Here is a 243,793-nt window from a genome sequence, read left to right as displayed (position 1 = left end):
TTAAAGCAGTAGACCTCTCAGGAAAGCTTTGATGTAGAGATCCTTCCTAGCGAACCTAAGTAACTTTTTTTTTAAATCTAAAATGCTCCTAAACCGGCAAAATCTTAACTTAAACCTTTCTTTAAATGATGAAACAGTTTTAAAACTTACACATGTTGAAAGTAGACAGAAGGGAACTAATGCAATAACGGGAGCAATTTTAACAACTTTAACGGTTGATTCACAACTTTAAATGACTTCAACACATAGCAAAGGTTACTGTCTAGTTATCGCAATATCCTTGCGTCTAGTTAAGTGGAGGGTAAAGAATTGGGCTAGGGCCAACTGTCCCCCAAACCCTTTAAACTTCACATTGCGTGACCTGTTTTTTTTTTGTTTTTGTTTTTGTTTTTTTTTTTGGAGAAAAAAAAAAGAAAATTATCACTAGTTACTTTGCCAAGTAACTAATTACTCTTACATTCAGGTAACTGAGTTACTAACGCAATTACTTTTTGGGAGAAGTAATTTGTAACTGTAATTAATTACTTTTTAAAAGTAAAATTAACAACACTGGGCATAAGTAAACCAGCAAGCACTGTCAGCATCATGTAAGGTGGCATACCTAGCAAAGGAGCTGATACTGCCTGCAGCAAAAATAAAAACTGTCCCTCCATCCAATGACAGTGTCATTTTTGTTCTATTAATTTTTGTTTTTTTCGGTCTAACTGTTTGGTATATTATCCTGTTGAGTTAATGTTGCTAATCAATTTGAATTTTTTATTATTTATTGATTTTACAACATTTCAATTTTCAGTATCGAACGGTCAAAAAATCTTTCTTGAGTGTATTTTTACAGTATAGATGTGTTTTTTGTTGTTGTTGTTTTTTTACACTTTATGCTAAGTTGATCTATATTATTTTTTGCATTTAATATTAAAAAGAACACAATGTTGTGCAGAGGTGTACTTTTAATAATAAGAATTTTATATACAAATGATACTACAGTATATTTACAGTGACGGCAGAGAGTTGGGGTGGCGCGGAACGTTTACGTCTTCATGTGGGGGGCAAAACAGAAAATAATTGAGAAGCACTGCATTAGCAGAACAAATGTGCACAAAGCCCAGGTGCGATGACCATAAACAGGAGCCCCCGAGTCGACCGTCCGATTGATGGGAGTTTGGGGGATTTACCCATGTCATGGCTTTCACACATGGAGAGATGTCCCAGAAACAACTCGGGGGGGGGGGGGGGGGGGCACTTTCAGAGACTTGACCCGTGTTGGCGACTTGGCACTCTGTGCGGGGAGGGTGGCTGGCGAGATTTTATAACCTGGACATTACATCATTTTTGGTCGGCATCGGTAACAAGATAAACCACACTTTTCCCAAAGAAGTTACTTATTGTTACTCAGCCAGTACACATTTCCAATAAAATGATATAAAACACACGGTTTGATTTATATAGTTCTTAGGGCTGTCAAAATTATCGTGTTAACGGGCGGTAATTAATTTTTTTAATTAATCACGTTAAAATATTTGACGCAATTAACGCACAAGCCCCGCTCAGACAGATTTAAATGACAGTAGAGTGAAATGCCCACTTGTTAATTGTGTTTTATGGAGTTTTGCCGCCCTCTGCTGGCGCGTGAGTGTGACTGATTTTATAGGCTTCAGCACCTATGAGCATTGTGTAAGTAATTATTGACATCAACAATGGCGGGCTACTAGTTTATTTTTTGATTGAAAATTTTACAAATTTCATTAAAACGAAAACATTAAGAGGGGTTTTAATATAAAATTTATATAACTTGTTTTAACATTTATCTTTTAAGAACTACAAGTCTTTCTATCCATGGATCGCGTTAACAGAATGTTAATAATGTTAATGCCATCTTGCTGATTTATTGTTATAATAAACAAATACAGTCCTTATGTACCGTATGTTGAATGTATATATCCATCTTGTGTCTTATCTTTCCATTCAAACAATAATTTACAGAAAAATATGGCATATTTTATAGATGGTTTGAATTGCGATTAATTACGATTAATTAATTTTTAAGATGTAATTAACTCGATTAAAAATTTGAATCGTTTGACAGCCCTAATAATCATACCTGTTAAGTTGTAGAAATTGCAAATAGGGAGATTTCTGTTTGCCAACCCCGATGACGCGTGCGCGCGCGACAATCACTAAGACAAAATTTTTTTTCAAGTTCATTTTGGTCACAACACTTGTGTAAAAATTAACTACACTGTCAAAGAACCTCTTTTTGGTGGCATCAGAGATAGTCTTCAACTTGCTCCATGTATTGTCTGGCATCATGTGATACTGCTATGTTGCCTGTGTCATGCCAGTTCTCCTTGTTCCTGTAATCAACATCTAGGATATCCTCAGCTTTCCTGATCACATCCATTTGCACAAATTTGGACATCAGCTTCCTCAGCAGCCTCTTCATCTCATCAACCATCACTCCAATTAGGGTTCCGTCAGACTAAATCAACAAGATTAAAAACATTAATTACATCATTTAGAAAATTAATTTGTTTTTAAAAGTATCTTTGTCATGGCAGTTTTTTAATTGAATTGTAACCTAGAATTGAAACTTTATATTTTTTGTTTCAGCACAGTAATAATGATATAATGTAATAAAGTGTATAGTATACACTTTAGCTTTAGCATAATAGCGAATCTAAATGATTAAACTTCAAGTAAGTAACGATATGCTTTCTCACTTAAATTCATATATTGTGGGGGTAGGACCGCAGTGGTTTAATATTCCATGATGTTTGATCCACGAAAACACAGAGTAAAGCAGCGACTTCTTCCTCATCGTTCTCCCATCATTAGCTCTAATGCTATTAGCATTAGGCTAGTTAGCTATCGCTGGCAGGTAAGACTTACGGCAATTACGTTGACGAACGTCGTTTTTCCCGAATACTGGAGGCCGACCAGGGTCAGCTCCATCTCTTCCTTCCAAAATAAAGACTTGAACCAGTCTAAAAGCCGGTTTATTAGTGCCAGCATCTTGGGAAGTCGGTGGTGCTTCGCCTCTTCCTACCCTGTCAGATGATTGGTTGGGCTTTTCCAGCTCTGAAGGGGAGTGAGGGCGGGGAAGTCGGAGACGGCCAGGCTATTCGTTGTTGGTCACTTTCCGAATCGGGCCGAATGGTATCGTTACAAAACGGTGACAAACAAAAACGTAAAAAAAAAAAAAAAAAAAAAAAAAAAAAAAAAAAGACATTTTTGGAAAATCGGGAGATTTGGCTTTCTAATCGTGAGGCGTGAGCATTGGGGTCAAAATCGGGAGTCTCCCGACCAAATCGTGAAACTTAACAGGTCTGAATAATTCTCTTTTAAGACACTCGTCGAGGTGCAAAGCATCTCTCTGAAGCGTGTTGCGGCACTGTCGTAAAACGTCACCATGCGGCAGTGTTGCAATGGCCTTTGCTGCGACAGCACTTTGCGGCAGCAGGGAGAGCTCGAGGAGAAAGCAAGCGAAGAACGTCGCCGCCTCGCGAGCCCTTTCCCCCGCAATAATCCGCGGATTTTCGCCACTTCGGGCGCATCGACCCCCGCGGCGTTGTCGTATCCCCGCTTGGCGTCGTGAATGAGCTTGTGTCCGACGTTTCCCAAGCGCGAGTCGCCACCTTGATGCGGCGGGATGGCCACAGTGCCGCCTGGGCCTAGTAGCGCACTGCCCGCATCCCCGGCTGAAAGTGCCCCTTTCCCCGGGGCTGGGGCCGAGGACGGAGGGCCGCGTCGCCCCGGGGAGGACTCCGCGTCCGGAAAACCGCTCGCCCAAGACGAGAAGACGGTCAAGAAGAAGCCGAAAAACATGCTAACTCGAGCTAGCCCACCGGCGTTGCACCTGAAAATGCCAGCCGGGGAACAGCAGCAGCAGCTCAACGGTTTGGCCGCTAGCCCCGCGGAGGAGCCTGGGGGAGCACCGGCGGACGGCTGTGACAGCGGCGACGACGACGACGGGACCCCGAACTGCCAACGTGAAGGCCCTCGCTCCAAAAACGGCCGCCACTCGCCGCTTGTTAACAATAGCATGAACGGAATGCCGGCCCGGACGAGAACTCAGGCGGCGACGCTCGCTTCCGAGAGCTCCGGAGACTCGGAACAGCCGCAGCCGCCCTCGGACGAGCTCGCCCGGCTGGAGTTGGGCAGCTTGCCGGGGGAAGAGACCCATGACATTTGTTACGTGCGCTACGAGTCCGAGCTACAGATGCCGTGGATCATGAGACTGATCACCAAGGACTTGTCTGAGCCTTACTCCATTTACACGTACAGGTACTTCATCCATAACTGGCCGCAGCTTTGCTTCCTGGTAAGTGACCATTCCATTCAAGCACCTGCTTTATTTATTATTGTATTATTCGCCAGTGACGATGTTGATGGTCCTTTAGTGACATTTTGCTGACATTGACGGTGCTAGACGTCCAATCCCTTTAGACTGGGAAAGGTGGCAGGAATATGTCGATTAGACGTCTATCGCTGTCAATGACAATGAAACACTAACATTCTTGGATTGGACGTTGCCATTCCTTCAGGTAAACTTTTTTTTCTGGGATGTACATTCATGTGAAAAAATTAGGACACACCATGAAATATTCAGTTCTTTATTAAGAAATGTTCACGGATCTTGTCTTTCTTTATCTCTGGAAAAGAAAGTGATTGAATTGTGGTTAAACAACAAAAAAAATAAGGGTTTTACTCATTAAACCAAATATATCAACAAAAAATGCATATTCTAACTGAGGAAAAAGTTAGCACACCCTACTACCTAATAGCTAGTGTTACCCCCTTTGGCTCAAATAACTTCAGTGAGACGCTTTTTGTACCCATCTACTAGTCTTTGACATCTGTCTGAAGAAAGTTTGCCCCACTCGACGCAGAATATTTTCAGCTGTGAGATGTTTGAGGGGTTTCTTGCATGTACAGCCAGTTTCAAGTCATCCCACAGCATCTCAGTGGGATTAAGTTCTGAGCTTTGACTCGGCCATTTCATGACTCTCAAATTCTTCCTTTTCAGCCAGTCCTTGGTGGATTAACTGGTATGTTTTGGATCATTGTCATGTTGCCGAGTCTAATTTTGCTTCAGCTTTCATTTTTTTCGCAGATGATCTCATATGTTTCTCAAGCACCTTCTGATACACGATAGAATTCATGGCGGATTCTATGATGGTGAGCTGGCCAGGTCCTGCTGTAGCAAAGCATCCCCAAACCATGACACTTCCACCTCCATGCTGCATAGTTGGTATGAGGTTCTTTTCCTGGAATGCTGCATTGGGTTTACGCCAAACATGTCCTCTGTTCTGGTGTCCAAATAATTCAATTTTAGATTAATCTGTCCAAATAACATAAATCCTGGTCTTTGTCTACATTCGTTCTGGCAAACTTCAGTCTGGCCTTCATGTTTTTCTTGGAGAGTAAAGGTTTCCTCCTTGCACACCTCCCATGAAGGTTAAACTTGTGAAGTCTTTTTCTGATTTTAGAGGCATGTACTTTCACATCAACAGTAGCAAGAGCCTACTGTAGGTCCCATGATGACATTTTAGTTTTTTTTTTTAAGACTTCTTTTAGCATCTTGCGGTTTGCTCTCAGGGTGAACATGCTTGGACGGCCAGACCCGGCATGCTGGCAGTTGTTTTGAATGTCCTCCACTTGTAGACTATTTTCCGAACAGTGGAATGGCTGATTTTATATTCTTTTGAGATCTTTTGAATTCCCATACCAGACTCATAAGCGTCTGCAATCTTCTTTCTGAATGCCTCAGACAGCTCTTTTGATCTCACCATGGTGTTTTCTCTCACTTCAACATTAAGGGGCACACCAAACTAAATGTGAGGTTTAAATAAGGCAAGCCTCCTTCAAAACACTGGGTAATGATGTTCGAATCATGTGTACCCGTTGTGATACACTTGTGTGTGATTTTAGCCATTTTAAGTGGGATTGAATTTGGGGGTGTCCTATTTTATTCCTCAACAGAAATTGCATTTATTTAAAATTACATCTTACAGAGTTATAAAATGTCTTTTTTTTTCAGTTTTAATTGTTTAGTTCTATTACTTGAATCTCTCAACATTGTTAAAATTGATATTAATTATCCATATGACCAAATATTTTAGAAAACACACAGGCTTCCATAGGGTGTCCTAATTTTTTCACATAACTGTAAGTGGTTGAATTTAGTTACCCATTTCTTTTCACTACAAGCTGTTGTACATTTAGTTCTGTGCTTATCGTTAGTGTTTACCTTTTTGACTTATCACTTGGGCAGTTCTGCAAGTGTTTCTTATGCAAAAATCAAAATGTGGAATAAGTGTTTGTGTGTGCTTGTCTTACTTTTGGACCAAATTTTTCACAACCTTTAATGTATGTCATATTTTTAAATATGAGAACTACCTTCTAGATTATTCTGGTTTAGAGGAACGAATTCTATATTTTTCCTTGGCCCTCATTCGTTTAGTCACTTGCGAAAACTCAGCGTCTGACACAACCAGTTTGACCACAATGTATGTCAAAAGGGGTTGACGTTCCGATTCAAGCCTCGACAACATTCTCAGAATGCACTTCAAGGTTTCCCCCGTAAATCTTGCAAAGTCTGGTGGTGGAGAAGCGTACTAGCAGCTCACCATATTTTTGAAAAATTAATCAATTATAATCTTAAACGTAGAGTCTTGTGAAAACGCATAATCTTGTAATGAAGTTTTCATAATTCAGAGCAATGGCAGGGAGCTGGGACAAGCTTGTTCACATATTGACCGTAAAATTTTGCTGTTGCGCCTTCAACCGTAACGCCAGATGTGGTCAAAATGTGGTTAATTTATGCATACTACCTATCTTTTGTAGTAGGTGTCAAGAGAAGCCTGGCGGCCCCTCAGGTTTATTAACAGGGGTTCGTGCAGGTCCTTGAAAATGCTTGGATTTTACTGTCGTGTTTTCAAGGTTTGAAAAATGCTTGAAAGTCCTTGAAAATGCTTGGACGTGTTAGGCACGGCAAAAAAAAACAAAACAACCCAAGCTACTAAAATCTTCAATTAGAATCGTGTCTTCGTTAGCTCACTGGTTGCCATTGACGGCGGTCGACGTCCAGTTCATTTTGACTGGATTGGACATCTCGCGTTGTCAATTCGCAGCCAGTCTTGTGGGCATTTACAGGTTACTTCCTGTTCATTTTAGGGAATTTACAGTTTTCTTTTGTGTTAATTTAGGGACATTTTTGAGTCACTTCCTTTTCAGTAACTCAAAATCAACAGCACGTGACTTGTAAATGCCTCAAAATCAACAGGAAATTATGTAAAATGCCCTAAATGGAACTCATTGCCTGGCATTGGCTGCCATAGACGTCCAATCCTTTTGAAGGGATGGCAGCAAATGAACGAATGTAGAGGATGTCTACTAGTGATAAACTCATTCCAATTCACAGCAGAAGAAAGATAATAGCTTGTTTTCTGTTCATTAGTTGTTTTGTAGAATATCGTACAATGATTTCCTGACCCATGTATCGAAAATTTTTCAAATTGAGCTCGAAAGTCCTTAAAATGTGCTTGAATTTGGCATTGAAAAAGGTGTACAGACCTTCTGTCATGCTCTGGGGGAAAGTTGTAAGTAGGGTTGCTCCGATCATGTTTTTTTGCTCCCGAGCCAATCCCGATCGTTTTAGCTCGAGTATCTGCCGATCCCGATATTTCCCGATCTGATTGCTTCTTGCTCCCGATTCAATTCCAATCATTCCCGATAATTTTTCCCCATCATATACATTTTGGCAATGCATTAAGAAAAAAATGAATAAAACTCGAATACATACATTCAACATACATTACATAAGTACTGTATTTGTTTATTATGACAATAAATCAAGATGGCATTTACATGATTAACATTCTTTCTGTGAGAGGGATCCACCGATAGAAAGACTTGCAATTCTTAAAGGATACATGTGACTTTGTATATTGTGACTAAATATTGCCATCTAATGTATTTGTTGAGCTTTCAGTAAATGATACTGTAGCCATTTAACTGTTCTGCCCAAATGCATGATGGGAAGTGCAACCATGACTGTGCGTAGTGGCACCAATTGATATATCTTCTCTGCGTTGGGATTTAACATAGGGTGTTAAGAAAAAGATCAACTACTTCCGTTCTTCCCCAAATTGCTTCCTACGATATTTCTTATTGTTGAGAGAGGGATTGTAAGGCTTTAGCCAATTAAAAAACGGTTCCAAAGACTGCCAAAATCCACTCTACTCATTTTACGCTGCCTTTTAGCTCTATATATAGGTAAAACGGCGCCATTATAGATTGAACGCGACAATGCGTGAGTGGGTCGTGCAGCGCATGCGTTAATTGCGTAAAATATTTTAACGTGATTAATAAAAAAAAAATTAATTACCGCCGTTAACGCGATAAATTTGATCGCCCTACTTTAAGCCAAAACTAAAGACTCTGGATGAGTATAAGACATTTTGTCTGTAACGTTAAATACAATTAGAAAATGATTTAATTAAAAAATATATATATTAAAAAAAGGCATGTCCGATATTTTTTTGCCGATTCCGATACTTTGAAAATGACGTGATCGGACTCTATCGATCGGCATCCCGATCGATCGGGACATCTTTAGTTGTAAGGGTGTCAAAACTTGATGTTTTTTTTTTGTTTGTTTGTTTTTTTTTTTGCGTGTTTCGGGCAGGCCATGGTGAAGCAAGAGTGCGTCGGCGCTATCGTGTGTAAGCTGGACATGCACAAGAAGATGTTCCGGCGCGGCTACATCGCCATGCTAGCCGTCGACTCCAAACACAGAAGGAAAAGCATCGGTGAGGACAAAAACAGTCTTTCATGCTTATTAATAGCTATTTACACTCGTTTTCAGTCATAAAATCGAGTGGCTGTCGTTTCTCTAGTTTGCTAGCTAGATGGTTTCTGTTCTTTAGCTTGCGTTCTACACAATCTTGTTTCTCATTGTTTTGGTACATTTCTCCTTAGCGTGGTCAGTCCGCAATGTTGTCACGTGTCCACTTTCCCGTCCCTTGAGACCTTGATCTTATGTTGTCAGGTACTAATCTGGTCAAGAAGGCCATCTACGCCATGGTGGAGGGCGACTGCGACGAGGTAAGTACGCACTCCAAAAATCAAACTAATTTATTTGTTGTACAGTGTGCTGCTGCCACACCAGGGGGGAAAAAGCCCTCTACCATTTTTTCCGCCAATGACTGAGATTGTTGAAGTGGGAGTGATTGTTGAAAGCGTTTGAATTCCGTTTGGATTGGACGGCTGTAGCTGTCTCTGGCACTGAAAGGGTGTCATGCTGGCTATGGATGTGCTGTGTTTGTATTTATATACGTATGTGCTGTGGTTGTTATGAGGGCCGCAGCTATCGATTATTTAAGTAATACGATTAATACATAAATTAATTTGAATAATCGAGTAATTGGATTAGGAAAATTGAATGCGTTTTAGAATACATTTTAGCTGCACTTTCAAAAAAGCATTAAATTCGAACACAAAATAGAATTCCCGAGTGCCTTTCGGGTTTTTGTAAAGGGCTATAGAAATAAATTTGATTGATTCATTGTTTTTTCCCAAAAATATGCAATCACAAGAGCAAGAAATGTATTTACAAATAAAATACCCGAGCGTAACGTCAGTGTTAAAAACAAATCAATAAATGAGGATCGGTGTATAACAAAAGAAGATTTGGCTAACTTGCATAGCAAAAGTCCGCTAGCATAAATGCTTTAAAATGATAACTACTTTTTTTTTTTAAACAATGCTCTCAACTAGGGCTGCAGCTATGGATTATTTTAGTAGTTGATTAACCGATGAAGTACCGTATTGGCCCGAATATAAGACGGCCCTGATTATAAGACGACCATCTCTTTTTCAAGACTCAAGTTTGAAAAAAGACTTTTTGAACACCACATTAATTTTTATACAGAAAATAATTACAGCACATCTGAAACAAATGATTATAACAATATATTTGAGAGAAAAAGCAAGTTATTTTGCCTCATTCAAATCTTAATATCTGAACATTTAAATATGTAAACTAAAGTGCAATCACATTTGTAAATGAATGGCTTTTGGTTTTTGAAATGTAAATAAACCAATCTATTGTGATAACGCAACAAAATTGCAAGAACTGCATTAACCATCAAAGTGAAGTCTAACTGTAACTATAGTCTTGAAACAAATCTGAATAAGGAAAACATTGCAATATAATAATGCAAACTGGTTAAACTTGAGAGTAGCTGAGATCTGTCATGACAGAACATCGCTTCAATGATATCTGGCGCCATCTAGCGTCATAAATGGGTATAATGTCTAGACCGCGAATATAAGACGGCCCTTACTTTTTCAGTCTTATTTCAATGCAAAAAACACAGTCTTATATTCGGGCCAATACGGTCGTTAGTTCGAATAATCGAGTAATCAGATATGGAACATAAGAAATTAAAATACCTGAGCTGAGCCTCAAACAGTATTAAAAAAAAAAAAAGGATCTATGTACAACAAAAAATTAATTGGCTAAAGTCCGCTAGCTTATAAGCTATAATATGCTATCTTTTTTTCTTTACAATGCTCTTCACGAATGGTCCAGACACGTCCAGACACAAAAAAAACCCCAAAACGGCCAAATATACCTATAAACTAAATTACGAGTGTATTAACAAACCATTTGCTCAAACAAAAACTTAGCTTATGTTGGATCCGCCCAAATCAATAAAACTAAATGCAAGCACTTTCAAAACCAACCATTACAACGCCACTTTAACTAAACGAAAACTCGAAGTGGCAAAATTAATTTGAGTCTTTTTTTTTTTCTAATCGAATACTCGAGTCAATCGTTGCAGCACTGTTCTCAAAAAAATCGTTTTAACACACATTTCCGCAAAAAAAAAAAAAAAAAATACTGCTAAATATACCTCTAAACTAAATTATGAATGCATAAACTATCATATTACCTCAGACAAAAACTTACAACCTTATGTTGGTCTTAACAGGGAGCAGCTGGATCCAGCCATGTTAGATGAGTTATGTCATATTCATTGTTGCAGGGCAGTGTATCAACACAATTCAATAAAACCAAATGCAAACACTTTCACAACAAACCACTACAACGTCAATCTAATTACACAAATCTTCGAAGCAGCAAAATTCGATTCGAAGCTTTTTTCTAATCGATTTACTCGAGTTAATCGATTAAGCGTTGCAGCACTAGTTGTTAGTAAGGGAAGGAAATTGATCATGAAAACACCCATTGACAGCAATAGACGGCAATCTATTTCAACTGGGAGGGGCTGGAAGCGATCGAATGATTGATATTTCTTGCCGTCAGTGGCAGCCAAGGCGTTAATGTCGAGAATTTTATTCAGTGTGGAAAATGTATCCAACTTTTGTAATATGAAACGGAATAGGTGATTACATTTTGGAGTCATTAGGTCAAAGGTAGTAAAGGTCAAAAAAGGAATTGCGCGGGAACTTGATAACGGATTAGCCTATATAACTCAAAATTTGCAGAGTAGGCGTTATGATTAGAAAATGATTAGAAAAGATCAAAGGTCACAGAGGTTAGCAGTCTGGCGATGCTTTGAATTTGGCTGCCTATGCAGAAGTCTGCTCTCAGAGTGCTTTGGGTTTTTTTCCCCTTTGTTTTTTTAGTTTAACCCTTTGATTTTGCTTGTCTTTGATGTTGCCTTTTATATATCAAAGAAAGAATTGTTTACAATAGTTCATTTTTTCAGGACACAAATCGTTTTCTTCACTGACCAATTACTGTATACCAACATTTTCAGCCCATAAAGACAACAAAAAATCCAAAATTTGTAATATTGATGTCCTATTGACAATCTAACATGCTCAACGAGCTGTTTTGAACCTTGATTGTATTTCTTCAACTGTAAAAATTAGCATTTAACAGATAAAATATCAGACTGAATAGTTTAATATGTGATCATTCAATAGAAACAGCAGGTTTTTGACCATTATACATACTATGACCAAAACAGGTTATATCATTCTCTTCGTCGAGTTGTTGAAATAAAGCAAAATTCAGTAAACAAACCTTGGCACCAACAACCCAGCACAAGTAATATGCATTACACTGCTGGCCAGAAGTATTGGCACCCCTGAAATTCAGTCAGCTAATGCTCAATTTCTCCCAGAAAATGATTGCAATTACAAATGCTTTGGTTGTAATGTCTTCATTTATTTTGCTTGCAATGAAAAAAACAAAAACGCAAATTGAAAAAAAAAAAAATCATGATCATTTTACTCAAAACTCCAAAAATGGGCCGGACAAAAGTATTGGCACCCTCAGCCTAATACTTGGTAGCACAACCTTTAGACAAAATAACTGCGAACAACCGCTTCCGGTATCCATCGATGAGTTTCTTACAATGCTCAACTGGAATTTTAGACCATTCTTCTTTGGCCAACTGCTCCAGATCTCTTAGATTTGAAGGATGCCTTCTCCAAACTGCCATTTTCAGGTCCCTCCACAGATGTTCTATGGGATTCAGGTCTGGACGCATTGCTTGCCACTTTAGAAGTCTCCAGTGCTTTCTCTCAAACCATTTTCTAGTGCTTTTTGAAGTGTGTTTTTGGTCATTGTCTTGTGGAAGACCCATGACCTCTGAGGGAGACCCAGCTTTCTCACACTGGGCCCTACATTGTGTTGCAAAATTTGTTGGTAGTCTTCAGACTTCATAATGCCATGCACACAATCAAGTGGTCCAATGCCAGAGGTAGCAAAGCAACCCCAAAACATCAGGGAACCTCCGCCATGTTTGACTGTGGGGACCGTGTTCTTTTCTTTGAAGGCCTCTTTTTTTTTTTCCTGTCACCTCTATGTTGATACGTTTTCCCAAAAAGCTCTAGTTTTGTCTCATCTGACCAGAGAACATTCTTCCAAAACGTTTTTGGGTTTTTCAGGTAAGTTTTGGCAAACTCCAGCCTGGCTTTTTTATGTCCCTGGGACAGAAGTGGGGTCTTCCTGGATATCCTCCCATAGCGTCATGTTTCATTCAGATGGCGACGGATAGGACGGGTTGACACTGTTGTACCCTCAGACTGCGGGACAGCTCGAACTTGTTTGGATGTTAGTCGAGGTTCTTTATCCACCATCCGCACAATCTTTCGTTGAAATCTCTTGTCAGTTTTTCTTTTCGGTTCACATCTAGGGAGGTTAGCCACAGTGCCATGGGTTTTACACTTATTGATGACTCTGCGCACGGTAGACACAGGAACATTCAGGTCTTTGGAGATGGACTTGTAGCCTTGACATTGCCCATGCTTCCTCCCAATTTTGCGTCTTAAGTCCTCAGACAGTTCTTTGGTCTTCTTTCTTTTCTCCATGCTCAGTGTGGTACACACAAGGAAACAGGACAGAGGTTGAATCCACTTTAATCCATTTTAACTGACTGAAAGTGTGATTTAGTTATCGCCACCACCTGTTATGTGTGTAACAGGATCTGTTAATTAGACAAATTAGGAACTCTATGTCAATGGCTTTTCCAAAAAGCTCTACTTTAGTCTCATCTGATCAGAGAACATTCCTCCAAAACGTTTTTGGCTTTCTCAGGTAAGTTTTGGCAAACTCCAGCCTGGCTTTTTTATGTCTCTGGGTCAGAAGTGGGGTCTTCCTGGTTATCCTACCATAGAGTCCCTTTTTATGACGTCGCTGACGGATAGTACAGGTTCAGACTGTTGTATCCTTGGACTGCGGGACAGCTTGAACATCTTTGTATGTTACTCGAGGTTCTTTATCCACCATCCGCACAATCTTTCGTTTAAATCTCTCGTCCGTTTTTCTATTCCGTCCACATCTAGGAAGGTCACGATACGATAAGATTTGCGATACAATGCTCACGATAACGATGATCTGACGATATGGCGATACAACTATTATCGATACATTGGTCAGGAAATCATTCTAGGATATTCTACAAACAACTAATAAACAGAAAAGCAAGCTTCTACTGTGAATTAGATAGAGTTTATCACAAGTAGACGTCCAATCCATTTGAATTCAACACTTCAATCGGGTTGAACGTCTATGGCCTTCAGTGGCAGCCAATGCCAGGTAATGAGGTAATTTTGGGCCAGTTAAGGTCATTTACCTGTCAGTTACAGTTCAGTTACTTCCTGTTGATTTCGGGGTGTTTTATGGGTACTTCCTGTTTATTTTGAGTTACAGAACAGGAAGTGACCAGGGAATCGCCCAAATGAATCGGCAGTGACTCAAACTCATGAGGAAATGACCTGTAAATGCCCTAAAATGAACCGTAAGTGACCTGTAAATGCCCTGAAAATCAGACCGAATGACTGAATTCTCTGGTTTCGAATGAACAAAGGTTCCCAGTCTAAATGGATCGGGCGTCGTGCACCGTCAATGCAGCCTTAGAGTTAACTGAGACACTATTATGGTGGAAGATTTTGGTAACAACTTTTTGAATCCTTTTTATTTTTTTGACGTTGACACCTTTTTAAAATGGTCTCTCGATTCTTGGCAGGAGCATATCGATAACCTTTTGGGACACAAAGTATCACGATATATCACCATTTCGATATTTTGTCACACCTCTATTAGCCGCAGTGCCATGGACTTTACATCTATTGACGACACTGCGCACGATAGACACAGGAACATTCACGTCTTTGGAGATGGACTTGTAGCCTTGAGATTGCCGATGCTTCTTCACAATTTTGCTCCTCAAGTCCTCAGACAGTTCTTTAGTCTTCTTTTCTCAATGCTCAATGTGGTACACACAAGGACACAGGACAGAGGTTGAGTCAACTTTAATCCATTTTAAGTGGCTGCAAGTGTGATTTAGTTATTGCCACCACCTGTTATGTGCCACAGGTAAGTAACAGGTACTGTAAATTATACAAATTGGAGAAACATCACATGATTTTTCAAAGGGTGCCAATACTTTTGTCCGGCCCATTTTTGGAGTTTTGTGTAAAATGATAATGATTTTAAAAAATTTCCGTTCTTTTTTGTGTTTTTTCATTGCAAGTAAACTAAATGAAGATGTTACTACCAATACATTTGTAATTGCAATCATCTTCTGGGAGAAATTGAGCATTATCTGACAGAATTGCAGGGGTGCCAAATGCCAATTAGAGGCGTGCGAAATTTCCGATTCTTAGATTATTCGCGATTCGGCCGTGGAAGATTCAAGAAAGATTCACAAACATCCAAATTCCGATTATTGAATTATACCAGGTAAAGCGGAAGTAAAACTCAGTAGGCGCGGTCTTTGGGACGCAAGGAAGAACGGACTGAGAGTAAATATCATGTTCAACTCATGCCGCTAGATAAATAAAACAATCATACCTGAACGCGGCCGACAGCCACTACAAACAACGCCCAGTTGCTAGTTGCTACAAACATACGGCTACAGTAGATATCATATACAGAGCCTTGCAAAAGTATTCAGCCCCCTTGAACCTTGCAACCTTTCGACACATTTCAGGCTTCAAACATAAAGATATAAAATTTTAATTTTTTGTCAAGAATCAACAACAAGTGGGACACAATCGTGAGGTGGAGCAACATTTATTGGATAATTTAAACTTTTTTAACAAATAAAAAACTGAAAAGTGGGGCGTGCAATATTATTCGGCCCCCTTGCGTTAATACTTTGTAGCGCCACCTTTTTCTCCAATTACAGCTGCAAGTCGCTTGGGGTATGTTTCTATCAGTTTTGCACATCGAGAGACTGACATTCTTGCCCATTCTTCCTTGCAAAACAGCTCGAGCTCAGTGAGGTTGGATGGAGAGTGTTTGTGAACAGCAGTCTTCAGCTCTTTCCACAGATTCTCGATTGGATTCAGGTCTGGACTTTGACTTGGCCATTCTAACACCTGGGTACGTTTATTTTTTAACCATTCCATTGTAGATTTGGCTTTATGTTTTGGATCATTGTCCTGTTGGAAGATAAATCTCCGTCCCAGTCTCAGGTCTTGTGCAGATACCAACAGGTTTTCTTCCAGAATGTTCCTGTATTTGGCTGCATCCATCTTCCCGTCAATTTTAACCATCTTCCCTGTCCCTGCTGAAGCAGGCCCAAACCATGATGCTGCCACCACCATGTTTGACAGTGGGGATGGTGTGTTCAGGGTGATGAGCTGTGTTGCTTTTACGCCAAACATACCGTTTTGCATTGTGGCCAAAAAGTTCAATTTTGGTTTCATCTGACCAGAGCACCTTCTTCCACATGTTTGGTGTGTCTCCCAGGTGGCTTGTGGCAAACTTTAAACGAGACTTTTTATGGATATCTTTGAGAAATGGATTTCTTCTTGCCACTCTTCCAAAAAGGCCACATTTGTGCAGTGTACGACTGATTGTTGTCCTATGGACAGACTCTCCCACCTCAGCTGTAGATCTCTGCAGTTCATCCAGAGTGATCATGGGCCTCTTGGCTGCTTCTCTGATCAGTTTTCTCCTTGTTTGAGAAGAAAGTTTGGAAGGACGGCCGGGTCTTGGTAGATTTGCAGTGGTCTGATGCGCCTTCCATTTCAATATGATGGCTTGCACAGTGCTCCTTGAGATGTTTAAAGCTTGGGAAATCTTTTTGTATCCAAATCCGGCTTTAAACTTCTCCACAACAGTATCTCGGACCTGCTTGGTGTGTTCCTTGGTTTTCATAATGCTCTCTGCACTTTAAACAGAACACTGAGACTATCACAGAGCAGGTGCATTTATACGGAGACTTGATTACACACAGGTGGATTCTATTTATCATCATCGGTCATTTAGGACAACATTGGATCATTCAGAGATCCTCACTGAACTTCTGGAGTGAGTTTGCTGCACTGAAAGTAAAGGGGCCGAATAATATTGCACGCCCCACTTTTCAGTTTTTTATTTGTTAAAAAAGTTGAAATTATCCAATAAATGTTGTTCCACTTCACGATTGTGTCCCACTTGTTGTTGATTCTTGACAAAAAAATTAAATTTCATATCTTTATGTTTGAAGCCTGAAATGTGGCGAAAGGTTGCAAGATTCAAGGGGGCCGAATACTTTTGCAAGGCACTGTATATGTACAACTAGATGCAAAATGACAGACGGCGGTGTTAGAACATGTATTATTGAACAGAGATGCGAAATGACAGACTTGCCGGCGTTAGTAAACAGCCGCCATCTTAAAGCAGTAGACTTCTCGAGACGGCTCTTTTGTAGCAAACCTAATTAACTTTTTATCTAAAATACTCCTAAATTGGCAAAATCTTGTCTTGAATCTATCTTTAAATGATAAAACAGTTTAAAAACTTTGACATGTCAAAAGTAGACAGAAGGGAAATTATGGACTAACGGGAGCAATTTTAACAACTGTAACGGTTGATTCACAACATTAAATTAATTGAATGTAGTTTAAAGCTGCTGATACAGAATGGGGACCGGAATATTTTATTTACTGTTATTTTTGTATATTTGTTTACTGTCATATGTTAACTTGATACCGGAAATAGTAGTTTGGTTTAGCCTGAGAGGATTAAAAAAAAAAAAAAAAAAGGAGGGGGGTGCATCAATAATCGTTTTACAATCGAATCGGAGCCTCTGAATCGTAATCGATTCGTTAGATGCCCAAAGAATCCCAGCTCTAGTGCCAATACGTTTGGCCAGTAGTGTATGTTTAATGTGAAATATATCGATCTTGATTTTTTTTTTTTCCCCTGGTGTGACAGAACTTCGCATCACTCAATTCATGTTATTTTAATAATGCGTTGGCACTCTTCCCTCTCCGCAGGTGGTCCTGGAGACGGAAATCACCAACAAGTCCGCGTTAAAGCTATACGAGAATTTAGGTTTTGTTCGAGACAAGCGGCTCTTCAGATACTACCTGAACGGCGTGGACGCGCTCAGGCTCAAACTGTGGCTACGTTGATGTGGCCCCGTGACCCGCAAGAGGGACGGACAGACTGTCGAGCCTGCCTAATTTACACATACACACAAATACGTATGCATCCATACACGCACATACACTATTCTTACTCTCCAGATTTTCCATGAAGGCCCCACTTTCTCCCATCATGAAAATTAATGGAGGCGGCGAGGAGGTTTCCAGAGTCTCTGGACGACCTTGATGATGTTTTTCGACCTTCAGACTTTTGGCGAGGACGCACGTACGCCCGGACGGAAGAAAAACAAGTAAGCGAGGGGCTCCGAAGCCCCTCGAACTTAACGGTGGAGTTTATTTTTGTGTTTTTTTTTTTTTTTTGTTTTTTTTTTAAATCCTCGTTGGGGTCAAAACTGCATACGTACACGCGTGTGCGTTTGACTGCCTGTTTGCGTGTGCGTGGAAGTTTCCTATGTTTATGAGTTCCCCTTTACGTCCACTTGGTGGTGCTGTTTCCGCCGTCACGTCTCCCGAGGACCGAAGCCTGTGTCGAGTTTATTTTCTTGTTTGCGTGTTCCGAATCACTCCACGAGCACCTCAAAGCTTACCTCCACTTTTAAACAGCTGATTTTTCATTTTTTTGGACAAAGTCCTGCCATCTCCCACACGTTGAAATGCACTGCCAACACCCGCCAAGGCCCCAAAAAAAAGTCATACAAATTGAATCCAATTGTGTAACTATGCAGATACACACCGATGTTCCGCGTCACGTGCGCTTCAAAAATTGTTCATCTCAGACAAAAATCTGCATGACACTTCTTAAAGAAAACTGCGCTGTTTTGCTTTTTCCTTTAAAACAACAAACGTCAAATGCACTTGTTTGGGAATTGTGGTGTGTTTGTCCTATTTTCACTTCAGGTTTTCATCTTGATTAGTTTGTTTGTAGTTGACTTGAAAAGAGACGAAGGTTTTTCATTGACGTTTCCACTTGATAGAAATAAAACACAATTTACTTTTGTGTTAAGGACGTTAAAATATAATCTCAATTTACCTCCGTGAAGTTAACTTACCTCCGTGATTGCCCCCCCCCCCCCCCCATCAGACGCAAATTTTAAGAAAAAATTTGTAATTCTGTGCTGCTATCGTTTTTGAGGTATCAATTATTCTTTTATAGGTCAATCTGAGGTCAACCAGCCCCCCAGTTTGATTAAAAATGGCTAAAAATTTCAATAAAAAAGTTTCAGTCATTTGTGCTGCAAATTTTTTTTTGCGTTGCTATCGTGTTTGTGTGACGATGTCGCGCTCATTTATTGCAAAATGGACCCGAAATGGTACATTCTTTTATGCTACGTTTGTGCTGTAAAATGTTTGATTTTGATATCATTTTACAGATATTCGAGTGATGACGTCAATCGCTGCACCGCCGTCTTCGCTGACTAAGCGTCCCAACCCTCGCAATAACGGAGGGGTGTCACAAGTAGTGCAAAAGAATTGCACCCCTTTGGATCCATTTTGCAGTAAATGGGGGGGCTTGAGATATTAATTTCGAGTGATGACATGACTCGCAGCCCACCCATTCCTGCATAATGGACCGGAATTGGTGCAAGTGGAAGATGATGATGATAGACATATTTTAAAAAGAATGGATTTCCAAATGTTGCTATGACGTACAGTTGTGGTCAAATGTTTACATACACTTGTGAAGAACATAATGTCATGGCTCTCTTGAGTTTCCAGTTATTTCTACAACTCAGATTTTTCTCCGATAGAGTGATTGGAACAGATACTTCTTTGTCACAAACATTCGTGAAGTTTGGTTCTTTTATGATTTTATTATGGGTTAACAGAAAAAGTGATGAAATCTGCTGGGTCAAAAATATACATACATGGATCTGAAAAAGCGAATCATTGACTTGAACAAGTCAGGAAAGTCACTTGGAGCCATTTCAAAGCAGCTGCAGGTCCCAAGAGCAACAGTGCAAACAATTGTAAGTATAAAGTGCATGGCACTGTTTTGTCACTGCCACGATCAGGAAGAAAACGCAAGCTATCACCCGCTGCTGAGAGAAAATTGATCAGGAGGGTGAAGATTCAACCGAGAATCACCAAAAAGCAGATCTGCCAAGAATTAGAAGCTGCTGGAACACAGGTGTCAGTGTCCACAGTCAAGCGTGTTCTGCATCTCCATGGACTGAGAGACTGCCGTGCAAGAAGGAAGCCCTTGCTCCACAAGCGGCACCTTAAGACTCGACTGAAGTTTGCTGCTGATCACATGGACAAAGATAAGACCTTCTGGAGGAAAGTTTTGTGGTCAGACGAAACAAAAATCGAGCTGTTTGGCCACAATGCCCAGCAAAATGTTTGGAGGAGAAAAGGTGAGGCCTTTAACCCCAAGTACACCATGCCTACCGTCATGCACGGTGGTGGTAGTATTATGCTGTGGGGCTGTTTTGCTACCAATGGAACTGGTGCTTTACAGAGAGTAAATGGGATAATGAAGAAGGAGGATTACCTTCAAATTCTTCAAGATAACCTAAAGTCATCAGCCTGAAGATTGGGTCTTGGGCGCAGTTGGGTGTTCCAACAGGACAATGACCCCAAACACACATCAAAAGTGGTAATGGAATGGCTAAATCAGGCTAGAATTAAGGTTTTCCAATGGCCTTCCCAAAGTCCTGACTTAAACTTGTGGACAATGCTGAAGAAACAAGTCCATGTCAGAAAGCCATCAAATTTAACTGAACTGCACCAATTCTGTCAAGAGGGAGTGGTCAAAGATTCAACCAGAAGCTTGTGGATGGCTACCAAAAGCGCCTAATTGAAGTGAAAATGGCCAAGGGACATGTTACCAAATATTAGCGCTGCTGTATGTATATTTTTGACCCAGCAGATTTGCTCACTTTTTTCTGTTCACCCATAATAAAGTCATAAGAGAACCAAACTTCATGAATGTTTTTTGTGACAAAGAAGTGTCTGTTCCAAACACTCTATCAGAGAAAAATCAGAGTTGTAGAAATAACTGGAAACTCAAGAGAGCCATGACATTATGTTCTTCACATGTTTATGTAAACTTTTGACCACAACTGTAGCTTTCAGCTGCTACACTAGCACTAAAAAAGCTTGCCAGAAGCTCTTCAGACTTACTCAATAACCCAGAATTTTATAGATAATCAGGACTCCATCTGATACTATATGCAGCTACAAAATAACTATTTTAAATGGATGGGCATCCACTATTTGCTATGACAAGAGAACGCGATGCAGGCGTTGATTAGCCGTTTTCAACTGGCATTCGGAGGACGTTATTGCCACAGTATGCAAATACAAAGCTGCTATACAAGGGCTAGCACTTGATGTGAGAGGATTTTATCCACTTCAAGTTTAAAAGGCAAATTAAAGTAGATTATGTATCTTTGCAAATGTAGGGACCTGTTTTTTTTTTTAACATTCAGACAACATGAGTTGATGTTGATGCATGTTTATCTGGTTCATAAATATATTTTTGATCAATCAAATATTTCTGTGTAATACTGTATCTATGTAAAAATCCAATGTTACGATATGAACACCTGCGGCTTCTAGTCAAGTACGGCATATGTGTCGATTTATTTCTAAAATTTTGTGAAATTTGGCTGTTGTGGCTGATAATCAGGTGCGCTTTTTGTAGTCCAGGAATTGCGGTAAATACATTGCACATTGCCCAAAAAATTTTTTTAAAAAGTAAATCGCAGATTTTGATTATCGCAGTGAGGGGGTGTCCCCATTAACTGCGAAAAACGAGGGATCACTATCTCAAAAACGATAGCAACACAAATTTTTACAACACAAAAAATTGACACCAATTTTAATTAAAAATGGGGGTCTGGTTGACCTCAGACTGACCGATAAAAGAGTTAATATCTCAAAAATTATAGCAGCACAAACGAATGACATCATTTTTCTATAAATTTTGCATCTGGTGGGGGGGGCGCAACTTCCATGGAAAATAATTATACAATAATACAGTCAGACTTAGCAACATTAACAATATGAGGAAACATTTTTATTTCACTTAAAAAATGAGCACATGACAAGATCATTTTTATTAAGGTACTAAAAGTTTGGGTAACACTTTATTTGGCACTGGGTTCATAAGACTGTCATAATTATGACATGACACTGTCATGAGTATTCATGAATGCTTATAAGGAAAACATCACTTTTGAAAGTATGTAAAAGATGCGGATTGGTTAAAGTGGAAGTTTAGAATTTTTTTACATCAGGCTTAATCTTCAAGTTAGCAAGGGTTTAATTTAGGGCTGCAGCTATCAAGTATTTTAGTAGTCGATTAATCGATGGACTAGTTCACAGGTGTCAAACCGATTCCAGAAAGGGCCAAGTGGGTGCAGGTTTGCTTTCCAACCAATGAAGAGGACACCTTTTCACCAATCAGATCTTTTACATGTGTAATCAGTTAAACTTTGTCAGGTGCTGCTTGTTTCAGTAGGAATATTCATTGGTTAAACTCTCTGCACGGTATCTGTTGGAACAAAATCCAGCACCCACTTGGCCCTTTCTGGAATCGGTTTGACACCTGTGGACTAATTAATTCGATTAATCAAGTAATCGGATAAGGAACATGAACATTTAAAATACCTGAGCTGAGCGTCAAACGGTATAATTTTTTTTTAAAATGAGGATGTATGTACAACAAAAGAACATTTGGCTAACTTACACAGAAAAAGGCCACTAGCTTAAATGCTAGTTTTTTGAAAAAAAAATTTTTTTTTTTTTACAATGCTCTTAACAAATGGTTCAGACACATATTCCCACAAAAACCGGCTAAATAACCCAATAAACTAAATTAAGAATATATTAAAAAAAACATCAGCTCAAACAAAAACTTTGCTTACATTGGTCTTAACAGGGAGCGGTTGGATTCAGCCATGTGAAAAGAGGCAGACCAGAGGGCAGTGTATCTACCCTCATCAATAAAACTAAATGCAAACACTTTCAAAACAAACCATTACAACGCCACTTTAATTCAACAAATACTTGAAGCAACAAAATTTAATTCGAATATTTTTTTCTAATCGAATACTCGAGTTAATCGATTAATCGTTGCAGCACAAGTTTAATTAGTGGAGTTGATTTCAACAAATTACCTGTAGTGTGTTCGTTTTAGGGCTCCGGAGTTGCTAGGCTAGCGCAAGTCAATTGGGCAGACTTAGCATTGCAATAAAAACAACATATGCACACATGAAAATCATCGATGACCCATGCAATCAATTGTGTTGGCTATGTTTTCAGGATAAAGTTATTAAAACTTAGCATTGCATGTCAGTAATTGCAGTATGAACAGCAACACTTGTAATCCAGAAGGCTCTGCAGTGGAGCAGCGCGGAGTGATATCACATCGGGTTTTTTCAGCGTTGATTTTTTTTTGGTCGTAGCCAGCAGCAAGTAACCATTTTATATTGTTCCTCATAGGGAATTTGTGGAAACTTTTCTTTGCCCATTTCTTCTGTCTGATTCCACGCCTCTAAAGGCACATTTCGCCATGTTAACTCAGCAAACTGATGCTGCATTCAAGGAAGGTGGGAAGTCAAGTTTCCGACCTCCGATCTGGAAAAATATCATTGGAACGCCTCCACTATTTGATCGCTTACCAGAAGGCAGGTTTGCTGGAGGTCAAAACGTCTTTTGATGGCAAAAAATAAAAAACAAACTTGGCGCGATCAGCCATCTTTGCTGTTTACATTCGCTTGGAACGCTTTGAGGTCGCAACTTGTACCGTCCCACCTTCTTCGAATGCACCGTGAGCGCACAAGTGGTATTATTACGCATCTAAAAAAAAAAATAGTCCTGCAGAATGAAACAAATTACGGCAGTTTTTTTGAGACATTGTTTTGGCTGCATAGGTGTTTTGGAACAATGATTTGCATTTGGAATTTATTTGACTATGTTGGATCTGTTCGTAGATCTGTATCTTTTTTTTATTGGCATGCTAAATCAGCTCATTGACTCGCGCTAGCTTAGCCACTCCGGAGCCCTGAAACTAACAACTTACAAATGGCAGGGAATTTGTTGAAATCAACTCTACCAACTACCGTATTGGGCCGAATATAAGACTACCCCCTCTATTTCAAGACTCAAGTTTGAAAAAAGACTTTTTGAACACTAAATCAATTTTTATACAGAAAATAATTACAGTACAGCAGAAACAAATGATAACATTATATTTGAGAGAAAAAGCATGTTATTTTGCCTCATTCAAATCTTAACATCTGAACATTTAAATATGTAAACTAAAGTGCAATCACATTCGTAAATGAATGGCTTCTGGTTTTTGAAATGTAAATAAACCAATCTATTGTGATAAAACAACAAAATTGCAATAACTGCATTAACCATCAAAGTAAAGTCTAACTGTAGTCTTGAAACAAATCTGAATAAGGAAAAACATTGCAATAAAATAATGCAAACTGGTTAAACTTGAGAGGAGCTGAAATCTGTCATGACAGAACATCGCGTCAATGATATCTGGCGCCATCTAGCGTCGTGAATGGGTATAATTGTCTAGACCGCAAATATAAGACGACCCCCTCTTTTTCAGTCTTATTTCAATGCAAAAAACACCGTCTTATATTCAGGCCAATACGGTAATTAAAACCCCGCTACCTCAAAGATTAAGCCTAATATAAAAAATTCTGAACTTCTGCTTTAGATGGAGTTAATGACATAATGACATCTGTCATTAAGCATTCATGACATGTGACATGCTCATGACAGTGTCATGTCCTAATTATGACAGTCATATGAACCCACCATTAAAGTGTTATCAGTGTTTGCCCTAATTCTAAAATATTTATAATTTTCTGCTAAATTTCAGTGTTAAAAAAAACTATTTCATGAAAAAAAAAAATCTTAATTTCAATTTCTATCATATTGTAATGACTATTTTTGCAACGTTTGCAATGCAAAAATTCTATTCCAAGACGTTATTCGTTAAGAATACAAACAATTGATCAAAATTGCTCCTTTTCATTTTTATTTGTTTTAATAATTGTTTTCCGCTCCGTCGAGTTTGGAAACTTTTTGCGATTCATTTAGAATATGCAAAATGGCCTCCTGCCTGTGTGCTTTCACCTTGCCGATATGCTGCCAAAATCTAGAAACGCGAGGAAAAAAATGACCATTTTTTTCAATCGCAATTTATCCTGTTTGTGTTGTTTTTTTGGCGACTTTTTGAAACGGTGTTTACTTTGTTTTTGTTTTTTTGGGGGGCTACGTGAACCGTCTACCGCGCGTCCATTTGACAAAAAGCTGGAATCTTTCATCGGCTGCCATTGACAGGCAATTAATTAAATACGCGTGTTTTTTCCCGAAAGCTGTGAAGCAGGCAGTGCTTTTTGGGGAAGGGGGGCATTACAGCCTGAGAGCATCTGACTGAAGGGCTTTGTTGTGTTTATCATTAAAAAAAAAAAAAAAATCGTGAACCACCCTAAAACGCCATCAACGCCGTGTTGAATAAGAAGCAAAAATCCGATATTTGCTGTTGTTTTTCTGCATGTCAGATTTGTTTTAGTCCCCTCCCTTTTTTATTTGGATTTGGGAAATATCCAATAACTTTTTATTTAATGTGGAGAAGAGAAGACAAAAAAAAAAAAAGAACACAGAAATAAATTATTTGATTTTTTTAATGCTGTACACCGGACTGGTCTAATTTATTTTACATGAGTCGCACTGCATTTTGGTTTCTTTTATTCTTTTGTTTTGGGAAAACACAGAAAAGTGTTATTTAAAAAAAAAAATTAAGGGATGTCCCGAGCCGATGACATGATCGGAAATCGTGCCATTTTTCAGTTGATCAGGTTTTTAATTAAATGCACTTGTTTTTCTGCTTCATGCTCGTACAGTGCCACAGCCTCTCACTCTCGATCCTGCAAAGCAATGCGGCCAAACTGTCCAGCTTGTGTTTGGTACTTAATGATGATTGACAGTTTTGTGGCTTTGATCATAGACTTCACTCTCAACTGACGGGACATGGGCCTCGTGGCCGATCCTAGGGGGCCTATTTTCAAAAACCTTAAAATTCAAACTTTTTCAAAACCAAAGCTGCTGGCGACCTAAAACCAAAACAGGCACGTCTCTTAGGCATATGTGAGTCTCCATGAGCAGCGACTTCAAAAAAGTAGTTCCCTAATAATACCGATTATTTTTCTATACAAGTATGACAGAACATGGCGACAAAAATGGCTATAAAATTCCCAAATTTTACATTATAAGCACAAAAAGCTCCAAATGCAGAGATAATCGCCTATATTTTCAGGATCACTAGCAATGTTTAAACATCTTTTTGCCCAAAATAGCAACTTAATTTTTAAAAATGTATTTATTATTTTATTATTTATTTTATATGTTTTCAACAGTTAATAAACCACTCAATTTTCAGTTTAGATACTTGAGGAAAGCATGTGGAATCATCTTAATTTTACTCAACAAAAGCAAAATTTGCATTTTTCTAAATACAATCACAACTTATTTAGGTTGAATTCCGATCTTACTATTGCCTAACATCATTTTTAGATTGAAATGTTACACGTAAAATAATTATTTTGTATGATTGCAGAAATGTCTAAATTACTACTTTTTTGCCTCCCCAAAAGAACGGCAGTTGGCTGAAAATTACCTGATCATTTGAATGTAAACTTATGTTACTGTGTATGAATACAACATAGCGGCCATCACAAAATAAAGAGCTTTTTCAGTTGAAAAGTCTTGTAAATAAATGCGTACATTTCTATAAGTATGAACATAGAACAGCCTAGATTCTTGGTTCAAAGCAAAAAAAAAAAATTGGGCCGTTATCATTCATTTTACATAAATATTTCAAGCTATAATTACGCTTTTGTGTAAATCCAACGCAGGGCCGGCCTAGGCCATTTGGGGGCCCTAAGCAAAATAATGCAAAGGGGCCCATATTTTTGGCCCACCATTTCGTCACAGTGTACTGTGAAACCCATACATGCAATCCAAGCCATACGTCCATATTTTGTATATTAATCAGATTGTGTTGCACTGCATACTTCAAACTTCTCACCCCAAATGATTGTCAGTACTTACAGTAGGTAGCGCCAAACCTTTTTCTAAAAGAGGAAAGAAAGAAGTTAAGGAAGAACTTATATTTTTTTAAGCTTGTAATCAAGTATCAAAACTCACAAAAGTCAAATAAAGCAAACTGTAGTAAACAAAATAGAATATAAATTAAACAATTGCCAGACTGGGGGCCCCCTAGTGGTCAGGGGCCCTAAGCAGCTGCATAGTCTGCGTATAGGCTGGGCCGGCCCTGATCCAACGTGGCGGCCATCACAAAACAAAGAGCTTTTTAGTTGAAAATTCTTGTAAATAAATGCGTACATCCCTGAATTTCTATAGATATGAACATATAACGGTCTAGATTCTTGGCTCAAAGCAAAAAACTAGGCAGTTATCATTCATTTTACGTTAATATTTCAAGCTAAAGTTAGGCTAATTTTTTCACAACGTTTCAAAGTGCATGCATGGGGGAATTTTATATCGTAATTACCTTGAATCCTTGACCGAATCACTCGGGACACTTCTACCTGCTTGTATGCAGTAAAACTTTCGTCATTTTTCTACCTAAATACCATGTTTGAACGCAGCGTGTGTTTGAGTTTATCACAGCGAAAGACAACTCAACGTTCTGCCTTGGTCGTAATGTTTGTGGGAGCTGTCTTGTCAACTGATGGTGAAGTATATGCTTTGCTTGTGCCAGAGAAGCTTCGGTAGCTCTACAATCAAAGGTACAAATATATCAATCATCGTTAAACTTGCATAAAATGCTGTGGCAACTCATTGTGTAAATGAGAGGCAGTTCTCAGCAGCATGAGCGTCAAAGCGTGAGTGGATTTGAGTTGACTCAATGAAGTGTTTAATAAAGACATTTTTCTATGTTATTCTTGTTTAAAAAGAATTCATATTATAAAGGCGGCACGGTGGGACAGTAACATGTTCAAATATAAACAAAATTTTCAGTATGGGATCCGGACTCTATCGGGAGATTCTCAAAATCAGGTGACTTGGACTCTGGTGCAAAAATATGCGATCAGGACATCCCTAGTTTTTACAGTTTTATTGCATTCACGCAGTTCAACAATAAACATACAAAAAACATACACCAAAATTTTGAGATTCAACAATTTCTCGACAAAAATAGCTCCGGACTTAACTCATTGGCTGCCGTGGACGGCGATAGACGTCCACTGCAATTTGATTGGACTTTCTGTCAACGGCACTGAAACATGATCATTCACTGTCAGTCAATGAGTTCAAATAACAATTATGTATGTACACTTACACACGCAAAACACTGCATTTACATGATGTATTCGATACTCTGGTGTCAAACTCGAGGTCTGGGGGCTAGATCCGGCCCATCAAATTTTGTGTCCCCGCAAAAGTCAGTTGTGCACATCGACAATGTTCTTTCCAAAATTTTAATTTTAACATAATTTTATTTTTAAATGACAGATGACGGGATCAGATATTTACTGATTTATTTTTTTTTAATTAAAAAATGAGGGTTTAAAAAATCGGGATGACGATGAATGAAAGGACTGCAGAAATCAGATATTCCCTTTTTGTTCCTTTTTTGTAAAGTTCACCCCTTGTTTTTGCTTTTCTGTCGAGAATTTAAAAAGTAAAAACTTAAAAAAAAAAAAAAATTCTGTTTGCCCCTTACAAATTTTTTATTTGAAAAAAATATCGACACAATATAAACAATAAAAGAATATTTGCTACGAAGGATTTGAACAACGTCTACACAACTCTTCCACTATCAAAATAGTTGTTCCTTTTACCATCATTTAGTTGTCGAGTAGCCGATCAATCGTGGCAGTCCAAATCTGGTAAACGGCGGCTCTCCAAAGAAAACCATAACCACCAGGTAGCCAGCCACAAAAATGCGTTTGCACCCCTGCTTAAGTCTTCTGGATCAGAACTCATCCTCGGAACTGTCCGCCAGCAGCATAGCCTGATCCTGTCGGCCGGGGCGGGTTTCACTTGTTTGCTATGTAGAAAGTCATTCATCGTCAGTGCTGTTAAAGTGTTTGCATTTGACATTCAAGAAAGTAAACTAAATAGAGAAAAACGTGGTTTGCAAATGAAAAGTATCATTCAAAAAAGGAAGAAGAGTGGTTTGCAAATAAAATCATTTATAAAAGAATGAGTTTTGACGTGCTAACCAGTGTTGTCACAGATTACTTGAAAAATTTATTTAGTGATTACACCTCAAAAAAGTAGTTACTTTACTGATTAGCAAAGTAATTTACTTTAAAAGTAATTGATCAGTTACTTTTTACCACTTTTTCTCCCTTTGCTGCCTCATCATAAGAATGACAACAGAAAAATGTCATCACATGACTTTCTGATAACTGAATTTAAAAGGGAATTTTTCACATAATGCTTACCATAATTTTCGGACTATAAGGCACACCTGACTATAAGCCGCCACTCACTAAATTTGACACGAAAACGACATTTGTTCATAGATAAACCGCACTGGACTATAAGCTGCAACTGTCCTCACTGTATTATGGGAAAAAGAAAAAACACAAAAAGATATTAACCGGTAACACTTTATTTGACATAAGACTGTCATAAGACAAAATGAACCACCATGAAGCGTTGAACCAATTGGCGGAAAAGCTTCATTGCTTCAAGAAACTTCATTTGGCTATCACTGGGGGAAAGAGTCGACCTCTGCTGCCACCTGCTGTCAACACTGTTGTTGTCCAACATGCCTTAGAGCATGCATTGCAGCGCTACAGATGTAAATAATCAAAAATTCTGTTCTGTGCTAATTATCTGGTCTTTGCCTTTTTGGCAAAGCCAGATAATGTTATTCTGCGACTTTATTATTATTTATTTATTAATCAACTTATTCTCCGCGTTTTTCAGCGCGCCGCACAGCCCGTACCGCTGCACCGATCAGCCCCGTTAAGGTATCGACACGTCCGGAATTTTTGTGTGACTGTGACTTTTTGTCAAATGGCCCCGAAAAATTTTCGCGTAAACGCCAATTTTCCGATTTTTAAAATTTTTTTCAAAACGCTACAGAATTTGGAAAAAATTTACGGTTCCCCGGGAATTTACCAAAAACTTTCCCATTCATTTTTAATGGGAAATGTCCCATTCTTTTTCAATGGGATTTCCAATAGAATCTGCATTGCATTGTTGCCATTGACCACCATGTATGTCAAATCTATTGATGCTAATGGATTTGAATTCTATCAACGCCTATGTAACTCAATGCCATTGACAGCCATGGACGTCCAAAAATTTTCCCATTCATTTTCAATGGGAAAAACAAAAAATTCCCCAAATCAACAGGAAATGACCAGATATCAATAGGACGTGTCCACCAAACTTCTCCGATTCCATTGAAGCTTTTGAAGGGTGCTGCCATTGACGGCCATAGATGTACAAATTTCCCATTCATTTCTAATGGCATTTACTTTGTTTAATGCCATTGACGGGCATGTTTGTCCATTCTATTGATAGCCCTGGGCGGGGGTAAGATCTGTATCTCCACACTGCAAAGACCAGAAGTAATTTCTCCAGAAATTGCAGTTTCTAGTTATTCAGTTACTGTTCCATTTGTTTCATTAGTTGCTAGTTATGGTATTTGGAAACATTTTATTTGACAGTGGGGTCACAAGCCTGTCATGAGACAATCATAATAATGACATGACACTATCATGAGCATGAATAAATGCTTATAACAGATTCCATTTAGTGACATCCGGCAAATTATCTCACTTTTGAATGGATGTAAACGTTAGTGACCTAATTTGCCGGATGACACTGAATGACATATGTCATAATTATGACGGTCTTATGACAGTCTTATGACACCACTGTCCAATAAAGCGTTACCTATTAACCCAAATAAATTAACAAATAAGATGCACTGGTCTATAAACTGCAGGATTCAAAATGAGGGGGAAAAGTCGCATTTTATAATCCGAAAATTACGGTAATCTTGAAGTTAGCAGGGGTTTAATTAGTCGATGGAGTTTATTTCAACCACCATTGACTCACGCTAGCTTAGCCACTCCGTAGCCCTTCAAGTAACAACTAGGCAGCAACTTGAAGGGGTAAATGTGTGCTGATGTAAAGCGCTTTGGGCCTGGTAACCATGTACTGTAGATAAATGCGCTATAGAAGTACTGTCCATTTACCATTTAATAACTGATAAACTGCATTGAATTTGTAGACCACTGACCAATTAAACCCCGCTAATTCAAAGATTAAGCCTAATGTCAAAAATTCTGAACTTCAGTTTGGAGTTTATGGCTAACAGCATATAAGTGCCAATTTAAAGCAATACAAATTGACTTCACGGTAATCAACAACACACAAATGAATAGCACAGTGCAATAAACACAAAGGTGGGGGCGGGCGCGAATGTGCGCGCCAGTGTTGTTTTTGTCAATGATGACGATCACGAAAATTTTCGTCAACGCACAATTTTTTCATAAAGATAACGTCACGATGATATGCTGAAAACGTGTATAACATAGGATGGATGCCAGTTGTCGTCTGACGACACAAGAACGAGATGAAAATTCGCTGTAGTTTCCGTCATTTCACAAAGTATGATACAGTATTTTCTTATTGTATGTGTAGTTCGAACGCATTTAGCAGTGTTTGGTCATGTCACTCATGTGACGTACCTCTTCTGTGTTCCCCCCGCCCCACACACACACACACTTACTCACTGGGTGAGTAAGCCTGTCCCTATTCCAGGCTCCTTTTGTGAAAAGTGTCAGGTGCTGCTTGGTAAGTTTTGCTTTCTCATCTTGACTAGATATGCCATGTTGCTTTAGCTTTTAAAGGTCTGTGCTGAGTGATCATCACACACTAAACTTTGTAGCGTTAGCATTAGCATTTAGCGGTGTGACAAGGTGTCTTCTTAAACTCTTGGAAAACATTTTACATACAGTTCGTGGCATCCAGGAGAGTTTAAATAATTGCAAATAATGTGCTGTTTTCCTGCTGAGTGTATATTTATCATGAAAATGCTGTCTATATATAGACTATTCCCTATCTGCCGGGCCGCGGACCATTACCGGTCCGCACAGAGATAATAATTTAATAACGACCGAATTCTGGCCGAATTAAGGCTGAGCCCCTGCTTAACACACCAATATCCCTGTCTACTCTAGATGTAATACTACGGGATAGATTAGAATGTCGTCATAGAAATCCATTGATTGGACTGCTAGCAGTATATCTTGTTTGTGTATATAATATATCTATGTGCCCTTGTCCTCGATAATAACGTATTACTAAGCCGCGGGCGCAGCACATTTGTACCTGGAAATAATTAGCCCTTACACGAGCGAAGATGACTGGAAAACAGACGTCTTTGGAGATATTTTTACGGCGAAAAGGGCACCTGACGAGCCTACAACCTCGAAGACCCACGAACTGCGAAGGAGTGGATTCGTGACCCGTTTGTGAATAAACTGAGTGATTCGAGCATGTCTGTGCAACAGGAGGATCAACTTGTAGAGATCGCAAATGACGGCGACCTTATTAAACGTACATTTGAGACACAACTCTACCGAGGTTCTGGATTAAAGTCATTCCGGAATATCCTGACATTGCTACGAGAGCATTGAAAACCTTGCTACAATTTCTAACATCGTATCTTTGTGAAGCGGGCTTCTTAATTAATGCTTAACGACAAGGCGAAGTCGTTAATGGTGAGAACGGTGTGCAGTTGTTGTGTGCAGCTAACATGGCAGGATGCATCTGTGGAAAGCTTCTATAGGTCCTTCCATGATCAAATGTAAGTTCATATTTCCTTTCTTTCAATAAAGTTTGTAGTGTTTACTTTGGAATCGCTGCATTTGCGCATTTTGCGGCTATAATTAACGTTATGCGCAGAACCGCATCATTGCAATTTTTGATGGGTTGCAAAATTTGTCAGGACACCAGTCCGTGAAAAAATGACCCAAATAACACCGGTCCGTGGTGCAAAAAAGGTTGGGGACCCCTGCTCCAGAGTGAAGGAAATATAAGTTCATTCATGGACGCACACATCTCAAATGGTCGCTGCACTTAGCTTGAATGTGCAACCTCGCTCCACACGCCTTTCTCAGTCCCAAAACACAACGCGTATGACTCGAGACCAAAACAGGAAGTAAATCTGAGCGGTTACCATGGAAACGAACGCGTAGTGGCAACTTTTCTAGCATTTTCTGTTCCAAATGCACTTCGTACATGACTACAATATTCTTCATTCGACATGCATTATGAGGCAATAACAAAATAGTAACGCACAGACACTAAGGAAACTAACTTTAATCAGATTCCTGATTTGGAAAAATAAACAAGTTAGATTGCTCTTTACTGAAAGACAGTAATCAGATTACAATCATGTAGTGACGCATTAGTGACAACACTGTTCCTAACAGATTGATTTTGATATTCTTGAAGAAAGAAGTGCAAACCACATTTTTTCTCTTTATAGTTTTGGCATGATTCTAATTCCATACAAAATGCGTACTGACCTCTGCGGGTTGAACCTTACTACGCTGGCGTTTGAAGCTGTTCCTCCGCCGCCGCTGGATCCTTCGAATGCTGTAGAGGGCGCCGACGAGTATCAGGGCCCCCATCATTCCAATGGCTACCGGGGCTAGCATGCCTGACACGTAGCCCGCCTGCATTTGAGAGGAAAGTAGTTGTTTAAAAAAAAAAAAAAAACATAGCTACAGACGCCGATGTTCGTCTCACCTTTTCGCGGATCAGCGCCACCCAACTTCGCACTGCAAGAAAGTACATTTTAGAAGAGCTTTTAATATAAAAGAGGGTTTATTTGTTTGCAAACATAGAACGCGCATGCAGTGTGGATGCAAAATGCTACTTTGAATGCAAAGAGTAGATTTGTGGGAATTAGCGATGGGTTTTACAGCTTCTAAATTGGCTAGCGATGCTGTCAAGTTACTCTTACATATTAGCACCGGGTGACAGGAGCATTTGTGTTGCATTTTTTTTTCATCTGGCATAATTGATTTTGCCATTTGGCATTTTTTTTTGCCATGTGGCAAATTTGATTTTGCCATGTGGCAAAATTGATTTTTTGGGGGGCCATGTGGCATTGTTTTTTTTTTTTTTTTGCAAAATTGATTTTGCCATGTGGCATTTTTTTGCCATGCGGCAAAATGTATTTTACCATGTGGCTTTTTTTTGCCATGCGGCAAAATTGATTTTGCCATGTGGCATTTTTTTGCCATGTGGAAAATGGATTTTGCAATGTGGCATTTTTTTGCCATGTGGCAAAATGGATTTTGCAATGTCATTTTTTTTTTTGCCATGTGGCAAAATGGATTTTGCCATGTGGCATTTTTTTGCCATGTGGCAAAATGGATTTTGCAATGTGGCATTTTTTTGCCATGTGGCAAACTGGATTTTGCCATGTGGCAAAATGGATTTTGCAATGTGGCATTTTTTTGCCATGTGGCAAAATTGATTTTGCCATGTGGCATTTTTTTTTGCCATGTGGCAAAATGGACTTTGCCATGTGGCATTTTTTTGCCATGTGGCAAAATTGATTTTGCCATGTGGTATTTTTTTTTTGCCAAGTGGCAAAATGTATTTTGCCATGTGGCATTGTTTTTTTTTTTTTTTTTTTTTTTTTTTTTTTTTTTTTTTTTTTGCAAAATTGATTGTCATGTGGCATTTTTTTGCCATGTGGCAAAATGGATTTTGCAATGTCATTTTTTTTTTGCCATGTGGCAAAATGGATTTTGCCATGTGGCATTTTTTTGCCATGTGGCAAAATGGATTTTGCAATGTGGCATTTTTTTGCCATGTGGCAAACTGGATTTTGCCATGTGGCAAAATTGATTTTGCCATGTGGCATTTTTTTTGCCATGTGGCAAAATGGACTTTGCCATGTGGCATTTTTTTGCCATGTGGCAAAATTGATTTTGCCATGTGGCGTTTTTTTTTTTTTTTTTTTTGCAAAATTGATTGTCATGTGGCATTTTTTTGCCATGTGGCAAAATGGATTTTGCAATGTCATTTTTTTTTTGCCATGTGGCAAAATGGATTTTGCCATGTGGCATTTTTTTTGCCATGTGGCATTTTTTTGCCATGCGGCAAAATTGATTTTGCCATGTGGCATTTTTTTGCCATGTGGAAAATGGATTTTGCAATGTGGCATTTTTTTGCCATGTGGCAAAATGGATTTTGCAATGTCATTTTTTTTTTGCCATGTGGCAAAATGGATTTTGCCATGTGGCATTTTTTTGCCATGTGGCAAAATGGATTTTGCAATGTGGCATTTTTTTGCCATGTGGCAAAATGGATTTTGCAATGTGGCATTTTTTTGCTATGTGGCAAACTGGATTTTGCCATGTGGCAAAATGGATTTTGCAATGTGGAATTTTTTTGCCATGTGGCAAAATTGATTTTGCCATGTGGCATTTTTTTTTGCCATGTGGCAAAATGGACTTTGCCATGTGGCATTTTTTTGCCATGTGGCAAAATTGATTTTGCCATGTGGTATTTTTTTTGCCAAGCGGCAAAATGTATTTTGCCATGTGGCATTGTTTTTTTTTTTTTTTTTTTTTTTTTTTTTTTTTTTGCAAAATTGATTGTCATGTGGCATTTTTTTGCCATGTGGCAAAATGGATTTTGCAATGTCATTTTTTTTTTGCCATGTGGCAAAATGGATTTTGCCATGTGGCATTTTTTTGCCATGTGGCAAAATGGATTTTGCAATGTGGCATTTTTTTGCCATGTGGCAAACTGGATTTTGCCATGTGGCAAAATTGATTTTGCCATGTGGCATTTTTTTTGCCATGTGGCAAAATGGACTTTGCCATGTGGCATTTTTTTGCCATGTGGCAAAATTGATTTTGCCATGTGGCGTTTTTTTTTTTTTTTTTTTGCAAAATTGATTGTCATGTGGCATTTTTTTGCCATGTGGCAAAATGGATTTTGCAATGTCATTTTTTTTTTGCCATGTGGCAAAATGGATTTTGCCATGTGGCATTTTTTTTGCCATGTGGCATTTTTTTGCCATGCGGCAAAATTGATTTTGCCATGTGGCATTTTTTTGCCATGTGGAAAATGGATTTTGCAATGTGGCATTTTTTTGCCATGTGGCAAAATGGATTTTGCAATGTCATTTTTTTTTTGCCATGTGGCAAAATGGATTTTGCCATGTGGCATTTTTTTGCCATGTGGCAAAATGGATTTTGCAATGTGGCATTTTTTTGCCATGTGGCAAAATGGATTTTGCAATGTGGCATTTTTTTGCTATGTGGCAAACTGGATTTTGCCATGTGGCAAAATGGATTTTGCAATGTGGCATTTTTTTGCCATGTGGCAAAATTGATTTTGCCATGTGGCATTTTTTTTTGCCATGTGGCAAAATGGACTTTGCCATGTGGCATTTTTTTGCCATGTGGCAAAATTGATTTTGCCATGTGGTATTTTTTTTGCCAAGTGGCAAAATGTATTTTGCCATGTGGCATTGTTTTTTTTTTTTTTTTTTTTTTTTTTTTTTTTTTTTTTTTTGCAAAATTGATTGTCATGTGGCATTTTTTTGCCATGTGGCAAAATGGATTTTGCAATGTCATTTTTTTTTTGCCATGTGGCAAAATGGATTTTGCCATGTGGCATTTTTTTGCCATGTGGCAAAATGGATTTTGCAATGTGGCATTTTTTTGCCATGTGGCAAACTGGATTTTGCCATGTGGCAAAATTGATTTTGCCATGTGGCATTTTTTTTTGCCATGTGGCAAAATGGACTTTGCCATGTGGCAAAATTGATTTTGCCATGTGGCATTTTTTTTTGCCATGTGGCGTTTTTTTTTTTTGTTTTTTTTTTTTGCAAAATTGTCATGTGGCATTTTTTTGCCATGTGGCAAAATGGATTTTGCCATGTGGCATTTTTTTTGCCATGTGGCATTTTTTGCCATGTGGCATTGTTTTTTTTTGTTGTTGCAAAATTGATTTTGTCATGTGGCATTTTTTGCCATGTGGCAAAATGGATTTTGCAATGTGGTACTTTTTTTTGCCATGTGGCAAAATGGATTTTGCCATGTGGCATTTTTTTTGCCATGTGGCAAAATTGATTTTGCCATGTAGCATTTTTTTTGCAATGTGGCAAAATTGATTTTGCCATGTAGCATTTTGGGGGGGGGGGGCATGTGGGGGCGGCATTGTTTTTTTTTTTTTTTTTGCAAAATTGATTTTGCCATGTGGCATTTTTTTGCCATGTGGCAAAATCCATTTTGCAATGTGGCTTTTTTTTTTTTGCCATGTGGCTTTTTTTTTTGCCATGTGGCAAAATCGATTCTTTCACATGGCAATAAAATGCTACATGGCAAAAAAAAATGCCACATGGAAACAAATATGCCACATTGCAAAATCCATTTTGCCACATGACAAATACCACCACTTTTGGTTCTCGCTGCCTCTCAAGGATGAAAATAACTTTTCTGTTTAGTAGTTGTATCAATCAACATATGGTGAGATTATCGTTCCCATTCCTTTTTGAATATCTGTCCAATTTAGTAAGCACAAAAAGGTTTGCTGTCCAAAGTTGCTAGTCATGCTAACGGCGGGTGAACCATTCCAAAAATCTTGTCAAGTCTTCAAAAGCTTGCGGTGTCATACTCAGGCCCTGGTTTCGTTGCACCCATACGGGAGGCGGAGGGATAAGGCTGTAAGGGGCCTGCGTCTGGGACGACTCGGTGGGATCCGCCTCATTCTCGTCATCTTCCGGCGATTCGTCAGAATTCTCCGCTTCGTCCATATCTGAAAAGCAAACGATTGTTTTGCCGGTTGAAAATGGAACTGTGTTTGAACGCCTTGGCGGCTTACCGTAGTGCTCGGTCTCGAAAAAACAAAAGTGGTACTGCGTATCTGGATCGGCCGTCGTGGATACGTGTGCAAGTTCTGATGTTTGCGCAATGTTGGAAAACATGGAATGTTTAGAAAAGTAAACTTGATGATGTGTAGTAGTTTATAAAGGACCAACCTAAGTGGCCAACAGGATAAGGGCGCTTGGCGTCTGCTGTCGTCGGTGGTGTCCGCGAAGGCTCGCCTGTCTCGGCATCGACCCCCAACGGTGAAGTCGCGGTGGAGGGAAGCTGAGCCCCGGATTCTTCCACAGGCTCAAAAATGAGAGGAAGCGACTCGGAAGACATGGTGCCCTCCGTAGGTTCGTCCTGGGATGGCGGCGCCGCCGTGTCTGCTGCATCACAACCAGAGGTGGGTAGAGTAGCCAAAAGAGTAGCGTTACTAAAAAAATACAGTGGTACCTTTAATTACGAATGTCTCTACATACAACATTTTCAGGTTAAGAAACAAATCAACGGGAAAGAAATTTCAGCGCCAAGGCAAAAGTACAGTATTGATGCTACTCGCAGCTCTAGAGTTAAATGAGCATAACATACTTAGAGCTGATCTGCCATTGGCTATTGCCTTGCAGTCCTGGCATCCTATAGACCCCACTCACATGACGTCACAACCACGCCTCCGCACCATATTGTCCGTCAGCTCGTCGTGTTTACGCATTACCGCTACGTAAATTCCTCCTATTATGGCATGTTTTTCTGCTCGTTAACATTAATAATCAAAATGGTGAAGGCGTGTGTGGCGGTTGGTGTCAGTAACAGAGAAGATAGACGGAGAGACTTGAAAGTTCTACCGTATTCCGAGAGACCCGGAGAGGAGAGCAAGATGGACTGCTGCAATTCGACGAGAAAACTGGGCACCAAACGATCACCACAGACTATGTAGTAGTCATTTTATACCTGGTAAAATGCATTTACTATATATTTAGAGGGTTTTGGGTGGACAACAACAATTAAGATCATTGCGAGGCTAATCGCCAACAACATACAGTTTCAAATTCAAGATGTAATATTTAGCTGGTACCAAGTGAAAGAAGCTGGCCTCGTCTACGGATCATCAGTTAAACAAGGGTGTCCAAACTTTTTGCAAAGGGGCCCAGATTTGGTGTGGTAAAAATGTGGGGGGCTACCTTGGCTGATTTACGTAGAACAATATATTTAAACAATTTTTAGCAAGCCCTTTTGTGTGTCACATTTGCTTTATTATTATGTTTTTAAACAATCTCGCCTTTTTGGCGTTCTCTCTCGACACTCGGGCTCATGCAAAATACTGCTGCTGTGAAATTAAACTAGCTTCAAGTTGCTATAATTTCTCGCTGCGTATCTTCCTTGTAATGTTGTCGTACATGTCAGCGTGTCTTGTTTGGTAATATCGCGTCACATCGAACTCTTTGAAAACAGCGACTGTCTCTTTGCAAATGAGGCAGACACAGTTGTTGCGTATTGTATTGAAGAAATAGTCCAATATCCACCTATCCTTGAAGCGTCGGCCATCGCAGTCAACTTTTTTTAATTTTTATTGATTGTCGCCATTTTAGAAATCACACAGGGTAATGATACTTAGAGTGCTGCTCTTAAAGTTTTTCAAAGTTTCGTGAGAATAGGCTGAGTTTCTGTGGACAAGATAGTATCAGGGTAGCAGATGTCAGGCAGAGACGGCGAAGACAGCGGGTCGAAAAATATCGATTTAGGCATCAAATATGGATTTGGCGAGTGGATAGACTGACGCTTTTCCACATAACGCCTTTTATGCAACGCATCCAATGAGTTTACAGCGTCTGAAAGCACCGGGGCTTCCTTGAATTGCACTATAAATTGCAGGACAAATTGAAACCATTGAGAAAACGGATAAACAATGACGGACAATATGGTGGCCGGATACAGCGACACGTCATTGTGTGACGTTGATGAGTGGGGTCATTGGCTAAGAGGGACCTTTACTGTACGTGTGTGTGTGTATCCAGGTGTCCTCTTCATTCGACATTCGTGTTTCGACAGCTTTACATGAGTGTATTAACTTTTATTCTTGTTTTTTTACATGATGTACAACTTTTATGGTTATTGAGCAAAAATGTAATTACAACATGTATTTGTTACATATTTTGATTGATTTCTATGCATTATAAAAAGATTCATGTCTGAATGTTTCAGGGTTTGGAACCCAACCTGTCAAATTACCATACCCATCAAAATGTGCCACCTGTCAGATTGTGCCACCTGCCAGATAACCATACCCATCAAAATTGCGCTACCTGTCAAATTACCATACATGTCAACCTGTCAAATTACCATACCTGTCAGATTGTGCTACCTGTCAAATTGCCATACCTATCAGATTGTGCCACCTGTCAAATTGCCATACCCATCAAATTGCCATACCTGTCAGAATATGCTACCTTTCAAATAGCCATACCATCAAAATGCGCTACCTGTTAGATTGTGCTACCTGTCAGTTCGTGCTACCTGTCAAATTGCGCTAATTGTCAGATTGTGCTACCTGTGAAATTACCATACCTGTCAGACTTCACTGTCAGACTGCGCAACCCGTCAGAATATAAAACCCATCAGAATGCGCTACGGTTCTTTTAAAGGCTTTTTGCCGTATAAAAACAACCATGTTCAGCTTTTTTGTATGGCGCCACCTGTCAAATTAACATACCCATCAAAATGCGCTACCTGTTAGATTCAGTTACCTGTCAGAATGCGCTACCTGTCAAACTGCTATACCTGTCAGGTTGTGCTACCTGTGAAATTACCATACCTGTCAGAATGTGCTACCTTTTAAATTACCATACCCATAAAGATGCGCTACCTGTCAAATTACCATACCAATCAAAATGTGCTACCTGTCAGATTGTGCTACCTGTCAAATTACCATACCCATCAGAATGCAAAACCCATCAGAATGCGCTACGGTGTTTTTAAAGGCTTTTTTTCGTACAAAAACAACCATGTACTATAAGTAAGCCATTTATGCCGTAAAACAACCATGTACAGCTTTTTTGTATGGCGCCACCTGTCAAATTAACATACCCATCAAAATGCGCTACCTGTCAAATAACCATATCCATTAACCATACCCGTCAAAATAATCTACCTGTTAGATTGTGCTACCTGTCAGATTTGTGCTACCTGTCAAATTGTGCTACCTGTCAGATTGTACTACCTGTCAATTTGCCATACCTGTCAGAATGTGCTACCTTTCAAATTACCATACCCATCAAAATGCGCTACCTGTTAGATTGTGCTACCTGTCAAATTACCATACCTGTCAGATTGTGCTACCTGTCAAATTGCCATACCTGTCAGATTGTGCTATCTGTGCAATTACCATACCTGTCAGAATGTGCAACCTTTCAAATTATCATACCCATCAAAATGCGCTACCTGCCAAATTACTTACCTGTCAAATTATCATACCTATCAAAATGTGCTGCCTGTCAAATTACCATACCGTCAGACTGCATTATCTGTCAGACTGCGCAACCCGTCAGAATGCGCTATGGTTTTTTTTTAAGGCTTTTTTCGTCGTAAATAAAACTACCATGTATAATACGGCTTTTTTGTATTGTACTACCTGTCAAATTACCATACCCATCAGAATGCGCTACCTATAAAAAAAAACCATACCTGTCAGATTGCGCTACCTGTCAGAATGCGCTATGGTTTTTTGTAAAGGCTTTTTTTCGCCGTAAAAAACGACCATGTATTTTGCATTGCATATCATACCCACCAAAATGCGGTACCTGTCAGAATGTGCTACCTGTCAAATCACTATACCCATCAAAATGCGCTTTCTGTCTGATTGTGCTACCCGTCAGACTGTGCTACCTATCAAATTACAATACCTGTTAGACTGCGCGACCTGCCAGAATGCATGCAATGTTTTTCAAGGCGTTTTGCCGTAAAAAAAACGACCATGTATAGTAAGGCTTTTTTTGCCGTAAAATAACGACCATATATAGTAAGGCTTTTTTTCCGTAAAAAACAAAACAAAAACGACCATGTATAGTAAGGCTTTTTTTTACCGTAAAAAAATGACCATGTATACCACTGATATCTCTTGAAAAGATCATGATGAATGGCACCCTTAATTTCTTTAAAATTTTAAATCTTTTTACCTGACAGACCTGTACGACCTGACAGAATGCCATACCTGACAGACTAAACACCTGACAGAATGCAATTTCTGACAGACTAAACACCTGACAGAATGCCATATCTGATAGACTGACAAACCTCACAGACGGCTATACCTGAAAGACAGTCATATCTGACTTACTAACAGACTGCCACACCTTACAGACTGATATACCTAACTGATTCAGGATATACAAAAACGTGTCAGCCATGCCCGCAACACGAAAGCGCTTCCACACTACCTGACAGAATCTCATACCTGACAGACTAAACACATGACAGAATGGTATACCTGTCAGAATAGAATGCCATACCTGACAGACGGACACTAGGTGGATGTATAACTCTGAAAATAAGTTTTATCCATATATTTTCACCTTTGAACGTTGGCCTTGGTGTTTGGCTTTGACCCCTGATCCTCCTCTCTACAATTGTTTATTTTTTATGCTTTTTTGAATAGTGCATATATGAGTTTTTTTTTCAATGACCTATGGGGCAACCCAAATATAGGAAGACCATCTCATACACGATGTTACGTAATGAAAGGGAAATAAGATACATATTAGGGCTGAGCCAGTGCATGGTGTTTATAACTGACAGACAGACATACCTGTCAGAATCCCATACCTGACAGACTGCCATACCTGATAGACTGACATACATGACAGACTGCCATACCCCACAGACTGCCATACCTGAAAGAGTCATGCCTGACTTACTGACAGACTGACACACCTGACTGACTCAGGGTATACAAAAACGTGTCGGCCATGCCCACAACACAAGAGGTCCCACACTAAAAAAGACAGACTGACATACCTGACAGACTAAACACCTGACCGAATGCCATACCTGATAGACTGACATTCCTGAAGGACTAAACACCTGACAGACTGACATACCTGACTAATGGATTTACATAATGCCATAGCTAATAGACTGCCTTACCTGACTGACAGATTGACATACCCGACAGACTGTAATACCTGATAGATTACCATACATGACAGAATGCCGTACCTGACAGACTGACAACCTTGCCTGATGGATTGCAATGTTGTTTTGGCAGCCCTTTTAATGTTTGTTTTAGTCTTTTTGACAAAAAGATTTATTCGTCTCATTTCAAAATATGTTCGTCTTCTAGTTCGAGTCGACAGTGACTCAAAATGTTTTTGTCAATTTCAAGTTTTTTTTGTAAAATTCTCGAGTTCTCATCAAGTATTCAGTCATGTTAGCTATTATGCTAGCAAAGCTAGGGTTAGGGCTAACTAAGAGCACTAAGTCTCCACTCTTTTAGTGTCCAATGTCACGTCCAAATGGCACCCTATGAAAAAATGACTCTTTCGTAATTTTAAGTTGTTGTTTTTTTTCATATTATGACTTTATATTAGTGATGCCGATAAAGGAACCAGAGTTGCATTAAAAATGAGCTGTTTCTACATTGACCACTCATTAACTTATTCCAATTACGACTTGCAATACTGAAACTATGGAAATACTTCAACAACCTTCCTAATATTCAACAGCCTCTCACGTTTTTAGATTTCTGTCAACGGCGATAGAAATGTAATCATTCAATGTCCACCGTCCCGGTTACAGAGTGTTTTGCACACTCACCTCCGCTTGGTGTGAGGGTCTCCGTCCACAGGCTGTCCACGTTGTCCTCTTTAGGCATGATGTCAGGTAAGAAGGGCTCCGGAGGCGTGGGGATGTCGGGACTTTCACGTTCCCACGACAGCGTGGAGCTCCCACCGGTAAATCCGGGTGGATTCGGAGCTCCGCTGGAGGAAGACACCCTAGCGTCTCCAAACATTGTGTCTCTCGGTGTCCTTTCTAGAACGGCTTCGCCAAGGCTGCCAAATGTCTTTCGGAAGTTCTTGAGCGCTCCTGCCTCATTTTCAATTTGGGCCACCATCCTCAGAGATCTCAATCTGGGTGAGCCTGTGGTCCTTTGAATGTCTTTAATTGCATTTCCACAGACACACAGACAAACTGAGGCCAGGAGGAGGCGATAGAGGGCATCTGACAGCAACATCTTCTGTTTGCTTTCAAGGCCTGCAGTCAACAAGCATAAAAGTCAAGGACGATTCAGTTGTATTGAACTTTTAATAGCATTTGATTAGTTGCAATAATATTATTGAAGCACAATTTTTGCAGAGTTTGCCTTTGTAATATTAACCTTTTCATGCATGCACGCATTCTGATTTTTTAAAATCTTTACAAAGTCAAAATGGATTGGACGTCCAGCGACCTCCGTGAAGTTGGCCCCCAATCAGACGCAAATTTATATAAAAATTATGACTTGAGAAGCAAAATTGTGAGGAAGCATGGGCAATCTCATGGCTACAAGTCCATCTCCAAAGACCTGAATGTTCCCGTGTCTACCGTGCGCAGTGTCATCAATAAGTGTAAAGCCCATGGCACTGTGGCTAACCTCCCTAGATGTGGACGGAAAAGAATAATTGATGAGAGATTTCAACGAAAGATTGTGCGGATAGTGGATAAAAAACCTCGACTAACATCCAAACAAGTTCGAGCTGTCCTGCAGTCCGAGGGTACAACAGTGTCAACCCGTACAATCCGTCGGCGTCTGAATTAAAAGGGACTCTATGGCAGGATACCCAGGAAGACCCCACTTCTTAGCCAGAGACATAAAAAAGCCAGGCTGGAGTTTGCCAAATATTTACCTGAGAAAGCCAAAAAGGTTTTGGAAGAGGTTCTCTGGTCAGATGAGACAAAAATAGAGCTTTTTGGGAAAAGGCATCAATATAGAGTTTACAGGAAAAAAATGAGGCCTTCAGAGAAAAGAACAGGGTCCCCACAGTCAAACATGGCGGAGGTTCCCTGATGTTTTGGGCATAGGCGGAGTTTGACTTTGGGGGCGGGGGGGGGGCACAATATGTTGATGACCCTGAAACGCAGTGTCAGCAATAAAATTAACTTAGAAGAATATTTATAATAATAAGTTGAAAATGAGTGTTTTTTGTTTCCCATCATTCTTGAGGGGAATTCTAAAATCAGGCTGCTTAGGGTATATTTTTCGCCAAGATCGTCATTCTAACCCAGTGTCGTGCCAATGTAGTTACCCCAGTAAAAATTATATCCCCTGGGCGTAGCCATATGGAGGTAGATTTGTGTTTTTATTATTCATTCAGAAAAAAGGTGCTTCAATTAATAAAAAAAAAAAAAAAAGTTGCTTCAATCGAAATATATATTTTCAACCAAAAAAAAGTCGCTTCAAAAATTTTTTTTTTGGGGGGGGGGGGGGGGATGTTGAAGTCCAGTTTATTTTATTTTTATTGAAGCAACTTTTTTGATTGAAGTAATGTTGATTTGTGTTTGGGCCACATTTTGGCTAGGACATGTGTGTCTTTATTATTCAATCAAAAAAAAAGTTGCCTCAAAAAAAATCTTTTTCAAAAGAAAAATCCCTTTAATCAAAAAAAAAATGTTTTTTTTCCAATCATGGAAAAAGATTTTGAATGCGAAAAAATATTTGAGATTGAAAAATTTGCATTTCAACACTTAATTTTTCATCGAAAAAGTTTTCTTTGATTGAAGCAATCCTTTTCGTGTTTGGGCCATATTATGGGTAGCACATTTGTGTCTAAATCATTTAATCCCCGAAAAGGTTGCTTCAGTCAAAAAAGCATATTTTTAATCAAAGAAAAAAAAAAACACTTGAAAAATAAAATTGCCCTCCTCTAATTTTTTTTTTTATTATATACAAAGCAAATGACTGTCTAAGTTGCTAGTCTCATTATCTGTTCGAAACATAATTTGAACCCATTATAAAAATACATTTTTTGTTCGTTTCGTTCATTTTTGTTGCAGTTTTATTGCTTTACAACTTTTATTTTTATAGGAAAGTCAAGTACTTGCAATGACACTTTTATGCCACCAGGGGGGCCAAGACCCCCTGGCCCCCTCTTAAAATCCGCTTATGGTTTTGGGGTTGCTTTGCTGCCTCTGGCACTGGACTGCTTGACCGTGTGCATGGCATTATGAAGTCTGGAGACTACTGCACCAACAAATGTTGTAGCATAATGTAGGGCCCAGTGTGAGAAAGCTGGGTTTCCTTCAGAGGTCATGGGTCTTCCAGCAAGACAATGACCCAAAACAAACTTCAAAAAGCACTAGAAAATGGTTTGAGAGAAACCACAGGAGACTTCGAAAGTGGCCAGCAATGAGTCCAGACCTGAATCCCATAGAACACCTGTGGAAAGATCTGAAAATGGCAGTTTGGAGAAGGCACCCTTTAAAGCTAAGGGACCTGGAAAAGTTGGCCAAAGAAGAATGGTCTAAAATTCCAGCAGAGCATTGTAAGAAACTCATTTATGAATACAGGAAGCGGTTGTTTGCAGTAATTTTGTCTAAAGGTTGTGCTACCAGGTTTTAGCCTGAGGGTGCCAATACTTTTGTCCGGCCCATTTTTTGAGTTTTGTGTAAAATGATAATGATTTATTATTGTTTTCATTCTCGTTTGTGTTTTTTCATTGCAAGCAAAATAAAAGAAGATATTACTGCCAACTGCCAAACAATGGCGTAGGTTTGCATAGGGACGGTAGGGATATAACACTACCAACTTTTCAGGATTCTCAAATTATCCCCACCACTTTTAAGCAACCTTATTTGCAGTATATAATGATTTCAGTTATATAGGTCATTAAGATTGTCTCCCTATATGTTGTCAGGACAGAACTGATCCTACCATTATTAAGTGAATTACAGTATTTTCATTATGTTCAGACTTGCACTGACTCCTTTTCACTCGCTGAATGTGCAAGTCCATTTTTCCCCTCAAACGCACGTTTGATTGGCTGATGACTTGCCCCCACACCCCCCCAACCACACCCATTCACAGCCCGACAGAAATACAACATGCCGCCTCCCCCGTCCCCCTTCAAAGACGAGGGGTATTAGAAGTTTTTTCCGCCAGCAGCACCCACTGTAAGTAATGTAAAAAGACGTCAATGTTGTGGAGGTGCGGAAAACTTCACTAATTTTGATACTGCTACAGTGCTTCAAGTCGATTTTACTCACTGAGATTTCTTGAAATAAGAAAAACAGCGAGCTGAAAATAAGCTTAAGACTTATTTTAAGAAAAAGGTTTGTATATTTAATCTTAAAAGAAAAACTTGTTTGTCAGAAATGTTCTCAATTCAAGAATATTGTTCAAAAACATTATTTGAAAGATTTTTTTTCTTGAATTGGGTGAAAAATGACCAACTTTTAGATGTATGGGCCCAATACAAACAAATATTTACTTAAAGTGGAAGAATCTGACGCATTAATCTTTTACACAGCCTTTAACACTCAAAAAAAGATGGAGAAAATTATTTGACTAGGTTTAACAAAAATATCAGATTAAGACGTTATAAATTTGCAGTGTGAAAGTTAGTATAGGTCAATACAGATTTATTTTGCATTAATCATTTAGCCTATCAATTAATTAGGTTCATATTGGTGAGAAATGTAGCCCTGACCACCATTCACCGAATATGTTTGGTCTTATTAATGTCCCGTTCCCAGCAAAAAGTGTACATGCAGTGTTATGCTGTTATATCGTCCCTACCAATACAGTGCCCTCCATAATTATTGGCACCCCTGAAAAAGATGTGTTTTTTAGCTTCTAATATACAGTGCTGCTCAAAAGTTTGTGAACCCCCTCAACATTTTGGAATTTTCTATTATTTCAACCTGATTTCCTAATCAATCAATTCAGTAGTTTTTTGTTTTGTTTTTTTAACAGTTGTGTTGTCGAGACTAAATTAAAAAGAGTTTTCATCAACTGATGTAGGTGCAAAATTGAACTGTTTGGTCACAACCAAAACCGCCATGTCTGGCGAAAAGTCAACACTGCATACCACCAAAAGAACCTTCTCCCAACAGTGAAGCATGGAGGTGGGAATGTCAAGATCTGGGCTTGCTTTTCATCCTCAGGACCTGGACAACTCCACATAGTCCAGGGAATCATGAATTCTGAGGAATATTGTCAAATCCTAGAACATAACCTGACGCCATCTGTTTTGAAGTTAAAGCTTGGCAGAAGGTGGATCATGCAACATGATAATGATCCAAAGCATTCCAGCAATACAACCAAGGAATGGCTGAAAAAGAAGAAGATTCGTGTTCTGGACTGGCCCAGTCAAAGTCCTGACCTAAATCCCATTGAAATGCTGTGGCGGGACCTGAAGCGAGCAGTTCATGCCAGACGCCCATCAAACCTCTCTCAACTGACTGCGTTCTGCAAGGAAGAATGGGCAAAAATCCCCCAAAGTAGATGTGAGAGGCTGATTAGTCACTACAGAAACCGTTTGGTTGAGGTAATCTCTGCAAAAGGAGGCGCAATATCCTATTAACTGAAGGGGTTCACATACTTTTGCACACATGATATCTGAGTTTTTCTTAAATCAACCACTTTTGTTAAATAAAGAATGACAATATAACTATTTCTTTTGTTTCAGTCCATTATTTGGAATGTCAGTATTGTGGATTTGGGTATAACTTAACATTTAATAAGGTTATTTTAGTTTTTTTTTACAAAAAATCTGACCATCGCTGTGGGGTTCACAAACTTTCGAGCAGCACTGTATATATTTTCTTATTCAAATAATATGGGACCTTAATGGAAAAAAAGAGAAAAATCCAACCTTTAATACAAGTGCATTCATTCCGTGGGGAAAAAATCCCACATAAAGAAAAAATTATTTGACATCAAATAATGTGTGTCACAATTATTAGCACCCCTGGTGTTAATACTTTGTACAACCCCCTTTTGCCAACAAAACAAGGTCTCATCTGACCAAAGCACATGGTCCCAGGCTTCAACTGGGACCGTGTGTATTTTTGTGTGAGACCAAGATTGAGCTTTTTGGCAACAAACACTCTAAGTGGGTCTGGCGTGCCACGAAAGATGCGCATGCTGAAAAGCACCTCATACCCACTGTGAAGTATGGGGGTGGGTCAGTGATGCTGTGGGGCTGTTTCGCTTCCAAAGGCCCTGGGAACCTTGTTAGGGTGCATGGCATCATGAATGCTTTCAAATACCAGGACATTTTAAATCAAAATCTGTTGCCCGGAAGTTGAAGATGGGTCGTCACTGGGTCTTTCAGCAAGACAATTACCCTAAACATATGGCCAAATCTACACAGAAATGGTTCTCCAGACACAGAATCAAGCTCCTCCCATGGCCATTTCAGTCCCCAGACCTTGTTTGTTGGCAAAAGGGGGTTTTACAAAGTATTAACACCAGGGGTGCTAATAATTGTGACACACATTATTTGATGTCAAATAATTTTTTCTTTATGTGGGATTTTTTTCCCCACTGAATGAATGCACTTGTATTGAAGGTTGAATTTTTCTCTTTTTTTTTCCATTAAGGTCCCATATTATCTGAATTTTAAAAAATATTAGAAGCTAAAAAACCCATCTTTTTCAGGGGTGCCAATAATCATGGAGGGCACTGTATTAAGACCAAACCTACGCACTTGCAGCCAAATCATTTGCAAGTGCAATCATTTTCTGGGAAAAACTGAGCATTATCTGACAGAATTGCAGGGGTGCCAATACTTTTGGCCAGCACTGTAGTTTAAAGCGCTATTTCTGACTTTTAATGATAGAAGATAAGTGCTAAAAATGTTTTTCGCTCGCCAGTGCCCTCCTGTGCCTCCTCTACTAGGTCTAGTGACGCCCGTGCAATATACTACAGTATCCTGTCTTTTTTTGGGGGGGAAGCTAAATTACTTCAAAATCGATTTAAAAAAAATCTCAAACGGAAAACAGAAAGACTGATTTGAATTGCATTAATCTCCAGATCCGCTGCGTCATGGTTACCAAATCCGAGCTGAGTCACAGTAAGCATCGCCAAATACAAATATTGAAACAACAATGTAATGTCCCCCCAAAAATGCAAAAAAATCCCAGCGAAAAGCTCCACATACGCGGAGTAAACAACTCCACATTGCGCTATGGAAGCCCCTCAATCACATTACACGCGTTCAATAGATACTCATGCGCATTTTGGGCTATCTGGAGCACATCAATGTGAAAAATATATCCATATACACACAATTAAATCGAATGTATTTACCTTGCAGGGTGCATGATGGATTACAGAAGATGCAAAAAAAGTGAGGACAAATTGGGGTTCCTGTGTTGAATGATGGATGGATTAAAAAGAGGGAAAGGGGAGGTTCGCTCCTTGTTGTTGTTTTTATGCCAGCTTCAGATCTCCTCAAGTGCGCCCACCAGTGACGCCCCAAATGATGGAAACTGTCATTTACACCGTCCGCGAAGGGATAAATAAGGCTAAATGTTCATTTACGATTCGTAATGAACACATTTTTGGTGTCTACTGCAGAGCATCATTGATTTGAATTGTCATGCGTTTTCACTGATTTATGCACATGCTTCTAATTTGCCCTCCAGGCTCCAGTCCACTAGTAGGCGATGAAGCACCAGTAGGAGCATTGTGAAACGGAACTATTTGTTTAAATTCGCCTTAAAATTTTAAATTTAATCTAAAATGGCATTTTTAAAAATAAAATAAAAAATAATAACTGGCACATAGATATTTTTTAAAATATCTTTCTTGTTTTTACTCAGGCGCATTAGCGTGACGTCATCGCGCCTCAAGCCCCAGCCCAGCCCAGAAGCAGAACTGTTTTTTCTCCTCTATCAATAACAAAACATCAACGCTAAAAAAAACGCAACTGTATTACAGTTGAATAACTTAAAATGCCATTATTTGATGGTCTGGGTAGTGGAGCTGAGAAAACCGCCATCGTCATCGATCTAGGAGCGGCATACACAAAGTGAGTTCACCGTTAGCATTCGGCTAGCTGACACCGCTAAAATCAGTGGTCAATGTTGTTGTTTTTTTTGTAGTTTGGGCCACTTTGAACACAATCAAGACGTATTATTTAACTATGCAAACTAGTCACGTTAATAGCTAAAGCTAACAAGCGAATGGTAACCATGCCAATGGAGCTAAACAGATTAGATCGATGCTCCAAGTAGGAATGACAAACCCCAAGAACCTCCATTTGAACGTGATTTATATTCCTATGTATTTTATTTATAGCCTATCGATTCACTGTTATGTCAATGAAATAAAATATTTAATACGTCGGTATTCTAAATAAGAGAGCTGTTGGCAAAAAAAGACCTGAAGCAGACGTCTGAAATCGGATTAATCCAATGTGAACTGCTCCAAGTCTTCAAAGATCATTTTATAATCGCTTAAGAGTTTTATATAAGCCTGCAGATATCTAAATGCTCTCCGAGTCCTAAAAGTTAACTTATTTAACGTTTGCCTTTTTATTACAATATAAATTCCAATATTATTTTTAGTTAGTCAATCAGCATTGATTTAAATCAAGCGTGTCGACCTTGCTGAAGGCAAATCACATGAAGCAGAAGACTGATAAAGATCTTTTTGTTTTCCGTATTACTCATTTGACTGTACAACAGTTTCCCTGTGACCTCATTTACGTGTCGGACCATTCCAGATGCGGCTTTGCAGGGGAAACGGGGCCCAGGTTCATCATTCCGAGCGAGATCCGCAAGCCGGGACAGCAGCAGGTTGCAAAAAGGGGATTTATTTTTGCATGAACCATCACTAATAATGTTCAAACACTTGCAGTTGCTTCCTTAAAAGCTAAATTGACGTTTCATTTCTTTTTCTGTTATGTAGGCCACCAAAGTGGTTCAGTACAACATCAACACAGACGAGCTGTATGTCATCCTCAAAGAGTTTATCCACACCCTGTACTTCAGGTAAAGCACTAAAACAAGGAAAGTACACCAAAAATCAAATTTGCAATTTAAGAAAAAAAATTTTTTTTTTTTTTTTTAAATCAGACATCTACTGGTGAACCCTCGCGACAGAAGAGTGGTCATTATCGAGTCCATCCTCTGCCCGTCTCACTTTAGGGAGACGCTCACCAAGGTTTTCTTCAAACAGTTTGAGGTACAACTGCGGAAAAATAACTATTGGAACAACGCAACTTGTGTAATATGACAGCTTTTCATTTTTTTGGGTGATAGGTGCCCTCTATTCTTTTTGCACCGAGTCACCTTATGGCCATCATGACGTTAGGTATCAACTCGGCTCTTGTCATGGAGTGTGGCCATACGGAAACGTTGGTGCTGCCTGTATCCTTTTGTTTAAACCACATATGGAGAATTCTGATACGGATTTCAAGAAAGTGCGTATGCAAACTTCTTAACTCTGTCATTAGGTATACGAGTGCACTCTGATTCTGCCGGCATGGGAGGCTTTACCTTTGGGCGGAAAAGCCATCCACAAGTGAGATGCTTTTAAATTTTTGCTGCTGTTTTTAAATTGAAATTGTGATTTTAGACAACACAAATCTAAGTTTTTTTCTCATTTGCTTCTGACTGACTGACCCAGGATCTGTTATCTTTTTAATTGCTTTTAACTCCCCTTCATGGAACATGCGGTACACACCAAAGAGAGCCACCACTTGCATGTGATTGTTTTAGTGCTTGCGTCGCCCAAATTTGGTCCACAAATCAGGATGACGTTAAAGCTGCAATGGCTACAGTTGAGACCATCGGGCAATCAGTTTCACGTTATCATTTAGATGAAGCATGTTACTTATTAGGCGTCCAACTGTATGTGTGAGATTTCAAGAATGGCAATATTTTAAGGGGAAAAAAAGAATAAAAATAAAAACTTGTGTAAAAGGAGAGGTGGAAATACTAGTCGCCAAAGAATTAATGGTGAAATAAATACAAAAAATAATAAATGTTGAAATAATTATTGAAATAAAAAAAATACAATAAATAAAATATTACAAATGAAATATTTCCTGTATTTATATTAAAAAATATATAAGATAAAACTAAATAACTATAAATGTTGAAAAAATTATTGAAATTAAATAAAAAATACAAAATACAAAAAATAAAATAATAAACTGTAAAAATAAAATATGTATATATTTATATTAATATAATAAAACATATAATATGAAATCAAATAAAATAAGTATAAATAATTGACGATAGAAAGGTAAATTTATAAACTATTGTTGAGAATAAAATAAAGTAAAATACAAATATGAATAAAACAATATGGAAATGGGAGTGCAAGACTAATACAAAGAATATATAAAGAAGGCGAAGATATACATGTAATTCAAAGAATAATTGAAATAAATGTTGAAATGAACATTGAAATCAAATAAAATTTTTGACACATAAAAAGTACATAAATGTTGAACGATATAAAGAATAAAATAAAAAAAATTGAAATAAATCTTTCAAATAAACATATTTTTAATATCAAAATAAATGAACAAATATTGATATAAATAAATGTGGAACTACATAATGAACAATGGAAATAATTATTGAAATAATAAAATATTTATATTGAAATCACATTTTAATAACACGCCAAATTATTTAAATGTCTTACTTTTTGCTTTAGGAAACCAATTTTTGAAAACACAAAAGAATGGCCTAACACATTAACATCATGACATTGTTGATTTATGCTTCAAATATTTTGATGGTAAGGCATTATTTCATGCCATCTTTAAAAATAAGACAAATGGAAATCCTGACAAAAAGTTTATATTGTTCCGCCCTATTTTACCCACAAGAGAATCTAATTTCATGTGTGTTTAATTCAGAGAATTAGATGGACTCCTTGTAGAACAGTGCACTGTGGACACCGACACCACTACCGGACAGAGTGTGCCCGCCGTCATCGGCACCATTCCGGAGGAGATTGTGGAGGACATTAAAGGCGAGTCGGACAAATTCTTCCTGATTTCCTCTTTGCAAATGCGCATTTCTAACATAATGATGATTATTATTGATTACCCGCAGTGAGAACATGCTTCGTCAGCGACTTGCAAAGAGGCCTCAAACTACAGGCGGCTAAGTTCAACATAGACGGTTCAGCTGAGGTGAGAGAGCTGATGTTTCAGTGCCATTGACACTGACAAATGTCCAATCCATTAGTTAACGTTTTCTCATCCGTTTGTGGCTTTTTAGCGTCCGACTCCTCCTCCAGATGTTGACTATCCTCTGGACGGCCAGAAAATCCTGCATATCAAAGGATCCATCCGGTAAAAAAAAAACAACAACTTTTTTTTCTCCTAAATGAAATGTGAACAATACAGTAAATCGAAAAGGTGATATATCACGATACTTTGTAGCCAAAAGGTTATCTATATGCTCCCGCCAAGAATCGGTTTATTGTTTTAAAAAGGTTTCAATGTGTAAAAAAGGAACCAAAAGTTTGCTACCAACATCTTCTATTAGAATAGTGTCTACGTTAGCTCACTGGCCACCATTAACGGCACTAGACATCGAATTAATTTTTAGTGGATTGGACGTCTAGGACCGTCAATGGCACTGAAACTAGAGCATTTGCAGCCAGTCTTTTGTGGGCATTTACAGGCCACTTCCTGTTCATTTTAAGGCATTTACAGGTTACTTTCTGTTGATTTTAAGTCACTTCCTATTCATTTAGGGACAAGTCACGACCTGTTCAGTAACCAAATCAACTGGAATTGACCCATAAATGACCCAGAAGTTAAAGGAAATAACCGAAAATCAACATGAAATGGTGTGAAATACCCCAAAACAAACTTATTGCCTGGCATTGGGGGCCACTGATGGCCATAGACGTCCAATCCTTTTGAACTGGGAGTGTGCCAGCCAGTGTTGTTTTTGGCAGCCCTTTTAATTTTCGTCTTAGTCTTTTGGACGAAAATACTTATTAGTTTTAGTTATAGTTTAGTCATTTCAAAATGTGCTCGTCTTCGTCTAGTTTTAGTCGACAATTACTCAGTGTTTTCGTCTGTAAACTTCAAAAGTTTTAGTCCATGAATAAATAAATAAAAGGTTTCCAACAACTTCAAATGAACACTGACAGACGAGCACAGAATTGTAATCTAGAAGGACATCACCATCTTTGTGATGATAATATACACTCAGCAGGAAAACAGTAAATTATTTTTAATTAAACTCACTTGGACATCACGAACTGCATGTAAAGTTTTCCTAGAGTTTAAGATGACACTCACCACGCTAAATGCTAACGCTAACGCTATAGGTGTTCAGCAAGTCACGAGTGACACAATCAGAGACTTCTACGCTATGCGTGCTAACTACACATACGACTAAAAAAAAATGTCGTACAATCATGTGAATTTATGACGGAAACTAGCGAATTTTCGTCTCATTCTTGTCTCATCAGACGAAAACTGGCATCCATCTCATTAGGTTTTGCTCTCCCAAGGCACGTTTTTAGCTCATCGTCGTCACATCATCGTCATTCATTGACAAAAACAACGCTGGTGGCAGCGAATGAACAATCGTTCGATTAGTTTTAGGGCTGCATCTATTGATTATTTTAGTAGTCGATTAATCGATGAACTAGTTGGTTCGAATAATCGGATAAGGAACATAAAAAAAAAAATACCTGTGCTGAGCCTGAAATGGAATTAGAAAATAAATAAATGGGGATCTATGTACAACAAAAGAACAATTGGCTAACTTACATATGAAAAGTCCATTAGCTTAAATGCTATGAAATGCTAACTTTTTTTTTTCAATGCTCTTAACAAACGGTTCACACATATTCCCTCAAAAAACGGCTTAATATACCTATAAACGAAATCATAAATGCATAAAAAAAACTAGCTCAAACAAAAACTCATCTTATGTTGTTCTTAACAGGGAGCAGCTTGGTTAAGCCATGTGAAATGAGGCAGACTAGAGGGCATTGTATCCACCCAAATCAATAAAGCTAAATGCAAACACTTTCAAAACAAACCAAAACTACACCACTTTAACGAAACAAATATTCGAAGCAGCAAAATTTAATTCGCATCTTTTTTTTCTAATCGAATACTCGAGTTAATCGATTCATCGTTGCAGCACTAATTCGTTTATTTGCTGCCATCACTCTCACTTCAAACAGATTGGACGTCTACTAGTGATAAACTCATTCCAATTCAGAACAGAAGGATGAAAATAACTGAGCCACGTACCATATCGTGAGATCGTTATCGTGAGCCTTGTATGGTATCGTGAGGTACACAGAGGTTCTCACTCCTAATTGTTAAGATGGGAAACGTCACTCCATCCACTTTCTTTTTTAGGGACTCTCTCATGGAGATTATGTTTGAGCAGGACAACGAAGAAAAGAGCGTAGCCTCACTCATACTCGACGCCCTGGTTAAGGTACGTGAGAAAAGAAACACTTTTTGGGTATTAATTAGCCCCGCAGAGGTTCGACACCATTTTGTGCGGATGTGTTGGAGTTGTGATTTGTGTTTCCACGGAGACGCACAGCCGCAGCCTTCTGTAGTGCTTTAGTCACGACACGGAGAGTTGAAGTGGGGTGGACTCATTAATTGTGCTGCGCACAGCCAAAAAAAGCTGGCGAAGTAAAAGTGGTTCAAATGGAATTTGCTTCGGGATGCATTGACGAATAGACAACCCATTTTTGATCAGATTAATTGACATTTATTGTAATAGTTGATTCTAATTTAAGACATAATTGACATAAGAATACAAATCCTCTTTTTTTAAGTTTTTCATATGAATATATTTTATAATTTACTTGTAATTTATTTTTATTCAATAAATGTAATCATTAATATTAATGATTTATCTATTGAATGCAAAATTTCAGTTTTTCAAGAATACTTTAGATTTAAAAAAAGGAAAAAATTGTTTAATCATTTTTAATATAGTTCAATTTTTTCAAATTAAAAATGCTAACAAAAGAAAAACATTATTCTCTGCATTTTATTTTAATTCAAAAGACAGAAAACTTCCAATTTCTGATTTGAATGCAGATGATTATTTTAGTAATGCATCAAAATGTGAATTTTACCAAAAAAATGTTTTAATGGGCTTAAAAACTGGTAAATATTATTTTTTTAAATGTTTCAGTTAAAGAAAGGCATAAACAGCAAATATTCTTTTATATGTATTTTTATGTATTTTTTAAATTTCAGTATTTTTTAACATTGTAAATAAAAAAAGCAATTAATTTAATAGGAAAATAAAAATATGGAAAAATATAGTAACTTATTCTCTAATTTCTGTAGTCCTTAAGTAAAGCACATGATCATTTTGTATTTATGAAAAAAAGTTACATATTTCCATAATATTCGTAGTTCTCATCACCGCATAGTTTTATCTAAAATTCACCTAAATCTGTAAACTTCATAGTAATATAACAGTAAGTAATGTGATTTGTATATATATTTGGGCTGCAGCTATCGATTATTTTAGTAGTCGATTAATCGATGAACCATTAGTTCAAATAATCGAGTAATCGGATAAGGAACATGAAAAATTAAATTACCTTATAATTTATAATTATATATATATATTATATATATTTATTTATAATTAAAGAAAGATTAGCTTTTGTTAGTCTTAACGGGGAGCACCTGGATTCAGCCATGTGAAATGAGGCAGACTAGAAGGCAGTGTATCCACCCAAATCAATAAAACTAAATGCAAACACTTTCAAAATAAACCATTACAACTAGAGATTTCCCGATCGATTGGCATCCCGATCGATCAGGTCCAATCACGTCATTTTCAAAGTATCGGAATCGGCAAAAAAAATATCAGACATGCCTTTTTTTAATATATATTTTTTTTTTAATTAAATCGTCTTCTGATTACAATATTTACCGCAATTAACGCATGCGCTGCACGACCCACTCATGCATTGTCGCGTTCAATCTATAATGGCGCCGCTCTACACATACAGTATATAGAGCTAAAAGGCAGCGTAAAATGAGTAGAGTGAATTATGGCAGCCTTTGGAGCCTTTTTTAAAATGGCTAAAGCCTTACAATCCCTCTCCCAACCATTAGAATAATCGTAGGAAGCAATGTAGGGAAGAAAGGTAGTAGTTGATCTTTTTCTTAACACCCTATGTTATTTCCCAACGCAGAGAAGATATATCAATTGGTACCACGACCCATAGTCATGGTTGCACTTCCCATCATGCATTTGGGCAGAAGTTAAATGGCTACAGTATCATTTACTGAAAGCTCAACAAATACACTAGATGGCAATATTTAGTCACAATATACAAAGTCACATTTATCCTTTAAGAATTACAAGTCTTTCTATCCGTGGATCCCTCTCACAGAAAGAATGTTAATAATGTAAATGCCATCTTGAGGATTTATTGTCATAATAAACAAATACAGTACTTATGTACTGTATGTTGAATGTATATATTCGTCCGAGTTTTATTCATTTTTTTTCTTAATGCATTGCCAAAATGTATATGATCGGGAAAAATTATCGGGAATGATAGGAATTGAATCGGGAGCAAAAAAAAAGCAATCGGATCGGGAAAATCGGGGTCGGCAGATACTCAAACTAAAACGATCGGGATCGGATCGGGAGCAAAAAAACATGATCGGAACAACCCTAATTACAACGCCAGTTTAATTAAACGAATACTCGAAGCAGCAAAATTTAATTTGAATATTTTTTTTCTAATCGAATACTCAAGTTAATCGATTAATCGTTGCAGCACTAATATGCATGAGCCAATTAGTTAGTGAATCAAAAAGAAAAGTCAGTGATTTAATCAATCACCCAAAAAAAAAAAAATTACATTTCACTGTCTAAATGTCTTATTTCTCCATTTCTCCTTCAGTGTCCCATCGACACACGCAAAGTACTGTCAGAAAACCTAGTGGTGATTGGTGGCACCCCCATGCTGCCGGGCTTCCTTCACCGCCTGCTCGCCGAAATCCGCGTTCTGGCGGAGAAGCCCAAGTACCGGGACGTGCTGGCCAGCAAGAGCTTTCGCGTGCACACGCCGCCCGCTAAGCCCAACTGTACCGCCTGGCTTGGAGGTAGGAAACTCTCCATTGAGAGACGATTCTTTGTTGAACTGTTGCTTTTTTTTATACCCCACTAGGCGCCATTTTCGGGGCGCTGCAGGACATCCTCGGGAGCAGGTCGGTGTCCCGCGACTACTACAACCAGATGGGTCGGATACCCGACTGGTGCTGCCTTAGTACGCCGCCGCCTGAATCCCTATATGAAGCCGGCAAGACGCCGCCGCCACTCATGAAGAGGGCTTTCTCCACAGAAAAGTAGATACCGTATAAACTTCATATATTTTTTTAACTCATTGGCTCCCATTAACGACAATAGACGCTGCCAGCACCTCCCAGTTTAAATGGTTCAGATGTCTATCGTCAATGGCAGTGAATGAATTAAAATAAAGGTTACATGTATTTATTCTGGCACAGTTGGGTTCTGCCTCAAATAAAGGTCTTCTATACATTCACACACATTTTTGTTGTCAGTCATTCCAGCTAGCTGTGAAAGCACTAGCAGTAAAAAAAATATAAATGTGTAGTAAATATAATTGATAAATTTTTGGGAGGTGACCGTGCCCATCTGTGCCTTTTTTTTTTAATCCCAAAATGAATTTAAAGTGACAGGCAACCAATGCGAAACACTATTGCTTTAAAGTATTTATCACGAATTTCTTCGACTTCTGACAAACGAGCACATAGTGTAGCGTCTTCAAGGACAACGCCAACTTAGTGATAATACACACTAAGCTGGAAAAAAGTACATTATTTTCTAAAATGATACCCACCTGGGCCACACGAACTCTGTTTAAAAAAAAAAAAAAAAAAAAAAAAAAGACGTTGACTTTTAGGACGACGCTCGTCATGCTAACGCGAATGCCATGCTGACGCAACGAGGTACATTTATTGTGTGATAATCACTCAGCAAAGACCTTTAAAGGCTTAAGTAACATTGCATATTCTCTATTGCCAAGATAAGAAAACAAATCTTAACATGTGTTTCAAAACAAGCAAGCCAGGAGAGGACACCGGTGACAATGAGGGGGAGCAGAGCATGTCACGTGAGTGACACAACTAAACACTGTTACAATGTAGGCTAACTACACATACAATTTTTTGAAAATTTGTTCATTATTTTCTCGTCATGAGAAAATTGTTCGGCGATGAAATATTTTAATTATCGTTGACGAAAACAATGGTGAGAATGAGTATTAATTTCACAAGAAAAGGTGGGCAATCTGGGATACTCGAATTTTACTGGCTAAAATAGCACCAACGTTTATAAAATGGCCCCCATGTCAGGTGGTTAATTCCTGGAGATACTGGCTTTTATTTACGTATTTCTCCTCTATAGCAAATCAGAAAAAATGAAATTCTGTGTTTTTTCAAATTATTAAACAGGATTCTTTCCTCTGGAATGCACATTGTAAAGTTGTCTGTCCCTTTAAATATGCTATTGTCGAAAAATGTGTCAGCACCCCAGTTGAATAACAATAAATCATTGTTTTCACCCCATGGTTCAAGTCGTATTTTCCTTGCAAGCACAGCTTTTCAAGAGCCCTAAAACACAAAAATGAGCAGCGCCTTCATCCATCTTATTAGAATGTTCTTAGAATTATGGCGGCCCAATTAGGTGGCATGCCTTAGAATCACATCCGGATGTGCTTGCTGCAGCGCATCGTTTCATAAAAAGATGAATCACTATGGAACCAACGCTTTGGTGAGATAATCCAAAGACATGGCATGTTGCGTCAATTATAATAAATGAAGTACAAGTTCAGGTAGAGGACAATGTTTTCCTTTTGTTTTCCCTCTTTCGTTTAATTGTGGCTGCTATTGACGGCGATGGACGTCCAATTTATTTTGACCGGGATAGGCTGGCAGCGAGTGAACATTGTCAGCTCTCCCAGTCAAAATGGATTAAATGTCTTAAAGTGTCAGTGCACGGGCGTAGGTTAGCATAGGGACACAACACTACCAACTTTTAAGGATGCTCAAATTGTCCCCACCAACTTCTAAGCCACCATATTTGCATTATATAATGAGTTCAGTTATATGGGTAATTTAGAACGTCTTCCTAAATGTTGTAAGGATAGAATAAACCCTACCATTATAAAGTGAATTATTTTCATTATGTTCAGACTTACATTTATCCCCCATTTTCACTTGCTGAATGTGCCCATCTCATTTTCAAACGCATGTTTGATTGGCTGATGACTTGAACCCCTGCCCCTCCTTCCGCCACACAGACGCACACTCACACAACCACGCCGACAGAAATACAACATGCCGCCTCTTTCACCCTCTCCGAAGAGGAGGGATATTAGAAGTTTTTTTTTCCCGACCAGCACAAGCCACTGTAAGTGATGTAAAAAGACGTCAATATTGTGGAGGTGAAGGAAACACCACTAATTTTGCTACTCAAAGTCAGACCTGCATCAGAGTTAGCATAGCATTAATCTGTGTGAATTTGCTAACTTGCAAAACTACTGCAGTCAGGCCAGCCTCAAGACGGAACAACAAAGTCAAGGTAGGTTTGCATTATGTACATTACCGTAATGCAACGCGGTGGCCTCAGAGTGCAAGTCCCATTAATAGGTCCATATAAGCCGCTACTTTTTTCCCCTCGTTTTGAATCCTGCGGCTTATAGTCCTGTGCGGCTTATTTATTGATAAATTTGGGTTAATATGTAACACTTTATTTGACAGCGACGATATTGCGATACAACGATTTTCGATACATTGGTCAGGAAATCATTCTAAAATATTCTACAAAATAAACAGAAAAACAAGCTTCTGCTGTGAATTGGAATGAGTTTATCACTAATAGACATCCAATCCATTTGAACTGGGAGGGTGGCAGCGAATGAACATTCGTTGAACATCTATGGCTGTCAGTGATAACCAATGCCAGGCAATGAGTAATTTTGGGCCATTTAAGCCCATTTACCTGTTGATTTTCAGTTACTTCCTGTTGATTTTGGGGTATTTTATGGGTCACTTGCTGTTTATTTAGTGTTACAGAACAACCCAAATGAATAGGCAGTGACTCAAACTCAACAGGAAATTACCTGTAAATGCCCTAAAATGAAAAGCAAGTGAGCTGGAAATGCCCCGAAAATTGGACCGAATGACTGTGAATGCTGTTTTTTTTTTTTTTTTTCTTTCAAATATTTTTATTCAAATGTATATAGACAAAAGGAAAATTACAAACAAAATAGTCATGGAAATGTACAACAAAATATAAAATTAACGAAACACAAAACCAACCACCCACCCACAACCCCAACTGTCCTGTGTAGTTATATTATTTAGGCAAACCATACATAGCAATAGTGGGATACTCGCAGTGCATCACAAATCAAGGCTGTTGTATTAATGTACCTGTATGTATATGTAAATATCTTGGCCTTTACAGCGACTCGAGGGCCATCTCCGCACATCTAGGCATAGCTCATACCATAGATCTAGGCGTAGATTTAGGCTTTGTTTGAGTGTTGTGGAAATAATCCAGAAAAGGGTCCCACGTCATATGAAAACTTCTCCTTGACTTAGCCATGGAGAGGCGCAGCATTTCTAATTTGAGGCAAGACATCACGTCACAAAGCCATTGGTCAAGCGTTGGCAGGGCAGTACCCTTCCATCTTAATAAAATTGTGCGTCTGGCCAAAAGCAGGGCAAAAGTGACCAAGCGGTGTTCTTTGAGGGACAAGTGACCATTATCTTCACCAAACATACCAAACAGAGCAAGGATAGGATTGATGCTAATATTCTTATTTATTATTGTGGACAGAGTTTGGAAAACATCGTACCAGAATTTCTGCAATTTGGGGCACAGCCAGTACATGTGTATCAATGTAGCTTCCCCCAATTTGCATTTATCACAGGCAGATGTTATGTTCGGATAAAAACTGGAAAGCTTAGCTTTGGACATGTGAGCTCTATGCACCACCTTAAACTGGAGAAGGCAGTGCCTAGCACAGATTGATGATTTATGTATAGAAGACAGTATGGAATCCCACAGATTATCAGGGATGTGCCCCAAATCCTGTTCCCAAGCCACTCTTACCTTCTCAGTCGCTGAACCCACTGACAAGGATATATATTTATAGAGCTTCGACAGCGCACCTTTGGGAAGTGGATCAAAGGAAAGATAACGGTCGATAGGATTGGCGCTGGGTAGTAAAGGGAAATTGGGCACATTGGAGCTGACATAATGCCTGACTTGCAGATAACGAAAAAAGTGGGTCTTGGGCAGGTTATATTTCTCAGTCAGTTGGGCAAATGAAACAAACTGTCCCTCTTGAAACATGTCGGCAAACGACTTGATACCCTTATCATGCCATATCCTAAAGTTATAATCAGAGGAAGAGGGAATGAAAAGGTGGTTGGCGGCAATCGGACTCAGGAGAGAGAATAGTTTGTAGTTAAAGAATCTCCTAAACTGGATCCATATCCGAAGGGTATGGCGTACCACTGGATTTAATGAGTTTGTAATATGACAGTCGAGTGGTGCCGCAAGAAGTGCGGGAAGGGAGATGTTCTCACAGGAGTCTAGCTCCAAAGACGTCCAGCCCGGGCCATCCAGTTGAAGGAAAAAGTGAGTCCAGAAAGCGATGCAACGAATATTGGCCGCCCAATAGTAGTGGCGAAAGTCCGGGAGCCCCATACCGCCGTCCTTCTTGGGTCTCTGTAGTATAACTTTACTGACCCGAGGCCTTTTGCCTTGCCATATGTAAGAGGAAACAATGGCATCTAAAGAAGCAAAAAAGGATTTTGGAACAAGTACTGGAACATTCTGGAATAAATACGTAAATTTCGGAAGTATGTTCATTTTTATTGAGTTTATGCGTCCGGCAAGCGTTAATGTTAAGGGAGACCACTGTGATAATGTTGTTCTAACCTGATCTAAAAGAACAGTAAAGTTATCTTTTAAATGCTCTGGTTTTGAATGAACGAACGTTCCCAGTCTAAATGGATTGGGCGTCGAGCACCGTCAATGGCAGCCTTTTTTTTTTTTTTTTAATTGACAACTTTTTAAAACGATATCTCGATTCTTGACAGGAGAATATCGATAACCTTTTGGGATACAAAGTATCGCAATATGTCACCATTTCGATATTTTGTCAAACCCCTAGTGTCAAGTCAGGTACGCCTTATAGTACAAAAAATACGGTAATCTCATATTCTTGAGAAATGTGTTATTACTCTATATACAATATTGTTGTTAATGTCCCGTCCTTAGCAAAAAAATGTACATGCAGGTTATGCTGTCATATCGTCCCTACCAATGTTGAGACCAATGCTGGCATTGAATAACTGGTTGTTAAATTTCCTTTTTTGGCCTAAAATAACAGCAAAACTCATAATTATTGTGAATCATCCACAATAATTTAAAAAATGCTATTGTGTGAATGCAAAGCACAGCTTCCTCTTGGTGTATTGCAACAACTCTTTGAAAATTAGACATGTCAGGTTGACACTGCATGTTAGACTGAATTTATAGGATTTTATTACGACTTTTTATGTTCGTTGATTGGTAAATCATTATCTTCTACTTTCCGTTTCTGTCGCCAGTTTAACACTGTGAGGACTTTGAGGACTTTTTGTCCCCAGTCATTAGCAGCCTTGTTTTATGACGCCACTCAGGTTAGCTGCGGGGCTATTATGTAATACGCCACAATATTACCGACGAGACGCGTCAGTGGATTCCCCGATGGTACATGAGATATGCTTGTGTTTTAGGAGTGAATGTGAATGTGGGGAGTAGAGTCCGCCTACCGCACACGGTGTACTCAGATGTCTCACATTGGTAGCGGTCACGTTTTTCAGCTGCTGGCCGCGCTGGCCAATCACAATCTCTGAAGAGACATAGTGGGTGGTGACGTCAGGAAGACTCCAGACAATGCAACGCCCCTTTTACTCCAAATATGGTAAAGCGTCTGGAACTTGTGTCTCGCTTTTACTGGCGTTTTCGCCGACTTTTAACGACGAAATAGCAAAAACGTCGACATTTATGAAGGTTTTACTCAATTCGAGTGGGAATAACTGATAGTTTAAGGGTAAATGTCTGCGGATGGTGCCACCGTGCTCCGCATGTGACTGCCTGGAGGAGGCGTGGCCATCATGTCTCGTGTACTGTACCGTGGAAGGCTGAGTGTTGGCCACCAGCCACTGACGGAAAAGCATCCGCCCGACGACCAGCTTCACCTACCGGGACCCATAACAGTCCTTCTCCGGCTCATACCTTACGTTTTACTCGTCAAAAAGTAAGCAATTTTCTTTTTACATTACTGTTGTTGTTGTTGTTTTAATTTTCCTCAACGTTTCTCTACGAAGCTTAAGTGAGCGTCGTCAACTTAGCGCGTTGCTAAATAGCTTCGAGTTAGCCACAAAGCACTTTTGAACCATAAAATAATCTTTAAAATGCAGTAGTAATGCAATATGTGTTTTTACTAACGCATTAAATTCTAATTAGTTTCGAGAGGAAGTAATCCGATAATAAGTTTGTTAAGTATTGTGCTAATGTTAGCTGTTTTTGGAAATGTGACGTTCACGGTCTTCTTGTTGGTGGTGAAAATGATAGACCAACAAGCAATTGAAATACGTAGTAATTTGAGCATTTAAACGTCACTTAATTTTCGAAATGCATAGTCATGTACTGTAGAATTGAGTTAAAATCTAAATATTATAAAAGAACCTGTTTTTCACTCATTCACTTCCATTGACAGTTGTAGAAGTCAAATCCATTTGAACTGCAGCTGGCATTGGGTGATAATGTTTCACTGCCATTGAAAGTGATAGACATCCAATCCATTTTGACTGGGAGAGCTGGTAGTGATCATTCTTTTGCCGTCAATGGTAGCCAAGAGTTAAACAAGTTCAATGCAACTGGAATGTACTGTTAATTACATGTTTTAGTACCACACTTTGAGAACCACAGACCTAAAAATGTTATCATTTTAACATGTCTTTTTAACAAAGCTGCATATCTAAAAATCGAAGAAATTGCTCAATGTTTTGCGTTTATTTTAGATATGTTGATTAACCAATCAATATATCGATCCAGACCAGTGGCCGTAAGTCTCCCGTATCTTGTCTATTGATTTACAGATTCACCTTCTGATACGCCGATGTAGTTGCTTGTAGGCCTTCTTGTCCGTAGCAACAGGAAAACGAGATGAGTGCCAAGAGGAAGGTGGAAAGTGACTCGCGGGCCGCCAACAGGCCTCGCGTCATGAAGTCTCATGGCAACTCCCGAGCCGACTCGGAGAGAGACTCTGGATTCTCAGGTTGGACTTTTATCGATCCACACGCCCGCGTTCCGTGTTATTCAATCGTCGTTTGCTCGCTCTTCAGATGCGAGCTCAGAGCACACGGGAACCATGGACAACACTGACTCTGACGACTCGCCACGGCCTTTCGTGAGGCCGGGAACCCGGACGCCCGCTTCCAGACAGCTGGCTGTGGTAGGGGGGTCCTACTCTGGCATGTCCCCCATGATCATCATGAACAATGTGCTCCTCAAACAGGTAGAAGCGCACCACACACACAAAAAAAAAAAGCAAGTCAGATTTTGCGTTCAGCCCAAATGTTAATATCGTGGCCTGCATGACCTCAAATTTGATGTCCACATATGCGGATGCCAGGTTTTAAGAGGTGAAAGATAACCGAGTAGAGGTCAAATTGACCTTCTGCTGGTCAGCTGAACCGCTTGACTCCAAAATAACTATCATCACTGTATCTGTGTGTCGGCATGCAAGCGTCAATTATCGACAGAGCCAACAGGTGTCAGTAAGGGCAACTGGCTTTTTAGTGTACCGGTACACTTGCAAATATTTTTGGAAACTTACTTGAAATGTTCACATTGGTGTCAAATAGTGTTTTTTTTTTTAATAGAAATATATACAGTGGTAACCTCTACATAAGAATTTAATTGGTTCTGGGAGCAGTCTCGTGAACTGAAAATTCCGCATTTGAGGTGCTTTTCCCATGTAAATGCCCTAATCCGTTCCAAGCCCCCCAAAATTCAGACATAAATCTTTTATAAAGCATAAAAAGGCATCAAAAGATGTAACAAATACATGTTACAGTTAAATTATTGCACAATAAACATAAAATGTGAGTTGTGCATGATGGAAGAAACAAATAATAGCGTAAAAAACAGTTAATGCACTCACGTAAAGCTGTCGGAACACTTCATGGCCCGAGGGGCGAATAAAGGGGATACACACATACACATACAGTAGAGGTCACTTTTAGCCAATTGGATGCCAGGAAGATGCTAGGCAATAGCCAATGGCAGAGTAGCTAATTTTCAAACTATAAGGCACACCTGACTATAAGCCACCCACCAAATTTGACACGATACCGGCATTTGTTCATATATAAGCTGCACTAGACTATAAACCGCAGTTGTCCTCACTGTATTATGGGATATATACAACACATATTGACCGATAACACTTTATTTGACCATGGCATCATAAGACCAAATGAACCACCATGAAGCTTCAAGAAGCTTCATTTGGCCATCACTGGTCCCTTGGGGGAGACAGTCAACCTCTTCTGCCACCTGCTGTCAACACAGTTGTCATCCAAAATGCCTTCTAGCATGCATTGCAGCGCTACGGATGTAGATAAATTCATGTTCTGTGTTAATTATTGGTTCAGTTACTGTTCGAGTTGTTTCATTAACTGCTAGTTCTGGTATTTAGTAACACTTTATTTGACAGTGGTACCATAAGACTGTCATGAGACCATCATAATTATGACATGACACTGCCATGAGCATTAATGAATGGTGATGACATGTCTCATTTTGTGTCATCCGGCAAATTATCTCACTTTTGAATGGACGTTAAAGATCCGTGCTGGACATAAATGGAGTTAGTGACATAATTTGCCGGATGACACTTAATGACATCTGTCATAAGCATTCATTTTCATTCAGTCCTATGGCAGTGTTATGACGCCGCTGTCAAATAAAGTGTTGCCTATTAACCCAAATAAATCAACAAATAAGCCACACTGGACTCATTAGCCGCAGCATTCAAAATGAACGGAAAAAAGTAGCGGCCTATAGTTAAGTCCGTTACAATCGGTGAACTCTGGGAGCTGCGAGCAGCAGTCCATACTGTATTTTTGTCTTTTGTATCATGAAATGTCTTTCGTAACAAGAGGCAATATTTTCCCGTTTAGGCGTTTAGAAATACATTGTGCATGACAGAAAATTCAGTTTGTGGACACGTTCATAAGTAGAGGTACCACTGTAATAAATAACACCAAATACGTAATGGGAAAAGCATTCCAATGTGAAAATGTGATCGGGTCAGATTTCAGATTACATCATTTTCAGAGGCTCGGAATCGGTTAGGAAAGATTCGGTTTTTAAAATAGTATTAACTCATTGGCTGCCATTGGCGGTGCTAGATGTCCGATCCATTTTGACAGGGAGGGTTGGCAGCGGTCGTTTGTTCAGTGCAGTTGATGTCTTGAACTGACAATGGCAGTGAATGAGTTGAGAGGTGAAAGGATATTCTAAAAATGAAAGAATATTGGTCAAAAAAAATTTTAGTTCATGCATTGAAAATAGTAAGAAATATGTAAAAAGTGTAATAAAAAAAAAAAAAGCAGATAAACATAAATACCCAATACTATAAGAGAATACAAAATACGAAAAATACCCAATACTATAAGAGAATACAAAATACGAAAAAACTAGAAAGTTTCTTTTAGTTAAGACATGAAAAAAAGGACAATTTTTAAAAATGTTTTGATTACGATACTTTTAAGACATAAAATGAGACAAAAAAAGTGAAAGAAGTAAATTGAGAGATGAGAATAGAACAAGGATTTACATATCAAAACAAGATTTACTACAAAAGAAAGCGCCATTTTTGTTTACCAAACATCTCAACTGAAGCCATCAAAAAAATGGCTGCCTCCTGACACGTTTTGTAGCAACATAAAAAATATACTATAAATATCTGAGTAGTGTTGGGTTTCGGTCGCTTTGTTTACAACTACTACACTCTGAGCTTCGAAATATGTTGTAATCGGAACTTGAGATGCCAAAACTGTCTGCCGTTTTATTACACTTTATGGATATACAATTTCATTCCTTAACATGATGCCGTTTATTGAGCCATAACACGGATGTTGACTTTGTGTTATGTGGGCAGCCCGGTGACAACCCGCCAGCCATGAAACCCTGGAGCTTTAGTCCTAGCGTTGAGGTTGTCCAGCAGCCTCAGGTGGTCTTCCTTCAGCCTGTGGTCTCCCGCCAAACCTCCAAGGAGGCGACCCGACATAGGCGCCCCAAGAAGTATCTTCCCATCCTCAAGTCCTACCCCAAGATCGCGCCGCATCCCGGCGACTCTTCTTCCTCCTCCTCCTCGTCAGGGAGGGGAACAGTCTCTTCTTCCTCCTCCACCTCTTCGTCTTCTTCCTTGTCTTCTTCTTCGGCGTCAGGGTCTCAGCGGGAGCCGAGCCAGATCGACGGTCTTCCCGGAAGCCAAGACAACGTGCGACCGCCGCAGACCCGGCTCAGCGAGGCGCCTTCGCCGGCCATCGACTCGTCGGAATTCCCGCCACCGGCCGAACGCGAGCCAGACGATGACGTGGGCGACACTAGGAGGAAGCGCTTCTGCAACACGTATAACATCCTGAGCAAATCGGGCCTCCTGGACATCACGCTGCGAACCAAGGAGCTGCTGCGCCAGAACCGCCGCACCCAGACGGATCTCGACCGCCTGCGGGAGCACACCGATCTCTTCCTGCAGGCGCTGCGCAGTGGCGACGCCGGCATCTGCGCCAAGCTGCAAGCCAGCCTTCAGGAGGAGGACGGGAAACGGACGACGCTCGCCGGGTTAAAGGACGATTAGGCCTTCGGACTTTGTTTTCGTGAGGGTTCAGAGACAGCTGGAGCGAGACTAACGTGACGTGACCCACATTATGCGGCGCTCAAAGCCTCGCTGGCAGTTTGGCCTACATTTTTGGCCACCGACACACGAGCCGAGCCGCCCCTCAATGGACATGTTTTTGTTGGCCCGACATTCACCAAGCTCTTGTTACACTTGCACTTCCATTACTGGCACTAATACTTACAAGAGAGTTTCGGTGAGATCTTAAAAGTCTTAAATTTACTCATCCCGATAAAGTGTCTTAATCCTTTATAGGGCAAAAAAAAAATTAACAATAGTTTCAGATATTTAAAAAAAAAAAAAAATAGAAGTAATCCAGTCTTCTAAATAACTGGTGTCAAATTCAAGGTCTAGGGGCCAGATACAGTCCACCACACACACACACATATATATATATATATATATATATATATATATATATATATATATATATATATATATATATATATATATATTTTAGACTAAAAAAAAAAAAAAGTTTAATTTTTAAAAGAATACTTTTTCCCCTTTTGATTCGCTGTCAGATTCTCCCAGTCATAATGGATTGGACGTCTACTGTTGTCAATGGCAGCCAATGAGTGCAGTGCACCATATAAGGTTAAGAATGGAATCGCATTAAATTCATCTCTTCATTGCTAACCACTAACCCCGGTATGTGATATGGTGAAAAAGGACCAATTGAAACATTTTGTTAAAGACTTTTCATTGGCTAAACTGTTGCCAGGCAGACTACGATTACTGAAATGACTCATTTTTTAGCTAATGTACCTAATTCTTGTGCATCGACTTCATTTTTCTCACTAAATTAAATTTCAATTATTGTTTTTCTACTTAACAATCTAAAAATATTAATTACGTCACCCCCCCCCCCCCCCCCCATTTACCCCCCTTTCATTCGCTGTCAGCCTCTCCCAGTCAAATTATAATGGACATTTCATGTCGTCAATGACAGCCAATGAGAGCCCTATAAAAGGTTAAGAATTGAATCACATTAAATTCTGTTCCTCATAATTAACTACTAAGCCAATTTGCAATGATTAATTGATACCTGTTGTGGAGGATCCTGACTTTTCATTGGCTAAACTGTTGCCAGGCAGACTACGATTCCTGAAAACTAAAAGGTTTCTTGTTTAATGTACCTCAAGTGTCTTTTTGTTTTACGCTGCACGCGTCGATTCCGGCTTCCCGTTAGCACAGCGGGCGGTTCCTGTTGCAGCGTCTTTGATGTTGACTTTGATGTCCGTCGCTATTGATTTGAAAATGTCTAAAAATGTTTAAAGTGGGACAAAAAAGGCCTTATGATTGTGGCACGTTTGAGCACAACACAAAATCCCTAGCAGAGTAGATCAAGGCAGCTAATGTTTATCGAAAAAAAACAGCATCAACCACTATGCTTTATATCTTGTTTCCTCTGTATTACCAAAACATACTTGAAATGGCTTAAAAATGAGGGATTGTGTATTTCTTTCCAATGTGAGTGAGGATGTCTTCTCATTGGTTGAGGTTCAACTCTTGCACCCGAATCTTAATGGGTTTTAGACGGCATTAAGCCGCTTGCGACTGTCTGTCTGTTCCATTTTATTTTCCGCTTCCCTAATTGTCTCCCTGCATTCGTTTGGCCATCTGTCACCAATGTTTGCGTCAAAAAAATATCCTCCTAATGTTACTCTGTGATCTTTTAGCTGACGACTTGAGTCTTTTTGACAGAAAACTAAACAATGTTGGTTGTTTTAAGCCACCGGGTGTGTGTTATCTGCTTCTTATCAAGAGAATGTGTCGTGTTTCAGTAAGCGGGTGGATGAGTTGAGTGATATTCAACCCTGCAGCTAAAGAAATTTATTATCAAGGACTCTTCTGTTTTGTGGGACTAAAACCAAAACAATGAGCTTCCATTTATAAGTAAAACCTAAACCCACACCACAAAGTGTTTTGGTTGTCTTAAGACTTATTTTGGGGGACATGCAGCTTTTTGCCACCATAGATATACCGCAATTTTCAGACTATAGCCGCAACTGTTTTCCTTAATTTTGAATCCTGCAACTTACAGTCCAGTGCGGCTTATTTGTTGATTTATTTGGGTTAACAGGTAACACTTTCTTTGATAGCGGCGTCATAAGACCGTCATAATTATGACATAACACTATCATGGGCATAAATAAATGCATGTGTTAGATGCAATTAAGTGTCATCCGGCAAAGTGTCACTAACTCATTTATATCCAGCTAGGATCTTTTTCATCCATTCAAAAGTGAGATAATATGCCTAAATGACATGTCATATGCATTTATTAATGCCCATGACCGTGTCATTTCATAATTATGATTGTCTAATGACAGTCTTATGGCGCCACTGTCAAATAAAGTGTTACAAAATACACTAGCAATTAATGAAACAACTGGAACAGTAACTGAAGAAATAATTAGCAAAGAAGATGAATTTTGATCGTTATTTACACCTGTAGTGCTGCAATGCATGCTAGGAGGCATGTTTAACAAGTCTTGACAGCAGAAGTTGACTGTCTCCCCCAAGGGGGCCTCTTGAAGCAATGAAGCTTTGCAGTCAATTGGTTCAAAGCTTCATGGTGGTTCATTTGGTCATATTACAGTCGTATGATGCCACTGCCAAATAAAGTGTTATCGGTCAATATCTTTTGGTGTAAATATCCCATAATAAGGTGAGGACAGCTGCAGCTTATAGTCCAGTGCGGTTTATCTATGAACAAATGTCGTTTTGGTGTCAAATTTGATGGGTGGCGGGTAATAGGTGCGTCTTATAGAGCGAAAATTACGGTATATATTTTTTAAAAGTGTCTGATGGGTGTCATCACTTGACTGACATTTTGTGTCGAGCCATCTGATAATTAATGGAGCATGTACTTTGAAAAAGCTATAAATTGCTCAATTTTCAACCCATTTTGAAACGGCTTGGGTTGTCTTAAGTGCTCTAAATTAAATGCGAACCTAAAAATGCACGTTTTTTCCCCCCTCCTTAAAAATCCAGCCTGAAAATTAGCCACGGTAACACGGTACACTATAAACCAAGTAATTGGTAAACGGGTCATGAATTGAGTATTTCGGTGGAGAAAATCACTGACCTTATGTCCGAACCTGGCATTGAAGTCCCCGATGCAAGATGGCCGGTAGTTGCTTATGCCGTCGAGCCTTACAAATGGGCTTTCTATGATTGTTACTATCAAGAAGGCTGCTGTCACATGCTCTGCAGATAAATACAAGAATTTATTGATTTAAGAAAAATGTTGGCAATCAGTCATACTTTGGCCTGTCACGACATTTACTACACCAAAATGTTGGCAGTGCTATCAATGGCAGCCTGAATTAGAGATGGGCGTTATTGCTCTCTGGAGCCAAATCCGTTTACAATTATTCGATTAATTGGCAATTATTCTGCTAATTGTTCGATTTTTCTCGTTTAGTAAGACGACTCACCAAGCTAATGTTTAATCATGAACACGAGATAGCATTTAATTACTCAGACATTCATCTTGTTTTGCGTTACACTCACTGAGATAGCATTTGCATTAACGTGAGGATTGTGATAGTCTCTTTCAGCCAAGGCCGTAGGTTTGCATAGGGACGGTAGGGACAAAACACTACCAACTTTTCAGGATGCTCAAATTGTCCCCATCAACTTTTAAGCAACCTTATTTGCGTTATACAGTATAATGACTTCAGTTATATAGGTCATTCAGATTGTCTTCCCATATGTCGTAAGGATAGAATTGCGCCTACCGTTATTAAGTCAATTATTATTTTCATTATGTTCAGACTTACATGTACCTGTTTCCACTTGCTGAATGTGCCGGTCCATTTTTTCCCCTCCTAAACGCACATTTGATTGGCTGATGACTTGACCCCCCCACCCCTCCGATATACTCACAAACACACACACATTAGATATTAGAGATATTAGGGATATTAGAAGGGTTTTTTTTAGCCAGCAACAGCCACTGTAAGAAATATAAAAAGACGTCAATGTTGTGGAAGTGGGGAACACACCAGTAATTTTGCTAATGATAGTGAGACCTGCATCGTAGTTAGCATAACATTAAACTGTGTGAACTTGACCTTGCGAAACTCGAGTAGGAAGCTGCTTAGAGAGAAGTGTCCTGTATGTGTTTTCTACTGTTAACGTTAAATTAACTGTGAGAAATACAGTAAACCAGGGTTTACCCCCTTCCCACAATTTTACTTTTTTTTAATCTATGTTGTCTTAAAGCAGCTTACAAAAGGAGCTTTTATTTTTTGTTTTAGTGTTTTACCTAAAGGACAGCTCCATTTTTATTTATTTTTGTCATTCCCTGACAAAGAAGTTTTTTCAGTTATATTTAATTTCTTTAGACAATGTTGAGTGGGCTTAAGACATATGTTCCTTTTTTTTAAATTCCTGAATAGTGAAGAGATGATCAACAAGTTTGTATTTATTGTGCATGTTAATATAATTTATGTAGAAATAATGCAATTTAAATTTGTTAATAAAATCCAGACATTTTTCTGGATTTTGTTTGTTTGTTTGTTTGTTTTTGAAAACAAAGGTTTGAATTGAACGGTGTAGGCTGAACCAGTATACATAAAAGTTAGTATAAGTCAATACAGGTTTATTTTGCATTGATCATCATGAATGTCCCGTCCCCAGCAAAAAGTGTACATGCAGGTTATGCAATTCCGTCTCTACCAATGTTCAGACCAAACCTACGCCCTTGCTCTCAGCGTTAATTGAAAAATCGTCATGTAGCCTTTTCTAATGGGCCTCCAAGCTGAAAAGAACGTGTGAGTAAATAAAGGTTGGCATTGCAACTTGAGAAGGCGGGACGTGTTTGCTTTAACAAACCAAACGGTCATTATCACCTTGCACAAAAACACAGGATGTCCAGGACGAAAATAACAACTATATTTCCTTTTACCAAAATAATTGGCGCATTTAACTAGTGAGAAAAATGTTTTACCTTTTCTCGATTGAGTTACATGCAGCAAAATGGATGTCAGTTAAATAGGTTTAGGGGTAAAAGACATGTGAAAAGTACAAAAGTATAAGATGAATTATTTGTGGATCTTTATTTTTGTATTGTCTTATTGTTTGCCCAGTGTCCCCAGTAAATTTCCTGCAATCTTAACCTAAAACTGTGTCGTTTCTGTGTTTGGCCACAAGATGGCTGTGTGTGGATAAGGACGATATTTGGAAGAAAGAAAAAAAACTGCATTTTAGCATTTGGTCCATCCGAGACGCTGTAGAGGTGCCGCTAGCTTAGGCTACCACTTAGCACTACTAGCTTAGCATTCTTCGGACGAAATAAGTCTGTCTCGCGAAACCACGGTAAAACGTGTTTATTTGTTTGTTGTGTCGTTTAGTTTAACTTCCATGCTTCATGGTAAAAGTTTAAGCTTCTGACAGCCAGCAGGTCAGCTAGCTTCTGTTACGAGGCTTTTTAGCTTGCGGCTAACAACTGCAACTACTAAAATGTCATTTCATTCACTTGTGACAATTTGTGGCATTATTGATAATTATTTAGTTGCATGTGTATTCCAAATATTCCAGTTGACATGTTACCTGACTGTTGATGTTTTACCAGCTGGGGTCATGTTTCCCACGTCAAGATGACCACAAACTTATGACTGACACCGAAGCTCCCTTTTAACTTCTCAAGGTTAGTTTATCGTTTTCATGCTCCATATTAGCGGGAAAAAATGTCACTTCTAATGGACCCCGCTGTTTGATTTTGCAGGTGACACCCAGGGGGACTCATGCTTTCCGATGAGCTCGACTCCAAACCAGAGGTAGCACACGACACCTCAACTCATTACATTCCATTGACGGCGATAGACGTCCAAGCCATTTCAAATGGTTTTGGACGTCATTCGCCGGCTCTGGTTAAGTTAATGCATTTAGATTGGAGGCAATAGTGAACATACACTTAAATATAGTTCACTATTTGTTAACTCATTCACTCCCAGCCATTTTCACCAGAGCAACCCCCTTCGCTCCTGGCCGTTTTACTGGATTTTGACGGATTTTGCAAGGCCCACAAAAAATTCTGTTCTATTGCTATATAAACATGGAACCCACCAAAAGAAAGATTAGACTCTCTTCTTTTAACAGGAAAAAAAGTTAGTTCATATCTTTTTCCATTCTTTAGAAATCAGCATTAGAAATTAGCTTAGTTTGAGCAATTTTCCAATTTCCGATGAAAAAAACAGAAAAATTGAGCATTTTGTGAAAGCATACATTTTAAACATAACTTTGACTTGAACACAGCTATTTTTCGCTTATGTGACATCCCAAACATCTGAATGTTTTCGTTCTACAAAATAACAAACAAGACAAATAGAGCTTTTGATCGCAAAGTAACAATTTATTTACACATAACAAAATTATTAAACTGTTGAACTATTTGCGCACATAACAACAGGGATGGCTACCGGTTAAATGAGGTGGCTCCCAGTAATCTGATGAGTCCGGATCACAATCGGTCTCACTTTTTTCATCATCTTCATCGTTGTTTTCAACCTCGGGCTAAGGAGTAACGCAACATAAGCTCCGCAGAACGCGTTGTGGCCGTCATCGTTTGTCTCATCAAGATATATTTTTTTAATCCTTCTTTGACGATGGTTTCGTTTTCTTTTCAAAACACTTCAAAACACTCTTCCAGTGTCGTTTGCCTTTTTTTCCCCGATCGTTTTCCACATTTTTCTCAAATTCTCACGCGTCTTCGCAAGATCTCTCCCCACTTCCGTTTCCTGACTATTTTTCTTCACTTCCTTTCTTGGCCCGGGATGAGTTCTTACCAAATGCACTACTGACCTCCAGTGGCCAGTTTTATTGCTTTCAAATTGGTTTTGAGCTTTGTGCATTATATTTTAGATAGATCGGAACCTATAGATGCCTCATGTAAAAAAAAAAAAAAAAAAAAAAAAACGCAAAAGCTGTATAAATACGTTTTTGGGACACTGAAGCAATTAAAAATAAAACTTATTTATACATTTTTGGGAGCAAATGAGTTAATACTGATTCTTGATGATCAAGCTGATAGGAAAGTAGTAATTGATGTACGATAGTTATTTTGTTTCCTCTCGGTAGCTGCTGGTGCAGTTTGTTCAGAACGCATCCATCCCGCTGGTGCAGGGTTTGGAGGAGACCGAGACCAAACACCCATGCCTGCCACTGCTGACACCGGTTGGCAGCTCACTGTGTGGACACCTGCAGCTCACAGGTCAAATTGTGCTACATTTTTTTTTTTTTAAACAATTATTTTGAAATATTACAGTATCTAAAAAAATAGATTATTGCAGATTCAGTTTTCTGTTAGTAATTTGTCCACAAACAATAATACAGTATTTAGAATATTGTAAAAGTATAGTTAATTTTTTTTTTTTTTTGCTTCAACAAAAATACATTTTAAAAATACAAAAATATTTTAATCTACAGAAATAAATTTTGTTTAAATTTTTTGCTAAACAAGAACTTTTATATTCAAGAACCACATATGTAAAATTAACAAGCTTTTAAGTGAAATAAAATATTAACACAAAAGTGTTTTCTCCCCAAAACTACACAGTGTTTTTATTATTATTCTTTTTTTTTTTTCAGGGCGAAAAAAAGGAAACCTAGCACAAAACAATGTACATTTAATCTAAAATTAAACAAAAACACATTTTTTATTATCATTTTTGGCTAAAATTAAACATGTACAGTAATTTTCGGACTATAAGCTGCTACTTTTTCCCTTATTTTGCATCCTGCGCCTTATAGTCCAAGGCGGCTTATTTGTTGATTTATTTGGGTTAATAGGGAGTGCTTAATCTGTCAATCATAAGGTGCCGGAACGCAAAATACATATGACAGTGCAGGGATGATTAGACTGGCACAGGCCCCGGAACATACGCAGAAAATGGTGCTGAAAACAACACGCAAATGCCCACTTGCCCCCCAACCCCGTTTTCTCTAGCCCCAAAGTTCCCACCGCCTTACAAATTGTGAAGCCCAAACCCGAATTTCCCATAAGGATACTGGCCTGTTGCTCCGGCTGTTGGTGGTCCACCTGGCTGACTGCTGGCGCTGTAGCTGGACCCAATCCGGGTGGCGCTGAACCTGACCAGCTGCTGCCACGGTAGCAGCCTCCTGCCCCGGTTTGGCTGGCAGTCCGTGAACCTGGCTAGCTGCTGCGTTGCTAGCCTTCTGCTGCACCCGGTCCAGCCTGTTAGCATGATCACTGCAGCTGCCTTCATCGCCGGTTGTTGCTTTTCTGACTCGTTTTGAACCATCTTCCTTCTTTTTGAAAAAAGATGGTAAATGCAGCTGTCTTTTTGGCATGTTGAAATACCGTTTGATCCTGGCTGTTTGCTCCCCAGATGCCGCAAATTACCTATTTTGGTCAGGGGCGTGATTTGTTTCTTTCAAACAACGTCTCTTTCAAATGACGTTACATTTTTATAAACAACAAGCAATTCTGGGGATTTGTTCTGTAAATGAATTTAAGCATATTATTATTTTATTTTATACATTTTTTAAAAACGTTTGTATATTATTATTATTTTCTATACACGAGAGGTGCCGGATCTGCCCAAATAAGTCCTGGAACACGGGGAGGCTAAAACCGAGGTGCCGGATCTTGTTCCGGCAGGATCGGGCACAAATTAACTCCTGTTAATAGGTGACACTTTATTTGAAAGGGCGCCATAAGACTGTCATAAGACAGTCATAATTATGACATGACACTATCATGGGCATTACTGAATGCTTATGGAAGATGTCATTCAGTGTGTGCTACGAACTCCATTTATGTCTAGCTCAGATCTTTTACATCCATTCAAAAGTGAGAAAATTTGCCGGATTACACTAAATGGCATGTTATAAGCATTCATTAATGACCCCCCCCGTGAAAAGTGTTACCAAATACCATAACTAGTAATTCATGAAACAACTAGAACAGTAACTTGGCACAGAACATAAATTTTGATTGTTATTTACATCTGTAGCGCTGCAATGCATGCCAGCAGGCATGTTCGATAACAACACTTTTCACAGCAGGAGGTTGACTGTCTCCCCCAATGGAGCAGTGATGGCCAAATGAAGCTTCTTGAAGCAATGAAGCTTTGTTGCCAATTGATACAAAGCTTCATTGTGGTTCATCTGGTCTTATGGCAGTCTTATGATGCCGCTGTCGAATAAAGTGCTACTGGTTAATATCTTTTGGTGTAAATATTCCATAATACAGTAAGGACAGCTCCGGCTTATAGTCCAGTGGGGCTTATCTATAACAAATGCCGTTTTCGTGTCAAATTTGGTGGGTGGCGGCTTATAGTCAGGTGCGCCTTATAGTCTGAAAATTACAGTATAGTTGTACATCCAAGATAACCCAAAAATTTATGTGGAAAAAGTTCAGCCTCCGAACCCATGAGATCAAAAATTGAAATTGAATTCAGTTTTATCCTAATATATATATATATATATATATTTTTTTTTTTTTTCCCCTCAGATGGCACGCTGAGCCCCCCACCGGAAAGTTCGTCATTGTCGGAGCTGCAAGGTGTATCGGAACGAAGCCCACTTGTGGTTCAGCAGATGCACGTCGCGCACCCACGGGCTTCACCCAGCCCGCCACCCATCCTCCATGACCTGCAGCAGTCGGATGGCACCTCCTACGTCCTGCTCAACCTGGCAAAGGGTAGCGGTGACATTGCACATCTCATCACGCTACGCCGTCTAGTGACCTACTTTGAGTCCTCAAAACATAATAACGTGTTTTCGATGTCACTTTCAAAGCATTTTTTTGGAGTTTATAATACGTTATATGTTACAATCGCAGGCATCACGGCCTCATCCGAGTCCCTCATATTCGCCGCGGACGGAACAGCCGACGACGAAGACGTGTCGTCGGTGGACTACGGCCTGGAAGGCAGCGCCCCCTGGTACCTGCGGGTCCAGGAATTAGCCCACGACAGCCTGATCGCAGCCACGCGTGCGCAATTGGCACGCGACGCCAAGGCCAGTCAGGACGCCAGAGCGGCCACCGCCGCCAACGGTGAGGCTTTTTGTCGAATTTCATTTCCGTCTCCAATCTGCAAGACTGCCCGTGACGTAACGCTGAGTTAAAAATGGGTCGGGAAAAGCTGACTCAAAGGCGCACAATTTAGTTGAAAGACGGAGCCGAGCGGAACGAGGTCAGAGCCGAGATGAAGCGGGAAGCCTAATCAGCGACGACGCAAACACTTTTCGACGCCTCTCATCGCCAGTCGGGAGATCAGAACCAATTTGTAGGCACGTCCGCGCGGTCGGCACGTCTTCATCTGGAGTAATAAACGCGCGCGTGTCCTGCGGCGTGTTGTTGAGATCAGGACCTGGATGATAAATATTTACAGGGGACACTGGAGGTCCTGCGGATCATCTTTGAACTCTCCGTGAGGTTAGGAAAGTGCTTCTGGCGAAACAAAGTTTACAATAACACTCCGCAAACATTCGGGAAACTGCTTTCATGGACCACTACCACGTGTATCTTTAAATGCCATAGGAATTAAGTTTTATTTTTATTAAATCCAAAAGGTTAACCATCGAGTAGGGCTTAACGATTTTAGAAAGAAATCTAATTAGGAGTTTTCTTGCTTATTCAGAGATTGATTCAAATAAAGCTTCAGTGCAAAATTCACCATGTCATATTTACAAACACGACGTAAAGAAGTCATGCCATCAAAACATTATAAGCTAATATAGTGGTACCTCGACATACGATCATTTCAACATCTGTGACTCGCCATTTGTTTCCACATCCGACGACATGCTCGAAATACGACGATTTATGACAGCGCCGTAGTGTCCTTGTTTTTCCGCAAGACAAATGCATGGCAGATTTTCTTGTGAGAGAAATCAACATGGGTTCCAAGAATGTTAGTGCAGGTGGTGAAAAAAGGGGAAAAAATGTGGCTTACCATTGAAATGAAGATGGAAATGATAGAAAAATACGAGCTTGGTGGGCTTGACAATCTGGCCATAGAATGTCTACAATTTCGACGGTTCTCCGACGACCTCCGTTCGCCAGTCTTTATAAGTTAAGGTGACTATTATTATTGTAACATCACCAAAAACGCCACCTTTGTCAGGTTTTTAATCATTTATTTCAGAACTTGTGCAACATGACATGCCTACTGTCTGCTGCAGCTGAACAAAATGAAAAGTCCCTCTCTCATTCTGTCAAGTAAGTCACGCGGTGTGTTCAGGTACACAACGCAAAACACATCCGCCACATTAGAATCCAATTTGTTACATTATTATAGGTATTATTATTACTGTTATTATATTATTATTCTGATTTTTAGACCGAGTGCAATCACAGACAAAGAGCTTTTTTCGTTGAAAATACTTGTGAATAAATGCTTCAATTAGGGCTGTCAAACGATTAAAATTTTTAATCGAGTTAATTACAGCTTAAAAATTAATTAATCGTAATTAATCGCAATTAATCGCAATTCAAACCATCTATAAAATATGCCATATTTTTCTGTGAATTATATATATATTCTGTAAAATTGTTGGAATGGAAAGATAAGACACAAGATGGATATATACATACAACATATGGTACATAAGGACTGTAGTGGGCATTTCACTCTACTGTCATTTAAATCTGTCTATGCTGTCCTCACTCCGAAGCGTCTACTTTTTCCAAAGCTAGACAGCTAGTGAACGACGCCTTAATAATCAGACTTCTTCCTTTTTCATCTGATTTATTAATAAAATGGCCTCAAACCATTGTCCTCTTTAGACCGTTTACGTAAAACTACAAAAAAAAAAGTAAACAAGCATTGCATTAGCAACAACGTTAGCTTAGCACGCTATACAGGTTGACTAAACATAAACAAAAAGCGTCTCATACAAAAAATATAACATTTCGCTTATTAACATAATATGTACATTCTTTACAACAACCATACTTACGGACAAATCTTTTCCAAGGATCATATAAGCACAACAGAGACGTCGTGCAGCCCATATTGAACTGGCAAGAAAAAAATAAACCATGTCGCAAAGCGACCACAAGAGTTCGCTGTTAGACTGCACAAAACGCCTTGCTGTAAAACTTACCAAAAGGCAGAATACTGTCTGAGAGGGACACGTGCGTTAATTGCGTCAAATATTTTAACGTGATTAATTTTAAAAAATTAAACACCGCGCGTTAACGCGTTAATTTTGACAGCCCTAGCTTCAATCCCCGAATTCTGATTTGTAGACAGAGTGGAATCACAGACGAAGAGCTTTTTTCGTTGAAAATACTTGTGAATAAATGCTTCAATCCCCGAATTCTTTTTATACTTAAAACAGTCTTGATTCTTGGTTCAAAGCAAAAAAAAAAAAACAAAAACGTGCTGTTAGCCTTTATTTTACGTAAATATGTCGAAGCACAATGCTAGTCTGTTAGTGAATGTAGCTAGCGGCCGCCTGATGTAAACAGGAGCTTTTCCAGTGAAAATTCTTGTGATTAAATGCTTAAATCCCCTAATTCTTCATAGATATGGGCGTAAAACAGTCTCGATTATTGGTTAAAAGCAAAAAACCGTGCAGTTAGCATTTATTTTACGTAAATATTGTGAACTATGATGCCAATGCAGTAGTGGCTATTTTCTCCTGTTGATTTTTTTCACGTTTTAAAATGCACGCATGGTACGAAAAATATCATAATTACCTTGAATCCTCGAACAAATCACTCCTGAGACCATCCTTACTGTTTGTATGCAGTACAGCTTTTGTACTTTTTCAACAGATATCCGGCGTTAGATCGCTGCGTGTGTTTGTAAATAGCTCCTCTTGATGTGGGCGGCCCCCTACTTGAATGCGAGGCGCAGTGCATGAATGATCTGAGCCGTCAATACATTATGAAGTCTATGGGTACCTGTAAATAGAGGTGGGAACCTTTGGGTGCCACACGATACTGGATAAAAGGCTTACGATAACGATGATCAAACAATTTGGGAATACAACAATTCTCGATACATGGGTCAGCAAATCATTCGAGGATATTCTACCATACAGCTGATAAACAGGAAAAACAAGCTGTTTTCATCCGTCTGCTGTGAATTGGAATGAGTTTGTAACTTTTAGACATCCAATCAGTTTGAAGCGGGAGGGATGGCAGCGGATGAACGAATGTTCCTCACAGTTCAAACGGATTGGGCATCTATGGCAGTCAGTGGCAGCCAATCCCAGTTCATTTTGGAGCATTTCACATCATTTCCTGTTGATTTTAGGGTACTGAAAAGGAAGTGACTTAAAAATTTCCCAAAATGAATAGGAAGCGACTCAAAATCAAAAGGAAGTAACGTGTAAATGCCCTAAAATGAACTGGAAGTGACCTGTAAATGCCAACTAAAGACTTTTCTGGTGAATGCTCTGGTTTCAGTGCCATTGACGGTATCTTAAGCTGCCAACCATCCCAGTCGAAATGGATTAGAGGTCTCTCGCTATAACCGGCATGAAAGCATGATGGTAACGTGATAGGTTTGTCTGTTGCCTAGGCGACCACACGCACGTTTCACCGTCAGAAGCCGCCGAGCGACAGGCGACGGCACCGGTACCTGTAACGCTGCCGTCGCCTCCGCCGCCTCGGACCGGGCGCCCCCTCGCCACCAGGCAGATCCTCCGCTGTTCTTTCGATGGCTGCTGCAGAACCTTCACGTGGCCAGCTCACCTCAAGTATCACCTCAAAACGCACAGGTTACAAAGCTTCCATTTTAAAGTTTTTTTTATTAACTTTTGATCGTTTGGAAGAAAAACTTTCTTAAGAGTTAACTATTACACTCATAAGGAAGAGTGGGTTTGTGTTGTAATTTATAAGCCTGGCGGGCCATCTGGTTTTTTTTTGCACCATAAAGTAAAAAGAGAATACACATTTTAAAAGCGTTTTGTTATACGTTTGAAAGCGCAATAGTGACATTTTATGGTCTGTATGTGAATGTCCCAGCTCTGCCATTGCACCAAAATTGCATTGCATCGTTTTTTGTGTAAAACTGTATTTACAGTAATTTTCGCACTATAAGGCACACCTGACTATAAGCCGCCACCCTACAAATTTGACACGAAAACAGCATTTGTTCATAGATAAGCCGCACTGGACTATAGGCAGCAGCTGTCCTCAACTGTATTATGAGATATTTACACCAAAAGATATTAACCGGTAACACTTTATTTGACACTGTCATAAGACCAAATGAACCACTATGAAGCTTTGAACCAAAGCAAAGCTTCATTGGTTCAAGCTTCAATTTGGCCATCACTGTTCTATTGGGGGAGACAGTTAACCACTGCTGCCACCTGCTGTCAACACAGTTGTCGTCCAACATGCCTACTAGCATGTATTGCAGCACTACAGGTGTGAATAACATCAAAATTCATGTTCTGTGCTAATTATTTCTTCAGTTACTGTTCTAGTTGTTTCATTCATTGCTAGTTATGGAATTTGGTAACACTGTATTTGACATTGATGCCATAAGACTGTCACAAGACCATCATAATTATGACATGACACTGCCATGAGCATTAATCAATGCTTATGATAGATGTCATTTTGTGTCATCTGGCAAATTATCTCCTTTTTGAATGGATGTAAAAGATCCAAGCTGGACATAAATGGAGCTAGTGACATAATTTGCCGCATGACACTTAATGACATCTGTGATAAGCATTCAGTAATGCCCATGATAATGTCATGTCATAATTATGACGGTCTTATGGCAGTCTTATGATGCCTGTCAAATAAAGTGTTACCTATTAACCCAAATAGATAAACAAACAAGCCGCACTGGATTATAAACTGCTGGATTCAAAATAAGGGGGGAAAAGTAGTGGTTTATAGTAAAAAAATTACGGTACATATTTGTAAGACGCTACGTTTAAGTACAGTTAATGAATGGCTAATAATAACACATAAGTCATATTTTTTTTAGGTAAGCCTTAATTATTAAAACAGAGGGTTAGAAGCTAAAATCTGAGATTTTATTTTGTATGTACAATTTTATAGTAATAGTAGTATGTTGAGAACCATCTCGTTTTTAAGGCTGCAGCTATCGATTATTTTAGTAGTCGATTAATCAATGAACTACCTAGTTCAAATAATCGAGTAATCGGATAAGGAACATGAAAATTGAAATACCTGAGCTGTGCCTCAAACGGAATAAAAAATAAATGAGGATCTATGTACAACAAAAGACCAATTGGCTAACCTGCATAGCAAAAGTCCGCTAGCTTAAATGCTATAAAATGCTACGCTTTAAAAATTTTTTTTTTTTTTTTTAAACAATGCTCTTAACAAATCGTTCAGGCGCATATTCCCCCATAAAACTGCTAGATATACTTATAAACTAAATTCCGAATGCATTAAAAAAAACAGCTCAAACAACAACTTGGCTTATGTTGGTCTTAACAGGGAGCAGGTGGATTCAGCCATGTGAAATGAAGCAGACGAGAGGGCAGTGTATCCAGCCAAATCAATAAAACTAAATGCAAACACTTTCAAAATAAACCATTACAACCCCACTTTAATTAAAAGAATACTCGAAGCAGCAAAATTTAATGAGGTTTTTTTTTTCTAATCGAATACTCGAGTTAAATCGATTCAAATCGTTTTTATGTACCGGTATAATTCAATCGAATTAAGAAAAAATAGAAATACATGACTTTAAAAATGTGCATATGAATATGTACATTAATTTCCTAATATTGAGAAATATTGTTTACAGTTCTAAATTACATAAACATAATTACCATTACTACTAATTAGTTAAAAAGTATTTTTACCTTTAAAAAGAGTTTCGCAATAATTTCATTATATAGCTAATTCTTGACAATATAAAAAAAAAAAAAGTATGATAATCATAACTTACCCCTTTCATGTACGAATTATTGGCTCCCATTTGACATCCAATTTGTAGAAATAGTGTTGCCCGCATGTATTTTACGATTGGCTATAATTTTAAATAAAATGATAAAATTAAAGGATCAAATTGAACAGTAAGTAATAAATAAAAGCAATTAAAGAATAATTAAAAAAAAAAAAAAAAAAAAAGCCAAGAGTACTAAAAATATAAACCATTCTAAACTTTTTTTTTCCAATTAGAACTTCAAAAAAATAATCATTAAAAAAAAGAGATCAACAAATTTGGGCTGTGTGTATTTTACTCTGGGGATTTTTTTTATTTTTTATAAATCTCTTGCGACTTCAAAGAGCTTACCTTGTTGGCTGCCATTGACGGCAATAGACGTCTAATCCATTTAACAGGTTAAATGACTGGCAGTGAATGAGTTAAGCTAATGATAACTTTAAAATTAGTCCACTGAAGTAACCGCTGTTCCTAAAAGGGTTAAACTCCTCTACGGGAAGCCAAAACGTACAAAACGGAATAACAAAATTAAAAATAAATGAAATTTCCACCTAATTATACGAGTCCCCTTTCGCCTCCCCGTGTTGCGTTTTAACAGCTTGGAACGAGAAATGAAACGGTGATGATGGTTCCGATTTTGCGCCCCGAGCGTCGTAATAAACAAACAATAAACAAAGCCATGTTTTGTAAATTGTCCAATATGTGTTTAGCGCCCCCCGCGTGCCAATAAAAGGCCTCCTGCCAACACTAATAGAACAATTTAGCTCCATATTGATCCTTAGCTTTATATGACACATGCTGTCGAGCTCAAAACGGATTCTCGTTTGTTTGTCACGTCAGGAACGACCGCATGTTCCGCTGCGTGGCGGAAGGCTGCGGTAAGAGCTTCTACGTCCTCCAGCGTCTCCAGGTTCACATGAGGACGCACAGCGGCGACAAACCTTTCGTATGCAAGGAGAACAATTGCGGAAAGAAGTTCACCACGGCCGGAAACCTCAAGAACCACAGACGCGTTCACACCGGTGAGCAACAAACTAGCACAAGGAAGGGTCAGACGATGTGACCGGTCGGGTGCTGCGACCGCTCATATTTTATTCAACGTGACCTTCAGGTTATTTAATGGCACGTTCCGGTCCGCTTCCTCCTGCCCGCGCCTGATTAACAGCAGCCGTTGTGCGCGGTTATGACACCTTTTAGTGGACTGGTAACTAGGCCTGGAAAATATGGCCTTTATAAGGAGATTATTTTGTTCACGGCGATATTCAATTTCACACACAAGCAATTTTTCCTATAATGAAATGTCCGTTGCATCTAAAAGTGGGATTATAAATGGTAACCATTAGAGGTGGAAAGATGAGCAGGAATACTGCTGACCCCAAATGCAGTCACAGGGGACTCAAGTCGCAAATTTGATGACTCGCAACTCGACTCGGCCTTGAAGAAAAAAACACGCAGGCTCGGACTTGACTCGCTTTAGCTGGGAGGGTCCGAGACTCGACTCAAGACACAATGACTCATGTTCATGCAAGGCCTTGACAAAAAAGTGAATAAATGGATGGTATCTAATTTGAAATTTAAATGTTTTTAATCAATTGCTGTTCGTTAGCACAAGGACTTTGCCTCACCTAAAATGTGGCACAAATTCATTAAAAAAAAAAAATGTATTGAAGACCAGCAATTTTTGTTGCAAATTCTTCTAAATGTTCATTGTGTGTCAAACACAGAATTTCATTCTTGCAATGTAGCCTTTCCTGTAGGGATATATTGGTTGCCAATTTTTGCGTCCAAGTCACCTGATTTTGAGAATCTGCTGATACCGAGTCGCGATCCGATTACCGAAAAAGTTTTTTTTTTTTTTTTTAAAGAAAAGTTCCAAACATGTTACAGTACTCTATTTTTTACAGTACTTCCTCTTCCGCTTTTTTCCGTGAGTGTTATGGAGTATAAAACGTATATAAAGGTAGTCCCTGGGTTACGAAAACGTTACGTTCTTACGCTGGTGACGTAACCCGAATTTCCACGTTAAGTCCAAATTAACCCTGTAAGTACCCCTAAATACCACCTAAATCTCAAGAACTATCCAAAAACATGTACTGTACCGTAATTTTCGGACTAGAAGTCTCTACTTTTTTCCTTCATTTTGAATCCTGCGGCTTATAGTCCAATGTGGCTTATTTGTTGATTTATTTGGGTTAATAGGTCACACTTTATTTGACAGCAGCTTTATAGGACTGTCATAAGACCATCATAATTATGACATGACACTATCATGGGCATTACTGAATGCTTAAGACAGATGTCATTAAGCGTCATCCGGCAAATTATGTCACTAATCCCATTTATGTACAGCTTGGATGTTTTATATCCATTCAAAAGTGAGATAATTTCCCGGATAACACTAAATGACATATGTTATAAGCATTCATTAATACTCATGACAGTGACATGTCATAATAATGATTATCTAATGAATAATCTTATGGCGCCACTGTCAAATAGTGTTACCAAATACCATAACTAGCAATTAATGAAACAACTAGAACAGTAACTGAAGAAATAAATAGCACAGAACATGAATTTTGATTTATTATTTACATCTGTAGCGCTGCAATACATGCTAGGAGGCATGTTGGACGACAACAGTGTTGACAGCAGAGGTTGTCTCCCCCAAGAGAACAGTGATGCCCAAATTGAAGCTTCTTGAAGCAATGAAGCTTTGCTTTGGTTCAAAGCTTCATGGTGGACTGTCAAATAAAGTGTTACCAAATACTATAACTAGCAATTAATGAAACTGGAACAGTAACTGAAGAAATAATTAGCACAGAACATGAATTTTGATTATTTACATCTGTAGCGCTGCAATGCATGCTAGGAGGCATGTTGGACGACAACAGTGTAAGTGGCAGCAGAGGTTGACCGTCTCCCCCAAGGGAGCATTGATGGCCAAATTAAGCTTCTTGAAGCAATGAACTATCATGGTGGTTCAATTGGTTTAATGACAGTTCTATGATGCCGCTGTCAGATAAAGTGTTACCAGTAAATATCTTAGGTTTAAATATCCCATAACACAGTGAGGACAGCTGCGGCTTATAGCCTAATGCGGCTTATCTATGAACAAATGCAGTTTTTGTGCCAAATTTAGTGGGTGGCAGCTTATAGTCAGGTGCGCCTTATAGTGCGAAAATTACGGTAGTACACGTCATTGAAGTCCTCGCCAAGACGTTGGGACCTAAATCGTAGCTAGACAGCGAGCTAAGCTGTAATCTTTCCCTTCTCTCGCTCACTCGGCTGCACGACTTCTTTGTGTCTGAAATGCGCGAATACGTTCTTCTTGTGTACACACGCTCCTACTCACGTGTGAAAGCACTACCTGGGCTACACTTCCTGCGCAGAATTAAAAGCATGCGTCACAATACAAAAGTCAACACTTTAATCAAATGTACATTTCACCCAAAGGGCAGAACAGTCATATTAATCAAGTAGGGCTGTCAAACGATTGACATTTTTAATCAAGGTAATCACAGCTTAAAAATTAATTAATCGCAATTCAAACCATCTCTATGCCATATTTTTCTGTAAATTATTGTTGGAAAGATAAGACTGATATATACATTCAACATACTGTACATAAGAACTGTATTTATTATAATAATAAATCCACAAGATGGCATTAACATTCTTTCTGTGAAAGGGATCCACGGATAGAAATACTTGTACTTCTTAAAAGATTAATGTGAGTTTGTGTATTTGTTGAGCTAAACGAAATGTTTGAATAGAGTTTGACCAAAGTCTGAGTATTATTTTGCATAGCTGTTTTGATTGAGAATGCCAGTTCTCTTCGCAATGAGCGCTTTTCTTTTTGTGAACATTATTTTTTTGAGAGATAGGAATATTATTTTTGTTGTGCTTTCAGTATATGATACTGTAGCGACTTAACTGTTCTACCCAAATGCATGATTGGAAGTTGGGCAACCATGACTGTCAGTGGTGGATGCAAATGGTATCTTTTCTGCATTGTGTTCAATACACGGTGTTAAGAAAAAAGATCATCTCCTGTCTTTCTTCCCCACGTTGCTCACCACAATAGATATAATTGTTGTGGAAGAGATGCCAAAGCTTTTGCCAATAAATAGCGCGGCCCCAATGAATGCCTGTGTCCACTCCACACGGTTGTCTCTGCCTCTAGGCTCTCAATATACATAAAACGGCACCATTTTAATTTGGTTGCGGCAATGCGTGAGTGGGTCGTTCCGCGAATGCGTTAATTGCGTTATTTTAACGTGATTAATTGAAAAAATGAATTACCGCCCTTTAATACGATAAAGTGTAAAGCCCTATAATAAAGTAAAAAATAGGATATCGTGAGGTACAATAAGGTATTGTTTACTCGACCAAAAAAAAAAGACTGGAGACAAAATGGTGGCCGAGACTCTGGCGTCACTCACGGAGTCAAAATCCCGTAAGCCGCATTTGTTTGTTACATTTTAGCCCTTTCAGAATTTTTTTTTTTAAATTAGAAACCCAATTCCGATCCTCTGAAAAATGGCGCGATTGGCCCCATTTCCGATCCCCTGATGGGATCGCGGACATTCCTACTTTCCTAAATACCTTGGTCTTAATGATGAAACGTAATGTTGACATTGATAAATAAACACCTTTATTGCTGGTTTATTCTCTGCAGACTATACTGCAGTTTTGTCTTTTACATTGACAGTAAAGTTTCCCTCAAAGACAAATCTGAGTGCTTTGTGGGTGGGCTGGGGAACAATGAAGGCCTTGACTAACCTGTGACTCAACTTGACGCGACTCCTCTTTACAACCTTTTGACTTAGCTCGACTTGCCCACAACAGGTAAGACTTGAGACTGGGATCATAGTGATTTGTGTAACTGTCTTCCAAAATGTGAACTACTTCATGAACTTTATTTCTATTTATTTTCTTCGCCCCACATGCTTTAAGATTAACATATGTGTGGGTTTGTGTCCATGCGTGTGTTCATGTGGTTTAGGAGAGAAGCCTTTCGTGTGTGAAGCAGATGGTTGTGGGCGCTCCTTTGCCGAGTATTCCAGTCTGAGAAAACACATGCTCGTACATTCTGGTCAGTGAATGAGTGGCGCCAACGCATTTCTGCGCTTTTTATTTAGATCTTGACAAACATCCTATCTTTATATTTGTAAGAAACTTTTTTTGGCCTGTATTGTGTGGTGTGTACGCGATCTAGGAGAGAAGCCTCACCACTGCGGGATCTGCGGGAAGACCTTCTCTCAATCCGGAAGCAGGAACGTCCATATAAAGAGACGCCACGGGGAAGAAGGTCTTGTGGCAGAAAGCAGGGAAACAGGTCTGAGCACACAAAAAAACACTAATTTTGCTAGACAACTTATTCAGTCATTGACGGCGATAGACGTCTAATCCATTTGAACTGGGAGGGCTGACCCCGATCATTCGCTGTCAGCCTCCCAGTTCAAACCGATTGGACCTCTATTACCGTCAACGGCAGAAAATGACTACGGGAAAAAAAATGTTGGGTTTGTCTCTTCTGTGATGAGCTGTAATCAACTTTAAAAAGGGTGACATTCTTTTTCACGCGTCAGATCAAAATGAGCTCGTCTTCTGGCACGCTAATTTATTTATCAGCACAAAAGCGTCACGGGGGGATTGCGAGGCAGGCAGACGGGCTCGGGAAATGAGCGCTTACATTCCAGCGCGCGCTCTAATTGAAAAAGATGTGCTTGAATCGGGATTTTATACAGCGGGTGTGTGGGTTGAAACAATGATAGCAGACTGGTACAAAATGGAATTATGGCAGCAGACAAGATTTGTGAACCAATTACATCAACACTGCTGAATTCAAGGCCTGCTGGCCGTATACATTTGGACATTTTTTAAAAGTATTAAGACAAACTACAGATGTCAAACTTTCCTTAAAAACAACATTTTCCCTTGTGTGAAAGGAGAGGCGTTAACACGCAGCAGCCTTTTGGAGGCCGACAGTGAGAACGCGACTAGCCTGGATGCCGTCAATCTCCATCACGCTATGCTCAGGTCGCAAGGTATGCTGGTGTGTGTTGGCCTACCATGGAAATTTGAGTTAAATAGGGTAAACCGTTATCCTTTTCTGACATTTGACCTCAACGCTCCCAAATTTAATCGCCTCTTCTGTTTCATGCTACAAACATATGCTGCATGTTTTATAATCCATTTATTTATTCCTGAGTTATCTTGAACACATATTTATGACTTGTGACCTTTGACCTCACGACCCCAAAATTTAATCACCTCCTCCATTTCTTACAACATATCCAGCAAGTTTGAAAATCCGTTTCTCAGTTCTCTTGAACATATTTCTGACCTGTGACCTCATCGCCCCAAAATTTAGTCACCTCTTCAGTTTCACGTTACAAACATATCCTGCAAGTTTTATAATCCCTTTATTTGTTCCCGAGTTATCTTGAACACATATATATAAACTTGTGGCCTTTGACCTCACTACCCCAAAATTTAATCAACTCTTCCATTCCTTATTACAAACATATCCTGCAAGTCTGAAAATCCCTTAGTTTTCTTGAACACACACATATTTCTGACAACTTTGACCTCGCTACCCCAAAATTGAATCACCTCTCCAGTTTAATATTATTCACATATAGAAGTATTTCATTGCATTGACAATGAAAATGGATGTGCAACTCTTGTTAGTTACACATACTTGTTTCATATAACAAACATGTCCTGCAAGTTTGATAATAATCCCTGTATTTGTTCTCGAGTTATCTTAACTACAAATATATGTAGGTTATTTACTTCTACTGGTGAAAGTATAATTTAACATTTTGAACTCAACCTTCAAAGTAAATCGTACTTCAGTTGTAGTTTGAAGACAACATTTTAAGTAGATTTTACATTTAGGCAAACGTTATATGGAGCTCAGACAATTACGTTAATAACCTGGTATTTATTTATAACCTAGTCTTTATTCAAATCAGTTATTCAAGTTCACAATATTAACTGGATAAAAAGTTATACAGTAATATTTGATTTATGGCTTCAAAATCTTTACTTAGCATAACTAAAAGGAAGTTTTTTTTTTTTTTTTACAGTGTTAGCGCTTACGTCAAAGTAGTCCTTGACTTAATGTTCCTTTTGTTATCGTCCCTTCAGGTCCGGAAGACTCTGTGACCGTTCTGTCTCCTCCACACCAACTGGTCACCATGACGACAGAGGGCGCCACCTACGGAGATGTGGTGGCGCTGCTGTAAAACTGAATTGAATTGAGACCTGTATATATTTCATAAGAAGGTTGATTGTCTTTTCGGGGGAAAGTGTAAAATTATAACATTTATGTAAAGTCCCAAAGAAGATACAAGACGGGTTTATGGAAAAATAACATTTATGTTGTTACCTCTGCAAACATGTTCATATTACATACAAAGAGTCATGAACATTTTCACACGCTCCGCCTCATCCACCTCCTCGCTCTCTTAGGTGTATGTGGAGGTTTTTAAAGTGGTCCAAGGTGGCACCCAAAGCCCAACTTGCCTCCACGTTGTTCACTTTCTTGCTCAGCTACAAACAAAACATAACCAAATAACTCAAATGCCTTTTTGTATTTATTCAAATAAAAACCAAAAAAAAGTTTTTTAGAATTTATTTGTGCTATATATTTTATTACCCTATTTTCTGTACTATAAGGCGCATCTTCAATGAATGGCACATTTTAAAACTATATGTACGTATAGTATAGAGTTTATAGGGCACACTGCATTATACGGCACAGTAGTAGTAGTAGTAGTAGTAGGAATACGAGTGGTCGGGGTTGCATTATTCATCCACTAGATGGAGCTACGCGAAAGGGAATGTTATGCCATGAATAAACAATATTGGATTAAAAGGTGTACATTCGGCTTTTGAGAAAATTGAAGGCTTTTAGATGCACCATATACTGAGGAAAATACGGTTATTAGTTGGCCCCATTTAATTCTTTTCTTACCTTTTCATCTAATGATAATGCTCCAAAATCATAATTTTCTTCCATTTTACTTCTGAGTTTAAACATTTTTATAAATACTAGTATATATATATTTTTTTACATTTTCTTTTTCCAAACTTGAGTCCTCAGTTTCCACTTTAATTTTGAGGTCTTGTTTCCCCAACACATTCTTTTCATTATTAGGCTCGAGCGTATGACGTGGCACTCGCGAGGTTTCCGCCCCTATCGCCATGTTGGAAGCAGGAAGTTCGATGTCAGAACTCCGGGAAACAAACAGTGAGGCATTTCGACTCAGGTCGCTCTTTAAAAATGATTGGAAATTATTGTTCGGTAAAGAATTGCAACAACCGATCGAATAGAAAGGGGAATGTACAGCTCGACGGAATCCCACTGAGTTTCTTCCGGATCCCTACATGGAGAAAAGGCGAGGGAAAACTCATATCTGAACTTACCAAACGTCGAAGAATGGCATGGGTGGCCTCGATCAGAAGGAAGGGCATAACGTTTGATTCTCCAGTTACATAGTTTGCTCTATGCACTTCCACTCTGGCAAGTTAATTTCGAAACCTTTATGCCCTAAATCGGCCTGTTGTTAGCTATAGCTACAGCTAAACAACTAGCATGCATACATGTGCATTGTCTTCATAAGACATAATGCCTGTCGTTTCTAAATGAAAAAGCTATAACATGTTGACATGAGATCGTGGCAAAGAATTTGTACACAGGCTACATTGTCTGCAACAAATCTGTTTTCTAAAACACAGCATTGATTTGTCACTTAACTATCACAGCTCAGCACAGCACAAACTCGGATGTTCATGACAATGAAAATGTAAACACACATTGCCTACCTTTGCAAGAACGATGGTGTTGCCGTTTGCTACGGTCACAATGTGCAGGTCCTGCACCGATCCGCAGCAAAACTGTTCGTATCGTAGCTTTGTAGTGATCTGTAGGTTCGGAATTGCTGATGAATGTAGTAACTTATACCAAACACCAAATACAGCACGATGTCAATTTCGCGTAGTGGTGGAAGCTTGTCGACATCTTTATTCCATTTGTGTTCGGCTTGCTCGTAAGGGTCAACATTGTTCACATCCTAAAGTTTGCTCACATATCTGTCCTTCGCCGTGGTCACAAGTTTGTCTCTATATCGAACTGGCAAGTTTTCCTTACTTTTTTCCATCTTTGGCACTCGTAGTTGAATTGTATTTGCCGTTAAGTTTATATGTCCCGTGATGCAGACGTGCTTCCAATATGGCTGCGTTGTCGCAAATCTCGCATGATCCCGCGTTGCTGTGACGTAAACGCTCGAGCCTAATTTTTGAGCCCTTATTTGCCCTGAGTTAGGCCTAATTTTCTTATTTAACTTTATCATCCATTTTTGTAACTGTTGAACCAAACATTTCTAAACACACACCATCTTTTTTTCCACAATTTGAGTTACTCCACATTTTAAGTGTCTATTAAGCAGTGGTGGCTAGAATAGGCAAAAATGCAGTGTTAACAGGAAAACCACTGTTATTTCTTAATATGCTCAAAACTAAAAATCTTTCTTATACTAGAACTAGTCTGACAGTTACAATCTATCCCAAAAGTTACCCAATTAAATTTAAGAGTTGCTGGTTACTAGCCAACAGTGTGTTGACATGTTAACGGTAGTTTCATTTGTTATCCACTTTGGTCGCTCACCTGCAGTTTTGTGTTGTCCTTGAAGCCCAAACCCTCAGTAAGCAGACAGCTAATGTACGTCAAGTCCAGACATAGAAAAGGACTGACAGTAAAAGTTCCTTTCCTCGAATCCTTACACACTGAAGAACACAAATCATGACATCGATTATTATATAAATAATCATGAGCATGGTGATGCCATCTCACCCTCCTTGGCTCTTCTCCTGAAGTCTCGGACCTCCAGCAGTCCTCCGTCGACCTCGTCTGCAAGGTTCATAAGCTCAAAAATCACCAAGAAAAAAATTAAAATGGAGAAAGTGTATGCATACGGATGAGGTGTGCGTCCACAGCACGGTCGAAATAATATGAAAAAGCGTAGAAAAGTGTCTTTTGCTCTCCAAGATGGCGATGATGAACAACCCCTTTGACTGTCTTAAACACATCTTCATAACATGCCTTGTAACCGGATGCTCCTGAACACAACATGAATGAATTTATTGATAGAAGTTGTCATAGTGAATCTTTTTTTTTTTTTTTTTTTAATCCTCCTTTAACCAAGCTCACCGTCTGGGTCTCCGCTCACTTGGTAAGTTTCTCCTCCAAAAGTCCACTTATCTCGAAACTTTCTGGGCAGACACGGACTTTTAAAAACTGTAAGAATATGGGCACACATACGTGTAATTTGTGTCATTTTTTTGCTGCTCAAATGTTAAAAAAAAAAAAAAAGAAACAAGCAGTACCACGAGCAGATAGCATAGAGAGTCGCGCCGCCATCAGCCCGTTGCCAAGGTAACTGCAGGAAAACGCAATCCAGTTTTCAAAAAATAATTAAAAAATCAGACCTCATGACTCACCAAGAAGTGATTCCATTGACATTTTCATGGCACAAAGTCCGTGTTTATTATCCAAAAACTAGTCAGTGACATTTAGAGCCGCCAATCGATTGTCACTGGAAGACTATTTAATTGTTGTACGATTCATCATTGGGGTGTTTACCTGTGAGTGTACAAGCGGAAGGTGGAGTTGAGGATGTCTACTCTGACAATGTCCACGGCCGGCGTGGATTTTTCAAAACTGGAAAAATCCTACACACACAAACGCACACAGGGTAATAAGTACATTTGAAGAGGGCACACGCTTATTTATTCGTTTTATCATGTGAAGATTATAAATTTAGGCAACATCAAGCTGTTAAATAGGGGGGGTTAGTAATGTATTTTTTAGTTTTTGATATACAGTATTTATTTTGTGTAAAAAAAAAACAAAAATGTTTCAATATTAGCCCTAAATTGTTTCAAATATCTGTATAATTTTTTTCCTAATATTTCTGGTGCATTTTTGATTTACTAAATACAGGTAGTCCCCGGGTTACGAACGAGTTCCGTTCCTACGCTGGCGACGTAACTCGAATAAACCCTTAAAGTACCCCTAAATCTCAAAATAACTATCCAAAAACATGTACGTTATATTAATGAGTAAAAAATAAAATTGCGACAAAATGCCAGACAAGACACTGTTACGCGAGTAAAAAACCACTTGAGACAAATTGGCAGACAAGACTCTGGCATCGTTCAGTTGAAAACACGCAAGTCGGGTGTGTCGTACCACGGGGACTACCTGTACTAGTATTTTTGTTTTGTAACATTTATTTTATATTTAATACATTTGTATTTTTTCCTAATATTTGTGCATAGACTTCATAATGACATTGACGGGACATGGGGCCAATTAATAGGGGGCCTGCATTGTTGGCGTGGCCGTCAAAGCTGACCGAGTGGAATCACAGACAAAGAGCTTTTTTTTCGTTGAAAATTCTTGTAAATAAATGCTTAAATCCCTGAATTCTTCATAGATTTGACGTAAAACAGTCTCGGTTCTTGGTTAAAAGCAAAAAAAAACGTGCAGTTAGCATTTATTTTACGTAAATGTCGAAGTACGATACTAGTCTGTCAGTCAATGCAGCGGCCGCCATATGTAAACAGAGCTTTTTCTGTGAAAAATATTGTGAATGCTTAAATCCCTAGATTCTTTACAGATATCGACGTAAAACAGTCTCAATTCTTGGTTAAAAGCAAAAAAAAAAAAAAAAAAAAAAAAAACATAAAGGTAGCATTTATTTTACGTAAATATTGCAAAGTATAATGCCAATGCTGTAGCGGCTAATTTTTAACATTTCAAAATACATGCATGGTACAAAAAATATCATAATTACCTAGAATCCTCGAACAAATCACTCCTGAGACAATCCTTCTTGTTTGTATGCGGTACAGCTTTCGTACTTTTTCAACATTAATCCGGCGTTGGATTGCTGCATGTGTCGCTGTGACTAACTGCGAATAACTGCACCGGATTGTGGGATGGCCCCCTACTTGAAGGCGTGGCGCACTGAAGATCGAATCTGACCAGTCAATATCATTATGAAGTCTATGATTTGTGTATTTTTCCTCAAACATTATTTAAAAATATTTTTGTCTACATTTTTAACATGAATATAAAATGTTTATATTGAATTCATGCTTGAATTTTGAAATATGTAACATTTTTTAATATTTGCAAAAATATACAGTAGTTTTACTCCAACACTTTTGCAATTAGTTTTTTTCTTTACCCATAATCCAATATTTTTGTTCAACACTTTTCCATCAAATAATTGTTAATTTTTCTTGTGTTTATTTTACTGATTGCATTTTTCATCTATTATTTGAAAAGCACTTTTGATAATATTTTCAGTGTTACTATACTCAGGCTGTTCAGCCGTTCAATATTTGTTGCATTGGTTCATTAAAGTATTTGCTATTGAAAAGGGAAAAAAATCAGTATTTTATTGTTTCAAATTGTTGGTCTTTTTTTATAACTGATACTATTAATTATCTCATGAAATAATTCCCAAGTAAAATCTATTTATATTGTGTCTTTCACATACAGAAGTCAGACAGGACTTAACATAAAATAAACGGAATTTTTCAAATTCAGTGTATTCAGTGATTATAAAATTCTATTGCTGCATAAGAAATGTGCAAGTGTATCTAATGTTTTGACTTGCCACTCATTTCTATGCGCAAATCCCAGACATCTTTAGTCACTGAACATTAACTTCCAAATGATCACGCTTCAATTAAAAGAAGCTCAAACGCATGAGACAGACAGCTGACTGACTGTGAGTTTGGGCAGGAAGGTGATCTGCGTGGATGCTCCCCCCAAATCCAAGATTCCCAGCTTCTGCTCCTGGTGCGCGTGAAGGTGACCTGAAAACAAGTTTGCTCCATTAGATGTTCTCTTCAAAGGACACACGCAAGCCAAAAATATCATCAACTCCCAGGAGAGCGGCAGCGGTAGAACATACCAGACAAGAAGTTCACAGTTACCCATGCTAGGATTCCTACATTTAAAAACATTTGAGGGGAAAAGGTTAAGACGTTGCTAATGGTCTCTTGAAGTGACGTGCATGACCTTCGCTTATGCCGTCCATGATGGCCACGCTGTTGTCCGGGACCAGAAATGGTGATTCGTTAAACGCACGCCGAACCTGCAGGACGAAGACGACATTATTGAAATGTAACGGTGGCTCATCCACCGCTGGGATTAATTCAATCCTAGTGAGAATTAATAGTGTCTTCTCAGGAACCCTGAGGCCGTCCATTATTCTTCGCTTACCGACAAGAGAGGACGCTGTTTGTGCTTTGACACGCGCTACAAGACAACATGCCTCCACATTGCCATCACAAGTAGCTTAAGCTCATTTAAAATCATTCTTTTAGTCCAATGTTGGTCGACTAGTTTTTTTTTTTTATCCCCCATTTATTTATGTATTTATACCTCCACCATTAGGTGAGATTGAAACAAGTGAAGATTATGTATTCGGTTCTGAACTATGACTCGAGATCAAATAAAGGGATTATTTTAAAACTTGCAGGACAGGTTTGTAATATGAAACAGAAGAGGTTATTCAATTTGGAGTTTATGAGGTCAAATGTCACAAGGCGAAAATTAAATTTTTATGCTTGCATTCAAGATAACTCAAGAACGAATAAAGGCATTTTTATTGAACTTGCGGGGTAAGTTTGCAATATGAAACAGAAGAGGTGATTAAAGTTCAGTGTTATGAGGTCAAAGGTCACAAGGCCAAAACTGAATTTTTATGCTTGTGTTCAGGATAACTCAAGAACGGAAAAAAGGCATTTTTATTGAGCTTGCGGGGTGGGTTTGTAATATGAAACAGAAGAGGTGATTAAAGTTTGGGGTCATGAGGTCAAAGGTCACAAGGATAAAGTTGATTTTTTTTTTTTTTTATGTTCGTGTTCAAGATAATCCCTTTATTCGTTCTTGAATTATTTTTTTAATCACTCTTGTAGGATAAGTTTGTAATAGAAAACATAAGTGGTGATTAAACTTTGGGGCCATGAGGTCAAAGGTCGTTGGGACAAATTGAATTTGTCTGTTTAGGCAAGGGTCTATTCTCCGAATGCTCGTCTAGTCCTGGTACTTCATAATTTTGTTTTTGTACGTGTTCCTACATTTTTACTCATTTTTTTTAGTTATTATTTTATTTTTGTCTAATTTCGCAAATGTTTACCATCTAGTAATTTTGTATTTTATTCTATTTTTTGGGTCAAATGTGTTTACCTAATATATTTGTATTTTTGCTTTAATGACTTCATTATAGAGATTTTGGTATTTATTTTTTCACTTTTTATCTAACATAGTTGAACTGCTTGTCTAATAATTTGTATTTTAAAATATCTGGGCGTTTTCAGCGAGTTTTTTTCATTAAATGTATTATTTTGGTCAAATATTTATTTTTGTTCTAATTTTTGTCTATTTGCGTTTTTTGTCTCATACTTGCAGGTTTTTTTAATATACTTGTGTCTATTTCAAGATCTATCTTTTAAGTATTTTGTGCTTTGGAATATTATAATAGTATACTTTTGGGGTTTTTGCTTATCCTTTCAGCAAATTTTTTCCCATTTTTTTCCTTCTTAATAGCGTATGTATTTTTTGTTTCATTTTCTAATGAACTGTAGATACTTTAGGGTGACACGGTGGTGCTTGGCACATCTGCGTCAAATTTCCTAGGTACGGAATTCAAATCTCTTTGTCCAGTTTGCATGTGTCATGAGCATCACCTCACGTAGGAGAGCTCGGGCTTTCTCGGCAGACATCAGTCGAAGACCAGCTGTAGCTCTCAGCATCACCGGAGTGTTTTTCCAGAGTGGGCGAGGCACGGTTCTCTCGGCCACCTTCAGCAGAGTTCTAACAGAATGCCTTGCCTTCAAAACAACACAAAGGCCTTGAAAAAATCCACACCTATTAAGATGTTTTTATGTAACAATCTACTCACTGTCTCAGGGTAGTGGATGTGCGCTGACAAACCGGGTTTCATTGAGTGAAACTTCTCATTTTCCAAAACTGGCAATGCCTCTGCAAGAAACACTTTTTCATTTATTAAGTGGAAACTACCACTGAAAAACGCTTAATAACGGTCATTCATGTAGAACTAAAAAAAAACATTTGGGGAGACTCAATGCAATTATAAAGGGCATATGGGGTAACTGTATAAGTACAAACTAACTTTTTTGTATTTTTTCCTGTAAATATCCGTTTGCATATTTGTCACGATAATCAAAAATATATTGTATTGCAAATTAATTTGTGTTTTTCAAAATTCAGCATACATATATATATTTTGTATTTTGTTACAGCTGTGGTAAAAAGTTTACATACACTTGTGAAGAACATAATGTCATGGCTCTCTTGAGTTTCCAGTTATTTCTACAACTCTGATTTTTCTCCGATAGAGTGATTGGAACAGATACTTCTTTGTCACAAAAAACATTCATGAAGTTTGGTTCTTTTATGACTTTATTATGGGTTAACAGAAAAAGTGACCAAATCTGCTGGGTCAAAAATATACATATATGGATCTGAAAAAGCGAATCATTGACTTGAACAAGTCCGAAAAGTCACTTGGAGCCATTTCAAAGCAGCTGCAGGTCCCAAGAGCAACAGTGCAAACAATTGTTTGTAAGTATAAAGGGCATGGCACTGTTTTGTCACTGCCGCGATCAGGAAGAAAACGCAAGCTATCACCTGCTGCTGAGAGAAAATTGGTCAGGAGGGAGAAGATTCAACCGAGAATCACCAAAAAGCAAATCTGCCAAGAATTAGAAGCTGCTGGAACACAGGTGTCAGTGTCCACAGTTAAGCGTGTTTTGCATCTCCATGGACTGAGAGGCTGCCGTGCAAGAAGGAAGCCCTTGCTCCAAAAGCGGCACCTTAAGGCTCGACTGAAGTTTGCTGCTGATCACATGGACAAAGATAAGACCTTCTAGAGGAAAGTTCTGTGGTCAGACGAAACAAATATCGAGCTGTTTGGCCACAATGCCCAGCAATATGTTTGGAGGAGAAAATGTGAGGCCTTTAACCCCAAGTACACCATGCCTACCGTCAAGCACGGTGGTGGTAGTATTATGCTGTGGGGTTGTTTTCATGCCAATGGAACTGGTGCTTTACAGAGAGTAAATGGGATAACGAAGAAGGAGGATTACCTTCAAATTCTTCAAGATAACCTAACGTCATCAGCCCGAAGATTGGGTCTTGGGCGCAGTTGGGTGTTCCAACAGGACAATGACCCCAAACACACATCAAAAGTGGTAATGGAGGGGCTAAATCAGGCTAGAATTAAGGTTTTCGAATGGCCTTCCCAAAGTCCTGACTTAAACTTGTGGACAATGCTGAAGAAACAAGTCCATGTCAGAAAGCCATCAAATTTAACTGACCTGCACCAATTCTGTCAAGAGGAGTGGTCAAAGATTCAACCAGAAGCTTGCCAGAAGCTTGTGGATGGCTACCAAAAGCGCCTAATTGAAGTGAAAATGGCCAAGGGACATGTTACCAAATATTAGCGCTGCTGTATGTATATTTTTGACCCTGCAGATTTGATCACTTTTTTCTGTTCACCCATAATAAAGTCATAAAAGAACCAAACTTCATGAATGTTTTTTGTGACAAAGAAGTATCTGTTCCAATCACTCTATCAGACAAAAATCAGAGTTGTAGAAATAACTGGAAACTCAAGAGAGCCATGACATTATGTTCTTCACAAGTGTATGTAAACTTTTGACCACAACTGTATATTTCCTTATTATATCGTTTCTATTGTTTGTATTTTGCTCCAATATTGGTATTCTTGTTTCACTTTTTTTTTTTTTTGTTAAATAGAGAGCCATATTGGACCAAAGAAACAAAAAACATGTCTGGAGCCGCAAAAAATTAAAAGCATTATATAAGCTTTATAATGAAGGCAACACATGCTGTATGTATCTATATTAGCTATATTAGCCTTCTATCAAAATGACTAAGTTGGCTACAAATACCATGCTGGTTTAAAGTATTGGCACCCCTGCAATTCTGTCAGATAATGCTCAATTTCTCCCAGAAAATGATTGCAATTACAAATGCTTTGGTAATAATATCTTTATTTTGCTTGCAATGAAAAAAAACACAAAAGAGAATGAACATAAAAAATTAAATCACTATCATTTTACACAAAACTAAAAAAATAGGCCGGACAAAACTATTGGCACCCTTTGAATAATCATGTGATGCTTCTCTATTTTGTGTGATTAACAGCACCTGTTACTTACCTGTGGCACATAACAGGTGGTGGCAATAACTACATCACACTTGCAGCTAGTTAAAATGGATTAAAATTGACTCAACCTCTGTCCTGTGTGCTTGTGTGTACCACATTGGTCTTCTTTCTTTTCTCCATGCTCAAAGAACTGTCTCAGGACTTAAGAAGCAAAATTGTGAAGAAGCATGGGCAACCTTAAGGCTACAAGTCCATCTCCAAAAACCTGAAAGTTCCTGTGCCTACCGTGCACAGTGTCATCAATAAGTGTAAAGCCCGTGGCACTGTGGCTACCCTCCCTAGATGTGGACGGAAAAGAAAAAATGACGAGAGATTTTAATGATTGTGTAGATGGTGGCTAAAGAAACTCTACTAACATCCAAACAAGTTCAAGCTGTCCCGCAGTCCGAGGGTACAACAGTGTCAACCCATACTATTCGTCAGTGTCTGAATGAAAATGGACTCTACGGTAGGATACCCAGGAAGACCCCACTTCTGACCCAGAGACATAAAAAAGCCAGGCTGGAGCCAAAACGTACCTGAGAAACCCAAAAATGTTTTGGAAGAACGTTCTCTGGTCAGATGAGACAAAAGTAGAGCTTTGGGGAAAAGGCATCAACATGGAGTTTACAGGGCAAAAAAAAAAAACGAGGCCTTCACAGAAAAGAACATGGTCTCCACAGTCAAACATGGCTGAGGTTCCCTGATGTTTTGGGGTAGCTTTGCTGCCTCTGGCACTGGACTGCTTGACTGTGTGCATGGCATTATGAAGTCTGAAGACTACCAACAAATTTTGCAGCCTAATGCAGGGCCTAGTGTGAGAAAGCGGAGTCTCCCTCAGAGGTCATGGGTCTTCTAGCAGGACAATGGCCCAAAACACACTTCAAAAAGCACTAGAAAATGGCTTGAGAGAATGCAATGGAGACTTCTAACGTGGCCAGCAATGAATCCAAACCTGAATCCCATAGAACAACTGTGGCGAGATCTGAAAATGGCAATTTGAAGAAGGCACCCTTCAAATCTCAGAGACCTGGAGCAGTTGGCCAAAGAAGAATGGTCTAAAATTCCAGGAGAGCATTGTAAGAAAGTCACTGATGGATACCGGAAGCAGTTGTTCGCAGTTATTTTGTCCAAACGTTGTGCTCCCAAGTATTAGGCTGAGGGTGCCAATACTTTTGTCCGGCCCCTTTTTGGAGTTTTGTGTAAAATGATTATGATTTTGTTTTCTTTTCAGTTTTTTTTTTTTTTTCTCATTGCAAGCCAAATAAATGAAGATATTACTACTAAAGCATTTGTAATTGCAATCAGTTTCCGGGAGAAACTGAGCATTATCTGACAGAATTGCAGGGATGCCAATACTTTTGGCATGCACTGTACATAATGAACCTTCATAATTAAATGTTTATTTTGCCTGCAGTGCAATGACATACCACGTGACTACTCTGTTGTACAACGCTGCCTCAAGTTTAATTTTATTACAATACTAATGAATTTGAAGAATTTTTGTGTCACGGCTGTCCTCCAACAGAAAACATTAAAACAAAAAATATATTATTTCCCTCCCCCAATCTTTTTCAATTTTCAAACATTTTTGAAAAAACTCCAGGGAGCCACTAGGACAGTGCTAAACAGCCAAATGCGGCTCTAGAACCGCGGGTTGCTGACCCCCAATTTAGAATATAAACTGTCAAAACACCTGTATGTGTGTGAATGAAGGCGTAGACGTGGATCCGCGTCCCTGTGCTGCCAGCGTCAAACATGACAGCGTAGGAGATGTGGCTGCGATTGGCCGGTCGTTGGACAGCAGGTGATGGAAGGACCCTGCCGCACTTTTCCACCCGAGCCTTGATGGCAAGCACCAGCACGACCAGCACAAAGAGCAGCTTCATCTTCAATCTAAGGAATGAAGAACAGATGGGTTATATTTACTCCCTGTTGTTCTTGTGAGACTTTAAATGATTTTTTTTTTACTTTATTTTTGGTTGGGTAGAAAAGCTCCAGTGACTTTGTTACATGTCTGACACGGACAACCTGTTAGCCCTTGAATGACGCGAGATGACATTAGGCAGCGTGACGCACAACGGGAGGGAGACAGCCGATCGTGTTAGCCTCAAATCAATGCTAAGTCCTGCTGAGAACATGATGTCGTCAGTAGGCTTTGGATGGTCTTGAGTCAATCGCGGCAGATCCAGTCCAACTTTACAGTGCGGATACGAGCACAAAATAACATTAACTAATTAGCCGCCATTGACGGCGCTAAATGTCCATTTTCACTGGAAGATTCTGGAAGCGAGTGATTGCTGAAACATGAGCATTCACAGCCAGGCAAAGAGTTTATAACTAAAATAAATGTTAATAGGGCATTCAGTAACATAAGCAAAGAAAATATATATTGACGCATTCAGTGCCACTGCCTGCGATAGACATGTAATCCATTTGAATTGCGAGCAAATTATTAGCTTTATTATCATGAACAATTATTAGCTTGACCAATGTATAAGGGTACATAAATGAATAACTAAACCAGAAAACAGTACAAAAATGCCTTTAATTTCTCACAAAAACAAAAAAACAACTGCTTACTTGTATTTGTTTTACACCTGTTCATATGAGGAAACAACAAGTTTTAGCAAGGAAAAAATAAATTCATTAGTAACCGAAACCGGACAAAAAGTCACCGAATGAGTTTGTCATGGGTTTGAAGCCTAAAGTAAAAGTGAACGGACGCTGACATTTATTTCCTCAATATGAACAAACTTGTCGTATTGCCAACTTCTCGCAAGCTAATTTGGCAACAAGCTAGCTGACGAAAACACGTCCACGCAAAAGATAAAAACTCAATAAAACAGAAAACAATACTGTCCATGAAACAAAAACTGCCTCGTAACAACATGTAGTCAGCATATAAATTAGTAAAAGTTAAAACAGAAGGAGAAATACGGCTGTGTCTCACCATGATGCTCGTCTGTCAGCCTGAATAACGGCTAGCATAGCCGTGACGTCACGCGACGACGAATTTGGATCTTTTTACGTCATAGTCTCACTCACTTTGGGCTCAAACTATTTCTTTTAAAGCATCAAGTCGTTTTTAATCAAAATATATAAGAGGTTTTTTGTGTAATACAATAAATTTGTTTAAAAAAAAAAAAAAAAAAAAAGCGTGAAGTATGCTGCAAACCCAAAGGGTGTAGGTTTGGCCTCAACATTGGTAGGGACGATATAACAGCATAACATGCATGTACACTTTTTGCTGGGGACAGGACATTAATAAGACCAAACAGCTTGAGTAAACGGGGGTCAGGCAATGGCGTAGGTTTGCATCGGGACGGTAGGGACATAACACTACTAACTTTTCAGGATGCTGAAATTGTCTCCACCAACTTTTAAGCAACCCTATTTGCATTATATAATGGCTTCAGTGACATAGGTCATTTAGATTGTCTTCCCATGTATTGTAAGAAGAACTGACCCGACCATTATTAAGTGAATTACAGTACTTTCATTATGTTCAGACTTACATTGACCACTTTTCACTTGCTGAATGTGCCAGTCCAATGTTCCCCCTCAAACGCACGTTTGTTTGGCTGATGATTTGACACCCCCCCCCCCCACACACACACACACGCATTCACAGCCAAACAGAAATACAACATGCTGCCTCCTCCGCCCCATTGAAGACTAATAAGGATATTAGAACCCACTGTAAGTAATGTAAAAAGATGTCAATGTTGTGGAGGTGGGGAACACACAACTAATTTTGATACTGAAAGTCCGCCCTGAGTTAGCATACCATTAATCTGTGTGAATTTCTCGAACTCAAGGAGAAAGATGCGTTGAGAGAAATATCCTCCTGTATGTTTTCTACCGATTTATTTTTGCCTTGATCATTTAGCCTCTCAATTAATTAGGTTCATATTGGTTAGAAATGTAGCCCTGACCCTTGGTCACCCAGTCTGTTTGGTCTTATAAATGTCCCATCCCCAGCAAAAAAAGGTGTATATGCAGGTTATGCTGTTATATCGTCCCTACCAATGTTGAGACCAAACCACCGCCCTTGGGGTCAGGGCTACATTTCTCACGAATATAACCCTTATTAATTGATAGGCTAACTGATCATTGCAAAATAAATCTGTATTGAGTTATACAAGTGCTTCTCAATTATTTTCTGTTACGCCCCTCATAGTAAGACACTATGCGCTCATGCGCTGGTCCTCATGGGGAACACAGTCTTCAAAAAACTACCACTTTTGTCCACCAGCGTCGCTAAAATTGACCAAAACCAAGTTACCAAGTGTTGCTTAAAGACCACATAAACAAAACAAAAATCAAAATTGGGTGGAAGGGGGTTCACTACATTTCTCACAGTTTAATTAACGTTAACAGCAGAAAATACATACAAAATTGGAGGACACGTCTCTCTAAGCAGCTTCCTAATCAAGTTTAGCAGGTTAGCAAATACACACAATTTAATGTTATGCAAACTCTAATGCAGGTTGTAGCAACATTTTAGCAGCAAAATTTGTGGTGTGTTCCCCACTTCCATAACATTGGCGTCTTTTTACATTACTTACAGGGGCTGCTGCTGGCAAAAAAAAAAAAAAACGTCTAATATCCCTCCTCTTTGAAGGGGGCGGATGAGGCAGCATGTTGTATTTTCGTTGGGTTAGTGTGTGGGTGGTATGGGGTCATCAGCCAATCAAACATGAGTTTGAGGGGGAAAAATGGACTAGCACATTCAGCAAGTGAAAAAGCGGTAAATATAAGTCTGAACATAATGAAAAAAAAATCACTTAGTAATGTTAGGGTCAATTGTATCCTTAAAACATATGGGAAGGCAATCTAAATTACCTATATAACTGAACTCATTATAAAATGCAAATAAGGTTGCTTAAAAGTTGGTGGGGATAATTTGAGCATCCTGAAAAGTTGGTAGTGTCATGCCCCTACCGTCCCTATGCAAACCTACGCCCTTGTGCAAACCCGAAATAATTTTAATACGTATATTCGTAAATGTATATTTTTTGTTTCACCGGTGCTGCATTGCTGGCAGGTGGGAAATCGGACTTATCCCACTCGTAAGGTACCAGTTGCGACCTCAAGGTGTTCCGAGCGACTGTAAACAACAAAGGCAGTTGATCGCGACAAATTGTTTTTTTAATTTCGGCCATTCATAGACATTTTAACGTCCAGCAAACCTGCCTTCTCGTAAGCGATCAAATAGTGGAGAAAAAATTGTTGGCTGAGATAAATAGCACACACTGTAAACTGCCTCACCCCTGCTAAAAGTCAATATAAAAATATCTATACATTCTTGAAGCTAATTCCAGTTGGCGGTCCAATGATATTTTCCTGAAGTTGGAAAACTCCCGAGTTCCCACCTTCCTCGAATGCAGCATAAGAGTATGTACATTAACCTTGCATTTTAGAAAGGTGAGTTGAGGTTTTATATTTATACTTAACCTGTGATTGGCTGGCAGCCAATTCAACGTAAACCCCACCCCACACCCAAAATCAGTTGGGATAGGCTCTCTATTGAGGAACAGCACTACAGTATATAAAATGGATGACTGGATTTTATAATCAATGTAGTGTTAATAACCTCACTTCAACAGTAAATTAACTAATGAAGCCGTGGATAATGTTGGCACAAATTAGCCCTTGTAGCATTTAATCATTTCATCCAGTCTTTAAAGGACTAAGAATTAGAAATCTACTAGCTAGTCTGTGAATTAGCTCAGACTGCTCAATGCAGGATTTCCGAACAAAAAGACAACACATCAATAAAAACGAATAAACCACTGCAATTTATTGCCGTTGAATGTAAATCTGACACAGAGCAGACAGCACGGTGTCTTATACAGGATTTCTGATGTATCGCAGACGAAAGTGCGTAATCACATTTAGCGTGAGAACACGTACACCTACGTATATATAGCGTTTTGACATATGTGCAGTGAAGCTCTTGTCGGTGGAAGACATCTTGTTGACTGCTCAGAGGTTAATCTTGATATATGATTGCTCCTGCGGGCTTAAAGGAACGAAAGCAAACAGACTCAGGAAAGGATTACACGCATCGCACAACATCAATGAGAACCGACAACAGTTTCTCCATAGGAGGCGTGTGGATTTCGACTTGTTTGCTTGCCAGCCTTTGACTAAACCCACCTACCAAATCAATTTTCTACATTTAATGAAAAAGAGCCATCCTCCATTCCCATGTCATGTTTTGTCTTAAGGCACATGTCAAAGTCACTGAAGGCGGGGCAGGAGGTTTAGCGTCCCATAGTCGGCATGGTGACGGCCGGGCTCGTGAGGGTGGCGTCCTCGGCTTTCCACTGCGACGTCACGGTCTTGATCTGCGTGTAGAACTGGATTCCCTGCAGGCATGAACACCACAGTAACATTTTCTTTGCATTGATGAATTTACTTTACGATGGCAAATGGACTATTTCGGATATTTCACAGACCTGTTTGCCGTAGAAGTTGGTGTCGCCCCTGAAAGAGCCTCTGGAACCGGTGAAGGAAAACATCGGCAAGGGGACGGGAATGGGAACGTTCACGCCAATCTGCGTACAACCACAATTATCACACAAGGATTCCCTTGTCTTATTTATCTATATCTGTACTTATATATAAACGGAACTGTCCGTTTTTGTTAGGACACCCCTCTGTTATTGAGAGTTGGTACGCTCTATCAGCCGCGATGGAGGAGCTGCGATTGACGTCATCACTCCAAATTAATATCTGAATATCTCAAAAACGATAGCAGTACAAACAAAACTTTTTACAGGACAAACCAGCACAAGCGAAGCATAAACGACTGACACCATTTTTAATCAAAATGGGGGGCTGGTTGACCTCAAAATGACCGATAAAATAATTGTAAATATCTTAAAAACGATAGCTGTACAAACAAAACTTTTTACAGCACAAACGATCGACATCATTTCAGCTTTCTCACACTGGGCCCTACATTATGCTGCAAAATTTGTTGGTAGTCTTCAGACTTCATTTTGCCATGCACACGGTCAAACAGTCCAGTGCCAGAGGCAGCAAAGCAACCCCAAAACATCAGGGAATCTCAGCCATGTTTGACTGTGGGGACCGTGTTCTTTTCTTTGAAGGCCTCGTTTTTTTTTTTTTTTTCGTTTTCCCTAAAAGCTTTACTTTTGACCAGAGAACATTCTTCCAAAATGTTTTTGGCTTTCTCAGGTAAGTTTTGGTAAACTTCAGCCGGGCTTTTTTTTCTTCTCTGGGTCAGGAGTGGGGTCTTCCTGGGTATCCCACCATAGTCCCTTTTCATTCAGACGCCGACGGATAGTACGACCATCCGCACAATTTTTCGTTGAAATCTCTCATCAATTATTCTTTTACGTCCATATTTAGGGAAGTTAGCCAAAGTGCCATGGGCTTTACACGTATTGATGACACTGCGCATGGTAGACACAGGAACATTCAGGTCTTTGGAGATGGACTTGTAGCCTTGAGATCGCCCATGATTTCTCACAATTTTGCTTCTAAAGTCCTCAGACAGTCCTTTCGTCTTCTTTCTTTTCTCCATGCTCAATGTGGTACACACAAGGACACGGGACAGAGGTTGAGTCAACTTTAATCCATTTTAACTGGCTGCAAGTGTGATTCGGTTATTGCCACCACCTGTTATGTGCCACAGGTAAGTAACAGATCCTGTTAATTACACAAATTAGAGAAGCATCACATGATTTTTTCAAAGGGTGCCAATACTTTGTCCGACCCATTTTGGGAGTTTTGTGTAAAATATGATTTATTATTTTTCTTTTCACTTTTGTGTTTTTCATTGCAAGCAAAATAAATTAAGATATAACTACCAAAGCATTTGTAATTGCAATCATTTTTTGGGAGAAATTGAGCATTATCTGACAGAATTGCAGGGGTGCCAATACTTTTGGCCAGTAGTGTAGATCGGTTTCATCTCTCTGGCCCACCATTTACTGCAGAAAATTCGCAACTCCCAAAAATGAGCATAGAAAATTTCTGAATGTGGAGGCAAAAGCGCCATCTTTTGGGCAAAACACGTGTTTCTTGCGACTGTTATTTACGATGTGTTACGCCCGCAATGGTTCATGGGTTGCCGTGGCAACCACGACTGGGAATGGTGGTTGCTGTTGTTATGTTCTGGTGGTCTCTGTCCAATAAAGGCGCTGTCTCTTAGGGTCGTGCGTTGTACGGGGCACAAGAGCAGCAAGCGTGAAACATTAAAACTGTCTCATTCTTCTCCACGTCGCTCGCCACAATACTGCACACAGTGATGAAAAAGCGATTGCACGCTAACCCCTTTTATGGTGTCCTTGTACCATTACTACATTCCAGCTGCATCTCTAAGGAAAGTATGTTTTATCCACCATTCGGTTGTATTGCATTCACATTACACAATCCCGAGCAACGCCGGGCCATACAGCTCAATAAATCCCTCCAGTATACATAAACAATTATGGGGAAGTCATGATTTCGAGGTTTCTTATGTGTCGATTTAACGAAACTTGACCCCGACAACCTAGCACAAGTAGACAGCGGGCCATATGGCTTGTTTTGTTTAGATAACGTGATGATCTAACCTGGCCAACGTCCACTTCGTGCGTGTATTTACGCGCCGTGGCTCCATTGGAGGTGAAGATTGCCGTGCCGTTTCCGTAGGGGTTGTTGTTGATCATGGCAATGGCGTCGTCCAGGTTGTCAGCCTCCAGAACCACCAACACCGGCCCGAAAATCTCCTCCTTGTAGCACGTCATGTCCGGCTGCAGACATCATTAAATGCCATAAAATAAATTCTTTGCCTGCAGCCGCTTAAAAGTTCAAACTTTTTATGCTTCGGTGAAAGCGTAAAAAAGTATTTTATCAGCTTCCTCGGGATATAAGCTCAGTGGGGGGGACCCAAGACTTAACAGCTGTGGGAACACAGAGTACAATGCGGCGGAACTTTCGTTCTGTTTGAATAAGTACCCTACCCGCAGCAAAAGAAAGCAAATGTTGAAGTGTTAGGACAGTTTTGTTTGTGGTGATTTTTGCACATGGTCGCACTATTTATGTGATATTCTAACTGAAACATGATAAATCACTGTCCGCCCTCCAAGTTCAAATGGATTAGACATCTATCACCGTCAATTGCAGCAAATGAATGCACGACGTATTATTATGTTTTTTGTTTTGTTTTTAAAGGTTCGGATGACATTCATATAGTCTCAAACCTGCGGCCCAGGGGTAAATTTGTGGCCCATGGGGTGATATTGTGCGGCCCCCATTTGATATTCAATTGTAGTATTCGTTTTTCCCGCATGTATTTTGCAATAATCAGTAAAAAAAAAAAAAAACATATATATATATATATATATATATACACACAGTTGTGGTCAAAAGTTTACATACACTTGTGAAGAACATAATGTCATGGCTCTCTTGAGTTTCCAGTTATTACTACAATTCAGATTTTTCTCCGATAGAGTGATTGGAACAGATACTTCTTTGTCACAAAAAACATTCATGAAGTTTGGTTCTTTTATGACTTTATTATGGGTGAACAGAAAAAGTGATCAAATCTGCTGGGTCAAAAATATACATACAGCAACACGAATTAGCAATTTCTTGTGAGTGATTATTGACTTGAACAATCATTGACTTGAACATGTCAGGAAAGTCACTTGGAGCCATTTCAAAGCAGCAGCAGGTCCCAAGAGCAACAGTGCAAACAATTGTTTGTAAGTACAAAGTGCATGGCACTGTTTTGTCACTGCCACGATCAGGAAGAAAATGCAAGCTATCACCTGCTGCTGAGAGAAAATTGGTCAGGAAGGTGACGATTCAACCGAGAATCACTAAAAAGCAGATCTGCCAAGAATTAGAAGCTGCTGGAACACAGGTGTCAGTGTTCACAGTCAAGCGTGTTTTGCATCTACATGGACTGAGAGGCTGCCGTGCAAGAAGGAAGCCCTTGCTCCAAAAGCGGCACCTTAAGGCTCGACTGAAGTTTGCTGCTGATCACATGGACAAAGATAAGACCTTCTGGAGGAAAGTTCTGTGGTCAGACGAAACAAAAATCGAGCTGTTTGGCCACAATGCCCAGCAATATGTTTGGAGGAGAAAATGTGAGGCCTTTAACCCCAAGTACACCATGCCTACCGTCAAGCACGGTGGTGGTAGTATTATGCTGTGGGGCTATTTTGCTGCCAATGGAACTGGTGCGTTACAGAGAGTAAATGGGATAATGAAGAAGGAGGATTACCTTCAAATTCTTCAAGATAACCTAACGTCATCAGCCCGACGATTGGGTCTTGGGCGCAGTTGGGTGTTCCAACAGGACAATGAGCCCAAACACACATCAAAAGTGGTAATGGAATGGCTAAATCAGGCTAGAATTAAGGTTTTCGAATGGCCTTCCCAAAGTCCTGACTTAAACTTGTGGACAATGCTGAAGAAACAAGTCCATCTCAGAAAGCCACCAAATTTAACTGAATTGCACCAATTCTGTCAAGAGGAGTGGTCAAAGATTCAACCAGAAGCTTGTGGATGGCTACCAAAAGCGCCTAATTGAAGTGAAAATGGCCAGGGACATGTAACCAAATATTAGCGCTGCTGTATGTATATTTTTGACCCAGCAGATTATATCACTTTTTTCTGTTCACCCATAATAAAGTCATAAAAGAACCAAACTTCATGAATGTTTTTTGTGACAAAGAAGTATCTGTTCCAATCACTCTATCGGAGAAAAATCAGAGTTGTAGAAATAACTGGAGACTCAAGAGAGCTATGACATATATATATATATATTTGGCCTGAACGATTTTGGATAAAACTATTGCTGCGATTTTTGGAGGGTTTGCGATATACTGCCATATTATATTGCAATATTAAAAAAAAAAAGATGACTTGATTAGCTGTTTGGAAAGACTTTAGATGACTCACCATGACCACAGTGTACAGTATTCCATCGTTTTTCACGGTTAATAGGGATCAGAACCTGCCGCGATAAGTGAAAAACCGCGAAGTAGCGCAGGCCCCCCCCCCCCCCCCCCAATTTTTTTTCTATTTGTGTGTGTGCTCAATGTATTTATTCAGATTTAGCATTGGAAAGAGATACATTTTTTCTCACTTTTTTCCCCCTGAACTATGATTTATAAAAATGTATATATATGATTATATATTTTAATAAACGGTTTTTAAGCACTTTAAGTGTAATAATTATGATGAGTTTTAAACATAACTGTCCCACCGAATCATTTTTAAACAAGAATAAAGTACTGTAGAAGAAAAATGCTTGGCATTATTAAATGCTTCTGTTTACGTAACTTGGCTGTGACTCTTGGAGTGACATGTAGAAATTACAAACTCCTCCTGATCACTTCTGGTGTTTATTTTATATGTCTCGAACGTCTCCACACACATACACGCACGCACACCCAACACACACACATTCATTCCAGCCTGCGCTTCCTTGCAGAAACGGTTTAACAAGTTAAACGATGATTGACAGATTGCTGCCCGTGTGAAGTCCGTTTCTTTGGCAAGCTCAAAGACATCGTTAACTTTAATAAGCAAGTGCCGCAGTGACAGAGCTGGGAGAGGGGGTGAGTGAGGCTGTGTGAGCGAATGAAGCAGAACAAAGGCTTGTGGATTGAAAAAAAAACAACTATTGCACGTCCTTGCGATGCGACTATCGCGCATGCGCACATCGTGATGGCAATGTTTAAACGATATATCGTTCAGGCTTAATATATATAAAAATATAATTTTAACTAAAATGATTGAATTTATTGAAGCATCTCTTTTCGGGAAGAAAAATCAATTATTTAAAGAGTAATAAGTAAAAAAGAATTCTAAAAAAATATGCAAATTAAAAAAGCTGTAATAAATACATAGAAATATTTCAAAATAAAATTTAAAAATAAAAATAAAAAATAAATAAAAAAAATAAAGACAAATTGTAATAAATTGAAACAAAAAAGGAATCAAAAATTCAAATAACTGCGGCTCGTGTTTATTTCTGATCTAAGAGTTTTATTCATGCATTTGTTTTGTATTATAACCTCACATAGCCTAATTCTTTGTCTAATCGTTCGAACGATCACTTCCAGCCCCTCCCAGTTAAAACGAATTGGACGTCTATTGCTGTCAATGGGTACGTTCAATATCAATCTCCCTCTTTTACTAACTAACACAACACATACTGCTCAAATAACTTTTAAATAGATGCCCATAATTACTATTCGGGAACCGAAAGCGCTAAAAATGAAATTTTCACTCATTTTGACAGAACGCTCACCGTCACGTTTCCCAAGATGGTGGGTCCCACAAAATTGCCGTTTTCGTAACCTTTGACGTTGACATTCCTGCCGTCCAGCAGCAGCTGGGCGCCCTCGGCGACGCCGCTCTGGATCAGAGATTCCACGCGGGCCTTGGCCTCGGGTGAGATGAGCGGGCCAACATCGGCGCCGGGCTGGTCGCCTTCACATTTTCAGCAGTTAATCAAAAACGCTTTAATAAAATTCAGGAAAAACAAGGTATGTACCTGCGTTGACGCGTAGTGATTTGGAACGCTCGACTAGCTCTGGAAGCCACTCGCGAGACTCGCCCACAAAGATGGCGGTGGAGAGCGCCATGCAGCGCTGGCCGGCCGCTCCGAAAGCAGCACCCACCAGCTGGTTGATGGTGTTCTCCTTGTTGGCGTCGGGCATCACCACACCGTGGTTTTTGGCGCCCTGCAACAACATAAATGACAATTTAGTAAAAGCAAGAATTTCTTTAAAGTGGGAAAGACTATTGTTAAAAGTATCAAGAATACGAAAAGGAAAAAAATATGAATGTATAAGATGATAGATTTCTTTAAAGGCTAAATCAAGTTTTTTTTTTATTTAAAATGTTACTAAATTTAAATATTTCTTCAGAATTACACTCATTAGCATTTTTTTTTTTTTTTTAGAAATTTAAAAATGTCTTTTAAAGGAAAACAAAAATGCAAAAGGTGCAGATAACTACTCAAAAAAAAAAAAAATACAAGTTCTACTCCAGTCCTGTGGGTACCAGCAATTAATTTTAAAAAGTGATAGACAACTGAAAAAGAACCTACAAAAATCAATTTGCATATATATTATTCTTTGTAGTTGTTTTTTTTTTTTTTTTTTGCCAAATGAATTCATATTTTACTTCAAATCTAAATTCATATTTACAAATTTTGCTTTTTTCAACATTTGGTACTTTTTTTTCCTAGTCATTTTTTAAAATATTTTTTACAAAATTATGCAATATTTTTCTTATGTAATGAAAATAAATATTTTCTATGTGTCCCTTTTATCCAATGAAATGAAATACTGAACCAAAACAAAGACACAGTTTCAGTTGCAGTTTAGTCTAGTCCTATTAAAGATGTTATGAATTGTCATCATGTCAAAAAAATAGATGTATGCACTAATGTAATTTTACATGGAGAAAACTTAACTGGCAAATAAATGTTTTTTTTATTTTTTAGTTGTTCTATCCAAAATAGTGCATTAGGTTGTGCCCACTTTTTTCAGCAATTCCGGTTGTGACATCACAACCAGAACCATGCCTAGCTTTCTAGCGCTTTGCTAGCTAGTACATGTTGACAAAATGGTCACATAGCAACAAGGGAATAGAAAGCCTGCTCGCACACTGCAAAAATATGCAGCTCATTTCGGCCATTTGGAGATTGTTCTAGTGGGCGGGGCCATGGCAGCTGAGAAAGAATGACTAATCAGGATCTAATTTAATTATTAAGCCTTTTCTGTCACTTATTTGGGATGAATTTGTGTCCAAAATATGCTCTGATGTCATTTTCGAGTCTCTTGCTACAGGATTACACCTGTACACCTTTAAGGCAATATTACTAAATGGTAGGTGACTAAAGTGAAAACGCTAAGAGATGTCCGATAAGGACTTTGTAACCGATAACCCGTTATTGTCAAACACCAAAAACCCGACACGACATCAAACTGATACGGATATATGTGGTCGAGGACTTAACATATTATGGCTAATTATACTGTGATGCTCCACTGAATGCTTTAACAATGATAAATGTAACAACTTCAGGGTTTTCATATAAACATTCTGTGAAAAATAACAAGCTATACTAACCTGTGACCAGCCCTTGTACACAGGCAGATGGCATCTACATTCACTTTGAAGGCAACATGCATATTAGCCCAGAGCCAATGAAGAAAAATGGATGCCGACATTACCCGATATCATTTTAAAATGCTTTTATCGGCCGATATTGTCGGCTATCCGATAATACTGGACAACTCTAGAAAACACTATGTCTACTCCCACACAGTGTAAATTTTGTCAATATTATTAGCTTAATAACACAATGTTACATTTAAAAACAGTTTAAAAAAACGTATTGATTAAATCAACAAAGAGTTTAAATATCTGCACAACCTAATAATGAAGTTAGCACATAGGGCATCACGTATGTACCATATTGGACTGCACCCTCTTCCCGTTTTTGGATCCTCTCTCATAAATGTACTCTCCAGCCTGGTTGGACCCGACGAAACTAATGGCTTTGATGGCAGGATGGTCGCAGATGAAGTTGACGGCTGCGTTGAAAAACACCAACATTATAAATCCCTCTCCAAGCAAACGTCAGGTTCACATTATTTACAGGACTTGCCTGCGTGCTGCCCGTGGATAATATTCAGCGTTCCATCGGGCGCTCCGGAGTCCTGCAGCATTTTGGCCAGCAGCATGGTGCATCCCGGCACGCGCTCTGACGGCTTCATCAGGTAGGTGTTGCCGCAAACCATGCCGATGGGGAACATCCACAGCGGGATCATGGCGGGGAAGTTGAAGGGGGCGATGCCGGCGCACACTCCGATGGGCAGGCGGTAGGTGTATGTGTCCATATCCTTGGTGATGGACGGCAGCGTTTCGCCGAGCATTAGTGATGTGATGCTGCAGGCGTGCTCCACCACCTCTGCGGGGGGACGGCAACAAATTCAAGAAAAATGCAGAGGGTTTGAACACAATACAGGTGATGGATAGTTGGATTTTCCTCTATTTTATGAGTGACTTTTTCAGTGCCATTGATTAAACTGCTGAACAAAATAAATATTGTGATTTACCTGCCAAAAGACAGTATTACAATTTCAATTTTATATTAATTACCGTCATTGAAATGTATAACAAAGTTATAATTCTGTTGTATTAACATCCTGCGGTAGATCTACAAGTTTATTGGACCTCCTGGCATATAATAGAAGAACATTTAATTAATCGGCCTGTCATTATACACCATTTTGTAATAAAAACAAGACTGATTTTCACACAAATTAAATGAAACGGGATAATTTCCCATAGCACCTCTGATTATCTCCCACTGCACTTTAGTTGGGAATCACTGTCATTTACCGTATTCATTGCCTGGACTGTATAACATGGAGTACGTCATATATATTTTTTAAAAGCAGTTTAAGATATTTTGAAATTAATTCTTCTAATTAATAGCACATTGTAAATATTTATTCTTTGTATGGTCTCAAAAACATGATGAAACCATACACTAGGTGTAGTTTTTTTTTAAATCGTGCCCACATTTACATAAAAATGATTTTAGTTTAACTCATTCACTGCAGCCCAGGGTAGCTCACACCCTTTACAAAAATGTATGTAATGGAAACGTTTATTTTTTTAAATCCTGGAAATAAATTAGTTTTCCATCATTTTCAAATTTTTTGAAATTCTAATCTTTTGAACCCCCCCCCCCCCACACACACACACACAGAAAAAATCACATTTCCAAAAATTTGCATATCATGCAAACATTTTTTATTATGGAAATAAATGAACTTGTCCATGATGTTCTAATTTTTCTACATTTTTCTATTTTTTTCCTGGAGCCCCCAGGGTTTAAGGGGAGAAAAACACATTTTTCAATGCTAATCTATACCCACAGTTTACTAAACTACTCACAGTTCCCAAAAAATTACCAAAAATATATATATTTTAGAAATATACAATAGAAACAATTTATTATGCAAATAAAATACTTTTCCATAATATCAAATTTTTTTTTTTAAATTCATATCTCCGAAAAATCGAATTTTCAAAAACTACAAGATTAAGAAAAGATTTTTTGTTATGGAAATAAATGAACTTTTCCATGTCATTCAATTTATATTATTAATAATAATAATGCCTTGGATTTACATAGCACTTTTTTTGAACACTTAAAGACGCTTTACAATGCATTATTTTTTCACTCCACGCGGGCACAGCTGCCCTGGGGCAGTCTGACAGAAGCGAGGCAGCCAATCCACGCCACTCGTTCTCTGACAGGCAAGTACGGTGAAGTATCTTGCCCAAGGATACAACAACAATGGGCACAGGGGGCACAAGGAACCCCGATCCTTCATTCAGTAGACGACAAGCTGACCCACAATTTTAAATTAAAATATTTGGAGGGAAAAGTTAAAAAAAATAATAAATAAATTAAAAAAAAAATTTTTTTTTAAACTTTAATATAATGGAACATATGGAAACATTTACTATGGAAATAAATTACTTTTTCCATTATTTTCCATTTTGTCGACATTGATTTCTTTTGGGGGGGAAAAAATCCCCAAAATATAAATTAAAAAATTAGATGATGTTAACATTTTTGTTATGGAAATAAATGAACTTTCCCATGATATTTAATTTTTTTCCATTTTTATTTTTTCTATTTATTGCAAACGGGGTCTGCATATAATATTCACAGAGTATGTGTTATGGTAGCTTGTAAAAAATAAAATCTATATTAAAAACATCCAATTATGTCTAGCTAGATGTCCAAACCATTTATTTGAACTGGGAGGGAACAAATGGATAAGACATCTATTTCCGTCAATGGCAGCCAAAGATTTACTTCAAACAAGGTTTCCACACAAACACATAAATTCTGAAAAAAATATATAGCGTTTTATACATACAAAAACATACAAACGAATAAAACGCAGCTTGTACAGAAACTAGTTGATATTTCCCACTCCATTGAAATGCGCCCGTTCTCAAAAATACACTGACAAACGACGGTGTCAACACTCCACAAACCTGTGAACAAAAACTGTAATGCATTCAGCCTCCTGGCTTTAGCAGTTGACTGCCTGCGTAAAATGAAACTTGTGAAAGCGAAGAGGAATCGGCGCGCGAGTAAATCCTCACCCTGACGTCGCACCTGCACATGCCGTCGCCTGTGTTCCTGCTGATAATGGAAAACCATTCGTTACGTTGTTGCCAAGCGCTGCGCCAAGCAACAATTTGGCGAGCGGATCTTAATTCCTCAACAGGACTGACGGGAAGGAGACGCAGATTAATCGTCTGTGTTGATTTAGCCGCAAGAGCCGGCCAAAAAAATATATAGATGGGAAAAATTCAATAGTAGAAAAGTGCAAGCTTTGGAATATTGGCCTGAAATGATAGCGTCACAACAGAATGACCATAGACTTCACTATCAGTTGACAAGACAGCTCCTACAGACATTGCGCCACGCATTCCTGTAGGGGGCCGGGCCAGGCAGAGCATCGTGAAAGCTTTCACTGCGATAAACTCAAACACATGCTGCGTTCTAACGCCGGATTTACGTTGAAACAGGACGAATGTTTTAGTGCATACAATCAGGTAGGAGTGTTTCTAGAGCAGACATGTCCAAAGTCCGGCCCACGGGACAAATGCAGCCCGTGGTTAAATTTCATCCAGCACACAGAATTTTTTTATGCTGCTGCTCATGGAGACTCATATACGCCTAAGGGAGGTGCCTGTTTTGGTTTTAGGTCGTTGGTTTTGAAAATATTTGAATTTCAAGTTTTTGAAAATAGGCCCCCTCCGGAGCGGCCCCACGTCCCGTCAACTGATAGTGAAGTCTATGGAATGACTACCTTAGTAGCTTCATGTTTAAATTTGTGCGTGTTTTCCTGTAATTTGGGTACAGTAATAGTAAAGAAAACTTGAAAAACGACTGCGTCATTCTAGCAACATTAGCTGACGTCGCGTTTTACAGTGAATGAGCGAGCGACAGGCGGCGGCGCTGGATTTCTGTTCCGGTCATCAGAAATAAAAAGAGAGAAAGACAGGGAGAGAGAACGCGAAATTGTGTTTTTATCGCGGCCCATTAAGCGGCCAGAAGCGATCAATCGCGAGACGACGCACATAAAAAGCTCACTGGGACGCTTAGGAAGCCTCGCGCAGCAATCCGCTGTGCAGCTGTCTTTACTGGAAAAACATCAATCCTTGTAGATGAATAACGCCAGGAAGTCAAGAAAAACACTTCCCCGAGGGGAATTTTAATTGATCAATAAGAGCTCATTTCCCTTTTCGCTTCCCATTTTTGGTATTTTGTCAATATGCGGACTGTCATTTAAATCGATGGAATGTTGCGCTGCAAATATACTCACTTCTCTGGGTTTTTTTTCTAGTTTGATAAGCCACAATTGGGTTTGTCATTGCGCATTTTCCCACAAGTGATTTCTTTCAGTTCTTCTAATTGCTTGAAGCGACTTCGTGTTTTATGGTTGGTCGTGCCATCTGTTGGTTTGGCAATCACCTTTGCCAGCTTTTTTATCGTTTCTATCGCTATATAAAAGTATTATTTTGAAGATGAATTGAGCAGAGTCCTTGATTTGCCCTTATTTCCATGGGACCGTTGACACGACAACGGCGGTTACAACGTAAAAACTTTTCCAGAGAGCGTTATCGTTTCCGCTAGAGGTGGGAATCTTGGGCTTATGATTCAGAGGTTACGATTCCATTATAAATCGATTATTGATGCACAACAAAGCTGCTTTTAATATTTCGTATCAAGTTAACAGTTCAAAACAGTGAATAAAATACTCAAGTCCCCATTCTGTATCAGCAACTTTAAACGACATTCAATTAATTTAATGTTGTGAATCAACCGTTAAAGTTGTTTAAAGAGCATACGACACCAGAAAAAAAGTCTTAAATGGCATTATTATGTGAATTAGAATCATATTTTGAGACGATTCGACCATATACAACAATTTAGCAAAGCGCAGATGACGAGAAATTAGTCTTTTAATCTGCCGGTTAGCCACGCCTACAATTATAGGGCTTTAGCGTCCCCAACAGGTGGATGACGTCAGCGGTAGACTAGGCTCATCGGTTTTACTATTCAGCCCATTGAGGGGGAATTGTTCAGAACGAGGAAAACGAGACGAAAAGAGCTGCAAAATGTCATTGTTTCAGTCTCTCTACTCCCAATATTTTTACAGGATATTCTTTTTATCCAAGTATTTTCCCCAATAGCTATATAAATGGCTTGAGAAGGACCAGTCAGCCCGTCGAGGGGGAACTATTCACAATGAGGAAAACGCGACGAAGAGAGCGGCAAAATGTCATTGTTTCTGTCTCTTTACTTCAATATTTTTACAGGATATTCTTTTTACCCAAGTACTTTCCCCAATTGCTAAATAAATGGCATGGTCATGACAAATAACTTGTGCTAAATGGAATATAAAATAATAAAAATCCATTTATTCAAGACGACATGGCAAAATTACTCCATAATGGTCAAAACAGTCGACTTTACCTATACTGTCACACCTGCCGAACGATATTTTATGACACCTAAATTGGACATATGTCATTTCCCTTCCCCGGCTTCGGAGAATGTAAACAGACCAGAAGGAGTGACAGCTAGCCGACATGCTAACCCGAACCGAGGGATGTTTCAAAGTCTTCGAAGTGGAAAATCACACATAACTAGCCTGGATTATTTGACATGACGACCCGGTTGTCGAGTTTCTTTGCGGATCGGCAAACCGCCCGGCGGAGAGCAATTTACAGTTCGTTCCCTGGAGGAGGGTGGCTGGAATTGTTGTGTAGCTAACGTGCTAACAGCTAACTGCTAATGAGCGTGAGGATAGCTTTTTACATGCCTATCAATGATCAAACATAAGTAGTCCTTTATTTAAAGGAATTTTATAGTGTTTACTTTGTAATCACTGTATTCGTATTTGACATAATACAAAACAAGATGTTTACTCACTTCCTTGTAAGTCCAATGGTCCCACAGTAAATATCCACGGTGAATGGGAACCTTTTGAAACTCCAAAAAGGCGCATACACCTCTCCCGCATACAGAATGATTTTTCTGCAGCCGTTTGGCTGGCGTGATGCAAAAAATAAAAGTATTAATCCGCAAAATCAGCTGAATCCTTCGTCCTCATACACAACAGTACACTGTAGCGTGAAGAGGACGTCTTCTATCGTACACGTCACAGCGCCCTCCTCCTCAATGCGAGACCGAAGCCGGAAGTCACTCATTTTCCTGGCGCGGGATTCAAAAAACTAAATAAATAGAGCGATCGCTTCTACACACATCCAAGCGGTCCATATCATTCAGGAGCATAAAATACCGCGTGTATTATGAAATAAACATGCTTTTTCGTGTCACAAGCACTTTAAATTGCTCTTGTTATTCCATAATTTCTCTTCTGTCTACTTTCAACATGTGAAAGTTTTAAAACTGTTTCATCATTTAAAGATAGATCCGAGTCAAGATTTTGCCAATGTAGGAGTACTATATTGGGCCGAATATAAGACGGCCCTAATTATAAGACGACCCCCTCTTTTTCAAGAAAAGTTTGAAAAAAACACTTTTTGAAAACCGAATTAATTTCTAAACAGAAAATAATTACAGTACATCTGAAACAAATGATTATAACAATATATTTCAGAGAAAAAAACATTATTTTGCGTCATTCAAATTTTAATATCTGAACATTTAAATATGTAAACTAAACTAAACATTCGTACATGAATGGCTTCTGGTTTTTGAAAAACACCATTTTAAAGCAATAAAACTGGCCACTGGAGGGCAGTAGCCCATTTGGTCAGCCCCGCAACCCGATTCAACAGCAACGAACGGCCGGGCCGTACGGTCGGAGCGGCGGCGGACGACCGAGCAGAACGACCGGGACCACCAGTGCAGCGGAAGATGCCATTCAGTCCGTGCTGCTTGCTAAGCAGACCCCGCAGAGACTAAAAAAAAATCCATCTTTATGAGACAGGCAGTGATGAGGGAAAAGTTTACCCGGCTGTCGTGGCGACAACAGCGTCATCTGTTATGTGTAAATAAATTGTTACCTTGCTATCAAAAGCTCTATTTGTTTTGTTCTTTATGATATTTTGTAAAAGGAAAACATTATTCAGATGTTTGGGATGTAACTAAAGCAAAAAATAGCTGCGTTAAAGTTATGTTTGAAATGTATGCTTTCACAAAAAGCTCAATTTCTCTGTTTTTTCATCAGAAATTGGAAAATTGCTCAAACTAAGCTATTTTCTACTGCTGATTTCTAAAGAATAGAAAAAGATATTAACTTACTTTTTTTGCTGCTGAAAGAAGAGAGTCTAATCTTTCTTTTGGTGGGTTCCGTGTTTATATAGGAATAAAACAGAATTTTCTGCGGGGCTTGCAAAATCAGTCAAAATCCAGTAAAACGGCCGGGAGCGAAGGGCCTTGCTCTGGTGAAAATGGCTGGGAGTAAATGACTTAATGGTACTGAGGGAGTTAACACCACTATATTGGTCTCCTTTTCTGTGATTCACCTTTTCTGCAAATGACTCTTAGAGCTTTCTCATTAGCAAAAATGGCCATATTTTCAAACCATTTATTGAAGTACGATATAATCACACAGACTCCACTTAACTTTTTTGCTATTCAAAAAGATGCTTTACACAGATACACAATACCTTCCTTTCCTCGCCTTTTTAGCAAATGACTTTTTTTCAAGTTGGTGATGATTTTGAATAGCGTTACGGATTATAGCTTTAGAATGCGTTTCCATGTGAACGCACTTGTTTTTTGTTTTGTTTTATTACCCTAAAGCAAAATATTCCTATGGGGGAAAAAGTATTCGTATGGACGATTTAGGACTCTTTACTCACGCAGTCCTCGGAATACATCGCCTTCAGCATCTGCCAGAGTCTTTCCTTGTTCCAGTGTGATCATCTTGGCTAGCTCTTTCTAAAATAAAACAAAGAGACAGACAAGGATAAGCAAAATGTAAACACAACAATATTTGCACATGTATAAGACTTCTTACAATGTTGTCTTTGATTAGCTGCTGGTAGCGTAGGAAGATCTGCTGGCGGCTGAGGATGGACGTGTCCGACCAAGAGCTGAACGCACGGGAGCATGACTCGGCGGCGGCCAGCATCTCTGTCTGGGTGGCTTTCGGAACGCGGCCTACCACCTCATTAGTGGCCTGCGAGGGTTGCGCGGGGGCAGAGACAGTCCATTCAGACTTGCCGACTGCTACCGATGTGGGGAAGTCGTTACTTCTAATGCATTAGCATTTACAGCAAAATGTTTTTGGGGTCTTTTACAATGTTGTAAATTTGACTCGTCTATTTAAGAGCAACTGAAAGCTTGCCAGAATGTTGCCGCGGCTTTAGATATCCTTTCACTTGTTTTTATCTCCCAAAACTTCCTTTAATAACACAACAAAGCCAGCGTAAACATCTATAAATACTCACAGGGTTGTGAATGTCAAGCCATTCCGACGTGTTGGACTCTACAAACTTTCCATCAATGAACAGCTTCGTGGTGGGCTAAAAAGGTCACACACACACACAGTCACATGAAGTAGAGATTCAATACATAGTTTATGAAGAACCATTATATTTTTATAGACATTTTAATGGCTATAGCACTCGTGTCAGAAGTGGTGAGGGTAACTGGTCCCTAACCCTGACCTGTTCTCAGCTGACTGAACAAGCCTATGAAGTCAAATGCTGAAAGATGCACATGTTTAATTGATAGCTGAAACATAATAGAAAAAGGAAGTGTAAATGTAGTCCCCGGGTTACGATGTACCAGACTTAGACGATTTCGACTTTACTACGCCTGAGTCTTGTCCGCCATTCTGTCTGCAGTCTTTTTTTTTTTAAGTCACATAAACATTACCTAGTTCTTGCCATGTCAGGACCAGTGTTGTAAGTCTGAATATTTTCTTTCAGTAACGAGTCATCTAACACGGTCATTTTTTTCAAACCAGTAATCTGATTAAAGTTAGTTTCCTTAGTGTCTGTGCGTTACTATTTTGTTGTTGCCTTATAATGTACGTAGAATGATGAATATTGTAGTTATGTACCAAGAGCATTTTAAATTGAAAATGCCAGAAAGGTTCCCGGTATGTGTTCGTTTCCATGGTAACTTCCTGTTTTGGTGTCGAGTCACTTGCTAAGTGTTTTCGGACTGAGAAAGGCGTTAGGAGTGGGTTCCGCTGCTGCTGCTTCCCCCCGGCATAAACTCCTCTTGAGAGTCTCGATCTGTGTTTTTTTAAGGTTGGATGGCGAGCTCGCGCTAACAGAGACGACGCTGGCGACCTGACCAGCCATGATGTCCCCCTTCTCTCGTCTCCGAATTCTTTCCACAGCGCCCTTTTCTCTTAGCAAGGCTGCTCACTCACGGCTTTTTTTTTTTTTTTTTTTTTTTTAAGCCCGAATAATGATTTTATATAACGGCATTTAATACAACATACCTCACAGTATATGATGTATATACATGTTTTTGGACAGGTATTTTGAGGTTCAGGGGGTATCTTGGGGTTCTTAAAGGGTTAATTCCGACTTGCGCGGAAATGGCATACCTCAAGCAACACGTCACTTTTGCCCATTAATATTCATGACGTTAGCAATTGCTGCTAGGCGGGTCAACCTCTCGTTTGCCCCTAATGGTAAATGCATGGAAATAGCGTACGAACGAGATGTTTAGTGAGCTAAACTACAAATTCTGTCCAAAAATGATGTCCCTGGTGCCAAATTCACTGGTAAAGATGTGAAAGAACATACAAATGTTCAGTTAAAGCAGTGCTTCTCAATTATTTTCTGTTACGCCCCCCCCCCCCCCCCCAAGGAAGACGTAAATGTTTCGCGCCCCCCCCAAACTCTGCCGCCATTGTAAATAGTATCATTTGTCTATTACAAGTACGCCTCTGCCTCACATTGTATCCTTTTTTTTTTCTATTAGAGAAAATAACTGAGATCAACTTATAAAGTATAACTTTATTAACATTGTTTTGTTTGCAACAGAAAAGACTTAACACGCATCAATTTGCCTGAATTAAAAAAAAAAAAATCACATCCAAACTGTAAAAATACACTCAAGGTACATTTTTGACCATTTGATACTGAAAAATAAAAGCAGTAAATACTAACAAATTCAAATTGATTAAAAACATTAACTCATGAGGACAATATGACAAAAAAATTTGACTGAAAAAAACAGAACTGAATAGAAGGAAAAAAAAAAGTGTCTTTGGACAGAAGGACAGTTTTTATTTTCGCTGCTCGCTGCTCCCAATTTCACCTCCAGTTTGCAATGATGTGGGGTTATACTGCACTGAGCATGCTAACAGTGCTCACTGGTTTACTGATATATCACTGACAAAGCGGGATGATTGTTGGCAATATTCGGCACGTTTTTGCTGAAAAACAACCAAGCAGCTTATCAATGAGATTGGGGTCTAATGTCTTTAAGTGGCGTCTTAATTGATTTGGCTTCCGGCTGTCCGCTATAATAATTTTTAGACACAGTAAACAGTGGTCTTTCCTCGTTTACCACTGTATTAAATGTCAAAGCTAAAAGGCAAATGGCCCGAAAAACGCGCATTCTCGGCGGCCGAGGGAGAACCGTAGGTGAGGGTGGTCGTTGTGACGATCCCAAGCCGACAATGGCACTTTTCGGGCGGACACGTGAGAACCGGAGAAGACAGTGGGTCGCTGTGTGAGTCCGGCCGGAAAACGGCTTTCGAAAACGGCGCACAGCTCTCCAGCTCTTCATTCATGAGTCTCTTCCGTGTGCTCTTGCTTACTTCAAAAATACTGCGCGCACTTTGAAAATGAGAGCGCCACTGCCACCCACTGAGTGGATATGCAAGTACACTTTATTGTAGTACCGCAAAAAAAAAAAAAAAAAAAAAAAAAAAAAAAAAAAAAAAGCATGTTCCCCGAGGTCACACGCGCCACCCCTGGCATCGCTCTGCGCCCCCCTGGGGGGGCGTGCCCCACTATTTGAGAAGTACTGAGTTAAAGAGATGGCTTGAGTGTCAAGGGCTGGAAAAAGACGGGAAAAAAGAGCCGACCTGATCCAGAGTATCGACAACTTTATTTTGTATGCATTACCTTGCGCCACTGACAATGAAATTCTCCTGTTTCAACAATCTATCCTTGACCACCATATGCCCTGTCTTTCTTATATATTATATCCTCTGGTTGTCTTATGTCTCTGACCATTCTTGGGGCAATTTACATTGCTATTTTTGTGCAGTGATTGCAAATGCTACTCAGTGACAACTGATTGGGGAAAATATTATGTGATGCCTTAACATTAGCACATTATGCCTTTGTGATGTATGATTGCTTCTGTTACATAGATTGTAACAACTTCTATTGTTTTTCACCTTGTTCCCATAGTTAGGAGACGCGCTTGAGTAAGGAATCTCACGAGATAACTTGTTTTGCACCATAGTACGCGCCTGAGTTCTATAGCTAGGAGGGAATCTCACGAGATAAAGTAGAATGTTTATTTAAGTTAACCGCTGGGAGCCTCAACTGGGGTGGAATCTCATACCCTTGAGGGGGGGTCTCACCAGTTTGGGTGGTGCATTTTCGTGGGGACAGGGAGTGGCCACCCGTGTCCCCGCGTCAGACGTACCTATAAGAGTCGGGAGGCTCCCCCCACTCCCCAGAAGTCTGCCAGAGGATTACGTACGGGTCGCTTGGCTGTGTTCCTTCGCCGCTTTTCCGGAGCGTTTGGCTCCCCGCTCATTTGTCACGGTAAGGGCTTTTCTTTGTTAAGGAACATTTTGTTGTGCTGTAACGGTAGCACGGGGATTCTGGAATTGACAAACCCAAATCTAGCGTCATCGTTGCCATTTGTTATGCTTGTTTTTGATACTTGTTTGCTTGCTCTTGTGGGTTTGTAATCAATAAATCTCATTTATTCTGCATTTTCTAATCAATAAACATTGTCTATTGAGCAAAAGTGTGTTGGTTGCTGACTCACCGCGAACCCGGGAATTTCGGAAAACAACAACCAACGAACACTTTAAATGTTTTCATTGATAACAAATCTTAATTCTATAATTTACTTACATTTCCCCTTACTGAAGTTGTTTTGTTGTTGTTTTTTTTTTTTTACAACAGAAAAGGTAAGTAACAGTGGGAGTCAGATCCCATTTCAATTTTTTTCAGGTCATTCATTGTCGGACAAAAACAGCACTGCAAAACGCCGCGCTAAAAAATAAGTAAAAATATCAAAATGGCTTACCTCTTCATCCTCTGTAGAAGCATGGCCCCCAACAAAATGTTTACTGCATACGAAATGTGAATGGCTTCACCTTGCTGGCGTTAAATTGGTCTTTTGGACGTCTGCGCAAGTCGATCCATTCTTAACATTTTTTCCTGAGTTTTTGGTTTCGGGAAACGTATGAAAACATCCTTCATTTGTCTATAATGACCCACTTCCGCGTTATGATGGTGACGTCACGGTCTAAAAATAGCATTCGTGCGGTACGCTATTCAGGTTACATAGCAAGCTTAGGAACGGAACTCGTTCGTAACCGGGACTACATGTACTGTGACTTTTGGAACGACACCGATAGATAAAAACAAGTATTCACACCCACACCTGCAGGCAATTCAGACAAGCTACTTCTATGAGACTAAAGGTTGTGACTCGACTTGAAATTTCAGTGGGGACCTGAATATACCTGGTCCATCACCTCTGAATTTTGCAATTTGAATGTATTTGCACTATGTGGAAAATATCATGACATCAACAAACTATGATTTGAGCGGGACTTTTGTTTCACAGGAAGGGTTCATGCTTTTTTTGCAATGAAAAGTGCTTGGCGGGTGACGTGAAGTACCCTCGTCAGTGTGACGTTCACGTGTCAGGGAGTTACAAAATCAGCAAAGTGCAACCTGGGAATGTACTTCTTACCACAGACGAGTAGCACATACGTCCCAGCTGCACGGCAGGTGTCTGGAAGGTATTAAAACACATACAAATTAAAACTCAGCTTGGTTTTGTGCTTATTCTTATGCAAATGCACCGTATATAGTCGATTTAACAAGTCTCATTGATACACTGAGCAGCATCGCGTGCTAACAGCTAGCACTAAGCTGGTTAGCTTCAATAGGCTAGCCCAGAATGTGACACTTGAACGCTTTTTATATGCGTTACCTTATTCAGCACGGAGCGGAGTATTGCTGCCATTGTGGAAAGTAAGTTTAGTCTAATAGTCCTTCAAGCGACCCACCACAGAAAGCAAAGGAGCTGTAGAGCGTCCCCTCTGACAAACTACAAGAGTTGGGGGCGGGGCTGGGAGGCTAACCTGCGATCTGTAAACCAATAGGAGGGCTCAGATTTAGCGCTAAATCTCACTCCATGTGTTTTACAGATCGACTAAACAGTCACTGAAAGTATTCGCTTCTCCGCTTCCTTATTAGGCGGGACATTTAAACAGCGGACCAATCAGAAAACTGTATTCAACAGCTGCCCTAAATTCCCAGAAGCTGATTGGTTGCTATCAACACCGTCGCCCGGGTTGAACTCGCATCTTGTTCAAATCTTTTGGGAATGTATGCGTCAAAAAGATGTCAAAAAGTCCGTGCAGTGAGTCAAGAAACTTCCATATTATAAAATCAATATTTTTCTAGAAGCACAAAAGCTTGCTTCGAAACAAGATGAGTAAAGCAGAAGAAGACGAAGAAGAAGAAGAAGAAGAAGAGGTAAAATTAACACCCGAGTCGTCGAGTGCCAGTTCCCATGGCAACACGGATACGCACAACATGGAGTTCCTGCAGTGGAGTTGTGAGGATGTTGCGGGATGGATTGAGTCAATAGGATTTCCACAGTATAAAGTAGGTTTGTATTTAACGCTTGTTAGACACAATACACTTTCTACACATTTTAACAACACCAGTCATCATAATCAGTGATTTTCCTCCCCATGGCAGCGATGCTTCTCAGAGAATTGTGTCACTGGCAGGAAGCTGATCTTTGTGGATTGTGCCCACATGCCAAGACTTGGAATCACAGACTTTAAAGACATGCAGGTAGTGAAATGTCCCCACAAGGCTTAAAATAAACAAAACAGGCTTTAAGTAGAAGATGAAAGAAGATGAAAAAGACTGCGCAGCACACATTACACGATATATGCCATCTGCTTGTCAAACACTTGCTCTTTATGTGTGCCTTAATTTGAATTAATTAACAGTGTGAGCATTGAACTAGATGGCTGACTCACACGCATTCATTGGCCACTGAATTAGGTTACACCTACACAATGGATTAATTCATTAATTACCCCGCTTGTAAAGCTGCTCACCTAAAAATTGGAAACAACGCTCAGTCTGTTGCACTCTCTATAAAGTTCAGCTTTATAGATGCCACATCTGTATTTAGGCGATGTTTTTTTCTTAAAGTACTCACTGCCAAAATGGATTGATTTTTTTTTCCAATTCTTATGTCAATGAATAGATATCTTTCATTAGCCCTCATTGAGTTTGTAGGTACTAATCAGTCTGTCATCCCACGATCGAGATAAATAAAACGCACATCTCCATCTCAGATGACAGTTAAATTAGCTCGGTGCGTCTGCGCCACTGTGTCAGCTTCAAGGTGGAGGCAGGTGTAAACAGATAATGAAGGACTATTTTCGCACACGTACATGGAGACACTCCTTCATCTCCCTCTCAAACAACGGAACAGCCTCAACTCTCAGCGAGACGAGAGCGCCAAACAAAAAGTTTGACGGTTAATCAAAGGACTCTGTCCCAACTTGATGTATTCACCTGCTGTGCGCCCCACAGGGCATCGCGGCACGTGTGCGGGAGCTGCTGGGCATCACAGAGGTCCTGTGGAGCCGCAGCATTGCCGATCCGCCGCGGGACATTCAGGGTCTCTTCCTAGAGATGAAGAGTCGCACGGGTGTGAAGACGGACGAGCTTACCACTGAGCAGCTCGTGGAAGACATTCGTCACTGAAGAGACAACAACGTCGACTGTGATTAATCGATTACCTGAGAACTAATCGATGATCAAATTATTCGACAGCTAGTTTGATCATCGATGAACTGTTTAGAGACATTTGAGCCACTCTAAATGAGCAGTATGGCCAAGCATTGCCAGGTCTGTGTAACGTGAACACGATAGAACATGGACACCGTAAAGGGGTTAATGCACAATAGCTTCTCCATCACTGTGTACCGTATTGCGTCGAGCAACATGGAGAAGAATGAAAGACATTTTTTATGTTTCACACTTGCTGCTGTTGTGTCCCATACGCTACATGACCTCAAGGGACAAGCCACTTCTTGAGCAGAAACACCAGAACATAACAATGGCAACCACCACTCTCAGTAATGGTTGCCAAAACTACCAATGAACCATTGCGGGCGTAACGCTTAATAAATAAGTCGCTACAGTAATAATATCCAGAAGAAATGAATCGCTTTGTAATTTTCTGGAAAGTTGTACATTTTTGGGGAAATCCAGCATGTTTTTGTGAAGTACTCAAAGCCACAATGTATCATCACAGCACACTTAAATTTGTACATGAAACCGTTTGAAAAGTTTAAAAAAACCTACTGTGACATTGCAATTGCAAGAGACGCGTCTTTTGTCCAAAAGACGGCGCGGTCGCTTCCACAATCAGGGATTTTGTATGCTAATTTTTGGAGTTTTTAATTTTCTGATTAAATGGAGCCATACAGAGATCAAACCCATCTATGAACATTCCCAGAAACAGTACGACTGTATAAAATTTCGTCAAAATCAGCCCAGCCATTTCGGAGTCCATAGGGAACGAACACACACAAACACACATAAACAAAGTTCAGTTTCCCATAATTTTCGGGCTATAAGCCGCTACTTTTATCCCTCATTTTGAATCCTGTGGCATATAGTCCAGTGCGGCTTATTTATTGATTCATTTAACTTATTTGCTCCCAAAAACTTATAAATACATTCTATTTTTAATTGTTTCAGTGTCCCAAAGACGTATTTATACGTCTTTTACGTTTTTTTTTTTTTAACAGGAGACATCTCTAGGTTCTGATTCAACTTAGCTCCAAAGCACAAAGCTGAAAATCCATTTTAAAGCAATAAAACTGGCCACTGGAGGGCAGTCGCGCATTTGGTAAGACCCTCACCCCGATTCAACGGAACGAACGGCTGACTGCCGATGGAAGACGACCAAATGGACGTCCAGGATGCCAGGCGCTAGACTACTGAGCAGAACGACCGGGACCACCAGTGCAGCTGATGATGCCATTGAGTCCGTGCTGGAAAGACTCAAAAAAATCCATCTTTATGAGAAAGGCGGCGATTAGGGAAAAGCTTACCCCGGCCGTCGCGGCCACAACAGCGTCATCACTCAGTTATGTGTAAATAAATTGTTACTTTGCTATCAAAAGCTCTTTTTTTTTTCTTGTTGTTTATGTTATTTTGTAAAAGGAAAACATTATTCAGATGTTTGGGATTGTAACTAAAGCAAAAAATAGCTGTTTTGAAGTCAAAGGTATGTTTGAAATGTATGCGTTTACAAAAAGCTCAATTTCTCAATTTTTTTCCATCAGAAATTGGAAAATTGCTCAAACTAAGCTATTTTCTAAAGCTGATTTCTAAAGAATGGAAAAAGATATGAACTAACTTTTTTTTCCTGCTGAAGAAGAGAGTCTAATCTTTCTTTTGGTGGGTTCCATGTTTATATAGCAATAGAACAGAATTTTCTGTGGGCCTTGCAAAATCAGTCAAAATTTAGTAAAACGGCCGGGACCGAAGGGGGTTGCACCAGTGAAAATGGCTGGGAGTGAATGAGTTAATAGGTAACACTTTATTTGACAGCGGCGTCAAAAGACTGACATAATTATGACATGACACTGTCATGGGCATTAACGAATGTTTATCACATGTCATTATGTGTCATATCGGTAAATTTTGTCACTAACTCCATTTAGTTCCACCTTGGATCTTTTACATCCATTCAAAAGTGAAATAATTTGCTGGATGACACAAAATGCCATTTGTCATAAGCGTTCATTATTGTTCATGACAGTGTCATGTCATGATTATGACGGTCTTATGACAGTCTATGATGCCACTGCCAAATAAAGTGTTACCGGTTAATATCTTTTGGTGTAATAATCCATAACACAATGAGGACAGCTGCGGTTTATGGTCCGGTGCGTCTCATCTATGAACAAATGTGGTTTTCGTGTCAAAATTAGGTGGGTGGCGGCTTATAGTCAGGTGCGCCTTATAGTATGAAAATTACAGTGTGTGTGTGTATGTACAGTGGGGCAAATAAGTATTTAGTCAACCACCAATTGTGCACGTTCTCCTGCTTGAAAAGATTAGAGAGGCCTGTAATTGTCAACATGGGTAAACCTCAACCATGAGAGACAGAATGCGGAAAAAACCCCCAGAAAATCACATTTTTTGATTTTTAAAGAATTTATTTCCAAATTACAGTGGAAAATAAGTATTTGGTCACCTACAAATAAAGATTTCTGGCTGTCAAAGAAGTCTAACTTCTAACGAGGTCTAACGAGGCTCCACTTGTTACCTGTATAATGGTACCTGTTTTAACTCATTAGCGGTATAAAAGACACCTGTCCACAAACTCAGTCAGTCACACTCCAAACTCCACTACGGCCAAGACCAAAGAGCTGTCGAAGGACACCAAAATTGTAGACCTGCACCAGGCCGGAAAGACTGAATCTGCAATAGGTTAAACGCTCGGTGTAAAGAAATCAACTGTGGGAGCAATTATTAAAAAATGGAAGACATACAAGACCTAATAATCTCCCTCGACCTGGGGCTCCATGCAAGATCTCACCCCGTGGCATCAAAATGATAACAAGAACGGAACCCAGAACCAGAACCACACAGGGGGACCTAGAGAATGACCTACAGAGAGCTGGGACCACAGCAACAAAGGCTACTATCAGTAACACAATGTGCCGCGCCGCCAGGGACTCAAATCCTGCACTGCCAGACGTGTCCCCCTGCTGAAGAAAGTACACGTCCAGGCCCGTCTACGGTTCACTAGAGAGCATTTGGATGATCCAGAATAGGATTGGGAGAATGTGTTATGCTTAGATGAAACCAAAATAGAACTTTTAGGTAGAAACACAGGTTCTCGTGTTTGGAGGAGAAAGAATACTGAATTGCCTCCGAAGAACACCATACCCACTGTGAAGCATGGGGGTGGAAACATCATGCTTTGGGGCTTTTTTTTCTGCAAAGGGACCAGGACGACTGATCTGTGTAAAGGAAAGAATGAATGGGGCCATGTATCGAGAGATTTTGAGTGAAAATCTCCTTCCATCAGCAAGGACATAGAATATGAGACATGACAGTGATCCCAAACACACAGCCAGGGCAACAAAGGAGTGGCTTCGTAAGAAGCATTTCAAGGTCCTGGAGTGGCCTAGCCAGTCTCCAGATCTCAACCCCATAGAAAATCTGTGGAGGGAGTTGAAGTGTTGCCCAACGACAGCCCCAAAACATCACTGCTCTAGAGGAGATCTGCATGGAGGAATGGGCCAAAATACCAGCAACAGTGTGTGAAAAGCTTGTGAAGAGTTACAGAAAACGTTTGGCCTCTGTTATTGCTAACAAAGGGTACATAACAAAGTATTGAGATGAACTTTTGGTATTGACCAAATACTTATCTTCCATTGTAATTTAGAAATAAATTCTTTAAAAATCAAACAATGTGATTTTGTTTTTTTCCCCCACATTCTGTCTCTCATGGTTGAGGTTTACCCATGTTGACAGTTACAGGCCTCTCTAATATTTTCAAGTGGGAGAACTTTCATAATTCGTGGTTGACTAAATACTTATTTGCCCCACTGTATATATAAGTGTAGATATTCTCTGATTTCTTAAGTCTTCGTTGAAAGCAGACAGATTATTTTTATAATCGATCGAAAAGAGATATTTGCATTTTTGCTTTGGAAAACAACGATAGTTTTATAGTTACTGTACATCATATTCATAGTACCCTCTTTCCTAGTTTTTGGTTCGACTGCATATCATGTGCATATAAATGTAAAGCCCAGACTAATATTGCAGTAAATAACATGATTTATTAGTCCTGATAAATTGACTGATTGCAAGAAACAAAGGTGATTAGTCAAATATCGAAATAAGTGTTCGCAGCAGCCCTACAGTGAACCCCTGATTATCAAAAACATTTTTGAAAGAGTGTTAGCCTTCCCTCACTACCCAAAATATGGTACCTTGGCACACGACAGAATCGTTTCAGATTCAGATTCTTTTGCTAGGTAATATTGACATGCACACTACAGGATTAAAAACAAAAACATTAGTTGGGTATTCAATCAAGTGAAATTAATTGTGATGAATCGCATTCTGTATCATAATCAATTAGCACACATTTTAAAAGCACTGCCATATTAATGAAACAATCATCTCGCTGACAGACTCCCGTTTCAAATTGATTAGATGTCTATTGCCGTCAATGGGTAGCCAATGTGTTAATACGCAGTTGAAATAATTAACTTCAACATTAATTGTGATTAATCACATTCTGTTTGACAATGAATTCAAAAGTACTATTTAGCACACTTTTATTTTATGTGAGAAATTCTGAATTGGGTAGTTAGCAATGCTCTTTACTCGCTTTATTCAACATTGGCCAATTTTCTCTTTACCTTTTGTTACACTCTTCGCTCTAGCCCACTCTTTTTAAGGCATACATCTATATTTACACATACTACAATAATAATTATGATGTTGTCATTGTGTGATGTTGGTGTGTGCAAACATGGCAACAGAATGACACAAGCTCATTGCAGCCGCTTTCCGACTATAGGAACTTGCGTACTTAGTTCCTATAACTATAAGCCTCTCCAGTCGTTATAGGAACTATCCTTCGCCAGTCAGTCGTGTTCGCACATGGGTACTGCGTCTGATACAAACCGCTGTGATGTTGTAGTCTGCGCCATTGAAGCATTATTTACTCGCCACACCCACCTCTGGCAAAATACAATCGCGAAAACTAAGCTAAACGAAAAACAACGAAATGGAGACCGTCGAGGACACTGTGGCAATTCTTGTATGTTTGAAAGGAATAGCATAGACTTCATAATGATATTGACGGGTCAGATTCCACCTTCACTGCACCACGCCTTCAAGTACGGAGCTATCCCGCAATCCGCTTCAGTTTTTTGCAGTCGGTCGCAGCGACACATGCAGCGATCCAACGCCGGATTTAGGTTGAAAAAGTATGAAAGCTGTAACGCATACAAACAGGAAGGATTGCCTCATGAGCGATTCAAGGTAATCATTATATTTTTCGTTTTTTCTCAAGCATTTTCAACGTAAAAAGCTCTTTGTTGTAAGGCCGCCGCTACATTATCTAACAGACTAGCATCATTCTTTGACATAAAATGAATGCTAACTGCCTGTTTTTTTCTTTTTTAACAAAGAATCGAGACTTTTTTACTTTCGGATCGATAAAGAATTCGGGGATTTAAGCATTTATTCACAAGAATTTTCACCGGAAAAGCTCTGTTTACATAAGGCGGCCGCTATACTTGCAATTTGCTTACTGACCAGCATCATAGTTCACAATATTTAAATAAAATAAATGCTAACTGCCCGTTTTTTTGCTCTTTTAGCAAAGAATCGAGACTGTTTTATGTCCATATATATAAAGAATTTAAGCATTTATTCACAAGAATTTTAACTATCCGTTTTACTAGTTAATAGATTATTAGTAAACTGTTGATAAATGATTTATTGTTGATTTGTGAAGTATTTCTTAACAGTTATTTAAGCATTTACAGGGTGTTCTTAAACTGAAACACGGTTTGTGTAGAAACGTTTCAAGTTTTTGTGTGTAACATTTGGCATTTCTATCTTTTCAGGTTAAGAAATGCCGTTCACTTCAAAAGAAAAGGCATTTTGATAAGGCATTTTGCAGGCAGCGCTCATGTCGCACATTTATGAAAATCTGCCATAGAATCAACAAATATTTGTAGTTTTCTTTGTATATTTAAACAATAAAACTAATGACCTTCAACATAAAGTGTATATAGTTTTATTAATATCCATCAACTAGCATGGGCATTTAGAATGGGGTCAACCATATTGGAACCCCCTGTAAATGCTTAACAAACTGTTAACAAATACTTCACAAATCAACAATGAATCATTTATCAACAGTTTACTAATGATCTATTAACTAGTAAAACGGATAGTTATTATAAAGTGTTACCGAATTTTCACCGGAAAAGCTGTTTACATAAAGCGGTCGCTATATTTGCTTACTGACTAGCATCATATTTCGCAATATTTACGTGAAATAAATGCTAACTGCCCATTTTTTTGCTCTTTTAACAAAGAATCAAGACTGTTTTACGTCCATATATATAAAAAGAATTCAGGGATTTAAGTATTTATTCACAAGAATTTTCAACGGAAAAGCTCTGTTTACATAAGGCGGCCGCTATATTTGCTTACTGACCAGCATCATAGTTCACAATATTTTGAGAAAAAAATACCTAATTGCCTGTTTTTTTGCTCTTTTAACAAAGAATCAAGACTGTTTACGTCGATATATGTAAAGAATTCAGGGATTTAAGCATTTATTCACAAGAATTTTCACCGGAAAAGCTCTTTACATAAGGCGGCTGCTATATATGCTGACTAGCATCATAGTTCGCAATATTTACGTAAAATAAATGCTAACTGCACTTTTTTTTTTTTTTTTTTTTTTGCTTTTAACCAAAAATCAAAACGTTTACATCCATATCTATAAAGAATTCAGGGAATTAAGCATTTTTTCACAAGAATTTTATACGAAAAAAGCTCTTTGTCTGTGATTCCACTCGGTCAGCTTTGACGGCCACGCCAACAATGCGGGCCCCCCTATTAATCGGCCCCGCATACCCCATCAATATATTATGAAGTCTATGGGAATGGTTTCCATTGGTGAGCAAATCCAACGTCTAACGAGGAAACCGGAAGGGCACACGGATTTAGTACAGGGTAGTTTTTCAAAATATGCCGGATCCTTAAGACGTGCAAGTATGGAAGGAGCATCACTGCTGATTTCAGCAAATCATCAAACACCAAGGTAATCGAGTTCCCACGGCCCCAATGAAAAGCCCTACCTCAGAGTAGGAACTAAAATGGTTCTCAGAACTCAAGTTCCTGATCAGTGGCGCCTCCAGAAATGTTTCATAGGGGTGGCCAGATGGGGACACTTAAAATTTTGGGGTGGCCAAAACTAAAAGCCATAGTTTCAGGTTTTCATTATATTATTGCGGTAAAAAGGTCAGGGGAAAACTATCAGAAAGACTTAAGGACACGGCTACTAATATACTTTGGTGTATTGTGTAATATTTGATGTACTAATGATTTAATGTGCATAGTCCATAACTGTCCAGTCAACATTTTGAGTTCCACAAAAATTCTGTTTTATTGTGTTATGTATATATCAGGCATAAGGTGTACATTTAACTAGGGCTGTCAAACGATTAAAATTTTTAATCGAGTTAATCACAGCTTAAAGATTAATCGTAATTAATCGCAATTCAAAGCATCTCTAAAATATGCCATATTTTTCTGTAAATTATTGTTGGAATGGAAAGATAAGACAAGACGGATATATACATTCAACATACTGTACATAAGTACTGTATTTGTTTATTATAACGATAAATCCACAAGATGGCATTAACATTATTAACATTCCTTCTGTGAAAGGGATCCATGGATAGAAAGACTTGTGACTTTTTGTATTGTGACTAAATATTACCATCTACTCTATTTGTTGAGCTTTCAGTGAATGATACTGTAGCGACTTAACTCTTCTGCCCAAATGCATGATGAGAAGTGGTGCAACCATGACTGTATGTGGTGGCTGCAAATGCTATATCTTCTCTGCGTTGGGTACACGACAGGGTATTAAGAAAAAGATCAACTCCTGTCATTCTTCCCCATGTCGCTTTCCACAATATTCATAGTTGCTGTGGGAGCGATGACAAAGCTTTTGCCATTTAAAAGCACGGCCCCAATGAATGCTTGTATCTACTCCACTCACTTGACACCGCCTCTTATCTCTGTATATAAGTAAAACGGCGCCATTGTAGGCTGTTTGCGGCAACGCGTGAATGAGTCGTACTGCGAACGCGTTAATTGTGATAAATATTTTCACGTGATTAATTTTAAAAAATTAATTACCGCCCGTTAACGCGATAAATTTGACAGCCCTACATTTAACAAAACAAAATAAATGCATTCATTTGGGATGAATTGCATAACTGATGCTACAACAATTTAACAATATACTGGCAAGCGGGGTGGCCAGTGGGGTGGCCAACCAATTTATAAGGGTGGCCGTGGCCACCCCTGGCCACCCCCTGGTGGCGCCACTGTTCCTGATCCCTAGTTCCTACATGTATGAACACGTAAAATGACGTCATCATCCCCTAAAACAATAGTTTCTACAGTGCGAAAGGGGCTATTGTTAAAAATTTCAGGAAATTGCCGTGTCACCTTAAAGTCAAGTTTTCTTTTTTTCATTTACCCAATTCAAACGTATTGGACGTCTATCCCCATTAATGACACTGAAACACAATCATTTACTGCCATCCCTTCTTGTTAAAATGGTTTAGACATCAGGCGCCATCAAAGGCAGCCACTGAGTTAAATGCATAAAAACCGCTATATAGCCGGCAACACTGGATTGTGTGTGCGTAGGCGTAATGTGTCAATGCAATTTTCTGCCCGCCAACTGTCCCCGTGACTCACTCACATGCGGGTTCTGACATTCACACTTCCCGCCTGCCGAGTGCCTGCCTGTTGTAATTACGACTGCTGCAAAGTGCTGCTATTACAATATGCTGTATAATCAAATAGAATAGATATTGTTTGAAATAAACATGACCTAAGAGTCCCGTAGGAGCTTTCGCTGGCCTGTACGCAGTGGGTGTCAATTTTCCTGCACCTGAAGGCTAATTATTGAACTTCAAAGTAAGTGAGTAACTATCAGGGCATACAAAGTTGAGTTACGGTTCAAAGGTAAGTCAAGGATACAAAAGTAGTAGCCCTCCTGGGATGAACCATCATACCTGTAATGGGCACAGTAGACTCTGCTAATTGGACTCAAAGGAAATGACGGGTTTTCAACTCCTAAAAATTTGATTTTCTACTAAAGTCAAGGACACCAGACAAGTGACATAATATTTTAAAAAATGTAGTTTTTGTAGTGGCAGTTATGTATCATGTTTAGGTTTAAGTGAATAAGTCAACATAATACCCCTCAAAGTAGTAGTTATTTATAAAGACCCCACACTCAATATACAGAATCCCAGTGCTGTACCTAATGAAGTGGTCAATGAAGCTCTTGCCAAGATGACCTAACTACTGCTCCAATTGATCTGCTCCAGCGTTCCGATCAAACTATTGATTAGGAAAAGAAATCCTTAACACAGTCTCTAAATTGCCAGATGTACAGTGCCCTCCATACTTATTGGATTTATAATAATTATGTGTTTTTTTATAGGGCTGTCAAAATTAACGCGTTAACGGGCGTTAATTAATTTTTAAAATTAATCACGTTAAAATATTTGACGCAATTAACGCAGATGTCCCGCTCAGACAGATTTAAATGACAGTACAGTGAAACGCTTACTTGTTGTTATGGAGTTTTGCCGCCCTCTGCTGGCGCTTGGGTGAATGACCATCTCGCATATTGCCTCAAACAGATTACAATGAGGCTGTTTATGGACATTAAGAGTGAAGAGAATGCCACCGGCCGCTTGGGGGCAGCGCCGTTCCATACTCATGTTATTTCTTCTAAACGTGGGAGAATTAGTAGTTGTGAGACGTTTATGCTGTATTCACAATGCAATGCAGATTGCTATTTGTGCTCCACACATATTTCGGTAAGTTTTCTTTCTTTTAGTGGCAATTATGTGTTTCTTGTTGTATTTTGGGTAAGATATGTACAGATATATGTTCTACAGTAAAGGCGAGTGGACACAGGCGTTCTTTGGACCGCGCCGTTTATTGACAACTCCTTCACAACAAACATACAATGGGGAGAACAAGTATTTGATACACTGCCAATTGATTGGCAGTGTATCAAATACTTGTTCTCCTCACTGTAAGTATCGTTTAGTGAAAGCACAACAAAAATAATATTCCTATCTCTCCCCCCAAAAAAAATGTTCACAAAAAGAAAAGCACTTCAGTCTATAGTAATGAGGCCCTATTCTGACATAGTTTAACAACAATGCAAAATGAACTGGCATTCCATATCAAAATAGCTATGCAAAATACACGTAAAACTTAGACTTTGGTTACTCTATTTTTATTATTGTTATTTTTATTCTTCTTATTATTATATTAACTCTACTTTTGATTGAAAATTTTACAAATTTTATTAAAACGAAAACATGAAGAGGGGTTTTAATATAAAATTACTATAACTTGTAACTATAACATTTATCGTTTAAGATCTACAAGTCTCTCTATCCATGGATCACTTTAACAGAAAGAATGTTAATGCCATTTGTGGATTTATTGTTACAATAAACAAATACAGTACTTATGTACAGTATGTTGTATGTATATATCCGTCGTGTGTCTTATCTTTCCATTCCAACAATAATTTACAGAAAAATATGGCATATTTTAGAGATGGTTTGAATTGCGATTAATTGCGATTGATTACGATTAATTAATTTTTAAGCTGTAATTAACTCGATTAAAAATTTTAATCGTTTGACAGCCCTAGTTTTTTAGCTTCTAATATTTTTTTTCCTAAATAATATGGGACCTTAATGGAAAAAAGAGAGAAAAATCCAACCTTCAATGCAAGTGCATTTATTCAGTGGGGGAAAAAATCCCACATAAATAATTATTTGACATCAAATAATGTGTCACAATTATTATTATTATATTATATAGTAGCGAGGGATTACTGTACTATGTAAATCACCTGTCTGTGTGGATATGTTGACATCCTATTCTATGCTACCTGATCGCTGATCCTGGCACCGACAGTCTCTCTATCTGACTGTGTGTAATTGTATCGAGTCTCGCGTGAACCCACTCAGATGTGTGATAGACTTGCAGAAAAGTGGAAATGCTGCGTGGGGGTTGCTCCAGGTCCCCGGAACTGCACTAGCCAACCAGGCTGGGGGGAGGGGTGCGGGTGCAGCACACCCCTGCCCCCACAGCTCCGGCAAAGGGGCCACCGTCATCCCCCCCGGGACCCACACATGCTCTGATTAACCAGCCCTCAGGGAAGGGACGAGAGGACTTGCAACCGAAGGGCGGTCCCCCGGACCATCCGTGCTCCCATTAACAGGCCCTCAGGGAAGGGACAAGGGGTACGCGCCAAAAATTCCCACCACCCGGACCCCTAGCCACCGCCGCAACCCCCCCAACTGACACAGCACGCTGCGGGACTCCCCACGGCTCACTAGACCCGGGGCAGGGCAGGAAAGTATCCCCACCTGCAGCAGCATATTTATTATTTATATTGGGGAAAAAAGAATATTGTATCTGTAGTGCACAGTGATACGGTCAAATATAGTCTTTTATATATAAAGTTTTTATTTTGTGTTGGTTGTTTGAAAAATAGCTTACAAGGCAAAAAAAGTGGGCACCGCTGCATTTGACTATGCCCGGCCAGTTTTACTGCCACTTCTCACTGCGATCCGCTCTACAGATTTCGTCCTCATGCTACAATGTGTTCACTCAAAGTTTTACCTTCCTGAGATGGGAGTTTAGATGATGGAATGATGTAGATTTTTGTGAACTGTGGGCCTGTGAAACCTTTTGAGACACTTTTATGATTAAGGGCTGTATATAAATAAACCTGACAGTATATAATGCGGATTGGGGGAGGATAGTGTGGAAAGCCAACAGATCCACAGGGGAGCTTTAAGTTTCAGCTAAGTCAACACTTATTCAACGACTGATCTCTGCTGCTGTTCTTTGATTGCAACATGCAAGAAATAACACCAGAATGTACACAGAATTTCATCATGGAATCGCCGCCCATCTGTTTAACCCTTGGTAGGGAACTTTTTGAACTCATTGGGTGCCAGTGATGGTGGTAGACGTCCAATCCATTTTGACTGGGAGAGGCTGGCAGCGCGCCTCCCAGTCAAAATGGATTGGACGTCTATAGCCAAGGGCAGACTGGCATATGGGGATACCAGGGATTTCCCTGGTGAGTCGATGGGTCAGTGTTGGGAGAAATAAGTAGGGTTATAATTCCTAGAATAAGTAGGGTTTTGTGTCACTACACATGCGTAAACTGCTAAAATAAGTAGGGTTTCGCGTCACTACACATGCGTAAACTGCGTCCCTACATATTTTACACGTACACGGCAAAAATAAAAAGTAGGAAGTGGTGACTGCGGTCAAGCCAGCTGACGTTCGTGTTCTCAAGATCAAATGAGCGGACCAAGCATTACAGTAAATGCATTCCGCCCGAACAGCAAGGCAGTTGACTTCTGTGCGCTAGCGTTGTTCCCGACTTTTAAGAACACTCTCAATATTCTAAAACAGTGTTTTTCAACATTTTTTGAGTCACGGCACATTTTTACATTGGAAAAAACCTTGCGGCACACCACAAACCAAAAACGTTCCAAAATTACTTTCTGTACAGAATATTTAATTATAAAATACATTCTCAATATTTATACTTAGTTAGTGTGAAATTTGAGCCTGTTTAGATGAACACAAAGCCAATATCCTGGCAGGAATCCTCATCAACAGCTCCAGTCTTTCTCTGTTTTTATTTTTCATTTTTATAGCAGTTAGGCTTGAAAAGCTCAGTATTATTAGACAGAGGGACTTAAGCAATGTCTTTAACCGCATCAGGGCGGAAAATCTCGCTGACAATAGCTTTGCAGGCAGGTAGTATTAATATATCTGCCACACTGTGGAACTTTTTGGATTTAGCAACAAGTTCAGCAACAATGTAACTGGCTTTGAGGGCTTCCTTATTTACTTTTATGGCTTTTCTCCAAAAAGTTGCCTGTTTCTCTGCGTTTTCACAAAAGCGAACAAAATAGTCCATCGACTTCTTTTGAAGCGACGATTGTTTCGCTTGGAGATGACGTGGCTGCTCGAGTCGCGTTCAAGAACTGCTTGGATTTGTAGCCATTAGCCACCTTGCTGTTGGGGAGGATTGACGGTCGTCACATATGGATAAAATTGAAAGGACGCTTTCATGTACATCGACACTTGACATGTCTAATCAAATCATGTACAGTAGACGTGCTGTGGGCAGCAAGATGGCTGATAGCTAGAAATCTGAGCAGTTCTGAATGCGAAAAGAGCAATACCTTGCACATATGCACACGACCGAGAACTTTTTACCTATTCCTTCCTTCCTACTGCAACTTCACCCGACAAGATAAAATGCGATATTGGATCATTTCTCGCGGCACACCTGACGATCTCTCACGGCACACTAGGCACACCGGTTGAAAAACACTGCTCTAAAATATATAACGCCACCATTGTCATGATTTAATAAAGGAAATAAAGTCACCTGATCTTTGAACTACTCCATCTAGATGTGCGTTATGTGCGCTCTCACGTCAGTACATTATTATGCGATTCTCCTTAGCAACGGGTCTTTTTAGTAGATTTCATTCATCTTGTAATTTTTGTGGCACTGTAAATCTAGATATCTGAATAAATTCCGGCCAAGGTTGTTGAATATTAGTAGTAAACCTCTCTGACTACTCCAAAACTCAAAACTATGGGAGTATGAAAAAGTATCTGAACCTTTTAGAATTTCTCACATTTCTGCAGAAAATCACCATCGAATGTGATCTGATCTTTGTCAAAATCACACAGATGAAAAAAACTGTCTGCTTTAACTAAAACCAACCAAACATTTATAGGTTTTCATATTTTAACGAGGATAGTACGCAAACAATGACAGAAGGTGAAAAAATACCGTATTGGCCCAAATATGAGATGGCCCTGATTATAAGACGACCCCCTCTTTTTCAAGACACAAGTTTGAAAAAAGACTTTTTGAACACCAAATTAATTTTTATACAGAAAATAATTACAGTACATCTGAAACAAATGATTATAACAATATATTTGAGAGAAAAAGCATGTTATTTTGCCTCATTCAAATCTTAATATCTGAACATTTAAATATGTAAACTAAAGTGCATTCGTAAATGAATGGCTTCTGGTTTTTGAAATGTAAATAAACCAATCTATTGTGATAAAACAACAAAATTGCAATAACTGTATTAACCATCAAAGTGAAGTCTAACTGTAACTGTAGTCTTGAAACAAATCTAAATAAGGAAAAACATTGCAATAAAATAATTCAAACTGGTTAAACTTGAGAGTAGCTGAGATCTGTCATGACAGAACATCGCTTCAATGATATCTGGCGCCATCTAGCGTCATGAATGGGTATAATGTCTAGACCGCGAATATAAGACGACCCCCACTTTTTCATTCTTATTTCAATGCAAAAAACACCGTCTTATATTCGGCCCAATGTGGTAAGTACCTGAACCATCACATTTAATATTTTGTGGCCCCCCCATCTGGCAGCAATAACTTCTACCAAACGCTTCCTGTAGCTGCAGATCAGTCTGGCACATCGATCAGGACTAATCTTGGCCCATTCTTCTCTACAAAACTGGTGTAGTTTAGTCAGATTCCTGGGATGTCTGGCATGAATCGCTGTCTTTAGGTCATGTCACAGCATCTCAATGGGGTTCAAGTCTGGACTTTGACTTGGCCACTTGTATTTTGCTCTTCTGAAACCATTCTGAAGTTGATTTACTTCTGTTTTGGATCATTGTCTCGTTGCAGCATCCATCCTCTTTTTAGCTTCAACTGTCTAACAGACGGCCTCAGGTTTTCCTGCAAAACATCCTGATAAACTTTTGAATTCATTCTTCCATTAATGATTGCAAGTTGTCCAGTCCCTGAGGCAGCAAAACAGCCCTAAATCATGATGCTCCCTCCACCATGCTTCACAGTGAGGATGAGGTGTTTATGTTGGTGAGCTGTTCCATTTTATCCTCCACACATGACATTGTGTGTTACTCCAAAATCAATTCAACTTTGGTTTCGTCAGTCCACAAAATATTTTGCCAAATCTTTTTTGGAGTGTCCAAGTGCATTTTTGCGAACATTAAACAAGCCACAATGTTTTTTTTCTAGACAGCAGTGGCTTCCGCCGTGGAGTCCGCCCATGAACAGCATTCTTGGCCATAGTTTTACATATAGTTGATGTGTGCAGAGAGATACTGCCAGTGATTTCTGTAAGTCTTTCGCAAACACTCTGGGGTTCTTTTTTACCTCTCTGAGTATATTCTGCGCTGAACTCTTGCCGTCATCTTTGGTGGACGGCCACTCCTTGGGACAAAAGCAACAGTGCCAAACTCTCTCCATTTGTAACTTCTAAAACTTCTCTCATGCTTTTTTTGGTTATTTTTTATGTTAATATTATTGTGTTTTTGATAAGAAATGAGCTCTTACGTTTGCCTTTTTGAAGTTGCGTTTTGTCTGAGCCACTTTCAAAGAGTCAAAAATAGCAATGAGGGCGTGCTAAACCTTATGATTTGATTTCAATGGGTCAAGTTTCCTCCAATCATATCCCAGAAGTGGTAATAGCGACTGAATTCAGTGTATTTATTGGTTTAGGGATGCGAACGCGTCATGTCCTTCAGCAGCATGCTCAGGTCTGAAGGGTTTAAACCACTCATCAGTGATTGGGCACAAACCTGACTTAAATTGTTTGATGAAAATTGGTTTCAATTGCTCTTTAAGACTCCGTAGGCAGAGGCTGCACTTATTTTCCCACCTTCTGTCATCGTTTGCATGTTATCCTCATTAAAATATCAAAACCTATAAATGTTTGGGTGGTTTTAGTTAAAGCAGACACTGTTTCTTTCATCTGTGTGGTTTTGACAAAGATCAGATCGAATTTGATGGTGATATTATGCAGAAATGTGAGAAATTCCGAAAGGTTCAGATACTTTTTAATACCTCTGTATGCATTTTTGCAGGCATTTTTGCTGTTCCAATATTTAGAAAAACTAAATGTCCTACATGTGAATTTTGATCTGGTAACAGGTTACAGTTCTTATTTATGCGGTACTGTAAATCCACAATTCTGAATATATTCTTGCCAAGGTTGGTAAATATTAGTAGTGGACCTATCTGGCTACTCGTAAACTCAAAAGTATGCATTTTACTGGACCAATATTTAGAAAATTTGAAATAAAGGTCATACATGTGTACTTTGATCAGGTTATAGTTCCCGAATTGTTTAGTCATGTTATAATTTATTGTATCAATGACCTGTTTGAATTAAAATTTTGTCTGAACTGGAAGTTTGGAGCAGAAATTTTCGAAGATGACGCCGCCCATTTTTCGTTCAGGAAACATGTCTATTGCACTGTCAATGGCAATGAAAGATGAGTGTTCGCAGCCAGTCCTATGCCAGCAATGAGTAATAGTAAATAGTCACTAATTTTTAAAATGTTTTTTAACTTAGTTTCTTTTTTTTTTTAATTTTATTTTAATTAATTAATTTATTTATTTAAAACATTTTTTAAAATAAAAATGTAAGTGGGATTTTTTTTTTTTAAAAGCTTGACTAAAAAAAGATACTGCAATTATTTTATTTATTCAAAATATTTGTTCATTAAAATATATATTAAAAACAAACAAAAGGGAATTTTAAAAAATGCTATAAATTATTTATACTATATATATATTTATTATTTATCAACTTTAGAGTCCTATAGGGGGCCAAAACCAGAATGCTTTGTTTGTTGTTTTTAATGTTAACGTTTTATTAATTTATAATTGTATTCATCCACAAAAAAAGGTTTTAAAAATATTTAAGGTAAAATATATATTTATTAGGGCTGTCAAAATTAACGCGTTAACGCACGGTAATTAATTTTTTAAATTAATCACGTTAAAATATTTGACGCAATTAACGCACATGTCCCGCTCAGACAGTATTCTGCCTTTTGGTAAGTTTTACAGCAAGGCTTTTTGTGCTAACAGCGAACTCTTGTGGTCGCTTTGCGACATGGTTTATTGTTTTTCTCCTCTCGTTCAATATGGCTGCACGACGTCTCTGTTGTGCTTATATGATCCTTGGACAAGATTTGTCCGTAAGTATGGTTGTTGTAAAGAATGTACATATTATGTTAATAAGCGAAATGTTATATTTTTTGTATGAGACGCTTTTTGTTTATGTTTAGTTAACCTGTATAGCGTGCTAAGCTAACGTTGTTGCTAATGCAATGCTTGTGTACTTTTTTTTTGTAGTTTTAAAGGGGACAATGGTTTGAGGCCAATTTATTAATAAATCAGATGAAAAAGGAAGAAGTCTGATTATTCAGGCGTCGTTCACTAGCTGTCTAGTGTTGGAAAAAGTAGACGCTTTGGAGTGAGGACGGCATAGACAGATTTAAATGACAGTAGAGTGAAATGCCCACTACAGTCCTTATGTACCGTATGTTGAATGTATATATATATCCATCTTGTGTCTTATCTTTCCATTCCAACAATTTATTTTACAGAATATATATATAATTCACAGAAAAATATGGCATATTTTATAGATGGTTTGAATTGCGATTAATTGCGATTAATTACGATTAATTAATTTTTGAACTGTAATTAACTCGATTAAAATTTTTAATCGTTTGACAGCCCTAATATTTATATATGTTTATAATTGAGATCTGGCGTCATCATATTTTGTATTCATATTATGGGTCATATCGGTCACAATATTAACATTTGGTGGATGCCATAGGCAGAGGCATCGCGTCCCATTCGGCAAAACCAGGCAATTGCCTAGGGCCCCCAGCCAGCAGGGGCCCCTGGAGGGCCAACAGATTTAGCACACGCAGCTTTACTGCACAGTTGCAGCAACAAGTGCGACAGTGCCAGTGAAAGCATTGTATCTGAGTTCCCTTCGCTCGCTCTACACCCTCCCCCCTCACGTGACTCAGAGTGAGATTGAGCGGCGATTTAGCTTTTTTTTAATTGGCGTGTATCCAAAATGAAGAGAAGTTATCCTTCTGGAAGTGACAAAAGAAAGAAAAAAAAAGCAGAAGAGGAGAAAAGGAAGCAAGACAGCGGTGAGTGTACTATGTTACTGTAGTTTTATGTCCTAATTTATTAGAAGCCAGGCACTTTGAGTGTCCTAAAAAGCGCTCTATGAGACCGAGGCGTTATTATACTTTTATTAAATATGCTAGTGCTCCAAGTAGAGATGTCCCGATCGTGCCGATCGATCGGGTCCGATCACGTCATTTTCAAAGTATCGGAATCGGCCCAAAAATATCAGCCATGCCTTTTTTTAATGTATATACTGTATATTTCTTAAATCGTTTTATAATTGTATTTAACGTTACAGCCATAATATGTTACACTCATCCAGAGTCTTTAGTTTAGGCTTAAGGTAGGGTTATCAAATTTATCCCGATAACGGCGGTAATTAATTTTTGAAAAAAATATATCACGTTAAAATATTTAAGGCAATTAATGCATGCGCTGCACGACCCACTCACGCATAGTTGCGCTCAATCTGTAATGGCGCCGTTTTACCTATATATAGAGAAATAAAAGGCAGCGTAAAATGAGTAGAGTGAATTTTGGCAGCCTTTGGAGCCTTTTTTAATTGGCTAAAGCCTTACAATCCCTCTCCCTATGATTAGAAATATCATGGGAAGCAATGTGGGGAAGCAAGGTAGCAATTGATCTTTTTCTTAACACCTTATGTTATTTCCCAACGCAGAGAAGATATATCAATTGGTAGCACTACGCACAGTCATGGTTCCACTTCCCATCATGCATTTGGACATGGATACAATCAACCACACCATCCTGCTCTCCAGATTAGAATCTTTACACATCACTGGTACCGCACTTTCCAGGTTTCGCTCCTACCTCACTGACCGACAACAATTCATCGCCATCAATCATTGCACATCCCCTCCTGTTCCCCTACCACGTGGTGTCCCCCAAGGTTCAGTTCTAGGTCCCCTCCTCTTCATTCTCTACATCCTCCCCCTTGGTCAGATCATCCGCAAACATGGACTCCAATTTCACTGCTACGCTGACGACATCCAAATTTACATAACTACACAACAAATCTCACACAGCACCCAATCCACACTTCATAACTGCCTCAGTGAAATTAATTCCTGGATGCAAGAAAACTATCTTCAACTCAACAGTAACAAATCAGACATAATCATCTTCCACCCTGCAGCCCACATCATAGACAGTCAATTTTCCCTCACCATCAACAACTGCACCCTGCTTCTCTCAACACATTCCCGCAACCTTGGTATCATTCTTGACAATAAACTAAGATTCGACCACCACGTCAACCATATCACCAGAATTGCCTTCTTCCATCTCAAGAACATAGCCCGTCTTCGCCCCTCCCTCACCTTCTATACTGCTGAAACCCTCATCCCATGCCTTCATAACCTCCAGACTTGACTACTGCAACAGCATTCTCTTCGGTTCTCCATCCAAACTCATCAATAAACTACAATATATCCAAAACTCCGCTGCTCGCCTTCTCACACGGAGCCCCTATAGGAACCACATTACCCCCGTCCTCCACAAACTGCACTGGCTTCCTATTTCATACAGAATTCAGTTCAAAATCATCCTTCTCACTTACAAAGCACTCAATAACTTGGCCCCGCCCTACCTCACAGACATTCTCTGTTCCCACACCCCTTCCCGCCACCTCCGCTCTTCTAATGGAAACATCCTCGCACCGCCCAAACAAAGAACACACCGAACTAGGGGGGACAGAGCCTTCTCCGCTGCTGCCCCCTCCCTTTGGAACTCTCTCCCAAAACCCATCCGTACCTGTTCAGACCTTCCCACATTTAAAAAACTGTTAAAAACTAACCTTTTTAAACTAGCTTTTAACTTATAATTATTTTCTTTGTTTTGTTCTGTTCACGTTGTTTCCTGTTTTTTGTTCCTACTGTAAAGGGTCTTTGAGCATTGGTAAAAGCACTCTACAAATAAAATGTATTATTACAGTATCATTTACTGAAAGTCCAACAAATACACTAGATGGCAATATTTAGTCACAATATACAAAGTCACAAGTCTCTCTATCCATGGATCCCTCTCACAGAAAGAATGTTAATAACGTAAATGCCATCTTGAGGATTTATTGTCATAATAAACAAATACAGTACAGTGATACCTCAGCTCACGAACATAATTGGTTCCCAGAAAGTGTGTGTAAGGCGAAAAGTTCGTCTTCCGAACATTTATTTCCCATAAGAAACCATTAAAATGAGAATAATCCATTCCCAGGTCCCCATAAAACATAATTTTCTACTAAATAAGCCTTAAAACTAGAGATGCACGATAATATCGGTCACCGATAATTATCGGCCGATAATGGCAATTATGACGTCACACAGATAATCCAGATAAAACGAAATTCAACCGATAATGCAATCCGATAATTATATACTTGATTTAGCCTCCAAATGTGCGCAATCAACAGTTTTGTCCACTTCTGCTAGTTTTAAGGAGGTGTTTTTGCAGTGTAGTAATGTGATATATGTTAGGAATGGCTTACTTTTAAAGGCATTTTTGTGCAACTTGGGTGTTTACTCTCTAAGTAATTTTTGCCAAAAGCTTACCATTACACATCATTGCCATTGTTCAGTTGTTGGAATTTACAACTTGTTCACATTTGATGTGGAAAAAAATAGGACTAAATTACATTTTTGCACAGTAACATTTGCTCTTTGTATACTTTAAAATTTTACACACATATTTGAATAGAATTATCGGAGTGACATTATCGGTTATCGGGTTGAAGGGGCAGGAAATTATCGGTTATCGATATCGGTTGAAAAATGTATTATCGTGCATCACTACTTAAAACTACACAAAAATATACCTTATTTTCTTTAATGTCTTCTTAGGCTTAACACTAACCTGTGGTGGGGTCTTTTTCGGTCCCATAATAGCAAAAGTACACTCAATATGGTCCAAAATGTCTATCAAACACAAACCACGTCCGCACTCAACGAAAGGAAGGGGACGAACTGGGACGCCGTGAGCGTGCGTCAGCTTCTCGTGGCGCTGTTCGACCGCGTGGTTTGGTTCGTCCGCCGAAAACTAGTCCGTCAGCAGAGACTATATGCTCGCGAATTTAATGTTCTTGAGGCGAAAAGTTCGTGAGCTTAAGCGTTCGTGAACTGAGGTATCACTGTACTTATGTACTGTATGTCGAATGTATATATTCGTCCGAGTTTTATTCATTTTTTTCTTAATGCATTGCCAAAATGTTTATGATCGGGAAAAATTATCGGGAATGATTGGAATTGAATTGGGAGGGGAAAAAAAGCAATCGGATCGAGAAATATCGGGATCGGCAGATACTCAAACTAAAACGGGAGCAAAAAAACATGATCGGAACAACCCTAGCTCCAAGTCCAACTGTCCCCCTTACTTGCACACGCTCGAAGGGCCCTATGTTGCTTGTTGCCTGAGGCCCCCGGGGACACTTGCTACGCCTCTGGCCATAAGTCTTCATTAAGTTTTTTTAAATGACCAAAAATATTCACTTGCCCTTTCTAATTCTTATTCAACATTGTTTCTCCTTCTAGACAAACTGGTTGACTTCCTGTTTAATTTTAAACATGTCTCCTCTACTTTTTTTCCTGCATCGTTTTATGATAAACCGCTCCATCGAATTTCTTGCTGATCAGCAAAACAGGTACCGGGGGCTGGATTTCCCCAACTTTCCAGGGGGTGCTAAAGCTACACAGTCATCTTTGGTGTCAAATCCATCCAGAATGTGGTGCATGCTGCATTCTGTCGCGCATGCAGTCTCTCGCTTTCCGCGTGTGCATGAATAAATGATGACGCTGGGCCGTGAGCGCGGCCGGCAGGCAAGCAAGCAGGCAGGCAGAGTTGGTGTGTGCGTGTGTTGCATCTGTCTGCGCGCACAAACGCTCTCTGTGCAGCCGCCATTGCAATTCCGAGCACAAGCGCTAGTGGAACCGGCGAACGAGATGATGTATGTGTGTGCGCTGTGTGTGCGCGGATGTATGACGGCTGCAACCTCGCAGGCAATCTGGATTAGGAGAGAGAGCAAGGACGAGAGAGGGGAATTATAGGAACATCTGGCTGCAGTCGTTCGCAGGGGCTGCTCAAAAAAAGCAGCCTCCATCCTCTCTCTCTCGCGCTATCTCTCTTCATCCGTTTCTATCTTGCTCATCCCATTTTTTTTTTTTTTTTTTCGGAGGAGGTGAGGCTGCCTTCCCCCGAGCGATGCTCACTCCTCCCTGGCGCGGCGAAGCTCTTTTTCTTCCTCCCTTCTTGAAGGGCATCGATAGGGCTGCCAAGGCCAGCCACATGTTACCGGAAGCCAAGCGAATGTGTGCGGGACACCTGATTTAATTCTCTTCTTCTCCTTCCGAAGCGGAGATGCCGGTCTTCTCCCCTTGAGTAGGGAGGCTGGATGTGTCCTCCGCAAGGTAAATGGAATTCTCCTCCTAGCTGTCAATCAACTCTTGTGATGGAGAGCGGCTGATGTTCATTGACTTGTGATGTCTTCTCGCATCCAGCACTTCTGCAAGGTCAGAAAAAAAATTAGTTTTTCTCACATAGGTGAGTCGCTGCTTTATTTCATGGAAAATGTCTACTGCGATGGTGTGGTTTATTGCCTGTGCCCCGAGGTTGCACTGATAGGCGCTACTGATGAAGCTTCTTTTTGTCGGTGCTGTGAAGTGATTTAAACCGATATGATATGCAAATGACACCTCCAGTCACAAGGTGTGATGGCGTCCATCCCGGAGGGAAGCGAGTGAGCATATTAGAGTGCCTCCAGACGGGTTGAAATGTGCACAGAATATTTGTTGCAGTTCTTAAAACACAAAAAAAATGTTCATCATGAAGGCTTGGCGGAGTTTACTCAACTGCAGAAAGGGTGGAGGCCTTTGTTTGTGCGTCAAGAGCAACTGGAGTTTAAAAAATGCATTTATGGATCTTAAATACTGAGCAGTGAACTCTTACAAAATGTGCCAAGACTCCAAATTGGGTAAATAAGTGGTGAGGGTACATAGAGATGGACAAACGAAATTGTCTGAATCTACTGTAACTCTAATCGCAGTGGTTCCAACATTTGTTATCTACTGTAATTTTTGGACTATAAGCAGCTTTTTTTCCCTTCATTTTGAATCCTGCGGTTTATAGTGCGGCTTATTTGTTGAGTTATTTGGGTTAATAGGTAACACTTTATTTGACAGCGGCATAATTGTGACATGACACTATTATAGGCATTACTGAATGCTTATGACAGATGTCAATAAGTGTCATCCAGCAAATTATGTCACTAACTCCATTTATGTCCAGCTTGGATCTTTTACATCCATTAAAAAGTGAGATAATTTGCCGGATAACACTAAATGACATCTGTTATAAGCATTCATTAATGCTCCTGACAGTGTCATGTCATAAGTATTATCGTCTAATGACAGTCTTATGGCGCCACTGTCAAATAAAGTGTTACCAAATACCATAACTAGCAATTGATGAAACAACTGGAACAGTAACTGAAGAAATAATTAGAACAGAACATGAATTTTGATTGTTATTTTCATCTGTAGTGCTGCAATGCATGCTAGGAGGCATGTTGGATGACAACAGTGTTGACAGCAAGTGGCAGCAGAGGTTGACTGTCTCCCCCAAGGGAGCAGTGATGGCTAAATGAAGCTTCTTGAAGCAATGAAGCTTTGCAGCCAAATTGTTCAAAGCTTCATGGTGGTTCATTTGGTCTTATGACATTTGTATGATGCCGCTGTCAAATAAAGTGTTACCGGTTAATATATTTTGATGTAAATGTCCCATAATACAGTGAGGACGGCTGTGGCTTATATTTCAGTGCGGCTTATCTTTGAACAAATGTCGTTTTTGTGTTAAATTATGTGGGTGGCCTTATAGTCAGGTGCGCCTTATAGTGCGAACATTATGTTACTAGAATTAGAGGTTTCAAGGTGCTATCAGGTGATAGGGACCAAGTGGAACAAACCATTTTCGAGGCAAGGGTGCTGTTGCATTTTCGTGTTTCAACGAAGTACTGCATTGTTATAAACTCAGGCTTGTTAAAAATGGACTTAGTTTTTTTAAAAAAAAAAACCTAAAATGTGATGTTATAATGATGAGACACACTGTATGCTACACTGTTAAAATGATAAAATACTGGTGGTTGTGGTTTCCAGATTTTATTGTTAAAATAGCGGGAAAATGGTTTAAAACATGTAGAAACAGTGTAGTGCTTTGGTAACCATAAATTAATAAATAATATTGACACCCTCCTACAATAGTTAACTAAATCAATTTTATGGGATTTTTCAGGAAACACAAAAACTGAACTATTTTATGATTAAAAAAAAAATTATTAAGAATTTTAACTAATTGCTTGCCATTGATGGTAATAGACTGGTAATAGATGGTAATAGTATGTTCATTCGCTGCTAGCACTCCCAAATTTAAATGGATTGGATGTCTACTAGTGATAAACTCATTTAGGAATGATGAAAAGAGCCACATGATTGGACGGCTATTAGCATCAATGGCACTGGAAGAGTACACACTATCATTTTGGCAGTCGTGCGTGCTTACTACTGAGCTATTGAAGACCGTTTGGTGCCAGGTTATGTAGAAGGTGAGGAAAATCTGAGCACCGAAAGAGTGTGCTGACGCCTCGAGCTAAACTGGGCTACTGTCTCAGCAGTCAGCATGCTTGACTGCCACCGTAGTAGTGTGGCTTCAAACTCTAGATTAAGAGAGATGAGGCCGAAAAAGAGAGAATAGTGACATCATATACAGATTTGTTTTGGTGTCGTTTGTTGTTATACAAGTTAAGATCGTGTTGTATTTACAGAAGTTTGTTGTTAGTTTCAGAGTAAAACCTTTTATGGGTTCACTTTTTCTTAATGGAACAAATCTAGCAACCACACCTGCCAGATTTTACTAGATTATACAGTATATTTGATTTTTAAAACTTATTTTGCTTATTAACAAATGTTACCTTACCTTACCTTACCTTATGTTATTTTATGTTAAGTTATCTTATGTTATGTTGTTTTATGTTATCTTATGTTATGTTATCTTGTGTTATGTGATGTTATCTTATGTTATCTTATGTTCTTATTTTATGTTTTGTTATCTTATGTTATGTTATCTTATGTTATCTTATGTTGTTATGTTACGTTATCTCATATTATGTCATGTTAGGTTATCTTATGTTATCTTACAGTATGTTATGTTATGTTATGTTATGTTGCTTTCCAAAGATTATGGAAGATATAAGTCAGTAAACTTAATTTACTTAACTTGTTAATTGACAAAAAAAAAACACCAGCTGGAATGTACAGCTTACTCATAAACATCACAAACACTTGCCTGCAGTTGCCTAGATAATGACTGAAAACAGCACTCATTTCTCACAAAAATTTGTTTGGAAACATACGTACTCATGTATACTCCAACCTCAGAAAATATCACAACGATTAATAAGAAATTTTGCTTTTTTCAGGGTGACCTACTATTCATGAAAGTGTTTAATTAACACACACAACTCTTCACCAGTTTTATACATATTTAAATTAGTGCTGTCAAATTTATCCCGTTAACGGGCGGGAATTAATTTTTAAAATTAATCACGTTAAAATATTTGACGTATTTAACGCATGCGCGGAATGACCCGCTCATGCATTGCCTCAAACAGATTACAATGACGCCGTTTTTTGCACATTGAGAGCGAAGAGGCAGAGAAAGGCGAGTGGACACAGGCGTTATTGGCAGCTTCGGCAACTCCTTCACAACAAACATAAGTATCGTTTAGTGAAAGCACAACAAAAATAATATTCCTATCTCTCAAAAAAAAAAAAAAAAAAGAAGTTCATTCCCAATCAAATTAGCTATGCAAAATACACATAAAACTTACTCGGACTTTGGTCAAACTCTATTCAAACATTTTGTTTAGCTCAACAAATACACTGGATGGCAATATTTAGTCACAATATACAAACTATCAGAGGTCTCGTATGTTGTGAAGCCAGCACTCAAATGACCGTGTACAATGTATGGACCAGTAAACAGGGAACTACTGCAAAACGCACTCATTGGCTTGATTTCTAAGTAATTTAAAACTCGCCATTGACACCTTGTGGTGTATTTCAATCACTACCTTACGTAGTTAAAGACAGAGTGGAAGAACGGCAGGGAGCCAATGTGACGTTGCCGCTCGGCGACGTTAACAATGACGAGCTACTAGTTTATTCTTTGATTGAAAATTTTACAAATTATATTGAAACGAAAATATTAAGAGGGGTTTTAATATAAAATTACTATAACGTGTACTAACATTTGTATTTTAAGAAGTATAAGTCTTTCTATCCGTGGATCCTTTTAACAGAAAGAATGTAAATAATGTTAATGCCATCTGGTGGATTTATTGTTATAATAAACAAATACAATACTTATGTACAGTATATTGAATGTATATATCCGTCTTGTGTCTTATCTTTCCATTCCAACAGAAAAATATGGCATATTTTGGAGATGGTTTGAATTGCAATTAATTACGATTAATTAATTTCTAAGCTGTGATTAACTCGATTAAAAATTTTAATCCTTTGACAGCCCTAATTTAAATGCTTTGGTGGGTGCTGCTGTTTTGGTTGGTAACTGGACACTGCGGTTTCAAGCGTCAACTAACTTTTAACGTTTTTTAATATTGACACTTTTGTATGTCTCGGTGCGAATTACAAGTCGGATTGGACATAGGCGGAGTTTGACTTTTAGGGCAGGGGGGCACAACATGTTGATGACCCCGAAACGCAGTGTCAGCAATAAAATTAACTTACAAGAATATTTATAATAATAAGTTGACGATGAGTTTTTTGTTTCCAATCATTCTTGAGAGGAATTCTAAATCAGGCTGCTTAAGCATTACTCTTCGCCAAGATCGTCATCCATTGAATATGGTACGCCTGCCAGGGTCGTGCCAATGTAGTTACCCCAGTCAAAAATTGTATCCCCTGAGTGGAGCCATACGGAGGTAGATTTGTGTCTTTATTATTCAATCCCAAAAAAAGTTGCTTCAATAAAAAAAATTAAAAAAAAAAAGAAAAGTTGCTTCAATCAAAATATATATTTAAAAAAAAAAAAAAAAAAAAGTGTTTCAATGCAAAAATAATTTTGAAACTCAAAAAAATGCATGTAAAAGCTATTTTTCTTTGATTTTTTTTTTTTTTGGATTGGAGTCACGTTTTTTCTTTGATTGAAGTAACTTTTTTGATTGAAGTAATGTTGATTCGTGTTTGGGCCACATTTTGGCTAGGACATTCTTTCTTTATTATTTAATCAAAAAATAAAGTGCTTTAAAAATATATATTTTCAAAAAGAAAAACCACTTCAATGAAAAAAAAAAAAATTCAATCATTGAAAATGTTTTTGAATGCGAAAAAAATATTTGAGATTGAAAACATTTGCATTTGAAAACTTAATTTTTCATTGAAAAATCCCCAACAAAAGTTGCTTCAATCAAACCAAAAAATATTTTCAATCAAAGAAAAAAATCATTAAAAAAAAAAAAAAAATTGCCCTCACCTATTTTTGGGGGGGGGGAGGGTAGATTATATGCAAAGAAAATGACCGTCTAAGGTGCTAGTCACACGATCTGTCGAAAAATAATTTTGACCCATTATAAAAATATATATTTTTGTTCATGTCATTCATTTTTGTTGCATTTTTCTTGCTTTACAAGTTTTATATACCGTATTTTTCAGACTATAAGTCGCACCTGAGTATAAGTCGCACCAGCCCAAAAATGTACAATGAAAAGGAAAAAAACATATATAAGTCGCACCGGAGTATAAGTCGCATTTTTGGGGGAAATTTGATAGAATCCAGCACATTGAACAGATATGTCATCTTGAAAGGCAATTTAAAATAAAAAATACAATAGAGAACAACATTCTGAATAAGTGTACTGTATGATAATGTTACATGATGCGTGAGCAAAGAAATGTGAACGTGGCCCATATGTTAAAGTAACATAGCTATTAAGAGTTAATCAGATAACTACAGCATAAACAACATGCTAACAAGTTTACTACCAAACCGTCAGTGTCACTCCAAAACACCATAATAACATGTGAAATGATATAATAATGTGTTAAGTCGCTCCAGAGTATAAGTCGCACTCCCAGCCAAACTATGAAAAAAACTGCGACTTATAGTCCAAAACATACGGTGTGTGTGTGTATATATATATATATATATATATATATATATATATAAAATTATCGCGGGCAGTAATTAATTTTTTTAATTAATCACGTTAAAATATTTGACGCAATTAACGCACATGTCCCGCTCAGACAGTATTCTGCCTTTTGGTAAGTTTTACAGCAAGGCTTTTTGTGCTGCCTAATAGCGAACTCTTGTGGTCACTTTGCGACATGGTTTATTGTTTTCTTGCCAGTTCAATATGGCTGCACGACATCTCGGGCTGACGCCTACGTTGTAATGTTGTGCTTATATGATCCTTGGACAAGATTTGTCCGTAAGTATGGTTGTTGTAAAGAATGCACATATTATGTTAGTAAGCGAAATGTTATATTTTTTTGTATGAGCGCTTTTGTTTATGTTTAGTGAACCTGTATAGCGTGCTAAGCTAACGTTGTTGCTAATGCAATGCTTGTGTACTTTTTTTTGTAGTTTTACGACGGTCTAAAGAGGACAATGGTTTGAGGCCATTTTATTAATAAATCAGATAAAAAAGGAAGAAGTCTAATTATTAAGGCGTCGTTCACTAGCTGTCTAGCTTTGGAAAAAGTAGACGCTTCGGAGTGAGGACAGCATAGACAGATTTAAATGACAGTAGAGTGAAATGCCCACTACAGTCCTTATGTACCGTATGTTGAATGTATATATCCATCTTGTGTCTTATCTTTCCATCCCAACAATTTATTTTACAGAATATATATATAATTTACAGAAAAATATGGCATATTTTATAGATGGTTTGAATTGCGATTAATTACGATTAATTAATTTTTAAGCTGTAATTAACTTGATTAAAAATTTTAATCGTTTGACAGCCCTAATATATATATATATATATATATATATATATATATATATATATATATATATATATATATATATATATATATATATATATATATATATGCAGTATATATACTGTATATATTTATAGGAAAGTCAATTTCATGCAATGACACTTTTCGGCCACCAGGAGCGGGGCCCGCCCCCCCCCCCCTAAAATCCGCTTATGGGATTGGACCTCTATCGCCGTCAATGGCAGCCAATGAGTTAACACTACACATGGTAACATGTACAACATGCACACTGCTAGATCACTTACACGCCTCGGTAGGTGTTGCTGTCTCGGTTAACAACTGAGGTAATTACACAAGCCATTTTTTTCCTGCTGGAGGTGCTATTTAGATGATAATGCATCCAGCCGCTAATTGGGGCGCGGCGTCTGATAGGCCACTATGCGCAGAAATGCGCTAATAAACACACGCAATCATATTTTTACATAAATTATCTAAGGCATCTCCTTGCCTCGTGTCAAGTGTTAGTCATGACGTGGTTTATTATTCAGGAGCGCCCGCGGGCATCCTTTGAAGTGACGCGCAGACCAACCACGCCTGTTTTTCCCCCCCCCCAACCCACTCTTAAATGTTTCACACACAGACAAGTGACCACTTGACCACACTTCACTTTTAATAACCCGCATTTGGGGCTCGCGGGGCCCGATGTCTATTGTCGCGTAGGATGGTGTGAGTTCTCCCCTGGTCTCGCATCAATGTGAAGAAAGATTCTTCATCTTTTGTCAGTTTTGGCCCCCAAAAGACATGCGGTTGAGTGCAAAACGGAAGGGTTGAAAGGACGTTTTCTTCTTCTTTTTTTTTTGGATAGCTTTTATTTGAAGGGGCTTCACAGAAATAGGGCACTTAGTGTTTTGTATGCAAACCTTGAAATGATCATCAAACTTTCTTCAGACGCATTCGATGGCAAAAAGCAACATTTTACTGTGGCTCATCTGCTAGCTGATTGGTGCTCATTTGATGTTTTCTCAATGCCAAGTCCTGGAATTTTCCTCCATTTGCTGAGTTCCTGTTCAGTTTTGGTCATGAGACTTTTTAATGTGTTTTGTTTTGATTGACATGTCCACTAGGTTAAGCAACCGTCGGTTAAGTAACGATCTACACCAGTGATTCGCAAACATTTTACAGCAAGAACAATTTCAAAGAGTTCGTCATCGTTACGCCATCGTCATGAAAAAATTGTTCGTCGACAAAATATTTTCGTTTCGTTTCGTTGTACCATTAATTAATCGTAATTAATCGCAATTCAAAGCATCTCTAAAATATGCCATATTTTTCTGTATATTATTGTTGGAATGGAAAGATAAGACAGACATATACATTCAACATGCTGCACATAAGTAGTGTATTTGTTTATTATAACAATAAATCCACAAGATGGCATTAACATTATTAACACTTTCTGTGAAAGGGATTCACGGATAGAAAGAATTGTAATTCTTAAAGGATAAATGTGAGTTTGTATATTGTGACTAAATATTGCCATCTAGTGTATTTGTTGAGCTTTCAGTAAATGATACTGTAGCGATTTAAGTTAAATGCCCAAATGCATAATGGGAAGTGGAGCAACCATGGCTGCGTGTGGTGGCTGCAAAGGCTATATCTTCTCTGCGTTGAGTGCATTATAGGGCGTTAAGAAAAAGTTTAACTCCTGTTATTCTTCCCTACGTGGTTTCCCACAATAATTATAGTTGTGTGAGAGATGTCAAAGCTTTTGCCAATTAACAGCACAGCCTCAATGAATGCTTGTATCTACTCCACTCACTTGACGCTGCCTCTTAGCTCTGTATATAAGTGAACGGCGCCATTGTAGGCTGTTTGCGGCAATACGTGAGTGGGTCGTTTCGCGCATGCGTTAATATATATATGTACCGTCATTTTCGGACTTTAAGCCGCTACTTTTCCTGCTCATTTTGAATCCTGCGGCTTATAGTCCAGTGTGGCCTTTTTGTTGATTTATTTGGGTTAATAGTAGTGTTGCACCGAAACCATTTTTTGGCCCCAATACCGATACCGATACCTGGCTGTGCAGTATCGGCCGATACCGATATCATACCGATACCACCCCGATTATATATATATATATATATATTTTTTTTTTCTTAATTTTTTTTTTTTTTCCCAAAGAGCTACATCATTGGATGTGAAATCATTGCTATCAAGGCTTTGTCAGGCTGTTGCTTACCTTTGCAAAATAGGAAAAAGTACACTAAACCCTAGTAGACAATAGTTGAATAAACCTTCCGCTCTCAAGGGCCAAAATAGTGCTAAATTTGTGAAATTAATAAAACATGTAGCCCTGCGATTGGCTGGCAACCAGTTCAGGGTGTCCCCTGCCTACTGCCCGTAGTTAGCTGGGATAGGCTCCAGCAACTCCGCGACCCTCGTGAGGAAAAAAGCGGCATGGAAAATGAATGAATGAATGAATAAAACATGTATAATACTGGCCCAACAGTAAGAAAGTAAAAATAAATTCATAATAATAAACTCTCAATGAACTGAATAAACTTTTTTAAACCTCTCAAAGTCCAAGCAGTGCAACTTTCATGAAATTATTGTCACATTCTCCTGCTGGTTAGATTGTGTTTTGTTGCTGGGCGTGGGGGCGTGGCACTTGAATCCAATGCAGGCTCATCAACGCAGCATTTAAGCACGGGTGATCTCAGGGAAGGCTGCCGAGATATTTGCCTTGCTGATCGCTATTTGACATCTGGCACAATAATCTCGCTACATTTGCTTGTTATGCCCCTGCATTGGGTTTTTCTGTTAGTGTGCTGCTCTCATTTGTAACCGCTGCCTATCGTCTTAGTTTGTCCGTCGACCTGCTGTCACGGACTCCTTTTGTTATTTCTACTGTCCCGCGATCGTGGGTTATTTTTTGTTTGCAATCATTAAACCCTTTTATGTATCCCCCGAGAAAAATGCTGTGGTCAAATGTTATAATAATGGACCGGTAAATGGTATCGGCGCCGTCTTTGTTGGTACTCGCCGATACCGATACCACCATTTCGGGCCGGATCGGCGCCCGCTGCCGATACTAGTATCGGTATCGGTGCATCTTTAGTTAATAGGTAAAACTTTATTTGACAGCGGCATCAAGACTGCCATAAGATCGTCATAATTATGACATGACATTATCACGGGCAGTAATGAATGCTTATGACAGAAGTCACTCAGCGTAATCCGGCAAATTATGTCACTAACTCCATTTATGTCCAGCTCGGATCATTTACATCCATTCAAAAGGTCATAAGCATTCATTAATGTTCATGGCAGTGTCATGTCATGTCGCCTCTGTCAAATAAAGTGTTACCAAATTCCATAACTAGCAAGTCATGAAACAACTAGAACATTGACTGAAGAAATAATTAGCACAAAACATGAATTTTGATTGTTATTTACATCTATAGCGCTGCAATGCACGCTAGGAGGCATGTTTGACGACAACGGTGTTGACAGCAGGTGTCAGCAGAGGTTGACTGTTCATAGACTTCATAATGTATTGACGGGACACGGGGCCGATAAATAGGGGGCCTGCATTGTTGGTGAGGTCGTCAAAACTGACCGGATGGAATCACAGACAACGAGCTTTTATAGTTGAAAATTTTGGTGAATAAATGCTTAAATCCCTGAATTTTTATAGACGTGGATGTAAAAGAGTCTCGATTCTTGGTTAAAAGCAATAAAAAAAAACAAAAACAAAAAAAAAACATGGAGTTAGCATTTATTTTATGTAAATATGTTAAAGTACAAGGCCAGTCTGTTGGTGAACGTAGCTAGCGGCCGCCTTATGTAAATAGAGCTTTTCCGCTGAATATGCTTGTGAATAAATGCCTAAATCCCTGAATTCTTTATAGATATGGACGTAAAACAGTCTCGATTCTTGGTTAAATGAAAAAAAATGTGCAGTTAGCATTTATTTTACGTAAATATTGGGAACTATGATGCCAATGCAGTAGCGGCTAATTTCTCCCATTGATTTTCTCATGTTTCATAATGCATGTATGGTAAGGAAAATATAAAAATTACCTTAATTAAAAAAAAAATTCAATTAAGAGATCGTTATGAGGTAAAAATTCATGACTTTTTACAGACACCATTTTTTTTTTGTTTAAAATATGCGAGTGAATAATTTTTTAAAGTCATTTTTTCTGGTTTTAAACGAAATATTAGACATCAATTAATGATTTTAAGCTAAAAATGAGAGACATTTTGAATAATAAGTATTATTAATTACTTTCGTTTTATGTCTGGGTTGAAGCAAAAGTGGTTGCGCGATGTCTGTAAACGGGGGTTTTCAGGGTAAACGGGCAAATTAAAAATAGTTTGGGGGCTTAATGCGCCATGAATCTGCTATAGCAGCATATAGACATATTTTTCTATCAAACACAACAGTTGTTTTGGCTTAAATTACTGCAGTTTATTTTAAAGAGGAGTGCAAGAGCAGAAACTGCTTTTTCAATCTTGCCTGTGTTTTCCGCCGTTTATAATTTTGATTATTAATCATTATTTTACCTCCTTGACCCGCATTGACAGCGATCGACATCCAATCATTTGAAGTGGGAGGGATGGCAGCGAATGAACAAACTGCCACCCTCCCGCTTCAAATGGATTGGACGTCTAACTTATGACGACAGGAGAAAAAAAGTCTTAAATAGCATTATTATGTGAATTAGAATCATATTTTGAGACGATTCGACTAATTCAACAATTTAGCAAAGCACAGATGACGAGAAATTAGTCTTTTAATCTGCCGGTTAGCCACGCCTACAGTTATAGGGCTTTAGCGTGCCCAACAGGTGGATGACGTCAGCGGGTAACTGGGCTCATCGGTTTTACTATTCAAACCATTGAGGGGGAATTATTCAGAACGAGGAAAACGCGACGAAGAGAGCCGCAAAATGTCATTGTTTCAGTCTCTCTACTCCAATATTTTTAGAGGATTTTTTTTTTTTTTTTAATCCAAGTATTTTTCCCCAATAGCTAAATTAAAGGCTTGAGAAGGACCAGTCAGCCCGTCGAGGGGGAACTATTCACAACGAGGAAAACGCGACGAAGAGAGCTGCAAAATGTCACTGTTTCTGTCTCTTTACTTCAATATTTTTACAGGATATTCTTTCTATCCAAGTACTTTCCCCAATTGCTAAATAAATGGCATGGTCATGACAAATAACAGTCTTATGCTAAATGGAATATGAAATAATAAAAATGCACTTATTCAGGACAACATGGCAAAATTACTCCATAATGGTCAAAAATGTCGACTTCACCTTTACTGTTGCACCTCCCGAATGATATTTTATGACACCTAAATCGGACATATGTCATTTCCCTTCCCCGGCTTCGGAGAATGTAAACAAACCAAGAGGCGCGACAGCTAGCTTACATGCTAACCCGAATCAAGTGATGTTTCAAAGTCTTCGAAGCAGAAAATCACACATAACTAGCCCGGATTATTTGACATGACGACTGGGTTGTCGACTGTCTTTGCGGATCGGCAAACCGCCCGGCTGAGAGCAATTTACAGTTCGGTCCCCGGAGGAGGGCGGCTGCAGTTGTTGTGCAGCTAACGTGCAGCTAATGTGCATGAGAAGAGCTTTTTATATGCTTATCAATGATCAAACATAAGTAGTCCTTTATCTAAAGAAAGTTTGTAGTGTTTACTTTGTAATCGCTGTATTCGTATTTGACATAATACAAAACAAGATGTTTACTCACTTCCTCGTAAGTCCAATGGTCCCACAGTACTAGGGCTTGTTTTGGCCAATATCCACGGTGAATGGGAACCTTTTGAAACTCCAAAAAGGCGCACACGCCTCTCCCTCATAAAGTAAGATTTTTCTGCAGCCCATTGGCTGGTGTGATGCGAAAAATAAACATATTAATCCGCAAAATCAGCTGAATCCTTAGTCCTTATACACAACAGTACCGCTGTTTAGTGAAGAGGACGCCTTCACCCGTACATGTCACAGCGCCCTCCTCCATTTTCATGCGCGGGACTCAAAAAACTAAATAAATATAGTAGGGTTGTTCCGATCATGTTTTTTTTTTGCTCCCGATCGTTTTAGTTTGAGTATCTGCCGATCCCGATATTTCCCGATCCGATTGCTTTTTTTGCTCCCGATTCAATTCCAATCATTCCCGATAATTTTTCCCGATCATATACATTTTGGCAATGCATTAAGAAAAAAAAATGAATAAAACTCGGACGAATATATACATTCAACATACAGTACATAAGTACTGTATTTGTTTGTTATGACAATAAATCCTCAAGATGGCAATTAGATTATTAACATTCTTTCTGTGAGAGGGATCAACGGATAGAAAGACTTGTGACTTTGTAAATTGTGACTAAATATTGCCATCTAGTGTATTTGTTGAGCTTTCAGTAAATGATACTGTGGCCATCCCAAATGCATGATGGGAAGTGGAACCATGACTGTGTGTAGTGCTACCAATTGATATATCTTCTCTACGTTGGGCAGTAACATAAGGTGTTAAGACAAAGATCAATTGCCACCTTGCTTCCCCACATTGCTTCCCATGATATTTCTAATCATAGATAGAGGGATTGCAAGGCTTTAGCCAATTAAAAAAAGGCTCCAATGACTGCCAAAATTCACTCTACTCATTTTGCGCTTCCTTTTATCTCTCTATATAGGTAAAACGGCGTCATTCAGATTGAGCGCGACAATGAGTGAGAAGGTCGTGCAGCGCATGCATTAATTGCGTTAAATATTTTAACGTGACACATTTTTTAAAAAATTAATCGCCGCCGTTATAGGGATGAATTTGATAACCCTACCTTAAGCCTAAACTAAAGACTCTGGATGAGTGTAACATATTATGTCTGTAACGTTAAATACAATTAGATTCCGATAGTATGAAAATGACGTGATCGGACCCGATCGATCGTCATCTCTAAAATATAGCCATCGCTACCACACACATCCAAGGGGTCCATATCATTCAGCAGCATAAAATAGCGCCTGTATTATGAAATAAACATGCTTTTTCGTGTCACATGCACTTTAAACGTCTATATATGCTATCAAATCGATCAAATGCCCTTGAATCGAATCGTACCAGACTGTAATATCGCCAAATATCGTATTAATGGTGATTTGCGCCCTCAATAATCATCATATTTCAAATTGACAAGTGAAACTGTTGTCAGGAGCTGATTTTTCAAACTTTCCAGTAATGACTGAGTTCAATTCAGTTCCGTTCACCATAAGGCGGCGGAGTCACTAATAGAGTAAGCTGACATTTGGATCTCCCTGGGTTCTTGTGTTCATCAAACACACCACCTTTCCATCAAGAAATGCCCAGACAAGTTCATCCCTATTTGTCGTACCTGCCTCCAGTTGTTGTAAAAGTACAAATAGTACTAACCAAAATGGCCAACTTTCTCTATTTTTCTGTTGTTTGTTCAAAACCTACTTTAACAAGGATGCGTTGTGCTCACTTTCAATTTAGCTTGTCCTCGTTTTCCCGCAAAACGCGACAAAGACGAGCTGTTAGATGCTTTTGTCTGCATACGTGGGAAGGGATTGAACTTATTTTCCTTTCACTCCTTCTATACATAAAATCATCCACGCTGCTCGCCCGCCAGGAATTAAATGGGCGATTGAGAATGTGTATTGATATTCCGGAGTGCTTTTCAAGGTTTCTCTACGAGAAAATCCCAGGTCATAAGCCCCCTCCCTCCCCTCACATCAGGGGTGCGATCGTACAAGCGCGGCGGCGGAATGCAGATGAGCGTTTGAGCTCCGTCTCCTTCTTATTCGAGACATTGTCGGAAAATATGAGGGTGTTTGTGTGCTTGTTTGCTGTTCGTCAGCCTATCGGGCCTCTGGCTTCCCGCTCGGATGCCGTGCGAAGGAAAACACTTGCAAAATGGCAGGGGAGACTTGTAAATGCTGATGAACAGCACTTCTCTTGATGCACAGGGGTCTGCTTAGTATGACGCGCACACACACACAGACACACAGATGATGATACCTTGACATCCAGTCAAAGCAGCGAAATTGCAGCTGCCACAGAAATTGCATATGAGATGCCATCCCCCACCTGAAACGCAAAGAAACAAAAATTTATCAGAGCATTGTGTTGCATTGCAGCATATCACGGCAATCAGAGGTGGGTAGGGTTGACGCAAATTGTATTCAAGGAAGAGTACTGTCACTTTAGAACAGGGCTGTCGAACGCATTTTTGTCTCTGGCCACATTATGAGTCCCTTTCGGAGGATCGTTATGTCTTCCGAACAGGGCTGCAGTGGCGGACGCTGGTCTTTCAAAGAGAGGAAGCTCAAACTGTTTTCCCCTTGTGAGTGCTTTGTCATGGTGGAGGGAAAGAAACAAGAGTGCCAGAAGTCAAGTCTCACTGGGCTTGGCGGGTCGTTTGGGGGTCCCGCGATGTGCCGTGCCGGTTGGGGTAGGGGGTGGTGGCACGCCCCCCTTATCCCATCCCTGAAGCCCGGTTGATGGGGGCGCGGATGGCCCGGGGGACCACCCTGTATCCCAGGGGGATGACGACGACCGCTTTGCTGGGCTACGGGAGGAGGGATAGGCTGTGCTGGCTTTCGTGACGATGGTCATATCGCGAACATTTGTCAGGTGAGGTGCTCGTATCATGAGAGTCCACTTTATTTAGAAAGTCGATTTATTGTTTAGAGACATTTTTGACTTAAAAGTTGTCCAAATTCCCCTTTTTTGAGCAAATATTGGCTTATTTTTCAGTTTTTAGTTATTTAAAAAAAATTATTTAACCCTAACCCAGTACTTCTCAAATAGTGGGGCGCGCCCCCCCCAGGGGGGCGCAGAGCGATGCCAGGGGTGGCGCATGTGACCTCGGGGAACATGCTTTTTTTTTTTTTTCTTTTTTTTTTGCCATACTAGAATGAAGTGCACTTGCGCATCCACTCAGTGGGTGGCAGTGGCGCTCTCATTTTTAAAGTGCGCGCAGTATTTTTGAAGTAAGCAAGAGCATACAGACGAGAGATATGAAGAGCTTTGCGCCGTTTTCGAAAGCTGTTTTCCGGCCGGACTCGCGCAGAGAGCCACTGTCCTCTGCGGTTCTCTCGTGTCCGCCCGAGACGTGCCATTTTCGGCTTGGGATCGTCACGACGACCGCCGACACCCACGGTTCTCCCTCGGCCGCCGAGAATGCGCTTTTTTCGGGCCGTTTGCCTTTTGGCTTTGACATTTAATACAGTGGTAGGTGAAGAAAGACCACTGTTTACTGTGTCTGAAAATGATTATAGCGGACAGCCGGAAGCCAAATCAATTAAGACGCCACTTAAAGACATTAGACCCCAATCTCATTGATACGCCGCTTGGTTGTTTTTCAGCGAAAACGTGCCGAATATTGCCAATAATCGTCCCGCTTTGTCAGTGTTATATATGTCCGAAGACACTCTTTTTCCCTTCTATTCGGTTTTGTTTTTTCGGTCAATTTTTTTTGGCATATTGTCCTCATGAGTTAATGTTTCTAATCAATTTGAATTTGTTATTATTTACTTATTTTATTTTTCAATATTAAATGTTAAAAATGTACCTTGAGTATTTTTACAGTTTGGATGTGACTTTTTTGTTGTTTTTTTAATTCAGGCAAATTGATGTGCGTTAAGTCTTTTCTGTTACAAACAAAAACAATGTTGATAAAGTTATACTTTATAAGTTGATCTGTTATTTTCTGTAATAGAAAAAAATGACAATGTGAGGCAGAGGCGTACTTATAATAGTAATATTATAGACAAATGATACTATTTACAGTGGCGGTAGAGTTTGGGGGGGCGCGAAACATTTAAGTCTTCCTTGGGGGGGCGTAACAGAAAATAATTGAGAAGCACTGCCCTAACCAAATAACGTTTTCATATGAGATAAAAACGTGAAAACTATCATGTAATGTGTAGGGCTGTCAAAATTATCGCGTTAACGGGCGGTAATTAATTTTTTTGATTAATCACGTTAAAATATTTGACGCAATTAATGCACATGCCCCGCTCAGATTAAAATGACAGCAGTGTAATGTCTGCTTGTTACTTGTTACCTGTTTTTTGTTGTTTGGCGCGCTCTGCTGGCGCCTGGGTCCAAATGATTTTATGGGTTTGAGGAGTGATTATGGTGTAATGACATCAACAATGGTTGATGAAAAAAATTTTTTAAATTTTAATAAAACGAAAACATTAAGAGGGGTTTTAATATAACATTTCTATAACTTGTACTAACATTTATCTTTTAAGAACTACAACTTTTTCTATCCATGGATCGCTTTAAGAGAATGTTAGTAATGTTAATGCCATCTTGTTGATTTATTGTTTTGATAAACAAATACAGAACTTATGTACCGTATGTTGAATGTATATATCCGTCTTGTGTCTTATTTTTTCATTCCACCAATAATTTACAGAAAAATATGGCATATTTTACAGATGGTTTGAATTGCGATTAATTACGATTAATTTTTAAGCTGTAATTAACTCGATTAAAAATTTTAATCGTTTGACAGCCCTAGTAATGTGGTATTTTTAACATGTAAAAACGTGATAATTGACATGTAAAAACATAATCTTTTGTGTAAAAACGTGACAACGTTTATGTGAATACGTGATATCCTGTAAAACGCGACACCGCAGTTTCCGCTTTCAATGTTTCAAAGTGATACATTGAAAGCTTTCATTCAAAAACATGATAATTATCATGTAAACACGTGATAATTTTTGTGTAAAAGCATCATGCTAGATTTCACGTTTTTACATGATAGTTTTCACATTTTTACATGATAATTATCATAACATTTTTACACAAAAATTATCACGTTTTTACATGTTATGCCAAAACTTGATAATTGCTAAGTACAACGTGATGATTTTTGCATAAAAACATCATGCTAGATTTCAGGTTTTTACATGATACCTATCATGTTTTTACATGACAATTATCACGAAATATATACACAAAAATTATCACATTTTTACATTTTGTCATGTAAAAACGTGATAATTATCATGTAACAAATCACGTTGTTACATGATGATTATCACGTTTTTACATTTTATGTAAAAACGTGATAATTCTGTGTAAAAATGTCATGATAGTTTTCACATTTTTACATGATAATTATGTTTTTCCATGATAATATGTAAAAATGTGATAATTTTTGTGTAAAAACGTCATGCTAGATTTGACGTTTTTACATAATTATCATGACGTTTTTACACAAAAATTATCACGTTTTACATATTGTCAAGTAAAAACTTGATAATTTTTGTGTAAAAACATGCTAGATTTCACGTTTTAACAAGATAGTTATCACATTTTTACATGATAATATGTAAAAACGTGATAATTTTTGTATAAAAACGTGATGCTAGATTTCACATTTTTACATGATAGTTATCACGTTTTTACATGATAATATGCCAAAACTTGAGTTTTTGTGTATAAATGTCATGACAGTTTTCACATTTTTAGATGATAATAATCTCGTTTTTACATATTATCATGTAAAAATGTGATAATCATCATGTAACAACGTGATGTTACATGATAATGATCACGTTTTTACATGATAATGATCACGTTTTCACATAATTATCATAAAATTATCATGTGAAATTTTTCATGATAAGTATCATATAATTATCATGTAAAAACATGGTACTGGCCTTCTTTTTTTTTTTTTTTTTTTTTTAAATAAATGGCAGGAATACGCTTCCATAGTTTGACATTAACTCACATGTCCGGTCCATTTTCCATTGGTCAAATTGAGTTCAAGATAACTCGATATATTTGATGCATTCTTCCTTGGCAAGGATTATAAATTTCCATGGTAATGTGTTATGGTTGGCTCAGTTGGTTAATTGGTTGTTTTTTGGCTAATCCTGCCAAGGGCGAGCGGAACAATACCTGCGGGCTTGGCCGGCTCACAACAAGAAATTGATGCAACGGAAGCATCAGCAGCATTAGTGTCAATGGCTGTCTCTCACCATTAGCAAGTAATAGCACCCTGACAATGTTCGGGGGGCTTTAAAGCAGAACCTCATTTGTTATCCGTGACTAAATTGTCCGGGTGCTCTCTCCTCAAGGGATTCTTTGTTATAAATGTCATTAGGGGATCTTGAAAATGAGCCCCCCCCCACCCCCTGATTGCATCTCACCTCCCCCTCACGCTCCCCTTATTAATGTGACGTTTCCAGTGTTTCCATGGCATCGCTGCTGTCACCCAAGAGTTATCGCATTCAGCGTCACAGCGCATACAGAAGTGTGAGGCAGGCGGACGCGCGGTATCCATGTTGGGTCACTTGCATAAACTGCGTTGCTGGAGCCATTTTACAGCCACCTTGCTCCTCATTAAGGCCAAATTTGAGATTTTTTGGGTGCTCTCCACCTGAGTCAGCAAATGCCTGATTATCGGACGGCTCTGAAGAATTATCCAGAGTGATCCCCCTGTGCTCCGGGGTGCACACGTATTGATAATTGAGCCAAATTTGAGCATTTTCTGTCACTTCTGATTCAAGTCAGCAACGGCTAGATTATTGGATGTCTTTGAAAGATTATCCTGAGCAAATATCCTGTGGTGTACCATGCATTCAGCAAAGTACAAACTGCTCGTTTATGAGCCATTCGGCCGAAACAGGACACTCCGGTCAGAAATTGAAAAATGAGATTTTCGGCTGTTCTCTCTGGGCTTTTCACGAGCATTCTGAAACTGCTAAGATATATGGAATCGGATTAGAATTGGCAAAGTCATCAGTTTTTTTTTTTTTTTTTTACTATTTCAAAATTGAGGAAAGTCAAGATAAGAAAATGGCCAAAAAAGCAGAAAGGCACGTTTGGCTTTATATCTTTTTAATTCAGACAAACTGACTTCTCTTCCACATTTTTATCATTTATGAACTATGGGTGCCACCATCCAGCCACCTGGCATATAGCCAAGGGCGTAGGTTTGCAAAGGGACGGCAGGGACATAACACTACCAACGTTTTAGGATGCTCAAATTGACCCCAACAACTTTCTAGCAACCTTATTTGCATTATATAATGACTTCAGTTACAGTATATTGGTAATTTTAGACTGTCTTCCAAAATATGTTGTAAGGAAAGAACTGATTCTACTCTTACTAAGTCAGTTGTTTTCATTAAGTTCAGACTTACATTTATCCCTTTTCGCTTGCCATTTTTTCCCTTAAATGCATGTTTGATTGGCTGATGACCTGCCCCCACTTCACCCCTTACCCACACACACGCGCACTCACAGCCCTGAGAGAAATACAACATTTTGATAACATGCCGCATTCTCCACCCCCTTCAAAGAGGAGGGATATCAGAAGTTTTTTTTTTTTTCGGCCGGCCACTGTAAGTAATGTAAAAAGATGTCAATTCGTTCAGGTGGGGAACACACCACTAATTTTGCTGCTGAAAGTCCGACCTACATCAGAGTTAGCATAACATTAAACTGTGTAAATTTGCTAACCCGCAAAACTCGAGAACTCGCAGAACACCGTTTTTTTTTTCTTCCTACTCTCATCTCATCCGGTCTTTCCCGTTCATTTTGCTTTTGCTGTTCTTTTTGTGAAATATTGACATTGCTGTCATGCTCATTAATGTTCCTCTCCGGTTCAAATTTAAAGGGTTGAACAGATGACATGTTTACGTCGCTAGAGTCATACTCTGGAAGGCGTAACCATGAGACGTCACCGCCCTGCGACATCAACAACAATGGCGACCTACATCCGGTAGCTAAACTAATTTGACAAATTGTATAAACGATACCATCCAGAGGGGGGTTTTAATATCAAATTATCTTAACTCATAATAACGTTTATCTTTTAAGAACTACAAATCTTTCTATCCGTAGATCCCTTTAAAACTTAAAAACTATATTCCAGTTTTTAGCATAATCTTACCTTTCTGTTTGACCCTCCCCAACATACACCCGGTGCGGCAGGGGTATGTGGGTATATTTTAACACTTAAACACTATGCGCATCATCATACTATTCTGTTTGACCCTCCCCTCGGCCAACCATGCCCCCGTTAAGGCCGCAAACCCCCAACCTTTTTTGCACCATGAACCGATGTGATGTGGGCCTTTTTTTCACGGACCGGTAACTTGTGGCAGAAAATTACAGTAAATATAAAATAACACGACACGGCTAAAAACAAACATTAAGTGCAGGGAAAATGTAACTCACCATACGCTGAATCAACCTTTTTCAACAGTGGCCTCTCCTAAAACTTGACGGCAAACATCCTTAGTCACAAGCATAACGAGTTCATCTCCAATCGTGAAAAGTTTCTTGTCTTTAGCAATACAGTTCGGCATGAGGTACTGTATGATGCTTTCAATGCATTTGCTTTTGTTGCCTCGTTTGCTAGCGTTTAGCCACATATTATGCAGAATAGACTTAAGAATAGAGTAGAACAGAACAGAATACAAGCTGTCCAACTATGTCACCGCCCGAAGCACACAGTCAAAAGCACCTAACGTTACTGTTTACATTAACTGACGCTGGGATGCTATAGGTGTACAAACACCCCAGTAATGGCGGCCAATCACTAAAGGGCGCCAAATCTCTACTTGGATTAGTCAATAGAGTAGACAGGCATATTGATGTGTCAAAAGGCAAAAGCCAGATTGCGGTCGTTAACAAATTATTTATTATTTTAGCATTCCCCTTATGTTCCGCCTCGTGCATGACTCTTGGCCTGGCCATTTCTTCGTAAGCATTGAAATTTCATTTGTTTTTTGCAAGCAGAATAGAATTGGCGAAGGAAACTCATTTTTACTGCTTCAAATTTGAGGAAAATCAAGATTTTAAAAAATGGATAAAATGGCCATAGAAGCCATGAAAACATCTTAAACAAACATCCTTATTTAAATGAAGAACTTCTCACCCTGATTTTTATCATTTATCGAATATTGGTGTATTGCATTTAGCAGGACTATAAGCCGCTACTTTTTATACTTAATTTTGAATCCTGCGGCTTATAGTCCAGTGCAGCTTATTTGCTGATTTATTTGGGTTAATAAGTAACACTTTATTTGGGCATGACTGAATGCTTATGACAGATGTTATTAAGAGTAATGCATAAAATTATGTCACTGACTCCATTTATGTCCAGCTCGGATAGTTTACATTCATTTAAAAATTTGATAATTTGATAAAATGTCTGTCATAAGCATTCATTAATGCTCATGGCAGTGTCATGTCATGTCGCCGCTTTCAAATAAAGTGTTACCAAATACCATAAATAGCAATTAATGAAACAACTGAAACAGCAACTGAAGAAATATTTAGCACAGAACATGAATTGATTGTTATTTACATCTGTAATGCTGCAATGCATGCTAAGAGGCATGTTGGAAAACAACAGTGTTGACAGCAGGTGGCAGCGGAGGTTGACTGTCTCCCCATGGGAGCAGTGATGGCCAAATGAAGCTTCTTGAAGAAATGAATGATGGTTCATTTGGTCTTCTGGGTCTTCAAGCGCAGCCCATCCCTCCTCCCGCAGCCCAGCAAAGGAGCCAGCTCCCCCCTCCCCGGGATCCAGGGTGGTCCCCCGGGTCACCCGCGCACCCATCAACCGGCCTTCAGGGATGGCAAGAGGGGATGCACCACCAACCCCACGCCTACCCCCACCACTGCCCGCCCACCCAGACCACGAGCCACAGTCGCAGCCTCCCAACCGGCACGGCACGTCACGGGACCCCCAGCGGCCCACCAAGCCCAGGGCAGGGTCCCCCGCCGGTGCAGGCATCACCCAGCCGATACACCGGCGCCCAGCCAGCAACCCGCGACGGAGCACAGGGCGGATATCCAGTCAGAGAAGAGAGGGGAAGGCGGAGACAGGAGAACTTGAGCTATTTTCTCAATTCTTGTGATCTGTCTGTTGATAAAAGCACCCTCAAACCAGGGGTCGCGTTAACCGAATATTGTCCGTCGTTGACCGTTTTTTTTAAACAGTGACAGAAAAAACTGAAGTCCATCTGTCATTTTGACAGGTTGCAATTCACACCCCAGACCACAGGGTGGCGAGTGAGCATATTAATTAGCTATTGTCTCTCTTGATGCACGACGTTGTTGGCCTCACTCGGAAAAAAGTCAAGGCAACTGAGTGTCCGGAGTTTCTTCAAAAAGCCCCAAAACGACGATGGTGTTGATAAAAGAGGTGAAAAAAAAGTGTGGTCGCAGAGCGCAGATTCAGCCTCCAGAACAACAGCAAAACGGCCATGAGAAGTCGTCTGTCCGAGGCAAAAGTCCAAAAGCTCATGACAATATCCTCTGCAGCAATCCCAGGCGTACCGCACGCAGGCTATTTTTAGACCGTGACGTCGCATCGTAAAGCGGAAGTAAAGCCGAAGTGGGACATTATAGACCCGCCCTCGCATAGACCCAACGTAAAAATTGCTACTTTTCTCCGGTAGTCTTTCAAAAACGAACATGCCGATCACGCATTGCTTTTTTGGAACTTATAGAAACGACTCTAGACATTACGACAGATGAATGATGTTTTCTTCATACATTTCCGGAACCAAAAACTCGGGAGGAAAAAAATGTGAAGACCGAATGAACTTGCGCGGACTTTTAACACCAGCTCGGCGAATCCATTCACGTTTCATATGCAGTAAACATTATGTTGGGTTGGCATGGTCTTTCAGAGGACAAAGAGGTAAGCCATTTTTATATTTTTAACTTATTTTTTTTGCGTAACGTTGTGCCGTACTGCTTCTGTCTGACAATGAATGACCTGAAAAGAATTACAATGGTATCTGACTGCCACTGTTACCGTTTAAGATGTGTTATCAATGAAAAAATTAAAAGTGTTCGTTGGCTGTCACTGAGTAGCATTTGCGATCGCTACACAAAGCTAACTAAATTACCCCCAAAAACGGTAAGAGACGTAGGACAACCAGAGGATATATAAGAAAGACAGGACTGATGGTAAAGGATAGCTTGTTGAAAAAGGAGAATGTCATTGTCAGTCGCGTCGATAAAAAAGCTAAAGCTATGCTTAGGTCGGCTCGTTTTTTCGTCTTTTTCAGCCTTCGACAATAAAGCCATTTCTTTAACTGAACATTTTAATGTTCTTCCACATCTTTGCCAGTCAATTTGGCACCAGGCACATCATTTTCAGAGAGAATTGGTAGATTTAGCGCTGTAAACATCTCCTTCGTACACGATTTCCATTCATTTCCTATTAAGTACAAACGGTGGCTTGTCCCTACTTAGCAACAGTAGCTAATGTCATGAATATTAATGAGCGGAAGTGACGTGTTGCTTGCGGTACGCCATTCAAGTCCATGCGCACCAGGAGGAAGGTGTGAGACTGCGTTCAGGCCATAGCAGGTGAACTGTTAATTTCATTGTTCCATATGTAGCCTACCTACTGGGGCCACAGTCAGCTGTTTTTGTCACTGTGGGGAAAAAAAAGTTAAATATTCATCTGCTTAATGTGTGATGGCACGGTGTGGATTTTCTGTTAAACTTGTTCGGACAGAATATTAATTAAAAATGAATGAAAACTAAATACTATTGAATATGTCATTATTATCATTTTAAAAATTTAACTGACGGGTAAAAATAGATTATGACCGGATTTTTATGACCCTGTCAGTCAAAATGACAGACAACGAAAATGTCTAGCGCAACCTCTGCCTCAAACACAATTTTACAATACAATTCCTTAACTAAAAGTTTTTCAGGTGAGGGTTTATTTGTAAATTATTTTGAATTTGCGATTTTACAACTCTCGGCCTGACGTTTTTTGAGCAGATTGGATGGAAAAATCAATCCTATGACAATCTTTTTCACCTCGCGTAGCCTTCCCTAGATTCCCGAGCTAGCCGAGTCTTTTGAGACACAAGCTGCACCAGCGGAAAACATTTCCACCTCGCCCCCCGGTCGTAAGGCGAGTCGCGCAACGCCAGGCTTTTTCTTCTCGGAGAAGGCCACCCATGGGAGAGCGTATATATTCTCTGCTACTGTACACCGCTGCTATTCTGCAGTCGTCTGTTTCCATAGCTGGGGGGTTGTGTGGCGAGCTGCCTCTATTAGGCAGCTATCCACCCACTGGCGCGCACGTGTGGGCGTGCGCTGTCAGTCTGTTGTGTTCTCCGGGGGCGCGAAGACAAGCTGGGAGGTAGTAAAGCAACATGTGATTGACTGGGCAGGAGATGACGGTCAGTGCGGTGTCTTTTTTTCAGTTTGTCAGGCTTATCTGGAGCGAAATGAGCGTGCCCAATGTGCAGGATAATGACTTTTGGGTGGCGGTGTGACATTTAAAAGATGAAGCGCGTGATTGATGAACCCGCTGATTGATTATCTGCTTATTTGTTCGCGTACCTGATGAGTGCAACCTGTTATGCAAATCCCAGCGGAACGCCTGTAATTAAATGCAAATAAGGGGGGGCGGCTGTGAATATCTCCTGTCCTGTTTTGGCGGTCAGGGGGATTCAGTGGCAACCATTCGCGTCACGTTCGGCTTGTTTTTCTACGGGAAGAAGGCGGAGAGAGAGAGCCAAAAAGCCTCATTCTCCACCCAGTGAATCAATATTACGTCTTGAGCGCAATTTGAGCCTGGAAGTTGCAGGTCGGCTCTGCCTCATTGCGCATCCACAAAGGCCTCGTCAGTCAGAGTCAGAGAAGCAAACAACATGGACGTGTGCTCAACACATACCGCTCTCTCTTCATTAACACAAATATTCACCTCATCAGCGTCAACGTAGAACTTGGCTCCACATTAATGACAGCATATACACTTGAGATACTCGTTAAAAACAAGATACTTCTCATCAACGTCAGTGGAGACTGAAGCTTTTGATTAACGAGTACGGATAAATCATAGGGGGAACGAAACTATAATTCTCTGAGATTTTAATACCCTACATTAGAGTTGTACACTCAATTCCGGTTTTGCTTCAAGACAAAATTTTAAACTATCTGGTCTGGTCTTTGGTTTGACACAGAAAAAGACTCAGTCTTTGTCTCGTTTCGGTCTCTAAAAGTCTTGATCTTGACTCATTGATCTCTTGTTTCGGGCAAGACTTTGTCTGGTTTTGGTTGTGGTCTTGAGCACAACACTGACCTAAATCCTCAGAAATATGAACTTCTATACCTCAGTTCCAGATCTTTTGTACCTTACATAAGCATTGTACATTCGAGTTTTGGTTCAAGACTATATCGTGAAGACTCTGGTCTGGTCTGGGACTCGACACCAAAAAGACTCAGTCTTTGTCTCGTTTCGGTCACTGTGTTGGCTTTGACTTCCAGAAGTCTTGATCTTCACTTGACTTAGGTCGGGCAAAATATGGTCTAGTTTTCGTCATGGTATTGAGCACAACCCTACCCAAGATCTTCAGCAACTTAAACTGCTGTACCTCAGATCCTACATCCACGTAAACTTCAATGCTTCAGATTCTGATCCACAGACATCCTCCATAGACCATTGATTACTGAACTTTGCATCTAACATTTTTACCTCAGATCCTCACCAACATTGGCTTTTGTGCCTCAGATTCTCATTAACATTAATTGTTATACATTGGATCCTCAGCAACCTGAACTGCTGTACCTCCAATCCTATATCCATATAAACTTCAATTCTTCATATCCTGATCCATAGACATCCTGTATAGACCATTGATAACTAAACATTGCATCAGAGTATACAGTGAGGAGCAGAAGTATTGCACCCCTTGTGATGTTGCAAGTTCACCCACCTAGAAAATAGGTAGAGGTCTGAAATTTCAATCATAGATGCATTTCCACTTATAGAGACATAATTTATTTAAAAAAAAAAAAAAAATCCGGATCTCACATTGTATGATTTTTCTATAATTTATTTGTAATTTATTGGTTTTAGGGTTAAGAATTTGCACCCCTGAGAATCAGCAATAATTATGACATTCAAAGGGTTGTCAATCTACCTTTAAAAAAGTCCACCTATACCCCATGAGTAACCACCCACCCACCACCCGTTTGAGCTCTTTATTGTCACTTGTGCACCCCACAGTCAGTCATAATCCAACTGCTACCACGGGCAAGACCAGAGAGCTTTTGAAATACACCAGAGAAAAAAAATGTTCAGCTCCACAAAGCCGGAAAAGGCTATGGGAATATAGAAAGCAGATTTATGAGAATAATTCAACAGTTGCAGCAATTGTTAGAAAATGGAAAAGGCTAAACATGACTGATAATCTACCTCAGACTGGGGCTACATGTAAAATCTCTCCTCGTGGGGCATCACTCATGATGACAAAAGTGAGGGCTCAGGCTAGAACTACACGGCAGGAGCTGGTCAATGCCCCGGAAGAAGCTGGATGCACAGTTTCAAAGGCTACTGTCAGTAGAACACTACGGTGCAAGTTTAAAATCATACATTGTTAAGAAGGTTCCCCTGTTGAAGCCAATACATGTGAAGGCCCGTCTGAAGTTTGCCAGGGACCATCTGAATGATGCAGAGGGGTCATGGGAGAAATTCATGTGGTCAGATGAGACCAAATTAGAAAAACTTCACTTGTCGTGTGTGGGACAAAAAGAAGGATGAGTGAAATGCCAAGAACACCATCCCCACTGTGCAGTACAGGGGTGGAAACCGCATGCTTTGGGGCTGCTTTTCGGCAAAAGGGACAGGACGACTGTACTGTATAAAGCAGAGGATGAATGGTGAAATGTATCGTCAGATTTTGAGCCAGAACCTCCTTCCCTTAGTCACAGACTTGAAGATAAGCGTGGCTGGATCTTCCAACATGACAATGATCCAAAGCACACAGCCAAGCTGATCAATTAGTGGCTGCATAAAAAGCATATCAAGGTTCTGGAGTGGCCTAGCCAGTCTCCAGACCTCAATCCAATAGAAAATCTTCGGATGGAGCTGAAACTTGGTGTTTCTCAACAACAGCCCCAAAACCTGACAGATCGAGAGAAGATTTGTGTGGAGGAATAGGCCAAAATCCTTGTTTCCATATGTGAAAACCTGGTGAAGAACTACAGAAAGCATCTGAATTCTGTAATAGCAAAAAATGGCTTCTGCACTAAATATTAGCACAGATTTTTCAGGGGTACAAATACTTATGAACCCCAGTAAATTACATTATTGAAAAATCATACAATGTCAGTTTCGGATTTTTTTTCTTATTAGATTATGTCTTTGGAAGTGAAAATGCATCTATGATTGAAATTTCAGACCTCGACCTATTTTCTAAGTGGGTGAACGTGCAAAATCACAAGGGGTGCAAATACTTATGCTCCTCACTGTATATACATTTAGTAGAAATATATTTCCTTTTATTCACAATAATCATACCTGGGAGCAGCCACATTGCTTTTCTTCCATTTTCAAACAGGCTCTTTGTCCTCTTGCCAGTGTATGTTATCTGATCAGGGGTGGGGGTTGCACATTCCAAGCAAGTCTGGGGAGGGAATTAACCTCCCCAAGTTCAGGGGAAGAAAAAGGGTAGGCACTGGGAGGTATGTGTCCCGGTACCGGTATGTGTCTCTGTGTCTTGTCTGTCTTTAAGTGTAAATTTTTTTTTTTTTTTTTTAAATTCCTGAATTCTGTGTCATCATCTCCTGCTCGTTATAAGAATTAAACAACCTGTAACAAGGAAAAATGTACTCTTTTCCTTCAATTTCTACTAGAGATGCCGATCGATCGGGTCCGATCACTTCATTTTCAAAGTATCGGAATCGGCAAAAAAACATCGGACATGCCTTTTTAAATTTTTTTTTTTTTTTTTTTTATTAAATCGTTTTCTAATTGTATTTAACATTACAGACATAATATGTTACACTCATCCAGAGTCTTTAGTTTGGGCTTAAGGTAGGGTTATCAAATTTATCCCGTTAACGGAGGTAATTACTTTTTTTTTTTTTTAAATTATCACGTTAAAATATTTAATGCAATTAATGCATTTGCTGCATGACCCACTCACGCTTTGTCGTGTTCAATCTGTAATGGCACCGTTTTACCAATATATAGAGCTAAAAGGCAGCGTAAAATGAGTAGAGTGAATTTTGGCAGCCTTTGGAGCCTTTTTTTAATTGGCTAAAGCCTTACAATCCCTCTCCCTACGATTAGAAATATCGTGGGAAGCAATATGGGGAAGAAAGGTAGTAATTGATCTTTCTCTTAAGACCCTATGTTATTTCCCAACGCAGAGAAGATATATCAATTGGTACCACTACGCACAGTCATGGTTGCACTTCAATCATGCATTTGGGCAGAACAGTTAAATGGCTACAGTATCATTTACTGAGAGCTCATCAAATACACTAGATGGCAATATTTAGTCACAATATACAAAGTCACATTTATCCTTTAAGAATTACAAGTCTTTCTATCCGTGGATCCCTTTCACAGAAAGAATGTTAATAATGTAAATGCCATCTTGAGGATTTATTGTCATAATAAACAAATACAGTACTTATGTACTGTATGTTGAATGTATATATTCGTCCGACTTTTATTCATCTTTTTCTTATTGCATTGCCAAAATGTATATGATCGGGAAAAATGATCGGGAATGATTGGAATTGAATCGGGAGCAAAAAAAAGCAATCAGATCGGGAAATATCGGGATCGGCAGATATTCAAACTAAAACGATCGGATCGGGAGCAAAAAAACATGATCGGAACAACCCTAATTTTTACCTTAGATCCTCATCAACAACTGCCGTACATCAGATTCTCATCAATATTAACCTGGATTCTAATAACAATGATCTTTTCAATCTTAAATCCTTATTTACAGGAACCTATATATGTCAAATCCTCATCACCATGAACTTCAATCACGAAAATCCTAAAAACAGCAAACTTCTCCATCTCAGATCATTATCAATCCGAACCAACAGAGCATAGTACTGTTTATACAATTAAATAAAATCCTCATGAATATACACCCCTGGCAAATAAAAAATTTGGCAGGTGTAATAATACAATTGTAAGTATGCTTCGGTCTCTTCGGGATGACTCTCTGCTGATGGTTTAGCGTGATGAGCTTTTTTAATTTCTCAGCCAAAAACACTTATTGCATCTGAAATGTTTTCATTTAGATGGTCCGGTGAGATCCTAGACTGTAAAAACCTTCTACTCTTGTACTTTCTCCTCATGAAGACATTACTTTTACGTAAGTTAATGACCTGATCTTGGATCTGGAAACATGGACTGACAGGCATTTCTAGCTTTCTCTTTTCAACTCCATGAGGACGCCTCAACATTCGCACGTCATGATAATTTTTGTGCGAGGGTGTCTCCTCACTGCAGCTTGATCAGCAGCACTCATAAGATTTGTCATACCCAGCAGGCTTGCTGCGCCAGTATCATTTCTCCGTTATCATCATCATCACGGCGCATTTCAAATCTGACCTCCTTCTGTCCGACATTTTCCTCGCCTGTCAAAGTGTAACCGCGGTCGACGACCCTCCTGAAACGCCGCCATCCCGCCTGATGTTTTCTTCCTGCCCGGAATGTCGAAGTTATTAGACACATGTTGGCTTATGGAATAACGGCAGTATTCATTTGGCGGGGCTTCGTGCTGAGGCCAGACTTTTATCCACGCTGTCAAGACGCAGTGCCGACAATGGAGGCATTACGAGCAAACCACCCAGCCATAATCATAAATCAGACCTTTCTCATCTGTATTTAAAGGTTAGTCTGTAGATTTTTACTGCAGTTGTGGGATAGGGATCTCTTGTTCTCAGAATTTGATTGGATTGGTCTTCACTTTGGTGGCATATCACAGGGGTTCCCAACCTATTCCACTAAGGCACACTGTGGGTGCAGGATTTCATTCTTACCAAACAAGATGACAACACTTTTTCCCCAATCTGGTGTTTTACAAGTGCAATCAGTTGATTGCAGTCAGGTGTGGCTTGTTTTAGCAGAAGCCTCATTGGTTCAACTGTCTCTGCTGGATCGGCTGGAACAAAAACCAGGACCCACAGTGTGCCTTGAGGACTGGGTTGAAAACCCCTGGCATATCAGACAGAAAAATGACTCCAAATTTCAGCTCTTGACAGTCACTATACGATCCCCACTTTACGCTCCATCCCCTCCGACAAGGTCTCGGGATTTATCAAATGGATCTCTCCTTATCCCTCATTTCAACTGTGTCATAAGTAAGAGTGGAGAGAGAGACAAAAATCAATGGCGCGGCAGAGCACATCGTCGCAGAGACACCGGGCCCGAATCATCCCGTCTTTTTGGCCGCGCGATCCTGGGGGATAACCGTCTAATTCCGATCAGCCCCCGGGATGGACACTTCAGACTTTCATCCCTGTGTACGCAATAGGGGTGTGACAAAATATCGAAATGGTGATATTCAGTGGGGCAAATAAGTATTTAGTCAACCACCAATTGTGCAAGTTCTCCTACTTGAAAAGACTAGAGAGGCCTGTCAACATGGGTAAACCTCAACCATGAGAAACAGATTGTGGGAAAAAAAACTGAAAATCACATTGTTTGATTTTTAAAGAATTTATTTCCAAATTACAGTGGAAAATAAGTATTTGGTCACTTACAAACAAGCAAGATTTCTGGCTGTCCAAGAGGTCTAACTTCTTCGAACGGGGCTCCACTCGTTAACTGTATTACCTGTTTTAACTCATTATCGGTATAAAAGACACCTGTCCACAACCTCAGTCAGTCACACTCCAAACTCCACTATGGCCTAGGACAGGGTTCACAAAATCCGGACCTCGCAGCCACTTTTCCTGTTGTGTTTTCCATGTCTCCTTCCTCCAATACACCTGAATCAAATAATCAGGATCATTATCAGGCTTCTGGAGAGGTCGCTGATGACATAATCATTTGATTCAGGTCGGTTAGGGGAGAGAGACGTGGAAAACACGACAGGATAGATGGCACCGAGGTCAGGATTTAGTGAACCCTGGCCTAGACCAAAGAGCTGTCGAAGGACACCAGAGATAAAATTGTGGACCTGCACCAGGCTGGGAAGACTGAATCTGCAATAGGTAAAACGCTTGGTGTAAAGAAATCAACTGTGGGAGCAATTATTGGAAAATGGAGGGCATGAAAGACCACTGATGATCTCCCTCGATCTGGGGCTCCATGCAAGATCTCACCCCGTGGCATCAAAAATGATAACAAGAACGGTGATCAAAAATCCCAGAACCACACGGGGGGACCTAGTGAATGACCTACAGAGAGCTGGGACCACAGTAACAAAGGCTACTATCAGTAACACAGTGCGCCGCCAGAGACTCAAATCCTGCACTGCCAGACGTGTCCCCCTGCTGAAGCCAGTACACGTCCAGGCCCGTCTGCGGTTCGCTAGAAAGCATTTAGATGATCCAGAAGAGGACTGGGAGAATGTGTTATGGTCAGATGAAACCAAAATAGAACTTTGGGTCTGGTTGGGGGCCCCCCTACTGGTTGGGGGCCTAAGGCGATCGCCTACTTCACCTGAATAGTAGATCCGCCTATGCCAAGAGGTTCCCACTCCAAGTACGCAAACATAAAAGGGGCGGCATTAGCGAATCAGAAAGGGGGGATCGGCGTTTGTAGGCGGGCTTGCGAACATAAGTGCCTTTCGAATGGCGTACGTCACTTCCGCTCATTAATATTCATGACATTAGCTACTGTTGCTAAGTAGGGACAAGCCACCGTTCGTCCCTAATAGGAAATGAATGGAAATTGTGTACGAAGGAGATGTTTACAGAGCTAAACCTACCAATTCTCTCTGAAAATGATGTGCCAGGTGCCAAATTCACTGGCAAAGATGTGGAAGAACATAAAATGTTCAGTTAAAGAGATGGCTTGAGTGTCGAAGGCTGAAAAAGATGAAAAAAACAAGCCGACCTAAGCATAGCCTTAGCTTTTTTATAGACGTGACTGACAATGACATTCTCCTGTTTCAACAAGCTATCCTTTACCATCTGAACAGATGCACATATATACTCACGTACTATTATACTCTTGTATGCATATTTACTCATATATTTAACCAGATATATACTCTTTCTGCGAACAACCTAAAACACAGTGTTCTTTGTTTCTACCACATACCATCTGGACTTAATTATCTCTTTGTGCTGGTCAGAGAACTCTTCAACCCCCAACAGCCAGACTGACATTACATTATGTCCATATAATGCTGTGATTGTAATCTGACTTTCTTTATACGGGATGAGAAGGGGGGTCGGGGTACTTCCACATAGGTCATATCGGTGGAATGTCCTGGCCGGCCACTTGATTTCCTCAATAAATGTACTTTGACATTTTCTGTTTTCTGTAGAATTGTGTGCCGTCCACTTCCTGCTTATCCACGAGAATAAAAGAACCTGAGAAAAGAGAAATCGTCTTTGACAGTTTTTACACGACTATTTTTCTTCACATCAGCCCTGTCTTTCTTATATATCCACTGGTTGTCCTACGTCTCTGACCGTTCTTGGGGGTAATTTAGTTAGCTTTGAGTAGCGGTCGCAAGTGCTACTCAGTGACAGCCAACAAACACTTTAATTTTTTCATTGATAACAAATCTTAATTCTATAATATATTTACACTTCCCTGTTACTAAAGTTGTTTATATACTGTATATATATATATATATATATATATATATGTATATATACACACTCACCAGCCACTTTATTAGGCACACCTGTCCAACTGCTCGTTAACACTTAATTTCTAATCAACCAATCACATGGCGGCAACTCAGTGCGTTTAGGCATGTAGACATGGTTTAAGACAATCTCCTGCAGTTCAAACCGAGCATCAGTATGGGGAAGAAAGGTGATTTGAGTGACTTTGAACGTGGCATGGTTGTTGGTGCCAGAAGGGCTGGTCTGAGTATTTCAGAAACTGCTGATCTACTGGGATTTTCACGCACAACCATCTCTAGGGTTTACAGAGAATGGTCCGAAAAAGAAAAAATATCCAGTGAGCGACAGTTCTGTGGGCGGAAATGCCTTGTTGATGCCAGAGGTCAGAGGAAAATGGCTAGACTGGTTCGAGCTGATAGAAAGGCAACAGTGACTCAAATAACCACCCGTTACAACCAAGGTAGGCAGAAGAGCATCTCTGAACGCACAGTACGTCGAACTTTGAGGCAGATGGGCTACAGCAGCAGAAGACCACGCAGGGTGCCACTCCTTTCAGCTAAGAACAGGAAACTGAGGCTACAATTTGCACAAGCTCATCAAAATTGGACAATAGAAGATTGGAAAAACGTTGCCTGATCTGATGAGTCTCGATTTCTGCTGCGACATTCGGATAGTAGGGTCAGAATTTGGCGTCAACAACATGAAAGCATGGATCCATCCTGCCTTGTATCAACGGTTCAGGCTGGAGGTGGTTGTGTAATGGTGTGGGGAATATTTTCTTGGCACTCTTTGGGCCCCTTGGTACCAATTGAGCATCGTTGGAACACCGCAGCCTACCTGAGTATTGTTGCTGACCATGTCCATCCCTTTATGGCCACAATGTACCCAACTTCTGATGGCTACTTTCAGCAGGATAAGGCGCCATGTCATAAAGCTGGAATCATCTCAGACTGGTTTCTTGAACATGACAATGAGTTCACTGTACTCAAATGGCCTCCACAGTCACCAGATCTCAATCCAACAGAGCATCTTTGGGATGTGGTGGAACGGGAGATTCGCATCATGGATGTGCAGCCGACAAATCTGCACCAACTGTGTGATGCCATCATGTCAATATGGACCAAACTCTCGGAGGAATTCTTCCAGCACCTTGTTGAATCTATGCCACGAAGAATTGAGGCAGTTCTGAGGCAAAAGGGGGTCCAACCTGTTACTAGCATGGTGCACCTAATAAAGTGGCCGGTGAGTGTATATATATATATATATATATATATATATATATATATATATATATATATATATATATATATATATATATATATATATATATATATGTATATATATGTATATGTATATATATTAGGGCTGTCAAACGATTAAAATTTTTAATCGAGTTAATTACAGCTTAAAAATGAATTAATCGTAATTAATCGCAATTAATCACAATTGAAACCATCTATAAAATATGCCATATTTTTCTGTAAATTATATATATATTCTGTAAAATAAATTGTTGGAATGGAAAGATAAGACACAAGATGGATATATACATTCAACATACGGTACATAAGGACTGTAGTGGGCATTTCACTCTACTGTCATTTAAATCTGTCTATGCTGTCCTCACGCCGAAGCGTCTACTTTTTCCAAAGCTAGACAGCTAGTGAACGACGCCTTAATAATCAGACTTCTTCCTTTTTCATCTGATTTATTAATAAAATGGCCTCAAACCATTGTCCTCTTTAGACCGTCGTAAAAATCTTGTCCAAGGATCATATAAGCACAACATTACAACGTAGGCGTCAGCCCGAGACGTCTTGCAGCCATATTGAACTGGCACGAAAACAATAAACCATGTCGCAAAGCGACCACAAGAGTTCGCTGTTAGACAGCACAAAAAGCCTTGCTGTAAAACTTACCAAAAGGCAGAATACTGTCTGAGTGGGACATGTGCGTTAATTGCGTCAAATATTTTAACGTGATTAATTAAAAAAATTACCACGCATTAACGCGATAATTTTGACAGCCCTAATATATATATATATATATATATATATATATATATACATATAAACAGAAACGGTAACAGTGGCAGTCAGATACCATTGTAATTCTTTTCAGGTCATTCAATGTCAGACAGAATCAGTACGGCACAACGTTATGCTAAAAGAACAAGTTGAAAATATAAAAATGGCTTACCTCTTTGTCCTCTGAAAGACCATGCCAACCCAACAAAATGTTTACTGCATATGAAGTGTGAATTGATTCACCGAGCTGGTGTTAATAAAGTCCGCGCAAGTTGATTCGGTCTTCACATTTTTTCCTCCCGAGTTTTTGGTTTCCGGAAACATATGAAGAAAACATCCTTCATGTGTCGTAATGTCTAGAGTCGATTCTACAAGTTCCAAAAAAGCAATGCGTGATCGGCAAGTTCGTTTTTGAAAGATTACCGGAGAAAAGTAGCACAAATTAAGTTGTGTCTATGCGAGGGCGGGTCTATAATGTCCCTCTTCGGCTTTACTTCTGCTTTACGATGCGACGTCACGGTCTAAAAATAGCATGCGTGCGGTACGCCAAGTAGTGCCGCAGAATCGGCGACATCACAGAAAACGAAAACAGTGAAGTTCAACACTTGATTCTTCTATCCTGTCATGTTGTGTTAATAGCAATTGTCACCGTCTGATGAGTATTTTATAAGCCTGTTAAGTTTCCACTCAAGTTTCTCGTCCCGATGCAGCAATTTTCATAGAAACTGCGTAAAAGGGAATAAAGTCTGAAAAGCAGGATTGGCGCGACATAAACCGCTTTCGCATTATCATCAAAGCTGCTTTTTTTTTCTCCTTCAGACGTTGCTGTGTGAAATATCGAAAAGTCAAGCTCCGGGTGTTTTTTAGTCGATCTGCAAACAGGGCTTAAGCAAACACATCTTGTTTTATTTGGAAGAGGAAGAGACAACAGCTTTCTGATTGTTCCATCGTGACGGAACAATGCTGACGAGGGCCATTACTAATAGTTTAGGTTACACGGGCCAGCACTACTGATAATGAAGGCCCGGGGTGGATTACACTGACATGGCGGCACATGCTCTAGAGATGGAAATGTGATTTGACAAAAAACAACAATGACTGGAAGCAGTACAGCCAAGCGAAATGCCAGAAAATGAAGAGAATCGACTCTAGGGAATAAATTAATACAATTTCATGGAACATGAAATACGAGTTCGGTTGTACATTTATGTCTAGTTGGCCCCGACAACACACTACGGGGTAAAATGACGCTTTTTAAAAAAACGGTGCTCAACAGCTCCCAAAAATCATACAACACAAAGCAGTCACGCGGCTCTGTGAAGTCTGCAGGTGACTAATTAGTTCCACGTCTAATTTGCACCGCATTCATCGTTTGCTGACCCCCTGCTTACAATTTGGACACAGTGCTGAGCCGATGATTCTATTTACAATCGAGTTGTAAAGCGCTTCAGGCTCAAAAGCGTCTCCGTCTTGAAAGGGGCGAATTCCCCCAGCAAGACAAATGAATGTTTAATAGCGATGACAGCGCTGCGCAGTCTCTGCTCGATAAACCATTTCCTTCTATCTGTGTTTCTTTCTTCCTTATCTTTGCAGGCGTAACCACGTGAATGACAAGTCCAATGGAGATCCTCCTGCTTTATCTGATGGTCCTCTGTGCGGCTGTCAAAGCCCACAAGGTTCAAGTCTGCCCAAAGCGTTGCGTGTGCCAGGTGCTCAACCCCAATTTGGCCACGTTGTGCGACAAAAAGGGGCTTCTGTTCGTGCCTCCCAACATCGACCGGCACACGGTTGAAATGCGGCTGGGGGATAACTTTGTCACCAGCGTCAAACGCAAGGATTTCGCCAACATGACTAAGCTAGTGGACCTGACGCTTTCCCGAAACACCATCGGGACTATCGTGCCACACGCCTTTAAGGACCTGGAGAACCTACGGGCGCTCCACTTGGACAGCAACCGGCTAACGCGAATCACCAACGACACTTTCAGCGGCATGTCAAAGCTGCACCACCTAATCCTCAACAACAACCAGCTCACGCACATCCAGATCGGCGCTTTCAACGACCTGACGGCCCTTGAAGAGTTGGATCTGTCCTACAACAACCTGGAGAGCGTCCCTTGGGTGGCTATCCAGAGAATGTCAAGCCTCCACACACTCAACTTGGACCATAACATGCTCAGCTACATCCCCGAGGGCACTTTTGCGGGCCTGCAGAAGCTCAAGAGGTTGGACGTGACCTCCAACAAGCTCCAGAAGCTACCCCCTGACCCCATTTTCCAGAGGTGAGGGGAAATTATGAGAAGTTTTCATACGGGTTCCAAGTCATTGACCATCAGTTAACGGAACACGGGGCCAATCCGTAGGGGGCCTACTTTCAAAAATTTAAAATTCAAATATTTTCAAAACGGGCAACTCCCTTAAGTATATATGAGTCGGTAACACTTTACAATAAGGGCCCCAAATTAACATTAGTTAATGCATTTTTAGACAGTAACTCATGTTTAAGTAACATGACAATAATTCATTTCATCCCTTATCTAACATTTATTAATATATTAATTAACATGAATTAATGCATTAGTTAATGCATTTTAAGACAATAACTAATGTTTAAGTAACATTACAATAATTACAATAATTGCTTATCTAACATTTATTAATATATTAATTAACATGAGTTAATGCATTAGTTAATGCATTCGTTAATGCATTTGTTAATGCATTCGTTAATGCATAACCAGACAGTAACTAATAATTTGGTAAAATTAAAAAAAAAATATAGGCCTATATAGGGTTAGAGTTAGTTAACTTTAGCATGTATAATTTCTTAGTTAAGGGACACATGTGCTACACTTTACAATAAGGGTCCAAAAAGGCTTCAGTAATGGTTAATAAAGGTTAAGGGGGGTGGGGGGTGGGGGGGGGTAACTTAAGCATTTATAATTTCTTAGTTAAGGGATACGTGTGCTACACTTTACAATAAAGGTCCAAAAAGCATTCAGTAATGGTTAATAAAGGTTAGGGGGCGGGGGGGGGGGGGGGGGGGGGGTGTTGTAACTTACGCATTTATAATTTCTTAGTTAAGGGACATATGTGCTACACTTTACAATAAGGGTCCAGAAAGCAATCAGTAATGGTTAATAAAGGTTAAGAGGGGGGAACTTAAGCATGTATAATTTCTTAGTTAAGGGATACGTGTGCTACACTTTACAATAAGGGTCCAAAAAACATGAAGTAATGGTTAATTAAGGTTAAGTAATACTTAACTAAGAAATTATAAATGCTAAGTTAGCAAACTCTAACCCTATATAGGCCTATATATATAATTTTACCAGATCATTAGTTACTGTCTGGTTATGCATTAACTAATGCATTAGCTAATGCATTAACTCATGTTAATTAATATATTAATAAATGTTGGAAAAGCAATTATATGAATTATTGTAATGTTACTTAAACATTAGTTATTGTCTAAAAATGCATTAACTAATGTTAATTAAGGGACCCTAATTGTAAAGTGTTACCTATGAGTCTCCATGAGCAGCGACATAAAAAAATTCAAAGTCGTTCCCTGATAAAATCCTGATTATTCTTTTATATAAGGATAACAAAACTTAAAATGGCTATCAAATTAACAAATTTTACTCTAGATGCAAAAAAAAAATATTATCAAATGCAGTGATAATCACCTATATTTTCAGTATCAATAGCAATATTTAACATATTATATAGGTTTTTACCCGAAATAGCGACTTTTTTTTTTTTTTTTTTAAATTTATTGTTTTCAACAACAAATAAATCACTCAGTTTTCAAATCAGAAACGTAATACTTGAAGAAAGCACGCAGAACCATATTAATTTTACTCAAATGTTTTTTTTGAATTTTTATACATACAATCACAACTTATTTAGGTTGAATTCCGATGTTACTATTGCCTCAGCGCGGAGGCATGTCTTGCCGGCTAACATCGTTTTTAGATTGAAATGTTACATAAAATAAAACACGTAAAAAAAAAAAGCGATTTTTTTGTATGGACGTAGAAATGTCTAAATTACTAATTTTTTGTCAAAAAACGGGCAGTTGGCCAAAAATGACCTGATTACCATTTTATTGCAAAATTACGCTACTGTGTATGAATACAAAATACAACATGGCAGCCATGACAAAACAAAGAACTTTTTAAGTTGAAAATTATAGTAAATAAATGCGTAAATCCAGGAATTTCTATAGATATGAACATAAAACAGTGTAGATTCTTGGTAAAAAGCAAAAAAAAAAAAAGTTATCGTTCATTTTACGTAAATATTTCGAGCTCAAGTTACGCTATAGTGTATGGATAAAAAACCAGCATGTTGGCTGTCACAAAACAAAGCGCTATTTAATTTGAAAGTTCTCGGAAATACATTCGTAAATACAGGAATTTCTATAGATATGAACCTAAAACGGTGTAGATTCCTTGCCAAAACAAAACAAACAAACAAAACAAACAAACAAACAAAAAAAACAGGCAGTTATCATTCATTTTACGTAAATATTTCAAGCTAAAGTTACGCAGTTGTGTATAGATACAAAATACAATGTGGCGGCTGTCACAAAGCAAAGAGCTTTATAAGTTGAAAATTCTTGTAAATAAATGCGTAAATCCTGGAATTTCAATAGATATGAGCATAAAACTGTCTAGATTCTTGGTCAAAAGCAGAAAACCGGGCAGCTATAATTTATTTTACGTAAATATTTCAAGCGAAAGTTAGGCTAATTTTTTCCCATGCATTTGTTTCACAATGTTTCCAAGTGCATGCATGGTGCTATTATATATAATAATTACCCTGAATCCGCAACCAAATTATTCTTGAGACACTCCTGCCTGCTTGTATGCAGTAAAACGTCCGTCCTTTTTCCACCTAAATCCTGCGTGAGTTTTATCATAATGAAAGCCACCTCAACGCTCTGCCTGGGTCGGCCCCCTCCAGGAAGGTGTTGCGCAATGTTTGTAGGAGCTGTCTCGTCAACTGATGGTCACGTCTATGTTCCAAGTTACTTTAACAAGTACTGTAGCAAATACGTAACTGCGCATCATTTCTTGTTCAAACTGGAGTTTGAACCTGTGGCAGTCAAGCATGCTGACTACTGAGCTAATAGCCAAGTTATTTGAACTTTACAATTCTGGCAACCACAGCTACCAGTATTTAACAGTTAATTCAACATTATTTCATACAGTGAAACCTTTAAACCTCTGCCCTTTTCCGCAGAGCGGGAGTCCTAGCCACCTCGGGGATCATGGGACCGACATCTTTCGCGTTAAGCTTCGGCGGGAACCCGCTGCGGTGCAACTGCGAGCTCCTCTGGCTGCGGAGGTTGCGGCGCGAGGACGACCTGGAGACCTGCGCTTCGCCTCAGCACCTCGCTGGACGCTATTTCTGGACCGTGTCGGAAGAGGAGTTCCTGTGCGAGCCTCCTCTCATCACCAGGCACTCTCAGGTGTGACCCACAAACTCTCACTTAATCCGCTGTAGCTTCACATCAAATATCACAGTTGGCAGACTTTTAAAGCTCGCGGGACGTCCCTGGGGCTCTCAACTATCGGGATATTGTAAAATAGTTTTTTTGTAGACAACTTTTACCCATCAAAAGGTGCACTTATACATAATAAGTGGACTGAAGTTGAACGGTTTTCCTAGAGACTATCAGATGTAAGTTCGACTACAACTGTTATTTCTCCAACTAATGTTATTAAGAATATTACTCCCACTACATGTGTTAATTGAAGATTTGCCTCATTCTTGCCTTGACTCAAAAACAGCCAACCAACAGCAGGAAATGTAGGTTATGAACTCAGCTGGCACCTTTTATTCTGTTTGTAGTTTATTTGGAGTGAAGTGTTGATTTCAGGTTAAAAACCTTTGAAGAAACTAACATGCATGCATGAAACAAATTCATAATTATGAGTCGTTCCTTAACAAGAATAAACACATGGCAAAATCTCGTTTAGCCTTGCTAACGTTTAGTAAATTAGTTGGGCTAAAGCTAACCAAATTTACAGATTACTTGAATTTTAGCATTTACAATTATCATGCTATCGTTCCCCTGTTAAGATAACAGTAAAGTTAATAGAGTACATTAGGGTGACCAAACGTCTTCTTTTGCTCAGACATGTCCACTTTTCACGTCCTATCTGTGGCGTCCGGCCGGGTTTTATTAATTCATGAAAATGTTCGGTTTTCATTATTTTTCACGAACAAATTAGCGTGTGTTGAAATTGACTGACACTTTGCACATATTACTACGGTACTGTGCTGCTTGTGACGTGTTCCAGAGAGCCTACCCAGTTGGTAAGAGTTTTTTTTACAATCAATACTATATATATTCAAATGCTCACGTACCCAAAAGAGTAATTAAGTCGAAAATACCTTTCTTCTACTTTGGATACAAATTTGCGCATGCATGACTGGCTTTATCATGGCGTTAACTGTCAATTCTCATTCACAAACAAACCTTTGTTGCGACAGGAGCTCACAGGCTACAGGTACACTTGCTAAACTTACTTTCTGGCAACTGTGGACTTCTGTTGGAGCTTTGTACTGGCATGATCAGTAAACCCGTTTGGTTTCGCATCGTTGCGCTGCCGATGATTGTAAACTTTTACAGCAATGTTTGATTTTGCCTCGGCTGCCGGTGTTTGCTAATAGGGCAGCTATCAGTGAGCTAAGCTGCGCAAGGCATTATGGGGAATGTTGTTTTAAACTGCTGCGTTTGGAAATGTGCTGGTTGAATAGTTTGTCAATTTATTTCGGTTATTGTTTGCGTGTAATCTAAAACATTGAATGAGAATAACAATTCAGTGGGAAAAACAATTAGTCAACGACAATTGTCGTGATGGTAATTTATAAAAATGTTAGCTGGCACATAGTCTGTGTCTGTGTGTATTGACTGGACTAAATTTCCATGGGTCTGCATTGTATATATTTATATATTTATCATTATTTAATTCAGGTTTTTTTTTTGTTTGTTTTGTTTTTACGTTTTCATTGTTTGATTATTTTTTAGGAAGAATAAAGCCTGTTGAGTAACCTCCGAGAATTTGAATTGTTCTTTGGTTATATACTATATGGCATTTATATATTATATTATATATATATATATATATATATATATATATATATATATATATATATATATATATATATATATATATATATATACACACACACAGTGGGGCAAATAAGTATTTAGTCAACCACTAATTGTGCAAGTTCTCCCACTTGAAAATATTAGAGAGGCCTGTAATTGTCAACATGGGTAAACCTCAACCATGAGAGACAGAATGTGAAGAAGAAAAAAAAAATGAAAATCACATTGATTTTTAAATCATGGTGGAAAATAAGTATTTAGTCTATACCAAAAGTTGAACTCAATACTTTGTTATGTACCCTTTGTTGGCAATAACGGAGGCCAAACATTTTCTGTAACTCTTCACAAGCTTTTCACACACTGTTGCTGGCATTTTGGCCCATTCCTCCATGCAGATGTCCTCGAGAGCAGTGATGTTTTGGGGCTGTCGTTGGGCAATACGGACTTTCAACTCCCTCCTCACCCTGTGGCATCAAAATGATAACAAGAACGGGGAGTAAAAATCCCGGGACCACACGGGGGGACCTAGTGAATGTCCTACAGAGAGCTGGGAGCACAGTAACAAAGGCTACTATCAGTAAAACAATGCGCCGCAAGGGACTCAAATCCTGCACTGCCAGACGTGTCCCCCTGATGAAGAAAGTACACGTCCAGGCCCGTCTGTGGTTCGCTACAGAGCATTTGGATGATCCAGAAGAGGACTGGCAGAATGTGCTATGGTCAGATGAAACCAAAATAGAACTTTTTGGTAGAAAAACAGGTTCTCGTGTTTGGAGGAAAAAGAATACTGAATTGCACCATACCTACTGTGAAGCATGGGGGTGGAAACATCATGCTTTGGGGCGTTTTTTCTGCAAAGGGACCATGACGACTGATCTGTGTAAAGGAAAGAATGAATGGGGCCATGTATTGAGAGATTTTGAGTGAAAATCTCCTTCCATCAGCAAGGGCATTGAAGATGAGACGTGGCCGGGTCTTTCAGCATGACAATGATCCCAAACACACAGCCAGGGCAACAAAGGAGTGGCCTCGTAAGAAGCATTTCAAGTTTCCTGAAGTGGCCTAGCCAGTCTCCAGGTCTCAACCCCATAGAAAATCTGCGGAGGGAGTTGAAAGTCTGTGTTGCCCAACGACAGCCCCAAAACATCACTGCTCTAGAGGAGATCCGCATAAAGGAATGGGCCAAAATACCAGCAACAGTGTGTGAACAGCTTGTGAAGAGTTACAGAAAACGTTTGGCCTCCGTTATTGCCAACAAAGGGTACATAACGAAGTATTGAGATGAACTTTTGGTATTGACCAAATACTTATTTTCCACCATGATTTGCAAATAAATTCTTTAAAAATCAAACAATGTGATTTTCAGTTTTTTTTTTCTTTCTCATATTCTGTCTCTCATGGTTGAGGTTTAACCATGTTGACAATTACAGGCCTCTCTAATATTTTCAAGTGGGAGAACTTGCACAATTAGTGGTTGACTAAATACTTACTTGCACCACTGTATATATAAAACTGAATTTTTCTCTCCAGACGGAGAAGACACACTTTAAATATATCAAAGTGGTATCGGCACCTTTGAGTGAGCTTCGAGTAAAATTCAAGTATCTCGAGGTCGTGCCGAGTGTCCTCTTTTTTGGAAATCAAAATATGGTCACCCGGGAGCAGGGGTCGGGAACCTTTTTGGCTGAGAGAGTCATGAACACCACATATTTATGAATGTAATTCCGTGAGAGCCATACGATATGTTTAAAACTAAAAATACAAGTAATGTGTGCATTTTGTGTAATTTCAACACTTTTAAAGTCTCTGAATTCTTTTCAATAACATAGTTATGCTGTTGCTAATCTACTGCCACGTTTACATGGAGCCAAATATTCCAATTACAATCGGAATATTTGTTCAAACCGAATAAATGTGTTCCATATAAACACCTCATTCGGAATGAACAGGCCCAAACCGAATGGAATTTCATTCCGATTCACAGGGGTGGAATATTCCTTTTCCCAAACCGATTAGAAGTAAAATTATATCATGTAAACAGGGAAGCGGAATGGTGTCTGGTTGCGTTCTTTCTGCACATGCTCCGTACTGACGTCACTTTGCGACGTAAGTAACGTCACTTGCAACATGGCTTCCAAGCACAGCGCACCTAATTGGAGTCGGGCGGAAAGATTGTATTTAATTCAAACTTAAAAGGATTTAATATAATTGCTCGCTTCGACGGGCGTAAAACGAGGAACAGTTAACTATTTAAAAAAGTTCACGAGAGGTTACACGAAGCCGGAATAGACCGGAGCGTTGACCAGATTAGAAACCGGTGGAAAACCGGCTACTACAAGGCAAAAGAGCAAAACAGCAGAAGCGGATACGACCCCACAAACACAACAAGTGGGTTAAAGTTAAAACAGCAGCACTCCGACGATCGATCTCCATGTTTTGCAACGTGACGCTTTGTTTTGATTAATCTGCGCATGTCAGACGGCAGTTGTCAAACGTCCTTTCGAAATAAAGGCAGTCACATGTAAACGCTGGATCGGAATAGATGAAGTGACATGTAAACAGCTGATCTGAAATTTCCATTCGGAATGATTTGAATCGGTATGAATAAAAGTCAGCATGTAAACGTGGCTAATGATGAGTATTTCTTACGATCGACCCCTGGTGTAGTAGATCTTGAGTTGTGTTCAGGTGTTTAAAAAAATGTGTTTAACCGACCAAACCTGAGGATGCTGTTGCTATTCTGACATTCACTCTGAATTGTCTTATTGTCAAGCCACCTGTTAGGATTCCAACTTTCACAACATTTGGTATTATGACTTTTCATATTAAGAGGGGAAAAAGTAAATGAATCAGTTTACCCCTCATTGGTTCACTTTACCTTTTTATTAGTCTGTCTCAGTTTGCACTTTAGATGGAGTAAAGTAAGACACAATACCAATTTTTTTTTAAATTAGTTATATTTACAATACTATTCATCCTGAGCAATTTCCATTGCCAGGAAACATCATAAATTAATGAAAAATATGTCAACTTTACTGGTTTGTTGTTTTAGCTTGCTTGGAGGACAGCAAATGTAAAAAAATGTCTCACATTGCCTAATACTAATCCTAATACTACTACTGCGACTAATTTTACCATTAAGTTATTATCACAACAATTACTTTTATTACTTTCTCTACTGTACATTTACGACGATTTGTAGGGCAGTATTACAAGCGCATTACAACTTTTTCTATACTGCTACTCATACCTCAATTACCACAAAGTACTACCGGATTTTTCGGACTATAAGTCGCAGTTTTTTTCATCGTTTGGCTGGGGGTGCGACTTATACTCTAGAGCAGTGCTTCTCAATTATTTTCTGTTACGCCCCCCCAAGGAAGACGTAAATGTTTCGCGCCCCCCCAACTCTCTGCCGCCACTGTAAATAGTATCATTCGTCTATATTACTATTATAAGTACGCCTCAGCCTAACATTGTGTCCTTTTTTTTCTATTAAAGAAAAAAAGTAACAGATCAACTTATAATAAAGTATAACTTTTTTAACATTGTGTTGCTTGTAACAGAAAAGACAACGCGCATCAATTTGCCTGAAGTTAAAAAAAAAAAAAAAAAAAAAAAAAAAAAAAAAAAAAAAAAGTCACATCCAAACTGTAAAAATACACTCAAGGTACATTTTTGACCATTTGATACTGAAAAATAAAATGTAATAAAATCAGTAAATAATAACAAATTCAAATTGATTAGAAACATTTACTCTTCAGGACAACATGCCAAAAAATTTGACCGAAAAAAAACAAAACTGAATAGAAGGGGGGAAAAAAGTCTTTGGACAGAAGGAAAGTTTTTATTTTCGCTGATTCACCACAGTGCTCACTGGTTTACTGATATAACACTGACAAAGCGGGACGATTGTGACAATTGGCAATATTCGGCACATTTTCGCTGAAAAACAATCAAGCGGCTTATCAATGAGATTGAGGTCTAATGTCTTTAAGTGGCGTCTTAACTGATTTGGCTTCTCCGCTATAATCATTTTTAGACTCAGTAAACAGTGGTCTTTCCTCATTTCCCACTATATTAAAAGTCAAAGGCAAACGGCCCGAAAAAAGCGCATTCTCGGCGGCCGAGGGAGAACCGTAGGTGAGGGCGGTGGTCGTGACGATCCCAAGCCGAAAACGGCACTTCTCGGCCGGACACGTGAGAACCAAAGAAGACAGTGGGTCGCTGCGTGAGTCCAGCTCTGCATGAGTCTCTTCCGTGTGCTCTTGCTTACTTCAAAAATACTGCACGCACATTGAAAATGAGAGCGCCACTGCCACCCACGGAGTGGATGTGCAAGTACACTTTATTCTAGTACGGCAAAAAAAAAAAAAAGCATGTTCCCCGAGGTCACTCGCGCCCCCCCTGGCATCGCTTTGCGCCCCCCTGGGGGGGCGCGCCCCACCATTTGAGAAGTACTGCTCTAGAGAGACTTATGTGTGAACTTATTAACACATTATTATGTAATTTCACATTTTATTTCGGTGTTTTGCAGATTTGGTAAACTTGTTAGCATGTTCTTTACGCTATATTTCCCGAATAATCTTATTAGCTATGTTACGTTAACATACCGGCCACGTTCGCTTTTGTTGTTCATGCATCTTGTAACACAGGGCCGGCCCAGGCCATTTGGGGGCCTTAAGCAAATAATGCCAAGGGGCCCATATTTTTGGCCCACCATTTCGTCACAGTGTACTGTGAAACCCATGTATGCAATCCAACCCATACGTCCATATTTTGTATATTAATCAGATTTTGTTGCACTTCATACTTCAAACTTCTCACCCAAAATGATTGTCAGTAAGTACAGTACATGGCGCCAACCCTTTTTCTAAAAGAGGAAACGAAGTTAAGGAAGAACTTTTAAATTTTTAAGCTTGTAATCAAGTATCAAAACTCACAAAAGTCAAATAAAGCAAACTGTAGTAAACAAAATAGAATATAAATTAAACAATTTCACAGTCTCACAATGGACTGTACTGTCACAACCAGTACAACAGTACACAAGTTACAACTGTTGTATAAAGTGAACGTCAAATATCACAACAGCAAATAAAGTATATACAGTTTAAAGCAGGTTCAACGTCACTCCCCAGTTTGCCAGATTGTAATGACAAGAAAATGGATGTTTGCATAGATAAACGGTAATGCACGCCACATTATTCACGATGCTCTATTAACAACGTATAAAATGAGGTTGCCAGATTGGGGGGCCCCTAGTGGTCAGAGGCCTTAAGCAGCTGCATAGTCTGCGTATAGGCTGGGCCGGCCTTGTTGTAACATTATCATACTGTACACTTATTCAGCATGTTGTTCTCTATCGTATTTTTATTTTAAATTGCCTTTCAAGATGACATATCTGTTCTATGTGTTGGATTTTATCAAGTAAGTTTGCCCCAAAAATGCGACTGACATATATTTTTTTTCCTCTTCGATGGGTATTTTATGGCTGGTGCGACTTATACTTGGATGCAACTTATAGTCCGAAAAATACGGTATTCTTTCTACTAAAGATGTCCTGATTGATCGGGATGCCGATCGATTGGGTCCGATCAGGTCCTTTTCAAAGTATCGGAATCGGCAAAAAAATATCGGAGATGCCTTTTTAAAAAAAAAAAAAAAATATATATATATATATTTTTTTTTTTTTTTTTTTTTTTTTAATTAAATCGTTTTCTAATTGTATTTAACATTACAGACAAAATGTCTTGCATTCATCCAGAGTCTTTAGTTTTGGCTTAAAGTAGGGCTATCAAATTTATCGCGTAAACGGCGGTAAATGATTTTTTAAAAATTAATCACGTTAAAATATTTAATGCAATTAACGTATGCGCTGCACGACCCACTCAAGCATTGCCGCGTTCAATCTATAATGGCGCCATTTTACCTATATATAGAGCTAACAGGCAGCGTAAAATGAGTAGAGAGAATTTTGGCAGTCTTTGGAGCCTCTTTTTAATTGGCTAAAGCCTTAAAAACCCTCTCTCAAGAATTAGAATTATCGTGGAAAGCAATATGGGGAAGAAAGGTAGTAGTTGATCTTTTTCTTAACACCCTATGTTACTTCCCAACGCAGAGAAGATATATCAATTGGTGCCACTACGCACAGTCATGGTTGCACTTCCCATCATGCATTTGGGCAGAACAGTTAAATGGCTACAGTATCATTGACTGAAAGCTCAACAAATACACTAGATGGCAATATTTAGTCACAATAAACAAAGTCACATTTATCCTTTAAGCATTACAAGTCTTTCTATCCGTGGATCCCTCTCATAGAAAGAATGTTAATAGTGTAAATGCCATTTTGAGGATTTATCATCATAATAAACAGAGTACTTATGTACTGTATGTTGAATGTATATATTCGTCCGAGTTTTATTCATTTTTTTCTCAACGCATTGCCAAAATGTGTATGATCGGGAAAAATTATCGGGAATGATTGGAATTGAATCGGGAGCAAAAAAAAAAAAAAAAAGCAATCAGATCGGGAAATATAGGGATCGGCAGATACTCAAACTAAAACGATCGGGATCGGATCGGGAGCAAAAAAACATGATCGGAACAACCCTACTTCTACTAATACCTCAATTACGACAAAGTACTACTCTTTCTACGACTTACGCTGTCTTCTTCACGTCAAATATTCCGACATTCTATAACAGTCCAACTCATTGGCTGCCATTGACAGCGATAGCTGTCCAATCCATTTTGAACTTGGAGGGACTTCTAGTGAATTTTCAAATGGATTGTCTGTCAGCCAACGAGGTAAATGTGTGTTGAACCTCATCGTACGTGCATACCCCGCTCGCGGATTGTAATAAGCAATTTGCCGTTTTGTGATCGATGTGCCATTACGACGACGAGGTCCAGATAAACATCCAAATAAAACGATTCAATCGAGTCGGCGCGGGAGCAACAAACAGCCGTATCTCACGCCTGTTTTACATCACGCCGGATGTTTATCGTTCACGCGCGTTTGCCGCTATATCGACGGCCCCTCTGGCACGCTAATTCAACGTTACGACGCGATCAATAGTCGATTACGTTTACAGGGAACAGAGCTGTAAAAGCCCCAAACGTGGTCAATATATCAGCCCCGGTGTTGTGCTTGCAGGAGCTGCGAGCCCTGGAGGGTCAGAGCGTGACGTTACGGTGTAAGGCTCGGGGGGACCCGGACCCTATCATTCACTGGATCGCCCCCGACGGACGCCTCATGTCCAACTCGTCCAGAGCCTCAGTGCACAGCGATGGGACACTCGACATCCTCATCAGCACCGTCAAAGACTCGGGTTAGTGCGGATAAGACCTTCTCTCCAGTTCCTTTTATGATGTTTTTCCCCAAATCCCAGCTCTAGTTTTCTTTGAAAACACACGTTGTGGTTTCGGGAGGTCAACACAAATTAATAGCATTTCAAATTCATTTCAAAGGAGGAAAATTGATTTGATTTGATTGCGCAAATTGCAGAGGCCCAGATTTCACACTGGGTAAGCCAATTTGTAAATTGAGATAATATCATACTAAGCCAAGAATTGCTGATAGAGATACTTTTGTAATAATTAAGGTGCTTGAGACATCATGAAATAGCTCAATCAAAATGAATTTTTACTTGTTTTTGTGCTTTTTTTGCTTAAAGGTGACCTTGCATGATTATTTTCTGCATTCATTTTCATAAGCTCTGATATTATTCTATTAGGTTTGTAAGACAGTTTATATTGAAAATGCACAGAATATCATTTTTTTTCAAGCAATCTTAGTTGTTCATTTTTTGATTGCCTCTGCAAATGGCAGACACATATGTTTACATTTTGAACGCTTTGCTCTGATTGGCTGTTGGGGAGTGAGTGTGCTAGTGGGCAAGTGTTCGTGTGGCAATTGATGTGTGGGTCTGTAAGAAGCACCAGAGGTGTCGCGTCCCATTAGGCAAACCAGGCAATTGCCTAGGGCCTCCAGCCAGAAGGGGCCCCCATAGGGCCAACAGATTAGGCACACGCAGCTTTACTGCACTGTCACAGCGACAAGTGTAGGGAGTGTTTCAATACCATGGAATCATTTGGTAGATTATCTAACGATTCTGTTATCAATCCCAATCAGCACTAACCACGTCACATAGATTATACATTTTTAAGAAAGTTCAATCAGCTATTAATAACACATGATTGTTTAAATAGTGACTCATCATGTACTCGCTGGAAAGTCCTTGCCGAGTTGTTTTACGTTGAGTTTCATAGGTCACCTCATTATTCATGTGACTACTTAAAGAAATGTTAATTTTTCAAAAAAATTCTATTAATGCGTCTCTCATATTCCTCAATTCAATTCAATATACATTTGATCACTTATTTTTTGACATTTTAGAAGAAGCTGAGCTTCCCTTGCAGTCTTCAGTTGGTTATCATTGACAACGAAGGACGTCCAATCCCTCCGAATGATGGCTGCCAAACCTCCCAGTCAAAAAGGATTGGACGTCTATTGCCGTCAATAGCAGCCAATTAATTATTTTAATCGTGATTTATTTTTGTGGGAATGTGTAATTATCAGGGCTGTCAAAATTATTGCGTTAACGGGTGGTAATTATTTTTTTTAATTAATCACGTTCAAATATTTGACGCATTTAACGCACATGCCCCGCCCAAACAGATTAAAATGACAGCACAGTGTAATGTCCACTTGTTACTTGTGTTTTTTGTTTTTTCGCCCTCTGCTGGCGCTTTGGTGCGACTAATTTTAATGGGTTTCAGCACCACATGAGCGTTGTGTAATTATTGACATCAACAATGGCGAGCTACTAATTTATTTTTTGATTGAAAATTTTACAAATTTTATTAAAACGAAAACATTAAGGGGGGTTTTAATATAAAATTTCAATAACTTGTACTAACATTTATCTTTTAAGAACTACAAGTCTTTCTATCCATGGATCGCTTTAACAGAATGTTAATTATGTTAATGCCATCTTGTTGATTTATTGTTATAATAAACAAATACAGTACTTATGTAGAGTATGTTGAATGTATATATCTGTCGTGTCTTATCTTTCCATTCCAACAATTTACAGAAAAATATGGCACATTTTATAGATGGTTTGAATTGCGATTAATTAATTTTTAAGCTGTGATTAACTCAATTAAAAATTTTAATCGTTTGACAGCCCTAGTAAATAGTCAAAACTGCTTGAAAAAAAGCGGCAACTTGAGCTATCTTCTCAATTCTTATGATCTGTCTGCTGATAAAAGCACCCTCAAACACAATTTTACAATACAATTATATTATATTATACTATATTTAAGGGCTGTCAAAATTATCGCGTTAACGGGCGTAAATTGGTTTTTAAAATTAATCATGTTAAAATATTTGACGCATTTAACGCACATGCCCCGCTCAAACAGATTAAAATGACAGCACAGTGTAATGTCCACTTGTTACTTGGTTTTTTGGTGTTTTTCCGCCCTCTGCTGGCGCTTGGGTGCGACTGATTTTATGGGTTTCAGCACCATGAATGAGCTTTGTGTAATTATTGACATCAACAATGGCAAGCTACTAGTTTATTTTTTGATAGAAAATTTTACAATTTTTATTAAAACGAGGGGTTTTAATACAAAATTTCAATAACTTGTACTAACATTTATCATTTAAGAACTACAAGTCTTTCTTTCCATGGATCGCTTTAACAGAATGTTAATAATGTTAATGCCATCTTGTTGATTTATTGTTATAATAAACAAATACAGTACTTATGTACCGTATGTTGAATGTATATATCCGTCTTGTGTCCTATCTTTCCTTCCAACAATAATTTACAGAAAAATATGGCATATTTTATAGGTGGTTTGAATTGCGATTAATTACGATTAATTAATTTTTAAGCTGTAATTAACTCGATTAAACATTTTAATTGTTTGACAGCCCTAGTAATTATGTAAAAAAATGGAAATCACTGGAATACTCAAGTAGTGTCCTGAAAGTTCTTAACGAGCTAAACATTTCAACAGCGGAATAAGTTAACAAGCGTGTACTTTCAGAAGGTCAAAAAGAAATAATAGAATACTGATTATGATAAAAATATTTTTCAGGGTGCGGAATAAGATAAGCGCTAATCAGCATTCACAGAACGAATCTCCCAAAACGGCATCCTCTTATTTTTTCAGACTAATTTACATTGATTACATCGTTCTCATTCACAAATGCTAAACTGTGACGCCGCGTGTAAAATTCAAGCTTTGTGCCATTTTTTTCCCCCTCTTTTTTTTTTTTATTCAGTCAGGGGGAAAAAGTCTAATTGTGTGTTAAAGAGACAACAAATATTTATTGACTCGCTACTCAGTGTTTTTACACTTAGCGTCTGAGATGTGGCGCCATTAAGTAGTCCACTTAACAAGTGCTTCTCGGCTTTTTATTACCTTTGTAATGTTCAACCTTTGCTGTGTTTGTGCTAAATGAAGCTGGCTTTAAATATATTTAAATGTAGGCGTAATGGGTCTAAACTGTGTTGTTTTAAACGCGATTGGGATCATTCGAGGCCAGCTTCTCCCGGTCAAAACGGGTAAGACGTAACTTCGTGAAGTTGGCCCCCATCAGACGCAAATTTAAATGTAATGATTGCAATTGTTTGTGCTACGTTTGTGCCGGTTTGTGTTGTAAAAAAATTTTGTTTGTTCTGCTATTGTTTTTGAGATTCAGTCGGGAGAACAAGTATTTGATACACTGTCGATTTTGCTGGTTTTCCCACTTGCAAAGCATGTAGAGGTCTGTAATTTGTATCATAAGTTCTCTTCAACTGTGAGGGACGGAATCTAATACAAAAAACAGAAAATCACGTTGTATGATTTCTAAATAATAAATTTGCATTTAATTGCATAAAATAAGTATTTGATACATCACAAAAATGGGACTTAATATTTGGCGCAGAAATCTTTGTTTGCTATTACAGATACCAAACGTTTCCTGTAGTCCTTGACAAGGTTTGCACACACTGCAGCAGGGATTTTGGCTCACTCCTCCATGCAGATCTTCTCCAGAGCCTTCAGGTTTCGGGGCTGCTGCCGGACAACACGGACTTTCAGCTCCCTCCGTAGATTTTCTCTCAGGTTCAGATCTGGTGACTGGCTAGGCCACTCCAGGACCTTATGATGCTTCTTACGGAGCCACTCTTTAGTTGCCTTGGCTGTGTGCTTTGGGTCGTTGTCATGCTAGAAGACCCAGCCACGACCCATCTTCAGGGCTCTAACTGAAGGAAGGAGGTGTCAGCCAAGATCTGGCGATACATAGCCCCATCCATCCTCCTCTCAATACGGTGCAGTCGTCCTGTACCCTTGGCAGAGAAGCAGCCCCAAAAAAAGATGTTTCCTCCTCCATGTTTCACGGTTGGGATGGTGTTCTTGGGGTTGTACTCATCCTTCTTTTTCCTCCAAACACGAGTTTAGACCAAAAAGTTCAATTTTGGTCTCATCCGACCACATGACCTTCTCTCATTGCTCCTCTGGATCATCCAGATGGTCAGTGGCAAACTTCAGACGTGTCTGGACACGCACTGGCTTCAGCAGCGGGACCTTGCGTGCGCTGTAGGATTTTAATCCATGACGGCGTAATGTGTTTCCGATGGTTTTCTTCGAGACTGTGGTTCCAGCTCTCTTCAGGTCATTGACCAGGACCTGCCATGTAGTTCTGGCCTGATCCCTCACCTTCCTCATGATCAGTGATGCCCCACGAGGTGAGATCTTGCATGGAGCCCCAGAACGAGGCAGATTGACCGTCAACTTGAACTTCTTCCATTTGCTAATAATCGCTCCAACAGTTGTTACCTTCTCACCAAGCTGCTTGCTTATTTTCCTGTAGCCCATCCCAGCCTTGTGCAGGTCTATTATTTTATCCCTGATGTCCTTACACAGCTTTTTGGTCTTGGCCATTGTGGAGAGGTTGGAGTTTGTTTGTTTGTTTGAGCATGTGAACAGGTGTCCGTTATACAGGTAACAAGTTCAAACAGTGCAATTACATCCGGTAATGAGTGGAGAACAGGAGGGGTTCTTAAAAAAGAACTAAGAACTGAAATATTTACTAGTTGGTAATGTATCAAATACTTATTTCATGCAGTTAAATACAAATTTATTATTTAAAAATTATACAATGTGATTTTCTGGATTTTTGTATTAGATTCCGTCCCTCACAGTTGAAGAGAACTTATGATACAAATTACAGACCTCTACATGGCTTGCAAGTGGGAAAATCTAGCAAAATTGGCAGTGTATCAAATACTTGTTCTCCCCACTGTATTTACAAATCTTTTGTAGGTCAATCTGAAGTCAATCAACCCTTCATTTTGATCTTAACTGGCTAAAATGGTTTTGCATAGATTCTAGTTTTAGTTTGTAGTGATGACGGCATGCAGTCTCCAATCTACTGCAGAATAGAACCACTACGATGCTGTTCGTTTGTGCTACGTTTGTTCTGCAAAAATTTTTGTAGGTGCATTCATTGCTATGTATTTTGTTATTTTGTGCTGTTCTAATTTATGTCAGTAGGCGGCACATTAGCGCTTGTGTATGCATAGAGCAAGGTAATTAGGAGAAAAGAAGCGATTTCGAGAATGAAAAGGAAGTCAGACGTTAGCATGAGCAAAGAAAGCTAACAAGCGGAGATGAAAGAAAAGCTTCATTGCTTCAAGAAGCTTCATTTGGCCATCACCGCTTCCTTGACGGAGACAGTCAACCTTTGCTGCTACCTACTGTAAACACTCTTGTCAACAGTCAACCTTTGCTGCTACCTACTGTAAACACTCTTGTCATCTAACGTGCCTCCTAGCATGCCTTGCAGCAACATGTGTAAATAATAAATACATTCATGTTCTGTGCTAATTATTTCTTCAGTTACTGTTCCAGTTGTTACATTAATTGCTAGTTATGGTATTTGGTAACACTTTATTTGACAGTGGCACTATAAGACTGTCATAAGAGAATCATAATTATGACATGACACTGCAATGAGCATTAATAAATGCTTATGGAAGATGTCATCTTGTGTCATCCGGCAAATTATCTCACTTTGAATGGATGTAACAGATCCGAGCTGGACATAAATGAGTTAGTGATATAATTTGCCGGATGACACTTAATGACATCGGTCATAAGAATTTATTAATGTCCATGACAGTTTCATGTCATAATTCTGACGGCCTTATGGCAGTCTTATGACGCCGCTATCAAATACAGTGTTACCTCTTAACCCAATAAATCAACAAATGAGCCGCACTGGACTATAATTCGCAGGATTCCAACTGAGGGGAAAAAAGTAGCGGCTTATAGTCCGAAAATTTTGGTACTCAGCCAACGACGTATTTTTTACTCATCTATTTCTGTATCTTAACGTGCTTGTCAAATGTACTCATATTTCGTCAATTTTATTGAAATTCTGTTTATGTGTTTGTTTTGTTTTCACTGTGTGTTTTTGGATCTTTAACAAGAGAGATTCAAACAAATTCATCAGTTGAGTTGTGTCTGGAGTACTTGAGGGAGTTACAAGTTTTGTAGATACACAAAGGACAGTTTTTACAGCACAAACTAAAGGTAAGATTTCAGTTGGACTCTAGACAACCTAAAAAAAATATTTTTTGTAATAACTCCAAAACTATAGCAGCACAAACAGAAATTTACACAGCACAAACCAGCACAAATCAGCGGGACCGTTGCGTTTTCATTCCGCCATAGATGGGGGGGGGGTGATGTCTTCACTGCGAATTAAAAGTAGAATATCTACAAAACCATTGCAGCACAAACGAAAAATTTTAAAGCACAAACGTTGCACAAACGAACATCACCATTGCAGTTGCATTCCACCGTAGATTGGGAGCTGCGTGACGTCCTCGCTACAAATTAAAAGTTTAATAGCTACAAAACCGTTGCAGCACAAACGAAAATCTTTACAGCACAAACCATCACAAACGTAGCACAAATGAACGGCACCATTGCTGTTCCGTTCTACCGTAGATGGGGGGGGTCTGCATGACGTCATCACTACAAATTAAAAGTAAAATATCTCCAAACCCGTTGCAGCACAAACCAAAACTTTTACAGCTCAAACTAGCATAAATGTAGCACAAGGGATTGACGCCTTTTTAGCAGGCTTATATCAAAATGGGGGGCTGTTTGACCTCAGATTGATCGAAAAAGGAATTGTAAATATTACTTAAAAAAAACGATAGCAGCACAAACGTAGCACAAACAATTGGCCTCATTTTTATGTACATTTGCGTCTTCTTCTTTTTTTTTTTTTAATTAAAAAATATATTTAAATATATATATATATATATATATATATACATTTGCGTCTGATGGGGGCCAATTTCACAGAGGTATTAGACGTCCATCGCCATGGATAGCATTAAAACTTGTCGGTCACGTGACTCACGCACTAATCTAACCTCCCTTCAGGTTCCTTCACCTGTGTGGCGTCCAACCCGGCCGGCGAAGCCCAGACAAAGGTGGACCTGGTCATCGCCAAGCTGCCTCACATCGCCAACAACACGGCCGCCGAGCAGGAACCAGACCCTGGGTCATCGGATATCGCCACAGTGACCAAAACAGGGGCGGAGGGCCCGGGTGGCGGAGTCCCCATGGGAAACGCCAAGACTGGCTCGGAGAAGAAGGTGGTGGTTGCAGACGCCACATCCACCTCAGCTGTAGTCCACTTCAACTTTCAAAGGAACATTCCAGGAATTCGCATGTTCCAGATTCAGTACAATGGCACCTACGATGACTCACTGGTGTACAGGTGAGGATCTTTTAAAGATCTTGTCCTGTTCTATTTTTAATGATCTCCACCAGTAAGTGAAACCTACAGAATATCTGTTTGTGTTCAAGATAGCTCGGAACTAATATAGGGATTTTTGTCCAACTTGCAGGATGTTTGTGATAAGAAACGGAGCAAGTTATTTCATTTTAGTGCAATGAAGTCAGGGGTCAAAGGCCACAGAGCCCAGAAAATGAATTTGGAGATAACTCAAGGATGAATGAAAGGATTATTATCAAAGTTGCAGGATGTTTGTAATAACCAACGGAAGATGTGATTAAATTTGGCGGTAATGAGGTCAGAGGTCAAAGGTCACAGAGCCCAGAAAATGAATTTGGAGATAACTCAAGGATGAATAAAAGGATTATTATCAAATTTGCAGGATGTTTGTAATAAGAAATGGAATATTTGATTAAATTTAGGGTTAATGAGGTCAGAGGTCAAAGATCACAAAAGTCAGAAAATGAATTTGGTGATAACTCAAGAATGAATAACAGGATTATTATCATACTTGTTGATTATGTATTGATGGAGGATGATGGTGAAGATAATTATTTTGGTGCAATAACTGTTACAGTAAAATCTAAATATTATAAAGAACAGTTGTGATTTACATTAATTGATTATATGTATATATATTTTTGAAAAGGAGATTCCCCAAAACTCTGAAGCAAAATTAAGATTTCATTTTTTGTTTTTTGTTTGTTAGTCATTTTGTGCATTTATAGACCATCCAGAGAGTAACTATGATATTTCTCCAAAAGAAAATTATTACTATTATTAAATATAATCACAAAAACAAAATCTTTGTTTGAAAAAAAAAAAAAATAATTTAAACAGATTAAAGATGCAATTTTTAACAGAATAAACCAAAATAAGGTATCAATTCAAAAAAGACAAATAAAATAATAATTAAAAAAAATTTTTGTTTAAATAAAATTGTAATATTACATGGACAAAATCTGAATATGTTGGAAAAAATTTTTTTAGAAGATGTTAAATAGTCATTTTATGAGGATTATTTTCTAATTAAAAAAATCTAAAATTAGAAAATAATTAAAACAAATATATTTAAAGTGAGATGTTGCTTCAACAGAAAACGAGAGAAAACTTTTTCAGAAGGAAATAATAGTACTAGTACATTTCTGAATGCTGATTTTTTTTAATTAAAAAAAATTTAGAAAAACATTTAGCTAGCAATACTATGAATATTTTTCTGATTTTGCAAAAAAAAAAAAATATATATATATATATATATTCTGATCAGAAATTAAGAAATTAAAAAAAAAACACTGAAATACATTAATAAAATTAAGCAAAAAAAAAAAAAAGGCATACAGTCTATAAAATATTACCATACTACGGGAAAAAATATTAAAGTCAAGAGAAAAAAAATCACTTTTTCGAAAAGTAGAATTGCACTGGTTCAAGGAAAAAAAAAACTGAGAATGAGGGGCAAAGAAAAATTATGTTTTTATGCGGTATTATAAGGATTATGAAGAACCTGCAAATGCCTTAATTTAACTGTGAGTCAAACCCAGCCAGAACATTTGACGAGTTTCCCTCCTCCGAACTTGTACACGTCTAAACTTAAGATGACCTTAAGCGCATTTTAAAAGGAGCGGAACCCTTGTTTTGGCGCCTCAGGACACTTGAATCCCCGGACGCTTTTGCTCTCGCAGGCCGGGGACTCGACTGTCTTTGTCATTATTTGCGCTGTCCATTAATCCCATCAGGAGTACTAATGCACCGTATCCGACTTTTCATTCTTCAACTCCTAATCCCCTTTTGCTGGAGTGTACCATTTACCGCCTTGATAATGCTTAATCAACAAAATAATAATAAAAAAAAAAAACAAATGTCAGCAGTAAGCTGGAGATGAAAGCGTCGTCAGCCCGGCCGGCGTTTGGGAGAAAAAAAAAAAAAAAAAAAAGCATCTCTGGCGTCTTTCATCTCTCTAACTCTGTTCTTGGGCGATCATCATCAGGACATGATAGGATGGGGACAAAAATGTTGCAGTCAACAGCGTGTTTTGGCTGTGGAGCCGCAGTGCAGGAGACGGAACGACAGAAGCCCTAATCGCAAAGCTTTTATTGCAAAAGATACCTACGATGAACCCCCTTGATGTTTAAATTTACATTTAGCAAATATACTAGGGCTGTCAAACGATTAAAAATTTTAATCGAGTTAATTACAGCTTAAAAATTAATTAACCGTAATTAATCGCAATTAATCGCAATTCAAACCATCCATAACATATGCCATATTTTTCAGTAAATTATTGTTGGAATGGAAAGATAAGACACAAGATGGATATATACATTCAACATACGGTACATAAGGACTGTATTTGTTTATTATAACAATAAATCAACAAGACGGCATTAACATTATTAACATTCTGTTAAAGCGATCCATGGACAGAAAGACTTGTAGTTCTTAAAAGATAAATGTTAGTACAAGTTATAGAAATTGTATATTAAAACCCCTCTTAATGTTTTCGTTTTAATAAAATTTGTAAAATTTTCAATCAGAAAATAAACTAGTAGCCCGCCATTGTTGATGTCAATAATTACTTACACAATGCTCATGGGTGCTGAAACCTATAAAATCAGTCGCACCCAAACGCCAGCAGAGGGTGGCAAAACTCCATAAAACACAATTAACAAGTGGGTATTTCACTGTACTGTCATTTAAATCTGTCTGAGCGGGGCATGTGCGTTAATTGCGTCAAATATTTTAACGTGATTAATTAAAAAAAAATAATTACCGCCCGTTAACGCGATAATTTTGACAGCCCTAAAATATACATAAAGCGTTGGAGGAATACAGCGAAAAAAATTCAAGTAAAAAATGAGAAAATATTAAATATATTTTTTTAATCATAAAAGGATTTAAAAAAAAAATATTAACACATAAAAAATGCAGAAAATTCATCAAAAATAAAAAAAAATATTGTTTGAAATTTTTAACTTCATATGTTAGTTTTTTATTTTTTCCGCATTAATATTTTTTTCCCATATTTTATTCTATTTTTTTTAAATGTATTTTTGCATCTTTTTTAAATTAGAATTTTCAATTTTTCTAGTTCTATTTTTCAATTTCATTTTCTATATAAAGCATTATTATTATTATTATTATTAATGTTATTTACATGGACTTATATATTTCCCCAATGCTTTTTGATGTATACTTGTTAACTCATTCACTGCCAGCCCAGGTATACTGTATGTACCATATTCAAAGAGTATGTGTTGGTGTAGTTAGTAAAATAAAAAATACGCATATATAAAGGATGCTATGAAATACTTCAGCAGGTCACTTCAAAAAGATAGCAGACCATATTTTGCACACAAAAGCATCCAAAATTAAGGTTACAGAAAAGGCTTAAAAATGGAATTAGATCCCTAATTAGTCTTCCTTTTTTACAGCTGCTTAGCCCCGCCCACTAAATCGTGGTGCACTGTTTTGGGTGGAATAACTATGAAAACAGAAGTGCCAAATTCGTTTTCTATATGTAAAATTACATAAGTGCAGTCATTTTCATTCATTGACATGTTCATCATTTCATAGCACCTTTTTAAAAAAAAAAAAAACATCCATTGACCGTGTAAGACGTCCAATCCCTTATTACTGGGAGTCGCAAATGAACACGTGGTTAATGGCAGCCAATGACTTAAATGAGTGCCCTGTAAGGTTATTTTAAACATAATTCGTGCATGGAAGGGTTAACCAGTTGATTTTAGGATCAGTGTTGATTTTGGCAGCCCTTTTAATTTTAATCTTAGTCTGGTGGACGATAATAATTATTAGTCTTTGTCATATTTTAGTCTTATCAATTAGTGGTCTAGTTTTTGTTGTCGAAAACGCAAAACTAATGTCGTCTAGTTTTAGTCGACGTTTACTAAAAACGTTTTGGTCTGTAAAATTTTAAAAATCGACTCCAAAAATAAAGGTATAAAGCAGGGGTCCCCAAACTTTTGCCTGTGAGGGCCACATAACTTTTCCCTTCTCTGATGAGGGGCCGGAGTCAGTTTGTAACAGAAAAAGTGTGACGATTGCAGGAGTGCCTAAATGTAAAAAAATATTGTTTTTCAGATAGCCACAATCAAATAACCCTATATGGATTCTTCATGGAACAAAAGTAAATTAAATAAAAATAATAATATAATATAATATAATATAATATAATATAATATAATATAATAGTAATAAATAGGGTTGTTCCGATCATGTTTTTTTGCTTTATCAGGAATGATTGGAATTGAATCGGGAGCAAAAAAAAAAAGCAATCGGATCGGGAAATATCGGGATCGGCAGATACTCAAACTAAAACGATCGGGATCGGATTGGGAGCAAAAAAACATGATCGGAACAACCCTACTATGAAGGAATCTGACCCTTTAGCCAGACTGCCGGAATCGCGCCAGTCGAACCGCCGGACCCGCGCTGGCGCAGCTCCAACGACCCGGGCCGGCGGGACTCCAACATCCTGGCCAAAAGGCCAAACTCCGCGCGTTTCCCTTAGTCTTAACCCTTTGTACTGACTCCATTTTGAAAGCTGGAAAAAGGCTTCAAAGTAAAAATTGACAATTTATTCAGGTCGACAACGATCAAACGGCAAGGCGAAACAGAAACAGACTCAGGCGGGGAGGCAAGGTCACCCTATCACACGTCAACAAAAGGTTCCCGAGAAAAATGACAACGCTTAGTTAAACATACAGTCTTTTGAAGGCTCTCGCTGGGCGGGTGAGCAGGAAGAAGGGTGTGTTTTGGCGTTGTTTAAGATTATTGTCTGTTTGTGGATTGGACAGGAGGATTTGGGAGTAACTGTTGTAATGGCAATGAGGGTTGTGGATTTTGCCACCTCAGCGTCAAAGGGGCTCTTGTAGTTTTGTCAGTCGTGTTATAAGTTGAATATTGGATGTTCTTTGTGTTGGGACAGGGCGTCACGCCATTTGTTTTGGACTGTCCGGGAGAACTGATTGCGAGAGTTGGTGGTGCAGACATGAGCTTGTCAGCGTCAAGCTTGCTCAGTCAGTTGCATGACGCACACATTGGGCTTTCGTGATAAGAAGGCGTCATGTATCTCTAATGCCATATATTCTGCTTGTTTTCCTTAGACTATGGTATAAGTGCCATTTATTTTATATTGGGTGTGTTAGAGTAATACAAACCCTTAAACAGTAAATACGAGAAACGATACTATTCCCTGATTGCTTAAATTAAGAGTGTTAGAGTAATACAAACAGTCGATCGGTAAATAAATACCCATATTAGTTTATCTTTAGCTATAGTATAATAAATTGAACATTTAAGGCCATTATCCGTCCTAGTGTAGACGTAACCTGAGTCCCCCAAAGCACATTTTTAGCTCGTTATCATCCTGTCATCGTCATGAAAAAAAATTGTTCGTTGACAAAAAAACAACACTGTTTAGGAAAAATGAATACAACGAACATAAGACTCTTGAAAATGTCAATATTTGTTAGGCTGCTTAAGAGCACGTTGGCTGCCTGCCGTCCACCTGTGCACACTAATCCCTCCCTTGTTTGTTCCAGAATGATCCCGCCGAGCAGCGAGAGCATCCTGGTCAACAACCTAGCGGCGGGGACCCAATACGACCTGTGCGTGCTCGCCATCTACGACGACCAGGTCACCTCGCTCACCGCCACCAGAGTCATCGGCTGCGTGCACTTTTCTACCGAGCCGCAGTACCTCAGGTGCCACTTCATGCAGTCGCAGTTCCTGGGCGGGACCATCGTGGTCATCATCGGAGGGATTATCGTGGCTTCGGTGCTGGCGTTTATCATCTTTCTCATTGTGCGCTACCGGGTCTGCAACCAGGGAGACGCAGATAAGGTGAGTCGGTTGGGCCCTTTGTTTGGCGACGGGGATTTATTACCAACACTATCATGTCGCGTTAGGAGAAACCATTTCAAATATAAGAAGAAAAACCCACAAAATGTTGACATATACATAAACCGGAGCAGTTCCTGAACTAAAGTGATGTTTTTAGATACAATTGACCCAAATTGCAAGTACAGTGGTATGAAAAAGTGTCTGAACCTTTTGGAATTTCTCACACTTCTGAATAAAATCACCATCAAATGTGAGCCGATCTTTGTCAAAATCACACAGATGAAAAAAACAGTGTCTGCTTCAACTAAAATCACCCAAACATTTACATATTATAAATGTTTACACTGTTTTTACATCTTTTTGATTTTAAAACCACCCAAACATTTATAGGTTTTCAAAATATATCAATTTTGGGTGGTTTTAGTTAAAGCAGACACTGTTTTTACATCTGTGTGATTTTGACCAAGATCAGATCACATTTGATGGCGATATTACGCAACGTCAGTAATTCCAAAAAGGTTCAGATACTTTTTCATACCACTGTATTTTTTTCACTATTGTTTGTGAACACAATCCTAATTCTGATTTTTTAAAAAAAAGTTTTTATTCCATTAATATAGGACAGGGGTATCAAACTTAAAGCCCAGGGGCCAAATCCGGTCCATGGTACAATATTTTGCGTCATGATTATTTGACATCCAATTGTAGTATTTGTGATGCTAGCACGTATTATGCAATATGCAGTAAAGAAAACTGTAAATAAGTTTAAATAAAATAAATGAATTCATTGAAAGATCCATTTTTTTGGGGGAAAAAAATAATTATTTAAAGGGTAATAAGTAATAAAAGGCTAATTAAAAAGGCTAATTAAAATATTAAATATATGAAAATAATTCAATCCATTTTAGAAATATTACTATTTAAATAATGGTTTATAAACAGAAAATTTATTAAGAAAAAAATTAAGGAATTTAAAAAAATGTTAAAAGCCGGGAATAAAAAAAATATATATAAACAATTCTAAATAAAATAAAGCTAATCTAAAAATAAAAAAACTTACATTTAATTAAAAAAAATTGTAATAAATTGAAAAAAATAAAAAGAACCACCTAAATTGAAATAAGTATGGTCCGTATTTATTTTGCACTTCTTTTTATGTATTTTGTTTTATAAATCTCTTCTGACATCACATAGCTAACTTTTGGCTGCCATTGGTCGAATGATCGCTTCCAGTTTGAAAAGAGTTGGACTAGGTCTTTTGTCGTTAATATATGTTTACAATATCAATTTCCCTATTTTACTATTTCTTTATTCATTTAAAATCATTTTTATACAGGGTGGGGCAGAGCAACTTGCTTATTTAAATTTGGCACCCTGAGGCAATGGTTGCCCTGAGGATGGTAGGAATGGACTTATTTGAGAGTGTGGGGCTTAAAGTTTGGTTCTCAATGTGCGTTATTTATTTTGTGCTTATTTTTCAGGAACACCAGGGGGTATCATGGAGTGGATGAAGTTGGAAAGCGCTTTCGCTGTTGAGGCTTTTTTTTTTTTTTCAAGCGGTCGCTCAATTGTCGCAATGCAACGTGCATTTCATAGATATTTCAATATTACCTCCCATGGTCGTGTTCCCAGCCGGCAGTCGATTGTTTCATGGATAAACAACTTCAGGAAAACAGGTGTTGTAAAGAAAACGAAACCTGGCCTCCCAAAGTGCTGCACATGAATTTTCATGAATATCAGAGATATCAGAGATATTAGAACAGATTGTCTCACCGTGTCAATGTTTTGGGGTGTCCTTGCTGTTCGTGGGAGGCCAGGTTTCATTCTCTTTACATCGCCCATTTCCCTGAAATTTTTAATCTGTGGAACAATCCACTGCTGCCCAGGAACACAACCACAGGGGCCAATATTGAAATGTCTACGGAATGCACGTTACGTTGCGACGATTGAGCGACCGCTTGAAAAAAATGCCTCAACAGCAAAAACGCATTCCAACTCCATCCACTCCACAATGCTCACTGAGGTCCCTGAAAAATAAACACAAGATAAATAATGCACGTTAAGTACCCAACTTTAAGCCCCACCCTCTTAAATAAGTCCATGTCTACCATCCTCAGAGCAACCTTCACTTCAGTACGCCAAATTTAAATAAGCAAGTTGCTCTGCCCCGCCCTGTATCTTTATCATTTTTTTTTCTTTTTTGGGGGCTTAACACATGGATAAAGCTTGTTGGTGATTTATCACTACTTATTTGAGAATTTGGGGGGTTTGAAACAAAAATGCATGTATTCTTTATCATCTTTAAAGACAGAAAATTTAAATCTCCAGGATTCTGAGCAGAAAACACCCCTGGTACTTCGCACTATTATGGATTTCAGTTGAGTTCATCTCAGGAAATGCTGCAATATGATTGGCTGCAGTATCCAGACAGTAAAACAAGTGGAATCTAAGAATTGGCCTTTATATTTGCCACTGTTTGGCATTACAAACGTGGTCAAGAAACAAACTAGCATTTGCAGGCATCACTGTATGTATCTCTATACAAGTGGTATCATCTAGCACAGTAGGTCTTAACATTACTAAAGGTACTGAACGCCACAAGTTCCATATGTGCATTCACCGAACCCTTCAGAATAAGATTTTTTTTTTTCAAATTCAAAACTGATGTATCTAAACTAGCAAGCAAATTCCTGTTAAAATGTTTCACATTTTGACAGCATGTTTTTAAACAGTTCACAATTTGAGTCCCTGCTGCCCATTGGTCTGTTATACTTCCTCATAACAAGTGAGAGTCAAACTTCCACTGAGCAAACCAGTTTCTCCTCCCATCAAATAGAGGACTAGCAATTGAAAGAAATAAAAGAAAGCTGGTCCAGTGGTGGCAATCCAGTTCAAAACTTTTTCTAAAACGTCCTTTTCTTAGATTTTAGTCAGCATCTCAAAATAGGCCCCTGCATGTCTGCACCTCCGCCGAACCCCTTACACTTACTCACCGAACCCCTGGTGAGTCACTGATCTAGCACTACTGATTCTGAAGGCCCACATTATTAATAATCAACCCTTCCCTTCAACTTTCTTCCCAATAGGCTCTGGAGATGGGTGACATCCGTTCCCTGAGCAGCGACGGTCAACTTCAAGGCTGCGGACTCCCCAAATCTCTTTCCAAGCAAGTCCTGCGCCCCGAGAAGAATGACAAGGAGTGCCTGCGAGTCGCTTTGCCGCCGCTGGAGCCGACCAAGCAGCGAGCGCCCGCCGCGATGTCCTCCGCCAACTCCGGCGCCGCCAAACCCTCCCTACCCGACTGCACCGTGTCCACCTCGGCCGCGAGCCACAGCTGGCACCCGGCGTCCCCGAGGGTGAAGCGCCCCATGGCTCCGTCGAAACCATCTGACATGCGACAAGCTGACGTTCAGCTGAACAACGTCAACCGCAATAACTCGGCGGAGGCGAAGGTGCCACCGGTGGTCGCTCGCGTCCAAACGGCCAACTGGACCACGGCTCCCAGGGTCCCCCGGGCCCGTCAGGCCCCACGCCAGTACATGACCGTGCCCGCGGGGGGCGTCAGGGTCAACCGTAGACACTCCCTCAACGCGGACTCGTCCAGGGAGCGCTTGTACGTAGCGTACCCCAAAACGGGGGCTAGTCTGCGCTCCAAGCGAAGCCTTTCCATGAGTGGCGAGCTTCCGCAAATGAACAACGCCACAAACATTCTGCGCGCCCGAGACAAGTTGTCCCGCTCCGAGTGGCTCTTGGAGAGCACCTTATGATTCGGAGTTTACCCAATTGGATTTTTGGCCCGCTTGCTGAAGAAGCGCCTGCCTTGTTGCCGCACGCCCACTCTGGGGCGGTACTTGAAGGTCCGCCTCGAGAATCAAAGGGAATACCGGCGGGCTGACGGACCCGCCACTGTTTTATACGCTATAACCAATCGACGTCTTCTTCGCAAGTGGACCACGAGAAGCACAACATGTATAAAACAAGCTCCTGTACAAAAGGTTTTCTGAGGCGAATCATGGACAGGAAAACCGTTTGAGAACTAATTCCAAATTCTTGAAATGCCGCTAAAAGTCCATGCACGAGTACACTGTAGAAAGACAGTTCAGTGCACTTTTATCTCATTCAGTGGCACTGTCCACTATGGGCATCCAATCCATTTGAACTCGGAGGGCTAGCAGCAATCATTCAAATCGACTGGATGTCTATCACAACAACTGATGTTAACCTTGTTTAAGAAACAAAAGTAGGCACGGAATTAGTACATATTAGGGGTGCAACGGTACACAAAAATCTCGGTTCGGTACGTACATCGGTTTTGAGGTCACGGTTCGGTTCATTTTCGGTACAGTAAGAAAACAAAATGCAAAATACAAATGTGCTAGTTGTTTATTACACACCTTTGTGCTTTCAACAATAGGAATATTAGCCTATACAAAGCTAGAATTTAGCTCAAAAAGTAGCGGGTATTTAAAGATAATCCAACAACAATTTGCCTTTCAGACCCCGCGTATTGGTCAGCTTTCTTTCTGAAAGAAAGAAGAAAAGAGAAGTCCTGTGCTAAAGAGAAAAGCAATCCCAATGACAAAGATTTTAACTAGGGTTGTTCCGATCATGTTTTTTTGCTCCCGATCCGATCCCGATCGTTTTAGTTTGAGTATCTGCCAATCCCAATATTTCCCGATCCGATTGCTTTTTTTTTTTTTTTTGCTCCCGATTCAATTCCAATCATTCCCGATAATTTACATTTTGGCAATGCATTAAGAAAAAAAATGAATAAAACTTGGACGAATATATACATTCAACATACAGTACATAAGTACTGTATTTGTTTATTATGACAATAAATCCTCAAGATGGCATTTACATTATTAACATTCTTTCTGTGAGAGGGATCCACAGATAGAAAGACTTGTGACTTTGTATATTGTGACTAAATATTGCCATCTAGTGTATTTGTTGAGCTTTCAGTAAATTATACTGTAGCCATGCCTAAATGCATGATGGTAAGTGGAACCATGACTGTGTGTAGTGCTCCCAATTGATATATCTTCTCTGCGTTGGGAAATAACATCAGGTGTTAAGAAAAAGATCAATTGCTATCTTACTTCCCCACATTGCTTCCCATGATATTTCTAATCGTGGTGAGAGGGATTGTAAGGCTTTAGCCAAATAAACAAAGGCTTCAAAGGCTGCCAAAATTCACTCTACTCATTTTACGCTGGCTTTTGTCTCTCTACATAGGTAAAACGGCGCCATTACAGATTGAGCGCGACAATGCGTGAGTGGGTCGTGCAGCGCAAGCATTAATTGCGTTTAATATTTTAACGTGATACATTTTTTAAAAAATTAATTACTGCCGTTATCGGGATAAATTTGATAACCCTACCTTAAGCCTACACTAAAGACTCTGGATGAGTGTAACATATTATGTCTGTAACATTAAAATACAATTAGAAAACGATTTAATTAATACATATATATATATATAGATATATATGTATATATATATATATTGAAAAAAAGCATGGCCGATATTTTTTTGCAAATTCCGATACTTTTAAAATGACGTGATCGGACCCGATCGATCGGCATCAACATCTCTAGCTTACATATTTTAATGTTCAGATATTAAGATTTGAATGAGGCAAAATAACATGCTTTTTCTCCCAAATATATTGTTATAATCATTGTACTGTAATTATTTTCTGTATATAAATTAAGTCTTTTTTTCAAACTTCAGTCTTGAAAAAGAGGGGGTCATCTTATAATAACTGCCGTCTTATATTCGGGCTAATACGGTACTCAAACTCTGTACTAATAAGCCAATGCTAACACTAGCATAAGCAACGCATAGTCAACAATCCTATTTGTTGGGTTTGTGGTAGGAATGTACATCACCAATTTCATGGTAATACGACATCGGCAGAGGCGTAGCAAGGGTCCCCGGGGGCCCCAGGCAACAAGCAACATAGGGCCCTTCAATAGAAGACAGAGTAGCAACACAAAAATACCACCATCGGATGCGGGGGTCCTTTGTGTGAAATCAGTAGTCAGATTGAATTTGGTGGATCGTAGGGCCAAATTATTCCGTAAAAACCACTGATTGGTGGACTACCGACCGAAATGAGTATTAAATTTGCTAATAACATTATTTAGGATTATTTTAGATGCTTATATATTATTTTTCTTATAGAGTATTTGGCGAGGAATACGATAGACCCATTAATAGACTTTTTTTGAAAAATACCCATTTCTTTAAGTAGTCACATGAATAATGAGGTGGCCTGTGAAAATCAACGTAAGAAAACTCAGCAAGGACTTTCCAGAGAGTACTTGGTGATTCTTTAAACAATCATGTGGTATTAATAGCTGTTTGGGCTTTCTTAAACATGTATAATCTACGTGACATAGTTAGTGCTGATTGGGATTGATAACAGAATCGTTAGATAATCTACCAAATGATTGCATGGTATTGAAACACTCCCTACACTTGTCGCTGCGACAGTGCTGTAAAGCTGCTTGTGCTAAATCTGTTGGCCCCAGAGCAGGGGGCCCCTAGGCAATTGCCTGGTTTGCCTAATGGGACGCGACGCCTCTGGACATCGGTTTAATATTATGCTCATATTAATCGATCCGATTCAAGGGTCTTTACTTGATTTAACACGATACCGAAAGTATTATAAAATACAAAGCAATTTTGACTTTTTTTACTACTTTGTTCCAGAAATAATCGTTGCTTAAACAATCGATGAATCGATCTAGGTCGATGTATCGTTACACTCCAAATTGGTAACTGTTTTTGTCCTAGTACCGCGCAGAAACTGCATGCGCTAGGAGAAAAAAACCTCCCTAGGAAGGCAGTCTAAGCATTTAGGGCAAAGTGTGTAGTACCAGTACACGACCCTGACGATGGATAGCAAGGATATGGAATCAATTCTCAAGCGGCTTTCCAACGGCGACCCTTATTGTCATTCCGAATGCAGTAACCCGGACACTCTGTACGATAAAGACAGACGGGGACTCGCCTCCGACTGACCTTGGCGGCGTTTTTGTGTGTATGTGTGAGCGTGTGCGCGGAGATAACGAATGTGCTTTTACATCCCAGACGCAGCAGAATGCAGCATTTTTTCAGCGGCACGAGTTGACTCAGCCTGATACTGCCCTCCGGTTTGAATCGATCAAATCACTTTTATCGCATAATTACATAAAGACCCGACAGGCACGGTGACGTTATGCGGGGACAAGCTCCAGACGAATGAAGACATTTTCACGCCTCCCCCAACCTCGCCGTTTTCTTTCTTAACGTATTATCACGCTGATGTAAATGAACTTGTAAGAGGAACGAGCACAATGGGGAATTGGGGGTGTCAGCTCTTGAGTTTGCTGTTGTTTCTGTTTGATGTTTAACAGTATAAATAAAGCAGTGATACAAGGGACATTTCTCTTGGGATGTCCAGTACTATACAACGTGCTGTATTTTGTTCAGACATCACAAAAAAAAAGGTTAAAAGTTGGGTTTTCTGGAGCAATTTTCCCCAGTCGATGGTGATCTCAATTGCTTTTGGAGCGCGAGATGTGTTGGCAAGACGGCTGCGTCTGTTACGTGAACAGCGTGGCGTCATCATGTCAGCACGCCAAAAATTCAATTCGTCTGAAGTAGGTGACTCAGTGTTTTGTGGTGATGTTATTTGTTAAAAAAAAAAAAAGACACAAATGGCTTTGGACTTGCCAGCACTCACAAAACAAGTGGAATGATCATTCTTTGGGATGTTTTTTCTCATTGAATTCTGCAGTGTTTATTGTCTTCTTTATCAAATGCTTGGCAGTTAGAGTTTCTGTCCTGTGTGTAAAATTCATTTGACTCACTGGCTGCCATTTAGGGTTTTTTCAATCATGTTTTTTTGCTCCCGATCCGATTGTTTTAGCTTGAGTATCTGCCGATCCCAATATTTCCCGATCCGATTGCTTTTTTTTTTTTTTTTTGCTCCAGATTCGATTCCAATCATTCCCGATAATTTTTCCCGATCATATACATTTTGGCAATGCATTAAGAAAAAAATCAATAAAACTCGGGCGAATACCGTAAAAAAAAAAAAAAGCAATTCGGACTATACAGTGCCTTGCAAAAGTATTCGGCCCCCTTGAATCTTGCAACCTTTCGCCACATTTCAAGCTTCAAACATAAAGATATGAAATTTAATTTTTTTTGTCAAGAATCAACAATAAGTGGGACACAATCATGAAGTGGAACAACATTTATTGGATAATTTAAACTTTTTTAACAAATAAAAAACTGAAAAGTGGGGCGTGCAATATTATTCGGCCCCTTTACTTTCAGTGCAGCAAACTCACTCCAGGAGTTCAGTGAGGATCTCTGAATGATCCAATGTTGTCCTAAATGACCGATGATGATAAATAGAATCCACCTGTGTATAATCAAGTCTCCGTATAAATGCACCTGCTCTGTGATAGTCTCAGGGTTCTGTTTAAAGTGCAGAGAGCATTATGAAAACCAAGGAACACACCAGGCAGGTCCGAGATACTGTTGTGGAGAAATTTAAAGCCGGATTTGGATACAAAAAGATTTCCCAAGCTTTAAACATCTCAAGGAGCACTGTGCAAGCCATCATATTCAAATGGAAGGAGCATCAGACCACTGCAAATCTACCAAGACCCGGCCGTCCTTCCAAACTTTCTTCTCAAACAAGGAGAAAATTAATCAGAGATACAGCCAAGAGGCCCATGATCACTCAGGATGAACTGCAGAGATCTACAGCTGAGGTGGGAGAGTCTGTCCATAGGACAACAATCAGTCGTACACTGTACAAATCTGGCCTTTATGGAAGAGTGGCACGAAGAAAGCCATTTCTCAAAGATATCCATAAAAAGTCTCGTTTAAAGTTTGCCACAAGCCACCTGGGAGACACACCAAACACGTGGAAGAAGGTGCTCTGGTCAGATGAAACCAAAATTGAACTTTTTGGCCACAATGCAAAACGATATGTTTGGCGTAAAAGCAACAACTCATCACCCTGAACACACCATCCCCACTGTCAAACATGGTGGTGGCAGCATCATGGTTTGGGCCTGCTTTTCTTCAGCAGGGACAGGGAAGATGGTTAAAATTGACGGGAAGATGGATGCAGCCAAATACAGGAACATTCTGAAAGAAAACCTGTTGGTATCTGCACAAGACCTGAGACTGGGACGGAGATTTATCTTCCAACAGGACAATGATCCAAAACATAAAGCCAAATCTACAATGGAATGGTTAAAAAATAAACGTATCCAGGTGTTAGAATGGCCAAGTCAAAGTCCAGACCTGAATCCAATCGAGAATCTGTGGAAAGAGCTGAAGACTGCTGTTCACAAACACTCTCCATCCAACCTCACTGAGCTCGAGCTGTTTTGCAAGGAAAAATGGGCAAGAATGTCAGTCTCTCGATGTGCAAAACTGATAGAAACATACCCCAAGCGACTTGCAGCTGTAATTGGAGCAAAAGGTGGCGCTACAAAGTATTAACGCAAGGGGGCCGAATAATATTGCACGCCCCACTTTTCAGTTTTTTATTTGATCCAATAAATTTTGTTCCACTTCACGATTGTGTCCCACTTGTTGTTGATTCTTGACAAAAATTAAAATTTTATATTTTTATGTTTGAAGCCTGAAATGTGGCGAAAGGTTGCAAGGTTCAAGGGGGCCGAATACTTTTGCAAGGCACTGTAAGCCGCTACTTTTTTCCTTCATTTTGATACCTGTGGCTTATAGTCCAGTGCGGCTTATATGTTGATTTATTTGAGTTAATTAACACTTTATGTGACAGCGGCATCATAAGACTGTCATATGACAGTCATAATTATGACATGATACTATCATGAGCATTACTGAATGCTTATGTAATTAAGTGTCATCCGGGAAATTATGTCACTAGCTTCATTTATTTCCAGCTTGAACTTTTAGATCCATTCAAAAGTGAAATCTTTTGCCGGATATGTCAGACCGGGATGACGAGGCGGACTCAGCTGCGGAGGTTCAGGCAAAAACTTTTCTTTTGAAAACAGGTTCTTCCGCTGACATGCGGGAATGAGAAAAATGTACAAACAAAAAGCTCTCCAATGGAGGAATAAGTCAGAGCAACCACGATCAGGGTTCAAACAAAAATGCACTCCATAAGGGAGGAAAGGCAAAAACACAAAACACTCCTAATGGAGGAAAAAGTCAAGATAGTGAAGATAAAAAAAAGTTCAAACATAAAGCGCTCCAATGGAGGATAACATTCAGTAAAACTATGATAGGCTATGACGGTAGGCAATGACGAGAGGCTGACGTGACTGACCTTGGACGAAAGACACTTCTGCACAAGACAAGGGGAACTAGGGCATTATATACACACAAGGTAATGGGGAACAGGTGGAAACAATAGGTGATTAGATGACAAGAGGAAGGGCAAGTACGAGACTATGAAGAGGGTGAAGCCTTCAAAATAAAACAGGAAGCGACGAGGCATGACAGGATAACACTAAATGACATCTGTTATAAGCATTTATTAATGCTCAGGACAGTGTCATGTCAATAATTATGATTGTCTAATGACAGTCTTATGTCGCCACTGTCAAATAAAGTGTTAGCAAATACCATAACTAACAATTGATGAAACAACTGGAACAGTAACTGGAGAAATAATTAGCACAGAACATGAATTTTGATTAAAGTATACATCTGTACAATGCAATGCATGCTAGGAGGCATGTTGGATGACAACAGTGTTTACAGCAGGTGGCAGCAGAGGTTGCCTGTCTCCACCAAGGGAGCAGTGATGGCCAAATGAAGCTTCATGAAGGAATGAAGCTTTGCAGCCAATTGGTTCAAAGATTCATGGTGGTTCATTTGGTCTTATGACAGTCGTATGACGCCGCTGTCAAATAAAGTATGACCGGTTACTATTTTTTGGTGTAAATATCCCATAAAACAGTGAGGATAGCTGCGGCTTATAGTCCAGTGCGGCTTATCTATGAACAAATGCCGTTTTCTGCCCAACTTTGGTGGGCTGCGGCTTATAGTCAGGTGCGCCTTATAGTGTGAAAATTAGGGTATATACATTCAACATACAGTACATAAGTACTGTATTTGTTTATTATGACAATAAATCCTCAAGATGGCATTTACATTATTAACATTCTTTCTGTGAGAGGGATCCACAGATAGAAAGACTTGTAATTCTTAAAGGATAAATGTGACTTTGTATATTGTGACTAAATATTGCCATCTAGTGTATTTGTTGAGCTTTCAGTAAATGATACTGTAGCCATTTAACTGTTCTGCCCAAATGCATGATGGGACGTGCAACCATGACTGTGCGTAGTGACACCAATTGATATATCTTCTCTGCGTTGAGAAACAACATTTGGTGCTAAGAAAAAGATCAACTACTACCTTTCTTCCCAACACTGCTTCCCACGATATTTTTAATTGTTGAGAAGGGGATTTTAAGGCTTTAGCCCAGGGGTGTCCAAACTTTTTGCAAAGGGGGCCGATTTGGTGCGGTAAAAATGTGGGGGGCCGACCTTGGCTGACGTCCTTTACGTAGAACAATATATTTAAGCAAATTTTAGCAAGCCATTCTGGTTGTTACATTTGCTTTATTATTTATATTAATTAATAATTTCAATCTCGCAACTAGCCTTTGTGCTGTTCCCTTTCGACTCTCGGGCCCTTGCAAAATACTGCAGTTGTTAAGTTAAACTTGCTTCAAGTTGCTTCAATTTTTCTTTGCGTATCTTCCCTATAATCTTGTAATGCATGTCAGCGTGTCTTGTTTGGTAATATCGCCTCACATTGAACTCTTTAAAAACAGCGACTGCCTTTTTTGCAAATGAAGCAGACACAGTTGTTGTGTATTTTAGTGAAGAAATAGTCCAATTTCTACCTGTTCTTGTAGCGTCGGCCGTCGCAGTCAACTTTCTTTTTCATGTTGATTGTCGCAATTTCAGAAAATTGCAAGTAGAGGGTCACACGGGGTGATGTTGCTCAGAGTGCTGCTCCCTTTTAGCGGGTAAATGAGGAGCAGCATTTAGTGTGTAAGCTACTTCATATGCTGGTAGTAGTACTGCTGACCAATTTATCAAGTCTGTGTGTGGGCCAGACGTTATTGATTTTATGACAGAGGCTGGGGGACGAATGAAATTTGACAACGGGCCGCATTTGGCCCCCGGGCCGGACTTCGGACATGTCTGCTTTAGCCAGTTAAATAAAGGCTCCAAACACTGCCTAAATTCACTCTACTCATTTTACACTGCGTTTTAGCTCTTTATATAGGTAAAACGGCGCCTTTATAGATTGAACGCGACAATGCGTGAGTGGGTCCTGCAGCGCATGCGTTAATTGCATTAAATATTTTAACGTGAAATTTTTAAAAAATTAATTACCACCGTTAACGCGATAAATTTGACAGTCCTACTTTAAGCCAAAACTAAAGACTCTGGATGAGTGTAAGACATTTCGTCTGTTACGTGAAATACAATTAGAAAACGATTTAATTAAAAAATATTAGGGCTGCCAAACGATTAAAATTTTTAATCGAGTTAATTACAGCTTAAAAATTAATTAATCGTAATTAGTCGCAATTAATCGCAATTCAAACCATCTATAAAATATGCCATATTTTTCTGTAAATTATATATATATTCTGTAAAATAAATTGTTGGAATGGAAAGATAAGACACAAGATGGATATATACATTCAACATACGGTACAAAAGGACTGTAGTGGGCATTTCACTCTACTGTCATTTAAATCTGTCTATGCTGTCCTCACTCCGAAGCGTCTACTTTTTCCAAAGCTAGACAGCTAGTGAACGACGCCTTAATAATTAGACTTCTTCCTTTTTCATCTGATATATTAATAAAATGGCCTCAAACCATTGTCCTCTTTAGACCGTCGTAAAACTACAAAAAAACAAGTACACAAGCATTGCATTAGCAACAACGTTAGCTTAGCACGCTATACAGGTTCACTAAACATAAACAAAAAGCGTCTCATACAAAAAATATAACATTTTGTTTACTAACATAGTATGTACATTCTTTACAACAACCATACTTACGGACAAAGGATCATATAAGCACAACATTATCAGCCCGAGACGTCGTGCAGCCATAATGAACTGGAAAGAAAACAATAAACCATGTCGCAAAGCGACCACAAGAGTTCGCTGTTGGACAGCACAAAATGTCTTGCTGTAAAACTTACCAAAAGGCAGAATATTTTCTAAGCGGGACATGTGCGTTAATTGCGTCAAATATTTTAACGTGATTAATTAAAAAAATTAATTACCGCGTGTTAACGCGATAATTTTGACAGCCCTAAAAAAAAAAAAAAATATATATATATATATATATATATATATATATATATGTATATTAAAAAACGGCATGGCCGATATTTTTTCGCCGATTCCGATACTTTGCAAATGACGTGATCGGACCCGATTGATCGGTATCCCGTTCGTATCCGATCATTCCAAGCGTTTTTTATTTTGGCCATCAAAAGACATGTTGACCTCCAGCAAACATGGCTTCTCGTAAGCGATCAAATAGTGGAAGAAAAACGACGGCTAAGGTAAATAGACCACACTGTAAACTGCCTTTTTTAGTTTGAATACTGGTGGTCTGCTTTTCGACAGGCAGCACATTTTGTCAATTAACATCTGATTGAAGCAACTCGTGAAGTCGGGGTACTTCGCGACTAGGGTCCCCCAGTTTGAGTGGCATTCAATGATATTTATCCTGGTCGGAGGTTGGAAAACGCAGATTTCCCACTTTCCTTGATTGCAGCATCAGTCTACACAGTCTTGACTGAAGAACAGCAACATTGTGAAACGTTTATTTAGAGGCTATGGAAACAGACAGAAGAAATGGGCAGATGAGAGTTTCCACAAATTCCCTATGAGGAATGAGGAACAATACAAACTGCGGATACTTGCTGCTGGCTATGACATAAACACTCCGGTGGAAAAAATATCACTCCGCTCTGCAGCCTCTTACCTACAGAGCTACTGGATTACAAATGTTGCTGTTCATCATACTGAGGTTATTGACATACAATAGTAAGTTTTAATAAATTCATCCTGAAAACATAGCCAACACTATTGATTGCATGGGTCGTCGGGGACTTTCATGCGTGCATATGTTGTTTTTTTATGGGCATGCTAGGACGGGCTAATTGACTCGCGCTAGCTTAGCCACTCCGGAGCCATGAAACTAATCAATAAATAAATAACTGCTCGTAATTTAAATTTTTACATTGTTAAACCCCCACTAACTCGAAGATTAAGCCTAATGTCAAAAATTCTGAACTTCACCTTTAAGCCAAGCAGAACATGTTTAATACCCCCCAATTTTTTTTTTTTTTTTACAAAAAGACGGGTCAATTTGACGTCTATGACAAAATATATCAATATAAAATAACCCTACTAATAATTTCACTGCAAAATAGGCATGTGCCGGTATGAGATTCTGACGGTATGATAACCTTAAGCAAAAATATCATGATTTCACGGTATTGCAATTAAAGCTCTAAAATGTGTTACTTTGAGATATCTGGGTTTAAAAAAAAAAACATTAAACAGGATTTTCAATTTTCAGAACATAGTAGCAAATTGGAACATAAGTATAATGTTAAAATATATATTTTTTTTAAATAACAAAAAATAACTGAAATATTCGAAGTAAAATTAAAATAAATGCAGTTGTTTAGGTGAGCCTAAACCCACAGCCGCAGCTCAACATTATTACCATCAGAACAAAAATAATTTAATTGTTTTCCATAAAAAGCACGTGTGTATGACTCGTATCATGTTTACATTATACACACACCCTCTTTCTCAACACAGACAGTTTGCAGAGAGACAAAAACACACGTTTTACCACCGCTAGACACACTAAACACGTTGGAGAACTCTTGTAGCTGGTGGGAAACGTTCATGACAGTATTTACTAACCTTTTGTAGAAATGTGAACTCATATTGGAGGTATTGCCTCCTCGGCAGCCACCTTCCACTAACATGTTTTACATGTCGGTTGGCCCTCCTCTAAGCCGCGGCCGTCTGTAACTTTTCAGTAGCTGAAGTATTCCCATACCAGCGATTTCATTTTCTTCGATGGAGGAAAACGTTCAGGAGTTTCACCTCCTTCAGCCATCGTGTAGCACAGCTGACTCACTGACACTGAGCAACAACCAGTGGGGGAGGGTTGAGCCTTGCAGCTGCAAGTGAGGGATTTCTGGGACATAAAAAAATCAGACAGAAAATGTATGAGGTTTTGAAACCTTGACGTTTTCACCACGATACACCTTTAAACCAGTAATCGGACTATGCCTACTGCAAAATAATTGTTAAAATGTTTTATAAATAAAAATTAGACTGTTCAAAATAGGAAAAAACAGGTCAATTTGACCTCTCTGAGTAAACATCCAAATGAAAAACACTTCACACAATTTCACTTTAAAAGACGGGTTAAAATTAAAAACAGATCAATTTGACTCGTCTACATAACAGGAGGATTACCAATAAATAAATAATTTTGAACATAACTGTTTATGCTACCTGACTATTGGTAGCATTGCCCTGAAAGATAATATACAGTGGGGCAAATAAGTATTTAGTCAACCACTAAAATATTAGAGAGGCCTGTAATTGTCAACATGGGTAAACCTCAACCATGAGAGACAGAATGTGGAGGAAAAAAAACAACAGAAAATCACGTTGTTTGATTTTAAAGAATTTATTTGCAAATCATGGTGGAAAATAAGTATTTGGTCAATACCAAAAGGTCATCTCAATACTTTATTATGTACCCTTAGTTGGCAATGACGGAGGCCAAACGTTTTCTGTAACTCTTCACAAGCTTTTCACACACTGTTGCTGGTATTTTGGCCCATTCCTCCATCCAGATCTCCTCTAGAGCAGTGATGTTTTGGAGCGGTCATTGGGCAACACGGACTTTCAACTCCCTCCACAGATTTTCTATGGATCTGGAGACTTGCTAGGCCACTCCAGGACCTTGGAATGCTTCTTACGAAGCCACTCCTTTGTTGCCCTGGCTGTGTGTTTGGGATCATTGTCATGCTGAAAGACCCGTCTCATCTTCAATGCCCTTGCTGATGGAAGGAGATTTTCACTCAAAATCTCTCCATCCATGGCCCCATTCATTCTTTCCTTTACACAGATCAGTCGTCTTGGTCCCTTTGCAGAAAAACAGCCCCAAAGCATGATGTTTCCACCCCCATGCTTCACAGTAGGTATGGTGCAATTCAGTATTCTTTTTCCTCCAAACACGAGAACCTGTGTTTCTACCAAAAAGTTCTATTTTGGTTTCATCTAACCATTACACATTCTCCCAGTCCTCTTCTGGAACATCACGTGTACTGGCTTCAGCAGGGGGATACGTCTGGCAGTGCAGGATTTGAGTCCCTGGTGGCGCATTGTGTTACCAATAGTAGCCTTTGTTACTGTGGTCCCAGCTCTCTGTAGGTTATGCATGTCCAAAGCCCTTGGTCAAATTTCATCCGGCCCCCAGCCTCTGTCATAAAATCAATAATGTCTGGCCCGAACACAGACTTAAAAAATTGGTCAGCAGTACTGCTACCAGGATATGAAGTAGCTTACACACTAAATGCTGCTCCTCATTTACCCACTAAAAGGCAGCAGCACTCTAAGCAACATTACCCCGTGTGACCCTTTATTCCCAATGTTCTAAAATAGTGACAATCAACACAAAACAGAAAGTTGACTGCGATGGCCGACACATCAACGATAGGTGGAAATTGGACTACTTTACTAAAATACGCAACAACTGTGTCTGCCTCATTTGCAAAGGGACAGTCGCTGTTTTTAAAGAGTTCAATGTGAGGCGATATTACCAAACAAGACATGCTGACATTTACGACAAGATTACAGAGAAGATACGTAGCAAAAAATTCAAGCAACTTGAAGCTAGTTTAATTTTACAGCAGCAGTATTTCACAAGAGCCCGAGAGTAGAAAAAGAACGTCACAAAGGCTAGTTGCGAGATTGTGGAAGTTATTAAAAAAATAATAATAATAATAAAGCAAATGTGACACACGGAATGGCTTGCTAAAATTTGCTTAAATATATTGTTCTACGTAAAGGACGTCAGCCAAGGTCGGCCCCCCCACATTTTTACCGTACCAAATCTGGCCCCCTTTGCAAAAAGTTTGGACACCCCTGCTGTAGGTCATTCACTAGGTCCCCCCGTGTGGTTCTGGGATTTTTGCTCACCGTTCTTATCATTTTAATCGCCACGGGGTGAGATCTTACATGGAGCCCCAGATCGAGGGAGATTATCAGTGGTCTTGTATGTCTTCCATTTTCTAATAATTGCTCCCACAGTTGATTTCTTTACACCAAGCGTTTTACCTATTGCAGATTCAGTCTTCCCAGCCTGGTGCAGGTCTATAATTTTGTCTCTGGTGTCCTTTGACAACTCTTTGGTCTTGGCCATAGTGGAGTTTGTAGTGTGACTGACTGAGCTTGTGGACAGGTGTCTTTTATACCGATAACGAGTTAAAACAGGTGCCATTAATACAGGTAACGAGTGGAGCCTCGTTAGACCTCTTTGACAGCCAGAAATCTTGCTTGTTTGTAGGTGACCAAATATTTCTTTTCCACTCTAATTTAGAAATAAATTATTTAAAAATCAAACAATGTAATTTTCTGTTTTTTTTTCCCACACTCTGCCTCTGATGGTTGAGGTTTACCCATGTTGACAATTACAGGCCTCTCTAATCTTTTCAAGTAGGAGAACTTGCACAATTGGTGGTTGACTAAATACTTATTTGCCCCACTGTTAATATCTACTGAAGAAGCAATAACTGAGCTAACCGATTTCCTTTTCCACAGCTATCTCCACATATAAGCAGTGTTTTTGCAACATTGATCCGAGACGGCATGACACGACGGCAACATGAGCTCATCCCTTGTGTATTTTTGGTCGCCGGATGCTGCCTGATTGATTCTTACATGCGCTCTGCCTTTCACAGCAGGGAGTCCCGGGGGTCTTTAATACATACACGGTCATACGGGGTGCGCAGGGGGGTACGCGTGTACGACAAAGCATCACTTTCATCCGCGCCAGCTGGTTTCTACCATGTTTATTCAGCATTAGAAACTCATTAGGGATGATTAAAATGCTAAGGAGCCTGGCCGGAGCCTCGGTTCATTCTTTGGTGATAGGAAGCCAGAGGTGCATGTAAATAATAGATGATGGAGAAGGGGGGAAGTGAGCGGGGAAAAGATGGAGGGTTTTGCGAAACAAATACAGCGAAGAGGAAGAGGAGGAGGGGAGCTTGGAAAAAGAGGCCACAGGGGGAGCGAGAAGGAATGTAAAATAGGAGGAGGAACATCTTTGGCGGCTCTCTTTTGCTGCCTACGGCTTTTCCTTCTCAGCGACAGGGCACCCGCCCAAAGAAGGGGGGCGGCGTCGGGGACACGACCTTATTTGGGTGACGCTCGACGGAGGGTGGGCTGGCAGACTAAAGTGTCGACTGAGTGAATTTCAGGCCCTCGAGTAAGGGCCGGTTAATCTTATTCATCATATCTTAGTGTTCAAACGGACTGATGAGCTTGGTTAGAAGTAGAGGAGGTTAAATTAAGGTAAATGTAAAAAATAAAAAAACATTTAAAAAGTTGTTGAGGTTTCAAAAAAAAAAAAAAAAAAAAAGTCAGTACTGAATGTTTTTAATTATTTTTAAGGTACAAACAAAAAAAAAAACAACAGTTCAAATGTGTCATTTGGATAATAAAATATTTTCTAATTTGGATGTGTGTACTGTGATATTTACTTTATTGAATGATTACATTACGAATCACTAAAATTGATAGAAAATTCCAAACACATTAAACAAATGTGTTTTTTAAAGTATATACATTGGTATGAAAAGTAGCTGAACCATTTGGAATTTCTCACATTTCGGCATAAAATCGCCATCAAATGTGATATGATCTTTGTCAAAATCACACAGATGAAAAAAACTGTCTGCTTGAACTAAAACCACCCAAACATTTATAGGTTTTCAGATTTTAACGAGGATAGCATGCAAACAATGATAGAAGGGGGGGGGGGAGAAATAAGTGAACCATTACATTTACTATTTTGTGGCCCCCCTTTGGCAGCAATAACTTCAACCAGACGCTTCCTGTAGCTGCAGATCAGTCCGGCACATCCATCAGGACTAATCTTGGACCATATTTCTCTATAAAAAGGCTGTAGTTCAGTCAGATTCCTGGGATTTCTGGCATGAATCGATGTCTTTAGGTCATGCCACAGCATCTCTATGGGGTTCAAGTTTGAACTTTGACTTGGCCACTCCAGAACTTGTATTTTGTTCTTCTGAAACCATTATGAAGTTGATTTACTTCTGTGTTTTGCATCATTGTCTTGTTGCAGCATCCATCCTCTCTTTAGGTTCAACTGTCTGACAGACAGCCTCAGGTTTTCCTGCAAAACATTTGAATTCATTCTTCCATTAAATATTGCAAGTTGTCCAGGCCCTGAGGTAGCAAAACAGCCCCAAATCATGATGCTCCCTTCACCATGCTTCACGGTGGGGATGAAGTGTTAATGTTGCTGAGCTGTTCCATTTTTCCTCCACACATGACGTTCCTCCCAAACAGTTCAACTTTGGTTTCATCAGTCCACAAAATATTTTGCTAAAACGTCTGTGGAGTGTCCAAGTGCCTTTTTGCAAACATTAAACGAGCAACAATGTTTTTTTTTTTTTTTTTTTGGACAGCAGTGGCTTCCTCTGTGGAGTCCTCTGATGAACACCATTCGTGGCCATAGTTTTACACATAGTTGATGTGTGCACAAAGATATTGGACTGTGCCAGTGATTTCTGTAAGTCTTTAGCTGACAATCTAGGGTTCTTTTTTACCTCTCTGAGTATTCTGCGCTGAACTCTTGGCGTCATCTTAGGTGGACTGCCACTATTTGGGAGACAAGCAAATGTGCCAAACTCTCTCCATTTGTACACAACTTCTCTGACTGTTGATTGATGAACATCCAGACTTTTAGACGTGGTTTTGTATCCTTTCCCAGCTTTATACAAATCAACAATCCTTGATCGCAGGTCTTCAGACAGCTCTTTTGACCGAGCCATGATGCACATTAGACAATGCTTGTCATCGAGACATTTCTTACCAGGTGTGTGTTTTATAGTGGGCAGGGCAGCTTTAAATTACTCATCAGTGATTGGGCACACACCTGACCTAAAATGTTTGGTAAACTTTGGTTTCAATTGCTTTTTAAGTCTCCTTGGGCAGAGGGTTCACTTACTTATTTTTCCCCCTTATGTCACCATTTTCATGCTATCTTCATTAGAATATGAAAATCTATAAATGTTTGGGTGGTTTTAGTTAAAGCAGACACTGTATTTTTATCTGTGTGATTTTGACAAAGATCAGATCACATTTGATGGGGATTTTATGCAGAAATATGAGAAATTCCAAAAGGTTCAGATACTTTTTCATACCTCTGTATATACTTTATGTCAGGAACGCGGGCAGGCAGGTTGTGTGGACCCAAATGCAGGGAAACAAAAAGGGCAGCGAGGCAGGTGGCAGTGAACTCAAAAAACGTTTTAATAATAACTAACAAAATCACAAAGTACAAACAAAAGGACTATGGATCAAAAGGCAATGTTCCAACAAAACTTACTTAAACGGAGGGACAGGTGCACGAGGGCTTGGACGGGACTTGACTTCAACGTTGACATAGACACTGACATTGACAATGACGCAACAAGGACTGAAAAGAAACTGGGAGCTTATATACACACGCAGACAAAGGGTAACGAGACGATGAGGAACAGATGGATGACACAGGTGGACGCAGATTGGAGGATACACAAGGAGCGGTACACCAGGTGAAATCAATGGCAATTACAAGGACACACTAGGAGGGAATCAGCACAAAACCTAACACTTTAAAGTATTATTAGAAATAGTATATTGCAGTATATATTCAATGCGATAATTACTTAAATACTAGATAAAAAATGCTAAATATATGTATCTTTAATTAATTCATACTACTGTATATCAGTCAGCATACTGTATTCTTTAAAATCGCAAGAGACAAACTTATTTCAAGTATCATTTTAGTAATAATTATTTCTCGGTTTATATATTATTAGATATATTAATATATATATATATATTTTTAACTATATGATTAACAAATATATATATCATTTTACAAGTTTTTTAATGTTTATATTACAAGCAATAAATTGTTTTTGAAATGTCAAATAACAAAATGTTTTACATTGTATCAGCTAGCAAACTGTTTAATTTACATTAAAATGCATGTATACATTTTTTCAGCATATTATAATTCAAAATAAATCAATATCTTAATAGCTTAAAATGCCAGAAATGTAAAAAAGTAGTACCATAATTAACTGGTAACACCTTATTTGACAGCTTCATTGCTTCAAGAAGCTTCATTTGGCCATCACTGCTCCCTTGGGGGAGACTGTCAACCACTGCTGCCACCTGCTGTCAACATTGTTGTCCTCCAACATGCCTCCTAGCATGCATTACAGCGCTACAGATGAAAGTAACAAATCAAAAATAATGTTCTGTGCTAATTATTTCTTCAGTTACTGTTCTAGTTGTTTCATTAGTTATTTGACAGTGGCACCGTAAGACTGTCATGAGACAATCATAAATATGACACGACACTGTCATGAGCATTAATGAATGCTTATAACAAATGTCATTTAGTGTCATCCGGCAAATTATCTCATTTTTGAATGGATGTAAAAGATCATGGACATAAATGGAGTTAGTGACATAATTTGCCGGATGACTTTTAATGATATCTGTCATAAGCATTCATTATTGCCCGTGATAGTGTCATGTCATAATTATGACGGTCTTATGACAGTTTTATGACGCCGCAGTCAAATAAAGTGTTAGCTATTCACCCAAATAAATCAACAAATAAACCACACTCAAGTACGAAATTTATGGTACATTTTTTCAGCATCTTATAATTTTATCAATATCTTAACTTATTAAAATAGCTGCAAAATGCCAAAAATGAAAAAATATTAACACCAAATCTGCAAAATGACCACATTTTTTCCAGTGGAATCAATGAATGAAAAATAAATATGAAGAAAGACCTTTTCAAGTCCTGAGTTGTGAGTCCATCTTAGGCTGTTGCCATGGCGACGTGAACCACTGAACTGTAACGCCACGAACAGCAGCAAAGTTTCTGCGCATTGAATAAAAAAAAATTGAGTTGAGCTGACTTCAACCGAGCCCCCGTTTGTCTCGTTTAAATCAAACCTCTATCGTTGCGCCAATTAAATTCAATTTCTTCCTTAACGGGCTTGTCATTTTCTCTGCGCCGCTTTCGAGTCGACTGAAAGATTCCCTTTACAGGGGCCACGGAGCCCACCCTCACGTTTGCGTACGGCTTCAATCGGCATCTTTGTTTTTAAATACATCGGTGGGCCTATTAGTACAGCCGTTTGAATCCTCCACGTAATAGGAATACTTCATCAAAAGTGCCTTTTAGCACCGTTGGCTGGCCGCCGTTTCATTATCTTGCTGCAGCAGGCCATCTCATTACGGTTCCGCAACATTGTTTGCCCGTTCCTGGGAGACGTCGGCGACGACGACAGCCCGGGGGCCACCCAAACAACCTGCCGCACCGGGGGTAGAGGTGGCGGTGTTAAGAAAAAAAAATGCACGGGCAATTATGATGGCGTATGCATTATTGAGAAGAGTAAATGGGTCCAGTATGAACATCCTTGCTCATTAATAGTGAATGTGACTCCTGTTTCTGGGAAAACAGCCGTCTGGGTTTGGAGAGGGGAAATTGAAATGGACAATTCACATGGTCACCGTCTTGTTTACTCAGCAACCACTGGGTGCTTGGGGTTTATCGTCAAAGTTGGGATGAACTCATTCCATTCCAGCCATTTGCAATGGTAGTGAATTTGAATGATCAGTTCACATGGACCTGACGTCTATTGCTGTCAATGGAACTGAACCTGTTCTTCCACCAGGACATCAATGAGTTCGTACTTTAATCCATTCATTTTCAAGAGAGACACAGCCTCTTAAAGCTGTTTTGGATAAGAGGCACGAAAGACAATAGGTCAATAGGTGCAATTGGAAATTTTTTTGCGGGCCCCTTCAGACAACCGGCCAATCGACTGACAGAGATATTTTAAAACTTAGACACTATATTACAGCTCCGCGAATCATCTTATGTTTCTGTTTGACCCTCCCCTTGCCCAACCACACATCTTTACGCCCATAAACCCATTGGCATAGCGTCCTACATTTGCCGAATTTGACACCCAAAGTACTACCGTGCGCTCTAAACTTGTTTTGTTTAGATGCATACAGGAATTATGTACTAAAAAATGCCTGCAGAAAATACTTAAATGTACAGTGGGGCAAATAAGTATTTAGTCAACCACTAGTTGTGCAAGTTCTCCCACTTGAAAACATTTTAGAGGCCTGTAATTGTCAACATGGCTAAACCTCAACCATTAGAGATAGAATGTGGACAAAAAAAAACAGAAAATCACTTTGTTTGATTTTTAAAGAATTTATTATCAAATCATGGTGAAAAATAAGTATTTGGTCAATATCAAAATTCATCTCAATACTTTGTTATGTACCCTTTGTTGGCAACAACGGAGGCCAAACGTTTTCTGTAACTCTTCACAAGCTTTTCACACACTGTTGCTGGTATTTTGGCCCATTCCTCCATGCAGATCTCCTCTAGAGTATTGATGTTTTGGGGCTGTCGTTGGGCAACACGGAGTTTCAACTCCCTCCACAGATGTTCTATGGGGTTGAGATCTGGAGACTGTATGTAGAAAGAGTTTAGGAGGACGCTCGCCGTTAGCAATAGACCCTACTCACCTACGTCACAAAATGACGTGTCGCTGTATCCGGCCGCCATATTGTCCCTCATTTTTTAGCCCTATTCTCAATGGTTTCAATTAGTCGTGCAATTTATAGAGCAATACATGGAAGCCCCGGTGTTATCTGACGCTGTAAACTCATTGGATGCATTGCATAAAAGGCGTTATGTGGAAAAGCTTCAGTTTATCCATTCGCCAGGTCCATATTTGATGCCTAAATCGATGTTTTTCGACCCGCTGTCTCCGGCGTCTCTGCCTGACATCTGCTATCCTGATATTTACAACTATCTTGTCCACACAAAATCAGCCTATTCTCACGAAAGTTTGAAAAACTTTAAGAGCTTGGAGGCTTATAAATACTTCGTTGCTGGTTGGGTGAAACAGGTCCTCGTCCACGAAAATTCGGCAGGAATCTATCTTGTGCTCGGGAAGGTGAGTTACGAAATTTTCAATTCAAAATCTTTTGTTCTTGCTAACATCCACCGTCAAGTCTAATGTATTTCATGTCATTTGTCAATGGAGCTACGGCTTTTAATGTTTATATGGTTTAGCGATAGCACTCTCACTACATACATATATAATATGTAATAAATATGAATTGCGATAGCACTACTCCAGATTGTCCCTAGTTGAATTTATTTTTTGGCTTTTGACCTCAATAGTGAAATTGTAAATTAATTGTATGACAACTGTCTTATTATCCCGTTATAATTATATATTTTCAGGTAGTTCATTCACAACGTCTGAGTGTATGTCGTCGACGATTAGCCTAGCAATGATCTTAATTGTGGTTGTCAGCCCAAAATCCTCTAAATATATATTAAATGCATCTTACCAGATATAAAATGACTACTACATAATCTGTGGTAATCGTTTGGAGCCCAGTTTTCTCGTCGAATTGCAGCAGTCCATCTCGCTCTCCTCTCCGGGTCTCTCGGAATCCGGTAGAACTTCAAGTCTCTCCGTCTATCTTCTCTGTTATTGCAACCGACCGCCACACACGCCTTCACCATTTTGATTATTAATGTTAACGAGCAGAAAAACACGCCATAATAGGAGGAATTTACGTAGAGGTAATGCATCAACAGTGACGAATTGACGGATAATATGGCGCGGGGGCGTGGTTGTGACGTCATGTGAGTAGGGTCTATAGCCCAATGCTAACGTGATCATGAATGCTATGCTAACGCTACGAGTTACATTTAGCACTCAGCACAGACCTTACTAGGCTAAAACAACATTACATATTTTCTGTTGCCGAGATAGAAAAGACAAATCTTACCTTGTGTGTCTCAAAACCACCAATGGAGAAACTGGAGAGGACACTAGACTAGTGGGTGAGTTGGAGGGTCGCAGCACATCACATGAGTGACACAACCAGACAGGCTAACGACACATGAGATGTCACACATTGTGAACATGCGACAAAAACTATGGCGCATTTCGTGTCGTTCTCGTCTCGTCAGACGAAAACTGGCATTATTGTCAGTTTTAGTCCACCAATATACGTTTTTAGCTTGTTATCGTCTCGTCATCGTCATGAAAAAATTGTTCGTCGACAAAATATTTTTGTTATAGTCATCGTTGACGACAACAACACTGCTTACCAGGTGTGTGTTTTATAGTGGGGATGGCAGCTTTAAACCACTCGTTAGTGATTGGGCACACCTGACTTAAGTTGTTTGGTAAAAATTGGTTTCAATTGCTCTTTAAGTCACCATAGGCACAGGGTTTACTTACCGTAGTGGCCCAAATATAAGACGGCCCTGATTATAAAACGACCCCCTCTTTTTCAAGACTCAAGTTAGAAAAAAAGACTTTTTGAACACCAAATTAATTTTTATACAGAAAATAGTTACAGGACATCCGAAACAAATGATTATAACAATATATTTGAGAGAAAAAGCATGTTATTTTTGCCTCATTCAAAACTTAATATCTGAACATTTAAATATGTAAACTAAGTGCAATCACATTCGTAAGTTAATGGCTTCTGGTTTTTTAAATGTAAATAAACCAATCTATTGTGATAAAACAACAAAATTGCAATAACTGCATTAACCATCAAAGTGAAGTCTAACGAACTGTAGTCTTGAAACAAATCTGAATAAGGAAAAACATTGCAATAAAATAATGCAAACTGGTTAAACTAAAAAGAGTAGCTGAAATCCGTTATGACAGAACATCGCTTCAATAATATCTGGCGCCATCTAGTGTCGTGAATGGGG

General features: G+C 39.2%; 9 protein-coding genes across 15 annotated transcripts; 6 read left to right on the top strand and 3 right to left on the bottom strand.

Annotated features, from left to right (window-relative positions):
- Window positions 1-3,445: 3,445 nt before the first annotated feature.
- Window positions 3,446-19,763, top strand: naa30 (N-alpha-acetyltransferase 30, NatC catalytic subunit). Its single transcript, XM_057822657.1, has 4 exons — window positions 3,446-4,318; window positions 8,687-8,810; window positions 9,050-9,105; window positions 17,752-19,763. The coding sequence occupies exons 1-4, from the start codon at window positions 3,647-3,649 to the stop codon at window positions 17,887-17,889; spliced, it is 990 nt and encodes a 329-aa protein (XP_057678640.1). The 5' UTR covers window positions 3,446-3,646; the 3' UTR covers window positions 17,890-19,763.
- An 8,805-nt stretch (window positions 19,764-28,568) lies between these two features.
- LOC130907497 (armadillo-like helical domain-containing protein 4) lies at window positions 28,569-50,346 on the bottom strand. 4 transcript variants are annotated; one of them, XM_057822654.1, is made up of 8 exons: window positions 50,020-50,346; window positions 43,545-43,982; window positions 37,910-38,125; window positions 37,753-37,827; window positions 37,546-37,686; window positions 33,649-33,680; window positions 33,426-33,575; window positions 28,569-28,912 (listed from the first exon to the last, which is right to left on the bottom strand). In XM_057822654.1, exons 2-8 carry the CDS (start codon window positions 43,960-43,962, stop codon window positions 28,838-28,840), a joined length of 1,107 nt encoding a protein of 368 aa, XP_057678637.1. In that variant the 5' UTR covers window positions 43,963-43,982; window positions 50,020-50,346; the 3' UTR covers window positions 28,569-28,837. The 4 variants fall into 4 exon arrangements, with proteins under 4 accessions (XP_057678637.1, XP_057678635.1, XP_057678639.1 ...); XM_057822652.1 differs by having other exon boundaries at window positions 37,546-37,827; XM_057822656.1 differs by lacking the exon at window positions 37,753-37,827.
- Window positions 50,347-50,567: 221 nt separating this feature from the next.
- Window positions 50,568-61,559, top strand: actr10 (actin related protein 10). Its single transcript, XM_057823635.1, has 12 exons — window positions 50,568-50,743; window positions 51,440-51,512; window positions 51,625-51,707; window positions 51,792-51,900; window positions 51,978-52,085; window positions 52,172-52,239; window positions 53,594-53,709; window positions 53,793-53,872; window positions 53,961-54,034; window positions 56,078-56,159; window positions 58,618-58,819; window positions 58,885-61,559. Exons 1-12 carry the CDS (start codon window positions 50,667-50,669, stop codon window positions 59,064-59,066), a joined length of 1,254 nt encoding a protein of 417 aa, XP_057679618.1. The 5' UTR covers window positions 50,568-50,666; the 3' UTR covers window positions 59,067-61,559.
- Window positions 61,560-64,692: 3,133 nt separating this feature from the next.
- On the top strand, window positions 64,693-74,814 carry cipcb (CLOCK-interacting pacemaker b). The gene is made up of 4 exons (XM_057822583.1): window positions 64,693-65,058; window positions 65,903-66,081; window positions 66,149-66,321; window positions 68,974-74,814. Exons 2-4 carry the CDS (start codon window positions 65,970-65,972, stop codon window positions 69,673-69,675), a joined length of 987 nt encoding a protein of 328 aa, XP_057678566.1. The 5' UTR covers window positions 64,693-65,058; window positions 65,903-65,969; the 3' UTR covers window positions 69,676-74,814.
- A 121-nt stretch (window positions 74,815-74,935) lies between these two features.
- On the top strand, window positions 74,936-94,490 carry znf410 (zinc finger protein 410). The gene is made up of 12 exons (XM_057822580.1): window positions 74,936-75,045; window positions 75,302-75,376; window positions 75,455-75,506; window positions 76,807-76,939; window positions 79,205-79,393; window positions 79,535-79,750; window positions 83,232-83,430; window positions 86,433-86,614; window positions 90,601-90,690; window positions 90,814-90,933; window positions 91,547-91,645; window positions 92,754-94,490. Exons 3-12 carry the CDS (start codon window positions 75,474-75,476, stop codon window positions 92,849-92,851), a joined length of 1,359 nt encoding a protein of 452 aa, XP_057678563.1. The 5' UTR covers window positions 74,936-75,045; window positions 75,302-75,376; window positions 75,455-75,473; the 3' UTR covers window positions 92,852-94,490.
- Window positions 84,485-105,894, bottom strand: LOC130907460 (ectonucleoside triphosphate diphosphohydrolase 5-like). Of its 2 annotated transcripts, XM_057822582.1 has the most exons (17): window positions 105,837-105,866; window positions 104,855-105,011; window positions 104,580-104,779; window positions 100,592-100,671; window positions 100,377-100,520; window positions 98,704-98,779; window positions 98,597-98,632; window positions 98,410-98,498; window positions 96,250-96,338; window positions 95,994-96,046; window positions 95,818-95,904; window positions 95,583-95,726; window positions 95,461-95,517; window positions 95,275-95,393; window positions 92,995-93,158; window positions 92,706-92,823; window positions 84,485-90,935 (listed from the first exon to the last, which is right to left on the bottom strand). In XM_057822582.1, exons 3-15 carry the CDS (start codon window positions 104,770-104,772, stop codon window positions 93,054-93,056), a joined length of 1,272 nt encoding a protein of 423 aa, XP_057678565.1. In that variant the 5' UTR covers window positions 104,773-104,779; window positions 104,855-105,011; window positions 105,837-105,866; the 3' UTR covers window positions 84,485-90,935; window positions 92,706-92,823; window positions 92,995-93,053. The 2 variants fall into 2 exon arrangements, with proteins under 2 accessions (XP_057678565.1, XP_057678564.1); XM_057822581.1 differs by lacking the exon at window positions 104,855-105,011 and having other exon boundaries at window positions 84,486-90,935; window positions 105,837-105,894.
- A 2,767-nt stretch (window positions 105,895-108,661) lies between these two features.
- Window positions 108,662-130,282, bottom strand: LOC130907959 (methylmalonate-semialdehyde dehydrogenase [acylating], mitochondrial-like). Its single transcript, XM_057823519.1, has 12 exons — window positions 130,125-130,282; window positions 129,882-129,923; window positions 125,411-125,485; window positions 124,978-125,139; window positions 124,820-124,898; window positions 117,549-117,851; window positions 117,353-117,474; window positions 115,422-115,611; window positions 115,176-115,357; window positions 111,478-111,657; window positions 109,351-109,449; window positions 108,662-109,260 (listed from the first exon to the last, which is right to left on the bottom strand). The coding sequence occupies exons 1-12, from the start codon at window positions 130,155-130,157 to the stop codon at window positions 109,156-109,158; spliced, it is 1,572 nt and encodes a 523-aa protein (XP_057679502.1). The 5' UTR covers window positions 130,158-130,282; the 3' UTR covers window positions 108,662-109,155.
- A 224-nt stretch (window positions 130,283-130,506) lies between these two features.
- On the top strand, window positions 130,507-133,306 carry LOC130907960 (sterile alpha motif domain-containing protein 15-like). 2 transcript variants are annotated; one of them, XR_009061558.1, is made up of 4 exons: window positions 130,507-130,804; window positions 130,901-130,999; window positions 131,756-132,073; window positions 132,982-133,306. XR_009061558.1 is itself a non-coding variant. In XM_057823521.1 (3 exons), the coding sequence occupies exons 1-3, from the start codon at window positions 130,628-130,630 to the stop codon at window positions 131,927-131,929; spliced, it is 450 nt and encodes a 149-aa protein (XP_057679504.1). In that variant the 5' UTR covers window positions 130,507-130,627; the 3' UTR covers window positions 131,930-132,966. The 2 variants fall into 2 exon arrangements, 1 of the variants encoding a protein (XP_057679504.1); XM_057823521.1 differs by lacking the exon at window positions 132,982-133,306 and having other exon boundaries at window positions 131,756-132,966.
- Window positions 133,307-154,029: 20,723 nt separating this feature from the next.
- On the top strand, window positions 154,030-225,651 carry lrfn5b (leucine rich repeat and fibronectin type III domain containing 5b). Of its 2 annotated transcripts, none has more exons than XM_057822764.1 (7): window positions 154,030-154,503; window positions 191,376-192,063; window positions 195,032-195,260; window positions 204,070-204,244; window positions 211,377-211,716; window positions 217,296-217,596; window positions 220,683-225,651. In XM_057822764.1, exons 2-7 carry the CDS (start codon window positions 191,390-191,392, stop codon window positions 221,361-221,363), a joined length of 2,400 nt encoding a protein of 799 aa, XP_057678747.1. In that variant the 5' UTR covers window positions 154,030-154,503; window positions 191,376-191,389; the 3' UTR covers window positions 221,364-225,651. The 2 variants fall into 2 exon arrangements, with proteins under 2 accessions (XP_057678747.1, XP_057678748.1); XM_057822765.1 differs by having other exon boundaries at window positions 154,030-154,605.
- Window positions 225,652-243,793: the final 18,142 nt, after the last annotated feature.

The sequence above is a fragment of the Corythoichthys intestinalis genome, chromosome 19, assembly GCF_030265065.1.
Source record: "Corythoichthys intestinalis isolate RoL2023-P3 chromosome 19, ASM3026506v1, whole genome shotgun sequence".
In the NCBI taxonomy this organism is placed as follows: domain Eukaryota; kingdom Metazoa; phylum Chordata; class Actinopteri; order Syngnathiformes; family Syngnathidae; genus Corythoichthys; species Corythoichthys intestinalis.
This window is presented reverse-complemented; position numbering and strand designations above follow the sequence as displayed.

Coding starts and splice junctions, on each gene's coding strand:
- naa30 (XM_057822657.1), top strand. CDS start 3,647: ATGGCCACAGTGCCGCCTGGGCCTAGTAGCGCACTGCCCGCATCCCCG. Junction 8,811..9,049: donor ACACAGAAGGAAAAGCATCG/GTGAGGACAAAA, acceptor TTATGTTGTCAG/GTACTAATCTGGTCAAGAAG. Junction 9,106..17,751: donor TGGAGGGCGACTGCGACGAG/GTAAGTACGCAC, acceptor CCCTCTCCGCAG/GTGGTCCTGGAGACGGAAAT.
- LOC130907497 (XM_057822652.1), bottom strand. CDS start 43,962: ATGTTGCTGTCAGATGCCCTCTATCGCCTCCTCCTGGCCTCAGTTTGT. Junction 38,126..43,544: donor GACCCTCACACCAAGCGGAG/GTGAGTGTGCAA, acceptor GTTGTGATGCAG/CAGACACGGCGGCGCCGCCA. Junction 28,913..33,425: donor GTAAGGTTCAACCCGCAGAG/GTCAGTACGCAT, acceptor CTTTCTACATAG/CAAACAAGTGAAACCCGCCC.
- actr10 (XM_057823635.1), top strand. CDS start 50,667: ATGCCATTATTTGATGGTCTGGGTAGTGGAGCTGAGAAAACCGCCATC. Junction 54,035..56,077: donor CATATCAAAGGATCCATCCG/GTAAAAAAAAAA, acceptor TTTCTTTTTTAG/GGACTCTCTCATGGAGATTA. Junction 56,160..58,617: donor TACTCGACGCCCTGGTTAAG/GTACGTGAGAAA, acceptor TTTCTCCTTCAG/TGTCCCATCGACACACGCAA.
- cipcb (XM_057822583.1), top strand. CDS start 65,970: ATGAGTGCCAAGAGGAAGGTGGAAAGTGACTCGCGGGCCGCCAACAGG. Junction 66,082..66,148: donor GAGAGACTCTGGATTCTCAG/GTTGGACTTTTA, acceptor CTCGCTCTTCAG/ATGCGAGCTCAGAGCACACG. Junction 66,322..68,973: donor ACAATGTGCTCCTCAAACAG/GTAGAAGCGCAC, acceptor TTATGTGGGCAG/CCCGGTGACAACCCGCCAGC.
- znf410 (XM_057822580.1), top strand. CDS start 75,474: ATGCTTTCCGATGAGCTCGACTCCAAACCAGAG. Junction 79,751..83,231: donor AGCGGCCACCGCCGCCAACG/GTGAGGCTTTTT, acceptor TCTGTTGCCTAG/GCGACCACACGCACGTTTCA. Junction 90,934..91,546: donor GGCAGAAAGCAGGGAAACAG/GTCTGAGCACAC, acceptor CTTGTGTGAAAG/GAGAGGCGTTAACACGCAGC.
- LOC130907460 (XM_057822581.1), bottom strand. CDS start 104,772: ATGAAGCTGCTCTTTGTGCTGGTCGTGCTGGTGCTTGCCATCAAGGCT. Junction 95,727..95,817: donor AGTGAGCGGAGACCCAGACG/GTGAGCTTGGTT, acceptor TGTTGTGTTCAG/GAGCATCCGGTTACAAGGCA. Junction 95,518..95,582: donor TGTGGACGCACACCTCATCC/GTATGCATACAC, acceptor TGAACCTTGCAG/ACGAGGTCGACGGAGGACTG.
- LOC130907959 (XM_057823519.1), bottom strand. CDS start 130,157: ATGGCAGCAATACTCCGCTCCGTGCTGAATAAG. Junction 124,899..124,977: donor AGCTAATCAAAGACAACATT/GTAAGAAGTCTT, acceptor GTTTTATTTTAG/AAAGAGCTAGCCAAGATGAT. Junction 109,261..109,350: donor CCAACTTCTACGGCAAACAG/GTCTGTGAAATA, acceptor TCATGCCTGCAG/GGAATCCAGTTCTACACGCA.
- LOC130907960 (XM_057823521.1), top strand. CDS start 130,628: ATGAGTAAAGCAGAAGAAGACGAAGAAGAAGAAGAAGAAGAAGAGGTA. Junction 130,805..130,900: donor TAGGATTTCCACAGTATAAA/GTAGGTTTGTAT, acceptor TCCCCATGGCAG/CGATGCTTCTCAGAGAATTG. Junction 131,000..131,755: donor CAGACTTTAAAGACATGCAG/GTAGTGAAATGT, acceptor TGCGCCCCACAG/GGCATCGCGGCACGTGTGCG.
- lrfn5b (XM_057822764.1), top strand. CDS start 191,390: ATGACAAGTCCAATGGAGATCCTCCTGCTTTATCTGATGGTCCTCTGT. Junction 192,064..195,031: donor CCTGACCCCATTTTCCAGAG/GTGAGGGGAAAT, acceptor CCTTTTCCGCAG/AGCGGGAGTCCTAGCCACCT. Junction 211,717..217,295: donor GATGACTCACTGGTGTACAG/GTGAGGATCTTT, acceptor TGTTTGTTCCAG/AATGATCCCGCCGAGCAGCG.